At 43.3% G+C, this 205,201-nt stretch overlaps 12 protein-coding genes and 2 long non-coding RNA genes across 18 annotated transcripts; 7 read left to right on the top strand and 7 right to left on the bottom strand.

Moving 5' to 3' along the window:
* Positions 1-1,081: 1,081 nt before the first annotated feature.
* On the bottom strand, positions 1,082-2,444 carry tmem18 (transmembrane protein 18). Its single transcript, XM_052052231.1, has 5 exons — positions 2,266-2,444; positions 2,036-2,153; positions 1,783-1,837; positions 1,623-1,716; positions 1,082-1,405 (listed from the first exon to the last, which is right to left on the bottom strand). The coding sequence occupies exons 1-5, from the start codon at positions 2,356-2,358 to the stop codon at positions 1,313-1,315; spliced, it is 453 nt and encodes a 150-aa protein (XP_051908191.1). The 5' UTR covers positions 2,359-2,444; the 3' UTR covers positions 1,082-1,312.
* A 2,444-nt stretch (positions 2,445-4,888) lies between these two features.
* On the bottom strand, positions 4,889-17,982 carry ak9 (adenylate kinase 9). Its single transcript, XM_052053211.1, has 35 exons — positions 17,869-17,982; positions 17,281-17,384; positions 16,494-16,557; positions 16,370-16,422; positions 16,148-16,244; positions 15,968-16,080; positions 15,713-15,874; positions 15,448-15,585; positions 15,298-15,372; positions 15,135-15,230; positions 14,132-14,271; positions 13,731-14,047; positions 13,618-13,638; positions 13,405-13,520; positions 12,838-12,985; positions 12,699-12,734; positions 12,474-12,620; positions 11,943-12,109; positions 10,923-11,138; positions 10,601-10,843; positions 10,022-10,143; positions 9,637-9,856; positions 9,472-9,543; positions 9,184-9,390; positions 8,865-9,083; positions 8,255-8,471; positions 7,627-7,828; positions 7,118-7,264; positions 6,811-7,028; positions 6,549-6,745; positions 6,216-6,385; positions 5,637-5,735; positions 5,453-5,555; positions 5,264-5,378; positions 4,889-5,176 (listed from the first exon to the last, which is right to left on the bottom strand). Exons 2-35 carry the CDS (start codon positions 17,368-17,370, stop codon positions 4,926-4,928), a joined length of 4,998 nt encoding a protein of 1,665 aa, XP_051909171.1. The 5' UTR covers positions 17,371-17,384; positions 17,869-17,982; the 3' UTR covers positions 4,889-4,925.
* A 176-nt stretch (positions 17,983-18,158) lies between these two features.
* On the top strand, positions 18,159-46,641 carry fig4a (FIG4 phosphoinositide 5-phosphatase a). The gene is made up of 24 exons (XM_052053212.1): positions 18,159-18,388; positions 18,508-18,599; positions 19,609-19,707; positions 20,163-20,286; positions 22,461-22,617; positions 22,703-22,753; positions 23,257-23,420; positions 23,502-23,630; positions 23,879-23,979; positions 24,754-24,916; positions 27,370-27,467; positions 31,669-31,802; positions 32,716-32,832; positions 33,668-33,713; positions 34,170-34,318; positions 35,227-35,393; positions 36,707-36,845; positions 38,003-38,061; positions 38,292-38,439; positions 38,512-38,595; positions 39,374-39,572; positions 42,143-42,228; positions 44,759-44,836; positions 46,275-46,641. Exons 2-24 carry the CDS (start codon positions 18,537-18,539, stop codon positions 46,450-46,452), a joined length of 2,733 nt encoding a protein of 910 aa, XP_051909172.1. The 5' UTR covers positions 18,159-18,388; positions 18,508-18,536; the 3' UTR covers positions 46,453-46,641.
* A 3,668-nt stretch (positions 46,642-50,309) lies between these two features.
* LOC127592458 (G-protein coupled receptor 6) lies at positions 50,310-55,715 on the top strand. Its single transcript, XM_052053222.1, has 2 exons — positions 50,310-51,807; positions 53,693-55,715. The coding sequence occupies exons 1-2, from the start codon at positions 51,662-51,664 to the stop codon at positions 54,693-54,695; spliced, it is 1,149 nt and encodes a 382-aa protein (XP_051909182.1). The 5' UTR covers positions 50,310-51,661; the 3' UTR covers positions 54,696-55,715.
* A 5,968-nt stretch (positions 55,716-61,683) lies between these two features.
* ccdc167 (coiled-coil domain containing 167) lies at positions 61,684-63,133 on the bottom strand. Its single transcript, XM_052053230.1, has 4 exons — positions 63,004-63,133; positions 62,764-62,858; positions 62,481-62,533; positions 61,684-62,172 (listed from the first exon to the last, which is right to left on the bottom strand). Exons 1-4 carry the CDS (start codon positions 63,052-63,054, stop codon positions 62,051-62,053), a joined length of 321 nt encoding a protein of 106 aa, XP_051909190.1. The 5' UTR covers positions 63,055-63,133; the 3' UTR covers positions 61,684-62,050.
* Positions 63,134-63,695: 562 nt separating this feature from the next.
* Positions 63,696-69,251, top strand: kif25 (kinesin family member 25). Its single transcript, XM_052053216.1, has 16 exons — positions 63,696-63,869; positions 64,009-64,083; positions 64,182-64,247; positions 64,644-64,751; positions 64,819-64,963; positions 65,239-65,342; positions 65,701-65,786; positions 65,864-65,903; positions 65,970-66,037; positions 66,110-66,184; positions 66,251-66,385; positions 66,460-66,621; positions 67,439-67,593; positions 67,657-67,890; positions 68,272-68,427; positions 68,619-69,251. The coding sequence occupies exons 2-16, from the start codon at positions 64,015-64,017 to the stop codon at positions 68,768-68,770; spliced, it is 1,755 nt and encodes a 584-aa protein (XP_051909176.1). The 5' UTR covers positions 63,696-63,869; positions 64,009-64,014; the 3' UTR covers positions 68,771-69,251.
* A 1,412-nt stretch (positions 69,252-70,663) lies between these two features.
* wasf1 (WASP family member 1) lies at positions 70,664-102,819 on the bottom strand. Of its 2 annotated transcripts, XM_052053219.1 has the most exons (10): positions 102,658-102,819; positions 90,065-90,211; positions 89,855-89,989; positions 83,699-83,852; positions 81,704-81,821; positions 76,530-76,586; positions 75,362-75,525; positions 74,536-74,718; positions 73,102-73,676; positions 70,664-72,487 (listed from the first exon to the last, which is right to left on the bottom strand). In XM_052053219.1, the coding sequence occupies exons 2-10, from the start codon at positions 90,195-90,197 to the stop codon at positions 72,330-72,332; spliced, it is 1,677 nt and encodes a 558-aa protein (XP_051909179.1). In that variant the 5' UTR covers positions 90,198-90,211; positions 102,658-102,819; the 3' UTR covers positions 70,664-72,329. The 2 variants fall into 2 exon arrangements, with proteins under 2 accessions (XP_051909179.1, XP_051909180.1); XM_052053220.1 differs by lacking the exon at positions 76,530-76,586.
* A 958-nt stretch (positions 102,820-103,777) lies between these two features.
* cdc40 (cell division cycle 40 homolog (S. cerevisiae)) lies at positions 103,778-112,956 on the top strand. Of its 2 annotated transcripts, none has more exons than XM_052053213.1 (15): positions 103,778-103,999; positions 104,766-104,852; positions 105,031-105,160; positions 105,243-105,329; positions 105,430-105,569; positions 105,668-105,764; positions 105,910-106,049; positions 106,212-106,286; positions 106,380-106,425; positions 107,284-107,385; positions 108,083-108,309; positions 109,029-109,162; positions 110,733-110,809; positions 112,027-112,171; positions 112,466-112,956. In XM_052053213.1, the coding sequence occupies exons 1-15, from the start codon at positions 103,808-103,810 to the stop codon at positions 112,641-112,643; spliced, it is 1,857 nt and encodes a 618-aa protein (XP_051909173.1). In that variant the 5' UTR covers positions 103,778-103,807; the 3' UTR covers positions 112,644-112,956. The 2 variants fall into 2 exon arrangements, with proteins under 2 accessions (XP_051909173.1, XP_051909174.1); XM_052053214.1 differs by having other exon boundaries at positions 103,779-103,999; positions 108,194-108,309.
* Positions 112,957-113,010: 54 nt separating this feature from the next.
* mettl24 (methyltransferase like 24) lies at positions 113,011-125,763 on the bottom strand. The gene is made up of 5 exons (XM_052053223.1): positions 125,152-125,763; positions 118,336-118,434; positions 117,947-118,062; positions 114,928-115,147; positions 113,011-113,934 (listed from the first exon to the last, which is right to left on the bottom strand). Exons 1-5 carry the CDS (start codon positions 125,365-125,367, stop codon positions 113,617-113,619), a joined length of 969 nt encoding a protein of 322 aa, XP_051909183.1. The 5' UTR covers positions 125,368-125,763; the 3' UTR covers positions 113,011-113,616.
* Positions 115,140-117,951, top strand: LOC127592464 (uncharacterized). Its single transcript, XR_007960135.1, has 3 exons — positions 115,140-115,629; positions 116,567-116,621; positions 116,715-117,951. It is a non-coding gene; the product is annotated as an uncharacterized LOC127592464 (long non-coding RNA).
* Positions 123,009-134,452, top strand: slc22a16 (solute carrier family 22 member 16). Of its 2 annotated transcripts, XM_052053217.1 has the most exons (9): positions 123,009-123,126; positions 127,282-127,394; positions 128,902-129,378; positions 129,748-129,865; positions 130,430-130,994; positions 132,006-132,133; positions 133,098-133,207; positions 133,772-133,871; positions 134,121-134,452. In XM_052053217.1, exons 2-9 carry the CDS (start codon positions 127,339-127,341, stop codon positions 134,283-134,285), a joined length of 1,719 nt encoding a protein of 572 aa, XP_051909177.1. In that variant the 5' UTR covers positions 123,009-123,126; positions 127,282-127,338; the 3' UTR covers positions 134,286-134,452. The 2 variants fall into 2 exon arrangements, with proteins under 2 accessions (XP_051909177.1, XP_051909178.1); XM_052053218.1 differs by lacking the exons at positions 123,009-123,126; positions 127,282-127,394 and adding an exon at positions 128,242-128,413.
* Positions 134,453-139,301: 4,849 nt separating this feature from the next.
* Positions 139,302-148,252, bottom strand: rnf217 (ring finger protein 217). 2 transcript variants are annotated; one of them, XM_052053221.1, is made up of 7 exons: positions 147,210-148,252; positions 145,599-145,820; positions 144,477-144,641; positions 143,366-143,463; positions 142,510-142,613; positions 142,253-142,324; positions 139,302-141,679 (listed from the first exon to the last, which is right to left on the bottom strand). In XM_052053221.1, exons 1-7 carry the CDS (start codon positions 147,882-147,884, stop codon positions 141,603-141,605), a joined length of 1,413 nt encoding a protein of 470 aa, XP_051909181.1. In that variant the 5' UTR covers positions 147,885-148,252; the 3' UTR covers positions 139,302-141,602. The 2 variants fall into 2 exon arrangements, 1 of the variants encoding a protein (XP_051909181.1); XR_007960134.1 differs by having other exon boundaries at positions 141,597-141,679; positions 142,510-142,618.
* Positions 148,253-149,406: 1,154 nt separating this feature from the next.
* nkain2 (sodium/potassium transporting ATPase interacting 2) lies at positions 149,407-201,449 on the bottom strand. The gene is made up of 7 exons (XM_052053224.1): positions 200,466-201,449; positions 176,005-176,142; positions 175,500-175,580; positions 165,363-165,563; positions 157,319-157,379; positions 152,772-152,853; positions 149,407-151,380 (listed from the first exon to the last, which is right to left on the bottom strand). The coding sequence occupies exons 1-7, from the start codon at positions 200,517-200,519 to the stop codon at positions 151,371-151,373; spliced, it is 627 nt and encodes a 208-aa protein (XP_051909184.1). The 5' UTR covers positions 200,520-201,449; the 3' UTR covers positions 149,407-151,370.
* LOC127592465 (uncharacterized) lies at positions 170,666-194,072 on the top strand. The gene is made up of 5 exons (XR_007960136.1): positions 170,666-171,993; positions 179,883-180,048; positions 180,382-180,520; positions 191,861-193,107; positions 193,248-194,072. It is a non-coding gene; the product is annotated as an uncharacterized LOC127592465 (long non-coding RNA).
* Positions 201,450-205,201: the final 3,752 nt, after the last annotated feature.

Here is a 205,201-nt window from a genome sequence, read left to right as displayed (position 1 = left end):
TGTCTCCAATTTGTTTTAGGAGTGGGGGGGCCAAGTCATAAAACTCAAAAAGCGAGCACCCCGACCTACCAAAAGTAACACTGAATTTATGAAACCCATGAGTTAAATAGAGAGACACAGCTGTGAAGAACCCAATGGCAGGAAAACAAACCAAATTGAGGGTGGGAGACTATTCCATAAAAAAATGCATGCACAACAGGAATTACCGGTACTGGGGAAAAAAAAGAAGAAATAAATGATTTAAAAAAACATCAGTTCATGATTCCAAAAACTAAATTTTACAACAATCAAATGCTGATAGTCTTACAAAACAAAGTCCCCAGAACTGCTTTTAAGATGAAAATGGATTTCGGCAAAAATGAATGGCAAAAGTCCATTGCCAAGAAATTTTCAGCTTCTTTGAAATAAATAAAATAGCTTACAGCTGTTTGCCCCGACAACCGGTAATAACACATCATTCTAGGCCATGACCTTTAAATTGAAAACTATTGTTTTTTTCACACATCAATAAGTTGTGCAGGTGCGCCTATTGAAGCGTGACAGCTGTTTCTAACCGTTTCAACTTGTTTATTGACGTTGGCCATGGCCAAGTCTCAAATCATGCACGCTCCTAATTTCATTCGCAGCTGCAATTTGATACCACTTCCTCTACATATCGCGTTGTCACGTTGAACTATTAGTTCTACTGTCACAATTCAAGCGTCCTTAATTTATTCCCTGTCGTCCTCTAGTGACAAGATTGTGAATAAGACTGAATTCTACCAAGGGGGAACTGTTCAAGACCCTGGGATGTCAACTCAGAGGCCCTCTTTGCAAAGTCAAATCTCTGAACCTTTAGGCCACCTTTCCTTAACCTTTGTTGGGCTACTTCGTGGGGTCAAGGAAAGGTGTAAGGGTTTTCCTTTTGAACATAGGAAAAAGGACAAAACTGTTTAATTGAATTTTCCAAACTAACATGATGCCACAATGGCAAGTATTAGCTTAATGAAATGAAAGAGAGAGAGCTGAAGACTTTTAAACCGCCAGGAACGCTTCTAGCTTTGCCACACTTGTCACGGACACCAATGAACACTTACAACGCTTTATCATAGCAATAAAACACATTTAATAACACGTTTAAATACAGAGCATTTTGCTCATCTTGTAAAATCTTTCTTCACACGTAGTAGGAAACAGGGTCAGAATGGTTCTTTTGGGCTTGTATTTGGTTTTTTGGGGTTTGTGTGTTCGAGGACCACCACCACAACAATTGTGTTGTCCACCACCGAAAGAAAAAAAAATCCAGTCCTTTTAGATATTCCAGAGAAAATGATTAATTACGTTTCTTGGCAAGACGCGCCTTTTGCTTCAGCTGCAGCGTCTTCAGCTCGGCCATGGTGGAGAAGGTCCTGTACAACCACACCATCTGCGCAGAAACACAAACGTTTACAGTCTACTAGCTTGATGCTAACACAATGGGGAATGCCATACACCAAACGTCGAGTAACAAAACGAGCATCGATATTGTGGTCGTAATTTGCAAAGCTTGCATGCTTCAGGCTGTTTATTTGTCACTTGCAGTAAAATATTTCTGTTCAATTAAAAGAGAATTACATTTTATAATGCAACATATAAGCACTCACCACAATGATGACAGCGTTCAAAAGTAACGGGATGGAGAAGACCAACGATATAAACATGCCCGTGGAGTCAAAGTACTGGAACTCGGAAAACGACCTGCAAGAGGTTTCAGTCATTCATGTGGATATTGGAATTCCATAATATTTTAAATATTTCAAGTACCTCCAGTTCATTGCTGCCAGCTCGTTTAAATATTCAGCACTGTACACCAAGACGACTGTGAGGAAAAATGAAGGAACATAAAAGACTCAGTACACTTAAACAGTTGTGTATCAGAATCCATAATGATCCCCAAAAAAGACAACAACTTAATAAAAATTGTTACAAACACAAGTTTTACTTTCAAGGAATAAATAAGAATGACAATTTGAGTTAAACCAATATCGTGAGTGGCCCAATACTTATGTCCACTTACTTATGAGCAGGAAGTGGCAGATTTGCGCTCTGTAATACTTGCACGTCACTATAGTCAGGCAAAGACACGCTATGTGAAACACAACACCGCCGATAAGCCAAGGTTCCGACCACTTCACCTAAAAAAAAGAAGGCAGATTCTGAGAATACTAAAAGTAAGGCACAACGATTTGTAGTGGTACTCCAACGACGGCGCTAGCATCGCTACGTTGGGAAGAAAGTTGAACCTACAGACATTAGAAACGTCCAAATGGATGTTATTCTTAAATTGCTAAAGGCGTCGATGGGCACGGAACTGACGTTGACGGGTTTGGGGGATGCCATTCTCACAAAAAAACACAGACCCCACTGCAGCTATAGCATGTAAACAAAACAAGACGTCTCCGTCGCACTAAAATGACGTCAGAATTACACGACCATTTGAATTAAATGAAATCAATAGAAAGACATTGGCCGTTTGTACTGAATATTGTAATAGAGATTTGAATTTATATCACCATGTTTGATATTTCATCATATTGAATGAACATAGATGATTCAAGATTAAAAATAGTAACTCATGTTTGAAAATAAATTGTAATATAATTAGTACTTTCTCTTTCTTGCAAGAAACAAAAACAAAACAAGAATACCAACAGTACAAATCTGTAAAGATTCTTTTATATTATAAAAACAAAGGCAGAATGATGCACAGAAATGGAATTTTATTTTTTTAAATCAAATCAAAATAACATGACATCAGAGTTGTAGAGTAATATTCCAATAAATTTGTAACTTTGCTCAACATCGGAATCGCCCCCCCCCAAAAAAAAAATCTGTATCAGTTAGGCCTGAATTTCAAAATTATAATGTTTAACCAAACCGCTATGTTCCATCTAATCGAAGTCAGCAAGCTCAATGCTCACATTAAAGGTGAAACACCTTAGGCAGGCTAACAGAAATTTGCATAGATATTAACTCTAAGATGAGGTTTCATTGTATAACTGAATAACGAGAAGAGACGTTCAGGTTCTGTTTCTTGCAGGGCTGAAGTCGGGCACAAAGGTGGCGGCCACAGCGGCAGGCGTGGAGTAGCACAGAGCGAAATTGTACAGACCGAGCATGAGACACTTCCATGTGGAGCGCAGCGCTTTGCCAACATTCTGTAAGACAAATGGGTCATACGATTGCTTCTTTTGAATGACAATGGCACAGCAGAAATAGTTTATTGAGTTTCCAATCAGCATGGAGCGTGGTCATGGAAAAACCATTGTCTGCAGCTGACCTCCTTCATGCAGGAAATGTTGCTCTGAAATGTGCTTGTGTGTGTACTGTTATTTTTGGTGGGGTGGGAGTCACATGAATTGCAAAAACACATTCAAACTTCCTCAATACACCACATGCATGAAAAGCTGTCAGCAGTCAGCTAAGAGAATTAAAATAGTAAATGTAGACAAACCTTCCTGACTCTTTTACGCTTCTCTTCCTTCTCTTCCTGCTCAATGAGCAGCTGGTAGCGCTTGGCCCGGAAAGCCAAGTGGACGTCCGTGTGCTGTCGGCGCTGTTTGGTCTCCTCGCAGTCTACAAGTCGCTGGTACGAGGACGTTCCCGCCTCGCCGTCCCAGTGCCGTGGCCTCTGTGGAGCTCGTTTGAGCTTCATGGTGGTTATGAGGGAGGCTGTTGAGAATCTTGGTAGTGGTGGTGGTGGTCAGCGGGGGGGTAGAAAACAATTTCCTCAGCAGGGGGGCATGTACAGTGTGCTGTCCACAGCTGTCATATGCATGAGTGCATTCCAGTGGACTCCTGTGTACACAGGAGCTGGCGCAAAGCCCTGAAAGGTACTCCTCCCTTCCTTGTCCTCCTCATACATCCTCAGAACATTTGAAATTTAAGTCAGAATGGATGAATGAGTAAATTCCGGATTTTTTTTTTTTTGTATGTGTGCTTTAGTGAATTCTGCCTACCAACAAGTGTGTGTGAATGATACAGTATTGTAATTTTTTTTTTGGCCTTATGATTGACACACAAAAGTAGATCTGACTACTAAATAGTAGATCGAATGAATGTATACTTTCTCCGGGTGCTCCGGTTTCCTCCCACATTCCAAAAACATGCATGGCAGGCTGATTGGACGCTCTTAATTGTCCCTAGGTGTGAGTGTGAGTGCGAATGGTTGTTCGTTTCTGTGTGCCCTGTGATTGGCTGGCAACCGATTCAGGGTGTCCCCCGCCTACTGCCTGAAGACAGCAGGGATAGGCTCCAGCACCCCCGCGACCCTAGTGAGGATCAAGCGGCTCGGAAGATGAATGAATGAATGAATGAATGTATACATTACACAAGTTTCACTTTTTGAATAGTATTACTGAAATAAATCAACATTTTCAGGATATTCTATTTTTTTTTGATGAGCATATACAGTATATTTCTTATTATTTCTATTTTAATGCTAAATGCATAACACAACACAAAATATACATGAGAGGTGCTGGTGGTTATTTTTTTTTAAATTTAATTTGATTTTTTTTAATTTATTTTTTGTCCACTTGGAATCATCGTAAACACATTCCACACCGTAGTATATGTGACTTTTAATTGTGTGAGTTCAAATGGCCGGGCCTGGCCGGGTGAGTGATGTGGGAGCGAATGTATAGATGGCGGGTGTTGGCTCAGGATAGCGGCTTGCTGTTAAGTGGCTAACCATGAGCTAGTCTGCCTATAAGGTAAAACAGGAAGATAAATCCTTATGAAGTTTGCCAAGCAACAAGTGTGTGTTGTTCATATAAGACATTTTCTTTGATTGACCATTGGGGTCAGTACGACAGAGCGGTATCAATTCTGACTTGCACAATGCCGTGAAAACAAAACTGGGCTCAAGTTGAATGATCAGAGTTTTTGCGTCTGAAGTACATTGGTTAGAGTTCATTGTCCAACACAGAGCGCATCGGTCCTGAGGCTAGATTTGCAGATTTCGCTTTAGGCGAGTCTCGCAAGGCGAGAAACTTTTTCATTTTGAAGTCAAAGTCGACGGGGAGTTCGCTGGGGAGCTTGTAGTCGGCTCTCATCAACGAGCTCAGGTAGGGAATGAGTGCGCAGTTCTCCTCAAAGGAGGCCAGCTTTTTTTTGTACATCTGTCGAATGTGTTCTGTGCTGCTGTGGTTGAATGCTGTAGGGAGGACAAAAAAACTTGGATTGCCAGCCATGTGCAGAAATACTGCAGTTCATTTGTGCTTTGTCATCTGTGAGTGAGTACCTTTTAGGTAGAACGCCACGTAGTGGAGAGCTGATCGTTCCATACTGAAGAAAGGAAACTTCGGTTTCAGGCACCCAACAGCCGTCATGGCCTTGATGACCGCCACTGCCACACCCTTCAGAGCAACACAAACAGCTCACAAAACACGCATCAAACCGTGACAATGTGACAGCTCAGAGTGTTTCTCACCTGTTCCAGGTAGCCCAGCGTAGGGAGGGAGGTGAGCGGGATCGGCTCGCAAAGAGGAGGAACCTTACTGGGCAACTTAAGGTCCCAATAGACTTCAGGAGCACTTCAGGAGTAAAGTATCCCAGCCACTCAACAGACTGTTGCCAAGTAGCACCAAAAAAATTAAGCGCGGATTTGGTCTCACCTCAAAAATTTGTATTGCTTCTGCTTTGTCTCGCAAGTGTAGAGCCGCTCTCTGTATTCTACCGCAAATTCCATGCTGCCGTGTACCAGGGCTTCGTACCTTGGGAGAGGAAACCGCATAATAGCAGGACGAAACCAAGTGCAGTATGACAAGTTATATTTAATGCAGAACTTGATTTTAGAACTAATGTGTAAAAATAACACATTAATCTTAATCTTCATAGTACAAATGAATTACATTTTTGTGGCCTTTGAGGAAAAAAAAAGATTATTTTCAGAATTCTGCCTAGCAACTGAACAAACAATCATTTGTGCACCCAAGCGCCACCAAGATTTTCACAAAAAGCCCACAATTTAGTCTACCTAGCAAAAAGCAGCTAACATAACGTGGAAATTCAAGAAATTCTCTTTTTTTGGCTTGGGACCACAAATAACGCCTTTCATTAGATTGTATTCCTTTAAAATATTTTGGCACTGTATTTTGCTGCTGTTGCAAATGAATTACCCTGCTGAGGTATTTTATGTTAGATCCATCGTGGTGTGAAATATAAGTGTGATAACCCGTTGAGAATGTGTGTACCTCTCTTTGCCATCCAGATAAGTGACGGGGCAGAAACCTTTCATCTCAATTTGCTGAGGGAATCTGCTCTTCACCTCTGCCTCGGTTAGTTTTTTGGGCAGCAGGTCTGCCTCCGGGAGAGGACGCGGGCAGAGGGGGCTGACAAATTGATCCGGACTGGCAAGAAAGCTCTGCCATCAAATAAAACTCTCGTCACAACAAGATTATTGTAGTTAGCGAAAACTAAACCACAACATACAAAGTAAGTAACTGTCATGAAAAATCCAAAACTGTTATATTGCTGCTTCAGACTTATATGTTTTAAATTCAAGTTGTTGTTTTTTTAAGGCTGACCTCCAAATGTTGTGTGCTGCACATCTTGAAATATCGCCGATTGTATTCCGCAGCATACATCAAGGATGCAGTTTCTGAGCAGTCCACAAGGTGGTTCTGCAGAGCGAGGCACACGGGGCAGTAGTGGCCAAACTCCCCAATCTGACGCTGAAACTCTCTGGGTGTGACGCAAAGCCTGTTGATGCAGCCGGCCTGACCTGCATCATGAAAACACACAGTTCAACTCCGAGCTTGTCCTTCCTTTTGCTCGTTCAGAACTTACCGCTTCTGGTCTTGCTCAGGTAAGTGTGGATGTACTTCATGCTGATGCTGATCTCCTTGATCAGGCATTCCCAGATGTACCACTTGCTCTTGAGGCCATCGATTTGGATCCAGTTTTCATACTGCTGTTGAAAGTGCTGCCTCATGAGCTCCGCTTCCTGCTTGTAGCAGGTGTTGCGGATATGAAGGATATCTGCGCTGTCATGCATCAGGTGGGGCCTACAATGAAAAAAAAGGGGGGTCGCCAGGATATATGCATCAGTGCCGTTTGTTGTTTGGTGGTTAAGTGGAGGATGTGGTTTTCTGACTTGTTCTCCTCCATCTTGATGGCAAGGCCTCGCTTCAGCACCTCTAGCGTATCCAGCTCCATCTCCACCACCATCATGGGGATGATGCTGTTGTCCTGCATCAGTTCCGCTTGCTTCATGGTCATGGGAAAGCCATCCAACACATAACTGCAATAGCACAAAAACAGCCATTCATGTATTCTTTATTCTCTGCGAACAACGATTAATATTAGTGCCGTACAGATGAGTTGAGAGGAGTTAAGACAGGTCATTATAGAGCATATCAGTCTGTCTGTCTTATACTGCTCTCAAGTGGCCAAGGCGGGCACATCAGAATTAAATTAGCTGCATTTAAAAAAACTGGATTAAAAACTAACTACAATGAAAATTCCCTATTGTAGTTTTGATCCTAGTCTGTTCAACAGTCAATCACAGAGCACATACAGGAAAAAGCACGATCAGGTGAATGAAAAAAATGTGAAATGATCCATTGTGGTACATTGTGTGTTGTTAAGTTTTCATTTACACACCCTTGCGTACTGCACACCAAGCTCATGAGCACCTTCTCCAGACACTGGATGGCCAGTTCATCGGGCACCACCAGGCCCTGGTTGAGATGTTTCTTCATCTGAACCGACAAGTCGCTGTGCTCCTGCTCCTCAAGTATGCGCCTCATTACGCCGCCGATGGACAACAGGTCCAAACCGTACCTCTGCGCGAACATGGTTGCCACTGCGTAAACGGCAGAGAATGTGAAAATTCAACTGTTGACTCTACATTATTTTTAGAGCAGTTAAATAACCACAGCTGCATACAAAGTTAGTTGTACATTAGTAAAATCAGACATCCAAAAACAAAGACAATAACTTACCGGTAATAATATAAAACAGTAAAGACAATAAAACACTAAAACAATGGCGAGTGTCATGCTGAGTCAAAAGCCAAAGAATGAAAATGTGTTTTAAGACATGTTTTAAAGTTCAACAGAGATGATGGGATTTGCCTAACATTCAATGGAAGGTCATTCCAAAGGGAGGGAGCGGCAACGGAAAAATGTTCTCTGAAGATTGAACCCAAGGGCAGCAAATGCAATGAAAATATCAGGGGTCCCAAAATTGAATCCTGTGGAATACCATATAAAGGAATTTCGGGACTCACCACTTGTTTTCCCTGATTTGGGTGGTCCGACGATGGCCATTTTAAGAGGAAGCATAGGGGAAGGTTTTGACTGCCTGAGGTACTTCAAGGGGTTGAGCATGAATGTTTGCTGGTTCTTCTTGGAACCAAAAAAGTAGATATATTGGTTGAAGAGCACTGGAAAGGCGGTATCAAGAGGCCACAGCACAGGTTGAATGAGGTCCCCTTCACTGTAACGCTGTGTGAATTGAAAAGGAAATATAATCTTTTTTGTACAACTTTTCATGTAACTAGACACAAAATGGCTCCCCTTGCTCTTGGGACTTTATCATGAATTCTGTTAGGATAGACTTCCAATTTCATGTCAATTGGTGAAACTCATGCCTGGGTGTAATTTTGCACAACTTTTCAGTGTGTGTGTGTGTGTGTGTGGCGGGGGGTGGGGGGGGATACTGAATGTGTTTTGAAAGGTCGTGTTCAGAACCAAATACAACTACAACCAAACAGGTCTGGAAAAATGTTTTGAGTGTTTTGACATGTTGAGGTCCCCCAATATTCCGACTGACCCCCCCCCAGAAACGATAGTATCAGTCATTACAACAGTTCCAAGGTTTTCACACTGCAAGTTTACCTTGACGGGGTCCGTGCAGCCAAATGCGCTGTGGAACTTGTATGAGTAGAGCAGGAGCAGCTGTGCCAGGTTGTATGAGATGGGCTGGCATTTTTGGAAGAGCGACTCACGGTTGGCCTGCAGCGGCTCCACTTTCAGGAGGAGCTGACGCCGTACGACGGGCGTCTTGCGGGAAGCGTTGATTGATATCCTTGGAATTTTGAGTTCGCTTAGAACCTCCTGCGTGGGGAAAAATTGTTTTGGGGGATGTTTTAAAAAAAAATGTGTGGCGGTTAGTAAAACTGTCACAGTGTCTGATGGTATTGTGTATCACGTTTACCAGCACGATAGCCATGTTGTTTGAGTCTGCCACGTAACGTTCTTCAATTTCCGTGCTCAGCCTCTCGGTAGTTGCTTCCTCCACTTCATCTTCATCCATGAACTCATCGTACCTTTCAATGGGGTACTCCTCCTCCAGGATGGCCTCGATCTCGTCCTCTATGTTGGCAGAGTCTTCTTCGTCCTCATCTTCAGCCCGGCAACTAAACTGGTTTGTTTTGAGGTTGAGGTTAATGTGAAAACCAAATAAAATAGTGAAAGTGTGACAGTGGTTGACAGGATGGCTTACTTTTGCTGTGGCTGTTGAGGAGGCCGCTTTCTCCTCCATTAGTTCTGCCCTCCTCTTTGTAATATTCTCTTCCTGTATTTAAGACAGATTTTCACCATTGTGTTGCACATAAATGTATAGCGTACCTGCCTGCCTATCTATCTATTTGTCCGCATATCTACTTACCCGCGCCTTGCTGTGTATTTCGCGGAGGACATCGAGTAAATTCTCACGCCGGTCGCAGTGATCCCGCCACCTCTGCCAGAATTTGGGCAACAGGCGTGCCTGAATGTCTTCCACCCCGGCCATCAAGGTGACCACAGCATCAGGATAAAGCTGATGCTGCATCATGTGCTGCACTTCCTCTGTGTTGTGAGGGAAATCCTCGAGGATGAATCCTGTCGACCTGAAATAAACACCCGGCATTGAAATCAACACTCATGAGGACAAGCGCTATTGAAAATGGCTGATTTGACTGGCATCATGAAACAGATTGCGGTTAACCTCAGAGAGCATCTGTGTGTTTGTATCACAGTTAAAGAGTGGTGCATGCGTGTGTTTGCTGTGTTACATGTAAGGCTCCGTGTTCCAGTAAGGATTGATGACCGTATCCAGGACATGTGAACTTAGTGGAAGGTCATCAGCCAAGTAGGCTTTAATACCAATTTCCTCATCTGTCAGTCCCGCATCCTCCTTATGGACAAAAACAAAACAAAACAAAGACGCACAAAAACATCAAAACTCATTCATTTTCCAAACCGCTTTTATCCTTACAAGGGTCGCGGTGGGTGCTGGAGCCTATCCCAGTTGTTGTCGGGCAGTAGGCGGGGGACACCCTGAACCGGTTGCCAAACAATCGCAGGGAACACAGAGACGAACAACCGTCCACGCTCACACTCACACCTAGGGACAATTTGGAGTGTTCAATAAGCCTGCCATGCATGTTTTTAGAATGTGAGAGGAAACCGGTGTACCCGGAGAAAACCCATGGAGGCCCCATGGAGAACATGCAAACTCCACACAGGGAGGCCAGAGCTGGAATTGAACCCGGTATCTCTGCACTGTGAGGTTGACGCGCTAACCACTGGACCACCGGGCAGTCCAACATTAAAACAGCATCACATTTTGTGCAATTGGCTGGAAAGCTTACCTCAGTTACCTCTGGAGGCTCTTCACCTCGGGCTTCCTCGATAGCGGACTTCAAGCCCTTCAGATGCTCCTCCGTCGACTCGTCGGCGGGGATAACTCGATGCTTCATCTTTGGCATGAGGAGAGTTTGAAGATGCTCCCGGAACTGAATGTGGAAAAGGCCAAGTTGCTTGGCGAGCCACTCGCCTTGAGTGGTCTTGCCGGAACCTCTGCATCCCAGCACAAATATCCGCAGGGCAGGGGGCTGAAAGACACGTGTGAGATAACGATGTGTTCACGTTATCTTTTCAGATAATTCAGTTTTTCCATTATTCAGTTTGTACCTTCAGAAGCTCGGTATGTCCGACAAATTGCTCGGGAGAGAGCATGAAGACCTCCCTGGCGTCGACACTGGAGAAATAGTAGACCTTTTCTCGATACTTGGATGATATCTCATCTGTGCAGGGCACCAGTGCATTCTGCTTGTTGAGCACCACCGGGCAAAAAATAAAGGTATCGCCAAAAGACCTCTTGGAAGTTGCATCCCCTCGGGATTCTGACTTTTACAGGAAGAAAAGGATTAAAAATAAGTTACTTTTGTGTATATATAGTAGTAATAAGATTTTGTGATGTGTTGATAAAGCAATACAATAAATTATATGTATGTACAGTGGAATTATCGAAAATAATTTGAGTCAAAAACAGACAAAGTGGAGTATAGGGTATGACTTTTAAGATGTGTGACTTAAATAATGTCTGTCGAGTGGTGCGAGAGTCCGCGAATGACAGCATAGTGTTGTTAGCTCTTGGCTTGGCATAGCTAAGCGCTAGCCAGTTCAGTGACTCTGGATTTCAAATGTTGAATGAATGTGCTTATAATGTGTTTACTTTACCGTTTGGTAAATAAAGTTATTGAAATTTGTTCGAATTAGCAGTGGTAGACCGCATTAAATTTTCTAACAATGCTATCTTAAATTAGCTAACCATGTCTACTTACTGTAGACGTGCTGTTGTGTAAGGCAGTTCGGCTATTCATTGCACTTGATTATTAAGTGTGAAATTTTCCCAAACTTTAAGGTATTCTCTGTCTTTTATTATACATATGTACAATTAAAAAACAAATCTATGGTAATGTTAACCGCAATATAGTGAGGGACAATACAACTTTTCCTTCTTGTATTTTCCAGCAGTCTTGATGTGCTGTGGCACTATGCTGCTTCTTACAAGTCAGTCTTGGAGCTACGTGACATATCCGATTAGGGGAACGAGGAGACGGACAGTGACTTCGTTGGTCATCTCATGTGCTCAACACACTAAAGGAGTAGTAAGCAGACACTTCAGTGCAGAATGGCCTGTTTACTGACGTCTTCACCCTCCTCCTGCTCCTCCTCTTCCTCCTCCTCCTCGGCCGTGTCCTTGGAAGAATCGTCTTCGTCGTTTCCAATTTCCAGATTTGCGATTGCTTCGATATCTTCTGCTTCCTCATCTAAGTCGACGGCGGAGAACTCTCTGGGCAAATACTGGAAGGGCTCTGCAGAACAATTAAGTGCGGCAATTATGGGTTGTTGTTTTTTTCCGGGAAGAATTACACGTCATTCAAAATGGACCAGTATTATCTTTGTAAAGACAAAATATTGTATTGTGTAACGCTGATGGCGGGTCGTGCCTTTGGGCCTTCAGTGGGAACATACGCGATTTTAAACCGTCAATACTGTACAGAAACGCAACATTACAGATCACAAGGGTGGTGCAAACATCATCTGGAGCAGTTCAGGATCAATATTGATCGAAAAAAAATGTAAATACGATCCTCACCATAGAAGCTGAGCATGATAGAAAATGGATGATGGTTGTGTCACTTAAATGTAGAGAGAACCAAAAGGGTTTCCACTCACTCTCCATGAGCTGGACAATCTCATCCAGAAGTTCCTTGGGGCTCCTGCTGGCGGTCTGCAGCACCGAGTGGCTTATGCTGAGCGACAGCTGCAGCCCTTCCCATTCTCTCGTGAACTGATCCTTCTCGGCTTTGAGCTCCGGTTGATCTGAAGAGTCGACACGGTGAGGGAACGAAGACAAGGTGGGCAAATATTTTGTAACCTAGGAAGGAATCATTGTCTTACCTTCGGTGTTTTCTGTCGGTGGAGTGCCGGAATGATCTGCATTGCAAAAGGAGCAATGTTAATAAAAACCTGGCTGCTCTGATTGGTGAGGAAGGATGAGAAATACCTGACAGAAGACGCCAAACTGAACACTACTTACTCTGATTCACCTCAGTATGCATGAGACAGAAAAGGAAATCTGGATGGATCCCAGCTCGATGTAAAGCCTCCAACTGGGAGGCGTTCCTGGGAAAGTTGTCAAGCACCCAGCCGTTGCCCACATCGGCACCTACGTTGGAAGTTTCATTCTATGACAATAAACGCATAGTGCAAAATAAATAAATAAATAAATCATGACTGATTGAGATTGTACTTTAAAGTGGTCCTTGATAATGCTTGTAACGCAAAGCACGAGTATCGCAAGTCATGTTTCCCCACTGAAATGAATGGAAATACCATTAATAGTTCCTGCCTCACCTCAAAAAAATTATTCAAATGTTTTTTTTCAATGAGAATAAAAACTCACCTGATAGTATTGTATTTTTTTCAAACAACAATAATGACATAATAAAAAGCAATTAAAAAGAAGACCTATAAGAATTAGTTTTTGCCACACTCTGCATCAGTTCAATGGCCATTGTGCGGCTCCTTCTGATGTGCCCAGCTTGGCCACCTGGTGGCAGTATAAGACAAAACACACACACGTATAGAGATAAAATAAACATACCTCTCTGACGACTTTCATCAGAGCTTGCGCATAGACTTCCTTGGCTGCATCTTGTTTTTTGGCCTCCTCCAGAGCGGTTTGCACAAGAGCCACCACTTCGGGATGATCTTCCGTCACTGAAGACATCGTAGGAGCATTTGAACGTTGTGCTCAGGACATTTGTTTCTCTGTTACTATTGGAAGGGAATTCAGTCAATTTAAGTGTGTTCTTACCTTCCACAGCAGGGGTTCCATCTGGGCAGGGAAAATATCAAAAGTAATGTGAGAAATGGTAACATTATTGTACTAGACTGTACTAAACTGAGAGAACCGGGACATCAACTTGCCAGAACTCTGCTCGTTTTGCTGCTTGGTCCTGATTTTCTCCATGGCAGCCTGCGTGCTGTCCTCTTTGACTTTTACGAGCCACTCTTTCTCCAGCTCAGCCACGAGAGGCTCCGCCAGTTTCTCCAGCTCCAGCACGGACACGTTGTGCCTGGCGGCCATCAGTTTGGAAAGGTCAGGCCTCCCCGAAGCTTTAGTTCCAATGATGCAAACCCTACAAGGGGGGCTTGGCATCGGAGGGAGTAAGTAGCGTCTGGGGTTGGTCACAAACTTATCGTAGGCTTCTTGGGATGAAAGGATGTACATTTTGTCCCGGAAACTGTCAAAGGGTTTCAGAGGAGAGGTGGTCACAAAACAAATTCAACTCACTTCTCAAGGCACCACTGATTGAAAGAAGCCTCACCCTACGGAGAATTCCGGTTTTCCGGGAACCAACATTCCTTCTTTCAGTGCGACTGGACAACTTCGACCCCAGCGGCTCCTCCTCCAGCGGAAGCCTGGGACCAACATCCTGGAGGAGGACATAAACCTCAAAAGATCCTCCTACAAACCAGACGGGAGGCAGCATTGGGTTTGGAGTTTCTTGCATTCACATATAGCGGAATATCTCCCATGTCCATGAAGTCGCAAGTACAGTACAATCTGGAAAGTGTTTACAGTGGGGGGATTCGCTCAAAATCATACGACACCCCATAGCCCATAACAACAACTTGAAACTATTTTTGCCAATGTATTGAAAGCAAAAAATAAGACATGACATGTACATTAAGTGGCGGCCCTGGTGGTTCAGTGGTTAGCACTTTGACCTCACAGTGCAGAGGTACCGGGTTCAATTCCAGCTCCAGCCTCCCTGTGTGGAGTTTGCATGTTTGCCTGTGTGGGTTTTCTCCGGGTACTCCAGTTTCCTCCCACATGCCAAAAACATGCATTGCAGGCTGATTGAACACTCTAAATTGTCCCAGGTGTGAGTGTGAGCGCGGATGGTTGCTCATCTATGTGTGCCCTGCGATTGGCTGACAACCAGTTCAAGGTGGCCCCGTCTACTACCCGAAGACAGCTGGGATAGGCTGCAGCACGCCTCGTGACCCTTGTGAGTTTAAGCGGACCAGAAAATGGGTGGATGGATGTACATTAAGTATTCGTAGCCTTTGCTCACTACTGTGTTGGTACATCTTTGGCAGTAAATAAAGCCTGTTTTAGTCTTTTTGTATATGATAGAGCAAGCTTGGCACACCTAACTTTGGAAATAAGGCAGAACAAAATATGGAAATACTTTCCGGATGTACTATACCCGAGATCAAAAGAGATCAGTTTAGCAGACACCAAATAGCTTATTTACTACTGACATTTTTTTTATGCTAAATACAAACAAAACAAAATTGCCTTTGACGCTGTGCAGAACTGACCGTTTCGATGTCTTCGGGCAACTCTTCGTTCTGATGGAGGACCACCGGAACGGACACACGCTGTATGGCCATCGATCCAAGGCGGGACAATACAAACTAGAAGCAAACAGGGAACACCCATCAGTAACACCGAGCAACATACTGTTTGTATGAAGCGACTTACTAAGAGCAACTCCTCCGGTGTATCGCTTCCGTCCACCTCAAAAAGGTAAATAGGGTTGTGGTCCATCATGTAGTCCTGAACGACAAGATGGATGCGTTATAATAGAATGGAGCTCCTCTTTCTTCTACTTCTGATAGTGAGAATTTCTACCTCCAGCGGTCTGAGGATGTTATCCTTGTACGTGTTGATTCTGAGAGAAGTATTTCGGGACTGACGTTCAGGGATCCACACCAGCTGATCAATAGTGCACCTTTGAGGAGGTTGTTCCTCTTCCTCTTCATCCTCGTCCTGCGAGCATGAAAAAGTCTTAGATTATTCACTGGAGATGCCGACATGGATTTTCCATCTGCTGAATCTGGTGGGTCGCTGCCCTATTTATTTATTTTTCGAATCACAAGTGAGGTTTAATAGATACCTGCGAGTCTTCCTTATCCTCCTCCTCCACTATTTCCTCGTCTATAAATCCCGTTACGTGGAATTCATTGTCCAATTTCCATTGATCTTGATTGTACAGAAAACCTGTCATCGGGTGCTGCTTCTGACTCGACAGCCTCTTGACCAAGTCCTTGTCAGCACACTGATAAGGCAGCAGGCGCGAGTACATTTTTAGTTTTTTTTTTGGTTCGTTATTTTTGAAAACCCAGAGCGAGGAACAGTGGTGCGACCTAACCTTGATGTTGATGATAAAGTCCGGCTTGAGTTTGAGCTTCCTGATCATTTCCATTTGCTCATCGACGCTAACGCCTTCTTCCGACATGAACGGCAGGCAGCTCAACACGTAGCCTGCGATGCGTGATTTCAACATCGGAGTGGTAAGATGTGCTGTGAAATCATGCTACCAAAGACTTACCGTAATGCTCAACTTTGGTTGAGTTCAGCATGTCGAGTATGAGCCGGAGGACCACATCTTCTGGTATACTTGCGCCCGCATTTAGGATATCCAGCAGCTGTAAAATGATTGGCTTTAGTGCAGATGTGGGGAAAAGATATGACGCACGGCCCGTCAGGCACTACTAAAAACAAATACAATTTTAGAGGAACTGTGGGTTAAAAAGGTTGTAATCAGCATTACCTTAATGCCATCCTCTGTTTTATTTCTGATGTGGGAGTCGAGCACCTCCGTGTCTGCAATTGGGAAACAGTTGGAATGAATTGATAGGTGTCGTTTGTAAAAGGTAGAGAGAGATTATGCTTACCGTCAATTAAAACGCACCCCCAGGTCTCTGCAATGTTCTTAGCCAGGGTGGATTTGCCAACACCCTGCAACAACAGACGTCAGAAGTTATTGTTATTGAGTTAAACATGCCAGGTTTGTTATTATTGATCCTTTCCGGACTGAAATACAAGAGCTATTTTTGAAGTCGTCTTGAATGATTGACAGATTGATTGAATCAGATTCAGTCATAAACAAAGTAAATCCAGAATTTTACAGTCAAACAAAGGCAATCGAAAAGGCGTAGGGTGAAGCCGCTGCTCATCAAGCATTTTCGCCTGCTTTGCGAGACAAACAGATTTCAATTAAAACAATTTTTGAAGCACCCACACAAATTTTATCACCTTACCCATATCAGTTATCCGAGTGACTTTGCACCCATTTTTGACCAAACTCCCTTATACCATATACCAGATTTTTTTCAGTAGTATAGTAGATAGTAGTATGATCAAGAGCAGGGGTGTCAAACTAAATTTTTTGTCAAGGGCCACTTCGGAGTTACGGCTTCCCTTGGAGGGCCGATGCAAAATCTCAACGTTCTCTATTTCCCATGACAATTTGATATTACGGTACATATTTCAGGGAGGATCATGAAAGTTGACACACATGATTTGCTCCCGCGGGCTACATAAAATGGCCTGGCGGGCCAGATCTGGCCCCCGTGCCTTGACTTTGACACCCGTGATCTAGAGTGTCAAATTCTTTTTTCAAATGGCTTCAACTGTGCAAGTGTCCCTCAACGTCTGCTGTGTATGTGTGGCATCATTTACCGGTCTTCCAACTACAAGGAAGCAGGTCGGTTTGGAAAGTAGACGCTGTCTCTCGGCGTCCTCTTCGATGAGATTGTCCACTAGATCCATGGCTGTTTTAGTGCCTAAAATTAAGCAGAAATATGGGTAATTGCAGCAAATAGAGAGAAATATAAGAATAACCCCCGTTAGAAATCGTCAATCATAACATTGATATTTTATCTTGAACATCAATGACGAGATGTGCGGATCTTAACCGGTCTGATGCTGCAAAGGGATACGCACTCGGTGGCGAGGTCTAGCCGGTTTGCATAGTACACAAATGGGATTAATATTAAAAAGATAACTTCCTCCGTATCAAATCCACATTATAAAATTGGTATATTGAAACAAACTGGCTGTATTTACAAAAAATGTGATAGAATGCCATTTAAACCCATTTTCACATTTCAATAAAATGCAGTTTGGGGTAGCTACTCGAGATTGCAGGTGAACCAGTCAACTCGAGTTCTTGAGTACTGATGGACAATTACGTTTTAACCAATTTGACCCAAAAGTGGTTTACCTTTATTTGAGAATTTTGAAAAGAAAAAAAAGTCCTCCACTTACTGCAAAATACTTGAAACTCGCATCGCTGCTTGTTTCGAGCAGACACTATCGTCACCGTTGCAACTTTATATCAGCACTACCCGTTGACAGTGGCGTTTGGTACCATAGCAACTATCAACAAATGTTATCGGGTAATTGATTCTAATTGGAGGAGGAGGCAAAATAAAATGACGGAAAAAATATTTTATGGTTTGGATAGATTAATCCTATTTCATTTTGTCATTAATACGTATAGGATATGGTATACTAATAATTTTAAGCAACAAAAAAACTACTTTTTGGTCTTCGACGGGCGCCGTAGTGACGTCATCCGGGTCCATGACTGTCACCTGACTAAAACAATTCGCATCGCGTGCTTGCAGTTGTTACTAGCCAAATACACTAATATACCTAATGGTAGAATTGTTTCTTAATAAGTTTTATTTGAATATTTTAAGCGTTCACGTCTGCTACTTTTGGGGAAATGGAAAGTGGCGCCGTCTGTTAAACATAAGTGGCTGTCGCTCGACTAATTTTAAAGGTGAGTCAATTAGCTACACGAACAAAAGCATTTAAATTCTTACTTTTATCTGTTAGTCTGTTACTTCGGGACAGACAGCCTTTGAATTACATTTTGTTTTGTCCATTGTTCTTTTACAGTTCTTCTGGCTCAAACAATCTGAGCAAACATGCCTCAGTCTGCAGCTGTCATCAGTGGGCTACAGAGGATGGTTCTATACGAGACGAGAGCCGTAAGTCGATCATAAATGTCATAATTTATCACTTCAAATCCACTAATACATGGGTGTCAAACTCAGGTCCTGGAGGGCCACTGCCCTGCATGTTTTCCAAGTCTCCCTGTTGCAACACACCTGAAAATGATCAGATCATTATCATTGAATCAGGTGTGTTGCTACAGGGCGACTTGGAAAACGTGCAGGACAGCGGCCCTCCACGACCAGAGTTTGACACCTATGCACTAATATCACAAAACTCGCAAATGTAAAAACGACTTGTTTATCTTAACTAAGACATGATTAACTAACGAATGAATCGGCCCCACAATGGGGAAAATGTGCAAATCTTACCTTATTTTCTCCAGTTTTTAGTCATTAACATGAAGTAAATGAAGCTGTGCAAACTTTGAGAAGAACAAAAGATAACCTCTTTCAGAACGTAAATACGTATTGGAACCGGGGATAGTTGGAGGGCAACTGCAGGATTGGTCGTGGACGTTAGATGGCAGCAAAGGCTTGTGTGGGAGATTTTGCTCATGTTGCATGTCTAACTTCAACTAACTTCAGTTTTTATCCTCAGTGGAAGTAAACCAGTCTCTTTAGTTTTCATTGTGAATGTCTGCTTTACAGATGCCACGGTCTGCTGATCAAGCCGTGTGTGTTGCTTTTCATAAAGGCAGGAAGACAGTTTTACCCAACTGCCAGCTGTCGATTCATGATGACTGTTGCCTTCATTTATACCTGTGCAGTTTCATGATAATTTTGCATCCGGCAATCCTTCACAAATAGGTTGCTTAACATCACAGTCTTTGGTTTGAAGCCTTTGAACAATCCAAGGTCGGAATGGGTCTAGCTTTATCACTCTCTGGAGCATCTGCTGAATGGAGCTTTTGTCAATTTCAAGGTTCCAATGAAGCCCTCCGGATAGACTCTCACTGATTTTACGCAAAGACCTGTTTTTAAGAGTTTCGTGCCATGTGACATGACTAAACGCAATACCCCCCCAACCCCCACCCCTTTGCAGAGGTATTTTTTGGTGGGGAGCAATCAGGCTCAGACCAAAAACAGAGTGCTGAAGATTGACCGCACAGAACCCAAGGATTTGGTCATCATTGATGATAAGGTGAGTGAGCATTAGTGCAGTTCTAATGATATAATAGTGGAGTTGCCTGGGTTGTTTTTTGTCAAATTGTCCCCTCCTCTTTAATGCATTTGTGACAGTCCAGGCTGGCGAATTGTGAGCCCACCACAGCCATTTATGAGCTGCTGGGAATGAATTTGTTCATAACAATGCAGGGTCGTTATTATGATGATTATGATGATTGTTATTATGAAGCGTGTTCCAGTAAGTATCCATCATCACATGCTACCATTCTTGTCATTATTATTGTGTGTATAGTAGCATAATGTACCGTAATTGGCAAACGGTTTGTTGATGCTTTAGAACATCAGGCACTGTCAAGTGACCCCCCCCCCCCTCCAGATGCGCCAGTCTGCACTCTACCTGTTAAATCAAACTATTTGTTTCCCCCCTGTTGCCACATACATTTATTCTAACGGGGTGTTTTTGCCTTGCAGCACGTATACAACCAGCAAGAGGTGCGCGAGTTGCTCAGTCGTCTGGACTTGGGAAACCGCACAAAGATTGCCCAAAAAGGTCCGTCAGGCCTGTCGAGAGCCGTGTCAGCCGATGGCATCGTGGGTACGTGCGCTCCATACACTCTCTGGTCACGCTCTTGCGCAACAATGGCATCAACAACCATTGTGGGCGACACAGATGGGAACATGTGCTTGATACCACAAAGGTTTAGTTTTCCAGCTGCAGGTGCAGGCCTGCTTTTGCAAATGACTCGCAGGAAGTGGAAAGCACAATAAAAGACCCACCTGGCAGTTGAATGTGATTCATTTCAATCAAGCGCTCTCTATTTTTCAGGTTTCACATAATCACCATCTGCTTTTATTTGTGTTTATTGCCCACAATTTTGAAGGAAAGAACACAATATATTATTATTTTTGTCTGTGTTGCGCAGTTTCAAATTGGGCAAAAGCAGTTCACTCATTGTACCGCTTTTTTTTTCCCAGACCGATACCAGTAAGAGCATTCACTTTTTTGAGTACTCACCGATACTGAGAACCGATACCCTCTAGTGCTTTTGATGCTTACAGTTTCATTCAACATCAAGTTTTTTTCCCCCCCATAAAATTTCTTTCTGATGCAGAAGGTGAGTTGCCAATATGTCAAACTATCGCAGTATGGCACCAACTACTCCTGAGGAAGAGTTACTCGATTTTTATTTTTATTTTTTTGCCTTAAGTATCAGCAGCCTCCAGGAGTACCTGTTATAAGTAAAAGTCTGGTATTGGCCTGATACAAAAATATGTATTTTTAAAAACTTTTTGTTTTTGTGTAGGTGGTGTCCTGTGAGATATTTATGTTAAATTTATCCCTTTGTTCGAAAGATATGAAACACTGCTATCGAGATTTTTTTTTCCCCCAAGGTTTGGAAATCCGGTCACTAGCACATTTTATATGTCAGGCCCCAATCAGGAGTGACTTGAGTGACATCTCATCAAATCCATTCCAATCGCTCTAGAAATGTCAATTTCGATACTGGCGGTGTGACTACCTGCGTGAATGTCGTAGCCATGTTGTGTGAGCACTCTCTCATCGTGACCTACATTTCGTGAACGTACGCGTTTGTGTCCGCCACAAGATGATAATTTCCATACAAGACGAATTTTTTTTGTGATAATTGTGTCCATACGGGACGATTCTTGCGTTCATGATTCTATGAAATGCTATTTCCTTGAAATTTAATGGGACGAAGAGTGCATTTTTTTCTTAGGGCAAACATCTGCTCAATTTCAGACAATGTTTCAGAATCTCAACTGAATTTAGTCATACCCAATCTAAAAAAAATGTTTTAAGTCCATATGAAAGGATGTTACCACATCCTTTCAAACTCAAATATTTTTTCATCAATATTCTTTGAATGTCAACTGAACCCATTCAGGGTGATGTGTTTTCAACAAGTTCATGGCAACAGAAACCCTCTGTTTGTCTCTTATCTTGCATTTATTTTTACTTCTATTAATCTTTTTAATATTTCCGGAACTATGATGAAGCCCTTCCCGCATGAGAGGCCAAACGTCTTTTAGGACAACCAGAGCGGTTCCGTTGCAATCGATTCGGTGCTCTGAGAAATTTCCCAAACTCAATTATAGGTTTGAAACAAGAACATCTCACAACACACCACTAAACAAAAAAAAGTCACAAAAAGTATATACCGAATCTCAATTTCTTCATGAATGGACTCACTGTGAATTGTTGGCTTATTAAATTGAAATATGAAACTCTCATTCTCTGGTACGAATGGCAACAGGTGAAAACAGCAAGTCAATTATACTTGCCTCGAGTGAAAGTGGATGAATTTGTTCTGCATGCCGCTGCATATTGCTGGTATTGATAGATGATCATAGATCCATGATTTGGAGTAAATAAATTTTCAGGAAATAGGTTGATTTCAGCACAGTCGCTGCAGTCGATGGCAGAGACGAAATGAGTTCAGCTCCTTGTCATGCCGTATATTGTTCATGCACTTGTGTCCTTTGTGACCCGTTACACACAGACAGACTCTTTGACATTTGCTCAAATACATGATGATGTTCGCGCCCCCGACTGTCTGTGCCCCGGTGGCTTTCTGTGTCGCAAGCTGCTCTTTGACAACAAGTCAGTGGGTCGCACAGTGTATCCTGACACCCCCCCCGCCCCCCCGGTTTGGCCTGCCACACTTGTTATTTATACGCATTTTTTTATCAGTCCAATTGCCAAAGTGTCAATTTAGTGCAACCGTTCTGTTTGGTGTTCTTTGACAGGCTTTGTACGCTTCCTGGAAGGCTACTACATAGTGTTAATCACCAAACGCAGAAAAATGGCAGACATCGGGGGCCACTCCATTTATAAAATTGAGGACACAACCATGATCTACATTCCCAATGACTCGGTCCGGGTGGCGCACCCCGACGAAGCCAGGTACGACCATGTGGCTGGGTCTTAAGGACCAATTTGACTTCATATGTGGTGTTTGTACCTGATGGAGCTTCCAACTCTTCCACAGATATGTCCGAATCTTTCAAAACATGGACTTATCCAGTAACTTTTACTTCAGGTACATTTTTTTGTTGTTGTTTCACACTTATCTTTTTCTTCAGTGAATTCAGAGATTTTATTCCAAATGCAGTGTCCACGTTTGAAGATCATTGCTGAAAACATGCCACGATTGAAAACTTGTAGTACTAAATTGTCGATGCATAGCATTAAACTGTTTTTCACTCTTTTAGTTTTCCTGGTCAGAAAAATATGTCGGATTTTACAACCAGCATGTCGACCAGGGCTTTCGACTGGCTTTGGAGTATAGCAAGTGACTGTTTTGGTTCTGTTCTCTTGCAAGTCAAACTGACCCATATTAAAGTTTTAAAAACATTGACACATTATTAAATATTTGTTTATGTTTGTTTTTTTTTTTTGGCAGCAGCATGTCACATTGACCCACAAACATTTCTGGTGGACCACAGAAACAAACAGTATAATATTATTTATAGCTTAAGGTCTTGTCCAATTTGATGGGATTTCATTTTTTAAATGTTCATATTTATTTTGCCTACCCCACAGCTACAGCTATGACCTGAGCCACTCGCTGCAGCACAATCTGACGCTGCTGCAGAGGCCTTACGAGCTGTGGACCTCGGCATCCTCCAATGAAGAGGACGAAGCAAACAAGCACAACAAACAGGAGAGCTTTGACATATTTGAAGACGAAGGGTTGCCCACTCAAGGTAAATAGGATCTGGAATCCCCCTACGCCTCTCTGTTTGCGTTTTGTTTCCATCCATCTGTGTTCCTCTACTCCGCCACAGTGGTTTACGGCGTGCGTGCTGAACCGTACTACAAGTACGTGTGGAACGGGAACTTGCTGGAGTGTGTCAAAGACATCGTGCATCCCGACTGGCTCTTGTATATAATCCATGGCTTTTGTGGCCAGTCCAGTATCCTTTCAGCTTTGTGGTGTCCGCCAAATCCAGCTCAAAATATCGTTTGCTATGTGAGGAACCCGCTTAGTTGGGCACATTACTGCCACCTACAGGACTGGGGTGGGACAGTATCACCTGGGAGGTAACTTGTCAATATCTGTCTGTTTGGGGTACAAGCTATCTATCTAGCATCTAATTTCCATAAGTGGCTGACGCCTGTCAGTCGGGTTCCAATTTTGACTCCTTTACCCGCCCAATCGCAGAGCTTTTAATTTACGGCCGCCCGGTGCACATCACCCTCATCGCCAGGCGCTCCAGCAAATTTGCCGGTACCCGCTTCCTGAAAAGAGGAGCCAACTGCGAGGTAGAAACCAGTTGCGGGGGCAACCAAGGAAAATTAGGCACACAAGGCGCAGGTCCAACAGCTTGATTGAAATGACTCATGTTGTGGATGGTGGGGGGATTTATTTGATCTGTGGGCTCTTCCTCGACTATGCATGAGTGTGTCAGCGCGTGGGAGGAGGGAGCAACTGCTTTTATGTTGCTTCTTTTCAATTGCAAACTCATTATGTTGCTTATTAGTAATTTAATTGTAGTTCATCAAAGTCCTTGAAATCTTAGCAATGCTTCAACTGTAGTTTTTTTTGTTGGGTTTTTTTTTTGGGACAAATTTCTCACTTTGAAAGGGTTAACCTGGGTAAAAAATAAAAAAATACTCTGTGATGTTGACCTGGGCAGCGGCAGTGGAATTATTAATCCTGTTTAGTGCTTCTTCCTGAGACTTTTCCCTCACAATGTTTGGCCTTTTTGAGGTAGTGGGGCTTGTTCACTTGGAATCTTCTATTTTCACCCTGCACCTTTTACAGGGCTTATCAGTGATGTTGATCATGATCCCGTTCGTGTCATGTGTTTGAGTTCACTTTCTCTTTCATTTGAACATGGAAACTTAAGCTACGGTCCAAGCAGTATGCCAGTTCGGGTCATTGAAGATGCAACATTTCAGTCCACGGTGTAAACAGCCGATCAAGTCAGCCGAGGACAAGTGTGAATGAAAACGAATGAATGAAAAAGATGTCACAGTCTAACAATGAAGATTTGGCGGCCGACTGTGTGCTCTTTGTGTGTCGTGCTCACGCAGGGGGACGTGGCAAATGAGGTGGAGACGGAGCAGATTGCCCACGACGCCTCCGTGATGTCGTTCTCGGTGGGAAGTTATTCCTCATACGTGCAAACGCGAGGTTCAGTCCCGCTCTACTGGTCCCAGGACATTTCCACCATGATGCCCAAGCCCCCGATACGATGTAAGCCTTTTATCTCTCTGCTTTTTGTTTCAAGGCTGAAGATTGACAATTAAAACTCGACAAAGCATTAGGTACGCTATTGGATCTCATGAGACATACAGAATGTTTGTTGGTGTGATTATAGTTTGCTATGGGGTTCAACAATCAGGATTACTGGATGCCGTGGTCTGCTCGGGATGTTACGTGTTGGTAGGGACACCAAAACACTGAGCACTCAAGTCGGGTCATTGGGTAAGCAGCTATATCGAGTCGGAACTTCTCCACCTCGCACACCACCTAGGGCTCCTTTTCTGCAAGAGAGGTGACATTGCATGTCCCTCAAGCTAGCGTCTGTAGCTGAGGATCGGACCGCCAAGGTCCCCACCTTTGGCCGCTGCCCGGCTCACTTCACACCCGACCACTTTGGCCCCTGCCACAGGTGATGAGCCCATGGGAAGGGGGACCCACGTTGCCTCTTGGGGGTGAGCCCGGTTGGGCCCCATGGGTGTAGGCCCGGAGCCTATGCCAGCTGTCTTTGGGCAGTAAGGGGGGACACCCACAACCGGTTGCCAGCCGATCGCAGGGCACACGTAGACGAACAACCATCATGTTCACACTCACACCTAAGGACAACGTAGAGTTTTCCATTGACCTGCCATGCATGATTTTGGAACGTGGGAGGAAACCGGAATACCCAGAGAAAACCCCACACAGGCACGGGGAGAACATGCAAACACCACGCAGAGAGGCCAGAGTCGGAATCAAACTCTGCACTGCTGCACTGTGAGGCCAAAGTCCTAAGCAGTCGACCAACGGGCCGCCGCGGGGGAGCAATCAAGTACCAAATTATTTTTATATTACATTCGCTCGAGGGTTCATATATAAGCCGTAGTCAACATTTGCCAAATTGTTGTGGATGTGCAACAAATTATTTTTTCATGTCCTTTTGTGTCTTTTGACCAACGGATGTGAAAAATACTTTTATCAACACACCAAGGAAGTAATGCAGTGGCATCTGGTCAGCAAACAACCGCAGATGGAAAATATATTAAAGCTAGTGAATATATATATTGAATAGCCTTTGCCAAGGACCCTTTTCCTCAACGGCAGGACATCCTCATCTTGTATCTATTGTGACACAAAAGCAGGGTCGCAGTCATTCTTGGAGGACTTTTGTGCAAACGCCCCTCCTGAAAAAAAAATTGATTTACCTCATCATGCTGAGCCGACTTCGCTCCCTGACATCACTTGTTTCAGTGTGACCATGTGCGCTTTGTCCTTTCTTGGCCTCCAAATGTCAGGGTTAATACAATTACCTTCTATTATGAAGTACACCTTATGTAATCGCAAGAGTGGAACCGCCAAATTAACACGCCCCCCGCCCCCTCAGAAAAAAATCTCTTACAATTTGGAAATGGAATGAACTTTTTTGGTGGGGGGGCGGGGTGAAAAGTGCGCCTCTCAAGTCCTTTTGTGAATAAAGTTTGAGGTTTATACTGTATAATCTCACAATACTGCTCTTTGTATCTCAAGATGAAGCGTCACTTGGGTCCACAGGCTCGCAAACATCCGCGAGCGTCACAACAAAATATCCATCAGGAGAAAGAATTGCGTCAATGTTAATCTTGTCTCTCAACTGCTTTTGTTGCCTTTTTAATCTCCCGTTATCATTTCCCGGTTGCGCACCGGTTGGCGCGGCGCTCCGTTGAGCAGCCATGACAAAGGGCAGACAGACGATCCAATTGTCTTCAATAAATGGGGAATATGATTTGGGTCAAATGATATGAAATGGCGGCCATTTGCATCATCTGGGTCAGTGGTGTTTGGAACGGACGTGGCCATCTGATACGGTGTGAGCCACGCCGTTCCTCTCGCCAACAACAACTTCCGGGACACTGTGTTGCATAAGGAAGGTTATTTATAACTTGTGATGACTTGCTCCCAGCCTTGGGGGTGGCAAAGTTAATTGAAAATACACCTCGGGTGTGTAATTTAAAAAAAAAAACAACGCGATTGTTAGGTTTCACTTAATGACACATCAAGAGAATAACTGAGAAACTGAGATGTGAAATGACGACACCCCAAACGTCGCTGTTTTGGAACCAAATTGGTGGGGAGTCATTGCAAAATTGGCATTTCATCAACGTTTGATCACGTTTGCAGCGACAGGCTTTGTTTGGACTCAGATGTTGAAATATCAAATAAAATAATGATCATAATAATACCCAACACATATGATTTATGAAATTGTCGGTTTGTGGACAGTGTTATCAGGCCAAATCCTCTTGGCCCCTCTTCCCCCCACTGTGCAGGAAATAAGAACGTTGCTGAACATGAGCACTATTTTTCCCCATCATTTTTGGTGTCAGGGGCTCAATTATTCAAGCCCGACTGAGTATCTTAAGATGAATTTAGCGTCAGAGGTTTCAAAGAAGAGCTAGTCTTTATTTTTCTCTCTTGATTCTCTCTGGCAGTGGACCAGGCAGACCCATATGCGCATGTGGCCGGCCTTCATTTCGACCAGATGCTGCAGCGATTTGGATCGCCCATCATCATCCTTAACCTGGTCAAGGTACGCTAACAAGCACATATTGCAAAAAAAAAAAAAAAAACAACAGATGGGACAGCGCTGCCAGCTGTGCTGAATCCCCGTTTCCAAAGCTGACATTTTGATTTGTCTGAATTCCGTGAGGATAAAAGTTTACAGCAGTGAATATCATCCTGGTGTGAACAAAACAACGCATGTACACGTTTTAGACTTGTCTGGTTTTACGTCTTCAGAAGCTTTCAAGTGCAAGTTTTGCCCCCCACAGGCACACAATGATGCACCCAGGCTCAAAGATACAATGGATGTAAAATACCTACACACCCCTGTTCAAATGCCGTATCTTTATTATCTTTAAAAAATGAGGGCAACATCCATGCATCCATTTCCGATCTGCTTTATCCTCACAAGGGTCGCACTCACACTCACACTCGCATCTAGGGACAATTCTGACTGTTCAATCAGCCTGCCGGAGGACCCGGAGAAAACCCACGCAGGCCCTGGGAGAACATGCAAACTCCACACAGAAAGGCCGAAACCGGGATTGAACCCACAACCTCTGCACCGTGAGGTCGACACGCTAAACGCTGGCCCACCAGGCCGCCCTCGAAGGCAACATAAACACCAGTAATGTGAGCCGTAACCCGTACATCCAGTTGGTTGAACGTTTTCGAGAGGGGATGTAAAAATAACCTGAGATTATGTTTTTGCGCAAGTGCGCACACCCGCTTCTCACGGTGGCTGTGACCGTGCTCGCATTTAACCGATTCCATTCAAACTGTCAAAAAATGATTCTTTTTTTCAAAAAGTGAAACCGGAGGAATATGTCATAGATTCAAGGAAATATTTCAACATTTAAATTTTGTGATTATAGCTTGCCATTATTTTTGTTTGAGTTGTTGAATGATGAAAACTAAATCCTGTTTGTAATCAGTGCATTAGTCATTGTTTACAATAAATGATATTATTTAATATTGGCACAGTGGACAGGTTGTTTGAACTTTTGACTGTCAGATGTGAGTCTGGGGGTTTGAATCCAGCTTTTGGCCTTTCCGTGTGGAATTTGCCCCCACAGGCTTGCGTGGATTTTGTGGGCACCGTCTAAATTCAAGAGACAGATTACGAAATGAATGCAATGGCGTGACTCCTTACAATGTAAGAGCTTAAGGAACGGATTACTTTTCCCCACCTTTTTCTCGAATGTCTTTAAACTTGGTCGAGCACGATGAACCTCTCGTTAAGAATCGACCAATACTCGGAACAACGGAAAGTGCCAGGTGACTCGGCGACGAGCTCATCGGGAGAGCTGCAATTTTCGCTCCAGTTGTTAAGTTCTCCATTTAGGATAGATTGAAATGAAACATACAATTTCTCTGCACCTAATGCAAAAAAATCCCATCTGAAATGGGCTCGGAAAATGCACCACGGGCTTTCTTTGTCACATTGGCCTCACGCGGCAATCTCTCATTTGTATTGCACTGCATTGCCTCGCACAATGGGGAGCGCACGCATCTCTGCCGCACACTCTCTCCGGCTTGGGTTTCAGGCTCACGTTGTTTCTGGCGAGGGGAACCGTGAGCGCGCGTGGGGGGAACCAATCACTGGCCTTTGAGATCCACACAAGCTGCGGCCATGTGATCCTTCTTCTTTTTTTTTTTTTTTTTTTTTGTAACTCTGCACATTAATAGTAGTGGACCCTGTACCCGTAAACAACGCCGCGGCGCCTTACACCCAACGGACAGATGGACAGATTAGACAGATGAAATAATAGGCAATCATCGGTAAATGAATGACGGCTCATCCTATGTGGCTGCCTCATTTCCAAGATGGTCCTATGGTGGCTTCCGAGGAAGGGGAAATGTGCACATGGCCCGACACGTGCATCCCTTTTACTTTACCAGCTGATTTAATGAGCAGTTAATGATGGATTTTATTTCGTCCCTTCCCTCCAACGTGTTTGACATCAGCACAAAACGACAAGTGGCTTGCTCCGCGATATGGCTTTCAAATGAAATTTTGCCACCAAAAAAAATCCTCTTGCTTGTAGGAAGGACAGTGACATCATTCCAATTATTTCTCCTGTTGCCAAACAAGTTTTTCCTTTTTTTTTGTTCCTCACATTACACTGTGCCAACATCCACAGGAAAAAAATGTTGCACATGTGAAAGCATTCTTCAGCCCTAAATTTCAGTGGTAGTCTTTCTATTTCTCTGTGTGGTCGGTGTTTCCCCTGGGATTGGTCACATGACCCATGTCGTTGCTAAATGAGCTTTTTTGCAGACCTGGTGACAAAATGGCTGTTTAGTGGCCACTTTTTCCATAGACAGAGGACCTCTCTCCCCCCTAAGATTGATTTGACTCAGAAAAAAGGGACACGTTGCTAACTTCTCTTTTTGCAGTCATGTCTTTTGTGGGAGCAGCGCACATCAGCAGGGATGTGCTTGAAACAAAAGTCAATTAAAAATGAAATCCATACAGCATCCTGATTTTTAGTTTGAATGAATCGCTAGAAAAAAAATCGATCACACGCTAATCGCTATCATTCGATTGCGCACATCCCAATACTTTTGCTCTGTACGACTCGTCGCCATTGCGTGTCAATTTGGACCGTGGCAAATGTGCACGTGCGCTTTAACAAGTACATGTGCACCTTAAATTGCCTCTCATCTGCTTCTTGATTTATTTATTTTTTTGTAATTCCTTTTCTCCATCTTTATTTGTCTGCGTGCACACGCGCACGCGTGCCAGACTGCATAACCCGTGCACGGGTGTTATTTAACAGTTGCTGCGATGATGTCGCGAGGGGGGGTGGGGGGAATTAGATCTGTTCAATGATTCAGTCAAGCCTGTGATCACGCCGTATGTTCGCTGGGACAAGTGCACTCAACGAGGCGGACGAGGAGAACAGAACATGTAAAGACAGTCTAATGGAGCGTGTCATAAATGACACATGATTGGCATACACTCTGTGCAGGAATAAGATGTGCAGGTGAGGTATTACCATGGCGGCCGTTGCATGCGTTATTTGCCTTGATGAGTACATGCAATGATGTACTATAATTAGTCGTACATAAACCGCTGACCATGGTGTATCGCAAAGTTTCAGAAACTTTTTTTTTTCACTCTTTGCACTTGAAAAAGAAAAGCGTTTGAATCTTTATCAAATGTTTTGTCAATGCCGACATAAACTCACGGACCGCCAGCTGTTTTTTTTCTAGTGAGTACCCCATATTGACGGCCTGGTTTAGAGCATTTTGACTAATTTCTGGGACAAAATAAGCCACAAACCTGACAATAAAAAAAGTAGAGACGCTCTTCTTTCACCAGAAAAGGTTTGTTTTTATCCTTTCTGTTCTGTGGTAAGCAGCAAGAGAACCCTCGTTGGTTTCTGAGCAAAAAGCGGAGAAAGCAAGTTTTGGTGACAGAAAACATGTTAAGCAGCACAATGATTTTGACAGTCATGTTCTTTACTAGGGATGGACAAACTTAATGTGGCCTGTTAATTTAAAAAATCTGCCGAACAGCAAATGCAAGTGTTGAGTATGGTTGTAATTGCACCAATCACCACTAGATGGCAGGAATGTTTTATTTACAATTCCCTATATTATGTAATATGCCTTAGATACATATATTTTTGGGGATTTGGAATGATATGCAGGAAAAACATCAAGAACAATAATATTCACATTTTGAGTGAGTTGATTTGGGGGAATAAATCAAATAAAAATTCTTGCACTTAATGTTGGGTTCTTGTTCCGCAGTTTTGTGCCTTCCTTAAATGTTGATTTCTATGCAAGAGAGCCTTTTGCACTGAAAAAAAAATATATATACTGTACGTAATGTGGATATTTTGTTGTTTGCTAGCTTTGGTTTTTAAATTACAGCATCTGGCAAAATATAAAAATGGGCAAAAAATAAAAAGGACACAGGCCTCTTCCGACTGTAAAATATTAATATTAATCCTAAACCATTCATTTCACATCAAATACCCATATTATTCCTGCACTACACATGTCTAATCCTCTGGTCGCGTCTCCACGTAGAGCCGACGTGATGTCCAAACACGTCACAGTGAGCATGCATTCTCCTTTCCCTTTCCAGCTTCATCTACTCGTATCCTCAAGGGACCGTTTTAACGCTACACGACTTCTATAGGAGCTTAACGTTCTGGAGTCCACGAAGGCCGCCAAATTGCTTCGAGTCATACATGTCTTTTCTTGTGTGGCAGAAACGAGAAAAAAGGAAACACGAGAAGATTTTGAGCGAGGAGCTCTACCCCGCTGTCATCAACCTCAACCAGTTCTTGCCGCAGCAGCACGGCATTGAGTACATCGCGTGGGACATGGCGCGCTACACCAAGAGGTTGCAAGCAGCACCATCACACTCGTTTGAATTTTGTAAATTTCTTCGATTGTTCGATTTTAGTTACTTTGTTAATTTATTTTTATTTAATTTTGTTTACATTTTATTATATTTATCATTATTATTGTTTAATGTTGTTTGTTTTGTTATTTTGGAGTTGATTTTTTTAATTTGAAGTTTTATTTTTTCTAATTGTTTAAATTTTGATACTTTTTACTTTTTTACGGCTTTATTTTTATTCATGTAGTATTTTTAAATTTTCATTTTGTTTTCATTTTATTTGGAATTAATTTATAGCTTTTATTCTATTGCTTTTTTCTGTTCTTTTTAGTTTCATTTTGTGATGAACTTTGGTGTTAATTTAAATGTTATTTTTTAAAGAACAGTTTATTTAAAGTCGGATTGCTTTTATTGTTTTTCATTTTTCTCATGTTTCTGAATGACATTTTTAAATGTAAAGTTTTGGTCATTTCGTTTATTTAATTTTTTTATTTTGTATTAAATTATGTTATATTTCATATTCAATTTTATTTTTTCAATTGAGTCGAGAATAAGTGCCGTATGCAACAAGACCCATAAAACCCTTTTTAACTTTTACGACCAAAAACATGTCTCAGCTCGATCGCTTGTTACTAGGCAGGTTTGGTTGAACTCACTTATAACTCGGCATACTCTGCTTTTGGACTGACCAAAATCGCGTCCGTTCCCCCGCCGCCCCTCCCCCGTAGTTCTTTCAAAGCTTAAACATTTCTCTGCATTAGGTATAAATGACATTAAAATAATTTAACCAAGACATTATTTTCTATGACCAAAAAAAATGTTACACTATATATTACAATACTTTACTTTTTTGCTTCATGATAAATATGTATCTTACATTTCATTGACAAAATATTTTATTTTTATTCCCCAGTAAGCTGTGCAACGTTCTGGACCGTCTGAGTATGATTGCCGAGAATGTGGTGAAGCGTACCGGGTTTTTCGTGAATAGATCAGATTTCTACTGTCACACTCTCCACCCTGATGAAAGGTAAGACTCTTGTTACTTTATTATATTGTTATTATTCTGTTTTATTGTGTGGGGAAAAAAACCCTACAAACTTAGTCCATAGACTGCGCAAAACGTAAAACAAGCCTGTTGATTGTTTTCACCTTGGAAAAAGGCAAAAAAAAGTGCCTTCCAAAATTTTTTTTTTTGTTACTTTATTATTTTCAGAAGCGAGAGCAAAACTGCATCCAGCTTTCGCCCTCTCGCCTCCATATCCTAACATACTTCAAATAATACATAAATCAGCACTTTTTTTTCTCTACCCCTCTCACCACTCTAAATACTTAATGTAAATTATGTCCCGCGGTGGTTGCGTCGCCGTCAATGTTCCCCTTAACGAGCTGAGTGCATTGCCGCCTGTGTAGCGTACGTGAGTCTCCGCCTTTGTCTGCACGTTAATCACTTGCGTTGGGTGTTGCATAAAAGCGCAAGTATTTATTTGCCATGTCCTTCGTGTGGCGCGTCCCCGTTTGACTTTATTTACCTCCTTTAAACATGCGCTTCCCCATGTATACCGATGGGGGCAAAGCATTTGCGCTCAAAGGCCACGTTTGATGTCAAGCAGATTCTTTTGAAATGGTTTTTACACATATTTCTGTTAGCGAATTGGTCATGAATTGGATTCATTTCAAACATTCAGAAATGAATAAATCTGTTTGAATCAGCTTTTTTCAACCTTGTTCCCCTTATTTAGCAGTAAAGCATAGGTTGGTTTCACCCAAATCACTTATTTTGTATTAAAAAAAGCTGTGAAAAGATATGTTTAATACAACAACAGTGACTTTGATGCGAAAAATTGTCATTGTTTTTTCCACAGATGGGGAGACTTGGGTGGAAGCATTTCTGTCAGTGGGCGAGTACAGGTCAGTCTGGTGCAATGTGTTTTTTCCGATATCATAACGTTCTCACATTTCAATAAATCAATCAACCAGACTTATTTATATCGCACTTTTCATATAGACAAATGCAAGTCAAGAAATTGGTTAGCACCCTTTTTTTCAACTATTGAGACTTTTTGACCCATCAGGGCCACTGTAGATGATGCTAGCATTTGGCATTACAGCCAAAACAAGTTCGAGTAGCCGTGTTGTAAGAACCCACACCATTTTTGGGGGGTGTTGTTGCTCTGTTAATAGACACACAAACACACACACGAAACACCATTCTAGCACTACTGTTGTTTTTCTGCTCAGATATTTTGTGTATTTTCATGAAATGCCTTAGCCTTTTTCTCACCTCTTTTCCTTTATATGGATTTATCTGATCAATTTGAAAACCAATATTGCAAAATCCCATTTTTCACATGCCATCCATCCCAGACCGGTGTGCTCAGGACCAACTGTGTGGACTGTCTGGACCGAACCAACACCGCCCAGTTCATGGTGGGCAAGTGTGCACTTGCCTATCAACTCTACGCACTGGGAATGATTGACAAGCCTAAACTCCAGTTTGACACTGACTGTGTGAGGTAATGCTCCCTCCGTCCAATCAGTATCTTATAACAAATAAATGGCCACCACAGGTTTGTCAATATGTGTCTGGAAAGACCTTGCTAATTCAGGCTTCTTCTGTGAATGAACCTTCGCAAATTAGAAGCAGAAAAATTATGCACAGCGGCCTTAATCATATAATCTATAACCCATTCTGCTCAAATTTCCCCTGAAGTAGCACAAGTTTGTTTTGCTTCTTTTCACCAGTTGTCCTCAGACGTGAACCCTGAATAAACTGGGTTTAGGACATGTTGAAGAACCGGCCTTTAAAACTGTAAATTTCTTCCCTTTGTATAGACTTCTGGTCTGGCCCCTTTAGAGCACCTTGATTTTTATTTATCTATTTATCTATCTATCTGTCTGTCTGTCTGTTTGTTTAGCTAGCTAGCTAGCTTGTACCTCGGAAAAAAGCATAGTCCCAAATAATGACACCCTTCCTTCGTATTTATAATTTTTTGCTATTGGCGATGCGTCCTACCTCTGAGTAAGCATAGGCCTCCCAAATAATGACACCCTCCCACCGTATTTATTTGCTGTTGGCGATGCGTCCAACCTCTGCGTATGAATAGGCGGCCCAAATTAAGACATCTTCACACCGTATTTTTTATTTATTTTTATTTTTTTTGCTGTTCGTGATGCGTCCAACCTCTGCGTAAGCATGGGCGTCCCAAATAATGGCACCCTCCCACCGTACTTCATAAATGGGATACGTTTTTGATTTTGATCATGTGCTTTGCATTTTTTTTCTCCACACATAGCACTTTACGTTTCTTCCAAACAACTAAATCTTTTCTTCCTTTTTTTTTTTTTTTTGTCCGTCCGCACAAATAGTAGACAGAAATGAGCTTTTCAAACCAAAGACAGTGCCTCCTTTTGTGCTTTTCAGGTTGTTTGAGGAGCTGTACGAGGACCACGGCGACACGCTTTCGCTGCAGTACGGCGGCTCGCAGCTGGTGCATCGGGTCAAGACCTACCGAAAGATTGCGCCATGGACTCAGCACTCCAAGGACATCATGCAGACGCTATCGCGCTACTACAGCAACGCTTTCTCAGGTGTGTGTTCCGAGGAGAGACACAAGGCCGCTGGCACTCGCATTGTAATGCAAAAGTCATCTATTAACAAATTTCCATGAAAAAAAAAGTTATTTCCAGCCTTGCCGAGCCGTGTCATAAAGAAAAGGCTTTTTAGATGCCTTTTAAAAGATATCCCTACTCCTCAACACCCCCCACTCCTGGGAGACCATTACATTATGTCAACTGAATGTCATGCATTTTCTGAAGTTAAGTAACTTATCCGCACGTGATATTGATTTGACCCGGCGGCGCAAAGTGCAAATCCTGAAACTCATTTGAAAGCCTTCCTTTTCCATCATGAATGGCACTGTCATTTCTCAGATAGATTGTGTCTACGTAAAAGCGTACAAGTGATTCAGTAGCGGTTCCTGAAAATCGTAGAAGCCAAGATGATGATGATGATGCGCTACTTGACACGCCGAGATCCCCCCTTTCTCTCTCTCGTCGTCAGCTCTATTTTAAAGCGCAAATGTCAAGGGCTAAAGGTTTGCATTGTGCCCTTTTTATAGCGGGGCGCTGTCATTTTTCAGACGTTTACTTGTGATTGCATTTTGATGGCTTATAATATCAGGCTGAGCTTCGGCCACATTTGTTAGTCCCAGCCGTGGAAAATTCGACAGACTCCGGGACACTTTTTAGTGAGTGTCAAGGGAGTGCAAGCTAACATTTTCAGAATTTATTTATTTATTTTTATGCTACAGATTTTTTTTGCTCTCTGAAAAAAAATTAATCTAGGGAAGAAAAGGTTGGTAGTAATCAAATCAAACAGTTGGAAGAATGATTTGGTAATATTGCGAGTAAAAATACCTGTAAATGCCCATACTTTTATATAACATTATGTATTTAGTAATTTTACAGCTCGTCTTGCAATATCATTCTTGAGTTCTTTCTTATTCTTGTAAAATCTAAATTTTCTCTGAAATATTCTTTATTCTCAAGTTAAGTCACAACAGTGTCTTTGATTCTGAATAGTATTATGGAGTTATGTTTTCGCTATTCACATAAATTGCTCCCATTACAATTTTTTTGTGCAATTTCAATTCTTAGAATATTCATTTTGGGTTGTGTAAAATTGTAACTTCTTTCTCGTGATATATTTTGTTATTCTCCTGATACTACTTTATTCTGAAGGTTTTAACTCCAGTAGTATTTTTTAATTACCAGACTTTCCACATATTGCTCTTCATTCTTTTTTGGAATCTCATTTTGTATACTTGATGGGTTTATTATTATTATTATTATTATTATTTTTTTTTTTTTTTGCTGAACCGTGTCCCAAATGTGCTTTCCAGATGCGGATAGACAGGACGCCATCAACTTGTTTCTCCAAGTGTACCAGCCGGCAGAGAGCAGGCCACACCTGTGGGACCTGCCTACGGACTTCTACCTGCATCAGAAAAGCACAATGGCCCTCCCCATGGACAGACGCAGGTACCCAAAACATAAAAACATAAAAATAAATAAAATCAATTAGCAACAGTCATGTGTTTGCAAAGCCATCTTTGTTTCTTTTATACTTGCACATATTTAATATTTGAATTAGATCTAATTTTTATGTAGGAAAAAGCGTAATATCACAAGAAAAATAATACAGTCAAACTTGTTTTTGTTACAATCCAGTTTTGGTACGATTCTGTTTTTGCCCAAAGTTTTGAGTGCCAAAGTTCTGTCCCAGCTTTTGTACATCAAAACAGAAAAAAAAATACATTCATTTCCTGGAATCATTGTGCGTTCATCTCAAATAGTTCTGTAAAAAGGGTTCAAGAGAGGGCAAGGATATTTTTACAAAGCAAGCTTTTATTAAGAACGGCTACTCGGCAGCACGTGTTGCCAAGCTTTTTTTTTTTTTTAATGCAAAAGTTACTTCTGTTTTTGTGTGATTTTATCTTTCTGTAGTAGAGCAGAGGTTCCACAAGAAAAAAATTTTTTTGAAAAGATGAATGAATAGTCCAAGTGAACAATACATTTTAAAGTTGGATTAAAAAATGTTATTGACTATTTACTTTGCTACTGTATATATATATATATATATATATATATATATATATATATATATATATATATATATAAAATATAGTATACCACATTTTGTGTGTGCAAAATATTTATTTTTCTTTGTAAATATAAAAACTAGGACAAGTCCCAGTTCCATGATGACTTTTCTGTCTTACTTTGTGTTACTTTGTGCGCTTAGTCAAGCTTGTTCCAAAATGTTTTGTTTGCATGCAGTTATCTTTGTGCTGACACAAAAGTAGACCTAGTTTCCCACTACTAGGCAATTCATTTGTCCATAATGGGCCGAGGTGGCTCAGCCTTTATTCCCAGAAATTAACTTGGTCGCATCTGAATTCATACACACACACACACACACACACACACACACACACACACAAAGGTCATCATCGCACTCAGTGAATTCACTCCAATTGGTCACACAAAATAAAATGAACGATGCACAAGGGAGTTGCGCGTGTTCCCTCCGTGTTCCAGCAAGGACCAGTTTTGTTATGTAGGTTACCGTCAGTCTCGCCCCGGAGTACGAGCCGTTTGACATTTCAGCATTTGTGTGTTTATTCTTTCTTTCGCAGCTACACGTTGTGGTGGTCTGAGGGAGTCTTGTCTTATCTGCCTATCGCCTTTGATGAAGGTAACAGCGATATGTGCTTTGCAGGATAATTTTGCGCAAGTCAAGAAAATTCTGGGGGAGTCAAATTGGAAAAATTTGATGAATGAAAAAGTTGAATTGAAATGAATGAAAAAGTTTTCACAAGAATTCAACTCACAAAATAGTGAAAATTAAGTTCTGATTTTTGAGGGAATAATTTGGAATGCTGCGTGAAAGGTCATAATTGTGCAAGAAATCCATTTGGTTGGCAGTGCCATGTGACGAAACCATGAAGAAGTTGTCAGTGAAGCGAGTGAACCGCTTCGAGGAGAGCATCGACATTTACACGGAGTTCTTCAGACCCTATGAGCTCACCTCCTTCGACGACACCTTCTGCAAAGCTATGACCAACTCGGCCCGGTGCAACGTCATTTGTTGCTGTCTTTGGCGCCGACAGTAACCGCTGCTATGCTAACCTGTCCCTCATTACAGGGAGTTCATGCCCAAAACGGTGGGAGTGGATCCCAGCCCGTTCACCGTCCGCAAACCGGAGGAGACCGCCAAATCCGTGCTGGGGTGAGTCTCTGCATCTATACTTAGAATAGTGAAAGTACATTTTTGACACTACCCTCAAAAAGGTTGAGAGTTGCCTGTATATGCCACGGGTGGCAGCAAAACACAACTTTTGAACTCACTTCAACGTAGTTGCTTGGTACCAAGAATCCACAATATTCAGAAACAGAAAATGTTATTGATCATATGGGCAATTCAATTTAAGATTGATCCAATACCTGACAAGATGGTGGCAAAGCGCAAGTTTTGTCAAAATGAAGCACCGCAGCTGAATGTCAACATAGTTCCTTGTCACCAAGCTGCCACAAGATGATGGCAAAGCATGACTTTGCTCAAAATGAAGCTCCTCAACCATAATACCTGTGCGATATACCTTGAAACAGGTAACCAGCCCATACGGAATAATGAAGGATAGGGGAAAAAAACTCAACTCTCATGGGTGAACTTTTATGGGTGCCGAGTGGGTTTGCATCCAAAACTCACCCAAAAAAAATCTTGGTTTCCCATTAGGCGTGATAGATGGATCTCTCTTCCTAATCTCTTTTGAATAACGGTGAGACAACCTGCTTTGAAAAATGACTCCCAAGTGTTAATCAACTATGAAACGCCAGCAGTTTTCAGTCTCGTGACCGGCTGATTAATTTGACTAACCGCTGCTGTGCAACTCTGTCGACGTTTTACAGATGAACCTGTTTTTTGTTTTGTATTGTTTTCTGCACCTTAAGGGAACTTTAAAATACCCCCAAAACGTGATAAAATGCATAATTGTGGTTTTCCATAGCAACAAGAGCAGCAAGGACGAGACACTGGTGCAGAGGAAGACGGCGGCCAGCGCGCCCCCTCCGCCCAGCGAGGAGGCCATTTCCAGCTCCTCGGAGGACGACTCAGAGGAAGACCGCGATGACGACGCCTCCGTCTCGCAGCGCTCCACCCCGGTCAAACTTTGGACCGATTCCGGAGAGTGCAGTCATGCACAAGAGGTGGGAGGTGCCCCTCACTCACACACACAAAAAAACAGTTTCATGACTCACTAAAGGTTAACTCATTCACTCCCAAAGAGGTTTTTAAACATCTTTTCAGACTTGAATTGGCTGGTACTGAATGAGTAGAGATTGGCTTCTAACCTTTAACCAGTTGCTAACACAACTTGCCAGGTGTCCTCGCTAGCCCAAACATTTTATAGATAGCTAATTTCATGATCAAAAACAACTACAGCTTGACACAAAAGTGCATCTGTGCACATATTGTGGGTCATGAATTCCTTTTACTTCCTTTTTGATTCTCAGAAGAAGCTTTTACGACCGCAGCGGTGTGCATTTCACGGCCCAGTGGACTACTACTACTACTCGTGCTTTAACATCCGCAGTTGACCCACATTGTCGGTAGTAGGTAAAGTGGAACCCACCGGGAAGTCCTCCAAGCTGGTTCTTCCCGCAGTGTGCCGCTCACGTTTTTCGAAATGGCAGCCAAAGACTGAAATTATCAACCTGTGGCTTCACTGTCGCCTCGTGCGTAGACGAGAAAGGTGTCAAGTGTCGCCCACCGTGAGCTGAAGTGAAGGCTTTATTATTGTGTGGTCCTGTTCATAGATAAGGAATTTTCTCCTTCATACTTCCTTTTATGGGCTTTCTCATAGGAAAAATGAAACCAATTTTCCTTGAGGTAGTCATCTCCCAAAGACAGGTTCACTTTGCAGCATGATATTCCATGATTTTTTTCCTAATGATTAGACCTACAAAAAAGTCTCAAGAATCCATGCCAATTCAGGATAATTTGGAATCAGCATTGCGTAATGCAAGTCACACATTTTAGTTTTCAGTAGCCATTTTGGGGTGAAATATAAAAAAATCAGCCCCCAGAGCCAGTTTCACAAAGCACCGTAAGCTTCGGTAGGCATGTCCATCACCGGTAGGCTCACAAAAAGTCTGAACATACCATGCCTGAAAATGACACAAGTCGTCATCTGCCTTGTTATATCCAAATGACTGCAATAGGCTACCGGTAATTAAAACAAACAAAAAAAATCATCAAAAGTTCAGCCCCCAGCCCAAAATGTTTTTCACTTAACCACATGAAATTTGGTTGCCGTTGCAGTCATAAGGAGACCCTAAAAAATGTCCATCCAGGAGCCCCATGCCTGAAAAGACACAAGAAATCTGCCACCTTGTTTTTTTGTTGTTGTTTGTTTTGTTTAAATGAGTTCGAACAAGCATAAAAATATCTGCTCTCAAAGCCACTTTTGCTTACCAAAATGAAATTAGTGTGGCATGTCTATTGAGTAAACCCCACAAAAAAGCCTGAAGAACTAATATATGAGCAGACTTGTTGACCGTTTTGATGTAAAGAGGCCATTTTAGTGCCACTTTAGTGGCGGATAAAAATATTTTGAATGCAATTTAATAAGCAGGTTGATCTTATTCTTAAGTAATGTATTTATTATAACTCAACCATGGACCAATTTGAAAGATTTTGGTCTTTACTTCTGGAGTGAAATGCTTTGTACCGTGACTCCATTTGTCTCCTTTCCATTGATAAGCCACCTCCGCCTTCAGCTTTTTCATGAATATTTGGTTTTGGGTCCTCACGTGTCGACTGCACCTCCAACCCGCTGTCCCTTCCCACACCGGCGCACACGTGGCTCTCATGTCACTCTCCTCTGCCCCCCCCCCCCCCCCCCCAGCCCCAATGGTGTGAAGTACCTAATGCTGTTGAAATATTTAACCATCAGATCATTACTGTGTTTGCCTTGTAATTACACATTTCATATTCCACTTCGGCACCAGCCATGCATGAACTCGTATGCCCGCTGTCGTGTGTTTTGAGGATTGTGTGTGCGTGCGCGCATGTGTTCACAGCTGTAGTTCGCTGGACTCCTTCGGAGAACACTCTCCTCCGCTCGCAGCGTCGATCAATACAAATATAGTAAAAATTGAAGGAATTACATTAAGCATTTTTCGCTGCCGTGGCAGGAAAACAGTCTGGAAGAATAATAGCGCGGGGTGACGGCTTTAGCAGTGCTCTCGCCTTGGTGCTATTACATAACCAGACTTCTTGGTCCTGAGACATTTATGGAGGCGTTGTTCATAATCAGGGAGTCAAAAGGCTGCAGAGTTTTCAGACGGAACACACGTTGACCATTTGTGCGGATTTTTGGAAGAAAAAAAAAAAAGAAAGCTAATGCTGCTGCCATCATAAAACATTCGGAGTTGCATTTTTACATTCGGAACTGTCATACAAGTTTGAAATAAGATGACTGCTCTGAGTAAACAAGGTCAGTGTGTGAATTTGTAAAAAAAAAAAAAAGTTTTTTTTTTTAATAGTAAAAAAAAATTTTTTTTAAGGCAGTTGATTAATCGGTTTTACCGATTAATCAGTTATACCGATTAATCGACTGCAACCCGCGAAACTGCGACCCTCCCATCTCCCGCCCTGTTGTTTTGAAAGCAGTGTTGCCAGATGCATGATAGGATTGTGGGAGAACCCGTCCAGTATGACGTCTGCAAGTCCATCCAGCACATTCCCTTTGTCAAGTCTGTCCCCCCTTTTTCAGGAGAGCCAGCAGCAGGCCTTCAAGGAGCCCTACGGACTCGATCTGGCCGAGTTCCCTGCGGCGCACGACCTGCTCATCTATAACCGGTAGGTTGGACGCGGTCCCTCATTTCCGTCAACATCTTACAATCAAAAAAAAAGTATCACCTCGTATAGCCTATTATTTACCCTTTCATGCACCCCTGTAATCCGATAACATGATAAGCCGTCCACTGTAGTGACCACCGTCCCTCAAAGGGTGAAGTAGACCAAATTGCCCCTTAGAGAATGCAGCAGCCAAGGCAAGAACTGATGCCAAAGTGGCTGGCCAAGTATAGAATGGCTCAGAATCAGAATCATCTTTATTGGCCAAGTATGTAGAACACACAAAGAATTTGTCTCCGGTATAACACGCTGTATTAGTATCATCGTGAACAAGGATATGACAAATATGTATGCAAGGACATTTTGTAATGTAAGTGAACCGTAGTGCGGTGGTACCACCCAGTGACAACTGTGAGACAATGTGCAAAGGCTTGCTCACAAAATGAGCCAACTAAGTGAAAATGTAATTGGTTGTTTGATGTCACTCCTGATGAGTAGGCTGACATTTACAACCAATTGCAAAGTACATTTTCCGTATCAGGCGGCCAGGTGGGACAGTGGTTAGTGCGTCGACCTCACAGTGCCGAGGTCGTGGGTTCGATCCGGCTCCAACCTCCTTGTGGGGAGTTTGCATGTTCTCCCTGGGCCTCCGTGGGTTTTCTCCTGGTACGCCAGTTTCCTCCCACGTTGCCAAAACATGAATGGCAGGCCGATTGAACACTCAAAATTGTCCCTGAGTGTGAGTGTGAGTGTGAGCGTGGATGGTTGTTCGTCTTTGTGTGCCCTGTGATTGGCTGGCAACCGGTTCAGGGTGGCCCCCGCCTACTGCCTTAAGACAGCTGGGATAGGCTCCAGCACCCCCCACTACCCTTGTGAGGATAAAACGAATTGGAAAATGGATGGATGGATATATTTCCTCAAATACAAGGTTTCATCTTGGCTACATTTTTTCCTTTGGAATGGCCCCTCCCCTTTCTATTATTTGTCATGAACAAAATAAATTGTGTTTGACTTGAGAGTTTCTGCTGTTAGTTAGCAAGAACATAAGGTACTGTGAGTTCTCGGTAATAGGAAAAAGACGCCACAGGCTCCATTGCCAGGTGCGCCATCTGAGCCACTTCATAGTGAAAACTAACAATTATTTTCGCCAGCGGTTGTACGTGAGAAAAGAACACGCATGTTTTGGCCCTCGGCTCACTTGTGTTTCTTTGACTGTATCTGCCTGGCATGCTTTTTATGTGTTGAAACCCAGGATATTTTGTTCTGCCCCGTTTCCGAAAAATATTTCCTTTAATTATTTTTTTTTTTTGTGTGTGTAATGATTATTGTCATTGTCATTGTCATTGACAAACATGCCTGGGGGTTGCTGACAGCGGTGTTAATAACAAGCAGCTCCCGGAACATTATCTCTAACCTGCCTCATCTCTACACTTTGCTTTTGTCCACTTGCGGTGTGCGTGTGTGCGTGTGTGTGTGTGTGTGTTTGCTTCACGAATGACACTGTGTGTTCCGTGGACATGATCTCGCTGATATTTGGGAATTTAGTTTGCAAAAAGAGGAGAGAAAAGTTAAAGTGTTTGGTGATGTGTCCATCCGCCACATGAGCAGTTTTTTTTTTTTAATGGATAAAGTGCTGTCTCCCTGAGTGAAAATATTGTTATTGTTTTATTGCATTTATTGACATTCTGGCCAACTTCATTTGAGCTTTTCAACTCAACTCGGTTTTGTTTCTCAAGCGAATTAGACAAGCAGCAGAATCTTGAGGCCGAATAGTTATATGCTCCCTCTTGAGCGTTCCACTTAAAAAGTGAGCAGGAGCATTTTGGTTTAATTGAGGGCTGGTTGACCCCCCAAAATAAATTGCATTCCGGTCATCTAGCCGAGAAATGATCATTCTACCATATGTTTGTGTCTTGTAATGCCTTTGCATGTGGGAAAGGAGCACCACCTTCAACAGGCCCCGCCTCTTTAAGGAACATCTTATCCACACTGCATTTTCATATAAATTTTCCGCCTCCAATGATTTTTTTTCATGTTTTAATAAGCATATGGCAAAGTTAAAACTATTTTTAGGAAGAAAAAAAAGATATCTATTATATTATATTATATTATATTATATTATATTATATTATATTATATTATATTATATTATATTATATTATATTATATAGGCTCTATCCAATTGATGATGCGTCTGGACAGCATCTCCTGCGGTCTATAAGACTTGTATTTCCCCCAAGTTTTTCTCGTGACAAATGTGGCACCTATCCCGCACTGCACTGGCGAGTAATGAGAATTAAAGCGCATTCATTATGAAGTGTCGCATTTGGACGGCTTCCAAGCACGTTAGCTCGGCTAATCAATACATTAATATTAAAAATCCCGAGCAGGAGCCAGAGGCGATCTCGCAATTTTTGTGTGCATGCGTTAGGAAGTCTTCTGGAAGATATGGCATGACACGTTTGGACATAAGAAATTTTCGTTTGTTAGATTTTTTTTTTTCTTTTTAATCGATTCGTGACTGTTTTTACAGGTTTGCGCAGCTAGGCGAGAGTCATCAGCGGCGAGTGGCGAAGGGTGAGCACCTCCACCTGGCAAACATCATCTGCTTGTGAGTAAAACGTGAGCGGTGGGAAAACACAAAAACGGACGGGTATTAATCCTGCCTCACGTGCGCCGTGTCTGGTCCATCTCCCTATGGTACTGAGCTATTATTTAAAAAAAGAAAGAAAACACAATTCAAGCCGAGCAAGGTCGCTCATCGCTAAGTGCTGTCCAAGGGACATCTGCGAGACATTTTATCTGCAAGTCTTCAGTCAACCACTTTTGTTGTCCCTGCTGTTTGGCTTCGCGATTCACCCAGTGGCGCAAAGCTGCTCGCCCCCCCCCCCCCCCCCCGCCCCCTCAAAAAAAACACGTGGCCTGTAAAGTGCGAGCACTCTGCAGCCTTTGTGATTTTGTCACAGTGACAAAATGACCATTTTACATCACATCAGATGGGACACGTTTACGTGTTCGCTTTGGTAATGCCGCAAAGGCCACAGCTATGGACTCAAAGAGGCTGGTTACGTTGATGATGTGAGAGGAGAAATGTCAACACGTTGTAAGTACATGGATTTATTGGAAATGAATCACAAATTACATATTTGCAATCCGTTTTATACATTTCATGAAATGCCTTTTTGATTTTATTTCATTTGCAGGGCGATTCAGTATGGCGAAATGAATATGATTGAAATGAGAATCTTCCACACACACATTTCACATTTTTCTTTTTTACACCTCACCTACAAATTAACCACCCATCTTTCTTTTTTTTTAGTTAAGATGTGTTTCCGTCTCTCTCGCAATCAATCTGTCTCTCTCCTGTGTCTGTGTTTGTTTGTATGTGTGTGGGGGGGGGGGGGGGGGTCGCCGCCTCTCAGGGGTGTGTGTGTTATGCAACAGACTCTCTTATAGCACCCAAAACGTGTTGTCACTCGTGGAGCTCCCATCCGTCCATAGAGGAGAAAGAAGCGTCTGAGGGCGGGGGATAGATTGCAACTCACAACGCTTTTGTGAGCTCACACAGTTGAGCTCACAAAAAGCTCACAAAAGCGTTGTGAACGCCATCAGAGACAAACGACGCTTTTGTGAGCTCACACAGTTGAGCTCACAAAAGCGTTGTCTCTGATGGCGTTCCGGGTATTTTTGTTTCTCCAATGGTTCAAAATAGACTCAAGTTGAATTTAAAATGTTGCTTTAAAAGAAAACAACAACAACAATCCAACCAGATTTCATTTTAATGCAGCAAAATGAATGAAAAATACCGTTGCTCTTTTTTATTTGTTTGTTTACTCGGAAAATTACAATCGATAACAATAACCACAAAAATTAAAACAAAGTCAAGCCTCAACTATTTTAAGGAAATGAAAGCTTCATACATATCTTCATTTTTAATTGATGAATATATATGAACCTGACTGCAATTCGAGCCCTTAATTTTTTGCCAGTGTTATTTCTGCTCCCATTTTGTGATGCCTTCTCTGCCGTGTGTGTCTCCCATGAAGAGAGCCAGTGTCCCGCTTCCCCAAGGACAGCGCATACGCGGTGTCGCCGCCGCAAGTGGACGGTGGCAGCCAAGACGTCTTCGAGAGCCACGTGATGGCGGCCCGGGGTCAAGTGAGGCCCCTGTGCCGTGAGGACATTTTGATGTATAGGGAGTACGTCAGGAACAGATACATGTGACGCACGCTCAGGGCAGCAAGATATTTATTTATTATTTTTTTTCATCCAATTCTTCTTATGGATGATGTTTCCGCTGTTGATGTTGTTGTTTTTTTTTTTTATAGTTTTTTTTTAACTCAATGTCATATTTTTTAAGACAGAGCTGTCTTTTAAGGTGCTTGCATTTTAAATAAATGTAATAAAAAATATACAAATGATAGCTCTCTGGATGAACGCTCCTGTCCCAGCTCTGAAGCCGTAAAATTTGCAATTGGATTTTTCCCCATTCTAATGAATGGGAATGCCATTACACTGCAAAAAAAATTGACAATACAATTAGTACTCTACAATGCTGTACAAAAACACGTAAGAACAATTTAATCAATGTAAACTTTTTTTTTGTTGCTTCTGTTCAATTGATATTGTGCTGCTCCTTTGGGTGTGTGCGGCTTGGCCACCGGGGGGCAGTATAATACATTAAGATATCCTTTATTTGTCCCACACTGGGGAAATTTACAGTCTCTAGCAGCAAGATTGTGGGTAGAACGAAGAAAGAAGGGAAAAAAAGCCTATCCCAGCTGTCTTCGGGCAGTAGGCGGGGTACACCCTGAACTGGTGACCAGCCAATCGCAGGGCACACAAAGATGAGCAATCATTGGTGCTCACACTCACACCATTGGACAATTTAGAGTGTTTAATCAGCCTGTCATGCATGTTTTTGGAATGTGGGAGGAAACCAGAGTACCCATAGAAAACCCACGCGGCCACAGGGACAACATGCAAACTGCACACAGGAAGGCCGGAGTTGGGATCGAACCCTGTACATCTGAACTGAGGCGGACACACTAACCAATTGTCCACTGGGCTGCCCAGTATGATACAGACGTACAAATTTCCATGGCGACTCCTCAGTAATCTGCAGGAATGTTCCTCGTTCCTAGCAGAGGATAAAGCATCTATGCCTGTGAGTATTGTTCGATTGCGTGTCAACATATTTTCTTGTCTCATTTGTGTTGAAAAGTTCATTGCGTAAGTGTTATAACACCACCACACCGATACCTTTTGTTAGCCCATCAATGGCGTTTCCTATTACATCTTAGCATAAAGCTAGCTAACCCAAAGCAAAGTTAAGTGGTTGTTTTAAATATATAATGTGTAATTTTCTCAGTTAAGATGAATTGATGGGAAATTTTGCTCACAAATTAAAGCCAAAAAAAAAAATGCCCAATGACAGGTACCTAGAAAAACTCATGTCGGGTCGTTCAAATCTCAAAGCCGCACCGTATTCTTGCTTTGACATGTGACAGCAATCCGTGGTCATGAACATAAATGGATCTTTTTGGGGTTTTTTTAGCCAGATGCAGATTCTTTATCTATCTGTCTATATCTATCTCTATCTCTCTATATCTCTCTATCTCTATCTCTCTCTCTATCATTTAAAAATTTCAAAACTTCAAAACTCTTCTCCCTTTTCCCCTCTTGTCTGAACTGATACGCTTGCAATTGTTCCTTTCAGATGTCAAGAGAATGGCCGAAAGAAAGGCACATCCTGGCCGAGTGGCTCTCACTGCCTCTGAGCCTCGTGAGCCTGGGCGGCGGAGGCGGAGGGGCCGGCGGCGGCATGTGACCGCAGAGGATGGGCTACTTTTCCTCATTCCTAAACGAAGGACAAGTGAGGAAAAACACGAGTTGGAATGACACTACAATACAGCCGTGCCTTCAGATAGCAGTGATCTGACTAAGACAACTCCTAAGACCCATTTATTAAAACCACCAAACAAATTTACCCTCTGCTATCATAATGCAACCACATGATGCAGGACATGCTAGCGAATAGCATCTGTGTTGCATTGTTCAAATCCTTTCAGGAAGGGATATTTGTACACGCGTGTCGCCAGACAATATCACAATAATCACAGGCATATATTCTTTATCCTCTGCACTGACTATTAATGCAACTTACTGTGAAATCCTCATCAGCATTTAATTTATTTTATTTTGGGTGAATATGCATATTTGTTTTGGGGTTCTGTTCTTGTGTGTCTGTTTTTGTTAGCAGCCGTGTGTTGGTTTGTCTTTCGATGTGTACTTTTGTATATGTCTTTGGGTGTGTGCTACTTTACTTTTGTCTTTCATACACAGCTTGCCAGGCCAGCTTTCATACCTTATGCCAGGCCATAATATTAGGTACACCCACTTGCCTGCGTAGGATTGTTTGTAGCGTCATAAACACCACAACATGGAGAGGGTGTTTCTAATATTCTGACTCTGGCTAAGCGAGCATAATATTCGGAACAGCTGTCGCGATTAGGCGGCTCAAGCTCAGCGAGCACAGCGTTGAGTAAATTCGACTCTTGAAGAGCACTATGGTCTGTTTGGACTGCAGCTTGTTTGTAAAGGACGCCATTTAGCTGGAGCTAATAATAACTTTCATTGCAGTTGAAGAGTTGTAACTCTACTCGAGCTCGGCTGCCCTCCCCGCTCGGGCGTCGGCCAGCACACCTGCGGAAGGAAACGAGGGTCGGATGCGGCCCTTCATCTAAAAGCTCTGGTGACCTGGGAGTCGGACGCGTGCGTCACGTATTTGGAGTGAGAGATAATCTACCAGCTGTTCGGTGGGAGGGAAAGGAGGGGCGCTGACGCAGGTCTTTCCTGAACTTTGCGACACCTTGCCCAGGGCAACTTGAGTTTGGTTTCAACATGTTTTGTTTAGGGCACACGGAGACCAACAACCATTCGCGCTCACAATCACTCAGAGGGACAATTTGGAGTGCCCAATCAACCTGCCATGCATCTTTTTGGAATGTGGGAGGAAACCCAAACAGGGTGAAGTGCTAACCAGTTGACCACCGCGCCGCCCGTGTTTGAACATATTCTTATTTCTTCCCTTTAGAAATAATTGGGTTTTATTTTTGGGAGGTCATATGAGCCATGGGGGAGATACTGCTTGTTTCGTTTCATAAGAGCTCTCTGTATGAAAGCATACACTGCAAACAAGCAAATGCATAAGGAGCAGCAAAAGGTCATGGGGGGATGCGTTTGTCAAATTGTGCCACTTTTGTTGTTGTTGTTGTTACATCTGCTCATCGGCGCACACGTGACGTGAAGCAATCATCCGCTTTTTAACCTCCCTCAATCAGAGTCACTTTTGCTCTGAACGCGCTCCACCGTGACCCATTTCATGCCACACGTGTTTGCTGCCACTTGTCTTGTGTTATAAGATGCTGACGAAATGAGATTACATGACTTGACCCTTGTTTCGTCTACGGTGAGGATGCGCTTCGCCGGGCCAGGCATCAGTCTTCTTAACGTGCCTTTCTGAGCAAATTGAGGTCATCGGGACTTCAAGTCTGTGTATCGCCATTCCCAGTTGACGTTTTCTGTCAAACTAAACATCAAATAAAGAGGATTATATGTGTGGAAGGAACCGCATGTCTGCTACCTTAAAGTGAAATGAATTCTTTAATGTAGGGTTTTATAAAGTACGATATTCTCAAGTAAGGGTTGGGGGGGACAGGTGGGGCGGGTGAAAGCTAGAACAGATTAATGGCCTCTCCATTCATGTCAGTGAGGAAAGATGTTTTGATCTTGAAGTTTTTTGAATAACAAACATAGTTCTGGAACAAATTAAACTTGCATCTCAAGGCACCACTGTATTTAACATTACAACAAGAACAAAAACAAAATTAGTTGCACATACCATACATATGAGAACCATTCGTAAGACTGAAAACAAACACACAAAAAAACTCTTTCAAAATAATCTACACTACGCTGTATGTTTTCTCAGGCAGGAGCTGTCAGATGCTCAGGGCACTGAGCAGACGTGACTTGTCTTGTCACTGCTTCTCATGCGCTGAACCAAGCAAATGCTTATCTTTAGTCTGTGTTTTGTGTGTGTGCGTGTGTCAATGAATCCTCTCGTTGCATTTGCACTCCTCACAGCAGGTTTCTCACCGCACGTGCCTCAAATGCTAGTCTTTGTATAGTTTCAGGAGCCTTGAGATTTAATCATCTATTTGGCTTCCTTCATTGTGGCTCCTCTTTAGTGAGTCACTCGGCACTTCATGTGAGTCGCTCACTTGGTTGTGAGGATGAAACCCACACATGGCTCCCCCCCTCCCTACTCCTGTCAAATCCCGCACCACGCCATCCCTCCTCATCTTCTTCATCTTCCCCCTCCCCCCTTACTCAGAGCCAGGCTGGAACAGGTGGCCAAACAGCTGTTGCTAAGAAACCAAAAAGTGGTTACCCGTAGTTTTTATATGTTTTGTTCAAGCTGCCTCTTTAGCCGTTCCTTCATTCTGTGTGAATATCTAGCTATCTATCGAGATAGAGAGCAAGAGATGCACTGTATGTCTACAAAAAGTAAGAATATGACAGCAGTTTACTGAATCACTTAACAGTAATTCTTCTTTGTATTTTGATGACTGTATTATATGGGTACTGGCCAAGTTGCACAAACCCAGGTGTCGCAATGATTTCAATCTGATGTACAAACGTGTCTGATTCTTTGCATTCTATGTAATTGTGTTAGTACTCTGTTTTATGATGTTAGTTTTATAGAGTATCATTTTCTTTGCCTAAAAAAAAATCCTGCACATGGGTTTTGTAGGGTGGCTGGAACGAATTAATGGCATCTCCATTTATTTCAGTGGAGTAAGAATCCTTGGCATACAAGTGTTGTGAGCTACAAATGTGGAAATGGAAGAACTTTTACTTCAGCTCTCGTATTGAATGTCATCAGGTGCACCCCAGAAAGCAGAAGTGTCATACTCATTTTTGTCGCGGGCCACTTTGGAGTTAAGTCAATCCGAGGGCCGTTAACGAATGTTTAACAATCTCATTGCGTTGTTACTTTGATTACTACTTTTGAAATCACTCCAGTCAACTATTTGTTTGTTGGTTGCTCGATTATTGTTCAAATGAGTGTAAGCAGGGTGACAAAATTATTGGATCATGGAAGTTGATCGACATGATTTGCTTTTGCAGACCACCTAAAATGATATGGCAGGCCAGATGGGGCCCCCGGACCTTGAGTTTGACACCAGTGTACGAAAGTGTCCGCTGTGTATCTCCCTGGGTGACAAACCATCAAATGCCTTCGGAGCGTGGGAACAAAGCCCCGCCCTGCACATTCAGACTCCTCCTTCGTGACGTCACTGCATCTTAAAGTTGTCCCTTGAGGGCGTCCCCCGGCCGCTCGTCGCTCCTCTGCCGTCCTCCGCCAATGGTTCTTCACACCGCTTCTGCCTCGGGTGTGCGTCCCACGCGTGGGGAGCACGGCCGCCGCTTCGGCCACCGCCAACGTCCGCCGGTGCCTGCGTGGAAGTGGGGATCGCCGCTTCCCCCGCCAACCTCTGCTCGTCGAGGAAGGTAAGGTATACTCCACTTTATTTCTTTATTTTTATTTTTTTTGGGGGGGTTGTTTTTCTTCTTTTCCCCCCAAGAGTTCATAACTATTGACAATGCTCAAATCGATTGTTGAAATGAGCTCGAAAACGAGAGGAATAATCACATCGTGTGAACGTGTGTCCACTCGGAAAGTTCGAGTGTGATGCCGATTCAGGACCGCGGAGAGCTCCTTAACCGGCACGCAGGCAGCAACTTCAACTGGAGACTTCCAACTTTTCAAAATGCGTTCATGTTTCAGAATTGATTTGTGTGTGTGTGTGTGTCTGTGTGCATGAGATAGCAAATGACTGTAACACTTTATTTCAGATATGACACGCTCGCTTGGCCATCATTGGCTGCGGATGATCACGTGATATTGCTTGTCCAATCAGTACTGCGGGAAATGTAGTTCGTTCTTGGGTCACGTAATTTTATTCATGTTTTTCTGTTTTTAATAAATATTTTTTTAATGTCTTGAATTCGTAAAAATCTCCTTTTTATTTTTCACTAATGGAGGGTTCGGTGAACGTGCATATGAATTGGTTGCGTTCGGTACCTCAAACAAGGTTCAGAACCACTGCTCTTATTTGTTTTGATTGTGCTGCCAAAAGAAGTGCGTTAGTAGACTTATGTGCATGCAGAGAGACAAGCATCCGGTGCTAAAAATATGCATTGTGTGAATGCTGAAAAACAAGTGAAATGCAATTTTTGAGCCTAAAAGTCAAAGTCGGGATATTGCATTCAAATATTTGACATTTGAATGCTGGGAAACGAGCATCCATGTCGATGATGCATGTCACCAAAAGACCAAGAGACAAATACAGTAAAATTGTCTGCACGCCGGGAGTCAAGTTTTCAAATAATGACCGTCAAAAATATGCTGAGTGAATGCTGAGACAAACAGTCAAAGTATCAATATTGAATCAAAGAAATTGGATGTGATTGGTTGCAAAAAAAAAAACAAATCTAAATTGTGTCAAAGCTCAGAGACAAGAATCCAGATCTGTGATATTAAGTGTCAGAATATGTTGAGTAAATACTGGGAGACAACCATCAATATTCCTGACGTGTTAAAAATATGCATCTGATTTTTGTGTAACGGGTGCATATTAATTTCGTATGACAATGTTTTTGCACCATTCTAACTAATGCCATTGTACATTCAAAATATGATGGATAATGCGAAGAGACTGAAGAGACAGAGAGCTGAATAAAAGCGGATCTCAGAAAAGGAACAATGAAAGGTGATAGGGAAGGAAGGTCTGAAAGAAAAAAAAGACTGGAGTGGAAGGAGTGAATTCAGGACAGCAGGAAAGTAGCTTGAAGTGAAGGAAGAACGCAAAAAAAACCAGGGAAGAATTGAAGGAGGAAGGAAGCCAGTAAGTAAGATCGGGTGGAAGAAAGGATGTAGGGAAGGAAAGACACTTTATGCAAAGAAAGGGTAACATATCGAAAGGAAGTAAAAAAGTCAGGAAGGAAAGAAAAAATAATGTGTGAGGTGGAGTGAAGGACGTAAAAAAGAAAGGCAGAGAATTGGTTTTAAGGAAGGGAAGGAATGATACAAAACAAAATGTGGGTCTGAGGCAGGGGACGAAGCAGGTTAGCAAGGAAAGCCAAAGAAAGCAGTTCTGAGGTGAAGGCCACAATGTAAGGAAGGCAGTCAAGTAGTTTTTAAGCAAAGGGGAGAAAGGATGCAAAATTTTCCCAAGTGTCTGAGACAATGAAGGATGGAAGTCCAAAGGTCAGTTAGAACTTATGCGGGTCTGAGGTAGCTTGATTGTGAAAAGTAAAAAGCAGATAAAGCCACAGAGGGAGTTCCGCAAGGATTTTTATTGATCCCCCTTGCGTTGTTTATTTTCTCCCGCAGGAGAACTCACCCGCCGCTTATGAACGACTCGGCCGCGCCGTCTCCGGCGAACGACTCGCAGCCGTGGACGGAGTCGGAACTCAACGGCACCCTGGCGCTGTCATCAAGCGTCCCGCTGGCCTTCGGCGTCAACCCGTGGGACATTATGCTATGCATGTCGGGCACGGCCATCGCCTGCGAGAACGCCATCGTGGTGGCCATCATCGTCTACACGCCCACGCTCAGGACTCCCATGTTCATGCTTGTCGGCAGCCTGGCCACGGCCGACCTGCTGGCCGGCGTGGGGCTCATCCTCAACTTCGTCTTTCAGTACGTGGTCTCCTCGCAGACGGTCAGTCTGGTGACGGTGGGCTTCCTGGTGGCGTCCTTCGCGGCGTCCATCATCAGCCTGCTTGCCATCACGGTGGACCGCTACTTTTCACTCTACAACGCCCTCACTTACTTCTCGGAGAAGACGCTGCGCTGGACCCACGCCATGCTGCTAGCCACCTGGGGCGCGTCGCTGCTCTTGGGCCTGCTGCCCGTGCTGGGTTGGAACTGCCTGGACGAGCCGGAGACGTGCAGCATCGTGCGGCCGCTGACGCGCGGCAACGTGACGCTGCTGGCCACCGCCTTTTTCGTCATCTTCGCGCTCATGCTGACACTCTACTTTAAGATCTGTAAGATCGTGTGCCGACACGCCCACCAGATCGCCTTGCAGCAGCATTTCTTCTCTGCCTCGCACTACGTGGCCACCAAGAAGGGCGTGTCCACCCTGGCCATCATCCTAGGGACTTTCGGTGCCAGCTGGCTGCCCTTCGCTGTCTACTGCCTGGTGGGCGAGCGAGAGTACCCGTCGGTTTACACGTACGCCACCCTGCTGCCCGCCACCTACAATTCCATGATCAACCCCATCATCTACGCCTACAGGAACGCCGAGATCCAGCGCTCCATCTACTTGCTACTGTGCGGCTGCTTTCGTCCAAACGCCGCCTACCGCTCCAGGTCGCCCAGTGAAGTGTGAGCCCCCAAGGACGGAGCGGAGAACAAAAAAAACGACCGCCTGTCATAGACTTATAGACAAGTCGTCATGTTACATCAAAATCACGATATTTTGATATTTCAGCGGGAACGTTACGAGCAGAGATGGACATTTTACAAAATTCTGCCAGTCCGTCTTTTGTCATCCATCAGTGGCCTGGGTACCTGTCAGTCATCCTCAGTCCGCCATTTTATTTTTTTCAGGTCGAACCAAATTTATCGTCAGTCTGTCATGTTATTTTTCTGGCACCCCGCCTGTCTGTAAATTTCAAATACGGTGACTAACAAAGACATAAATAATCAAAACGGATGACTAAGAAATCAAAATGTCCAAGGGAAACAAACACAAAAAACAGTTGTATGATATCAAAAATATAACAATATAACGCTCCAAGGAAAAAAAAACGTAAACTGTCAACCCAAATCATTCTGGGATTAACTTTGTAACGTGAAAGATTCGTCGCGACATATGCTTGTTGCAACGCTCCTTTTATTTTACACCCCAAATCAGTCTTCGTAGAAGGTGCTTTGATTTTTTTATTTTTTTTACCCACACATTTTATCGTATTTCAGAGTTCATATATTTTATTGTATTTCAGAGTTCATAACATATTTAATTTGACATTTTTATTTTTTTATTTTTTTTAAGGTAACTTGTGTGTAAAATGGCAGCCATTGGATACCTGCACTTTAAACTCAACACAAGTTCCGTAGGGAGCGTTGAAAACCATTTTGAACAAGAAAATAAAGAATGTGAGAAAAAAAATTCAGACTTCACCTGTGAATGTACTTTCATGGAAAAAAAAACATTTGCACTTTATTCAACGTCTTGTTTGTTTTTGTTTCATTTTGAAATGCCAAAGCAGTATCATAACAACCCTTCTTGTGTGACGTGGTGTGATATTTTTCTATTTTGTATGTTTTGTGTCTTTCACTGTGTTTTCTACTGGGGGTCGGGGGTAAACAAAACAACAAAGAATAAAGTGCTAAATAGGCAAAAAGGTATGCATGTGGAGCGACTCTCTCTTGTGTTCCTTTCCACCTCACTTTGATTTCCTGAGTGGCTGCCTGTGTTTGACGAAGCTAATGGCACATTGACGGCGCAAAGTGCTTGTCTGCGAAAATAGCTTCAATTTCCATGCAGACACATTTCATGCGTGTTTGCTCTCTCACTGTGCGTGTTTGTGCCCACGTGTCTATGTCTGATAACGTGCCGAGGGAACCCGGGTGACCATGTTCAAAATCCAAAAGTTACAGTTTCTTCCCTTGATTTGGACTGTCGTGACATGAACGTATTGTTTGCAGAGTTTGTTATGACATGACCCCTTTCATGTATCCATCCATCCATTTTCCGTTCCGCTTATCCTCACAAGGGTCACGGGGTTTGCTGGAGCCTATGCCAGCCGTCTCCGGGCAATAGGCGGGGGACACCCTGAATCAGTTGCCAGCCAATCGCAGGGCACACAGAGACGAACAACCATCCACGCCCACACACACACACCTAGGGACAATTTTAGAGCGTCCAATAAGCCTGCCATGCATGTTTTTGGAATGTGGGAGGAAACCGGAGCACCCGGAGAAAACCCACGCAGGCACAGGGAGAACATGCAAACTCCACATAGGGAGGCCGAAACTGGAATCTAACCCGGTACCTCGGCACTGTGAGGTCCGACACGCTAACCACTGGATCACCGGGTCGCCCCGCTGTACATGAAAGGGTTAAAATTGCAACGTTCTATGAGAAAAGTGACTAAAGGTGGAATGTTCCATTAACGTAATGTTACGTGAAAACATCAATCTCTTCAATTCACATTTTTAAAAATGAAAAAGGTTGTGCAAGTATCAAGAGAAAAAAAAAGTACAAATTCAATTTTAACAAGACTTGATGGAAATTGTACTGTTTCGACAGAAAAATAAACAACGTGAAATATTATTACAAGATTAAAATGTGAACATTACAAGATTAATTGAGGCCTGATCCGAGAAGCTGAAATGTTCCCACACTCAAGTCGTTATGTAAAAAGGTCAAATGCTTCATCGAAAAATGTTGCAATGTTACTTAAAAAAATGCTCCCAGTATTTGCGCACGTGACCTGTGTAGACATCTAAAATGTACGCCATTTCCGGATTGGCTACGGCAGGAAAAATAAAGAAATAAAGAAATATATCAATAACATACATGACCACCACACCAGAAATAACACAACCCCGATACAAAGAAATACACACACAACATATATTTTACAATAAAATAATTTAACAGGTGACATTACACTGCAATGACGGGCAATTCGACACTTTCCCAAAGAATCGACAAAATAAAACGTGGCTCCAATAAACAACTCGAGGTGCACCACGAGGTCTAGAAATATAAGAATAACTTCAATAAATATTGATTAACACAAAAGTGTGACTGCATGACAGTAAAATGATTAAAAAAATAAATACGTAAATGAATCCACTGATAGGATGGCGACCTTCCTCAATGAAACCTTCCTCCCCCCATGAGATTTATTGACTTTTTTTGTTTTGTTTTTTTGCGCTAATATGACGCTTCGCTCAGCGTGTCGCACTCACAAGAAACAAACGTGTTTTGTTGAAAGTGACGCATTATTTCCATGTTGATGAAGACCCCCACCCGGGAGCGGTGGTCACGTGTCAATGTGTTCTTGTGAACTCGTCTGTTGCCTGCGAGATTGGACAGAAAATATTCCTCGTCGACGGACTCGGGAGGAAAACCCAAAAATAAATCAACTCGTTAATACTGATTATAATCTGAGCATTAGGAGATGTACGCGATATTTGGTGTTTAACCGTTTAATGCACCAATAATGATATCATGATAAGATGTCCACTGGAGTGACCGCTGTCCCTGAAAGGGTTAAAGTCATCATGTTACGAGAAGGAGGTTGTATAGTTAAGGGAATAAAGACTTATTATTATTATTAGTATTATGAAAAAAAAATCAGAATGTAACAAGATTACAGATAAAACATAAAATATTGCATCCATACACTGTACTAAAAGACAATTTTACATCATTTGTAATGAAATATTTTGTAGCCCTCAGTGGAGTAAAATAACGAATGATAAGATGATTAATATTGAATTATTGACTTGACTTGATAAACATAAAAAGTGTTGTCAGCAGCTTACTTATGCAGTATACCCGCGTGTCACCCCTCAAGGTGGCTGAATAAATTATATGTATTTAACGGAGGAAAAATATGCGTGACACTTCTCTTTCTTTTATTATCTAAGTATCATCACACACAGCATATATAGCGGACAAACCGGAATTTGGAACAGGTCCTTCAAAGTAAAACAGATAATAATTGAGAGCATATTTGTCTGTTCACAGCAAAAAGAATAGACAGAATTCCGACAAAATGCTAATTTACGCTCATGATAAAAGACGACATGACTTGTTTTCCCAAAAATATTTTTAGCCTTCGGTTTTGTCAGATGTCCGGAATTCTCCGCACAAAACAAAGAACCAGGGGAAAAAAATGAAAACAAACCCTTTGACGTCCATTTTTGTCTTGTTATAGTCACCCACTGGACGCAATAGCAGACCATTGAATAGTTTAAATGATGTAAGGAGACGACAATTACACCACCCAATCATAACCAAAATTCATTCCACTTTTTAATCGGAAAATACAATCCTGATTTACAAGTAATTAAACGACTTTCGCTTCGATTGAAAACAGACCTTGAGATTTGCAATTGCGTAATTCGAGATGTGGCTCATAACTTGTCGTTGTCACATTTGGGTTGGTTACCACGGAAACGCAATGTGATGCAGGCGAGACATGCCTGCCTTGGCTTGGCTTGGTGGTCAAGCGTTTTTCGAGCAGATTGTGTGTGGGTGCTTGATGATCGGGCGGGGACACTTCTGAGGAATCGTCGGGCAGTGTGAGTGACGGACACAACAACTACTGTATTTCGAGAGAAATAGTCGCCACAGCTTTGTTCAAAAACAAGCTTTTTGTGAAATGGAAAAAATACGCCAGACATTCCAAGAACTTTTCTCAGAAATATTTTTTTATTAAAATCTTTTTGAGAGGGGAAGTAAAAGTAAACAACTGTGATAATGTGGTTGCACGGACATGCACGGCACAGCCAAAAGCATGTTGGCACACAAGATGGCTCACGTGTCTTGAGTTCATGGTTGCGAGGTGGGGTGTGGGCTGCAGGCGAGACACTTTGATATTTTTTTGGGGAGGTTTCAATGCAATGTTTTATTTTCCAGCTTTACAACAGTTCCCACAGCTCAAGCGAGCGTTACATTTTTTTTGTCCAAGCAAGAACGCTAGATATTTTCACCACATTTCTTTCCAGGAACCAATATCTCCACTACCAGGTCAGCGTGACCCAAAAGAACGGCGAGAGCATGGCGAGGTTGCACCTCAGTTGATCACTCGTCGAGCAGCCAAGGTACGATTAAATGCCATTAACGGCAGAGTGAGTCACACAAGTCACTTTGACCTGCTCAATTTTAAATGACTTTTCGGCATTAGCATATCCACAGTTAGCGCTATTAGCGTTTTGCTCCTACTTGCTTATGAAACAGGAGACAGTCATGTTTTGGAAGTGTATTTCTGCCGTACGCTTCTTTTTGCGATGAGTACTATGTTGCTGGATGTTAGCATACAAAATATTAGCATACTGTATTTGTATTTGTTCATAACTTATGAAAACTTAAGCTAAGAATGTTAGCATACAAACTGTAATAATTGTATCTACTTATCTACAATATCACCATATTCGTGTTATTTATTTATTTTTAAAATATAAACTATTGTAAGGTGAGGGTTTCGTTGTTTTTAGTGGATAACTCTACTTTACGAACGGCAAAAGGGGAGATGGAATCATTTGAATGCAGTTTTATTGAGAAGAAAAAAGAAGGCTTCACCCAGCACGTTCGAGAACATAACTCCTTCCGCTACTAAAACACTTCCTGTTTCCTTCAGCCAATCAGACGCTGTCAACATAAACATGTTTAAGAAATTATCAGAGAATATAATTTAGGTAACTTTAACATCAAAGACAATACTGTAATGTTCAAACATAAAATGATAATAATTAACAATTTAACAAAAGCTTACATTATGATGGGCCTGCCAGTGTTTTCTGAAGTTGCTAGCATGCTTGACGCTAGCACAAGTCACTTTGACCTGCTCGATTTTAAATGCTGCCACTTTTTGATATTACCATATCCATAGTTAGTGTTATTAGCGTTTTGCTCCCACTTGCTTTTGAAACAGGAGACAGTCGCGCATTGGAAGTGTATTTCTGCAGCACACCTCTTTTTGCGCTCAGTGCTATCTTGCTGGATGTTAGCATACAAAATATTAGCATATTAGTGTTTTTTCATAAGCTACAAAAACTTAAGTTAAATGTTAGCATACCACCTTTATATGTAAAAAATGAATAGGGTAAAACTAGATAATATTGTTGCAAAAACGTTTTCTGGAGTTATGAGCATGCTTGATGCTAGCATATGAAATGCTAACTTTTCAGCAATGCTACCCAGTCAACCACATTGGTAGCTGAAGATGTTTTCTGCAGGAGGGGAGCTGAGCCATGATGTGATGTTGCCCAGCTGGACAGTTGCTGGGGTGCTGGACATTTTGCGCCCCACCTTGGTCCTATCTATTGTACTGGAGAGGAGCAACTGTGCATGTCAAATGTAGGCTTTGAAAAGACAACATGTAAAATCTTAATGGGTAAGATGCGCATTTGTGTGTCCCTCACATTGGCTGCTGTCTAAAGGTCCTCATTTAATTCATTTTGCTTTAATTTATGAAACGCATCATTTCAAATGTGAACAAGGGGCTGCTGTTTACTTTGACCACAAGTGATTGGGTGGTTGTTGGGGAGGAGAAAATGGAGTGAGTGAGTGAGCGGGGCCAGGCAAACAGTGATTCACTCGGCAGACCAAGAATAATGAACAGTGTACCAATAATCATTGCAGACAACATACACGACCACTGCAATGGCGTAATAATAATATGAACAAACACGACCACTGCATCTTTTGTCCACTTTCCTACTAATGCTTTTTTTTTTTTTTTACAATGTCATATCAAGTTACTGCATTATTTGTTCATTGATGACTACATTTGTTGATGATTCACAATTTTCTTTTACAATTTCCAACTAAAGTACTGTACTACATTTGTGATTTGTAGACCACACCCAACTAACTAAATGTATATATTTTTGTACAATTTCTATATATATTAAAAATCCTATTTAAACACATTTTTTTGTACAATTTGCATCAAAACTAGAATACAAAATCACCATAGACCTTCCTTCCTACAGTTTCCTACTAAATTACCATTTTTTAAAAACTTTTTTTTTCATTAAGTACACAATCTTTTAACAAAAACACGACCAAAAAAACATCGTCGACTTTCCTTCTGAAATACTTTATTGGGTTACAATATATAAAATTCCTTTTGAGAATACCAGAATCATTTTTTTAATACGAAAAGGAGACTGTCTTTCAAACAAGTCCCAAAATGAATTAAAAAAAGTCTCCTGTTCATCTTGTTCTGATTTTCTGTAATCTTTATCTTCTAAATGCTGCCCTTTTTTTGTGGAAGCAGTGAGTCATGTAATGAACCCTGCTTTACAGAAAAATACTTTTAATAGCAAACAAAATACTGTCATTTTCTTTTCCCCAAATAATGCACTAACTTAAAACACTCTAAGGAGGGGAAATCATAAATGCCAGACGAGAATAGCAGACCACTTATGAGTCAAGCCGGCATAATCTTTATACACCATTCTTTTTTTTTTGTCTCTTTCTTTTTAAATGGCAGCTGTGGTTGCAATCGTAATTCTCATAAGAAATCAATATATATTGGCACAGAAGGGAACGTGTGTGTTATAGCAGTCACTTAATTGTCCATCATACCGTGACGTGCATAGAAGTCAATTATTGCATGTTATGTGTGTATGTGTAATTGGAAAAGATGCTTTTATTTTGGCGAAAAGCCCATTGACGTGATACAAAATATTTAAAAAAAGGCCATGAATGTAGCTCGGGGTAATAAATGGCTGAAACTTAAAGTCAGATATCCCATATATACTGTATATATTTGAATATTTAGTGCATATCCTTGATCTCAAGTGCACTGAATTGTCTTCTTACTAGCAATGACAAAGAGGATACTAGTACATGGATGTTAAGATGGAAAAAGAATAACGCAATGGGCACATATATGATGAGTAGCACCCAGTTTGGTCAGTAACCTCGCAGCAGGATTTCCGTGCAAACATTAAAAAAAACAAAACAGTTGGATAGCCGTGAGTATTATGTCATCATGAGTGTTCGTTGTGGTCGTAGATGAAGATGTAGTAGAAGAGAGCGCAGATAGCCAGCAGAGCCACCGACAGCAACGTGTTCCTCCGGTTCTGCTCTCGTAAATGCTGCAACTCTTTGTCTAGGGCAAGAAAGCAGTTTAAGTGCTTATTAATATGCATGCAGGTACAGTGCGTGTCCCGAAGTGCCCCCAAGAACGGTTTCGAAAGGGTTACTCTAAAGTTGCCAAGATATTTTGTTGTTCTGTACTTAAAAATCATCTCATTGGCTTGACATTTGGTGTCAATAAAACATCAGTACAATTGTGGAAAATGGAAAAAATTAACATAATAGTACTTCATTTGTAATGCATAAGATCATGAAAAATACAACCAAAATAACATTCAACCATGTTGTACAGCGCCAAATCGGGCGACTTTTTGAGCATACCTAAATTTTGCATCCTTTCGGTCATGACTGCCATATGTTTTTCCACTTGTTGCCTGCGAAAAGAGAAGGGAAAGAGGACGAAAATCAACAAGACAATAAATAAGTAAACAAAATTAATATGAATATACAGTTTTAAATTAGAAGAATTGCAGACATTTTTCCAAACGGACCCATTGCCTTTCAAAAGAACACATTTTTGGAACCTTATAGGCGTAGAAGGAGTAGGTATGTTCTTGTCATGATTATGATTAGGGATAATATTATAGATGGATATTATTGTCACCTCTCTTCCTCGGACAGCTTCTCTTTTCTGCTCCTGAAATCGGACTTTTCCAGGTTGTCAAGGCAACGCGCCCGCCGCTCCTCCAAGCGGTCAATCTGCATTCATTTGTTCATGTCACGTGGAAGATTAAAAAAATATATATATATTATTGTTATTATTTAATTTGCCATTAAACATAAATTTTAGCGAATAAAAGCTTTCAACAAAGCCAGCAAAGTTCAGCTAGGGCTGTAATGTTACCTCACTGGCCACGCTGGTGTTCTCCCGTCGTTTGTCCTTCGCTTTTGCCATTTTTTAACAATAAGTCGTATGTAGTGTACATTCAAGAAGTGTTTCAGAGAGCATGACGAAGGCGGAAGTGATTTTCTTCTTCGTTACTTCCACTCTCAAATATACCCCGCCTTACTTGTATTTGCGGGGATACGTCGCTGTGTCCGCCATATTGAATGTGCAACTCAATTCATAGGTGTTGCCCATGCAAAGTTTTTTTTTAATGGTCATTGATTGCTCTTCTTTTGTAGGATACCCTGAAAATGTGTTCCATTTGCTTTATGGATTACGGAACCGTATTTTCTGTTGTTTTGAAAATATATTGTTTGACTTCAACGACTATTCATCTGCGAACAAAAAATAGTTTATATTATTAATCTTATAATATTGTTGGCTCCATGGAATTTTCATGAATGTACATACATCAACAAGAAACCAAATACTTTCAAGTGTAGCACACAAAACTGTAGATTTATGTGCTCTTTGTAATTTGTTTTCGTAATGTATTTCTATGCATTTGGATGTTGGATTTGTCACTTATCATTCTTTGCACTCTGCTGCCACCTTGCGTCAAACTTTTTCTTCTACGTTGTACTTAGGTTGTATCCTACTTTGGTTGTATATTGACGGTTGACAAACCACCAATTACACGCACTAGTGACACCTACTGAAACGGATTATGACGTCTCCAATCGCTTTTGCCGACAAAGCCAAAATGTGGTCTATATTTATATTTCCGCGTTTGAATGTCATTTATTGCCTGGATAAAACAGAGTTTTGTTTAAAAACAACAACAAAAACAAACGATACTATTAACAGCAGAGCTTTTGAGACAGGTGAGCATTTACAAATTCTTCTGGGCAGTTTCTAATCGGATTAAAAAAACATTAAGCGTCTGCGAACAACAGAGAGAGTGTAATTAGCTCTCCTCTCTTTAAAAAAACTTATTTTCCCTTTTATAAACCACCAAAAAAGAAAAGAATGCCTCTTTTTGTGAACCGTGACCAAGTATTTGCGCACCAGGTGCACCTGCTGGAACACAAATTAAGAGTAAGTACTCGTAATGGCGGGGAAATGTTGTTTCGAGGCTCGTAGGTTTCCATTTGATTAGAATTTTAATAAAATAATTCCTATCATTGTGTTTTTAGGGTAAAGAGGAGCGAATACTGGAATTGGAGACCGAGAATGCTATTCTTAATGTCAGGCTCGCTGAGGTAAGAGGCTTATTTCTTCAGTGAATTTCTTTGGGAGATTTAGGGAGCTTTAAAAATACTTTTTATTTAAACAATTACAAGCATCATGACTCTATTATTTGACATTGGAAATTACACACTTAACTTATTTTTTATGCAAATTTCTCTGCATCTATAGACTTGATCCCAAAAATGTATTTTATTGAAGACAGTGGATTATGGAATCATTTGATTTAATTTACAATCCACTTTCATGGAAGCACCATTAATTTGTCAAATACTAAGCATGTTTTTATTATTTTTATTTAGTTGAATGTATTCATTTACAAATATTATTTATCTGAATTGAGGGTGGGTGCGATGTCAAACTTGGAATTAAAACCATATGTTGAGTGAGTGTCTTTTTCTTTGTTTTAGTCCTTGGCAAAGTTGCAAGAAGAGAAGGACATTAAGGACTCCAACCCTCTACAGGTTGAAAATAAGATCACCCGCTCATCCATCGCGAGGCTAATTTCTGAGGTCCAGGTAAAGAACACAGACCTGATTTCAGACTAGATTTCCTTCCTGTTTGATTCGTTATGTTTGTTTTCAGACCCTGAAACAGTGTCTAAGCGAACTTTTTGCCGTCTATGTGAGTTTTGCCACTGAACTGGAGGAAAAGAGCAAGCAGCTACAGGAGAACGTAGAACAACAAAGATGCTATTCTCTGAAGGAACGTGGCCAAGACACTGTTGAAAGTAAGTCTCGGAACACATGAAGACCCAATAATTGCATTTTCAGTTTGGGTTGGTTTCAATCTCCAGATGCGGATTTATTTATTGTAAATATTCAAAGTTTGGCTGTTTTTCATCTTCAAATTTAAGTTGGTTTATGTGTCCAAATTGGGTTTACAACTTCAAAAATTATTTTGGCTTATTTCTCAAAATGTTGCATTGTTTACATACTCAAATCGTGGTTAGTGGACATATCCAAACTTCAGTTCCTGTTTCACCAAGTTAGTTCCTGCACTCAGATTTACAAGCCCGTTTGACCGCTCTGGAGCGCTCTCTGGCGGAGGAGCGAGATAGATGCGGAGCAGAGAGGCAGAGGAGGAAAGAACTTCACAACACATTAGTGGTGAGTTCATTCCATTCGTTAGCTGTGGAATGACAATATAACCAACTACAGCTAACTGCTATTCATCGTTTCTGTTTCGTCCATGAAATGCCTGTGTTAGGTGACATTTTTTTGGGGGTGTGTGTGTATCATTTTACCCCTCCTACATAAACACACTTGGTTTAATTGAGGAATTGTTTACTATCTGCTTGTTGTGAAGTTTGCTGATACCCAACAGTCCTCTTGTCTTCAATTTCTGATTAAAATTCAAAGCAAAAAATAAGTAAATAAAATAGAGTGATGACTTGTATCTTTAAAAAAAAAGAAGTGTAAATTGTACCCCACGTAAGTCAATTGTATTTTGTTTCATTCTCTGCAGGAGTTAAGAGGGAACATCCGTGTTCATTGCAGGGTGCGTCCTCTTTTACCTTTCGACCACGTCCAGTCGTCCCCCTCTGGATGGGGGTGCGTCTTGCACTAAAAGAAACAGTCCAAAATAGCACATTAGATGTATGCATTAAACACGGTCATGTCCATTTCAGGCCTGCATCATCGGAGCAAGTGATCCATGCCATCAGTGATGTAAGCTTTATAAATACTGTCCATGTGTGATTTGGTGTCTACTTCTATATATTTAATTTGTTGAAGGACACTGTGGTTGTGAACTGCATGAAGCCAGGAGTGCCAGCACTCAACAAGATGTTTGAATTTGAGAGGTACACCAACAAATTTTTTTCACGATAAAGACTACATATTTTTCTGTCACTACAATAAATAATTTCCTCAAGGGTTCATGGGCCAGAGGACTCCCAGGAAGCTGTGTTTGAGGAAGTCAAGCCCCTCCTTACCTCTTTGCTGGATGGGTAAGGATCAGGCAAAAGTGATGACATCGATACACTGAGATAAACACAAACCACCTTCGTTTTCAGCTACAATGTGTGCATAATGGCGTACGGGCAGACAGGAAGCGGGAAGACTTACACCATGACGGGATCCCCCGAGTTAGATGAACCCTCAGGGCTGCAGCAGGGCATCATCGTAAAGGCCTCCGAGGAGATCTTTCGGTAAAACAAATGTATAAATCCAGCGCAACTAAGGCCCTTGTGACCTGAAATTGAGCAATAACCTTGTGAGGCAGGCTGATCTCCGAGAAGCCCTCAGCAAGCCACGCGCTGGAGATGTCGGTGATGGAAGTGTACAACAACGACGTGTTGGACCTGCTGGCCAAAGACGCGGGGCAGCGCCGGGAAAAAGTGACAATGCCCGCCGGTTCCTGTCAGGTCGCCTCCTTGATGCAAGAGTAAGAGCAAACCTCAACTTGTCTTATTTACAGGCGACCGTGAAGTCCCTGCAAAGTGAAAATGACACAAAATCTTTCACATCACAGAAAAGACAAAAAATGTGAAAAACGAATTATTCAAAAAAAGCTCAAAGTTTAGAAATTAATGCTTCTGTATCCTATAATAAAGCTTTTCTATGTGCTATCGAACCTGTCCTCTGAATGCAATGAAACCACCTTTTCTATGCTGCAACAATGAGGCACTCTAAAGCGGCCACACCAGCACAGGGCCCCTGTCCACACATTTGCAGTCACACCTGACTTTTTAAAACTTCTGTTGCAGCTTCCTCACTCTTTTGCCTTTCTCTATGTGATGTGCGCACGCTCGCAGCTGACAACAAGGCGCTCTAAAGGGGCCACGTCAGCCCAAAGTCATGGTCCACAGGCTGCCTGTTTAAGTTAGCATTTCCCCCCCTTTTCACTCATGTCTTTCTTTGTGTGACGTGCGCACACTCACAGCTGACAACGTGGCTCTCTAAAGCAGCCATTCCCGGGATTACTCGGCCCCGTTTAGCCACGCGCGGTAAAACAAGGCTACCTGAAGTGGTGAAAACCGGTTTAATGCCATATCTGCGCAAGTGAGTACTACTCGGTTCTCAGTCGTTGCATCTTTTCAGCAATGATCTTCAAACATGTATAATGTATTTAGAAACAAATCTAAGAGTCCACTTTACAGGGTCTTTAAATCTATTTATCCAGCAACAAGATAGCGACCAACAGACTCTACAACTTACCTTTGATTTCCCATCTCCCTTCCTAACCGCAATGTTCCTATTAGGCCTGTGTGTGACGCCTGCGAGGTGATGCAGATCATGAGTCGAGTGCTGCGGCTCCGAGCTCACTGCCCCACTCTTGTGCACACCGACTCGTCACGCTCCCACCTGATCGTCACACTCACTATCTCCTCCAAGAACCCCAACGCGCAGGCCCTGGGTGAGAGTCGCTTGCTGCCTCGCTAGCCATCGAGAAACACTGAACCATTCCTCTTCCCTTAAGCCCGCCGGCTGCAGAGTGCCAAGAAGAGCATGCAACACAGCACCCAAAAGGAGTCGTGGAGTCCAAAGTCTCGCCGAGCCAACCCCACCGTGCGGAACTCGCCGGAAGATGGATTCCAAAGTCCCGCTTCCTCTCCCTCGCTGTCTCCATGCGCCTCCCCGAGATTGGGCACCTCGCAGATGCCATTTCAGACCAAGTTGCAACTGGTGGACCTGGCAGGGAGCGAGTGTGTGGGTGAGCAGAGCATCGAAAAGTTACAGTTACATCTGCCATAAAACTCTTTAAAATTGCTTTTCATAACACAGTGGAAACTTAGGTTTATTTTATTTGGATCTTTGTTGTATTTTTTCTCTGGCTGCATTAATCATCTTGGGCAACCTGTAAAAATGCATTACTGTAAACCGAAAACCAGTTGTATCTATATGTAGGCAGACGTTCCGCCTCCACATCCTTCGATCATCCAGTCACAAATGCTTGATGTGGTCACCCAATAGAAGTCCAGAAATCATTCTATTTTTATAAAAAAATGCAATCTACAGGATACTGTACACATTTTGTCCCCCCCAAACCCTGATGTTACAGTAAATAGAATACTGAAGTTATGTGTGTCTTGAGATATGACTGGAGTGTCCGGTGGAGCACTGTGGGAGGTGTCGTGCATCAACCGGAGTCTCTCAGCTCTGTCGGATGTCCTGGGCGCGCTGGCCGAGCAGAGGCCGCACATCCCGTACAGGAACAGCAAGCTCACTCACCTGCTCCAGGATGCCATAGGTGAGAAGCTTGATCGCTGGTTCAACAATGACTTGTGTGTGTGTGTGTGCGTGTGTGTGCGTGTGTGTGCGTGTGTGTGCGTGTGTGTGTGTGTGTGTGTGTGTGTGCGCGCACACATGCGCGCGCCACGATTATAGAAACCAGCTATCTGACATACAATAGACTTATGAAATGTGACGTTTGTCCACCAGGGGGCGACGCCAAGCTGCTGGTGATGTTGTGCGTGTCCCCCACCCAGCACTTCATCACCGAATCCCTGCAGACGCTTTCATTCGGCGCGAGGGCCCGCCAAGTGCATCGAGATCCCGTGAGGAAGAAGAGCAACACACTCAAAGTTAAGTGAACAATGACGGAGAAGAATACGAAATATTTCCACTGCCGGTGCATCTCACAGAGGCGGGAATTTTGGGCTCTTAGGGCCAAACGCATTGATTAGTCAAAAATTCAAAGTCAGAAAATGAATTGTATTTCGTGTAGAATAACTTGTTTTGTGGTAATGAGAAGATACAAGTTTATTGTTAAATAAGTGAAACAAAATGTAGTAACACATTTGATGATTGCATCCGCAGGAGGTATTTTCGCACCATTTGCGTTCAAGTAGGGTCGTAACACTGCCACGATCGATGCTGTTAGTTAGTATGTGTATGGAGTTTTGCATTATGATTAGCAGTCGGGCGGTTGTTTTCAATACACAACTTGTAATTCTGTTTGTTTTATGTTTATTTTGACAAACGCCAACTGGTAGTGGCATTACTAGTCAACTTAGTCTCTGTTTTTGATGAATTGTGTAACAAAAAGTTGAATGCAAAAAAAAGTTGACTGCTCCAATGTGGAATTTTCTTTTTTCTCTCCGTTTACTTCAAGGCACTACACTGTACCTTTTGGTTTGTGAAATTGACAAAATATTTTATGAAAACAAAATAAAAAAAGTTTTAAAAAACTGAATAGCCAGTATTTTTAGTGTTATAGCACTGCCTTATCATTTATTGCTTTAGGCACATTTCTGCCCATTCAACCGACACTTTTAATTCTAATTTTATTATAATAATATAATTAAATTAGTTATCTTATTTCAGTCTGTTTTTTTTTAAAGCAAAGATGTGACTGTTGCAAATTGGGTCACTTGTAATCAAAGGTTCCAAGGATTGTGGAATTGTGTGCCTTGTGGTTGTCTTCCAACTTTTCAGTGAACAGTCTGCTGCTGTGTCGATAATAGCCAAGAAGAAGACTTGGACTATCAGCAGCAGAGCAGCTTTCTTTCTTTCTTTTTAACTTGTCGCTTCTTTTTGAATTACTCTTAAGAGCAGTTAAATTGAATATTCCAGAAGATGCTGTAAAGTTCATCAGCGTGTGAAAACGCCATGGCGTGATTCGTCGATGGAGGCAGCAAAAGCATTTTTTTTTCCTGCCCCAGTTGGACGGCTTCCCAGCATGAGGAGAAGAACTCGGTGCCTTTGGTAATTCAATCGTTTTTAATCTGCTCTCGCAAACAAATAAGCAAAACCACATTTTTAAATAAGCCTCTCAGCTCACAATAGCTTCTCGCCAAATTCACCTGGAAAATGAGGCCACGCATGTCGGAAGAAGTGTGACATAGGAAAGAGACTCGCTCGTCTTCGCTCTGGCTGCTCAGGATGACGTGGGTAAGTCTTCAATAGGCCACATGCTTCCAAATGTACTCTTGTCACGTGACATCCAAGCCATTGGTGGGTATGCATTTTGTTCTTGACATTTAGGTAGTTGACTCCCTTTCCACACTTGTATGACAATTTGTCAGCTCACCTTCGCTCGTCCTCCCTATCCATTTCCTTGGGATGTGTTGTGATTTTTTTTTCTCCTTAATTGGCTCTTAAATCGATCGTCCTGATGATTGTAAATGTGAAACCATTTCAATATTTATAACATATAAAATAATTGCTGTCTTCGGTGTCAAAAGACCAAGCCATAAATTGTGTTGAGAGTTTGTACAACTTGTCTCACAAGTCATTTATTATATATAAAAAAAAAAGTATGACAAGGGAAGCGATTGTACTGCAGTTGGCTGAGAAGCTAACAGTGGGCCTAGCTTCTTTTTTTACTATTTCTTCTTTGGCAGTCCACAATCCTTGTTGGCACCACACTGCCTCTCACAGGTCATTTATGGTAGTAAAACACATATGTCAGGTGAATACAAGTAAAAAGCTAGTTTGAACCTGAAACCGCTCACATCCCCCGCGAAGAAACCCATTTTCAGCGGTAACATTAGATTTTTATTAATTCAAGCAAACTGTAACAGTTACATAAGTTACATGATATTGATTTTTTTTTGCTTTCTCTTCCAAATCAGGCTTTCTCACCTCTCTTCCCCCAAACAGAAACAGCAAATCCATACAAGCGCAGGCAAGTAAGTAGTAACGGCACAATACATTCATCAACTCAACGACACATTTGGACAATAAGGCAAGTAGAAAGAAATAAACGGACAGACAGCAATGATGGCTGGCGTTTTTGTTTTTTTTTTCTTTCTTTTTGAGTGACAGAAAATGTCTTCCGCAGGTTGCTGTTGTAGAACCAAACGAGGTAAGGCCTCTCGTTACGCAGTAAAGGGGAATCTGTGTATGTGGTGGAAAAGCTGCCTTCATTGGTATTGTACCTGGTGCACCTGCAACTCGGAAACTGCAGACGTCTGATGAACAGGGACATCCATGTCATGACAAGCCTCCATACTTGTTGCGGGTGTATTAAAAAACAATGGCTCAAGAGTTCTTCTTTCCTGATATGGAAACAGGCGTCTACCTACACAGAACCTGGACAGACAGACAGACAGACAGGGCAGGCGAGCAGGCAGAAACGCTTCATCTCTGAGTTCCCTGGAGTTAAAGGTCAGTGCGTGGCTGCACGTGACAACAACACACAAATTGTTCTCAAGCAAAAAAACTGCAGCATGCCTTCATGGGTTCCTTCTCTAGTTTGTCTATTAAACCAGGGGTGGGGAACATTTTGAAATGTTTTTGGACGTTTTTATAACCATTCCTCCAAGTTGTTTAGGGGGTGGGGTTTTGGGGGGGTCGTAGTGTATTTAGTTTTTTGCACCCTTTGGATCGAGCGGAAATAGAATGAACTTTTCAATCTTAAAAAAAACAAAACAGCCCCTGAATTTCACCAATTGTCATGAAATTATGTGGACAGGTCTATCACAATAGAATGCACAAATAAGTCTCAAGGGCCCAAGCCCAAAATCGAACAAGAAGTTTGCTATTTTGGCTTGCAACGAATTTAAAGTCCCTGTAAAGTGAAAATGAATATGCTGAACTTAGAGCATTGTGGAAAAAATTGATTTTGTAAAAAAAAAGAAAAAAATAGGTGTGAGTGTGAACGCGGACGGTTCTTTGTGTGCCCTGTGATTGGCTGGCAACTGGTTCAGGGTGTCCCCCGCCTACAGCCCGACGACGGCTGGGATAGGCTCCAGCACGCCCCGTGACCCTTGTGAGGATAAAGCGGATCAGAAAATGGATGGATGGATGGATGGGTGGAAAAAAATGTTAGCACCCACACAACATGTGTAAAACATGACTGACACACAAGTAGCCAGCCATTTCTTTCCTGTTTTTAGAATTGCATATCAACGCTTCATACGGCCCATTAATGGACCACCGTCCATAGGTTGCCCACCCCTGTTTTAAACGTTGCAGGTAGGAGACAAAAACCACATGGTTCTTTAAAAAAAAAAAAAAACGACGACACACAATCGTGTGTGGTAGTGCAGTAACAGAACAAAGATATTTTGGACCACTAGGAAGACGACAACGAGGGACACGAAGGTCGGAGGCTTTCCGTCTGAAACCAAGACGAGACAACAAGACCAAAGTAAAAGTGAGTGGGACGACAAGCAAGTGCGTGCTGGCTGCTTCCTCTTGCGTCCATCACTCCATCCAGTCGCCTTCGTCAAACTCGGACTCGTCTTCCGAGTCAGAGTATTCGACAGCGATGCGGCGCGACAGAATGGTGGCCACGTCGTTGCCGACGCGCTCGTGTTTGGCCTCTTGCTCTCGCTGCTCCTCTACTTTTCGCAGCTGGATGCCTGAAGTGGTTTGGGGGAAAAAGTAACAAGTAAGGTCCTGTTTGGATTAGTGGTAGGATTTCAAATTATTTCTATTGTTGCAAATGGGAAGTTATCATACACGGTCGTTGAGCCAACTCTGATTCGGCCAGGCACCGCCTTTTAAAAGCCATGCACATTTAAAGTCACAGATACTATGACGTAGACACTGAGGATGGTGACCTCAAGTAGGCAAAAATAATCCCTGCGCCTATTTTGTATAGGTTCCATGCATAAAGTTTGGAAATACCGTATTGGGCCGAATATAAGACTGTGTTTTCTACATTGAAATAAGACCGGAAAAGTGGGGGTCGTCTTATATTCGGGGTCTAGACGTTATACCCATTCACGACGCTAGATGGCGCCAGATATCATTGAAGCGAATGCTGAACTTGACTCCTCAGGCCAAAGTGAACCCCTGCCACGAAGAATTTCTGTTTAAAAATTAATTTGGTGTTCAAAAAGTCTTTTTTTCAAACTTGAGTCTTGAAAAAGAGGGGGTCGTCTTATAATCAGGGCCGTCTTATATTTAGGCCAATACGGTATATATATACTTAAGAACTGTATGGTTGCTGGGTAGCAGATTTTCCACATACCCTTTCGAATGGCCTCCAACAGGACACTGCGGGCGTCGCTGATGGGCGGCAGATTGGCGGGATGGTGCCTCTTGCCTCCCAAATCGTGCATGTTGGAGTGCGGAGGCGGGGTGGCCATGGCCCCCGCCGAAGGGAAAGCCGGCACAGGCGGCGGTCCAGACGGACAGGGCGAGGAGCTCCGCATTCCGGGCAGGGGCAGTGGAGGGGGCACCGGCGGAGGAGGCAGGGCGGCGCCGTCTGGCTGGGCCAAGAAGCTCCCATGCAAGCCCTTGTCCATGACAAGCTGGAGGCGGGCCGGGGAGGACGAGTGGAGTGGGGGCGCCACCGGCGGAGGAGCCGGGTGGAGCACCCCTGGGGCAATCTGGAGAGGGGCCGGGGGAGGGGGGATCGCCGGAGGTTGCTGATGCATCGGTAGTGGGGGAACGGGCGGCGGAGGTGTGCCACGTAAGCCGGAGAAAGGGAGAGGCGGAGGTGGAGGAGGAAGAGGGGGAGGTGGGGGTGGATGAGCATTGCAGTTTAGGCCCGCTGTCCGTGCTGGAGACTGAGGTCTGCTGTCTGAGAAGCCAGAACCGGAACTGCAAGCAGGTAGACAACATAAGGTTCATCAGTGTCGCATGTCATTTTTGTGTCAGGTGACACACCAACGGACTGAGAGGATTTGCAACAGATCTGATCATCGTGATGGGCCGTCGTTCCATTGAAGAAAGCGCTACCAGGTGTGAGGTGTGTATCAAACCAGACCATAACGTACGATAACACAACATATTGCGCATGCCAAACCATAACATGACTGGATATCATATCTCACAATCGTCATTATACCTTAGCAAATCATACCAAAGGATTTGAGAGAATTGCTGAAAAGATGTTCTTTACTTTTGAATCATATCAGGACATCGAAGAAAAGTATGTGAAGAGCACTGAAGTGCAAACAATATTTCCGAAATAAAGACAAAATATTGCTGGGGAGAATAAAATGACAAAAAGGGACCCCCGGTGGTGCGGCAGCTGCAAATTTAATCATTCCCTCTGATGTCACCCTACTTGAAGCATGTGGCATATGTTGCAAGGGTCTGCAGAAAAAAGGCCTCTAACAACATTTTATTGATCAGTTTCCCTCCATCTTTGATGTGCAAAACTTCACCAACTGTGCACCCAGCACACAATCAATGCTGCCCCTCCGGATTGCCCACTAAGTAGTCCTTCAAATGGACACTTAAAATTCTACTGTCGGATAGATAAGACCAAAAACAGCTAGAAAAGCACAGTGGGTCGTTCCGGCATCCATCCGATCGCTCATGATATCCCGACCGAGTAGAAGGGCAACAAGAGAATAGATTTCTATTCAGATTCTTTTCGTGGAAAATCATTCCCAGCGTGACCCTCTCAAAACTGTCAAAAAAATATTGCAAAACGTGAAATGTCTGCGCTCACCTGATGACGGAGGGCGGCTTGATCTCCCCGAGCGGGTGCAAGGCGGGCGGTGGAGGCGGTGGCGGGTCGTTGGGCCGCAAGTATATTCTGTCGCCGCTGCGGCTCAGCAACTCGTTCATCTGGCTGTAAGGCAGCGCCGCCAGTGAGAAGGGCCCGTCCAAGTGTTCCATGTACAACTGCGCCCTGGCGAGACCAACGCAGGTTGTCAGACTCGCTCGCGCTGTCGGCTTTTCATATGATGTGCTGGCTTGCAAATTCCTCCACGCCGAACTCACATTCAGCAAGCCATCGTCTATACCCACCGAATGACCAATTGTTCATATAATATTCTTCATCAATTTTCTTTCCTGGCAGGATTCGGAGCCTTGATGTGCCATTAAGAAATTTAAAACTGAAGAAGCATCTGGATACTGGATACTTCATTAGGTACGCATACGCACTCTGAGATCTGTATTAAAATAATTGACGTTGACGAGATGTTTTTACACGGTTATGGTTTCACTCAGGGAGAAATATTTGGAAGGATGTGTTTTGATTGTATTTTTCAAATGGTGTTTTATGAGTAGAATAAATGACATAGGCATAAACAGGCTAACAAATAGCATCTTTGTGGAAGGGTTATAAAGCCTGAAGCAATGGATACTTGAACACTAACTGTGCAGTAAAACATGTAGACAAAAATTATTCTTTTTTTAAATGAGTCACCCATTGTAGTTGTGTCTGCACAATTGTATTATACTGCTGCCCGGTGGCCAAAACGCAAACTAAGCAGCAAAGAATTCCTCATGATGCACAAAACTGTTGAATTCTTGACATATCCACACACCTGTTGTCAGGGTAACCGGCGGATCCGTTGGCCTCGCCGTGCTTGTCGTTGACGATGTCCTGCGCCAACTCGGCACCCAGTGCCAGCTTTTGCCACTCCTTCTTGCGGTCATGGGGCGCCCGCGGCACCTTGTCGGTCTCCGCTGGGCGATCGATCCCCTTCAGCTTTGGTTTATGGAGTGGCGCAAGGAGAGAGAGAGGTGAGCAGGTTAGCGTTTGTTGTCTTTTTTTGTTCAACTTGACTGTTGCAGCATGCTCATGTGAGGATTATGCTTTTTAAGCACACTGAAGTAAACGCGGCTCAGCGAAAAATGCTTTTTTTTTGTGTGTTTGTTAGCTCGCATCGCTAGTTAGCTAGTATCCACAACTTTAATTAGGCTCCCGTCAAAAACGATCACACTATTTACTGTTAACAAGTGGTCCACTTTTTGTAAATCCACGAGAGGTAAGCTGAAAATGTAAAATTAAAATAAAAACTAAGCTGTTTCAAGAAGAAAAAGTGACCTCATGAGATATATGTTGCAATTTATATATAGGTTCAAAAATTGCTCCTCTTTTCCCATAAAATGATCACTTTATTCACATTGGTTTCCTTAAAAAATCTTTTTTTTTAAAATCCTCACAGCACCGATTGTCCCTCATAAAATAGACCATTTTACATCCGTCACTTGTCATCTCTTTCGCGCTTTAGGTTTTGCAAGATACTTGTATTGTGTTTATTTGTTAGCATCGGCAGTTAGCAATCTACTTCCTGGTTATAGCATCCAAACAGTAAGACGGTTTAATTACAAATCCACGGGGGGTTAATGGTTCGGTCCATCCACCATCTGCCAAAATGCTGCTTGTTGTGAAGTGAGTTGTATCTCAAGTTTGTGCTTGCAAGTCAAAGGAAAAAAAAATCAGCTGGACGACAGCTCGTATTTTGAAAAACTTTGAAATCGGTTCACGGGTACCTCAAGGCCACCACTGTGTGATTTAGAAAATGTGTGCAGAATAAGGCCTCCCCCTTGCCGAGTTCGAGTAAATGAACGCCATTTTCACAAGCCGCGCAAATCAAGAATGGCCTGCCATATGCCAGCATGCCTCGCATTTAAGCACACACAAGCCGTCATAGCACAAAAAACACAAACAGCAAAAACACAAATAATCGCTTCGATGATGTCACATACCTGCCCGGGAAGGTCTAAGTACCTATAGACCTGATCATACATGCGGGGGTCCTGCGACTATAAGAAACAAAGCAAAGAAAAAAAAAACACAAGAGGAGAAGCATCGGGGATGGGAGAGGTCAGAGCAAAAAAAAAATCAACACAACACTGCACTTCTCATCAACAACAACAACAACGACGACGAGAGGAATACAACGGTGTGGGCTGCGAGGGCGAGCAGGACCACAAAAGGCAAAAGAGGGAAAAAGTGCTGTTAGACAGAAACGCTCACAGCAAGAGGGAGGCCGCAATAATGCACACGCAGTATAAGGACACACACACGCACGCACGCAAGAGCTTCGCCATGGTGAAAACGTAAAACCAGATCATCCGAGAATGAATTGTACTGCTATCGGCTGAAGAGACAAATGCAAAGTGCGGTGAGGATGGAAAAAGTGATATTTCATGAAATAAAATCAAGAGAAGAGTCCAAATAAAAATATAAAAATTGCCACAACACGAAAATGTTGCTTTGAAATCATCTGTGCGAAACTGCTGGACAAAATGGGACCCAATGGACTAATTTGTGGTTGTTATTATGCAAAACTGTTGGATTGAAACTTCCCGTTGACTTGACCGGATGTGAAAAATACCAGCCGGCAGTCAAATTCGGGTTAGCCACTATGCTATTCAATCTCCTCATTTGTTTCAAAACTCAAATTTCCTAAAGCTGAATTGGATTTGTCACTTTGCCAATATGTGGCATTTAACCTTTTCAGGGACAGCGGTTATTACAGTGGAGAGCCTCTCATGTTAATCGTAGATAAAAACTTGTGTACATTGATGTATTTTTAACTCATTCAGTACCAGCCAATTCTGGACCAAGTCTGAAAAGATGTTTAAAAACGTCTTTGGGAGTGAATGAGTTAAGAGTGCTTTGTAGTTGAAGCTGCTGGTATTTTCTTCATGTCGTGAATTTGCTTTCCATTAACTTTACTGTCAAGACTCATTTGTGAACAGTAGTCGAATGAAATACTTGTAATCGACTTTAATAAGGCATAAATTAGGTTTGGAATGGTACAATTGTGCGCCGCAAACCTCTCAAGCTACGTTCTACCGAAGAGCCAATGAGTTCCCTTTATCATCCGTGCGCATTCAGATGATCAGCAGCTGTTGGGTATCATCAGGGAACACAGTTGGTGGACTGTGTCAAACGCGCAGTGGCGTATAACTTGCATCTGTTCAATTAAGTGTCACTTTTAATGCAGAGAAGCTAAGGCTAACTAAAAACGGGTAAATAAATTGGCGGGCTGTGGGGGGACAACGACTGTGTTTGTATGCCAATGGGCTGGTGCTTACACTACGGAGGCATTTTGTTTATATCTCGTTTCATATCCACGTGACGTACAGATGTATTTTTGTGCATAGGTTTCTGTTTCTGTTGAGTGCGACCGACTCAGCAGAACTGTGGCGAAGCTAATGGCTAAATAACTACCGCTTCCCCACATGGCTCATGGGCCACTGCACTGTTGACGTTAACAGAAATTAATGCCTTGCTTTTGGTGCACAGAGTGGCTGAGGGCTTTTTTTTTTTAATTACTCAACTGCAGAGAGTATGAGGCGTGTATTGAGGGGGTTCGGGGGCGGAGGATGGGGGTGGTGAAGTGGTTAGCGCGTTGACCTCACATTGCAATTCCAGCTCCGGCCTCCCTGTGTGGAGTTTGCCTGTTCTCCCCGTGCATGCGTGGGTTTTCTCCGGGTACTCCGCTTTCCTCCCTCGTTCCCAAACCATGCCTGACAGGCTGATTGAACACTCTAAATTGTCCCACGGTGTGAGTGTGAGCGCGGATGGTTGTTGGTCTCTGTGTGCCCTGCGATTGGCTGACAACCGGTTCAGGGTGTCCCTCGCCTACTGCCCGAAGACGGCTGGGATAGGCTCCGCCCCCCCGCGACCCTTGTGAGGATAAGCGGATCGAAAAATAAATGAACGGTTATTATTCGCATTCAGACTGGTATTCAATAACACAATGTTAGTGTCACCCAAAGAGCAAGACGGCTCCTCCTCCAAAACATCTGCCGTTAAAATGTTGATTTGTATTCAGAGCACGTTTACTTCATACATATTTACACATGCAACTACGTACAGTATGATGTGTATATACTGTCCATATGTAACGATAGGACATAAAGTTGAATTAGGGCTAGTAACGGGCGATGGCGCTCCCAAAGGAGTGAGGGTGCGAGTTTAGTGGGTTGCAGGCTTCACCACTTGGAATAGCAGATGCCCTGACGAGAGGGGTTAAGGGGGGCGGTCGGGGGCAGAGAGCTTACCTCGCGGGGGTTGAGGAAGGGAGGAGGAGGAGGAGGAGGAGGGGTTTCGGTGAGAATGCTTATAAGGCCCTCGGGATACACAAGATAAGGCAGCTGTGCACATTTAGACGGCGTTGGATGGGAGGACAGAGGACAAAAGTGGACAAGCAAAGATGAACGAAGGAAGACACTTTTTTGGACATAAAGCAGGAATGATGGCGGCCGAGTAACAATATCCCAATCGTAATTGGGACATTTTGACAACTCTTATTTCCAGCGGTTCCTTTGAATGACTCGGCAAATATCCTCCAAGCTCATCCACGGAGGCTAACAGAAGCTAATGAAATTAGGACGCTGCAGCTTTCTCGGGTTTCTCTTTGACATGCGCCGCTTCTGGTCCACATTTATCGATGGATGCGCGCACTGCGGTGTGGGAACGGACCAACAGTGACCACTTTATCGCCCTGAGGATTTTGCCCCCACTCAAAATATAAATCGACTCTCATTTTATGTGCGTCAAATAATTGCAATCCGTTTGTGAATGCTGGTAGACTTCTAGTTAGTTTAGAATTGTAAATATATAAAATTGCATAATTAACGTTCGACCAGTGGCGTCAAACTCATTTGTGTTTGACTCATTAAACACTTCAAAAGTGTTTAATCACATTATCACATTATTACTTGTAAGGGTAACAAAATAATTGCAAAAATCTCAATGTAATTTATTACACATGATAATTTGTCATTTTCGGTCATTTATTTTTATTAAGGACCATGCAAGTTGATTCACATGATTTTCTTTTCGGAGGCCTCATAAAATGATGTGGTGGTCCAGATCTGGCGTGCGGGCCGGGAGTTTGACACCCGTGTATTTGTGTTTTTATTTTTTAAATCATGAATATCTCCTCTCTTTGCTGAAAATCTCCCTAAACTGCCCTATTGGCTTTGCTGAGCTATGTCGAAGTGAGTTTAAGGGTTTAATTTGGACAAAAGTAGTACTTTTGTCGCCATCTTATGGCATCTTTTGGCAAATTCTAAAACATTTTAGGGGAGAGCATCAATTACTCATTTCGCCCGTTTGTGGCAACAGCTCCCCCATCACTGTTCAGGCTACACTTTTACCAAGCGGCAATAACGCAACCGTTAGGTTGCTATTTCACCCAATTTGGGTTACCTCTGTAGAAATAACCAATTGAGTCTGCATGTGCGTTCACCACGATTCGAACCATGACAACAAATCAAAGCGAAACCGAGGCTAATCAACGCGCGAGATGACATCATCATGTATTCCAACCCATCTGCCTAAAACCACATTTTCACCATGTGCGCATGCAGAATGGATTGTTTTTTTTATGGGCGGCGTGCAAAAGAATAGCTTTTATCATCTCTAGGCTTGACTGGAATATGCGGCGTGTAATTCCTCAAATCCCCGCGCCCCCCAAGAGTCTCTCTGCGGGGTCCGTCTGCAGAGGTGTGGGGGTGGGGGGTGGGGGTAATTAATAAGAAGGAAATCTCCGCAGGAGGCCTCGGCGGTAAACAAGCACAACAACCTCACTCCTCCGACGCAAATAAAGTCTTATGTACTGTGACGCATAATTATCCGTTGTCGCTCTCATCGCAGCTAAGCTCGGCTCTCTTGCATTCCGGAGGAGCCTCCTCGCTCGCAGCACCGCCGCGCTCATTGACGCCAATTCTCATGAGCTCTGATTGTCTGTGAGGTTGATTGATTGTCAGAGAGGAAGACCTTGTCCTTCCTACTTTGCGTGAGTGCCCTGAACGTTGCATTCGGGTGCCGTGCGTTTTGAAGCCGAAAACGGCAAAAGATAGCCAGCGCTTCTGATCGCTAATGGTATCGTTCCGTAAGTGACAGCTACTTCATGAACGAGTCCGGTCTGTGAATGCAGACCGCGCCATTTCAAATCAGCGATCTCGTTCTTGTTCTTTCCACCAAACGGTACGGTGAAGAATGACCAAGCCTCGATAAACACCCGTGGCGTCATGTTATTCTGTCCATGAGGTGATTCTTTCGGTCCTCCCAAGTGCTAACACCACTGACGATTTGACTCCACCTCCTGTCCTCAATCTATTTTTTTCCCTAGCAATTTTGTTTTTATTTGGTTTGTGTAGGACGGGGGTCGGCAACCTGCGGCTCTGGAGCCGCATGCGGCTCTTTAGCGCCGCCCTACTGGCTCCTTTGTAGCTTTTTCAAAAATTCTTGAATAAGGAAAAAGCTGGGGGAGGGAATTTTTTTTAAAAATATGGTTTCTGTAGGAGGACAAACATGACGCATTCTTAACGTTTTCCAATGCTGATAAAAATGTGTAGATTAAATATTACATTTCAACATTTCCGTCAATGAAGATTTGCGTCATAGCCTGCGACGCACATTTTTGAGCAGCACGGGATGCCAGGCAGGTGGCAAATTTGCGCGCGTGTGCAGTTACGGGTCGATCGTGGGAGGGCGGTTGATCAAAAAGTAGATCTTCCGTCAAAAAAGGTTGGGCAATCCCGCTCTTAAAAAAAAAACTTTTAATCATGAAGGCTCATTGTGTATTTGTAGCCAACTTAGTTATTTTGATAGTAGGCAAATATCGATACATAAAGCATGTGTTGCCTTCACTGTAAGGCTTTCAAATTTTTGCTGCTCCAGCCATAGTTTTTTTTGTGGGGGGGGGAGGTCCATTTTGGCTCTTTCAACATTGTGGTTTGCCGACCCCGATCAAGACCGTATCAGACACAGTAAACGGGGGGACGTCTGCAATACTGTCCTAAAAAGTAAATAGTGTAGCTCCACCTCAGCAAGTGTACCCAACGCATCGGAAACGCCTCAAAAACCAAAAGCTGCCAAACTGTACCGCTCGGTGGGAATGTGGAACGAGACGTACCTTCTGTTTACGCCTCTCCTTCCGCTTGTCTTCCGTGTCCTGCAGCATCTTCTCTCGCCACAGATCGAAAAAGTAGGAGGGATTGGTGTAGAATTTAAGACCCTCCTTGCCGTCGTCCCTGCACAACAAATGGCATGACATTTTTAACGGCGCGCCAAAAGTTCAGGATTAGGGCTTAAAGGTTTAGAACGTGAGTTCATGACCCGTAACAGCGTGTCCAAAAGACTGATCGCCATGGTGACAATCTGAATTGACTCAGCTCGCCATTCCAAGGCCAACAAACTGGCCTGTTTTAGATCAACTCTTGACACAAGCGCAATTAGGTAATAAATAATATCGCCCAGAAGCCACGAAAAGCTTTTTGGGGGGGCGGGTGAAAGACGAGTCCGCTCTCTTTTTTTGGTTTGTTTGGTGCTTCCGTTGCACCAAACGCAACGTTGTGTGGCTCTTCAAAGATCGCTCTACAATGGTCCCAAGCGGCTAATAGAACAATGAAGGAGTTTATTCTCATCTGGATGATCTGGTGCTGATCCGGGTTAGGATTGTTCAGTTTTGGAGGCTGTTTGGCAACTTAATTGTTTGGTGCTGCTCGGAGGCCAGGTGGTTAGCAAGTCTGTATCACAATTCGAGTGGTTCGTTGGAACATGACCTGGATCTTTTTTTTTGGGGGGGGGGGGGGGGTCATGGAGAAACAGCAACATTGGGAACATATTTCATATTTTCTTTCGTTCATCCTCCAAACCTCTGGCGCTGATCCCTATTTGAAATGTCCAGCCTTGAGATGGCATTTTTGTTGCGATTTTTGGCAACAATCATGAACAAATTTGTTTCAAGTAGCTCATTCATTCCTTTTCAACTGATCAGTTGCTCCTCTTTACTCAGTCCCCTGAAAGTTTTTTTGGTCCCCCTGCCGTCACCTGGCGGAGTTCCGACCACCATTGGGCAGGGAGATGTAAAACGAACTGGAACCTCCACCGTGGCACTTGTCACATCAGTGTTGTCGCTTGAAGATCAAAAGGATCAGAGCGACATGCACTGCCAAGAAATGTTCTTTCACATCAGTCGGCGGAACAGAAAGGCGAGGACTCCACCTTTTTGATATATTCTTCTTTTCGGGGGTCTGTGGGGGGGGTTCTTCTCAGGCTTTGATATTGTTCTTCATTCAAACATCCCGACTTTTCTCTTGCTTTTTTTTTTTTGTGTAATGCTGCAAACCGACTCATCTTGCAAGTCGTTGTCTCAGCCATTAATTTTTTTCACAACAGTCTCCTGAATATATTAGTCGACAGATGAAGAATTAAGCTCTGAAATTGAAGACCTTGAAAAAGAAAACCCACAACGGCAGAGGCAACAAAACAAAATTCCACAATTGGATCATACAAGGGCGAAGAGAGCGTAGCTCTGCATATCTTAAGTGTTTGTCGGTGGATGGAGGAGGGGGGGGGGTGATAATACGGATGCAGTCTGTCTAAGAAGCCTGGGGAGAATTCCCAGTAAGCCTTTTGGTGTGAGGTGTAAAGTAGAAGGGCTAGAAAAAAAAACAGCAAGAGAAAGGGCGGCAAGATGCGCCAAGCAGGGAAGAAATGACAAAGGAACGTCAAGTGTAATCTCAGTGAGCAAGTTCTAATCGGCTAATGCAGCGGCGAGAGTACATCCGCCTTGCTTGCGGCGACCCAAATTAAGTGGAGCCAACTTCCAGCAAGCCAGACGGCTGACATTTAAACCCCGGAAAAGAACGCCTTTGGGCCATCGGTGGTGCGTCGTCGATTGCAAATCACGACTGATGGCGAGTTAAAACCTCAGCTGGCACAAGGCGAGACGTTTAACGAAAAGACGAGGATGTCAGCCAGTTAGACACCCACACATTGCCTTCACTTGCTCTCTAAACGGAAAATTCACTTGTTCTGTGGACCTTGGACTACAGACGGGGGGGTTGCGTGATATATATCGTATCGCCATCATCAAATAAAAAGCAGGAAGAGCACAAATTCGAACCTGTAGGGTGTGAGGATGTTGAGAGGTGGCGGCTGCTCGCAGATCTGGTAGGTCTCCTGCATCGGTACGGGCAGCGAGTCGCGGTCAAACAGTTGTTGGTCCTGGATGGTGGAGCTCCTGAACGCCTTCCTCATGGTGATGTCCTGGAGTGACACTGAAGGAGAGATATTGCAAGCTATTGTTTGGTATCTGCTCACCTAGAAACACCAAGACAAGAGCGCTTGTGGGGTGTGTGCATGGGCAGTGGCGTCGGTGGGGGTGGGGGTGATGGAATTTCTTAGGCCGTGTGTGTCAATAATACAGTGGTACCTCTACTTAGGAAAGTAATTGGTTCTGGAAGAAATTTCTTAACGAAAAGTCGAGATGCGTTTTCCATGTAAAAGCCCTAATTCGTTCCAAGCACCCCCCAAAATTCAGACATACATCTTTTTTAAAGCATAAAAAGGCATCAAAATATGCAATAAACATAATGTAAAAAATAATGAATAAAAAAAAATGATGGTCATTTAACTTTTAATTGCGTACTCATCGTTTGTTTGTTTTTGGGTTTTTTTTTTTGTTGCCTTCTTTAGTTCATGTTCTCTCTCAGGAGTGGTTTTTGCCTGGTGTTTTGTCCAGACCTGATCCAAGGACATTTGCGTTTGCTTTTGACAATCCTTCGAAAATGTCCAAGGCAAACATCAGCATAATGAGCGATTGCCTGACCGGGGAACACTTTTTCTGGGTGATTCGCATTTACGTAAAACTATCGAAATGCCTCATAGCCCCAGGGGCGAATGACGAGGGCGCTGCATCGACACATATCTATCTATCCACACACAAAGACACATAGGCTAAGAGGTCCCTCTTAGCCGATGGGATGCCAGGAAGATGCTTAGGTAATAGCCAATGGCAGAGCAGCTTGAAATATGTTGCGTGGAAGATACTCGTAGCAGCCCAAACTGTATTTTTACCTTTCGTACCTTGAAATCTCTGAATAATCTCACGCCACCTTACCTCTCTGAGCTCATCCGCCCCTACACACCTGCCCGGCGCCTCAGGTCTGTGGACCAGTCTTTGTTAGAGGTACCAAGAGCTAAACTGAGGCTCAGAGGGGATCGAGCCTTTTCTGTTGCGGGTCCCTCTCTCTGGAATGACCTCCCACTGAACATTCGGCAAGCCTCCTCGCTGCCCATCTTTAAAGCCCTCCTCAAAACTCACTTGTATTCTTTGGCATTCGACTCAGCATGATTTGTCCTTGATTTTACTGCTTGGTGCTTTCCACCGCCTTTATTACCGATTCGTCGTACTGTTTATTGTGTATGTTAAATCGCTCCATGTACAGCACTTTGTATGCAGCGATGGCTGTTCGAAAGTGCTCTATAAATACTGTTGACTTGACTTGACTTGAAATTTCTTTCGTAACAAGAGGCAATATTTTCCTGTTGAGGCCTTTTGTAACTTGAAAATTTCGTATGAAGACACATTCGTAAGTGGAGATACCAGTGTAATGTCAGAAGCAACCCACAAGTGCCTTGTCAGCCTTCGCCATTACTTTCTCATACCAGAACTATTAGTCGGTTTGGGAGATTATTATGAGTCTCGATAAGTTACAAAGTACGTTGTCTATGCTTTATCTTTGGGAGTAAGAGTCTACTACGGGAAGTGATATCGTCACTGTGTCAATGTTGCAGATTTAACGGCATTATTGGTAGTGTTTAGCAGCGTACTTATTTGATTGCTCTAATTTATTTTATCCTATGTTTGGATTTAGTTACAAATCTATATTTGGTCTTAACTCATTGAAAAAAAAATATGGGCGGCTCTTTGGGATTTGTATTTGAGTACTACACACATTGTCACCATGCCCACTTTAGGATATTCAGCTTAGTACTTGGCAGCTCATTTAAGTGAGATGAGGCCGCAGTGTGCATATAGGTTGCAGGACAGTTCCATCGATTTCCCCGGAGTGGCCGCATTAACTCCCGATCTGTGGAGTTGAGTGTAGATGCCAATTTTTGGAGTGAAATCTAGACGCCTGAATTATTCAAGTGACAAATGGACTGATCCCCCCGGCAAGGCGGAAAAAGCAATGTGGCGTACTGACCCCAAAAAACTCAAACAAATTGAAAAGCATTGTTGAAAGCGTTCAACCCTACACACCAAATCGAGTGTGTAGGGTGATTTAAAAACGGCAAAGGTGATGAGTTCGGCAGACTCGGCACATCCACGTGGGATTCGAGGCGGATGCAAAGAGGAGAGTTGCAGGGACGGGGGGAGGGGGGGGGCAGTGCACTGAGACAGACCACAAAGCTATCACGAAAGGAGGTCATCCATTCTGTTGATGAAAAAGTAAATGGATCCGGAGCCTCAAAAGGCAAACACGAAAGATGGACTTTTTGCAGTTTCTATCTAAATCAGAGGTGTCAAACATACGGCCCGCGGGGCGGAACCCGACCCCAGGGAGGTTCGATCAGGCCCGCAGGATAATTCAAAAGTGAAAAAATGCACATTTGTCAAAGGAAATCTAAGGTGCTTCATTAAATGTTTTGTAAAAGATATGTTAATTGAATTTTAACGTTTTCCTCATGTTCTTGTTCTTTCTTTATTATTGTAAATAGCATTGTGATTTATCCATTTTGTATTTATATTGCACTTTGAATTGAACGGTGTTTGTTTTTTTCTTCTTTCTACCCACATTCTTGCTGCTGGAGGCTGTAAATTTCCCCAGTGTGGGACAAATAAAGGATATCTTATTTTTTTAGACCAAAACAAAGGAAAGACATATTATTTGAGTTATTTATAGCAGATTATGGTATAATTTTAATGGTCCGGCCCACTTGACATCTACCGAGGCTGTATGTGGCCCACAATGTGAAATGAGATTGACACCCCTGGTCCAAATGCTAAAAAGGAAAATGTTCCTGAACCATGTTGAAACCACTCCGACACTGGTAATCCGAATTTGAACGTAAACTGAAACGGTTTATCCATGTGAGCTAATTTACGAGTTGAGTTAGGTAGCTAGCTTGGTAGCTACCTGGTAATTGTCTTATCATCCACTTTTGTGTTGGCGGATGTCCAAACGGGATACTTTTTGCTCATCTGTGAAACATGCGCCTCTCGTTAGGAAACTTCCATCTGGTACACTGCGACTCATTTTCAAGTGGACTCTTTGCATCCTTCCAACACTTCCACCGCAGTAGCCGTTCTTTGGAATTTAGATGCGACGACCAAGTAAGTAATCTCTCAGTATGCCCGTGCATCTCTTCCTCCAATGCAAAATACTGTCCTATTTTCCTTTCGCCTTCTGCCGTCCTTTGCTTCGGACTACAAAACAACTTTTTATCCCCTCCGTTTCGAAGATCCTTCTGTCTGATTTTGTGCGAAACCCGGCAGGCTATGATATCCACACTGGGATTTTGTGTCTTGTAGGCTGAGCACTCGCAACCAAATGTCCAGGTACTTGTTTGATGTTTTAATAGAGCCGGCTTGCCAGGAAAGCCTTTTGGGGCTGATCGGAGAGGGAAGCTATGAAAACTGAGAAATTTGGAACCACGGGGAGAAAAAAAGTCCCGTTTGGAAAAGTGATGACAGATACGCAATACCAGAAACACTGTGGAAGGCGAGCAACACTAAGGGGGGGGGGGTTAAGTGACAAAATCATCGAAACTGCTCCTGAGAGATTTGTGATAGCTTTGTGGCCTTCTATATTAGCCCGTAGTGATATAATGGTGCCATTAAGGGTGGAGGATGAGCGCGTGGTGGGGTGGGGTTTACAGGCCATTACATTGGTGGGCTAAAGCGACAGTGTAACAGAGCCTGACAGCACACAAATAGCATCCGCGCAAGATGGAGCAAAGGCAAAGGCAGGGATCAATCAGTCAGATGAAAGGGGATGATGACAAAAAGAGGAGGTGAAGACCAAAGTGAGCGATGGACACCCTTGAACGGGATAAAGGCCAGGTCGACTGGGCGCCAGTTTCCATCCGATTATAAACGCACACATTTGCGGGATTAAAAGGTACGAGGTACGACCTTAACCGCGAAGCCACCCACGGCTCGCTCTGGAGACTACGTCCCGGTTGCTTGCGTCCCTCCGACCTTCAGCCGAACATCTCGCTTGTGAGGCAATACTGAAGTGAAGTCAGCTTGAAACGTTTATGACAGCATTTATTAACTTGCGCACAAATTCTCTCAAATTGTTCTCGTGCTGCCATAATGACTGACACGTGAGACCATCCAGCTGTCTGGCCACCCATTGCATTATAATATTTTTTTTATGACTATGCCAATCATTTTTTTTTAACTCAGCGGTGTGTTGAGAAGCAGGTGGCGCAGGCTGCTGATTTTTATTTATTTATTTGTCCAAAATGTGTCACAATGACAAATGATATTCCGCGTATTTGCATCGCAGTTAACTGGAAATGGAGCCAGTTCCATCCGTTAATGGTATTTGGGGCATCAATACGATTATTTGAGGAAGAATTATTAACTTTGTTATGATCTGATGGGCCGGTTTGGCTATTTAAAGTCCTCCGCATCCTATTCCACCCCCATCATTGCTATCTTCCCCCTGCAGTCCTGATTTATGATCCACACCCCCGGCCCCCGCTCCCGCCCCCACTCTCCTCCACTACACTCTTCCTGCAACACCACAGACCCCGTCACCATCACAAAGAGTGGCGAAAGCCTCCACGCTACACCGCGGCATACATTCGCATGTGTTTCGACAATCGCTGAGGAAACGAGTCTTTTGTGGGACACGTTTTCTCTGAGAGAATCAACAGATGTCATGTTGCGACAGAACCGCGCTTACGTTAAGCCTCTCTCAGGCTGCGTCAAGACATTTATCCGACCGAGAGCTTTCATACAAAACTCGGCTAAGCGGGTGGGGGGTTCACGCTTGTCTGCCGCTTTCCTATTGAAACGTACATTTTCAGCATGTGGTAAATATATTTCAAATGTACAAAAGAGTGACACTGAGGGGGAAAAATGTAGATAAGCGGTGGCTTTATGGAGCCATTGTTTTTAAGTTGGAAGACTTTTTTTGGGTGTATGAATGGCATTACCCCTGCTTACACACTATTTTTCAATATGCAAATTGATTGTCACTATATATTAAAACACTTTTTCAAAGTGTTCCTTTGTGCCGTCTCTGGCTTGCACAGTTCGATAAAGAAAAGTAATGTATTTTTCATCATTGAAACTAGCCGAAGTCCACGAGCTTAACGCTAATATATCATTTGAAACGCGATAGACGGGCTAAAGCGGGGGTGTCAAACTCATTTTTTTCACGGGTCACATTTTATTATGACTGAAACCGTATTAAAAAAAAAATGAAGAATAACTTGGAAAATAAGTTATGATCATGAGGGGTTTGGCCGCACGAAAATACTGACAATATCTTGTTTGTTTTGTATAGGAATCGAAATTTTTGGTCGACATTTTAGGAAGCATCACGGAAGTTGACATGTTTGATCTGCTTTCGCGGGCCAGATAAAATTATGTGGTGGGCCAGATCGGGCCCCCGGGCCTTGAGTTTGACACCCGCGGGCTAAAGGAAATTAGCATGGATGTAATGGTAATTATAAAGCGTCGAACGACTGTAACACGCGCGGAGCAACAACGCATACAAACAGAGGACAGCAATACTCACAGGCATATACAGTATTCTCTCCAAAATATAGCAGGGGTTAACAGTCCACGCCTTTGCGTCCCCTACTAGAGGTTCTTTCCCTTCATATGGACCGAAAGAAGGTGGCGTGTGGTGTAAGAGGAGTAGAAGAATTGATGTGTAGCCCAGAGCACCGCAGCAGAAAAAAAAAAAAAAGCAGTCGAGTGTGAAAGAATTTATCTGGGCCAGGTTGGAACGGCTTCCTCAGCGCGTTTAAGATAGTCCGGCCTGTTCCGAACACAACCACTTAACTCAGACTGGAATTTCTCCAATTTTTCTTTTTTCTTTCTTATTTTGGCGACTTTCTTCCATGTATGACACTTTTTTTGAACGCAGTAAACGTTTTTTTTTTTTTTTTTCATTTAATGGTCGAAAAAAGTGTTTTTTTCCCTCCCTGTAGTACACTAAAAATGCAAATTGTGAAGTGCGAGTCCCGAGCTTTCCTAAAACCTGTTTGCGGCAGCCATTATTGCTCTTCAAATGTAGACAACAGTGCTCACATTCTTCCTCTTTGGGGTCCAGCTGCGTGACGCTGATGGAGAGGCGATCCACGCGCTCCTGCAGAGAGTTGACCCGAAAGGAGAAGGAATGGGCCTCGTTGAACAGCTCCCCGAACAGGTCTTCTGCATATTTACCTTTAAAAAAAAAACTCAGGTCACAGGGGTGCGCGAAGGGGTTAAGCGTTTGTGTGAGAACTTGGGTGCACTGACTGAGGCTGCTGAGCTGTCGAATGACGCTGGCCAAGGAGATGTTGGTCACACATTCCAACTCGTTCTTGATGTTCCTCGGCAGCGCCGTGTGGCACAGGTGCCTGGGCTCGATGGTGCGCTTCACCAGTGGCATCCTTCCGCCGTCACCTGGGAGGGAAAGTGGGATGCGGGGCAAAAAAATAAAAATAAAAAAATCAGTAAACTGACTGCGAAAAGTGTTCGCCGCCTTAAAAAAAAAAACACAAGACCGCTTTTTCAAGATGTTTTCATTTGCCGTCATCCCTCTTCGACATCTCCATTCACTGCCATCTGAGACTTCTTGGCTTTCAGCAGCTTTTTCTATTCCAAATAATCGGGGTTTTAGCAAAAAGATTTGCACGCATAACCTCTATGCGTTCCTCCACTGAGGATTTCCACACTATGCCATTGACATGATGACACATGACAGGGCTTTTCCCACGAGCATAGTGCTGTCATTTTTCATGGCTTCCCCAAGAGAAAACGGCTCGCTCACACGCGTGTGTCCCAGTTCGGACTTCTAGTTGAAAGATTTGGATTAAGGTAGAGGGAGATTGTCAGAGATGTTGGATTAAAATAAATAAATAAATAAACTAAACATAAACGCTGAGCAATGGTTGACCAGGCGGACATGTCTGGAAGGTCACGCCGTTATCTGAAATGATTGATCTTCCTCATGAGATCATTAGAAGCCACTCAGAAGACAAAAGTTCACATTTAGCCCATGTAACTGTCACAACGTGTGATGTCAGCATGTCCCGTGAGACGCCAGTGCGCTTCACCAGACCTCCCCGCAACCCAGCGTTGAAAGAACAACAATGCAAAATATACTGCCCCCCACTCCCCGATTGCGTCGTCTTTGGTAATTGGCACTTTCATGCCAATCAGTAGAAGCAATCACAATCTTATTCACCATTCGTCAGGCTGAGAAGCACACAAAGGCATTGCTGATAATCCGAGGAAGCACCCCCCCCGCCCAACAAAAGATTTCTGGTGTCGGCCACAATGGCTTCTCCATGACGACGGGTTCTGGAAAATGACACCAGCAGTAACGACGTCTAGATTGCACAGTGCGAGTGCGGATGACTGTGGTTTCTCTTCATGCCGGTTGTACTTCTGACTCACGCTATGCTAATTCAATTTTTTGGCGTTTGCACAGTGGGGTCGCCATTGTCTGAGGTGGCAAAAGCACTCACGCTCTTTAGTCAAGTACAAGTATTGACACTTAAAAAAGAAAAAAAGCCTTAAAAATTGACAATGAAACACAGAAGACCACATTTCAGAGCTGAAATATTAGTCATTTTTTGCAGCAGATAAAGAATATATGCCTATGAGTATCATTATATGCTGTCACTAGTGCTTTTGTTCAAACACACTTGGAAGTTGTCAAAAAATTTACAAATGTCGCAGCACTGACGCTAACTTCTTTAGCCCGTCTTTGCCATTTTATTTTTGCGCGTTAGCATGAAGATAACAGGGTTTCCTGAAACACTCATTGAAATTTGGTGAATTTAGTTTGACATGAACTTCAAGTGCCAAACTGACGCTTGTTGTGAAGTTCGCTGCCACCATCGCAAGCGCGCGTAAACAACACACGTATATTTTGCTAAAATTAAGAGTAGAAAGTACAGATATATTTTCAAATGCAGTTGTTAAAAATTCAACTGCAAAAACTTTGAGCGACCAGAAAAATCGACTTTTGTACTCAAACAAAATATACTGGACTTCGTTACTTCCCTGCTAACTCCATAGCAGTGCTCTGTGACTCCCCGCCATGGTAACAGATCCAGCATAGCTACCTTATCCCGAGAGCGGGGTGGGGGAAAGGGACTTGGAGGAATATCTGACATTCCTTGAAGGATGAAGGGATGGCAGGAGGGGTTGGGAGGTTGTGTGGGGTTGGGGGGGGGGCGTCTCCTCTGATGCAGCTCATGGCATTGGGGGCAATATGTCAATCGAGTGACTTTAATGAATCCTAATGGGGCGTTTCTTCACAATAGACACCCGTGGGACCTCTCACGCTGGAGCAGGTCAAGTGGGTTCTATTTGGACAACAGCCTCCGTAGGCGAGCGCATAAGGAGATCACGCCCTTTTTCCTGTGCTTTTTATTTAGACGGTCGTAAAGAAGGCGGAAAGGGGCACTCTCCATCCCCACTCGGCCATGTCCGTAGAACATGTAAAGTGTCTTTCGGGCCAATTATAATGCGGCGTCGCCCTTGCTCCCTTGCGCAATGGCAACGCGTATCGAACATCGCGGGTGAAGCGCGTTAGCATTAGCATGAAATCGTCAACGTTACTGAAACGGTGCAGATGTTGTCAGGTCGGGCCAAGCAAAGCGGTGCAAACTGACAAATAGAGAATAACAAGTGTAACATTTCCTTCAGTTGTTATGGCACAGGTGTCAAAGTCAAGGCCCGGGGGCCAAATCTGGCCTGCCACATGATTTTATGTGGCCCGCGAAAGAAAATCATGCTTGTCAACTTGCATGATCCTTGCTTAAATCTGTACCTAAATGTCAAATGATCATGTGTAATAAATGACGTTGCGATTTTGCAATAATTTCGTTCCCCTGTTTACACTCACTTCAACAGTAAAGGGACAATAAAAAAATTTGCTGTTTTTAAGACACATCATAAGGAAGCAGTGACAGCTCCGATGAAGGCTAAAGTGACAGCCGAAACTGTCAGCCAGGTAAGAGCTGAAGAGAAACATCACCAAAAAAAAAGACCATTGTTTGGAAAAACTTTAAACCTAATCTAACAAATAGTTGACTTTCCAGAATTCCAGAACTAGTAATCCATCAATTGGTTGTGAACAAGTTATGCGAAGAGATGATTCAACACTTGTTTGGTTTCACTGTCGTAACGGCCCGCGGAGGGAAAAAAGTAATTCCAAAGTGGCCCGCGACAAAATTGAGTTTGACACCCCTGGCTTATGGGGTGGAATGTTTATTTAAATGTACACGTCAATCCAAAATGGGTGTTTTTTCCGGGTATTTTTCCACATGAGACTTTTTGTGTGTGTCAACAACTGGTGGCTGACATGCATAACAAAATTCATGATGTTTAGTCAAAATGGCAAATTGGCTTTTGAGGCTGAATATGGGAGGGGGGTGGGGGTGGGGATCGAATCACAAAGATCGAGTGTCTGTGATAGCGTTCATTCAAAGTCGCATCAATGATGAACTTTGTACTGCGAGAGAGTCGACACACAAAGTCCTCCTGAGTATTTTCTTACAAATTGATTGGAGTTGAGTAGGCATTTATTAAGCTCAATTCATCCGGGCGATACAAAGACACACACACACTCGCAACAAAATATTCATGGCTGTCTAACCTCAATGAGCGGAGTGTCTGAACAAACAGAATCAAAGAAGTTGATCTGCTGAGCGCACAGAAAAAAAAAAAGCCGTCGCTATGAATAATGAACGCTTCGCTTTCAATAATAGATGTATGTATGCTCGCACTGTGCTTGTTTGGCCTGTGAGGGAAATTTCATTATCGCGACTCCCTCGCCGCGCGCGCAGATGCGAATGGGAGCCGTCAGCTGCTGCGGCTGCAATTACCGTCGCAGACAATAAAAGGACAGATGCAAAATAATGAGAGGCGACTGGGATTTGTAAGATAGGCATCAACTCTGTTATTAGAGTCAAAACACGGTCGATGCGAATTGACGTTGTGTGTGTTATTTTGTGTTGTATTATTTTGTCGTTTTATGTCAACTGTTCTGTTAATGGCGGCGCGGGCACCCGCAGCGGCTCCTCTCTCTTCTGTGGTTGAGAGGATAGAAATTTCATCTGTGCTGTATGTTGCACATAAAGCACATTTGACAACAAACACATTGGCCCAGAATGTTCATATCACATTTTTTTAACATTTACAAACAAAAACTAATGAGAACTGAAGCAAAAAATGTCCCAAAGTTTGCGCGCTTCCACACAATTCTGGATCATCTCACTCGGTCAGTCAGGTCTTTCGTTGCTGTGTCCCCTTCAGTCATTGTCGCCTCCCCCGAGCGGGTCTATGAGGATCTCTGTCACTGTATGCTTGTCAGTCACAATCCAACGATGCACAGTTCGGGGGGGGGGGGGGGGGGGGGGTGTTTAAAAAAATAAATAAATCGGCATGCTCATAATCCACACGCGGCTTCCTCCTCGTGTTTCCCACGCAGCAGAGCCCTTCAGCCTCTCCGTATTGTTAGTAGCCAAGCTGGGATGTTGGGATCTTTCCAATAGCTTAGTTTAGCGCCATTGCTCTGCGTTTATGTTCAAAAGCACCATCAAGCCTCCTGGAGAGGAGTAAGCAGTAAGATAAACAGTGGCGCTAATTCTGGCATGTGCATGAGCGTCCATGCAAACGCCACACAGGAGTGTCTCTTACCCACTAGGGTTACTCTGCTCGCATTATCCACTGGTTAGCCGTTTGACGATAGCAGTTTTAATACAGGAAGTCATTGTTAGGACTCCACCAGTCCCTCTTTACCCCTGAGGCTTAAAGCACGACGCTCGTTTTCATTTATTACACTGCAGTGAAACGAGCACCTCCACTCTTGCCTGCAGAGTGGAGGACTGCCGGAGACTGGATGTTACCCCGCCACCCCCCCACCGCCTCCACCCAGACAGTTTTGGAGGATTTAGCTCGTAAGAGCTGATTAAGAAGTTATTGCAAGAATTGACGTGGGATTCTAGTTGAACTGCTCGCAGAGTATGGAGGTTCTTTTTTGTCAGTAGTCACAGGTAGCTGGGGGGGCGGGGGGAGCAGATCTTGTGAGATGCAGCTTGTCTGCATTGAATTTGAGTTGGCTTCTTCTCCCTGTTTGCATCTGTGTCACTGGGGGATGCGTTATTTATGCAGCCTGCAACATGAAGCTCGCTATTTACCTGTCATGGCATTAAGCAAATACAAATTACAGCTTCCAAGGTATGGTGGTTCATCATTCACCCAAATGTTAAATCTAGTGTTTCAAAGCATCTTTCTCGATTGAAATGCCATTAATCAGTTGCAGCCTCCTCGAAAACCTCAACATTTTTTAAAGACTATATTTTTTAAGATGGAAAATAATATAAAGTTGTACATTAGAACCTCCGTTTTAAAATAACTCCATTTACAAACACTTTGGTTTGTGAAGAGTTATTCAAAAAGAAACATTACCCCTGCTTACACACTATGTTCTGTTTACGAACAGTTTTGCTTTGACCGTGGAAGGACGGATTAATTTCATTTCCATTTGTTTCAATAGGAAATATTACCTTGGTTTGTGAACACGAACGAAAAAGACATTCACATCTAATGTAACTCGTTGACTTCAGGCCTTTTCAAAAAAGTAAGCATAAAAAGTATTACCGGTCAGACACCGAGATGTTCTTACTTTCTCGTGAATAATAATTGCTGTTAAATGTCAGAGTCCTGCAGAATGGCGTCTTTGCGCCATTTGTCCACTACATGGAACTCTGACTGCATTTAAATATAGGCATGCTTACTTATAAACGCTTCTTCCCATCTGCGGTTGAGTCAACGTCAATTTAAGCTCGACACATTATTGATCCAGTAACAAGATAAACGTCATAATGTAAAAGCACCGATGCAGATTGCCAACCCCACGTTTCACCCATAATCCACGCCGCCGTTTGAATGTTTTTCGCTCCGAGCTCACAGCGTTGCAAAGCGCGCGGTGTCCTAGAAAACAACACGCGTGTTAGTGGCAAGTGGCCATGTCAAAAAGAATGACATTTTTCGCGGGAACGGCTAGCTTGGCTCACGGAATGGCTTCCCTCTCCGACCTTTAAGGCAGTGAATCAACATTCACACATCTTGGCCATCTTCCAGTTCACTGCGATGGGCCAAGAAGGACAACACATGCACGTACGCACACACACGTGTGTCCCCAAGACACAAGACCTTCAGAAAAGTCAAAGTGCAAGATGCATCAATGCGAGCGCACACATATGTTTTTGCCAGTCTTATATAACAGAGGCTTCGTGCACACACCAAGCTGTAGGCATGCGTCTATAAATGAAAGCGGTTACGTAAGAGCCGCTAGTGTCCTCTCCCCCATTTCTTCCCCATTCAAGTGTGCGTAGTAGGGTTATTTTTATTTTTGTCATATATTGTTCGTTTCGTGTTCACGGGCAAGTGATCCATCTTGCGATGCCAGACGCCGCCCGCATGAAAGGACGAAAATTCGATTTCCTCGCAGAGTAGGGTCTTCATCTATTCCGTATATATTTGGTGGCAATTGAACTAAATCTCAAGCATAAAAAGCATAAAATATTTTTTTGGGGGGTGGAGGCATGAAGTGGCCACCTCAAATCAGGAGGGCAATTTTTCTTGAGAATTTTTTGTGGGTTGCCACACCTAACGAAATCCACGTTGCACACTAACACTGGCTTTGCGGTTGAATTTTAAACCCCCCCAAAAAATAACTAAACTGGCCTTTGCAAAGCACTTTGGTAGACTTTCTAGTAATACGTTTTCAGGCATAGCTCTTTGAGACGTTTTTGTCGGTTGAGTCATGAGCAGCACGCTGACCAAATTACATCCAGTTAAATTAAACTGGCATCAGGGGCTGAAGTTTTGACCAAAAAGAAAAGGCCAAAATGATGCAAAAAATTGGCTTTTCAAACCAAAATGTTTGACCCTCTGCGTGCTTTCAAAGCATGGTTGTTTAGACTTTTTGGTGGGTCTCATCCTGTAAGCTATTTCTACCAAATTTCATGCAGCTAAATTAAATTGGCTTTGGGTGCTGAATTTTAGAAAAAAGATGACCCTAAAATGTCTTTTTGTTTTTTTTTAAACAAAATGGTTGATTTGCTGTGTGTTTTTTAACCATGACTGTTTAAGAGTTTTGGAAAGACATTCCAAACAAATGTCATGGCACTAAATTAAACTGGCTGAGGGGCAAACTTTTCCATGAAGAAAAAAAGAGTTCAAATGACCCTGAAACTGGCGTTTCAAAGCAAAGTGACCCACTTGGTGATGTTATTTTGGGCATGGCATCTTCAGAATTGTTTGTGGGTGTACTCATGAGCAAAATGCCGACAAAATGTCACGTCACTCACTGAAACAAAGATTTGTTCCCAGCCCGAATGAAACCATGACTCCCTTTTTTGCCCTGTGCACCGCGGTAGTCGTCTGTCCTGGTGAAATGACGGCATTTAGCTCTGAGCTCACACACCGAATTGATTCCTTAAAGTGACGGTAGAACGAAGGCCACGTCCAACTGATGATTTCACTCATCACCGCAAACAAAAAACAATGTTCCCGTTGGAAGACGTAAAAAAAAAATTGAGTCTCGTCACTCGTCAGCCCAGAAGGTTTTCTGCTCGAGGGGACTCGCCACATCAATCCAAAGTTGGATCCTTGCTGTTATTATCGGAGGCGCATTTTAATTGAAAGCAACAGTTGTTCAGCACCCCAGCTGCAAACCGATGGGGGGGAAAAAATTTAATGGGGAAGCTCGCGCTTATTTGATGCAGAAATGCTGCTTCAGGGCCATCTTTATTTGCCTTTTGTGAAAAAAACTTGACAAAAAGTCCCGTTTGTACTGTTTTGCCAAGTTTAGGGGCAGGGATGTGCATTCAGGGTAGGCAAGTGAGGCAGTGCCTCCCCTTGTTGTCCCTTCCCCTAGCATATGAAGAGTACAAAAAAATAAAGCAAGATAAAGACTAAATAAGTAATAATTGCCTTCGATTATGCTCCATTTTCACCAGTCATGAACCTTACCGCATGACACTGGATCTCCGTCTCACGTTTTGCTTATTCAAATCTAGTCAAATAAACTCTGAGCGCATCTGGCATCATTCAAAGTCAGGTTTTTAAGAGTTGTTGACCGAAAAGTGGATATCTCCTGTCATCAAATTGCGATGCTAAACCAAGCAAACAAACCAAGGCCTATCCCCAAAACTCACCTGTTAGTGCTCTTAACAATTGCCGTTCCGGAAATTTCCGTAGCTAGTTCCAAACAAAGCTAAAGCGGAGCGAGGCAGCCCTCGGACGTGACATAAATCCAAACACTAACCACCATAGGAGTGGCCTGGATGGTTTTTCATTTCGCACTTCATTCTAGCTCTCATCCCGAGAGAATAATCCAGGTCACTCACCAGAAACTACAGTATGTTGCTTCATTCTGTGCCGCCAGAATGTTTGACGTCGGACGTGTTCGCATTCTCGTCAGTGCGTATCAGTGACAACGCTGAAATGATTGTAACAAATGGATCGTTCTTTACAGCCATGTGGCGAGGAAAGACTTTTTGGAAAGTACCCTAAGGAGTGTTAGATCGCCTACTTGGGCCGCAACGACACTGACATTCTGAGGAAAGTAGACAAAGAAAAACAAAAAGTGGGCCGACTGGTGAGTCATAGTTGCCTTGCACTGGTCTCATTTTATCGTAATGGTTAAATGTCAAACACGTTAGGTGCAGGTATTTACGAGAAAGTGGTATGAACAGCGGATTGGCTGGTGAGTAGTCCAAGGTGTGCCCCGTTGTTCGCCCAAATACGGATGGCTGTTCAGTTTACCTGCAATCCTAAAGAGGACAAGCAATCTAGAAAATGGATTGAGGGATGGCTGGAAAAACTGAGGTTAGCTGAGGACCAGTCCAGGGTGTACACCGCCTCTCGCTCTAAAGTCAGCCGCGATAGACTCAAGCACTACTCTAGTGAGGACAAAAACTGTTTTCGCTCCTTCTTTGGTTAACCAGGTGAGGCCATTGAGATTTTTATTCACAATGCCAAGAGAATTGTTTGTACGTTTTACAAGAACGCAACCAAGTTGACCAGAATCAATGGATTGAATTTGTAATACGATGGGAGAATCTATCTGACTGCTCTGAACTCCTCTTTCAGTGCCAGTCAGCAAATCCCACCCAGCTCCCCCCCCCCCCCTCTAAAAAAATGCTGTTGTCATGTGAAGAAATGGCCAAAGCAGCACAATTTGGACTTTGCTTTAAGTGTCACGGGCCACTAAATTCTCATCCATGAGCAAGTTCGGACAACAGCGAAGCACAGGGGAGTGAGTCGCAGAGAAGCACAAGGGACGCAAGGCCGAGCCGTTCAAATCGAGCCCGGTGTCCGACCGTCGGGGCCAGCGGAGAACGGGCACAGAAGCCGCATTATTGTGGAGCCGTGGGCCCTTGCCAAGAGGACGAACAATAGTTCCTGTGTGAGTGTGTGGCTGCTCCCCGGCGCATCCCAAAAGCTGAGAGATAGGAGGTGGGACTGTCTAAATGGCACGTGAAGGGCCGCTCCGCATTACAACTTTGCACCATCCCCCCCCCCCTCCCCTCGCCAACCCACTTTGTTTGCCACGACATTATTTCGTATCCATCCACTTCTCTCTCCACCTCCGGCAAGAAATGAGAAAAGAACCTTTCTTTTTAGGATCAGAGGTATGTCAACAAAGGTGAAAGGTCGGACAGCCTCAGCAGGAGGCGGGCCAACGCTCCTCGATCACATGGCCTTGAGGGAAAAAAAACGCACAGGCGAGGAAAGAAAAAAAAGCAGCATGAGAATTGCAAACGGAGCCTCCTGTTGTCCCCAACTTTTTTTTTAAGCAATATTTTGAGAGAGCGGCCCAGTGGTTAGCACGTCGACCTCACGGTGCAGAGGTCGTGGGATCGATTCCGGCGCCGGACTTCCCTGTGTGGAGTTTGTATGTTCTCCCCGTGCCTGTGTGGGTTTTCTCCGGGTACTCCGGGTTCCTCCCACATTCCAAAAACATGCGTGGCAGGCTGATTGAACACTCGAAATTGCCCCCAAGTGTGAGTGTGAGAGTAGATGGTTGTTCGTCGATAGGCTCCCCCGTGATAAAGCGGTTCGGAAAATGGATGGATGGATGGAATAGAAACAAATCAAAATTATTTTCACTTCGACCTATCCTGGGCCACGGGAGATGTCACCCAGCGCTCTGACTTTTCACATAGATGCAGTATCCTTAGATCTCTCGCTACTCTTCAACAATTCTTTCTTTTGACCAACATTTATCCCTATCGAAACGAACATTTGATTCCTAACGCCCGTGCCGTGACTTTCATACCATATGAAGCAAACAACACGACTGAGAAGTCATCGTTTTTCATACTATCCACATTCACAGAATAAAAATGCACACATATCCGGAGCCTTCTCAGATATGATTTGAATGAACTGTCGATCGCAAAGCAACGTCAGCCTTCGGCGGCAAATAAAATGGCATCAGAGAGTAAATTCAATCCGTTTTTGAAGTCGACTCGATCCTGCTCGTATTATGACGCCGTTGAGCAAGGCGTGCGTTTGGTTTCATGAAACCTTAACTGTTGTTCAGCGTCTCGGTGCAGCCGGTAGCAAATGGCCCCATGGTTGGGGGGGGGGGACTGCTGCTATCGTTTGTTGTGAAAACCAACCCGAGAGCTGAGTCATGTGACCGCCTTGGATGCCACCGTCCCACGGCGTGAACGTGAACAGCTGCAAAGGAAGGCCCGCAGTCTATTTTGCGCGGTAGCTGCTTCCATCGTGCCACTTTCCCAGAGCACATAGAACGGTGTCGTCACACTCAAAGTACGACTTACTGCACACTATCGTTCTAAAGTCTCCGCTTGCCCCTTTCGCGCTGATAAAATGTCACAGTCGGAACCGCCGTGGTGCCGTCACACTACATCATCCGTCAAATTTAGCAAGAACCAGCGGTGAGCGGTCGGAGGCACTAAATGACATTTACAACCTAAATTCTAATAATGGTTCCATTAATTTTTTTTTCTTTCCCCCAGTAGTCTGTTCCCTTCATTTTGCCACTTCAGTCTTGGGTGCAGTTTCCAGTTAATACAAGCAGATGTTAAGAATTTTTTTTTTATTGTCAAATTGTATTTTAGCCTGACCGTGTTGCCATGTTAATTTATTCTGTGCAGGGCCGCACTTTAAAAGGATGGGGTGGGGGCCAGGGGGTCAATAAGACTTAAATGAACTTAAACGTATATCTTTAAGGCGCATGGCCAAGTGAGTATAAGACAGCAGCTCCTTGCAAGTGTTTTCATTTGTTCGGTACGTGGCTATCTGTTCAATCGATCTCTGGGATGGCGAATGGACATCGGCCCGGCTTCAGTACGCTGCGATATTGTTGACTCAATAAAATACCACGGCCAAATGTTGCAATCGTGCTAACGGTCCGGCATAATTTAAAAAGCGTGGAAAGTGTCAAAGGGAGACAGTAACGACACTGTTGTAAACAGGCTGCGCACGACTAGCGCCGATACTCTGCGCCAATGAATGTCATGGTTGAAAACGCAACAGCCCAACGAATGTCAAATGACCCCCCCCCAAAAAAAGGTGCAACGTATAAATCACAGAGAAAATCATTGTAGCAGGCTGCCTCTATCATTTCTTCTTCACATCTCTTTCCGTTATTAAAATTTTACAGGAGCTCCGCGTGAAAGTTTTTTACCTTCTCTTTTCTGAAACTAGTAGGAGAACGTTGGGCTCAATCCAGGTCAATTCGTGAATTTCATGTGAGAATGTTTTCTTTCTAGAAAATGCCGGTCATAAAATGAACATGATAACAGCGAGACTGATAATTCGGTCGTTTTAAAATCTTGATCCATTGGGTCAAATCCTCAACCTAATAGGTGGGGTTTAAATAACCCAGTATTGGGTTAGCTGGTCCATCCATTTTGGGTTCATTTTGATCCAGAGCGCAAAGAACCCACACAACCATGTGGACATCATTCGAAGTTCCCTCAGGAAGGCCAGAGCTGAGATTCAAACCCAGATCCGCAGAACGATGAGGCAGAAGTGGTAACCATGACTTGTACGTTGCTCTGCGTGAAATGTTCATAAACTGTTACTTTGAGCTGCCTTGTATTTGATTTTTCTTACTTTTTCATGGTCTATTGAACTGTACCTGCACCCTGAAGGCATGCCTCTACTTTGTGTACTTTTTACCCCCAATGAATGTAATCCCATCCTCATCTTTTAAACATTTCCACATTAAATGAATCTGTTTACAGTGCCCAGCTAGCGCCCAGTAGTACAAAGAAGGTTTCAGATTTCACCAAGCATGATCTTTTTTTCCCCTTCTTCTTCTTCTCTTCTTTTCTTTTTCCACAGTGCGACAAGGAGCCTCCCCATCCCCCATTATACGGCAACTGCAGGCTGGCTGGCTGATAGACCCCATCCATCCTCTCCAGTGGGCAAATTAAATCACGTCGCTTTGAAGCGCGGGCGTTTGCTTAAGCAGGGAGCCCCTAAATCCTGACAGGCACATGTTATATTATGTCAGCTTCGTACTCTTCACGGTAAATATTTGCTCTGCCACTAATGTGATGTTGCGCAGGGGCAACATGTCAAGAGGCTGCTGCCCAGATGTGGGGCAGGCTGCAGTGAAATGAGTTGACATCAGCACGAAATTTAACTTGCAATCGTTATTGTGTGCTTGTTTGGGGGGGTTTTTCCCCCCCATCACTTTGAAACCGGTTGAATGCACCTATGTAGTAAAGTCAGGACTAAAGTTACGACGTCTCCTTCAGGCTGGAAGCCGAAGAAACATCTTTAAATGTGACACGCGAGTGTAAAGAAACACCAGACATGCACGCACTTTGAACAAATACCTGTTTAGTTCGATTAAATCCCTCTTCTTCCTTTTTCCCCTTTTTTTATGAATCCCGATCCATCCTCATTTGTAGGTCGAGCATGCCGCCGTGTGCAAGCATTTAAATCCCCGGTTTGTGTCCATGACTGTCCCTCGTATCAAATGTGCTCCTCGGAGCAATAAGAGGCGGAGGAGGAGGAGCCGGCCACTTTTCTTCCAAAGTGAAATCCTGTGGGGTAAAGATGAGTAATATATGCACCAAGGAGAGTATGTTAACCTATCTTCAAGATGTCTAATATCTACATATTACATTGCAATGTTGTAAATGCGCACGACTATATTCGACGCTCGATAACAGGGTTCAAATGGTATTTATTTCCCAGGGAATGTCCCCGTAAAAAGTGATGACAATGGTACGGACCACGCTATTGTTAGGGCGCCAAAGCGTCCTATGCAACCGCTCCAGTGTGGAGTTGTATAAACCTGCGCAAATATATGTACTCGTCATTCTTCTTTTAAAAGTCGAGAATTAAATGTTACAAAATAGTGGGGGTTATTTTAATATAAATGACTGTTTTAATTAATTACTGCAGACAACGGACAAAATGTATTCATAGATGCATATGTATCATATATTATTTTTTATTAATAAATAAAAATATGATAAAATGTAATATACAGAAGCCACTTTAAAACAATAAATATTTTATCCAAAAAATAAGATTGTCGCCGTAAATTTTCATTGTGTTGTTTTTTGTAGTAGATTAGTAGTATTGATTGCCCTATATCTTTTTTAATGTATTAGTTCATTCATTCATTCATTCATCTTCCGTACCGCTTGATCCTCACTAGGGTCGCGGGGGGTGCTGGAGCCCACCCCAGCCGTCTCCGGGCAGTAGGCGGGGGACACCCTGAATCGGTTGCCAGCCAATCGCAGGGCACACATAGACGAACAACCATCCACGCTCAATTTTTATAATTTTATTTTCCGTAAATAACTTAATTACAAATCCAAATGTTTTATACAAAGTCTTACAATGTATGTAAGTATGTACTATGTAAGACTTACATAGTAATAACAACGAAAAAAAGAAATAGAATCTGACTAAATCGGAACAAGAAGCGGAAGTGACGATTCCCGCGCTTCCGATGAAAGCACAACATCCAAGATGTCTGCCGCCGTATCCTCCCTCGTTTCGTACTGCAGCGATTCTGATTCGGAAAATGAGTCAAACTCCGGTACCAGTCCCAAAAGGTTGGACACGGCCGACCCGGACGCAACAGCACACCTTAAACCTCTACAGACTGGTCCGATAATGGCCTTAGCGGTTCTTAATTCCGCTCCCGAAGTTGCTGTCAAGGTAAGCTATCGAAGCTACTTAGCGTTAGCTAATTGTACTCAAGAAAATAGCGGACTATTTGCTGCAGTAATTTCAGTAATTTGTGTCAACACACTCTACCTTTTATTTCCATTGAAAACTTTTTTACATCAGGGAGCCGCAGACATGACATCTGAAAAAAAAGCTAACTAATTAGTGCGCACTAACTACTAATTTGTACGCACAAACGACTAATTTGTGCACATAAACTATGTACTAATTTTTGCAAAGAATAAACAAAACCACTGAAGAAAAAAATTAGCTAAACATATTTTCCTTTTGGAAAAATAAGCATTTTCTTTAAAAAACAACATCTAAACGTAGTATTTAAATTATCATTTCAAATGTGTCCCTTGTAAAATATTTGCTGTTATTTCAGGTCAAAAGTTTTCAACACATGGCAAAGTCACTGCTTTTGCAACATCTGAATGGCGACCATCTTTGGCAATGTTCCGCGCCATTGACTTTGTGATCACCTTGCAGTGGACACAAAATGAAAATGTTTCCTCTCATGTTGTGTTCCTTAAAATCACTCGTCACGGTTTTGAAAAATAGTTGCTAGACTGTTCAAGAAAGTCACCAAATAAAGCAACCCATTCCCCAAGTAGGCAACACTGACTTTACTTTTGGAAATTCCTTCCTCTCGGTTTGCAGCCAACATCAGAAGCTGCTAGAAAAAAATATTTTAAAATTGCAGAACATGTTGACAACTTTTTTTTTTAACTGATTCTGTGCCTCCATGTTATAGGAGTCTGTAGAGACTGGCGTACATCTTGATCCTTCCGTGAAAGAAGTCGCCTACAACCCGAGATATGAAACCATGTTTGCGCCAGAGGTAAGTAGTTATACAGACAGCTGATGGTCATATTGATGTTCTATGGTGCACTCTACTGGATATGTGCACCATGTCATCATTTATCAGTATGCCATTAAACCTTATGTCCCGTCTGATAAATGACCCAGAAGGATCGTACTTTTCCCAAATTCCCCATTCATGTGTTCTCCCCTCCTAGTTTGGACCGGAAAATCCGTTCAAAACCCAACAGATGGCCGCCCCGAGGAACATGTTATCCGGCTACGCCGAACCCGCTCATGTCAACGACTTCATGTTCGAACAGCAAAGGAGGACCTTTTCGTCGCTTGGTAGGCTTTCTGTCACGGGCCTGTTTTGCGAACATTTTGGCACCGTTTGTTGTTTTTTAACATTCATCCCACTTCTCAAAAGGCTATGCATTAGATCCATCTGTGGACACAAACCAAGTAACCTGCACTAGTTACATTGGCGCGGTGGACGAGGCTGAGAAAAATCAAGGTAGGCCGGTGGTACCTTGACTTGCACGTTTCCCAGCTTCTGCGGTTTTCAAGTTACGAGCTGTTTGTGAATTTTTCCACATTTCTTTTTCATCCCCTAGGGTTGACCGTGTTCGAGAGCGCTTACAAGAAGCCAGACAAAAGGAAAAAGGTCAAAGGCGGTGATGCGGGAGATATCGACAACTACTTGGGACCGTGGGCAAAATACGTTGATGAGAAATCTGTGGCCAAACCCACTGAGGTAATGCACTTGTTTTTTTTTTTTTTTTTAATAATTTTTTTTTGATTGAAGAACGACATTGTGATTATAAATCAGATCTGATCATTGTCACGTTACAGGAGGAGAAGAAAGAGCTGGATGAGATCACCGCCAAAAGGCAAAAACGTGGGAGGAAGGAAGAGGAAGCTCCGGCAGAAGAGAAGACCATTCTTCATGGTGCGTTTTATTTTTTGGGGGATATTGTGACAAACACTTTATAGTTGAATTGCAATTATATTTGATTAAAAAATATACATACTGTGTATATAATTTGCTGATCTCACATAACCATTTTATTTATTTTTGTTCTTCTTTCCAACAGTCAAAGACATGTTCGACTACCAGGGCAGGTCCTACCTGCACATCCCACAGGACGTGGGAGTCAACCTGCGTTCGACCGAGGCACCAGACAAGTGTTACCTGCCTAAAAAGCAAATTCACGTTTGGTCTGGGCACACGAAGGTTAGTCGAGGAAACGATCGGTACGACATGCAAACGAAGCTTCGTTAGCCTAATCAGTGGCCTGCGAACATTGTAGAACGCATCAAATACCACTTGAATCATTTGGCACTTCACCGGTTGCTCCATCGATGCGTGTAAGTTTTTTTTCGTCATGTTTTGCAGGGGGTCAGCGCCATTCGATTGTTTCCACTTTCAGGTCATTTGCTGCTTTCCAGCTCCATGGATTGTAAGATTAAGGTAATAAGCAGCACTCAATGTAAGGACAGGAGTACTAAGACAAATCACTGTTTGTTCATTCCCCCCCCCCCCCCCCCCCCTGTCTCTCCACAGTTGTGGGAGGTGTACAATGAGAGGAGGTGTATACGGACTTTTATTGGTAAGTAGACAACCGTTACTGCCAATGGGTACGGGTCACTTCGAACGGCCTTCTTGAGAGATGTCAGGGCGATGTCTGTTTTTCTGCACACTTCTGCTTGTCAGCTCTCCGCACAGAACAACATACATTATTCAGTAGCCACTGGATGGCGAGACTTGTGGCCTGCAGAGGACACAGAGAGGAATGATTTTTATCAAGTCAAGTCAACAGTATTTATAGAACACTTTCAAACAGCCATCGCTGCATACAAAGTGCTGTAACATGCACAATAAACATTATATGTATATTATGTTTATTATATGTATGTTTTTGTTTTTGTCTTATGTTATCGCACTATGAGATGCAACTAACATTCTTCGCATATTGAAGGGTAGCTGAATGTACTGCGTATTCCCACTATTTGCTTGTGTAGATCACGCCGTTTATGGAGTGAATTGGTGAATGCCAAAAAAAACGGCGAGGCTCAAGTCACCGTTGCTCTTGGTGCACTTCAGCGTTCGAAATGAGTAAAAACATGTTGCCATCGGAAGAAGCAACGTGTTTATTTCATATTTATGCTCTCTGTAGTTTTTGTCATCATGTGGCGTTCTGTAGCAGCGGTGTTGTCTTTGAGCGAGGAAAAGGCTCATTTAAAGATGAAATCCCGCTTTTTACATCCCGCAGTTCCCACTTGAGTTTTAGTCTCAAACCTCCCTCATTAGCCCAGATTTTACATGCCTCCTAGAAATGTGATATCAAAGGCAGGCGATTGGGGAGAAGCAGTAATGAGATGACAGGGGAGGGCTGGTGTCCTCAAAGTGACTCCCCCACCCACCCACCGTTTGGTTTTTGTATTCATTTGGATTTTTCTTTTTCTAGGCCACAGCAAAGCAGTTCGAGACATTTGCTTTAACAACACCGGCAAGCAGTTCCTCAGCGCCGCCTACGACCGTTACATCAAACTCTGGGACTCTGAGACCGGTATGCGAGGAGAACTCTTCGACTTACGTACAGCGAATCTTTGTGGTCGAAGGGCCCGAAAAGTTGCAACATTTTTGCACTTAATGTTTTTTTAATGGCAGATCTATTCACTTTTTTTCCAATTTTTTTCCAATGGGGAGATATGCTTTTTTTCTTCTTTTTTTTTTTGTTTTTTTTTTTTTGAAGCCTGATCCTGATCCGGGTTATCAGAAGTCAAAGATAGGCTGACAACTGATATTTGGAGCCGATAGTCACCTTAACCAAAAGGGAAAATATTGGAATCAATAGTGTACAAAAAATGTAAATAACAATAACAACTGTTCAGATTTCCCAGATTTTTTATTTTTTTAAATCTTAGTAGACATCTTAAAATTCTAACTAAAAGTCAAGGGGCCTCCCAGTGTCAGTTAAATGGCAACTTCAACAGTTACATAGATTCCTATTATTTTCTCACTAAATGAGTTTTTTTCCTAAAATATCCAAAATTTTGGATGAATGTATTTTCACTTATTTTAGTTTTAACTTTTTTTTGTCTGCATGACTGTACTGTATATACTGCCCCTGGTGGCCAAGTTGTGCACACCAGAAGGTCTTGTAATGAATTAAGCAAACAGTTTCATTCTTTACTTATTACATGACATTTGAGGTTATGCTGTTTTTTGTTGTTGTTTTTTTTAAATCAGAATTTCCTCTCCAGCAGAGGGCAGAACAGTTAACCGCCCTCGTTGGCACAAGCAGGACCACACCATCACAGCACTTCATCCCAATTGCAGGCTGTTAAGTCTAAGAGAACCTTTCTCCTCCACAGGCAAGTGCATCTCCCGATTCACCAACCGGAAGGTGCCGTATTGCGTCAAGTTCAATCCCGACGAAGAAAAACAGAATCTTTTAGTGGCCGGCATGTCAGATAAGAAGATCGTCCAGGTAATTGCTGCCTACCTCCCCCCTCCGCCCCCGCCTCATTCTCATCGACTCGCGTCTCCCGAGCGCATGGCGCCGCTTCTCCTTGTGACCTTGTGCCCAGAACAGCGTGAACACACTCCTGTCCTCGTCCTGCGGTGCAGCTCTGTGTTTAATCATGTGTGCCTCGCATGACGGCGAGTGAGCGCAAGTGACATCGCTTTCAGTGTAGTGTCCCACACAACCGACTGGGAGAAAAAGGCGTAAATCCAAAAGTACATAGGACATAACTGTTCGGAAGAAGATTTACAGTTGCAGCATGTTATGAGAGAATGGCGCTTCATTTTGAGTTGTTGAGCTGTATTTTTTTAATTTTTGGAATGAATAATTTCCTCTTATTGAACACGGATGTGCTCTCATTTTACTGAATGAGCAGATTTGAGACAAGAATTCCAATCCTGCCACGTTAGCCGCACTTAAGTTTTGCCTCAGGCAAGAGAAATGCATGCTCAATTGGATTCAGGTCAGGTGATTGACTCGTCCATTGCATAACCTTCCACTTCTTTGGTTGTTTTCACAGTCTACTTGATGTCATTGTCCATCTGCACTGTGTACTTGAATGCTCATCCTGTAGCCTCGTTTGTTTAAAAAAAAAAGCAGAAAATTATAATTATGTATTATGAATGAAACCGTCAATCGAGGTCATTCATTTCATGTGTCTATCATTGTGGATTCCTCGACAGTGGGACATCAGGACCGGCGAGGTGGTTCAGGAGTACGATCGTCACCTCGGCGCCGTCAACACCATCACGTTCGTGGACGAGAATCGGCGCTTTGTCAGCACGTCGGATGACAAGAGTCTTCGAGTTTGGGAGTGGTGAGTAAATATAATGCAACGAAAACGGAACCTTTTTGCTTGAACTGGCGGCGTTGCACTGCACTTTCCTGTGTTGTTAAATTTCCCCACCCGTCTTCTTCAGTTGTTTTACTGGAATGAGCTTTATGTGTTTCAAATCTTTTGTTTCTTTTTAACCTTCCGAGCACTTGTCATTTCAAAGATTTACATGCATGCCAGAGCAAACGGGATTAACTGGTACCAAAATAGATGTATATCGTATTTTCCATACTAAAAAGCGCTACAGAGTATAAGGCATACCTTCGCCGAATGATCTATTTTAAAACTGTTTTCATATCTAGGCCGCACTGCACTATAAGGCGCATAGATTAGAAGCCACAATGGTGGCTGCGGTTGCGTTATGCATCCACTAGATGGAGCTACGCTAAAGCGAATACAATGCAATACAGCTTGATTTCAATAGAGCTTTCACAACCGCTGCAGCTGTATTAAAGCGCTTTATGGAACATTTAGAATACTATGTCCAAGAAATCAAAATATTGATAAATATATGAGGCACACTGTCGGCTTATGAAAGAATGGAATGCTTTTAGGTGCGCCCTATAGTGCAGGAAATGCGGGATATATTTTCCCACATAGAATCACAGCGCAGACTGTGCTGTGGCTTTATTAGGACATCCTGGGAGCAAAGCAGACTAGTGCTCCGGCTCGTCTGGCTTTACTGTCCTCTTTTCCCACAGATGCCACCTGGCTCTCAGCTATTATTTTCCTCCTTCTGCTCTCTTACCCGCCTTGTGAAATGGGCTCCATGACAGCATCAAGCGCGGCTCGCCAGAAGTGTCTCATGTTACTTGTTCGAAAGGCCTGCTATACACTGATATGATACAGCTTGTGTAATCATGTATGTTTACTCTGTCTTTAAAATAATTGAACGACAGCCATTAACCAACGGCAACAAAAGTGACTCCAACCCTCAGTGAGACTCATACTAGTCACTTAAAGTTCAGTCTGGAACCTCATAGCAAAGAAAACTAAAACTCAGAGTATTAAAATTGCGACTCTAAAGATGGGAGAGTCACTAAGTGACGAAATGAAAGCATCATGAGACCCAAAGAACAGCAAATGGAAATATGACACAGAAATCACTTTTGATCGTGATAGTTGATTTAGTCCACTTACATTTCCAATGGGAAACGGCATGGACTGTGTTAATATTCGCGCCGTTTGCATCTGCACGCTTCGTCCGTGCCAGCGGGAGGCTATTCCAGATGTTTCTCATCTCAAGAGCACACACACACAACCTCAATGTGCACACTTAGCATAAAATGCTGCTCACATCAGCATCCGCTTCGCAACCGATCAGTAAGATGCAAAACAGGGAATTTGGTGACGGCATCAAGAATAAAGAGACCTCAAGTCTCAAGCTTCAAAAGCACTGCCCACACAGTCTGAAGCTCTTTGTTTATTTTACTTTCAAGATGCTTATCTCTCTGTCACGGCACATTTTTTTTCCAGCCTGCCCAGATTATTTTTTTTTTTTCAGATCCTGGATTCCAGCCAAATGTACTGAACATTTGTGTTTTATTTCTAGGGACATCCCCGTGGACTTCAAGTACATCGCCGAGCCCAGCATGCATTCCATGCCGGCCGTGACGCTCTCTCCCAACGGTGAGTCAAACGAGCCGCGCCGACAGCTCCTAGACCCCTAGAGGGTGTCGTGATTGAGCGGATTCATAGTGGAGAATAATTCCAGGGGACGCAGACGCAGAAGTGGATTTTGTATTATTAGTGGGTTTTTGAGCGGGGCCACAATGTTACCTACCAGGATTGGGTTAAAGCAGGTGTGTCAAACTCATTTTTTGTCACGGGCCACTTCCCTCAAAGAGCCGTTCCGAAAGTGAAACCGAATAAATATTTCTCAGAGTATTATTACATGTACACAACAAATGGATGGACTATTATTTTTGAAATCACTCAAGTCAACCATTTGTTTGTTGTCACTCAATTATTGTTGAGAAAAGTGGAACGAGGCTGACAAAATCTACGTTATTTATTACACATGACAATTTAACTTTTCGGTACAGGTTTTAGCAATGATCATGATTTGCTTTCGCGGGCCACATAAAGTGATGTGGCGGGCCGGATCTGGCCCCCGGGCCTCGGCTTTGACACTTGGGATTAAGCCAACTGGATGGAAGGGAATCATCTGTGTGTATCAAAACGAATAGTATGTCTTCTTTCTGCTGGGAAAAACACTCTTGTTTTTGTTTTTTGGAACCCATCCCCTGTTAGTGGCTGAACAAAAGTCACCTACTTGCCGTTTTTGTGTGCCATTTTGGCGCCAAGGAACTATGTTGAAATGAGTTGAGGCACTTACTTGTGAATTTCCGCTATGAAAAGCTCATAATAGTTCCTGAATATTATGAAAGTCAGGCTCAAATGAATGATACCAGAAATCTGTCTCTTCCTGACCCCCCTCGAGCTTCGTTTATATTTGTCCCAGCATGTTTTTCGTTCTGCGCCGTTCTTTTGAATTATGCATGTGATCTCAGTAGGTGTCCACTCGGGTTTCCACTTTGACCAAAATGGCCTTCATAAATCCTCTGTGCGCCTTTGCGCTGGCCACCCACCGTAAAAGGATCCCGGCGACCACTACATTTCTTATGAATAATTTAATAGTGTAAAAGTCTTAGTTGTATCTCACTTTATGGGCTGGGCAAGCAAACAAGATAATCCAAGACAAGCCTGGAAATTTCGCAACAAAATTTAAGCGAATGCAGGCTGGAGTTGTCGGTGAAGGTGTCAAAATAGAGTGCAACTCTTTGTTGCAGTGTAGTTTTTATGTTAATAATCGTTAATTTTTTTCTTTTTTTTCCGAACCCAAGGTAAATGGCTTGCGTGCCAGTCTATGGACAATCAGATTCTGATCTTTGGTGCCCAAAACCGCTTCCGACTGAACAAGAAGAAGATCTTTAAAGGCCACATGGTTGCCGGCTACGCCTGCCAAGTGGACTTTTCCCCCGACATGAGGTAAGTAAGCTCTTTGACTTTGAGACTAAGAATTTGAATTGAGAAAAAGCCAAATGTGTAAATCAAGAAGCATAAATCATCTTAAACCCTTTAAGTTGATGAAGGGTATTAATAATCCAACAAAAGCGCTAACAAGGGCAAAGACTTCATAACCCCCCAAAAAACAAAAATCCGGGTTCGTACTAACCCCCTACACGTCTGCGCGTAGCTTCATCGTCATTGGATATTCTCGGAACGACTGCCTTACCGCAGGAGCACGATTATATCCCCGAATCTTTGCTATCGTTTCACCAGCTACGTGGTGTCAGGCGACGCCGACGGAAAGCTGAATATTTGGGACTGGAAGACGACCAAGCTGTACCACAGGATCAAAGCGCACGACAAGGTGTGCATCAGCGCCCTGTGGCATCCCCACGAAACCTCCAAGGTTATCACCTGCGGTTGGGACGGACAAATCAAACTCTGGGATTAGACGTTTCCTTGTACGTGTTTTTATAGAGGGAGCAGGGCGCGCATCCGAGCAAAAGGTGAGGGATTGCGAACGAATGCCACGAGACTGGCATCCAGTCTTATTGTAGCAGTGCATTTTTGTATCCGCAGGAGTTTATGATGTTCTTGTACAAAGATTAAAAAAAAAACAACAACTAATTTTTAACCTGCTATCGGGAATGCATTGACCCATTTGGATGTTTTCATTTTGCATTGTCCCGTTGCGCTTTATATTCTCATTTTTGATTTTATGGCCAGCTATGTGGAAATAATAAACTCTCCGTCAGTTGTGCGCATCATCTCTTTTTATCATTGTTTCATTTTGGGAAAATACTCAAGGGAACCCTCGGTTTCCGCCCACTCTTGCTTTTATTTTGTACGTGCAAACAAAGTTTTTGGTGTGGTCACATGATTTTGGAGGTCAAACCAAAAAACCTCTCTTCCTTTATTCCACGTGAACCTTCTTGGACCTGCACGTTCTTGACATGATTGTTCATGATAGAGCCATAGTGGCAAAAAGTCTTTCCTTCTTCTGTCACAATCCATGCGGCTGTATAATTCTCCCCGAAGAGGAAAAAATGCGGTTACTATCTATTTGCGTCCCTTGCAATGTGGGTCTCTTCATGTCTCCATAAACCGAGGGTGGAAGGGCAAGTCTTGTGAACATGAGTTGCCCGTGGGCTTGAAATAATCACGAACCGTGAACATGGGGTTGACCGACTAGAAAGTTGACCCTGGGCGAACAGCACAGCCGAGATGAGGTAGTCGAATACACGGCCCCTGGAGGCTTCAAGGTCATCAAGGAGAAATGGAGCCGTGTGCTACGCAGGTCGGGGAGGGGTCAACCTGAGCCGAGAGATGCTCTTCTGCCGGTATTTTGGTCCGTAACCCTTTCAGGGTCAGCGGTTACTACAGTGGACAGTTTATCTGATAAACTTCTTTCATTTTGAATCACGTCAGGGCATCCACTGTGTGTTCACCCACGCAAAAGTGTAGGTACTGCTGGCATTGAAGACGTTCTTGTGCAGAAAAATGTGCGGTTGGGTCGGGTCGCTGTGCACGTGGAAGAGGCGAAAGTTGGCCTGTTCCAGCTCCTTGAGCAAGCTGAACCAATAGCGTACTACGGATGGGTTGTCCCCCGCCACCTCGAAACCCGCCCAGTGGAGGTGAACCTCCAAAAGCAGTTGACCGACCGAGTCCAGAACTCCTTCCAGGATTAGGTTCTCCAGAATCTTCCACTCGGCACTCTCCATGTCTGCTTTCAGTACGTCCACCTGAAAATAAGAACACAAGCAATTAATCCAGGAGTCAAGAGCATCACCGGGGGAAAAACATTTAACTGCAAAGGCTGTATTGATCGCCGAAAGATTTGAAAGTGTAAAGGTTCACTTAGCCATTGTGCTCGTTTTGGTCATTTGGGTGATGGATTGAGTCCCGAGGCAGATTTAACTGCGGGGGCTTGATAGCATCTTTTGGTCTGTGGGGAAATCATTGATCAGGATCTTTTTTTTCTTCCAAGGCTACTCATATGAGGTAAGTTGGGAGCACCCACTTCAGATCCATTCACTCATCGAAACGAGCTTTCAGCAGTCCGCCTGCTAAGCATCCATTTATCCAGTTTAAGGATTAGACTTCATCCATCTGGTCCATGAGCTGCTCAACCATTAGCCATCAACCATCGGTCTTTCGACATCAATCTATTCATCTGTACTGCAGTCAGAGATCCTACCAGCCTTCAGCTCACTATCCTTCACGCTTCTTCGGTTCATCTATTCAGTTTTAGGATCCGCCCCACAGCTGTTGTATCAGCGATCCATCCTTAAGTCACTCTTCGTCCTATCCGTCCATGTTTTCTTGCTTTCCTCCTACAGCCAGTCCCTCAACCTTCTGAGCAATCACTCGTCATGTCTCAACTGACATGATTCCTGGATATGTTTTCATGACCTGAATGCGATGTGATCCCCAAGGCCAATCCACTTGGTCAACTCATTCACTCCCAAAGACGTTTTTGAACGTCTTTTCAGACTTGATCCAGAATTGGCTGGTACTGCATGAGTTAAACAATGTCCGCCGTCTTAATTTCTCAATAGGCTTCAACTAAATGAGTCCACCGGTTTCAAATTGCACATTCTTAGACACGATCAAAAGCGGCCAGGTACAGTAACTGCTGATTGTGCCGACCCACCTGGACTCACTGTCATTAAAACGTGATGCCGCGTTGAAAGCGGAACAGGTTTAGGTCGACTGTGTAACGTGATGGCGTTTACCTGTCTGTGACCAAAGTCGTTGAGGATAGTGGCCAGTTTCTTGGTGTACTGCCGCTGGGCAATGACAGCAGGGTTGGGATCCCTCCAGTCGACGGATAGGCGGTGGAGCCACATTTCGCCGTAGTGCTGGTGCGGCTGCTTCAAACTGGGATCGAAACGGTGCACCTCGCACCCGGATCCCGCAAGGTACCGTTCCAGGTTACGGTCATTTGTCCCCAATCTGGAAACCAAACAGGACAGGTTAGTGATCAAAGTGATCCAGGTTCCCACTTTTATCCATTTCCTTGACTGCTACTTCATCTTATTCCCCCTTGTTACCGTCTCCACACTCTCCCCTGTGTCTAATTTGTGCTTTGACTGTGTTCTGTAATTGAACCGTCTTTCACAGGATTCATCTTTTACAGATGAGGCCCCAGATTGGATCCCGAGAGCGGGACTATGAATGATTCATGGAAAGAGAACTGGAGACGCCGCTCCGTGCGTTTTCACACTACTAAATATTTAATTGAGACTTTCTTGGTCATCGGTTGGGACATTACGGATGTGATCGACACCTCAGACAACTCGTGGAGCAGCGGCGCATGTCGTGGGTAACGGGGGACACGTAAAACATCCACTCTCGACAATTGTGATGAATTGTCGAGAGCTACTGCGAGAATTTGTCGCTCGAGATCGCCAAGTGCACCGATGAGCTTATAAAAGGTATGTTTTCTGTTTATTTTCCCTGAAGTTCCTCGTCTGTTTCCTTGCTGATTGCCTTTCCTTTAGCGCACGATGACATGCGGATTTCATGGATGTCCCCGGGTTTGGCTTTAACCTAAATATCCCTGTGCCAAGGAGCTTAAAAAGCCTGCCATCCGCATATGTAGTGCTCTAAAATGTTGCACGAAACTTAGCTCATTGAAATAATTCAGTGCAATTTCTCTTCATTGTAATTTGAGAATAGATTACAGTGGTACCTGTACTTAAGTAATTAATTGGTTCTGGAAGAAATTTTTGAACTAGAAAATTTTGTAAGTTGAGACGCGTTTTCCATGTAAATGCTCTAATCCGTTCCATGCCGCTCCAAAATTCAGACATAAATGTTTCCTAAAGCATAAAAATGCATCAAAATATGTAACAGATACATGTTACATTTAGATTACTGCACAATAAATAGGAGTTGTGCATAATGTAAAGAACAAAGAATAGAGTAAAGAATAAGAAATTAAAATTTTAACTGCGTCCTCATCGTTTTTTGCCCTCTTTAGTTTATGTTCTCTCTCAGAAGTGGTTCTTGCCTGGTGTTTTGTAAAGAAACTGATCCAAGGACATTCGCTTTTGTCGGCTTTTACCAATCCTTCGAACATTTACAAGGCAGACATCAGCATAGTGAGCGATCTCCCGACTGGTGAACACTTTTTCTGGGTGATTCACATCTACGTAAAACTATCGGAATGCGTTTCGTAACTTGAATATTTCGTATGAAGTTCGTAAGTAGAGTAGTTTACTATGCAAGTATTTTTCACTTCACCACAAGTTCGACCGTCAGACATTTGCGGCCCCGGTGGTTTCATATTGTCAATCTGGAAATGGCATTACTTGTATCAAACTCACGCTCATGAATTTTCATTACACTGACAAAAACATGTTCCAACAGTGAGTGGCCCAAAGGTAACAACCACCGATCAAGCAAGAACAAGCGCAAGCTTTACGTAAGTCTGAGCGGCAACGCTTTCAACAATGTGCGCAACTCCAAGGTTGATATCTGACATCTGTTTTGAAGCCAGATTTGCTTTCGGTTGTAGACTTCAGCTGTCGCGAAAACAGAGCGCAACTTTCTCGAGAGTTGGACCCACATGGTGCCTGGGATGGATTTACAAGTATGAAAAAAGGTCAGATAGGGGACGGCGTTGGAAAGGATACTGTGTTTAAGAGAACAGAAACGTTTTACTGGACGAACGCTTACTTTGAGCTCTTATGCCTGACATGTTTGTCTAAGAATTTCAGCTCGGTTCAACGTCATTGAGTAAATGTAGGGAGAATGTCATTGCCAAGTTTGATTCCAGCACACCTGCTCAGCAATCTCCCATTGCTCACATTTATGGGCTCCCTATTCTCCAGGACCCCCCCACCCCCAAAAAAACCCTCGAGCACAGCAGGGTAGCGTCAAGCCCGAACCCACACAGTCATTGACTTAACGATCTTAAGAAGATCAACAGCCACAGAGTCCTGGTGGGATCTGATCCCAGTTGCTTGAGGGAGACGGAGGCAGATTGGAGGATTATCTTGACTCTAATTACGCCGCCACTCAACAAATGAAGAGTTGGATGCAGTGTGAGCGTGGCCAATTAGTTACTGACATGAAAACAAAAAGGAGGGGTGGGGGGTGAGCATGACGGAGCCTTGCATGAAAAGCAAATATGGGAGGAAAAATCCGAATGGACTGACATGAGAACAGCTGCGTTTGTAAGGCGTGATAGACTGTGACAGCGTGACATGCTGTACCTAACAGCTTGAGGCATAACTTGCACGGCATGTGCTGCCGTTCGTCGGCACCGTATGCGCGTATGACTCGCTGATCATTCACGCAGTGGATGTTTTCATCGTACCACTGCGTGGTGTAGGTGGGGTAACAGGTTGTTTTTCAGACGCCGTAGGGGTCGGTACAAAATCGTAAGATCGCAATGCATGGTTTTGTGTATCAATGTTCCTGTATCACATCAATAGTGCTATTGTAGAAATGTTGGTCTTGTCCTATTTGAAGAAAAAAAAACATTGTTGCTTTTGCCACTCTCGGATCATCTTTTATTTACCATTGCTATCATTTCAGTCTGATAATATGGTAGCAAATATTGATATTGTAATCCAGAATGAAATATCGATATTTTGGTTGCCTGCATTTCCTTCCTGTTGCTGAATTGTGCTTCTGTTGTCGTTAAAAAAAGAAATAATAATAGTAATAATAACAGTGACGTTCTTGTATCTCTCTCAACTTGGATAACCCAATTAGCTCGATACACGTTGCAAGTGCACTCACCCAAAAGAGTAGACCCTACATTGCTTGCGTTGCATCCTATGAGTCAGGCTGTACTTCGGGTCCAGACACACGGCCCATGCTCCATCTGGGCTCACACGGGGACTTGTGCAGGACACCTGGACACATTAACATTATTATATAATGTATGATATTATTTGGATTATATTTCCTTGGGGTTGTCTCTGTGATATTAACTCATTCAGTACCAGCCAATTCTAGACCAAGTCTGAAAAGACGTTTAAAAACGTCTTTGGGAGTCAGTGAGTTAAAATTGAACTGAAATCTTTGTATGTGATAAATATGCAAAGAACACAGAAATCAGGAACTTGGAAAATACGTTTTCACGGCACGGTCAGTCGTTCGGTAGATGAGTCGGTCGGTCCACTCACTTGTGGTCTTGTGATGTATTGAAGAAAGCGTTTTGCTTCATCCTCCAGAGAGTGGCTTTGTTTGGCCCAAGGCTGCAGCTTTATGTGCCACCGATGCACCTGCGCACATACAAGAGAGTAGATACAAACAGCAGATTATTAAGAAGAAAAAAAAATCCAGCACAAGGACAGCAAAGTGAGCATCTAAGTTTTAACTTACTTGTGCATGGCCACTGTGATAAAGTAGGACAAAATGTCTTCAGGGAAGCACGCTTGCTTATTTTATTATTTCACCTGCTTATACAGTGACTAAAGTTGATCTCCCGTTGCCACCACAGGTACATTTCTCGTGCCATGTAATTGACATTTACAAAGGAGACCAACGGGTCGGTAGACAACAGTCATCTTACTTCAAGGACTATTCAGTACGTGAATTCCAAGTACGACTTCCAGAGTTGGCCCTGAATAGAGACGCTTGGCTGCCAGTGTAGTCCATGCAGGTTGGAACATGACGACTGATCACAGGCCAGATATCTGGGACAATAGACTCACTGGGAGCTGATACACACACGAGCTGTGTGGCAGGATTTATTTGGGACAACGCAAACACGTATTCACTACCTTGATTTTGAGGCGCTCCCTTAAAAAAAAACAAAAAAAAACAGTGTAACCAATTCAGTTTCCATTGTTTCCAATCCAGACAAATCTTTTTTTCTTGTTGTTTTGTTTGTGTCTGTCCATTGCAACACATAAGCTCTGTGACAGAATTAGAGTGGAGTGGAGGTGTTCAGTCAAGCAGCAACAAGTCATCAACGCCTCTGACAGACGGGTAAGCCACGTTAATCACAAACGCAAGGAAACCGTCCCTCACCAGGGTCTCGGCTCGCTGAACTTAAGAACCGCTTTGAAACCACTCCATTTTAAACACAGGATGACTTCTGTGTGCTTTGGTTTTTTTTTTCCCCCTCACATCAGATGGAACCAGGCATGCCAGTGGATGTGTGTCTGTCGGCCACGGTGTGATTGGGAAGCTGCGCATGAATGTAACCCTCTCGGACAGGCCGGATTCAATGGGTCAACAAGCTTTGACTGCATCAAACAAAAGAAGACAGCCTGGCGATTTTGACTTGATATTACTTGTGCCGTGCCCTGTGATTTCCGTATTTTGTTTCACCATAAGGCGCACCTAAAATGGTTTAATCTTCTCGAACTCAAAAAGTGCGCTTTAAAATCCGATGCGCCTCATATATGGATCAATATTCTGATATCTTGGACGTCGTATTTTAAATGTTCTGTCAAGCGCTTTCTTACGGCTTCAGCGGTTGTGAAAGCGCTATATAAATAAAGCTGTATTGTGTTGTATTACCTTTAGTTTAGCTCCCTCTAGTGGAGGCATAACACAGCCGCAGCCACTACTGTAGCTTCCATTCCGTGCGCCTTATAATGCGGTGCGCCTTATATATGAAAACACGTTAAAATAGGTGGAAAATACGGTAACTTTTCTTCATGCGTGTCTGACCATTTATGAAAATTGTACTTGTTAATTGTACTTAAAACATTTACATCGCTGCCAGGAGGATTATCCCTTTACTTCTGCTTTCATCTCGATCAGCGTCGATTAGGACTGAGCGCCGCGCTCGTGTGATTTACAGTGCGACTAACTTCAAAGCCCGAGTGTGTGACAGGAGCCTGGGCAGCCACGTCATGCGTGAAGGATCCCTCTGGGACAAGACATGGACGGATGGCTGAACAAGAGATGAGCGGATTAAATAAGAGATGGGACAGCCTGTCAAAACAATGGGACCAGGTGAGAGAAAAAGACACAGATTGTGTGCGTGCGTGTGCGTGTGTGTACACAAATACGTATGCGGAATTCGACCAAATCGAGAAAAAGGTGTTCCTCAGTGAGAATTTATTTCAGTTATTCAACTCTGCGTTTTATTGCTCTAATTGGAACGATAATCAAGTCAGGTATAACTAATAATGCGCATCATCAGAAAAACAACTACGATAATGCGTCATCACTTGTCAAAGCTCTTTGATTGTTTTTACTTTTCACTGTGCCACAAAATATCCGCCGGCACCATCTCGTGGCTTCCTGATGCAAAGGAACCCTATGTTGAAGTGAGAAGAGGAGCTCCTATAAAGCCAAAACCTTGTCTAATGGAGAAGTAGTGCTTGGGTGCCATCTTGTTGCATTTATATGCTATTCTAAAGCTTTTATCATAGTTAAACTCTGTTTTTAACCTCATTTTATACGATGATGAGATGCATAAGTACAGTGCACTCCGCTTAATAGAACACCGGTTAATAGAGTAATCCGCTTAATAGAGCAAAAGGCTCTGGAACAGATTTGCCTAATGCAATTTCCTATAAAGATACTCCGCTTAGTAGAACAGGCCGTAAGCAATGAACATTGTAAACTAGTGGTTTTCGAAGTGTAGCTATCGCGATACTGTACCACTATCGCGAGAAAACGCGGTGGTTCTAGCCGTATACAGTAACAGGTAGCCCGCGTCACTCCACACATAGACACACGCACGTCACAATGGCTTCAACTTCATTCAAGAGACGAGGGCTATCACCTGCGGATAAGAAGGACATACTCAGACGATACGATGCATTGCCGGATTCTCAGAAGGTACGCCCGCGGATTCCAGGACTTCCCTCTTATCCAGCGCATTGAGAGGGAAGTCAACCGCAAAATTACGGACTCCTGTTTCCAGACAAAAGTAACGAAATTTTTCTCGTGATTTGAGATGTTTGACTGAAGTTGATTAAAGTTGTTGTTTGATTAAAGATATGGACGTCCACAGTCGAAATATCTCTTCTAACTCGTCAGCAGGGGCTTTTCTGCGTGCATAACTTGGTCGTCGACGTGTCTGAAGGTGTACCTAATAAAGTGTCTCCGGTTAATAGAAACCCCGCTTAGTAGAACAGAAGCGCTTCGGCCCAATGGTGTTCTATTAAGCGGAGTGCACTGTATTGGGTTTTTTTCAGTGACAAAATCATCTTTTAAAACCATTTCAAGGTGTTTTTTTAACACTGTGTCATCCATTCTCAGCTTACAGTATTCCATTCCCAGCTTACAGCCTTACTTAAAGATTTACCAGCTCGAACTGTGATTGAAGAGAAGGATTACGTTGATCCTTTTTAATAGAGCCAAATCATTTTTAGCGGCAATGGCTTGCTGAATAATTCCCGCTCGGAGTAGGAACTAAATTTCTGCATTGACAGGCCTCTGATTACATGCATAGTCTGCCCACGTGCTGCCAGTAAAAGCTGATCCAAGACCAGCGTGGGTGGTCTTGTAAATTGCACCATTGCCTGCTCATCGAGTGGGCATGAATCAGTGCAAACTGCCCCCCCCCACCCCTCCTGCGAAACCGGAGGACGAAAGAAAAAAACAAAACGGGAAGGAAAATAACTCTATTGTACTTTGTTTGATTCGCTCATGTTGACATGGGTGCTACTCTGCGGTGGGTGGGCAGCAGGAGGTTGTTGTTTAAATACGTTTCGGTGCACGCCTTCTTTGGACGCCATCTTGGATTCCGCGCCACAAGATGTCTCATTGAGAAGCAACAATAAGCATGCTGAGCGTCACATGGCCAAGATGGCTACAGCAGAAAACGGCTGCTTTATTCATGTCATAATTCCGTTGTGTTATGTATTTTTGCTTGTAAATAGTATTTTGGTATTTTTGTAAACATAATCTCGATTTATATTTGTCGTGAATTGGTCATCTTGTCCTTTTGTGACAAGCTATTTCGGTTTACCTTCTCCGCTTTTTGTTTCCGATTTTATCCTGGTTATTGTTCCAGCGTCATCATTTGTATTTTTTTCCCCTCAAATATGTCTATCAGAGTCTACGTTTACAGAGTCCGATTCTGTCTGGGAACTTTCTGTACATCCTGACAACTAGTATAGGAATAAACCTTTCAGTCACAGAGAATGCGCTAAAATGTCCTCACGATGTTGAAACCGTGCGTCCCTCATGGCTGTGTCCTAAGCCCGCATTTGTTGATGAGTGAGGTCCTCAAACATTGATGGCAAAGAGAGTAGAACTGGTACAATACCGTTTTTGTAGGTACGAATGTGTCAATGATGTGAGCACAGAAAATGGAAGCCATGGCTTTCATTTCAAAGGTCAATGCACCCATTCAAGCGAGGAGGGGTGGGGGGTGCTGGTGGGTTTTAGGGAATTTGGTGGAATGTTTCCAGACGAGATGTATGAGGGGGAGAACTGTGCCCCGGCACTCTCTCGGGAACGTTCCACTCCACACTGATTTTTTTTTGTCTTTGGGGGGGGGGGCAACAGAGCACCTTTTGTTCAGCCGGGAGGCAAAGTGAGCTGCTTGTGGTTCTCGTTTGGTGATGGAGGCCTGTGGCATCAACTTAAATCGCAAAATGATTGCTTGATTGGCGATTAGCATTTCTTTCCAAATATAGTCACGGAATCTCGACGCGTTTGTTTACTTTGGTACGCTGTTGGACTCTTCTGCGTGTTTACCTCGGTGTTCCGCAGGCACGCATAGGAGGGACTTTCGGTTCTTGAGCACCCCGTGTTTAACACGTGGCGTCCGTTTTTTGGAAGTTGTGTAAGCGGCTTTTCGAGCAGCACCAAGCTGATTCTTTTTTTCTTGAATGTGTGACCCGGATGGCATTTCTCCTTCCAGGCTGCGAATGTGCCCCCCGCCCTCCACCCTTCCCACTCCTGCCGCTGGAGGTGAAAGGTGGCTGAGAATTGAGAGCAGTCACACCTTTCGGATTAGACAGACGAGTTCCCTTTGTCGTCTCCGGAACGTGACCCAGGTCAGCGGCTTTTCCCTTTTTTCTAAAATTCCGCAGGGGGTCCTAAAACTGACTGGTGGTTTTTGCTGCTGACTGCTCACTAGGTGTTGTTCACCAAATAGCAGAACCCCCCCCCAAAAAAAATTCTGATTGGTTAAAGGAAATCACATTTGCTCAAAGTCTCTTGCTGGCTCTTCCACGTTGCAATAATGAGGCGCTATAAAGGAAGTTTGCCGGCCTGACGCTCCTGTCCTCACACTGAATGTCAAGTCCATCTTTGATGTAGTATTTGATATGAATAGATTCCCCCCCCCCCCACTCCATCGCTCTATCTGTGACATGTATGCACTCGTAGCCGACAACGAGGCACTCTAAACCCGCCAAGCCAGTGTAATATCCAAAGCGAAAATGCAGTTTTTAGTGTGACAGAGCTAATAAGCTAACCGCACATCACCGCTGTGCCAAAGAACTACTGTCGAGAACAAAGTTAAATCAATATTTACAGAAGTATCTGCGCTGACGCTTTCAGGAGTACTTTTGCCACCTCTGTTGTTGGATTAACAGCAAAACAAATACTCGAAACCTCTCAGCTGATGATCGTTGAATGAACGGTAGCATCCTCGCTCTGTAGCAAGAAAAATGATTAAAAACAAAGCAACGGATGAAGCCACAGACTTTTAAGGAGCTTGGAAAAGGCTCCCTAATTATTCCGTCTTTCATCAACTTGTCTAAAAAAAAAAAAAAAATCTGCATGCTTTTATTCTGTCAGCTACACGCATCTTTATACAAGTGGGACAAGGCCGTGGTTGCAAAAGAAGAAAAGACAACATGACAGAGGGAAAAAAAGTGATGCCAGAGCCTTCAGGGAGGAAAAGAAGTGTTGGGAGAAGAGTGTTCAACCGAAGCCGAATGTGACAGAAAATGTCAGCGGGTCTCCTCCGGGGGCATCGTTGGTGACACGTTTTAGTAGGGACAACGTAGGCCCTAATGCAATATTAATGCCCAACTCGCAGCCTCATCCAGGCCCTGATTTACATTTCAAGACTGGATTGTCTTCTTCCTCTTCTGTTATGAAAAAAAAGCAGCATCTTATTTTGCCGCAATTTGAAACAGTTGCCAAGTGTCTTAATAACCCGTCTGAGAGTTGTGCCCCTCCAGCTCATGCAGCACAAATGACAGTTTACATCAGGGGTCAAGACTTTTTAATTTTTTTTTAATTCAACAGGTTGCAGGACACGCTTTGTCCTCACTTATAAGACAATTCAGCTAATTAGTAAAACAAGTAGGTGGCACTAATAGAATGACCGTGTCATACTTTCTTTTTTCCCCACAAGTACCTTCCGACAACGTGCAGCTCTGCTTACCTTTTGGTTTTGCCATGATGGCAAGGGCATCGCATCTGTGGGGGATGGAAGCGTTTATGCATGACAATGTTTCATAGTAATCACTTGAAAGTGACCCTGGATCTTCACCCAGGCTAGCCAATCTTTTCATCATGGGATTCTTTTTTAAAAAATATGTTTTCGTCATTAGTTTTACTTTCATTTATTTTTCAAATTGCATATATTCATTTTTTTAATTGTTAAAGTTTTACATTTGTTTTTTTCAGTTTTTTTTAATGTAATTATATTTTTAAACCCATGACTCACAACTTTTGTGAATCAGCATGTTTATTTACTCCACATCATATAAACTTGGTCCCTGGATCTTCACCTAGGTTAGCCTATCTTGTCATCATAGGATTCTTTTTTTAAATGTTTTGGTCATTACTTTTAGTTTATTTTTCAAATTGCATATATTCGTTTTTTTTAATTCTAAAAATTTTACATTTAAATTTTTTTCTGAAATTTTTTTAATGTAATTATATTTGTAAAACCACGACTCGCAAATTTTGTGAATCAGCATGTTTATTTACTCCACATCATGTAAACTTGGTCATCTATCCATGCCAGTAACGTATCATGACAGGCGCAGCAGGCAAATGTTTACTTCAGTCTCTGCGGGGAAACAAGGAAAGATAACCCACAACATTCCGGAGCCACCAACCTTTCTCTGTCGATTCCTGAACGAGTCTTCATCCCTCCCCTTCATTCGGCCTTCTCTCTTCTCAAGTCTGTTCTCCGTTTCTGGGTCCCACCCGGTCCGGATGGGCCACCCCACCGGCAGGGGCGCAGGTGCAAGGGGCCGTGCCACCTCCAGGTAAACATGGACGCTCACGCACACGCACGTGAGCGCCAAGGCCAAACGCAGCAGCAGGCCCATGTCCAATCGTTGGTCAAGACCAGCAGCCGACGGCTGCTAGGCCATTGTCCTTCTTTCTTCTGGCAAATAGACTCCGAAACGTCCGACACACTCCCTCAAGCATGTGAGGAGGAGTGCACACCGCTTTGGAATACTCGGGGAACTCCCTCCAAATACTCCCAACTTCCCTAAGACACACACGCCCCTTTTATTTGCTTTTTTTTTTTCTTTTTTAAGACTCCTCCTCTTGCTTAATGTCTGAAAGCATGTACCCATGCATGCAAACACTCTCACGCACGCACACTCCTCCCCGCTGAATCTCAGGTTACTGTGTAACTTTAGCTAAGGGCTGTTAATGCGCTCACAATGTCCCTTTTTCCAACATTTGTACACAAGTTAACACCTGTTGAATTTTTCACCTTGAGGGGTTATAAATTGTATTAATCCATTAAAAAAAAAATTACATCTGACAATGTGGCGCGTGAGATTGCTTGGATGAGAATAGATTGAAATGTTGAATTTAAATCAAGCGAGGCTGGCTATTTATTTTAGTTAGATTTTTAAAAAAAATTATTTGGTGTCTTGTTTCATTTTTTTAGACGTTATTTGCATTCAGTTTTATTTTGTTTTCGATTATTATTGAGTCTTATTTTCATGCATTTAGTTGTATTTATTGGAATGTGTTCTTTTTCTGTATATATTTTGTGTATACAATTTATTCATTCATTCATCTTCCGAGCCGCTTGATCCTCACTAGGGTCGCGGGGGTGCTGGAGCCTATCCCAGCTGTCTTCGGGCAGTAGGCGGGGGACACCCTGAATCGGTTGCCAGCCAATCGCAGGGCACACAGAAACGAACAACCATTCGCACTCACACTCACACCTAGGGACAATTTAGAGTGTTCAATCAGCCTGCCACGCATGTTTTTGGAATGTGGGAGGAAACCGGAGCACCCGGAGAAAACCCACGCAGGCCCGGGGAGAACATGCAAACTCCACACAGAGAGGCCGGAGCTGGAATCGAACCCGGTACCTCTGCACCGTGAAGCCGACGTGCTAACCACTGGCCTACCGGGCCGCCGTATACAATTTATTATTTAATTATTCATATATTGCTTATTTTTTTATGTATTGTTTTATGTGTTCCTAAATTGTATTGTTTCACTTTGTTTTGTGTTATTTTAGTGTTGATTTTGTTACTGTACATCACCTTTCATCATAATATTTTAGGATTCAACGCAGCCTGGATGTCAAGATTCAGCTATGCCCCCCCCCTCAAAAAATGGAGCAACGTATACTACCATCTAGTGGCAAGAGTTGAACACTACCACAATTAACTTCCTGTGGATGGATTACAACTTCCGGTACACTGTACTTTCGGCTGATTGAATTACTTCATACACGAAAAAATATACTGTATATATAACGTTATCTTTTTTAAATAAACCACCACATGTCGATGTTTGGATGGCAACAAAAATATTCTCACAGCTATTTTTATGTACTTTTCCTGGTAGACGGATATGGCCGACATTACAATACACGAACTCCTCTCCTCTCCCAAAATGAGGCAAAGGCGGAAAGGGTTTTATAACTGCTCCTGTCCATTCCCTCCGCTTGTTTTCGTCCGCTGTCACAAGATTGAGATGAGGCTCACCGATGACCGTTGACCTCCTTCCCTCAGTCGGTGTTTCAAAGAGGGCCAGCGCGAGACCAGAAACAGCAAATATCATGCGCATGTCAACAGTTGACTGAACTCACGAGAACTTCATATCAAATGAAAAGTTCATCATGTGCGTACTACGGTTGTGAAGCGACGGGAAACTCAGCAGTGTAATTGAAACCAAGAAAACCATGTTTTGTTTTTTTTATTGGTTCACTGGATTTTAAAAAATTGCACCTGTTTCAAGTAACCTACAGACCCCCACCACATTAGATGGCGATTGCCGGGACAATGCATAGGAGCTGACGCGGGAGGCGGCTCTGATGTCAAATGCAAACACGGCGAATGTGGCGTTCCGGCTGCATCCAATCACAACCGTCACACTGGTGAGTCAAGCCAGCTGAAACTGTGCGCCACACCATCAATCATTAATCGGGTGTTCCGAGTGGTCGCCTTGTGCAAGAACAGTGGTCATTTCATTAGGTACCGACAGCTGCTGCTCAGATTTGGAAGTGTTGATTGGAGGTCGGGTGCTCATTTATTTCATTGGACGTCTTGTATTGATTTGTTGAAATGAAAGTCACAGCTATGGCGTCTACGAAAGGCCATTATTTGAGGAAATATTGACTTTGAAGATCCAGCTTTTGGTCACACTTTTTCTGTGTAACCGGAGAAAGCTTACATAAAACAACAGCTGAGTTAAAATCATCCGTTTATGGTAGGTGAGGCATTTAATTGTTCAAATGGACGCCAGTGCACAAGACGTTTGAAGCACAGCCACAATTTTATATGGGCCAGTCCAATGCAACTTTAAATGTGCATCGCCAGCCAAGAGGGGAAATGTATCGAGGAGCATTACAATTAATCAGCTAAGAATAAAGAGAGCCTGCTTATTTTGCCCCATCAAAAAAAAACAAAATCTTTCACTCGATCATAATGTTTTTTTTTTTTTTAAGGTACGTGTTAAATAATGTAATCATGAATATCCCTGTGCTCAACACCCATATTGCATCTCGGATGTTTTTCTACTACCTGTAGTGTGCATGCAGCCGTATTGAGGAAACAAAAAAAACATTCATTTCCTTGAGGTGAAGCTTTTTTTTTTTTTTTTTTAAGAGGGGGGTTGGGTGAGATTGGAATTTCGGGGGGAGATGTTTTATAACTGCACTTTTGAACCTAATTTGCTCTTAGAGATGCATGGGGGGCTTATAAGGCATCTTGGTGTGTGCGTGTGTGTGTGCGTGTGTGTGTGTGTGTGTGTGTGTGTGTGAGTGAGATGCACCCTCCTCCCACCCACTCACCCTCGTCCCAAGTCAAAGTGGACACGCACACGTACACACGCAAAGAGCAAACTCTCCAAAATGACGGTGGAGAGGATATTTGATGAGCTCGGACATTTTAAAAGGTATGCAAGCTTTTTTTTTTTTATTGGTCATTTTCATTTGAAACGGTGGCCATTGGTGTCTTCTAATTGGATTGACTGACCACTTATTTTAATTTATTTTACAACTGCACAGATTAGTGTGATCCAGTGCAATGTCAAATTAATCTTTTGCATGGGTCAAAATATTAGGAACACCTCAGTGTGCCGGGGGGTTTGGGGGGTGGTGTATCAAATGAATTGAGCAAATGGAAAATGGATCTTTACCGTGCATGGGCTTGTTTGGCTTCTTTTGCAAAGAGTACAAAGACATTTTGCTCCGCGACCTTGTTGCTGAACTTTGTTAACTTCCAATAGCCGCATTTCTGTGGGTACATCTCAACCACCTGTTCGGTGGCTCTATGAAAAAAAATTAAAATGTGCACACCCCTCTTCAAATGCCATCATTTTTGTGATTCGATATCTTACGTCCAACCCAAGTGTGAAAGGAGCTTTTGTTCTTTGCCTTTCAGGTTTCAGGCATGCATATACTTTGCGGCCGCCTTTCAGGCAACGGCCTGCGGGATCCACTACCTGGCTTCCGTCTTCCTGGTGGAGACGCCGAATTTTGTCTGCGGCGTTCCCACCAACGTCACGGACGTTTTATTTGGCAACATGAGCGGGTCCAGTCTGAACGACTTCCTGCCCGTCTTCAAAGCAGATACGGGACCTTTGGTGGTCAGGACCTCCGGCGGGGATCAGTGGGAACTTAGCCGATGCCAGCGGGCCTTGCGGCTCCATCCCAAAGATTTTACATATGCCTTTGGCGGCAATAAATCGGTGGAATCGTGCGACGGGGGTTTTGTTTATGATCACAGTGAAGTGTATCAGAGCATTGTGACGGACTGGGACCTGGTGTGCAACCAAGCTTGGCTGGCCAAGCTGTGCCAGCCCACCTTCATGTTGGGGGTGCTGATCGGGGCGCTTGTGTTTGGGGATATCGCTGACAGGTAAGCAGAAAGGAGCTCTCTACAATGAAAAGAACTCCTCTACAATGAAAACACGTTTACAGCAAGACATTTTTCACAACAGGGGGCTTTTCACTGTAGCAAATTTTTTATCTCAGAAACACACACAAAACGAATGTTGTACTCTTTATTTTTATTCCAATACAAAGTGCATAAATATGAGCATACACTTATTTATATCTAACACTTCATATAGCCCATGTAGGTTTCGTTGTAGAGGAGTTTGAGTGTACACATATTCCTAATTCTCAACTAGAACCATAAGACCCCATCCTGAATTCTAACTCCAGAGCCTTAATCTCCAAACTTTTACCCAAGTGAATGTTTTATTTCCGCCCCCCTCCTCCTCAGAGTGGGTCGAGTGAAGATCCTGATGTTCACCAGCCTCTGTCAATTTGGACTCGGGGTGTGTGTGGCCTTCTCCGCTAACTACTACTACTTTGTGGTTTTCCGCTTCCTCCTGGCCATGGTGAGTTCATTCGTGTCTTTGTGTGCGTGCGGGTCCAGTTGAGTTGAACCGGAAAGGTCGGTCGCCCTTTGCGAAAAGTGTCTCGCGGCCCCCCCTCCGCCACTCAGCTGTTGTTTTTCACATGGAATAGTGTTGCAGTGTAGGAACACACGCGCGTAATGCCATACTACTCCCCGCCCCTTCTCTTGAAGGCGTGTTTTTTTTTTCTTCTTTTAAGCCGGATGGCCGAAAATGCCATTGACATTTTATACAACCGATTTTTATTCCACATTGAGAAGTTTGTAAACACGATATTTGCTCATTCTGACCCTTGAAGTTGAAGAACAACCGTTGCCCTCATGAACCTCATGCGGGCAAACGATTTAGTACCATTTGATTGGGAGGGGTGGAGGGGGGGTCATACATTCCAGACCCACATTGCAGCTCGTCTTCAATGCAATAGATAGGGCCAAGGTGGGGTGCAGCTTCCGTGCAATTGAAATTTGGGGATCCGGAACCGTGAATAAGAACGGGATTTCCTTACCCGGCCTGAGCCATATTGTACTCGTCTTCTTCTGCTATCAGGCATCCAGCGGCTATCTGGTGGTGGTGTTCGTGTACGTGACCGAATTCACCGGCATCAAGGTCCGCACGTGGACCTCCATGCACGTGCACGCCGCCTTCGCTGTGGGCATCATGGTGGTGGCTCTGACGGGCTACCTGGTGCGCGTGTGGTGGATCTACCAGATCATCCTGTCGCTGTGCACCTCGCCCTTCTTGCTCTTCTGCTGGAAGCTCCCCGAGACGCCGTTCTATCTCATCGCCAAGGAGAGGTACAAGGAGGCGCAGAGCCTGCTGGACACCATGGCCCGCGTCAACGGTTTGGAAAACCGGCTGAGGGTGGAGGAGCTCCTGGAGCCGGAGGAGCAGAACGGCAGAGCGCTGCTGGAGAAGGTGGAGGAGGTGGAGGAGACGGGACGCTCTCGCGAGAAGAAGCTGTCCATCCTGGATTTGTTCGGCAGCTGGAGGATGGCGGCCCGCACGGGAACCGTGTGGGCCATCTGGTTCATCGGCAGCCTGGGCTACTACGTCTTCTCGCTGGGATCCGTCAACCTGGGAGGGAACCAGTATCTCAACCTCTTCCTCGTCGGTAAGGTGGCCTGCAAATTTTTTTTCAGAATAGACACGATGTCGTTCTTTGGAGTGTTTCCCGAGATGTGTGTGAGAAAAACCTTACGGGAGACTACCAAACAACAAGGAGAATCGGACAGCAAATCGGAGGGCTTCACTTTGTCCACATATTAGCGGGTTAGAGACTTTTTGCTTGGAAAATTGTATTTTTTTTAAATTTTTGCCAATTTGTTAAAAGCCAAAAAAAAAATCAGGAAAATGTACACTTGGTGTATATGCTTTTTGGGGGCGTCCATTGGAACATAACGAAAATGGATTCACATTTTTCTGACAAATAAAAAAAAAAAAAAGTAAATTAACTAAATATGACAACATAATGTTTTAGAATAAACCATCATATCTGAATTCAAGAATTTGTATCATTTAACATTGATGTAAAAATAATTATATTTTAAAAGTATTTTTTTTACATTCTTATTATGTATTAACGTATACATTAAATGTGTGACGATGGACAGGTGTATGTAACAATATAAATACATATTTTTAAGACACTCTTTTTTCCTTTCAAACTAATGATTGATATTAATGTTAATTAAAAAACACCGTGGAATATCTTAACATATGAAAATACAACTTTAAAAATTTGGTTAATATTATGTAAATCTGATACCGAACATGAGGAATCGTAAGCGTAAAACCAATTAAGATAAAGTAATTATTTTTACATAAATAATAAAAAGAAGCCATTATTATATTTTTATCTCCGATTACAATTCCGTACTATGCCTGCTATGTTATCAAAGATAACTGATTCAATTGCAATGGGTCACATGAATTTGAGCTTCCCATTCGCCTTTAAGTCACTGACCATCTGAAAACACACACACACACACACACACACAATCAAGTGTTTTAAATGGCATCCAGTTATTCGTGGCTTTCCGGGTAGTGTGCGCCGCGGTGTGTTTCTCTGTGCTGACTCAGGAAGTGCTGACTCAGTGCTCTTGCTGTGATTGGCTGCCTACAGGTGCCGTGGAGCTTCCCTCCTATGTGGTGGGCTGCTTTGCCATGGACCGCATTGGACGCAAGAAGACATGTGCCCCGGCCTTGCTGCTGGCGGGGCTTGCGTGCATGCTTATCATACTGGTCCCTGCTGTATGTACCAACTGTGTGTGTGTTATTTGATACAGTCAGGTCGTGGCAAACAGAAGTTAACCTTGGAAAACAGAGCCTCACACGTCAAAAGCCAACCCACTAACGGCTGAGTTTCCATGGCAACAGCCCGACTTACCAGTCGTGTCGCTGGTACTGCAATACAATCCGCCTTCCTGGCTGTGTGGCATTCGACAGAAAGAAATAAAAGATGCGGGTTTAAAAATAAATCATCTCAGCATGAGGATCAACCCTCCCTGAGTGTATTTTTAGAGGACGTCCCCGGGACCCAGGTGTCACTGTCCGTTTCTGAGGTGCCCCTTGACCTACTTGCAGCCTCTCCGGCTTCCATTCAAAGACATTAAATGACAGTACAGCGGTGCCTTGAGATACCGGTCAGCCGACTTGTGTTTTTCCAGATTATAAGCAGTCTTTTGAATGATTTTTTTGGGGGGTTTAATATGAAATAAAGAGAATTACACGTGTATCTAAAACAACCACATAGCTTTGCTTTAAAGACTGCTAGCTCGATGCTAGCAATTAATGGTGTGCTATCGCTCAAAGTAACATATGTAGAAAGACAATATAACAATACTCACAGGCATGTATTCTTTATCCTCTGCAAAGAACGACTAGCATTACTACGACTTACAGAGGAGAGTTCATGCTCGTGAAAGATTTGTGTTTTTATTATACTGCCCCCTGGTGGCCAAGATGGACACACTAGAAGGAGTAGTGCAAAGTTCATTGAATTTAGGGCACACATTCTAAACAAAAAAAAATATGAATGTAAACAACAACCATTTTTCTATCGGTATTTAAAAAAAAAGTACTAAAAGATTTTCCACAAAAAATCAATCCCCATTTTCTTTGAGCAATGACTTCAGGGGACTACAGTGATAAAAAATGAAAGGAAAGCTTGGGTGCATGTTTCAAGGCATCATTTGTTTGTGTGCTCCTTTTGTAGGACATCGAGGCCCTGGCCATCGCTCTCAGCATGATCGGAAAGTTCGCCATCGCCATCGCTTTCGGTCTCATCTATCTGTACACTTGTGAGCTTTACCCCACTATCATCAGGTAAACGCTACGGTCACGCCAAGACTGCGTTCTATCCTCGACCTTTACTTTTACTGTAGTGTAGGAGTTGAATCCCGACTTTTACTGAAGTTTTTTAAAATTTTTAATTTTAAGACGAGGCGGCCCGGTAGTCCAGTGGTTAGCACGTCGGCTTCACAGTGCAGAGGTACCGGGTTCGATTCCAGCTCCGGCCTCCCTGTGTGGAGTTTGCATGTTCTCCCCGGGCCTGCGTGGGTTTTCTCCGGGTGCTCCGGTTTCCTCCCACATTCCAAAAATATGCATGACAGGCTGATTGAACACTCTAAATTGTCCCTAGGTGTGAGTGTGAGCGTGGATGGTTGTTCGTCTCTGTGTGCCCTGCGATTGGCTGGCAACCGATTCAGGGTGTCCCCCGCCTACTGCCCGGAGACAGCTGGGATAGGCTCCAGCACCCCCCGCGACCCTAGTGAGGATCAAGCGGTACGGAAGATGAATGAATGAATTTTAAGACGAGTATCTGCACATCTATTTAAGTATTTTCCCACCTTTATGAACTGCTTTTTTTTCTTTCTTCTTGGTTTGTAGGTCTCTGGCAGTGGGTAGCGGCAGCATGATGTGTCGCGTAGGTAGTGTGGTGGCGCCGTTTTGCGTGTACCTGGCCGACGTCTGGATCTACCTGCCTCAGGTTTCTGCTCACAATATTGGGCATTTATCGTGATTTTTATACTCCAGCAATATTTCTGATTTGATTCTCGTACCATTTTTGTTGGAATATTATGACTTGATCACCAACCCGTTTTTTTTTTTTTTTGGTTCATTTCAGATTTGAACTCTATTCTTGTCTTGAGTACCTCATAAATGTAACGCTTGATTGTCATATTTTGGGTTTTTCTTTTTAAAACACCCTTGTGGTCTTTTCCAAATGTGTTGTCAGCTCATCGTGGGTATCCTGGCCTTCATCATCGGCATCCTGACGTTGATGCTGCCTGAGACGCTGGGCAAGCCCCTAACGTCCACCTTGAAGGAGGCCGAGGCTCTGGGACGAAGCGACAAGAAGAAGGATGCGGCATGCGGGCTGGAGATGAACCAGCACGCGTGAGCAAAAACAAGAAAAACTGAAAATTTGAATCAGAGATGTATTGTCCTATAAGTATTTTTGACACCGCTTTAAAAAAAAGTCTTTACTTTCTTTTTCAGGCGCATCGCTTTTGATTAATATTTTCATTTTTTGTTTGGTTTTAATTTGGACCTATCAAAGCTCATGCAATGCGGATTTTACCGTGAATTGTAATTGATAGCTATGACGCTTCAACCTAATCCTTCTTTCATAGATTTGACTCAATATATTACTAAAAAAACATTTTTGAAAGTCATTGTTGTTATGAAAACCTGTTGTTCTCAGGAAAAAAAAATATTCTGCAAAACAGGGAGGAATTTTAGACAACACAAAGCCCTGCCTAATAAAAAAAAAAGTAGTGCTTTGCTCCCACCTTGTGGCGGCTATAGACCAGTACAAGCTATAGTCTTAAGCGCTTGTGCCAATAATCGTAAATATATAATTAGGAAATTAATGAATGAATGATTACAAATGAATAACGGCTGTCTATGGCCTCCCCACCTCGTTTCTTTAAAGTAGCAAACTCTTTAAAATTCTACTGTAATTCTCAAAGTCATACTGCATTGTTTAATTTCTATGGTCTGCTAAATTCTGTGTTCTCATCCTATGAAACGTGTCCTATTTTTATGTGTATGTACAGTATAGCATTTGCAATCAATATAGTGGTGCCTTGAGATATCCGACAAACGTATGTTTCGAGATACAAGCTGTCGATTTTTTTCTCGTTTCGTTTAGTTTGTTTGTATTATACTGCCCTCGCGTGGCCACGGTGCACACATCAGAAAAAAAACTAACACTATGGCAAGCACAGTTGACAGATGTCTTTGTTTTTATATGAAGGAGTGATTTTTTTCGTATTAAAAACACGTTCCAGCGTTTTTATTATTATTCTTGTTGTTTTTGCTTGTTTTAGTGAGGCAGGAAGAGATGACCGGCATTTGCATTCATTCCACTGCCGAATTATGATTTCAGATACAAGTGTTTTTAGGATTCAATTTAGGGCAATGGACATTTATTTTGACGCCGTCGTGTTTTTCGCTACTGGACGAGTGTGACAACTTTGGACCAAAACACAGCAATCAACCAGAGATGGGCGACTCCATGCTGTTCACTACTAACGACTTTTTCTTCCTATTTCATTACTGGATGGAATCAAGCTGGCGCACAATCTTTCACTTGACATGCTTGTTTGTACTTGTTTTGGGCGAATAAATTATCAACGTGATTTAAATGGCACTGATTTTTTTTTGCCTTAGGGTGAATACATCATATTATTTCATGTTAAGATTACTTAAATTACATTCTGTTGCTTAATAATTGCTTAGACGTGTTTTTATGTTGAAGGCTTCTGATTGGCTGTTGAAGTTAGCAAAAGCAGGAAGTGATTTGGTTGCCCAGAAGTGTTTTTTTTCGATCGTGCTGAGATGCGGGCGTCCTTTCAATAAAGCTGCGTTCAAACGGAATCCGTCCCTACTTTTGCTGTTTCGTAGAGCCATCCATTAAAAAAATAAATAAATAACGAACCCCTCAACTTAACTTACACTTGCAAGCCCTGATCCTGGAGGGCTGCCATCCTACGTATTTTCCATCTCTCCCTGTTGCAACGCACCGGATTCAAATCATCAGCGAGCGCTGCAGAAACCTGGTACAGTATTGATTCGGTTCTAGTGATGGGAATTCCGGCTCCTTTTGGAGAGCCGGCTCTTTTGGATCGGCTCCCTAAAAAGAGCCGGCTCTTTCGGATCCCAAATGGCTCCTCAGTTTTTTTGTTGCTTAAATTAATTTACTACCAAAAATAACGTAATATTATGTGTAAAATGAATTACTAATGCAAAAAATAGAGAGTATATCAAATATTTATTTATACTCAACATGGAGTACAACATGGAGTGCTACAAAAATAAAAACAAAGTACAAAGACCCACCTCAAAACAAGGTCAACAAAAAGTTCCAATCTCTGAATATTTATATTTATAAGCTTTTAACTGTTTACAGTAAAACAAAAAGTAAGCATTGAATACAACACAACAAATTACAACTTAAAATTTGTAAAACAAAAAGAAAAAAGCAGCATCCAGGTAAAAGTTTTAATATGTCTTTAGTGAAGATTGGCATTAAGAAAAACCAAGTGCCTCAGCTTTGAGGGGTTGATCCTGTTTCTCCTTTCTGTTAACATTTGCCCTGTTTTGGAAAAGATTCTTTCTGAGGGCACAGATGTTGCGACAACACATAGCCTCTGTGTCATCACATGTGTAAGACGTGGGTACAGTGAATCCTTGGCCTCCCACCAGCTCAAAGGCTCTGCACTTCTCTGGAAAAGGGGCTCCTCAAGATAGGATCTCACTTCCAGAATTGCATCTGATGAAGGATTCCGTCTTGTAGTGCTTCCAGTTACTCGTTCTTCAAAGAACCTCCAAACAGCAGATGCTTGTGGCTCTTCTTGTTGTTGCTCTGCTCCCTCTTCGCCTCCTGGCAGTGCAGTTGTCTGGCTGGCTCTTGCTGCTGCTGCAGTTATTCTTTGAAGAGCTTCATCAACCGCTCTATTGCCAGTGAAGGCCAGCTTCTTGAATCTTGGGTCAAGAATGGTGGTTTCTGACAGAACAGTGTTCCATTCCATTCTGTGGAATTTTCTGTCCATGGATGCACAGAGAGCATCCACTAACTCTTTCACTTTCCCTGTGGTTACGCTGGTCTGATGCTCAGCTGTCACTTTCTGAAGACCCTTGCACAAGATAGAGCTCTGGGTTGTACTTCTAGGCAGTTGTTGTGACATAGGAGCAGCAGCAACAGTTGCAGACACACTAGCACCTTCATTAACATCTGGTTCCCTTGCTTGTCTTTTCTCTCGCAATTGTACTGATTGGTGGACTTTTCTTATGTGCCTGTGCAGGTTATTTGTGGAGCCTGATTTATGGGATATTTTAACTTTGCAGAGTCTACACGCTGCCTTTGAACTATCAATAACATTGAAATGAGTCCAAATTTCACTGCGTTTTCTATCCGTTTCTCACCTTTTCGCTTTCCACCGTGTTCTTTTTTTGCTAACTAGCTCTGTCGTCTCCTCGTCTGTCTCGTTCGCGCGCTGCTGTGTCTCTTCTCCTCTAACCCCTCCCCCCTCTCTAAACTGTAGCGTGTGCGTGTGTGTGCGCGTGTATGCGCGCGTGTGTGCGTGTGTGCGCGCGCGTGTGTGTGTGTGAACCCCCCCCCCCTCCCCCGTCTACCACAGATCTTGACCAATCACGTGCGGCTTTAACCGAAGGGGGGGGGGGGGGGGGGGGAAACAACTGGAGAAACAAAAAAGGCGGCTCTAAGAGCCGGCTCGTTCACGAACGACACATCACTATTCGGTTCATTTGTATCAGGTGTGTTGCAACAAGGAGAGATGGAAAACACGCAGGATAGCATCAACAGGAATGTTTGCTGCTCGAGGTGGGGTTTTCCACACTCCTTTTCGTTCTAAATCTGTCTGCTGCAATCTCGTTATTTGAAAACCTACCTGTTCTCTCTGTATAGTCGACTGACCTTCGTGTTTATTAGAAAAGGAAAGTTGTTGTGTCGCAAGACGTCAGTGCATTCGCCGCTACTATGGTTTTATAGCGGTCCGGTTGCATTCGCTTTCATGACATCAATCTCAATTTAGGGACATGGCAAGAAAATAAAAATGTTCAGAATCCGTCTTATTTGTATTGTGGGCCACATTGTAATTATGGTTTCCCACACAGGGTCGTGTAACTGTCAAATATTAATATATCAATAATATCAATATTATTTCAAAAAGTCAACAAATTGATGGATAACTCGATTCAAAATCAGTAGCTCATGAAAAGTGTTGAGCGATTATTCATTATATTTTGAAAGGGGAACTGGTAACAAAAAAAAAAGCTTTTTAAAGGCTAAGAAAATTTATCACGTTTTTTGTTTTGTTGACATTCATGATTTGCTTTTACCGGGCAGGCTGGACTTTCTGAGGCCTGCTGAGGGAAGCATTGCAGCAACAGCTTTCAACACTTTTTGGGTGGTGAAAGAGGAGTGTGCATGCAATAAACATCGAACTACTACTGAAAATGATCAAATCAGAAAACAAGGCGATTCCGCTATACGCCATATCAAAAAAATGGATTCGGGGAAACACTTTTTTTAATGGTGTTGTGTATTAACTGTTAGTGTCATTTTATGCATTATGTGTTGAATTGATTCATGTACACAGACTGCTTAGATGTTTGTTTGTTTTTATAGGTCAGGCTCCATTTGATGATGGACAGCTTGGATGGAGCCCTAAAAGACTCAACTCAGATCAACTTAAGCCAAGCCACTGGAAATTCCTCAGAGGAACTCCACGACGTGCTCCATTTGTGGTGGCCACTGGTAGGAGGCTCTCGTAGCCGGACCTAACACACACTCCCCACGACAAGGGACTACGGACTCTAACTTAGTTAGGACACTTGCTTATTTCTTGCATTTATGTTTCTTGATTTGAATAAGCTACTGTTATACATGGAGATTGCGAAGTTAATTATTCATACCAAATAGCTATTTATTTTTCACTGTCGATTTCTCTGCAATACAGTATAAGGTGCTACCCCCATCCGCAATTTCCTAGGCCCCGCCTCCTCTCTCCCTAAACCCATTCCGAGAATTCTGACATCTTGCCAATCATCGATTGCATTTGTTTTCATGATATGCAGCAACTATTGCCCACCTCAGGGTTTTGAGATAGTGTTAAAGGTTAAAACTTGGTTTGGTTCTCAAATTAGAGATATAAAGTAGTATTAGGGTTTCAAACTTGGCTCAGGGTTTCGAACCACTTCAAAATAGCATCTGCAAAATGGCAGAGCATTCCAAATGGAAAGAGTTTTGCTTTAGGCGGGGCGGTCCGTCCCTATCCCGCCGACAGGGGGAGCCCGGCGTCCATTGTCAAAGCCGCGGTGGGCTGCTGCCCTCTGTTTGACCATAAACTGCAATTGCATTTGGAACAAACAGTCCACCAAATGTCCCACTAGGGTGACTTAGTTGACTTTATTGACCTTCATCCACATTTTCATTGAAAGCTACTATTATTGGTCACATGCCCGCAAAATCTACTTCAAGATGTCTGTTGTAGTGCAACGTTAATATTCATATTTGTCCATTGTATTCTATGTACAGTCATTGAGTTGTAAATAAGCAGGCTTTTTGAATATGTGCAAAAGTACAAGGGTGTCGTATTTGGGGATACAACGCAGAACCTGGATTGGGTCACTTTAAATCCGTCTATGGAAAATTCTGTATTCTATTTTTTTTTTATCACGGCATCCATACAAACGTCCATTTGCATATACTGTATGATGATGGGCACAATTTCAACAACAACATTAAAAAAACAAAGTTACAAATGCGACCAACATCCGAAACTGTGCTTTCAATTAGAATACAGTTGGCATGTTTCAAAAGAACTCTAACAAAGGAAATTGTCATTGTTTGGAATTTTTATCGGAATGTTAAGCTGCATTTTCCTACTGAAACTAGACAATTTTTTTGAAATGGAGCTTAGCAACTTTTTCATCAAATAACTTTCTCCATCCGCACCCACCCCAAAAAAATCATAGCCATTTTTTGTAAAATATTTTGACCTTTTTTGTAGGTTTACCATTTTTCCCGCCCTTGTAACATCACAATGTTATTTTCTTGTAACATGAAGACTTTTCTCGTAACATTTAGACTTTTTTGCTATAGAATGTTAACGTTTATTCAATGTTCAATTTTTATTGAAAATGTTACAATATTTTGATTGTCATACTTCATTTTTCCTGACATGATGATGCTTTTCAAGTAACATTACAGCTTATTTCGTGTTTTTTTTTAAACACTTCCCCCTTAGATTCTTTCCTTAAACAACTTTTTTCCTTGCACTAATACAATTTTCTTTCTCGTAACATTAGGACTTTTTTTTGGTATGACTTTACAAATTTTCTCACCACTACGACGCATTTCAAGCAACATTACGTCTTATTCCCCGTGACATTCCAATTTGTTTCCTGCAACCAAACGATTTTGCTTCCGATTTCTTTCCTCCGACACCTTTTTGCTTTGGCATTGCAACTTTGTCCTCAGTATGTTGCGCAGCATCCCAATTTTTTTTCCCGGAATGTTTTGGCTTTTTTATTTTTTTTCTTCTGTCGCATTGCTAGCTTTTTCTCACAACTTATGCTTGGTTGGGTTGCGGCTTTTTAATGCAGTCCTTTGTGTCAAGCTTAATTACAGATAATGTTATGTGTGTAGTTCCTGTTGGCATGACTTCTCAGCTCACACGCCTGTATTTCTAAATATAACCCAGTGGACACACAATAGCTACTGTGGCAGTAATGTGTCTCGATGAGGATTAACATCATCGCCGCCGTTTTGACAAACGGGTGCAAAATGTGGCAAAAAGTCCCGTGTGACCATCCAAAGCCTTCCAACCACACGGCGTCCGGCGGACTTGATCCCACGAGGTTTCCAATCCCGGTGCGCTTGGCGTGTTTGTTTTGGCACAATACAAGCAGCCTGCCAACTTGGCAGTTTCGTTTTTTTTTGTGATGATGAGGCACATCCTGGCGTGTGGGCGCTCACGAGGCAGGAAGGCCGGCTGAACTCCAAACTCCAATTTGGAGTCGGCCTAACGTGTCCAAAAACGTCCGTTTCGAACCAAAATGGCTGACTTATTATGGGTGTGCTCTACTCTTGAGACATGTCCATTCACTTCTGTGTTGATCCGTAAAACTGGGGCCAAAAAGTGCCATGAGACGAGAGAATGCAATTAATCCGTTGTGTCCTCTATCCATAAATCTTACTAATAATTCTACTTTCTTATATTTATTATGATGGTGTGTACTGAATGATGCTTAATGTACATGATAATGGTGCCCAAAGCGTTTTGCGAAAACTGATGTGCTCAAGGAAAAGTGAGGGTGGATTCGGAATCGGCACCAAAAAAAAATCTTGACCAGTGTTATTAAAGCTATGCATGGGAGCCATTATATAATAAGAAAAAAAGACAATTCTGATTTCCAAGGCTGTTGCATGAACACACATCCACTTTTTTTGTGCCCCAAATGCGACATTACCTTCTTTTCTCCAACGTCGATAGTCGTACCTGTGTGCTGGATGGCGGTCAATCAACCATCAACCTGACCCCGCCTTCTCACTCATGTCATGTCGGGAGCGCTTTTAAGCCTTGCGTGCAAAAACTTCGCAGCGAAAAAGGACGACCATGGATGAAGATGCTCCGCAGCTTCCGTAGTCCCTGAGTTCCGTCTCGATTCTTGTTCTTGCACGCCGACGTCAAGAGCGCCAGGAGCCCAGAGAGCGCCGTTTCGTCCTCTTTTTGCACACGTAGTAGACGGGGTAGGCGATCACACCTGCACACAGACGCCGTTAGCGCGCACGCGCGACAAAGTCGTAGTTTCACTTTGAAAAGGGAAATGCACAAGGCGAAAACATTAAGCTCAGTGTGTGTAATTGAGATTGTAGCTGTGATCGTACAAATGTGCGATTTTTTTTTTTTATTTTTTAAGGTTACTGTGAATATTTACAAGACTGTAGTTCCATTCACAACAATAAGTTGTCATGAAAAAAAGAGATTAAGGTTCTCATAGTCCAAAATAGTTTTTGAGAAAAAATGTTTGAGACAAAAATTATATTATGAAAAATTAAAAAAAAAAAAACAAACTGACTACAATTCAGATTGGTTTCCAATATTTAGGATAAATAAGCCATATTACGTAGATTTTCTTTTATGTTTAAGATGAGTCATGTTGTCAAAATTTAATTCCAAATATAAATATTAATGATTAAAAAAGCCAGTATTGCTAAGATTTAAAAATTGCAATAAAAAATTGGACACTTTAAGATAAAAAAATAAAATAAATACAATCCTATTTTCCAAACTAAAATATTGAGAATGCATTTTCCAATGCGGCGCAAACGGTTACCTATAACGAGCGCCACACCTCCCAAGACCAGCACCAGTAAGAGGACCAGCGGCGCCAACAGCAACTTCACGCCTGACGCACAACCCAACAAACCACCACAGCACATTTACAACTCATGACATCGTCACCGACCGCGTAGAGCCGACTTTGACGTTTTCCCTCATCCCAATTGTTTCCTGACCAACAAATGGGAAACGGCACAAGCTCCCCCCGACCGTTTGACAAAGAGATTCCGCCGGCTCGGGGAAAAAACTCACCGCAGATGGAACCTCTGATACAGCGTCTTAGATGCGGCTTCTCTGGCAGATAGCGATACTTGCAGCCAAACACGCTGAGGTTCGACGTGTGATCCCCGAAATACCTGACCTCAAAAGCAAGGGGTTGAACGGATGAAATTGATGTGAAAAATATGAACCCCTTCCACCCTCCCCCAAAATGTTTTTTTTCTCTTTGAATAATAGGATTTAAAGAAATTGGTTTAGTAAAAACAAAACAAAAAATCGGTTTTTGGTTATTTATTTTTAAATGATAGGGTTTAAATAACAGCTTGGTTAAGAAAAAAAAACAAAAAAGATCAATTCAGACCTGGTCATTTAAAAAAATATAGTATTTAAATAACTTGGTTAAGTAAAAACAACAAAATATATTTTTGATGATAAGATTCAAATAACTTGGTTATGGAAAAACTAAAAATCATTTTAAAAAAATTATAGGATTTAAATAAAAAAAAATTTTTGGTTACCTGAGTTTTAATGAGTAAATTCCAAATATTGCATTAAATGATCAATTTAATAAAACATCACATCCTTGCTATACTTAATCGAATTACTTTTTTTAATGAATAAATTGAATTACATTTTCTGTATTTTTTAAAATGTTAAACAGCTTGAATAATCATATTACCGAGTTTAATTATTACAATTCTTTTTCGACAGTTTTCAAATATACCTTATTCGTGCGTGTGCATGCAGATGAGGTTAATCTGCGTTAATTTGCAATGGTTTCTCATCGATAGAACCATTTGACAATAAATGTGAATCATAATTGTATTTTTCTTCGGAACCAATGAATGTTTTCAACTGAATGACATTCGTCTTTGAAAACAAATGTTACCTGAGTTGACGGTATCGATCGCCACAGCGGTAACAAAAGTTTGTGTTGCACTGCGTGCAGACCATGTGATCGCATCCTTCCGTGCGCTGGATATGGATCTACACACGCACGCACACAAACACAAAGACGGACAGCTGTCAATCACCAAAGTCCAACACATCCAGTATGCACAAGTGCACCATTAATGGCCTCCGCGCTACTTTGGTAGTAAATGGGCACTAAGCCCAGCTAAGTGCGGCCTGACATCAGCTTACTGGACTTTGCAGTCAAACAGAGAGCGGCTTAAGTTCACTCTGGGCCAGCGTCGGCTAGTTTCTGCTTTTAGGCATTCATAACATTTAAAAATATATATATATTTTTCAAAACTTTTTGGGTACACATTTGACTACAAAGTGAAAAAAGTGCGAAAAAAGTAAAAATATGTTGCTGTGAAAAAAAAAACCTCAAACCAAGTACAAAATAAAGCGCAATAAAATAAAGCACAAAAAATAGTTAAACTAAGTGAATTCTATTTTTTTGGATACTCAGTTAAATAACTAAAATAATGCAACAATGATTTATATTCCTAGAACAGCTGAACTTTATTTTAGGTTAATCGAAATGGTGCCAGTAATGTGCCGAGTTAATTGCAAACGGTCTCATTTAGCTTAGTTGCTTAATTTTACTTCCCCTTACAAATATTCCCCCCCTTCCCCCCCCGCCCCCTAATTGACTTGTACAGGTCAGAGGTCACATTCATGATAGAAAACATTTTGATATTCTTTATCTTGGTCTTTTTTCTTTTTTTATCACAAAATCTGTCATTTCAACACGGGTGTGTGTACTTTTCATATCACCGTATACCTGTTTTTATGAGTCCCCCCCCCCCCCCGACCCCCCCATGCTTAATGATTACATAACATCAATGCTAATTTCCCGTAGCCTGTCTATGGTGTTTCACGTGATATCTTCGCATTGAGCTAGCACACCCGTCGAATGGATTCATGTGGTTTGGCTGAACGTGTTGCCCATGAAAGATACAGAAAGCTGAATTCTCTTTTGTTGTACTTGTCAGTTCATATGTTCAGATTTTGCATATGGCGGTTTTCGAAAAGCGGAGCGGGGTGAGTACCTTGCACTTGGGACACTTTTGAGCGTTGCGTTGTCCGCGCTCGATGACGCAGGCCCAGCTCCTCAGCTGCTTGTCGCCCTTGCGGTAGTCGCGGCACTTGATGCCCTGGTGCCAGGGTGCGTGGCACTTGAAGCACCACACAAACTGGCAGCTGCCACACTGCACCTGCGCCACAATGCCGCAAGTTCTCAACTCCCCGTTTTCCATGCCTGTTAGCACAATCGTATCGAGTTGCATCATCGTGTGGACTGTATGTCATGCCAAAAGAGGAATATTTTTCTTCTATGCCCCTTGCAATGTAAAAACTTTTTTTTTTTGCAAATGTAATGAAAAATATTTGCGTAACAGTTTGTCACCACTTTTCCGTCACATTTTCTTCCTGATAAAGCTGTAATGAACTTTTTTTTGTTCATTTATAACATTAAAAAAAATCCTTCCCATTCTTAATCATCCACCTTTTTGGGGGGGAAATTCCAGTATTGTATATTTTAGCTTAGAATACAAAACTGATTAAAAAAAACTCCCTTAAAATTCCCAATTAAAATAAATAAATTGAATAACATTTTATGATATGAATATGAATAACATTGCTTATTTATATTTTATAATTTATATTTATACTTTTTTGTTCTCCTTTTCATAATTTTGCTGCTGTAAATTGGGAATTTCTCCATTGTGAGACAAAGGTTTTCTAAAAATAAAATGTGCACACAACTGCAGTGGAGATATAAATGCCTTGATTTTTTTATTGATTTATTTTTAAATACTAGCAGTTATTTGGCTGATTTTATTTATCTTGAGATAAGAGCAAAAGAGCAGACTTTCACCACTACATATGTGTTTACAAGTGATGCGTTTTATGGTTGCAATCCAAAATTCAAATGAAGAAACCTGTTTTGGGAAACTTCCTGATTCATGACTTGTTTCATACTCACAATTGAGCTCTGAGATTGTTTTTTGGGAATTGTTTTATTGTTAAGGATTTTTTTTTTGGCATCATGTCTAGAATTTGAAGGACGAACTGTACTCTTACTCCATTTTGTAAGCTGGCTATAACATCAAAATGAGTGGAACCTGCACGGTCTCGACCCAAAATGGCGGCTCTCCAATAAAACCGTTCACCTTGTACTTGTTCTCCACGCGCGCGGGGCTGGAGCGGCCGAGGGAAGTGAAGTGTCTGCAGCGGGGGCAGGGCTTGGTGCTGGAGTCCAGCTGACTCAGCTCCAAGAAGTAACGGTACCTGAGCACGTCCTCACCGGCCAGGTGCGAGACCACCACCGTGTTCTCCAGCATCCCGTTGCACTCAGAGATGGGACAGCGGATGTGAACCTTGCCCACTTGGACCTGGATAATGAAAGCCACAATCATTTAGTGCGTTTCTGGATTTGATGCAATTAGGCGTGGGGAGTGGTTCTGACGGGAAACGGTTCATAATGCACGATGCGATTAAGTGTTACATAAATGGAAGGCTGGAGGAGGCGGCTTAAGAAGTCCAGAAGCAAATGTCGGTTAATGTAGCAAACCTCCATCTACGAAATGCAATCGCACAGACGTACGAGATCCCCGATTCAAAGTGACTTGATGTGATTCTTCGTATTTGTATTCCCACATGCTTCATCTCATCAATCTGGGAAATGGGAGCTGTTTTGTAATAACTGTGCCCCAACAGATTATGAAAGCCGTGAAGTATTACAGCCTCTTAAAATGCTGCATTTTCTCACATGGAGCTCTGGTGCTGATTCAATGAGGCACACAAGTGGGTTCCTTTTTTTTTTTTTTACATAACCGTAAAGTGGGGCGTATTCAGGAGTGGAAGTCTATTACAGGTCAGACGCACTGATGTGATGCCATGGTATTTTGGGCATAACAAGAAAAGAATTTTTTTTAAAACGCCACCGAACTGGTCAGGTTGGTTCATCTGTGCGCCGCATGTTTCGAACACGTGTGTTCAGATTGGTGACAATCGGCATAAAGTGTATCAAAAATGCTGCAAGAGGTCCTATAATTTATCAATTGACAATTTATCAACAATTTTGCCAATTTCAGAATGTGTGCATTTTCTGCAGTTACTTTGAAATAAAAAAAAATGCTTTACTCATATGCTTCACCAATTATTCGAAAAATAACTGACATATTAATCGATTTATTACAATTATGATGTCAAACTATGACTGTTAACATTCTTAGCAATTTTGGACTTGTTTTCAAAGAAAAAAAGACTTATGTACAAAGACTGTGGCTGTTTCCAAATTCACGGGCATAGTCCTCCTGTAGGCCGCATTTTCAGACTCAGGACGTCACTTCTGGTTCGACTCGACCGCATGTGAGGCCCAAATTTGCCACGAGTTATGCAGTCAATGGAGGCCTGCGAATTGTCTTCCTCGAATTTGGAAACCATGTGCGGTGGAGTTACGCTGGAAGTGACATTTGGCTGAAAATGCAACCTTCAGAGGACTCGGCCTGTGAATTTGTTCAGGGCTGTTGTTTTTTAAATAATGTGTAATCTTTGATCCGTTAAGCAAGTTGGAATAGGTTCAAAATGCTTTGCGTTTGATTACAAGCACTTTTGGGCTTCTATAAGCATCACTTGTAAACCCTTAAAAATAAATATCTAGAGGGTGGAGGTTTGAAGTGCACTTGTATCTCAAATTTTTGCTCTTATCTCAAGATAAATAAAATCAGCCAAAGAACTATTGTATTATAAAATGTAAGTCAAGCCCACTTGTTACCCACCTGGGAGGTGACGTAGAGTGTCAGGCATTCGTCACACACCAGCTTCCGGCAGCATGGCAAGGGTGCCATCGTTTTCCTGTCGAGGCACACCCGGCACTGCTGCGCTTCGGCTGCGCCATCCGAGCCCCCCTGCTGCGATGAACGACGGCTGAGGGAATACTCATGCAGAGGGTTTACCAAGTCTTCCGCGGTGTATAAAACGAGACCCTCGGCAGACGCGGAAACCACCTCGCTTGTAACAGTGTCATGGTGGCGCTCGTTGGCGATGCAGTAGACATCACAGTAAATGTGTTCTTTCTCGCTCGAACTCGGGTCCGAACGTAGACTAGTAACACCGGTGTCACATTTTTCATGTTTTGTGTCGAAAAGAGAAAATATTTCAAATCCCCCAAAGTCCGAAGAGGTTAATTCGGCAAAGAGAGGCTTATTTTGAACTCCGGCGTATCCCGGTTGCCCGCTCTGGTCGCGTCGCGAGTCTCTTGTGACGTCGCAAACGGCGGCGTTGTCACCGTGGACAGCCTCGGCACCGCCCTGCATACGAGCGTCTGTACCGGCGCGGTCAGAGGAAGACGCCGAAGGCAGCCAACTGGCACTCAGAAAGGTCGAGAGTGTCCTCTCCTCTGCTGTCCCCCGCCCCTCCTCCGTTGCAGTTATTGTTGTTGTTGTCCTCAGCATCCCCCTCTTCCTCGACTTGTTCTTCGAGTACTCCTTGTTGTTCTCCGCGTCGTTCTTTGTCGTCGTCCCGCATGAACTTCCCTCTGCTGATCCGTCGGTCCAAATAATTTCGAAGCGACGCCTCCACTTGATTAGTTCCCAGGGACGATTTCACCTTCTCTTCCGCTTCCAAAGCACCGATGAGCGTCGGCGTTTTACATGTGTGAGACGCATGACCGTCATCATCCATCACCGGGCGCTCTTGACCCATTTATAGAGTGCAGCGTCGGTCCGTAGCATTGTCAATGCCTCCCCGGTGGTCAACCAACTTCTGCACCAAAACAAAACAACTGCTCCCGGCGCTTCCGGGTAGACGTCAGCACGGCGGACGTCACGCTTTGAATACGAACGTGTAGTACCGCAAACGGCCTATAAGAGGGCGTAGAAGTCATCCCGTTTGTCGCGTGACCGAGCATGAATTAATGGGGGGATGTTCTCGAAAATAATTCAATTAAACGCAACTGTATTTACAGAGCACTTTAAAACAACCACCGCTGTATACAAAGTGCGTTACCTGGAGCAAAAATAATTGATACAATAAATTAATAACAAAGCACAAAAACAGTCAAAAAGCAAGTCTCATTTTTAGTCAAAAGCCAAAGAATAGAAATGAGTTTTAAGACTGGTTTTAAAGATGGACAGCGAGGGAACTTGTTTCACAATCAGCGGCAGGTCATTCCAAAGAGAGGGACCAGCAACAGAAAAGGCTCGATGCCCTCTGAGCCTCCACTTCGTTCTCCGTTCTCGGCACCTCTAATAGAAAACAAATAAACATGATCTTAAAAGGAACTCTAAAACGTATTGGGAGCCAGTGAAGCGTAAGAATTATGTGCTCCCTCTTTTGAGTACCAGTCAAGAGGCGAGCAGCGGCATTCTAGGCCAGCTGAAGATGCTCGGTGGAGGCATGAATTATTGTTTCAAAGTGCTCATGAGAAAGGAGATGCTTTACTTTTTGCAAGCTACCTGAGATGAAAGAAACTGGATTTAACAACAGTACCAATTTGCCGGTCCAATTTCAAATCACTGTCTAGTTTAAGAACCATGTTCGAGACTGTTGGATCAAGATAAGGAGCCCGGGGGCCCAAGTCTGCAGGATGGAATGTACAAGGGCCACTGGGACCAAACACCATCACTTTAAATGTGATACATGAAACAAGTGTCCTAATGTCGAAACCTTATCGATGAAATGTAAGAATAAAATAAAAAAACATTTTATGTGACTTCTCCTGAACTGAACATTGGGCAAGCCTCCTCCCTGCCCATCTTCAAAACCCTCCTCAAAACTCACTTGTATTCTTTGGCATTCGACTCAGCATGGCTTAGTTTTGTTCTTGGTTTTACTGTTTGGTGCTTTCTACCGCCTTTATTACCGATTTGGCCGGAGCTGGAATCGAACCCGGTACCTCTGCACTGTGAAGCCGACGTGCTAACCACTGGACCACCGGGCCGCCAGCCTAAATGCATTTCCAACAAATTTTTCCCCTCAATATTTCAGCGCTACTTGCCTGTGATTTAATAAATGTAGCAAAACGTCTATTGCTGCGCCAATGGCAAGACCTATTTCAACCACAAAAATCTTACATCCACAGTTTGAGATACAAGAGTTTTGAGTTGCAAACGCTGTCAAAGAACAAATCAAGGTTGTATTTCAACGCAACACTTTCTAACTTCACACACTCACACGAAACACAGGGCCACTTGTCCACAACATCATACATTATTAGTCAGCTAGAAAAACTCCCGCACATTATTTAAAAAAAACATCTACAAGTTCAAGGTAACAATTCATTTTTTTCCCTCTTTGTTTTTAAACTATTTACTTCTGTGGGCATATCCCAGTGAAATAGAAAAACAACAACGTTCACATTGAAGACGGTTAGCGTAGTAGCTAGTCATAAGTCACGCATGAGCGGCATGAGGGTAGTAAATATGCAAACGGCTTGGTGACACCTCATGCAAACACACTCACACTCACACACACACTGTTCTGAAGTCCACACCAGTGACCTCCAGAGAGGACTGGATCCTTTCAGGAAAACGTTTTTAAAGCCTCCATGTACAAGAGTTGCATGGTAAACAAGGAAGGCCTCCAATGTTTGGTCCAGAGTGTCCAAAATGTCCAACTAGCAGACGATCACATTTTGCTTTCCTTACATACGTTGTGGTGCGCATCGGTACACTCCAGAGGCTGCATCAAAATTCAAGTGTGGCAGTCTAGTGTCATGATGACAAACTTACAGGCACAAATGCACTGTTATGGAGGGTGTCTGCAGGATGAACGGGAAAGAGTTGGCATACGTTTGACCTCATGAGCTAAATTTTGATTTTTTTTTTTCAAATCAGATATATGGGCTCGCCCAGTGGGTCAAAGAGTTTTTTTTTAAACTAAGTACCGCCTAATAAAAAATACATAGCTCTCCAAGTACATGACCAACTTCCAAATACAGTACCATAATTGCATTAGCATGATCGTAAGCTTGAATGGAGGAGCATTTGAAAAACTATTTTAAGGATTTTTTTTTCAAAATGTATTACGCACAATTGAATGCAAATTTTACCGAAACAGTTTTAAAATATTCTATTACACCCTGAACATCTCTATTATTCATGAATTTGAAGCGTCGTTTTTTTTATACTTGGTGAGGTTTTGATCATTCATTGCAGTATTGCGCCACATTTTGGAGACATTATGTTCATGTTACAGATTCTTCAAATTTCCCACACTTTCACACGGCTGTAGTCCCGACTCCGTTATGACTCTGATACTACCTTTGAAGCTGGAAAGGCCATCCACACATTCCGAACATTGTCGGCTTTCTCAGACGGTGTGAAAGGGGTTTGTGATTGTCATTAATTTGTTGGGCCTTTGGAAGCTTTCATGGTTATGGATGGATGCTTCTTGTGTTCTTTGGCACTCTGCTTGTTGCGTGTTGGCGGAAGACGAATTACACAGCAGAGGCCCGACTACACACACAAAAACCAATTTGCCTGTCTCCTCCTTGCATTGCCTTGGACTGTAAACATTAAGATTCACTTTTGTTTTTTACATTGTCTTCAGTCACATTCAGAATCCAAACAATTCTGGACGTGGACCAGGAGTATGTTTTATCTGACATTCCTTAGTTGGTCACACACTTGGTGTCAGTAAGTCTGTCAGGCACTAAAAAAGGAGTTTTCCCAAAAAGTCAACCGAGTTTTGATGATCCACTAATGCACAAACACAACAAAACGTTTAAAAATCCATCAGCCAATGGAAGCAGGTTATTCCCGTGCATTGTAGTTCCTGCCTCCCACCGCCAGACGTCAGTGTTGTACTTCAGCAATAGACGTGATACTACAAGGAAGTCAGGGAAGGTGATGCAGGAGCGGGCAGTCTCAATCTTCTGTGTCCTTGTTTGTTTGCCAGCATTATAAACAAACCAAGAAGTAGTAAGGCAGCTCCTCGTCTTATTTTGACCTGGAAAGATACAAGTGGAAACATTTAGATTATGATACACAAAAACCCTGCTTGTGCGTTCAGGGACAGCAATATATTATTGGGTTGATTCTTGTTATGATGATGATGATGAAAATCTGATGTAGTGGAGAAAAAAAAACAGAGTAGACTCGTAATCGTCGTCAGTTAATTTGCATCTCAGATTAAAAAAACAAAACAAAAAAAACGTAATAAAAAGCTGTTCCAGTGTCATTTTTTTCTGGAATAAATGGAATAAATTAGTCTTGCAGATCCCTTTTTGTTGTTTTTTTTAAGCAGATAAAATTACTGATTGATTTTGTGTGTGTGTGCCAGGGGGGGCTATGTGTGAAAACGGCGAGATATATTTCCTCCGGGACACAACAATTTATTGGTCCCTCTGGCTAAAGCCAATAAAAACCAAAGTGAAAGAACAACAGCTCTGGGAACAATGAGAGCATATTGATGTGTGTGTGTGTGTGTGTGTGTCACTATAAGTGTTATAAGTGTGACAGTCGTTGCGTGAAAGCGGGCTGATGATTTACGATAGGTGTCATCGCCTCCACCAAGGCGACATCAAACTACATCCTGGGCTTTTATTTCCTTTTCGTCTTGGTTTCGTCTGTTCTTCCTTTCACCATCCTGATCTTAATGAAAGCATTCAAACGCATAAGCGGACATCTGCGTTCTTTCTGAATTGAGTAAAATGAGGTTTGTAAAAGCTCTGGCTCCAGGTTTAAGTTGATTATTCTTGATTACGTTTGTTCGTGCCCTTTCAAACATAATGCTGCAAGGTGATCGGTTTTTTTTTGTGTGTGTGTGTGATTGACAATGAAAGGCATCGCTCGAGATATGCCGATCATGTACTTTTCTTCGGGAAGTGGGCCGAGTACGATCATGGGCCGAGTGGTCAGAGCGCTGCAATTTTTTTATTATATGTAGCAAGTATCCCTTAATTGTGTTTTTTTAGGTCCACGCTCTCGCTGTTTCGCAGGTTTATTTAGTACAGTTCATACTTCTATGTTGCTCTGCCTCCGGTTTATCGTGGCCGTAATTCCACAGTCGACCACTACATGGCGAAACATTGTAAAAAATGACGAATGAAAACAGGAAACTGGTATTTCAGCTCCGGCGAGTTTTTGCTGAAGATTCTTGAAAGTCGATCCCCTTTAATCCTGCTTTTTATGCCTACAGAAAGTAGTGACTGTAAATTCATTTTATAGTGTACATCTGGCAAGGATTACTGATATGTATATTGAGACATGATGTGTTTGAAGACCTTGAGGGGGGGGGAAAAAACGAAGAGCCATAAATGCTATAAAAACATGGTGTGGGTGGTCTGGAACGTTGTGATCTTTCATGAAATGCTTTGTAATTACACATGTGCTACTTACATGTACATGGGCTGTAGTTGAAGGTGGGAGGTCTTCTGAGGCCCCTGGTAGCCGTACGAGTCGAATCCGCCTATAAAATCAACTGTACAGGGAAGGAATAGCGTCCATTAATTATCCCATGGTAACTTATGCCCTTTGGCAGGTCTCTCGCTGTGTGTTGCAAAGCTATTTCGGCATCAAGACACGCGCATGTGAGCGCGTAGCCATTTATTTACAACGCCTTGGGAACGCACGTACACGCAGACCCTAAATTATCTCGGATGGAGCAGCCGGCAGGTGGTTGCTTGCATCAGAGTCGGATGCTTTTTCACTTTGATGTCAGAGAGCTCCTTAAAAGTCACTTCCACCCGCGCCGCACAGGATTTATTCCCGGGAAATTTGCAGACGCTCATGCGGGATAGAGCCATCACATAGAAACCAGTTGTTAAGGTAACAGCTGCAGGTTTCAGAGGAAATATCACTGAATTGAATGAAACGTCGGGAAATTGAAGGTGTGTTTAGTGTTGATGGCAGAAATTAAGATTTTACCAACAACAATCAGCATTTGAAAGCAGTCTAGTGCAAAATACGAGTTTCTGACAAGATCACTTCACCAGCCAGGGGAACTCAACTCTGTTTTATTTCCCGTGGTCTGCACAGCAGTGCCTTTCATTTTGTGGGAAATGGAACTCTATTTTATTTGAGGCAGTGCAATCCAGTCATGCAGACACAAAGACTTTCACGACTACTGTAAGTGACTCAGTAAAACTGCTGAAATATTACAAATTTTTCGCAAAGGACTACACCACACGGATGCTCCTTATATTGCTGATTTATGGTGTTCTCATTATGTGTTAGCATGAAGCTAGGGTACGACAAGTAAAATTCTGCGGTTGTTTAAAATGCACAACATATCGACGGCAGCGTTAGCACGTCATTGCCGTTTTGCATTGTCTGTTGGTTTTTAAATGCCATACACATGTAATTCTCTTTGTTTGATGTTTACTTTGACCAGTCGTTTGTGATCTTCCAAACGTCTGTTTTTTAAAAAGTGAATTCACTCGCACCATCGTGTAAATATCAGATGTTTGCTCAAGTCAAAGCAAAAAAAAAGACAAGATGACGTTTCTCAAAAAAAGACATTTGACATTTAATCAGAGTAGATATATACACAAAACTTTCTTTACTTTATTCCCGGCGTGGTCACAAATAGTCCAATAATCCTTTTCATGTATTCATGAGCGAGACTGATTATAAAACGCAACAGGACAACCGCTAATCTTTTGTCTGCCGACGGTGTCATTGGATCACGGGCGCCCGCCGCAACTAGACACCGCCGGAATTCCGTATTTTGACGCGTCCAGAGTTTTTCCCGCTGACTCATGCTGCAGTCCGGTAGTCCCTGACGGCGTCTTGACACACAACCTGTGTGTGTGTGTGTGTGTGTGTGTGTGTGTTGCCGACATGCAAGGGTTTGATTAGAATGTGGCCGACTGAAGCAGGCACAGACGGAATAATTATCAGACTAATTAGCTTTCTCAGCAGCTCCGAATGTTCACGAGGGCCCTCGGTGAGCATTAGCTTCCTCACCCAAGGCCCATTCAACCCCCCACCCCAACCGCCTCTCTGAATTGGCCGCGATTATTGTTCAGCCCGCGCGTGATCGAGCCGACATTTTCTTCCCCTCGCTGCGTTCAAGAGCGCAGAGGCGATTACGATTGATTCACCACCCCCCCAAAAAAAATTCTGGGGAGAATAATTGTCAACGGTTTTAAATAATGCCCGATATGCATATATCGGGAGTTCCTGAAAAATAGTCACTTATTTCATGCACCCTGTAACCTGATAAAATGATACGCTGTCCACTGTAGCTCACCGCTGTCCCTGAAAGGGTTCAAATGTGACAATGCTCAGTTGAGACCAATCGGTATGCCCTCCTTGTTTCCGTGTGAGCTTTGTGTTGGTTTTAAGAGTGTTTTTACCTCCATACTGCATTAAACGTTTAGCATACAGTGGTGGAACTGGGTTTGAAACAAAAATGGGCTTCAGTCGTGGCCCCAAGGATTTTTTTTTAAAATTCAGCACCCCAAAATTCATCCTGTGCCTGCGTGGGTTTTCTCCGGGTATTCCGGTTTCCTCCCACATTCCAAAAACATGCATGATAGGCTGATTGAACACTCGAAATTGCCCCTCGGTGTGAGTGTGAGCGCGCATGGTTATTCGTCTCTGTGTGTGCCCTGTGATTGGCTGGCAACCGGTTCAGGGTGTCCCCCGCCTACTGCTCGAAGATGGCTGGGATAGGCTCCAGCATCCCCCACGACCCTTGTGAGGATAAAGCGGATCAGAAATTGGATGGATGGATAATTCAGCAACATGGACTCTTTCTATCATAAGGAGCGCCACAAAAAAAGTTGGCCATTTTGATGTCAGGTAGCCATTTCAGAGCATTGAGCAGAAAAATCTGCAAAAATTCAGACCCCAAAATGAGGTTGAAGAACTGTCAGACGGTTACCAAATGTGATCAATATAACTCAACGCCCTGTGGTTTGAGACTTCAAATTCAGAGCATTTGTGGTAGAATGCAGGAAGGCCGCATTAGGAGGGACACGTCGTGTTTCAGACACGAGCGAGCCGCGCAGAAAGTAATCCGCCGAGGCAGGGTTTGACTGACAGATCCATTAGCTCCAAGGCTTATCAGAAAGCGAATTACTGTAACGTAATGAAAAACGACTTTTACGAACACCGTTTTCGACGTGGAAATCATTTTTAATGCCTTTATTTATTTTTCAGGAGAACGGTGGAGAACTTAGCCGAGCAGCGATGTTGTGTGAGTTGACACAGTTCAACTGTTTTTTTTTTTTTTTGTATATGGAAAACAATGAAAAGAAAATGAATGGAGCATTTCATTCCAACTGCAGGATTACCAAGATGCTCTTAATCTTTGTCACGTGTGACCCAAGATGAGTTTTATGGCCCGCGAACACAAAATTAATTGCTAACGATTTTAAACTGAAGATGTGGGGATAAAAAAAGCCTGTTTTACTCTTCCAAAGAGCTCGTTCAGCTCTCTCGGTGCTTGGCGATGCCAGTGGCCGAAATGCCGTATTTAAGCAAAGGGCATCCCTGCAGGATATCAATTATTCAGACTCTGAACTAAGCGCTATTACCTCGGTGGATTGTAAAAGTTTGGTCATGTCTCAATAACCTCGAAAAATACAACCAGGCCCATGAAATCAAACTTTTGCCTCACTTTGGCTTGCCAAAGAATATCCATTGTCTCGTTCCTTGCCGGTCAGCGCTGTCGGTCATTCCGCATATATTACTGAATAAAACATGGCGGCTCATCGATCCACCATCAGAACTTCTGATGCGATTTAGCTCTACTGATGGCCTTGGGCGTATTTAATACATGGTGAGATTTACCAGAATGCAAGGTGTTTAAAATGTTGTCATCGCGAACGAATGTAATTAATTATTTTTTCCTAACATGGTTTTACACTTGAGTGTGCTTCAGTACACCCTCGAGATGTTTGAAAAGATGACACTGATAATATCTTTGGTGTGTCATTCAAGGGTAGTTGCATGGCAACTGCGTGAAAGACTGTACATACACAAGAAATGCAAATTCAAGAATTTATGAGACTGTCGAGCCCCGTTGAAAAACAACCTGGAAATCTTTCTGTATATATTTTTGGTTGTATTTTTATTTCACGCAATGTTTTCTGCCATTTGGTAGGGAGAGTCCATTTTCATTTTGCAAAGATGAACTTCAGATTTCCCCTCACTCTGTAGGAGCCGTGCGGGTATTCAGTCGCCTCAAGATTGAAAGTTTGAATGTTTTCTTCGACAATAATGAGGGGAACAGAGTCAGGTTAGACCAGGGGTGTCAAATTCATTTTTGTCCGGGGCCACAGTGTAGTTGCCCTTCACCGTGGACGGCCATTATGACTGTGAAACCGTATAAAGAAATCAATAAAAAACGTTTCTTCCACTATTTAAGTGACTGTAATGAGGGCATTTGGTAACAAGAAAATGCTGACAACAGCTCTTTTATTACATATGATCATTTTAAATTGGGGTACAGATTTTAGGAAGCATCATGGAAGTTGACATGCTTGATTGGCTTTCACGGCCCACATAAAATTGTGTGGTGGGCCAGATTTGGCCCCCGGGGCCTTGAATTTGACACCTGTGGGTTAGACGCATTTGAGTAAACCTGCTTTGTAAAGACTGGATGACTGTCATGCTGTGGCGCAGAAGGAACTGGTCAGCCCTGAAGTTGATTGGGGGTGGTTCATATCGGCCTACAGTATTAAACTCTTTAGTCAGCGCTTTCTTTTATTGTTTGCATCACTCTGGTTTTTTTTTAGAACGACTTCTGCATGATAATGTTACTCCAGTCATTTTCTTTTGTCAAGCCATTTTGTCCGCAATGGGTCATCAGTGTAAACGCAGACTTCAATGTGGATGACACCAAAACTTGTCAGTTGGGGCACCCAATATATACCACAGACGTGAATGTGTGTGTGTGTGTGTGTGTGTGTGTGTGCGTGCGCGTGTGCACTCACAGCTGTCCTCCTCCTCCGAGATGAGCTTGACCACGTAGCAGGCGTAGATGAAGCCCGCCAACTGGAGGAAACACAAAAAGATATGAAAGCGTTGAGGGAGGTGACCTCGGCACAGGCAGCAAAGTCCTCGAAGCGCCGCCAGTTCAGTCGAAGAAAAGGAACGGCCCGTGGAAGTGGATCAGAACGCCGCGTTATCTCCGACCGCTTGGACAAATGCGCACAGACACACACACATACATAAAAGAGCCTTGGCATTTTCACCGACACGAGGTGAAAACTCAGAGAGAAAGCTTCGATCGTTCTATAGGTAGCAAAGCCCGGGATTACACGGATCCCAGAATCCGACCTAAGATCGGAATTCTTTTGCGCTCTGATCTGCCTTCTCATTGGCGGCTTGTATCCATGGTAACCAGGAGGAGGGTTCCGATTGGGGCAGATGCGCGGGAAGCGGCGGTCAAAGGCTGGCCTCATCAAAAACAAAGTCGACGTGCAGAAACCGGCGGATGAATGAGTTAGCGAGTGACCCCCGCTTAATGCTGGCATTTCGAGACAACGTTGACCCGCTTCGCTATTCGCCAAAGCGGCGTGCGCGAAACAGCTCGATTCGGCGGTCCGCTTTTGTCTCAAGGTCTCGACCTGATTTAGTGTAAATAATGTTCACATCCCAAAGCGGCCGGCTTGCCTTGATGCTCGCCTCGCCTTCCGTCGCCCACGTTCTCGCGATGACTGACAAGTCAATTAGTGAGAAGAAATAAAGTGCTTTGAGGCGTTGCCAAGCAGTTGAGTGGCACAAAGTAGAAGAATACAGTTTAACGCATTCAGGGACAGCAGTACTCTAGTGCAGTGATCCCCAACCTTTTTTGCCCACAGACCCGTTTGATGTCAGACAATATTTTCAGGGACCGGCCTTGAAGTCGTGACGGATAAATCGGACAAAATAAAAAGATATACATGAAAACGGTGGTATTTTCGAAACCTAACAATAAACACGAATCACGACACGAGGAACATCCGACCTGGTCGCAACACTCTCTGGTCGCTATGGTAACGTTAAAACGTGCCTTCAAATTAAGATCGCTACAAGCTAAGCTTGAAAGCAACAAGAAGCTGTAGCATCCATTAACGAAAAAGAGATTGGCTCTCTTCTCCTGTCCCATGTAAATCCGCTTCAATTCCAAGCCGCGACTCCCAGTTTCACATACGGCGTAAATACAAAGCGTATGAAAAATACGACTCACCATCGGCGCATATTATGCAGAGTGGGGTGGGAATCTCCCGTCGAGATAAATCCGTCTTTTAAGAAATACTCCTTATACTGTCTATTAAATGCAGCCTTCTCTTTCTTGAAAGTCGCAGGCTCCTCTTCTGTTTCCGAGCTGGGCCTTTTCCACTTCCCAAAGGAACTTTCCAAAACCTTTGTTTTTAACTTGTTTTGCTATCTCCCAGGTTTCATTTTAGCGGTAACCCATCACGTGACGCCTTGATCTGCGTCGTAAGTGACATACTGTCGACGGGTGTAACAGAGAATCGGTAATTTTTCCAAATAAAGCATGTTTCAGATTCCGAAATAAATAAAACGGAAGTAATGAAAGGTATTTATTCTTTCTTTTGGGTCGGAACCAAATGAGGCTTCTTGGCTCTGTTTGTTTTCGAAATATTCCCGGCTAACAGAAAACGCTGTAATATGCCTGCCAGGCCAGTAGCTGGTGATGTCGCCCAAAAAAACTGCTAACCTGGCAATCTGTACATTTTTCAATCGATGCCAGCCGTACGACATCACGGCGTTTGTTGTTCTCGACCGGATGCTGAAGCAGCGTCCGTTCTGCCATCGGCAGGCTCATCGCCTCTGAAAATGGCTGACCACTTTTGTGTGGCCGGCTGCAGGGAAGCGCGAGCACCCCCACCCCTGCTGCGATGCACATTAATATCCTGTTAATATTCCGAGCCACTCAAGTATTTCATCTCCGTGTTGATGCATGTAAACACAATATCCTGTTGACAAAAAAAAGGTTGCCTGGTTATATTGTCTCCTGATGAAGAAAGCCCAGTCAGATACAAAGTCACACCAATAGTAGCGCATTTCTCATCTTACCTTTGCTGGTGTTGATACTTTTTTTGTTTTTTGCACCTCATTTAAAAAAAAAAAAACACTCGTAAATTTGGTGGAAAATAAGCAAAACGTTTTTTTCAAATACATGCTGCTTTCCCTCTGCCAAGGGAGGTTAATTCCTATCAGGTTCGTCCTAAGATTTGTTGCTATGCAACTTCTCATTTACAGTTTTACAAATAAAATGGATGATGCAGAAAAGCAACCAAGCTTTCTTCATTTCTTTACATTCCATGAATTCGATTACGGTCGTCGTAGCTATTAAGGGGAAGGCTGCAGCTTATGTGAAACAACTGCACTGATGGTGGCATTATCCGTTTTCCGAATTATGGTTACCTAGTAACTAAAGGGGGGGGGGCGAAGGAAGGTTGTTCGGGGCGAAAGCGGGAGCAGTTTAGCCTATCGAGAAATAATCGTTCCAACTTTGACTCGCAACAGGCACACGTGTAAATCAGGGCGTTAAGGGGAAGCGCTCGTCGAGAGAACGTCATCGCCCCATTTAGAAGATGGGCTGCTTAGCAGGTGTTGGTTCTCACCACAAAATGTTTGTCACCTCAAACGCTTCGAAGAGAACGATATGAGCAATGAATGTTATTGCCATGCTGCAGAAGGTGGCGACAAATATTTCCTTTCAGAGTGTTACAAAATGTTCTCGACAAAATATTCACAGTAGGCTTTTCGTACCTTTTTTTTCCCCCCGAGCAGGAACATTCCGCCTGATTATTAATCCCTCCCGTGCTCTCGCCGCTGATAAATTGCGCTGTCACCAAGGTGTCTCATTTGACAGGAAATAAATCTGTTAGCGTATCGAGATTTTACCCTAATAGGCATAAGAGCTTCATTTCACTAGCATGATTCAACTATTGAAGCAAAAAAAGTACGGCGTAACACATGAACCCTTTCTTGCGCAAATAATGACAACCTGATCAACCGTCCACTGGAGGAACCGCTGACCCCGAAAGGGTTCAAAGCAGTTCGAAGCCTGCACAGACTGAAAACGTCTTGTTGAACTGAATCAGGGACAAAATGTCCTTCTCGGACAAACCAAACGAGACCCGCGCAGGTTATTACTTATTCATCAAATATGGGATTAGCGCAGCTAGAGCACAGTGGCTGAGTGACGCGCCGTGGCATTGTTCTTTCTCCTTCCTTGATCTTTGAATAATAAGCGGCCGCCGCAAGCACTAATCCGCCCTGAGGTAAACCTGCTCCCGGGGATGTTTTGACCCTAACGATGGCATCGGGGGCGCAAAGGACGTCAACGTCGTGTGCATGAAATGAAAACATACAGACTGCAGGCCGGAACGCTGGTGCGGATTTACCGCCCACGCTTCGTCCCTCTGACTGTGGTCACTTGAGGCGTTATTATCAGTCCTGTCGCCACCAAGCATTGCACTTGTCAAAAGCTATAAAGGCCAGTAAAGTCAGGGACAGCTTTCTGGCAGCCATCTGTATGGGAAGGGAAGCGGTGATTCATAACCTGGTGTGCCGTCTGAGGTCGTCAGGTGTGCCCCCCCCCCCCCAAAAAAAAAGGAATCGGGGAAGAAATCTTCACATCACATGATGACTGCATTTGGCTTTCGAGAAAATTACAGTGCATTAGAAGTTGTGATTTTCTGATGACGAAAAGTAGGTTGATTTGAGTGCAGGCTCCGGCCAACCAAAAACAAGAAAAGATGATTTTTGGCTGATGAAATAATCCTGTTCGGGGTTTTTTTTCCTACCACTCACAGAAATTACACTCAAGACCCAACCGACTGGAAGCCCGGTCTTAAAAATGCCTCTCGTCTCAATTACTGCTCTCATTGTGCAGGAGAAGAAGCAAAAGAATTCCCCCCCCCCACCACCGAGCTGAAAACGTGGCGCCGCAACGCCTCCACAACACCGAAACGCTCCTCCTGCTCGCTTTCAGATCAGAGCTTCATGTCGAAATGATAACGCCAGCTCCTCTGCGTTTGATGATTTCGCCCATTAAGAAGTAAGGTATTCAATTGTCATCTGGAGACAACAAGGCAAAGCAGTCTCGGGAATTTTTAATCTAGTCTTTAGCTGCAGAGAGGAAAAGCTTTTGTCGTCCCTTCTTTGTCTTGCTAATGAGTCGTCAGGTAGCGCACGGCGGCAAGCGACGACGGCAAAACTCTTCTCTCGACGCTGTGTGATCTCATGAGAATTTGGCACCTGGACCGGTTGAGTCTTGCAAAATGTACCCTCGACTTTGACTTAAACCTCCAAGGAATCAGAACCAAATTGAAAGAAATGTACTCGGCATCAGCTGACCTTTTCCCATCCATTACAGCACATGTGTCAAAGTCAAGGCCCGGGGGCCAGATCTGGCCCGCCACACCATTTTATGTGGCCCTTGAAAGCAAATCAAGCATGTCAAGTTTCATGATGCTTGCTAAAGTCTGAACCAAAATTTTGAATCTTCATATGTAATCCCTAATAACAGTCACCATTTGTGACTTCTGATTGTAAAACTAGGTATTCATCAAATTTTTTGGTGCGCTGTGTATGCAATACATATATGTGGAGGGGATTCAACATTTATATGGTTTCCCAAAATTCATAACGGCCCTCTGAGGCAAACCGTAACGACAATGTGGCTCGCGACAAAAACAATTTTGACACCCCTGCATTACTTTAATAACATAAGTTAGACTGTACTAAATCATTACCATCCATCCATTTTCCGATCGGCTACATCCTCACAAGGGTCATTCACTGACTGACATTCACATGATGCTAGCTCCAAATTGTCATGTCAAGTCTGCATACTTGCGACAATTACGATACTTTGTCCCACCCCGACAGTACAGAGCATTACTTTTGAAAATTCCTGTAGCAGCAGGGTTTCACATCACATTTTTGTACACCCCAACCTTGATTTAACAGACTTGACAAGCAAGCCTGCATAGCAAACTACAGAATAATTACAACATAACCGCCGGACTTGAACAGCGAGCGGAGGTGCAGAATGAATACCTTTCAGAACTTTGACAGCTTTTCTACCAATTTAAGCCGCCCGGGCCGGGCCGGGCCAAGTCTGTCGACGAAGCGGTCAGGTTTCGCGATGTGTGCGCGCTCATGAGGCATGACAGCCTTTCCGCGCACCAATTACGGTGAGATGGTGGTACAGCTGCGTGGCGGCCTGGCACTCCGCCACGCTATAAGTATCACTGTCAACTGCCACGGCGGCGCGAGGCTGTCATCCAAAGAGACGAGAGTGCACAGGCACCCACTTCACCTGAAGCGTTTCTTCATTCCTGCTGATTTAATAATGAATGCCCTCGCGCAGATATTGTATATGGATGTATATGCGGCGCTGTATTCAACGCAAGCGCATCCGTATTGGCATGCGCGAGTGGACAAGCGAGCTCGAGACTGTGATGAGAGGTGAAAGGCCTCCGTCAATCCCGCTCTTTATTTCGCTCCCTGTTGTTTTCTCTGATCCTGCTAATGATCTCGGTTTTGCCGCAGAGGAAAGGTTCCGGAGGGCCAAGCCATGAGAGGGGTCGGGGTGGAGCGACGGGCAGCGGGAAATCGTTTTGGCAGAGATGAAACGAAAAGAAGGCAGTATCTCGGAAGAGGCTTCATGTCTAACTGAGCAAAGTGTAGATTCTGTGTTTACTCCGTGCTGCGCTAGCTTGAAGTTCTAACTGACTATTTGACACATTTTTCTGGAAAATATTTGGAGTCGTTGTGAGACGCAATGTCAAAGAGTAGTTGTATGTATTGTTCTGCCCACAGTAAAAGTTTCAAAGGCATTTCATCCGGTTAAAAGGGAAAAAAAAGGGGCTTCAAAACATTTGTTTATGTGAAACGTCATAATTCATGTTATTCCATGCAAAAGGGTAATTGTGTTTAAAATAATTTCCATCTAGTCAGCGTTATTTACTTGTATTTTATTCCTAAAACGTTTGCAATCGCAGTGTATTGTGGGTAATAAATATCGTGCTTTGTCAGACCTGGTCTGACTGTGGTCATTCAAATTGGCCCTCCTGTGTTACATTCCTTTTCTGTCCACCTTCAAAAGCAATGTCTGTAAGTTGGATTGTGTTACTGTTTAGAGGTATTTAGAAATCTGTTTTGGAGATAATTTTTGTGTTGTCCCTGAAACATGCTAGCGCGGAGCACAGTGTACGAACGTAGCAATCCTGCTAAGTTAGTGCTAACGAGCTAATTAGCATGCGAAAGGATCGCGAAAATGCTTTATCATTGGCACACTTAGAGCTGCGTTTTGTTGTTTGGCACTGGACGATTTGTGTTGCATTTATTTGGTTACAAGAAGCGAATGCATGTTTTAATTTTTTTTTTTAGAGCTGTCAAGTGATCAAAATATTAAATAAAATATCGAATTAAATAAATAAAATATAAAATATCGAATTAAAAACCCAAATGTCATAATTAACTCTAATTAACTCAAAATTAATCGTGATTACTCGCACATCGAAGGTAAACTAGTACTCAGCCTATAGTGGATTTAAGCCATGGTTGCATATTTCGTTTTTCTCAAGTTTGCTTTGAACACAGCAGTCAGGCTATGTTGATTCTGTTGGTCCTTCTTGCGCGGAACTCTCTTTACGGTTTTGTGTAGACATCATTTCGGCTGGCTACACTTGGTTCGAGGCACAACACAACACTGGAGATACGACTGCCCTGCTGAAAACTCTCACGTGCCTCAGCGCACCGTCACTGTCAAACAAACACAGATAAGCTCCACCCCCTTTATTTATATGGACACGGAACACTGTAACCTTCCACACAAAATAGTTCCAAACAAGTAACAATCGCGTCAGTGACATACATCGTATTCGACAGGCTACCCGCTCTTTATTCACCAGAGGCTCATCAACCTCGTCTCTTATTTCTCTCCCGAAACGGTGTCTTCTCTCACTTGGTGTACCTTAGCCTTCCCCGCTACGTACAACCTCAGTACACAGCTTGTAATGGAGGCTCTCGCTGGCAATCCGTAGTGGAGTCGTTCGATGCAATGCGAATGATTTCAGCTTGAGTCGAGCTGTGGACAATGTTGACAGGCTTGCATGCAGTAGCCATACATTTAGCGATGGCTTCAGCAAATTTGTTCTTCGTCGTGTCATCCATTTTCTTCGCTTTGAAATGATCCATAGCCGTCTGTCTGAGACGAGTACTCACGTCAGCTGTATGCTTGGCCATTAAGCGGTATTTCAGACTCGACATGCTATGATGATGCTCAGTTTACGACTGCAAAACATCCAGGTAACTTTGGTCTTGTCAGTGGAACAATCTGGCAACTTTTTAAAAGTAAACTTTCCTTTCATAAACTCTTTAAAGTATCCGTTTTCGGTGTCTCGTGAAATTCTGCAGCGCGCTTGTTGTTTTGTTTCTGGTTTATTTATCGAGCAACGTAAAGTCCGCTGTGACGTGCGCCGCGTTAATCTCACGAGAAAAAATTTAATCACGTTAAAATTCATTTAAATTAATGATGCTTTCTACTTGTACCTACATGCATGTCAGGTTCACTGAAGACTCAAAGTCGTCATAACCGGCGGCGTTAAGCTAATTGGCCGATGTGTATGTTATCCCAAGTTGTTTCGATGATTGTCGGCATGCTGTTGTGTAAGCCAGTTCTGCTATGCACTTTATCTCCTTTTTTTCAGCGTGAAATGATCCCCAAACCTTGGAGAGTCTCTTATGCGATTTTTTTTTTCTCCCCGCATCAACTTATCTCACGTCAGCAGTAACATAAAAATGGTCACTGGAGAGCTGTGGGATAAAGATTTTGCTTCGAGTTATACAAATAAATCGTCGCAGCCCTAATCACGCCATTCCAAACGTATTATGATAAGATGTAAAAGACTGGATGAAGAGACGACCCATCAAGTTAGGACCGTTTACTCGAAATGCTCTCTCGAATTGACGAAAGCAGCGCCAGAATTGGATTGCGATTGTACTTACGGCCAGGAGTATCTGCAGTGAGGAATGAGCCACTTCCACAAACTGAAAGTCCATCAGGCACCCAGATATCGATATGTATCGGTGGTCCTCGGGGGCCCAAGAAGGAGGTGGGCTGATGGGGGTCACCCTGCACCCAGGGCCATTCTCCATCCACCAGGAGCGATGCATGGACAAGTTGAAGGTGAGGACAAGGTCAGAGTCCTGGGGAGATGGAGAGAAAGCGAGCCAGAGGTGAAACTAGCGTAGCGGAGGAAGGATGGGCGACGGCAGAGGACGAATGTCAAGCCGACTTTTAAACGCATTTTAATTAAAGCCAAACTGTTTGTCATCTCCGGGGCGGCGAGATGAAGAGATATAAAGAAAGCGGAGGAATGTTGGTGGCTAAAAATAAATCATAAAATGTAGAAGCTCCATTGAGGCAGCAAGAGAGGGATGTTAGGATCACAAAAAGATTCGGCTACAAAACATATAAAAAGCTCTAATGATGGTTTTAAATAGCCGAGGCGTGAAGTATGTACTGCCGCTGCAAGCCATCTTAATATTATTGAGATGGCACGACGGCAGGGGGTGTCAAACTCATTTTTGTCACGGGGCACTTTGAAGTTACGTCTTCGATCGGAGGACCATTACGACAGTGAAACCGAATAATCGATCAAATTGATAGATTACTAATTTTGAAATCAGTCAACTGTTTTTTTGTTTCTTCAATTATTGCCCGAGTGTAAACAAGATTTTAAAAAAAATTATATTTATCACACCTGACAATTTGACATTTCGGTTCAGATTTGAGCAAGGATCATGGAAGTTGACACGTATGATTTGCTTTCGTGGGCCACATAAAATGACGTGGCGGGCCGGATCTGTCCCCCCGGGCCTTGAGTTTGACACCTGTGCACTACTACAGTATTGAACCATCCTAGTTGTGCCTTAATCAACTGCCGATCAACACGTCCTTGGCGGCCACGTATATCGTAACTGTTTGTTCGGTGCACAGTTGTTGAGGATAAAGGTCGGGTGACTCCATTAACAACAGAAGTGAGGACGCCGCTCTGTTCTATTCATCCCGCTGTCACATCTTCACTCGACTGTGCCGCCTCATCCATCCAAAATGTTCATTTTCCCCACTAATGTTCCCACCTAATTAATTTATATGGCGCGTTCCTTTGTCTCCCTCCTTTTTTTTCTTCCTTTTTTGGGTCTCTTTCTCTTCTCGTGTAATGGCTTAATGCCTCATTAGTGCTGCGCTCTGATTAATACCGTCTCCCCTTGTTGTGCTCGTCTTTTGTAATGAGTAAAAATCTCGCGAAATTTCTCGCACGCCGACTGGGCTCCGTCATCACTCTTCATCGGCCTCCCATTGTCACCGCGCTTGCCTCTGATATCCCGCGTGCGCCCCCCCCCCGCCCCTCCCTGCATCCACCTTCCTTTTATCTTCATTTCCGTCTCGCCCCTTGATGCCCGCTCCTGTTATTTTATCTGCCGCCTTGGCTTTAAATGAGCCGCGATCATCCACAACAATCGATAAAGAGCAAATACCAGTGGAAACGTGATGTGTACTTCACTTTTTTGGGGGGGGGGGGCGCGATTAGAGTCACTGAGAACCATTGAGGTTATACAATCAGATATGAAGCGACTTGAGTGTCTTTTATAAGCTTTTTTTTTTTACTCATTTGATGGTAACGAGTTTACATGACCAACCTTGAATGGAAACTCACCGACTTTGCGTACGACAAAGGTGTTCAAGTATATGGAAAATAATTTGAGATTGAGAGCACAAATACCTGGTGCTCTCAGGTCTTTGTCCACGACTTTGCACTAATGCTGCCGCTTCAATGAACCACGTCTGGTCCCCCCAACCCCCTCCGCTCTTTCTCTGTGGTTACGTCTCTCTCCCTTCCTCGCTCTCGCTCAATTTCCCCTCCGTTTCCTATTTCTCTCCTTTTGTCTGCAAGCCTCTTGGGAGTCAGGAATAGAGGAGGAAACGGGGGGCCTTTCAAAACGGTCTTCTGTCTCATGGCCCGATTGTGAACGAGGGACATATTAAGGTGGGGAGGATAGATGGATGGATGGACGGATAGAGGCAAGGGTTCATGCACCTCTCCCGAGGTCAATGCCAGACACTGAAAGAACTTTCAGGATATTTCGTCACCTCCTAGCTGTGGCGATGTAGATCTGAATACTCAAACATATTCATATATATATCGGTGTTCTTCATTAAAATCCATGTGTTACAATTTCTACAATTTTTGCGGATTGTCATCTTTAACTCGCTCACTCCCAAAGACGTTTTTAAACGTCTTTTCAGACTTGGTCTAGAATTGGCTGGTACTGAATGAGTTAAATCAAAGACAAAGCATAAAAATTGTGTGATATGAAATATTCCAATTCATGTTTTTAATATATATAGATTTATATATATATGTTTATAGAAGCACGGTACAGCTTTTAATTGTCCATGGAACGCAAAAATACAAAGAAAAAAGTCAGAACTATATGTGTATGTATAGCGCTGATGCCACTGAACATGTCGAGTGGTTAGAAGTAAAATAAATATTCGGGAATAATACTTTTCCAATTTTTGTAAAATTGTATGTTGCGTTATCTAAACTTATTTACATCGACTGCAGCATATGGGTTAAGAGCGGCCCAAGGGCCACTACGTGACTGCATTGGGCTACTCGGAGTTCTGTGACACTGGTCGGAAATTTCGGGAAGCACAAATTTCAGCACGTTCTTGCGCCTTTAACACCAACCTTTTTTAAAAATGTATTTATTTATTTTTAAGTTTGATCCACTTAACCTTTTCAGGGACAGTGGCTACTACAGTGGACAGCTGATCATGTTATCAGGTTAAATTGATCAATCATCAATGATCGTATGACCGCTCCGCACACTTTTAGTTTTAATCCTTCCATAAGTAGTGGGCTTGAACAAGATATAAAGCCGAGAAAATATCAAATGTTAAGTATGCTGTTTGATTTTATACTGTGGAAGGATAAACAAATAAACAAACATAGAGCTTTATTATATCTTTAGATAAAATCGGGCGGCTCGGTGCGCTAGTGGTAAGTGCGTCGACCTCACAGTGCAGATGTCGCGGGTTTGATCCTGCCTCCGGCCTTCCTGTGTGGAGTTTGCATTCCTGCGTGGGTTTTCTCCGGGTAGTCTAGTTTCCTCCCACATTCCAAAAACATACGTGGCAGGTCAATAGAACCCATGTGATCTTAAGCAGATTAGAAAATGGATGGATAGCAACACAAAATGGCCTCTGCCTTAAAGACCCTGCAAAGTTATTTCATTCTACTGGCTTGAAGATAATTACTGGAAACGTGTAGACTGAGAACTATGTCGTACTCAGTTGAGGAGATCAGTTTAGCACATTTTCTTGATATAATTTATTTATTTATTTAAGCTTGGCTAAAAGCGGCATATGTAATAAAAAACTGATACGATTGGCACCTGTCCGATTTACAAGGTTCAAATGTCTGACAATTGGGGAAAAAAATCTCTCTTGGAGGAGTTTGTTTTTGAAAAATGCCTGGAAAAAAACAGTACAAAAGGGCGGTGCATCCGCAGGTTACAAAAAAACGACACAAAGCGAATGCCCGACAGGTATTTGTTTGAGATCAGCGGCATCCGACCCACCGTAGCTTGTAGCACACACGCAGATCCCCGCGTCACATTTGACCTCGTTTTTGCCTCGTCTAAATATACAACACAGGCTCCGGCGGTCGTGTAGCGAGAATCGGTCAGGCGGTAAATAAACGCCCGCAGTTTGGGCGTCGTGACACAAAAGACACGCTGAGACTGAGAAGCAAGCGAAGTCAGAAAAATAAGCTTGATTCTCAACTGCAGTCAATTTTTCACTCTATTTAACAAACCGTCTCCATCTGCGTTTGTCTCTCGGTTTGTGCCTGTTTTGCACCAAATGTCATCAGTCATGCTGCATCTCCCCTACATTGTTTGCCTGTGATTTCCCACGGGTGCCGGATGGGACGTTAACCCGTAATGCCTCAAGCACCTCTCTTCTATCAAATTGGTTGGGGCGGGCGGGGGTTCTGGGGAATTATTTATTTATTTGAGTGTGCGCTTGCGCGCCGAATGTGGCAGCTGGGCGCTCGAAACAGAGACGTAGTCAATATAGCAACGTGGCCGTCACCCTATAAATTGTCGCCAGTGTACAATATCCCAGGTGGGCTTGAGACAGACTTTAATTGGGTTTCTCGGTACGTTGATCGGTTTCTTCAAAGCCTGTTGGCCGCGCCTCTCGTCATAAATCACTTCTTGTAATTGTAGTCGGAGAGCTCCGCTTTCTATCAATTTTCTACAGTGCTTGACTTCCGTGACGCCAACAGATGCTCACTGTGGGCGAAAGGAGGGGTAAACCCAGGACTGGTCGCCAGTCAACTGAAGAGCTTGCGTATATATGAAGGCCCTTTCACGCTTGCGTTTACACACGGGGGACAATTTCGAGATTTCGTTGACCTGAATTGCATGTTTTGGGAATGTCAGTGGAAGCAGGAGTACCCGGAGAAAAGCCACACGAGCATGGGGAGCATGGGAGCAATTATAGGACAACGATGTCTTATTGGTATTTGACTTTTGAGGTCAAATCTAACAAAAATAAAGGGATCTAATAGTTTATGAACGCCCCTTCGATCTCCGTTACCGCAACAGACAGACGTTTTACAGAGGAGTCATCTGTTTTTGTTTTTCTTATGGGTCGGAAGAGCGATTCTAATCTTACGCCATTGTTACAGTCAATCTGTTTAATCAGCCGCCTGCGTTTTTAACAAGCCAAACGCTAATTCACAGCAGTGCGTAAAAATCATACAGCAACTGTGAGTCATCGGCCAAATTGCTCGGATCAAACTATTAAAAAAAAAAACGCGATGGAGGAAAGGAATGGGAGTGACACTTTAAGTCTGTGTTTATTGGTGCTCCTTTTGCCAAAATGATCTCGGGCGCTTGCATAATGTAAGCGGTGCGGTTATGGGGGCTGATCTGCAGATTACACGAGTGAATCTCGATGCTGCATTATTGCAGACAGCGTTTTTTTCCCCCCCAGCCCACCATCTCTTGCCTTTCATCCTTCATCTTTGTCTTCACGCCTCATCCCACCGTCTTCACTCCCTCTTCCACATGGTGTGTGTGCGCGCCTTGCTTTCTTCTGACTCATGACAAACAACACATTGTACATGCAACACCTACAGCCGGGTGCACATTTTAACGCATGCAGTATGCTAAGGAGATCACGCAGGGATGCAACGCCACGCCTAGCCTGCCTACCCCCCCCCCCCCCTCCTAAGCAAATGATTGACAGCTGAGTGCGATATGTTTTCAATGTGTGTGCCTCCGTCACCGAGGGGGTGGCTGCATCTATTATACCACCCCACGGACTGCTGACGGTTTCCTCCGTGTGTGTTTGTGTGCATGCATGATAACGCGAATATGCTACTCCCCCCACAAGTTCCTCTCTTAAAACGAAGCATTTTCAACCTGATAAAATGTAACTTTCTGTCAACACAGTAAACTTATCTTGATACTTTTTCATGGGAAACTCCACAAAATGGCGGCACGGTGGTCGACTGATTAGCACACCGGTCTCACAGTACAGAAGTTCAGGGTTTGCGTGTTCTCCCCAATGCCTGCGTGGGTTTTCTCCGGGTACTCCGGTTTCCTCTCACATTCCAAAAACATACGTGGCAGGTCAATAGAACCCATGTGATCTTAAGCAGATTAGAAAATGGATCAATAGCAACACAAAATGGCCTCTGCCTTAAAGACCCTGCAAAGTGATTTCATTCTACTGGCTTGAAGATAATTACTGGAAACGTGTAGACTGAGAACTATGTCGTACTCAGTTGAGGAGATCAGTTTAGCACATTTTCAGTTTTCTTGATATAATTTATTTATTTATTTAAGCTTGGCTAAAAGCGGCAGTTACTGTAGCTAGCTCGCGATGCTTACACCCTGAGAATACGTATTTCTTGAAGATAGTGTGGCTGCTTTAGAGCGCCTCGTTGTAAACCGTGAGTCCACACACGTCAGACACCCAAGGAAAGCTGGAAGAACAACAGGAGTGCGGTGGGGGTTATTTTATTTTCTTTTTAAAAAAAAACAACAACTTGATAGCCACCATGTGGACTGGGGCTTTGGACTGGTGTATGGATGCTTTAGAGAGTGCCTTGTTGTCAGCCATGAGCAAATGCATGTCACAGAGAGAAAGATGGAAGAGCGAGGAGGTGGGGGGGATTTTATTTTATTTTTTTTGTCTTCCAAAGCCCGACTTGACAGCCAATTTTTGGCCAGGGACTTCACACTGGCAAGGCTGCGTAAGAGTGCCTTGCTATTGTGCGACGGGAAAGCCCCGTGACAACCTGGAATAAATCTACTGTATTCCAGCCACCTGAGTCTTTCGTAATATTTCTAATGTGCAGTGCTACCTTGACTACCAAGTTCAAAATACTAGAAGTACTGCAGACTTTGGATTTGAAAAGGTTGGGTGTGGATGGTGGTATGCAAGGTGAGCAAAGATCGCGTTGGGTCTTAACAATGACTGTTACTCCTTGCGAGCCGCGACCGTTTCTACTCTTCCAATAGACTTTGGAGGGTTTCAAGTGCCTGAATGGTGAGTCGAGACTCTCTCAATGACTCGTGCCGACCAATTTGTATGTGTGTGGGGGGTGAGGGGGGGTGTAAGTGAATCACAGCTGACTTTGCAACTTACCGACTTGGCATCAAACAGCCCGGGATGACTTCTCACCACCGCTGGCGGTAATTTTATGCATCAAACAAATATTTGTCATCACGCAAGGAAATTCAATGGATTTGACTGCGATATCTCACATCCGTCAGTATGTGGCATTATGTAAATGTGAAGAGCTGAATGTGTCGTGCTGTGCCCGGCCCGGAGTATTTATTCGTATAGCCGAGAGTCTGATGGCAACACTAATAAACGTAGAGAGCTGCGGGCAATGTAGGGATGTATCACCCGGACACGAGGACTCGGGGCAAATAAAAATGAACAAGGACGTTATAGTGCAATTTTACGTCTCTGATTGGGAGGCGCTTTCAAACACAGAAGCATGTCAGATCTTTTAATGGAGAAAAATGGAGCCGACTTTCATTGGGCCACCTCAAAGTAAGAGCCGGATTCGAGTCATGTAATAAACTGGCCAGTGCGCAGAGCGTCATCGTTTGAATTGCAATTGGCCTCGAATAGCGACAACTTCGAGAATAACGTTTTCAAGTTTTGACTTTGTAGGCGCGATAAGGAAGGGCGATTAAATGGGACGTTGCTTGGTGTGTCATTTCAAACTTTGATTAAACACCCCTCTCGTATAGACCGTCAATTACCGGTCGCAACTGGAACGATCGCAGCTCAGACGCTCCTGTTTACACACTTACGACGTTAAGTGACGACCGCGCAAGAACTAGAAGCATATGAAAAGAATCTGACAGTAGTTAGAAAAGTGTATAGTCTTAACGCATGTCGTAAAAGACTTTCCTGCACATTATTGAGGATGATCTTGTATTCGGGAGGCACATCTATCATGAGTAGACCCACAAAAATGACACAGGAGGTCAGCCATTTTGGTTTGAAATGGCCATGATGTTGTCATTTGGACCTTTACACTGTCTAAAATTCAGCCCACCAAGCCAGTTTCACTGATCAACATGAAATTTGGTAGGCATGTCTCTCATGAGCAAAACCACAAAAAAGTATTTGGAACATCTGCCGGAAAAGACAAAACAAAGTCAGCCAATTTGTTTTGAAGCGGTCGTTTTAATGCGATTGCGGCCTTTATTTTTGGAGTGAAAATTTGACCCCCATTGCTTTGGATTTCAGAACGGCACCGATTTTCTGTTGAAAAGAAAGATTATGGTGGTGAGTCTTAGTTTAGCACATTGAGGGAGAGAAATTGGACACATTTAGGCAGATCACACTCAAAGAGTCTAAGTGTTGTATGAACCAGAGCTTCCCAACCACCAGACCGTGACCTGGTTGGTAGCTCGCCAACCTTGGCAATTGGGGAATCGACGTCAGTCATGCAATATTCTGTGGGTCTTGAAAGATCAGTCAAATGAGTTGTCATTCCAAAATGCATTTGTTCAATTCAAGGCCTTGCCCCAAAATCGACCCCCTCCTCCCTTCTTCATCTCAATAAATAAAAAGGCAGATTATATCGAATGTATTATTCATATCTCCAATGTTCGATACATCTCATCTATGCATAGCTTTTATCTCTTATCCGACTCATGTGACGGCTCGCTGTTAATTTTTCGGCGCTTAAATTAGCTTAACGCATCCCTTGAAGCCACACTTTTGTCTTTAACCTTGCATCTTTAATTTCGGGTGGGTGCTTACTTTTTTTTTTTTTTTTACCGCTTCCATGGCGACCCGGCGATGGCGGGAGGTTAAGCTCGCTGACACGCGGCGCACCGCCGGGTTTAGCCCTGAGAAGAGCCGATAAGGCAACATTAAAGCGAGGGGAGCGCCCATGTTAAGCCAACACTCGTTACCGCTAATAGCCTGCGAGTGCAAACGCTAATGAGCCTTTAAACAGGAGGCCCGTTTTCTTCTCAGATTCATTGTGATGCAATTCCTTCAAGTGGGCCCTTTTTTTTAATGAGAGACTAACACTTTTTTTTTTGATTGCCGCTTTATTTGTTTGACGGTGAGCTTTTGGCGTAATGAGTCAGTAAACAAGCCAGGGGGACCGGTGCTGATAGATTCATCAAACAGCTGGTGAAGCTGGTTTGATCTGGGGGTGTAACACCCTCTATAATATCTCGGTCAAGGTTAATATGCCCTTGAGCATTACTCGTGTCCACACACACATCCTGCTCTGGTCATAAAATAAGCTATGCTGCGTGTGCTTTCACTGCGCCTCGCTCTGATTGGACAGCGTTTAATCGATGAAGGCGCTACTAATTAGCAAAGGGGCTCATTTGAAAACAGATGTGTCGATCACACGGCAGGCCTGTTTTTCCCATACTGGAATAATCACAAAAGTCAGCTTCATAGACTTTGACAGTGCTGGTTTTGTTTACTAAGCGGTGACATTTGTTTACTCAACTCCAACTCGGTAAAAGGTCACGTGGGGAGCATTTGAGGGTATGCCGTTGATTCCAACCGAGGCCAATATGACAACATGCTAGGGTGGATTAGCAGCTTTTTCAAAGCTCAATCCAAACAATTTAGGTTTCTTTTATGACGGCAAAAAAAAAAAAAATCCATGAAGCTTGTTGGGGCTGTTCAAATAGGCCCTCAGAAGCTGTGAGTCTTGGAGAAATAAAATTAAAAACAAAATCAATGAAGCTGGTTTTTTTTCCTCCCCTTGCACAACCTACCGGGAGATGTTATTAAATTGTTAAGAATAACTTTCTGGCACAGTTTGAATGTCAACATCAAGGCCTGTGTGTTGTGGAAGAGATAAAATACCAGAGGGAAAAATAAACTGACTGAGGAAAATTAAGCGTGAATTACACTTTTTTCCCCCCCCGCTTCCTGTAACTAATACAACCCAAATATCAACCCGTTGATAAGCGGGGCATAAGATGCCTGATTGCAAAAACATTTCCCCCCATGGCTCAATAAAAGTTATTCACACTGAAAAACGCCCCCCCCCCACCCTGCCCCCTTCCATTCATTCCCCACTACCGCAGACCCGCAATCAAGTACAATCAGCACTGATTTCTTCTGTTTACGAAAGAACTGATTGGCCCTAATTAATTGCCCGAGTAGATCATCTCTAATTCCAATCAACTCATTTTACTGACAGGGAATTGTAAATATTGCGAACTAAAAAACAATTTTAAAAAAAGGTCGGAAGTAAGCGGATTCATATCGGCATCTTCTCTATTGTATTATATTGTCGGCGTTCTCAAAATAACTCCTATTAAAGAATCACATTTGCAAAAATTATGAAAATGTTGCTCATTAGGCATCTGGCACATAAACAAGGACGCAGAGGCAGGGCTGGCATGAGATAGTGGTTCAAAACGTCGTCAATCTGGACGATGATTAAAAGAAAAATGGACGGTAGCGCCTCATCAAGTATGCCAAGTGCACATTTGTTGCATAAAAGCGAAGCAGCAAAACAAAAATCGAGAAAGGACGGGAAACTTTACCTTGGACAGCTCGCCGACCTCCAGGTAAAAACAGATGATGAAAACATTCCAGGTCATCCAGACGACCAGCCAGGCTGCGTACTGGGGAGAGGAAAACGGATTAAGACTGTCATTACGGCCGCATTCGAAGAACCTTTACAGGTTTCCATTAAAACGCTGAAGATAGCCTTTCGCGTTCAGCCAATGCGCAAGTTCAGAAACAGAAACACTAATGTGTTACAATGGCGCGCATTTAAAACAAACATTTGCGACCCGCTACGAGTTAGCGTCTCCTATTGTTGAAATGAATACGATAGTCGCTAGTGAAGCAGCTAGCTAGCATGGCTAACATCCTTTTAGCGCAGTACGTTTTAATGTTGTACTACATTTTAACTACTCACGGCGTTAGGGGAAAATGGAAAAACACAATAATTATGCTACGCTACATACTGTACATATGCTAATACCCCTTCCTGTGTGGGAGAAATGCACTTCGAGGCTTGTTCCAGTGTCGTATAAAACCTACCCCAGTGATGTAGCGCGGTCTGAACTGGATGGTGCCAAACAAGCCCAGGATGACCACGATGATGTGGAGAAAGTTCGTCAGGATGGGAGCCCACTGGTAGCCCAGGAAGTCAATGATCTGACGCTCTAAGACGCTGACCTGGCAGATGACAAGAGCACGTAAAGCCGAGTTGAATCGTTGCCCCTCTTTCTCACTCAACACATGTTAGCCTGAGGCAGACAGAAGCAGCTGAACTCAAGGGTCTTGTACGAACTGTTATCTCGTTCAGTAGTTTGCACGGACCCATGCACTAATTGACAAGTAGAATTTTGCGGTTCGCTGGTGGCAGTGAACTCCAACTCACTTCAAAGCAAGCAGATGTTTGGCAGAGAGAGAGAACATTTGTTTCAGAAAGTAGGCTTCAAGCTGTTTAATGACATTTACTGTCAGACTAAAGAAAAAGCAAAGACGTTTCTATGTGGTGTACTTAAAACTACCAAACCACTTTGCCTGACGAATGGCCCCGTTAGCTTCATGCTAACATGTTTCGGAAAACACTGTTGATGGGATGTATCATCACAAGACTTACTTGCATACATTCTTTTTCCTCTGTGAACTATGGCTTACAAAGTTACGAAGAGTAGTCATGCCTCTTATCGTGTCTGTATGACTGGATTTTACTGCCCCCAGTGGCCAGGACAATAATGGACTTGGGGCAATCGGTGGCGGCGAGGTTAGGAGGACTATGTTTACTGTTACCTCTTTTATCATTATTACGAATTTGAAGTGTAATCGGTAATCTTACGGTGCTACTGCGTTTGCGCTCGGAGCCCCAACCCACTCTTAGCCACAACCCCCCCCCCCCGCTGTGCTTGTTCACAAACTCAGTGCAGTGTGTGATGCGACGCCGCTAAATATATACAAACAAGCATGATCAGACGAGGACAAAGACGAGGTGACGTGACAGGAAAGATGGAAAAGCGTCAACACTTTCCACTCCATTGCTAGCATATTTTGGAAAATGAAGCGTGCGCACACACACACACACACACACACACACGCACACACATACACACATTTATGCATGGCTGAGTTTACCACATCCGAATGTGAGAACATATGGCAACACTACAGCCATTCACAGCCACATTGCACAAGCACACATACTAAGCAGTCGCTTCTTTGGGAAAGGGGGGGGGGGGCAACAAAACAGTTTATTGCATTTGAGAGGCACAAAAGCAGCGAGGCGCACAAATGACTTTAATGTACAACATAACATTTCACGCACGCCCACACGTGCACTGAGTGCACACGTCAGGGCTGGTCTGTGTTGCTTGCGCACGACAGCGCTTGCTGTTATTGCAGATGCGCACACACACACATACACGGGGGGTGGGGGGGGGGGAGGGGGCTCAGCTGGCTTTGTGTTTCTTTGTGTATCAGCTCCATGTCATTATGCAAAAAGTAAGTCCTCCCATTGACAATTATTTAGTGGCGCAATTGTTCATTTTCTCTCACCAACACATGCGCATACAAGAAGTCAGGGGCCACCCAGCCCATTATGGAAGCCCCTGGGGCAACCCCCCACCCCCACCCCACCCCTCCTTCAGCTCTGATAATAAAGGGTCCAGCTGGGAGGCAGGAGCGCACCCAATACACAATACAGATGTAATCAATCAGTCGCACATGCAGTCGACAAAGTGGATTTATTTCTATTTTTTGGGGCGCTAATTTGTCGGAGGGGAAAGTTTTATTGCTCGTGTTTATTATCGCGAGTAAATATGGAAAAGGCGACCATCTGGTTCTTGGCTCATTTACTATTGGCAAACACTGGGCTCAGCTGTAAAACACAGATCATTATGTGATATCAGGCTTTTTAGAATGTCGTCAACGAGCTTTGCATGAAGTCAAAATTTGAGGACCGTATTTTCCGCACTCGAAGGCGCTTCGGAGGATAAGGCGCACCTTCGATGAATGGCATATTTAAAAACTGCTTTCATATTTAGGGCGCACCGCATTATAAATCGCGTAGAATAGAAGCTACATTAGTGGCTGCGGTTGCGTTATGCATCCACTACACTAAAGGGAATACAATACAATACAGCTTTATTTATATAGAGCTTTCACAACCGCCGCGGTTGTAACAAAGCGCTTCACAGAACATTTAAAATACGACATCCAAGAAATCAGAATATTGATCCATATATTAGGCGCACCGGATTATAAGGCGCACTTTTGAAATTGAATGCTTTGAGGTGTGCCTTATAGTGCGGAAAAAACATAACAGTATGGCAGTGTATGTACTTCATGTATCAAGTCTTGACTAAAAATCTCAAGCAGTTGAAGTGCATCCATGCATGCATAGCTCGTGAAGTAAAAAGATCCTGATGTGAGTCTAACTCATCAGTTGTCGATCTGCATATGTCTGCCAAATCTGCCTCATGTCGGCACAGAAACCCCTCGGGGATTAAGAGCTCCTGCTATTCGGCCGCTTGTCTTCTCCAAAGCGTGACTCCCCCAAATTGGTGAGATGACAATGTGGCAGAACTTAACATAAGGCAAACATCGGCAATTGATATTTCCAGGGTTCCCTAAACATCCCACAAAAACTGAAAGAATCCTTTTTTTTTCATACAATCTCTTTAAAAAAAATCTCAATAGTGGCTGCTTCAATGGTCTCCATTTCCCTTTTCAGGCAAGTAACCACTCTAGCGTACTGCACAGTTGAGGAAGTCAGGAAGACCAATTCATTCATTGGCCTTGTTTTTAGCATGAAGCGAAGATTCCCTCGTACAGTTGACCAGGAAAGAGGAGGCGACGAGAGGAAAGCAACGAGGTTTTCATCATGCACATCTTCAACGTTCATGTTTTATTAATTACAGTCGGAGCACGGAGACGATTCACTTGTTCACCAAATAATATTCGAGAAGGATGTTCATGTCACGAGCTGATCAAGCATGAGAAACAAATGCACGCCGTCAGCCATTTACGATGAGCGCTGCCGCGGAGCGCCATCTCAACCTTTTTATGAAGTCAAGTGTAGTGGCTTGAGATCAAGGGACTATCGAGTTGCTCACCATGTTTTATGTAATCAAGTGACGAAAGGCACCCTGGGGCGGGGGGGGGGGGGGGGGGGTGACGCTCTGAAGAATAAACTTCAGTGGGCGCGACTAACCTTGATTATCACACAGCTACTTTTGAAATCCGATCGTACCTCTACGACTATTCATCATATGCCGTCTTGAACGTAAACCCCAAATCGACATCTCTTCAAAATGCTCACTTGAGGGCCAACGCTTGATTACGAGAGTGAAGTTAAAGCGCAGACCAAAAGGTGCCATTTGTCCTGTGTTCTAACGAACAAGAGACGATGTGTGTTTAACTCATTCACTCCCAAAGACGTTTTTAAACGTCTTTTCAGACTCGGTCCAGAATTGGCTGGTACCGAATGAGTTAAAATGCAAAAGCTTCCGAATACTCAGCTGTCGAGAGAAAAATGTCATCCTCTTGATCATAATTTTTTTTTAATGCCCTCCCGCTGGTGCGAAAATGTGTTTTTACAGCAAATGCACCCGCGCTACAAATGCTTGGATGAGAGATTGACGGTGTAAAAGATGAAGGTGATGAAAAGGGGCAGTTAGGGGGAGGCAACGAGGAGATCCTTCTGTGGCTTTCCGAGTCTATTTCAGTGACGGCAAGAAACAAAGCGACCTCAAAGAATAATTATTATTGCTCCAGACGGCGAGGCAGCTGCAACGCGTCGCGCAACTATTAGGGGACACCAAGGTGTCTTTCATCTCAAACACAAAAAGCGCGGCAAGACGAGAGAGCGTGGACATTTTTGCGTCTGTCCTTCCTTGTTCTCATTTGCTCTCTTCTCCCACTCTTCCGTATTTCAGAAGCAGCCATCTTTCGCCGGATTCCTTTTGTTCTCAAGCCGTGACCTCATCAGCTGCCGCCACCTTCCTTCTTGCAGAGACGCCTCCTCAGCTGCCAGCTAATTTGCGGGGGTCGCGTGCGATATGAAAATGTTGGGCCACATGGACAGGGATGTGCGGGCCAAATGTAAGACACGCTGAAAGCGCTTTCAATCCATTTTTGCATGTGGTGGGATATGGGCGCAAAATTTAAATCACAACATGTTTCGTTTGTATGAACTAGTTTTAAATTTAATGTTTTTAAAAAAATTTTAATTAAAAAAAAATCATGTACAGTATGTATCTCTGAAAAACCAAATTAATTTGCCTACAGACATCGAGACAGACCAAAAGTTTTTTTTTTTTTGTGGAAAAAATATGAAACTGACCACATAGGGACATAAGTTGTCGACGCGGCTGTTGGCGCAGTTTCAATTCTTTTGAACAAATAACAAGAAAACAAACACACTTTCATTCACAGGCTGTCGCTTTCATTCTTCGCCGTCACCCAGCCCGGTGCCGCCTTTTCAAGCCGCACACACTCAAACGTCGCAGATGCTACAGCAGAAAACAAGGATGGTTGACGCCAAGCGGACAAGAATAATACCCGCAACTTTCCTGTAAGTGCTCTTCCGTTTCATACCGCAAAATCAATTTTACTCGAGCAATCGACGGGATTATCGATGAAACACTTGACTGGATTCAAAAAATATTTCACAGCCCATAAACACGGTGTAGTATAAAGACAAGAAAAATTGAAATGATTTGCGTATTGTGAGAGATATCCATTAAGCCCCCCCCCTCCCAACAACTCCTTTTATTCCAGCTCATCCTGCTTTCACCCCAGTTTCCCACCGCGTTCTGTGACCTTTAAAAAGAAATGCCGATCCAATTCCGCCGCTCGTCCCGTTAATGCTTGACACAGAGCCGGCGAGATGAAAATTGCGACGATGGCGAGATGCGGAAGGGAAACAAAAACGGAAGAATGTCCACTCACGGTCTTATTTTTTTTTTACCCTGGTGACTATCGTCCCGAAACCGTCATTAGAGCGTCGTCAACTTTTGCCCTGCTTCATAAAACGCGGGCCGCCGACGTTTACTGTGAACTTAATTAAGGCTCGCGCGCCTGCTTGCCGTCTCCCGCTGCTGTATGGCAAAGGCAATTTCCGATCGATCGGGGTTGGCGCAACAATCGATTCATCTCCATTGGTAGCTATTAGGAACCATTTGAGGCGAGTTAAGGTTGCAAGAAAGGGAGCGGAAAGAGAGGAAGGGGGGGGGGGTGGAAGTATGAAAGGTGGGGATTTAAAAAAAAAGTGAGACAGAAGACGCGGCTGGATAGGAAAAGTCGGCAGTGATTGTAGGTGAACATCTCGATTAACGAGCTAATTCCCCCATTCGGGCTTCGCTGTCACCACAGCTATCGAATCATATCTGTAATAGCTGTAATACGCTCAGTCACTCCAGCTATGGATGGACTGCACGTGACTTCGACTGAATGTCCCATTTACATTTACATGGGCTGAGACGTACGCCTGAGAAGCCAACGCTTTTGGAGAAGGAAGTGCCGGGTAATGACTTAACATGCACCTGACGGTTCCTGCTCCTGTGCACCACTTTTATAAAAGCGGCATGAACGCTTTTCCCGTGCTAGCCTGATGGCCATTGGGAATTTCGGTAAAACGTATGAATTTTCACGCGGAAATCATCATCCGCAAATTTTGGCGCGGAACGAGCCAATCCCAAGGAGTCTTTTACAATCGCTCTGAATATTAACATGTGACTCCAAAATGTGTCCTTGCCCCCGTAGTTAAAGTTTTATGATGTCAGCAGTGGGACCTTAGTGATAATTGCGATGACATCATTGCTTCCAAGTCTCAGCAAATCGATAGTCGACGAGAGTGGATCGTGTTCGATCTTCAACTTCAATCGGACTGCCTCAAATGACAATCCTAAGCTCTATTTTATCAGGTGGTTAACATGCCGGAAATGAGGATGACAAATCACTGCGGGGTATTTAAAAAAAACAAAACCAAAAAAACAGACGTGTTTCTCAGCTCAAACTCTCAAAATCTCCTTTCCATGCTCCCAGTATTCAACTCCAATCCAATTCTGGACCAAGTCTGAAAAGACGTTTAAAAACGTCTTTGGGAGTGAATGAGTTAACATATTTGGCCCTTATTCAGATAAGATTGCCGGAACCCGAATGTAGAGTAAAAGGTAGGTCTCGAGCGACTGGTTAAAAATATCCACAAATTGTGAATCCAACAGGGGGAAGAGTTGCGAGTTGTAGCTTTAAAGGCGTCGTCTTTAATTCGCGGCCTGTAGCGAGGAACTCGGCCTGATCAGAGAAGCTCTGGGTAGCTGCGGCGGCGTGACATGTTCCTACGGGGATGATCAAAAGTATTTTCCAAACAGAATGTTTCATGACGCAGGGAACGCGGTGGGGGGAGGCGGGTCGATGGATCCACATGTGCAGCCACGCGTTCCACCGGATGAAAATCTCCGAATAAACGAGCCGCGCGGTTTGTATTTCAGTCGCACGGCGTCCTTGATCGCGTTTGTAAGACGCGATGCATTTGCGGCAGATATCGAGAGTGGCAAATATCCTCGCCGGGAGCAATGACGGAATGAAGAGGAGAACGCGAGAGCGCCACAATCGGAAGATGTTTAACCCTTTCAATGCACCCTTTGAACCTGATCACATGATCAGCTGTCCACTGTCGTATTTATCAGCGTTTATTGCTATTTATTTATTCATTTTTCAACATGCGGTGATTTAATTTGGGACTATGCATCAAATAATTCACAGCACCGTATTTTGGTGAAATTCATTCAGAGCAAATGTGGGCGGGCGGCTTAAAATTCTGCGCGAAAAGGCTTCAAAGCGGAGAGCGTTAAGTCAACAACTGCCATCGGACATTCGATGTCAAGAATATCCCAGCGCAAATCATCTGAATTTGTTTTCATCGGCTTTGCGCTTTGGCCCCGCCAGGACGGCAATTTGACGGTTTGGATTCCGTGACATATGTGTCCGCGAGGGCTTTCGGAGAAGATGGAATCGAAACCCGCCGCGAGTATCCGCGCGCGTCGAGATGGAAGAACAAAGAGGGATCGAGATTGTTTGAGAAAGCGACGCCGGTTTGGAGAGCATTTACGGGCCGCCGTGAGCGTCGATTCTCGTCACACTTGGGGAGCGCGACACGCTCATAACCAGTTTGGACTTGACGAGAAGTCCTTTGGATGTTACGGAGTGATAATAGATCACGTCCTTAGGTTGTCAAATTAAAAATATAATCAAGTCTGGCGGTTTTGCGGTAAACGACGAACGATGGCAAACCTTAAACCACTGCACTGCTTGACGCTCTGAATGTGATCCACCCAACCCCCCCCTCCCCCCATCAACACTTGTCTTTCTCTCACCACGGATCAATTTCATATCTTCCTGCGAATTAACCAGAGTGATTAATATTCCCCCCAGAACTATTTCTTTATCTAAACGTGACATTTAAATGTCAGAACTGCCTGGATAATCAGCTTGGTATTTCAAAAGATCTCCCGCAACTCTGACTGTCCAACACTCTTCTCTTCTTATTTTGCTTGTTGGTTTTTAAAGTCTGCTGGATGCTGGAACCGGCAAAAATAATGGCTTTGCGATACATTCCAGACCTCCATTTTTTTTGAGGGAGGGGGAGGGGAGGGTTAGTTGATCTTCAAGCGGTGTTTTTTGTTTCATTCCGTTGAGGCTGGGTACACGCTGGACTGGACTTGCATTTTTTTTTTGATCCGTGAATGCCATTTAGCCAGAGCTAGTCACATACAGTCCAGTCAAACCTCGGTTTTCAAACATTTCTGTTCTCAACCAAATCGTTTTTCGCTCAAAAATTTCGAGTTTTTTATGCCTCGGATGACGACCGAATTTCGGTTCTCGAACAAACTGAGCGCACTTGAATGCTTCACTTGACTCCTCTCGCCTTCCTTCCTCGTGTAGCATTCCATTGTGAGCAGACAAAGATTTTCGGTCGGTTTTCGAAACAACCTTCTGGAACGGATTATGGTCGAAAAGCGCAGTATGACCATATATATTTATATTCATTTTATCCGAATATTCAATGGGATTTTTGGTATGATATCTGAACACCAAAAATCTCTGACAAATGAACTTGTTCCCTCAGGATGCCGGTGTGACACCCGCTTTTACAGTAACGAGAATATTCCTGCACATTGACGATGACTCAGACAATCACTCGGCTCGAGAATTTCAAAATCCACCAAAGTTTGAACACAGCCTAAAATCTGAGTTTTGCCGCCCCAAAACAGCAATTGCTCCATTTGCAAACCAATCCATCACGGTTTGGTTTGGGGCCGCCACAAAAAAGGACAAAATCCGACTTCAACGGACCGCCCTACCCACTCTTGAGGACTTGCACACTGCAAGAATCAAGACAAGGGCACGGAAAATCCTCCTGCATCCCCCGCACCCTGCCCACCACCTTTTTCAGCCACTCCCCTCAGGCAGACGCTACAGATCCATGCGCACCAAATCCAGTAGACACTTAAACAGCTTCTTCCCTCTAGCCATTAACTCCTTAAACAGTCACTGACATAGTCACTCTTCTTGCACCACAAAATGGTACTACAAAACTACTGGTTACTCTAAAATGGTTCAATGATTTTGTTGTTTACGATGATACTAGTGCAGCGTGTTATACCGGAGACAAATTCCTTGTGTGTTCTACTTACTTGGCCAATAAAGATGATTCTGATTCTGATTTTGTTTATTTATTTATTTTTAAAAATATCCTAGTTCTGTGTTTCGACTTGACTGATATATAATCCATATTTATTTATATCGAGCTTTCACAACCGCTTCAGCTGTAACAAAGCACTTCACCGAACAGTTAACATAAAATAACAATCACACATAAGACACAGACAGTCATGCAATCTGAACCACTTTTCCTGCATACGCTTTGTTGTTTGAAGCAGTTCGAGGCGAAAGAGGAGCGAGTGAAAAGTGTCCTGGATCAGAGACGTCATGCTGAAAAAGTGCGCACGTCTGCTACAAAGTTAAGTTTGAAAGCAAACAAGAAGCTGTAGCGTCCATTGACGGGGGAAAAAAAAGAGATTGGCTTTTTGTATCCGGCAGCTTGAGCAAGTTTGGCCGAGATTCAACCAGGGACCTTCTTCACATCCCAATTCATATCGTTAAAAATTGTAGAAGAGTATCTGATTTTTGGTTCCGCAGCTTATGATGCCCCCGCAGCTTCTACAATCAAGTCTGCGTTTTCCAGCCGAGTCAGTAGCCGGCAGTGATTTCCATACGATGTCAAAAGGGCTCTCATTTCTGCTTTTGCTTGTTTTCCCAACCCTCCCTTTTTTTGATCATCTCGCTGTCTTTTCTCCTTTCCTTTTCTTCTTCCCCTTATCCATCATTTCATTTTGTCTTTTCCACTTTCTATTTATATCTCATTTCTCTCTCCTGCTTGCTTCCATTAGCTCGGCCACCTCAACTCTCGTCCATTCCTCCCTCTCACTCTCTTTCTCTCTCCTAATCGGTTTATGTGCCACTATGCGGCAGCGACCGGAACCCCTGTGCCCCCCCCCCCTCCCAAAAAAACCCGCATGCATATTGAATACGCAACTACGCCAACAAGCAAGCCGGTAAATGAATTATCAGCCTCGCAGATGGCTTTTTTTCTCCCTTCATTGACTCTTGGATATCTTTATGGATGATCTATGCAGTGGATGTTTTTTATGACTGTGTCACGTTGTGAAGAGGAGGGTTAACTACTTGGTGATAGATGGCAAATATGAGGAAAAACTATGCGGGCTTACTTTGGTCCGCATAGTGCACATGACAGCTGTGTGGATCTCGGTGTGCATCAGCAACATGAGGGCAGCGCACGTTGTTTCGTGCTATTCGAAAGTGGCTGCGTGTTATTTAGAGTGTAAATGATACCAGACAGAGCCCACAGATGGAAGCTCAGCAGACTAAGAAACATTAAGAGTGCACTAATGCATCACCACACACGCTCTCACACACACGCGCGGGCACACACGCACACAGAGTCGTAAGTGGAGTATTTGCTCCTGGGCATTATCATGGCAGCCAAATAAAATGCAGAGCAAGTGCTTGTGGTCTTAGGGTAGTTCATTTCAATAAAATCAAATAGTCGCGTTTTTTTTTTTTTTTTTTTTAATGAATAGTTTTTAGGCCATTAAAAAATTGTTGTCGAGATGATGGCTGATCAACTAATTGAATTCCAATATTGTGCTTCAAAGTCTCGGCACAAGAAGTGGGTTGGAAGGGTAGAAAATGTGAATTACTGTCCAATGATCTAAAAAAATCTATATTTTTAAAGATTTTTTTAATTTTTTATTTTAACAATTCAACAAAAGATGGAATATTATATTCCAGACTAAAAAATAAAATGTAATACAATTATAGAAAAAAAATCAACACAACCTGATTGATTGTATTCTAATGTAGTTACTTTCAAAATGACAAAATACTGCATTTCATTGCAAAAAAAAAAAGTTAAATGGCATAAAAAGTGAGGAGGCTTCTCCCGCTGAGTTTACCACCAAACTAAACCCCCAAAAAAGAGAATTACACTTTGTGTATTTAAAACCACCACAGAACTTTGCCTTACAATACAGGCGAGAGGCCATAGGTGAGCTAACAATTAACACTGTTTTCCTTGTTTAAAAAAAAAAAGACAGTACAGCGACTATTGCAGATAGCTTGGCTGACAACTCCATTGATCGTCTTTGCGGTGCTGCTCAATTGGAAGTCAGGGATGGAACAAATGTCACAAAATAGAAAAAAAAAAATAAGAGTGCACTGCTGCTTTTCTTAGTCAAAGGTGCGACAAAAGCATCAGTGCAGGTCATTGTGTCTGGAATGTTCCTAGCTTAATGGAAGCCTTAAAAAAAAAAAAAAAACTTAAAAATCACTGGCCGGTGGTGTGGCAGCCGACCGACTTTGTCGCCTTGTAAAAATGAGCTTCATTGTGCTCGCGGGTCTCATCTTCTTAATGGACGTTATGAGCTCTTGATTTCCGCTGCAAATCCTATGAAGGATGAAAACTGCTTTTCCATTCAGGTGAAATGTGGGTGCCAAATCGTTGGGGCCGTGCGGTGGTGTGTCATCATCGTACGTCATATTTCTATTTTTGAGAGAGAGAGATGGGTGGTCCAGTGTTGAGTGCGTCGACCCCACAGTGCAGAGGTCGTTGGTTTGATCCCGGTTCTGGCCTCCCTGTGTGGAGTTTGCATGTTCTCCCCGGGCCCGCGTGGGTTTTCTCCGGGTACTCCGGTTTCCTCCCACATTCCAATGACATGCATGGCGGACTGATTGAACACTCTAAATTGTCCCTAGATGTGAGTGTGATTGCAGATAGTTCTTCGTCTCTGTGCCCTGCGATTGGCTGGCAACCGGTTGAGGGTGCCCCCCGCCTACTGCGCGAAGACGGCTGCGATAGGCTCCTGCACCCCCCCCCCCACCCTCGATAAAGCGGATCGGAAAATGGATGGATGGATCTATTTCCATATGTAGATTTATTGTTTTTTTTTTTTTACTTGAAATGACCTAGCATCAACCATTGCATCATCGCCACTCTGACTCAACTTCCTCTTTCCTATGATTCTTCCTTCCTACCTTCATTCCTTCATCCTACCGCCTTTCTTCAAATGCCTCAGTGCTCCTCCGACACTGCGGTATCGACACGAGCACTCAGGTTTCCACAGCAACACACACACACACACAGACCACACTATAACCTTTTTCGCTGATCACACCACGGGTGGACGCGGGCGATCGACACCGTAATCAACCCCGCACATGCATACTCACACGTTACCACAACTCCTATTGCCACATACACACACACACACACACACACAAAGCAGGGATGTAATCATTGGAAGTGCTGGAAGTGCAGAGCAGAGGTGCGCCACTTCGGAAAGTAACCGGCGGCCCTTAATCATAAAATCCTTTTTGGCTGATTGGACGACTGACAGTGCGGGCATTAAGCATCATCTCCTTATATTTCAATCAATCCCTTACGCGCTGCAAATCGGCAAATGATATTGACAAGCTTTCCGAAGACATACTCGCCGATGGTCATTATTCAAGGGAAGGGAAACGTGCTTGCTCAGGTAGCAAGTTTGCATTGTGTTTTTTAAAAAATGTGCTGCCACTTGTATTGGGGTTCTGTGCAATTTTAAAGGGAGAATAATGCAAAAGCTGCAGTCTTGTTAGTGATTATGATCCAAGTGGAACCTGTGATTTTTTTTTTTCCGAAACCTTTGCGATGGTCAAACATGATTAAAAGTTAAAGGAGAAGGCATAAACAGTCATCACTTGAGAGCAGAATGTCAAGGGCGCAGTGTGAAATCCACACACCTCATGCGTTTCAATTTTGAACCATCTTAAAAGTGTAAAAAGAAGGCAACTCAACAGACGAACGTGGGCGTTTCTATTTGTCGACTGGAATCCGACCGTTCATTGCCACCGACTGTTGTGTTGCTCAAATAACGTTTTTCAGCGGGTAGGCATGGAAGATTATCTTATACATTCAGAATTGTAAACCACTGTAATGACCAACAATCACTGTAGATGGCAGAATAGCATCACTTTGAATTTGACATCAGCACAGCTTTTGAGTAGAAGATCAAGATTAGGTGGTGATTATCAGCTTGTCATGTTGATTAACGGGGAGAAATGCCAACAGGTTGGAAGTTGGACATGTTTAGGTACCTTAAGCCCCGAACACAGCATGTATATGTGGAGTATAAACAATATGTGTCGTGCTCCGCAGAGAAAATATGTGTTGCAATCAGAAGAAATGATGGAGATACAGTTCATGGAAGGAAAGCCGATCACCATGTAAAATAGCCACCGATGTTCTTCTCAAGCCTTGGAATGAGTCACTGTTGATAGTTGTCGACAAATTTTGTCAAAGGTCCGACTTGTTTTTGCTGCTCTATATTTTGAGGTGCCACAAAAGCAAAAACTTTCAGCATCAAAGTCTCACCGCTCTGCTTGGAATGTTTCTTTTCACAAAAAGCCTGTTATCTCGGCTTACTCGTCATAAAACTGGTGTTTTTTTTTATAAAGCCAACCAAAAAATTAAGAATAATTAGATTTTTGTGTTTTTTTCCTGATGCGAAAAATAGAGTACATATTATTGTACAAAGATGCACAAGCTGAAAGCTGTGACTTTATCCATATCTCACGGTAGCTGCTATATTCACACATACAAGAGATCGGCGCACGTGATTACAGAGTCTGTATGTTTGTTTGAAGACCGAAAAAAAAAATTGAAACCATTTTTTTTTTTTTTTGGGTATGTGAAAGCCAGATAAGAGTGCAGCCTAACCAGAGGGCAGGTGTGTGAAGCAATGACACTAAATCAATTCGTACTGGAAGGGAGACGGAGGCTCGGGGGCAGGGGGTGCGGGGGGGGGTAATGATTGCAGGTAAAGATGAAAGTGTGATGTGGGTGTGTGAGGATTTTTTTTCCCCCGCGCCCCAACGCAAGACGAATATCTTCTCATCTCGTCGTGGGCTTTGAGGGACTCCACCTATATATTCGTCGGCAGTGGGGCCCTTCAAGGATCGGCAAAGTGGAAACTTTGGGTAGTTTTACAGATCCAAATTTTAAGTGAAAATAATGTGTGCGTGGGAGGGGTTACACCAAAAATGTATAATTTGATGTTTTGCTAAACAGATACCTTGCGACATTTTCGATCAAACTTAAGAGAAGGTCGACTTTTTCGGCAAATCATGCTTTGCCGTATGATTTAGCATTTGAAGTCGGTGCTCGAGGCCGCATTTCTTCTGCCGATCGACTTGAAGGCCGTTATCCCGGAAAAAAGATTTTCAGTCGAAGGGAATGACAGCAGAGAACCAGATATTAAAGTAAGAGGATGATGTCCACGCTGGGACGAAGGAGAAATTGGATTTTTGTCCTTCATAAAACTTGTAGCGTATATTTAAAAAAAAAAAGACATTGTTTTCCCAAGAAGACTTCCTGTTTATGATACAGTAAAAGAGCAACATATTATTCTTTTGGACAATTCTCTTCTGGGCAATAAAAGCCAAAGACGTAGGAAACTATCTGGCCGTGGCATTTTATGATTTATTCCGTAGGGGGGGGGATTTTGTGGTTTTTTTGCCTGAGTTCCATTACAGGCAGTGACCGCACAAAGTTACTGAAGTTTAATAGCTGTCGTTTATATTGCCTAAATGTGATTTGATTTATTCATTTTAATTTGGCTGAGATGCGGTCTCATCTACCGCAGTGGATGCGAGATGAGCGACTTTTGAATAGATTGCATGAGTCGTGTCGTTTTGGCCACAACGTCAAGTGAAATTGAGCCGAAGCATCCGTGTCACGTTAAAAGATTCGGCCGGGGTCACCAGTAGTCCAAAAAAATCGTTTTTAAAAAAATGTAAATGTAGGGTAGTAAGAATTAGTGCAGCGGACGCTCTGAAATCCAACAGATTGTCAAGTGACGAACTCCAGCCAACCAAAAAACGAACAAGATGTGAACCATAAAAGGTATCCATTTAAAAAAAAAGCACGACAATGGCGACGTGACCCGCCATTCCTGTTGCCCGCAGCAACCACTTTCTTATCATCCCGCTGTGCAAATCCTTTACTTAGTTGGATGATTTTGAGTTAATGAAATGCTAAATTCTTAAAGTTGTTTGAGAACTGAACAGAGTAATTCCTCATACTGAGGTCTCCCTTTCCTTCTTCTTCCAGCTCTTTGGTCACTGTGTAAATCAGCATCTGAGGGGGGACTGCAGTCTGCAAGGAGATGATGGTAAATATTCGAGTGGAAATACGTCTTTAAAAAAAAAGTTTCACCAAGAATGTTTCGAGATGACAAACGCTGCAAAATAAGCTACCTGTAAGAATACGTGGTCACATGACGCGGGTAGCCGCAGTCACTCACTTCTATGCACGACTCTCATTTATTGTGCAATAATCTCATTGTAACATGTATCTGTTACATATTTTGATCCATTTATATGCTTTAAAAAACATTTATGACTGAATTTTGGGTGGGCTTGGAACGGATTAGGGCATTTCCTTGGAAAACGCGTCTCTACTTACAAATGTTTCTAGTTAAGAAATTTCTTCCAGAACCAATTAATTTTGTAAGTACGTACAAATTTGGCTTACGTCACTGCAGTTAAGCACCAACATTTTTGTCACCGCATAAGTACCAATTGTTTCCTGCCGGTATACCGACTGAATTAATCAGTGATCGTATAGACGTCAAACCAGCCATTTCCGTCCTATCCCACCACTCCGAATCCCAAGATGAAGGGATCTCAACCGCAACGCTTAACACGCTCCGCTACCTCCACAGTAACTGTACGTTATAACACACTCGCGCACCAAAGCATTCCCTACAGGATGAAGGTGGATGAGGGGCGGGGAACACAGACATCATTTTCACAGCTCCCTGAGCAACTCGAACGGGCCTGAGAGAGCCTCGAGCAGCCACTGGAAAAAAAATAATAATAAAGAATACAAAATAAAAGAGAGAGCTTCGGGACAGATTAAAGGTTGAAGTTGGGTCATGAGAAAATAAGTGGCAACGATGATACAAAAGAAGTAGGGAGGGGGGAAAAAATTGAAAGGGGATTGGAAAATCGATACGTCCCTGGCACCCATTTGTGTGAAAATGCAGAATTAAAGCTTAGCAGGACAGGATTTTTATTTAAACTGTTAAATAAAAAATATTTTTTAAAAAATGACCGGCCCCAAAATCTATCTATCCAACCATTTTCTACTTCTGGACTGGTCGCGGGGACTGATGACCATTCACACTTAATGCACGCCGCTTGCAGTCAGGCAAATGTACCGTTCCACCATTTGTGACATCCCAAAATCCATGACACTCAATACTGGTCCAACACCCATTTTTCTATCCAGTGTGGGACGGCAAGTCAGCTTCTGATGTCGTTACCGGCACGGCAACCCTGACGGCAATAAAACAACCAGCATTAGTTCTGAAAACAAAAAGATGGATTTCACCTGGAGGGGTAAATAATGCCGGAGAACCAGTTGATAGTGATATGTAAGTCTTTTTGGGGTTGGTTTTTTTTTTTGCAATTGCATGTCTGTCCGACTTTCCTATCTTTGGGTGAGTTTGTCTTATCACTCAAATTCAGGACGGGACCTTTGCTACACGTTGGCTTTACTTTCCCCACCCACCGCTCCCCACCACGCGGCATCCATTTTGAAAGACAGGGTCGGGACTTGGGAATGTCATGCCGCGAGATTAAAATTGGCCACCGGCGTGCTCTGAAGAGACAAGCCGTCTAATTCTTCGCAGCCGCAGCAGTCCTCAAAAGTTACCGATAAAGACGGTTAGGTACAGTGGAAAGACCTTATTTTTAGGTTTACAGAATAAGGGTTTCAATTTTTTACAACAAAAATATCTTAAATAGTTGAATGCATCCAAGAATATAAATAATTCAGCTTTTCCATGCCCAACCAAACATCTGTTTTTATTAAATTCACTGATCAAGGAAAAGCCTGTTGTCAAAAAAACACACAGGGCAAAGAAAGAACCCTTGGGGTACACCAAAATGTATTTTACCTTTTGTCTTCTTTCTTTCCTTATGCGTAGCTGATACGTCTTGGCTTTGTACCGAATGCAGAGTTCCAAGGTTTAAGATCTACTGTGATTGGTTGCTGGAGAGGAGTCGCTTTGCTTCCCAAACTCTTGAGCAAGGTACTAACACGTCATCTGTTTTAATTCTTCAAACTCCGGGGTAGAGCCAAAACTGAACATATCTGGAGGCAATTGTAAGGGCCGAAGTATCTCGCCGACTGCACGCTCCATGTTAGCCTTTGTAAGTAGTCTGAGATCGATACGTGACGGTACATGCTATGGCAGACACCATCCCATCACCTCCACACCCCGTCATAGGGAAACATCAGTCAGCTCTGAAAGGTTTTCCGCTCGGGCCTTGGACGCATTCCAGGATAAGATACACTTTGCAACACGTTTTCCATTTCCCCCCTTTGGCCTACTTCCAAATCTTAATGTATTGCCTGGAAGTTGTAACGAAAGAATCACGATCTGTTTGGGTTTCAGATAGACTGGAGGTGAGCATGTGACGTTCTCTAGTGTACCGTATACTGTATATGATAACCCTTTTATGAACAAGACAGTGATTTTTCCTGTCCATTAGTTCCCATTGTAAAACACAGTTTTAACATGGTTTATAAATCACTGTATCCCCACACCCTGATCCCACCCCCCGCACACACACCTCCAAAATGCCAAATACCAGTAGCGAATGGTACACAGGTCCAGTACACCAAAACAACAAACAATCAAAGTAGTTCATCCTTACGTTCAACATGAACAATAATCCATCACTTGTGAATTTGGAACGTCTCCCAAAGATCAGAACTAAGAAGGAGAGAAGAACATTGACTGCCCAATAACAGAACATACTGAAGTTGAGGAGAATTGTTTTGGGAGACCTGAGTCTGGGCAGACATGATGAATGCACTAGAAAGTGTTTCCAATTCAGCCTGTGCTTCCCAGAGCGGGTTTGATTGGCTTGTTGTGTGTCCTTTCCGACAATCGTTGGCGGCTAAAAGGTTGCGGGGGCCATTAAAAGTCAGCTAATGGTCTCCATGAAGTCACCCTTTTGTGGTTATTGACAATTTGAGGGTGTTTTCCAAAAGGTGGCCGAATTTAAAGACTCGATGATAAAATGGATCTTTACACAACATTACCCTGGTGCATGCAAAATAGCTACTTGATACTTTTTAACGCTCGAGTTATGTTCCAGAAACATTCCCGCGGTAGACGAACATCTGCGACCATATATTCATTGTGTTGTGCATAATACAAATACAAAAGATGCACGTGAGATGTAAGTATATTATTTTTTTATCCACTTGGGTAGCTATAGAAAAATGATCACCACAATATAGCGACAAAATCTGGGATATAAAATTAGAGATGGACGATTTCAATATAATCTGTTAGACCCCAAAGTGAAATGTGACATGGCAAAGGACAATTTCATTTTCTTGCAACAAGAGTTTCGGGGGACCTTAATGGTTCCCCTGTTGAGTCCAATTGGAGGCAAAATCGGGAACACACAAAAGGGATTTCAACGGGACCTTTACCTTTAACAACAGAAGCTCAACCAAGTCCAAGCCAACCCAAATTGAAAAACGTCGCTATAGGCCATCCTGGAAAAATGCGTGCCCGAAAAACGGGATGTATGGACAAACAACCCACAACACAATGCCCAAAGCGGCCAAGGGCATGAAGGTGTCAGACAGACACCGAGAGACAGAGTGGACATTTATAAAATCTCTCGCTAGCTGAGGGGAAGACAGAGTGACAAATTGGACTTGGCAAAAAAAAGACAGCGGGACACAAAATCGAGAGCTGAGATTGTGAGTGGCTCTTGTCGAAACGCTATTTGGACATAAAAATTTGAAAAGCCTTTTTTATCACAACGAACGCAACGGTCTAAAGATTGTTTGTTAGCAAAGAGCAGCATGTTGTTGACTTTCAACTCAAATTTTGCTGAACCATTTCATGCACCCTGTAGCCAGAAAACATGATAAGCCCACTGTAGTAACCGCTGTGCCTGAAAGGGTTAGATGAACTCGGTGTCAAATTAATTTTAGTCGTGGGTCAATTTGGAGTTACGTCTTCCCTCTGAGGGCCGTTATGACACTGAAACCACAAAATTATTACTTGTATCCAACAAATGAATAGATCACTAGTTTGGAAATCAGTCAAGTCAATTATAATAGTTTGTTCATTTATTGTTTAAGTGAGTGTAAACAGGGCAACAAAATGATTGCAAAATCCCAACGTTATTTTTTGCACAAGACAATTTGACATTTCGATATAGATTTTTAGGAAGTTGGCACACATGATTTGCTTTTGCGGGCCACATAAAATGATCTGGTGGACCGGATCTGGCCCCCGGGCCTTGAGTTTGACACCTGTTGTATAGTTCATCCACCAAGAAGGTTTACCTTATCCTTGAACAACAAATGTATCAAATCCTTGCATTCAACTGGTACTTTTTTTTCCACTTGGATTTGGTTTTTCAAGCATTGCTTTGGCTAACTTGTTAAGGCAGGTGTGTCTACAATAACTGCGAGGAAAGCTAAGAAGGGAACAATTAGCTCCACTTCTCAATAAACTGCATTATTGATGACAACCGAGACTAAAGTGAGGCAAAAATAGAAACCGCCTATGCCAAGCAGTACGCTGAGGTAAGGATTCTCTCCACGCCAATCAACAAACGCTCGCACAAACACAAATGAAGGAAGCCTTTCCAATCGCCGGGCGTGCGCCAAAATAAAACACGGGGGGGATCCTCGCTTGCATTCTTGTCAAAAGGATTTGGCACGCATGTCCCAATGGTGTAGTTTGCCACTAATCTACACTAATGCAAAAGTGAAGTCATAATCACGCCAAATACTTGAGTGAAAAAACAACAACTTTGAAACGATCAAATAAAAAACTGCAAGTAACAGTAAATTCATGACCAGCTGTTCCGAACCTTAAAAACGTCCATGTCGTGACCGTCATAAACCAAAGACCCCCTTGTACTCGCCGCCACTGGAAAAGAAGTCGTCATCAGCAATGTTAGATGTGTTTCTGTAGACTGATGCTCCTTCCTGTAATATCTTGCACTCAGCGGGCACACGCGATGATTTGCCCTATGCATTTTCATGGTGGTGCCTTGCGAGTGGTAAATAATTCATTTGGTCCCTTGGTGCTGGAGATGTTTCCGATGCACAAACACTCTTGTGCCGTTTCATGCGCGTGCATTTCGGACAAGTCTTGAAGTTCCATTCTCCAGCCCTCCCCTTTTAATCAGCCGATCGAAGCCAGAAACAAAAGCCACCTGGCGGAAAGCACATATTTTGTGAACTCCCTCACCGCTGGGTGCTCACTGTCTTTCTGACATCAGCTGGCGGGTGTTGTGCGGTGCCATTACAGCGGCGAGGACCATTGGCACTGACACCTTGAGTGGAATAATAGCCCTCGCATGCAAGTTTGTGTGTATGCTTGTGCACCATCATCTGCTGGTGGTTCCTTTGTCATGTCGACATCTGTTGCGCTCTCACCAAGAAATATATATGGATCACTGGTTTCATCAAAAGGAAGAATTATAGTTAGAGACTTAATGACACTTGCGAAAATGGTCGATGAAGCAGCATTTGGCTCATTGCCTGTGGTTATGCTACTGCTCTCTGCTCCAAGTAAATGTAAGCAATTATAGATGTTAAAGTTGCAAATTTCATTTTTACCCGGGCTAACTGTCCTGCGTTTGGTTTAAAGCAGCGGGTGTCAAACCCATTTTTGTCCACGGCCACATTTTAGTTTGCCTTGGAGGGCCGTTATGACTGAAACCATATCAAGAAGTCAAGGATAACGGTTTAGTCAATTGTTGTTTAAATTACTGTCATGAGGTCATGGAAGTTGACATGTATGATTTGCTTTTGCGGGCCACGTGAATTGACGTGGCGGGCCAGATCCGGCCCCCGGGCCTTGAGTTGGACACCAGAGTTTAAAGGAAGATTGTAAAAAGGATTTATGCTTCATCAACGGATGACCCCGACTCACTGTTTTTGTCAGCTTTGACGCTTCTGAGCGCAGCATCAGTTATACCTGTTCGGCTACATCAGATAGCTTAGCAATGACCGTATTTTCCGCACGATAAGGCACACCTATAAGCATTCAATTTTCTCAAAAGCCATTTTATAATCTGATGGATTATAAAATGAATTACAATTCAGATTTCTTGAACGGAGTATTTTAAATGTTCTGTTTTTAAATGTGCTTTGCTACAGCTGCAGCGGTTGGGTTAGCGCCATATGAATACAATTGTATTGTATTCTCTTTAGCGTAGCTCCATCTAGTGGATGCATAACACAACCTCATCCACTATTGTAGCTTCTATTCTGTGCACCTGAAAATGCCATGCGCCCTATATATGAAAACGGTTTCAAAATATGCCATTCATTGTAGGTGCGCCTTATATTGCGGAAAATACGGTACCTTCACGAATGAAACAGGGACTGTGAAGAGAGAGGCGGTGAATCACTTCGAGTACGTACATACTGCTGTTGGTTTGTATCGTTCGTTCAATCCATCGTGGAAGTTCTCATAGTGAAATTCCCCCAAGAGAATCTCAAGCTGAGAAGAGAGCTTTTCTTTATATACATTTGTGGTCAATTAGTTCAAGAAGATCTTGGACAACTGGGGAGTCTTCACCGCCAAGAGGCGTTTAGGGTCGTCTTAAACGCTTTCAAGTGAACCGAGCTAACGGCGGCGCCCACAGCGCGCGAGTGTTTTTAAATGCGCAGAAAACGCTAATGGACTTATCAGCAGGCTTTGGTATTACAACAGTCAACGGAGCAAAACGTGTTGTCAATGGCGACATGGCATTAGTTCCACCGCATTAGACACAAATAAGCGTGCAGCCCTCTCGCGACTTCACCTACAGTAACACGCAGCATGCCTGTTTACGTCAAGAAGGCGTGTAAGCGGCGGGCCGTTTTGCGGCGAAATATTTTGACTGTTTGGAAGAAAACAATGTTGCCCTGTTTCACTATATCAAAGCATAAAGGTTCAAACGCATCGGTCTCGCCTGGAAAAAGGGGACATTTTTATTCCACGTGACCATATTATCCTGGAAAAAATAAAGAGTAAAAATCGATACATTTGAGTAGGACTATTTTGTAAAGAATGGAATTGTAACGCTCAATGTAGAAGAAAGGCTGTCGGGTATTCTAAATTTACAAACAAGGACAAAGTTCCGTTTTTGGTGGCGCCATATTTTGAAATTGTTCAAAAGCAGTAATGTAGTACCGTCTCTTGCTAACTAATGCTAACGTAGTCGTAAAGCCGTAATTACAGGAAATACGTATTTGAAAAACACATATGGGACATAAACATAAAATGATCAACTTCATTAAAACTTGTGATCTGTATTCTTCCTGGTTCATCGTGCGTCTTTGACAACCGCCAAACCGGCAATATATTGTATGTTAGCATTTTATGTGGTGCACTGTGTACAAAATTCTACTACATTCGCAAGAGAATGGCATTTTTGTTAGCCACTAAATGACACTTGTGAGCTAAGAACGTTACCACGCCCACGCTTCTTTTCCAAATAGCATACGATGTCTCTTTTCCGACGCAAAATTAAACCTCCAGTTCCCACACTCGGGAGATCCCGTCTCATATCAGACGAAATCTGGAATTACAACCTTACGCTTAGGCTTTGCCTTGAGCTTCAGGTTTTTTTCCCCCCAATCTGCCCTAAAGCATCACTTCAAAGGCACCTGTGCCTGCTCTGATGTGATACTTCAAAACGTTGAGATACTGCATTATAAAAACCAGACACACGCGGCAAATTAAGTCAGTTTCAAGGATGACTTCAAAGTGTGGTCGGCTGCGACGACAAAAAAAAAAAAACGGAGGCCACTGGTCATGGTCAATGCGCAAAGTGAAAAACTAGCCGGATAAAATCTTGATCAGTCACACATTGATGTTAGCATTTTGCTGATCCCCCCCAAAAATATAAACAATTGCTGCTCGTGGTGTGAATTTCTCTGCTTCAAACAACAAAGTGAACGGAGGAAAAGTGATGAAGATGGCACGACTGCCTGTTTTATGTGTTGCGTTGTACAGGGTGGCCCACTTAAAAGTAGCCCGGATTTTTTTTTTAAATTAAAATATTTTTTTAATTTTTTTCAAAACATGTATTTAATTACGTGAATGTTACAAGTGACCCAAGTCTTTCCAAAACCTGTTTTTATTACTTACAGGTTACAAGAGATGCTGGAAGTGTTCCAAAACTGCTCCGGTTATACACGTTGGCGCTGAGCCAATTTTTGTTTGTTTTAGATTATACACGAACAGTAGTGCTCCTACCTTCTCCGGGTGCGTACCATACCTCAAGAAAATGGTGTTTTCCTTGCAGCAGAGAATAGTGATTGTGGAAGGCTATGTGCGAACCGGATCAATTAAGAAAACACAAGAGGCCTTCACTCGCGAGTACCCACAAACAAAACCACCGGCTAAACGTTGTGTTCAGAGCCTGGTTAAGAAATGGCGAGACACTGGCTCTCTCGCAAACGTGAAGAAGCAGAGACCTAAATTAGTCCGGACGCCCGAAGTTGTCAGTGATGTTCAGCAGCGAATTACAAATAGCCCTCACAAGTCAACTCGGAGACTATCCCAGCAAGTTGGTGTATCACGAACGACATGTCAGCGTGTACTGAATTCTCTGAAACTGCAACGTGTATAACCGGAGCAGTTTTGGAACACTTCCAGCATCTCTTGTAACCTGTAAGTAATAAAAACAGGTTTTGGAAAGACTTGGGTCACTTGTAACCTTCACGTAATTAAATACATGTTTTGAAAAAAATTAAAAAAATATTTTAATTTAAAAAAAAATCCGGGCTACTTTTAAGTGGGCCACCCTGTATTATTTTGTCATTTTATGTGAAGTGTTCTTTTGATGGCGGCGCGGGCACCCGCAGCGGCTCCTCTTGTTGTCTGTTTAAGAGGGAGGAAATTTCATCTGTGCTGTATGTTAGCATATTTGATGATAAAGTTGTACTTGATACTTGAAATAAATGAATCATCTGTATATGTTCCCTGCATTAGTTGGATTATTTGGCTACGTCCCGAATGTGATTCATGTCAATCATTAGCTCTGACTTGTACTCATAATCGTACGGCATACACCCATGTTAACTCATTCACTCCCAAAGACGTTTTTAAACGTCTTTTTCAGATTCGGTCCAGAATTGGCTGGTACTGAATGAGTTAAAAGTGGGCAATTTATCACACCGTGGTAGTTCACAAATGCCACAATGGAGCAAAAGTAGAGACGATAGCTCAAAATTATAAGAAAACCCCCAAAGCCAACCTCTCAAAATCCATGACAACCTGACCTTTTTTTTTTTTGCGGCAGGTTTTGAATCAACAAAGCGCTGCAGCAGGTGCGGTTTCTTCTTTCCTATAAGGGGATGAGATCACCGGTGTTCTCAAACATCCCCTCATGTTTGCACACAAACTCGGCTCGCCCCCTCCCAGCCTTTCTCCCTCCCGCCGCGCGTCCCTCCCTGCTGTCTCGCCTGGCACCGCTTCCCACTCTCGCCACAGATGGTGACGGGAGACAGACGCAAAGCAGGCAACGGCAGCAGTTGGCTTCCGTGACGAAACGTCGCATCTAATCTTCCTCGAACGTAAGTCGTGTGTTGATCACTGAATCACATGTATCGAATCACCCCCCTCCCCCCCCCCCCCACCTTATTTACCGCTTGTTTCCACACCTATTAACCTCTGGGATGTGACCTCCCAGTCACATATCCATCCACTCTCCAGCTTTCGCGGTGACAAATTACTGGCTGATTACCTCTTGACAAGATTTCAGGAAAAAAAAACTTTTATGTCTCCGCATTGATCCAAGTCATCAAGGGCCCCTTTTGAGGGATCGATAGTAATCATAACACTTACCAGCTGCATCCCACAGATAAAGGCCAAGGTACACCTGCCGCTGCAGCACCCCATGGCGTCCTCCGCACCCTGCCTGCCCAGCAGTTGCGTGGGGAACGTCCCCGGCTCTCCGGCTAGGTTTGCTAATTTTGCAGTTCCTCCTTGGAGCTGTCGGGCCAAGTCGAGGCGCTCACTGCTTGGCCTTGAGGGGTTCCCGGGAGACGTGGGACCCTTGGGCTCTGATTGGAAAATGGTAGTAGTCTCGTCTGGGAAAGCACTTTTAGGAGTGTGTCATTTTGATCATTAATTCACATCATTTGTAAAATGGGAGGAAAGCTTGCATGAGGAAAACTTTGGTCCCAGAGACAATAAACCAAGGTGTCATCTTGGAAAAAAAATGTATGTAATGAAAAGTCAAAAACTCTTTGCTCCAGATCAATTCACAATTATAATTTGGTTGATAATTCCACTTGGTTCAATCCTGGAAGTGTCTAATATGTAAAAAAAAAAAAAAAAGGTGCTAAAAGTGTCCCTTGGAGGAAGTGCGTACGCGAGGAGACAATGCCGTCCTCAAGAGTCCCCCAAAAAATGCGACCACACTGAACCCGAAATGCGGCTCTCCGAGGAGTCAGCGGCCACTTCTCGTCCTCCTCCCCCGGGTGCCGCGTCTCCTCGCCGGGGTCATATCGCACCTCAGCCGCTCCGCTTCCGCCGCCTCCGTCGCACAGGTGCTCCTCCAAATGGGCCGTCACAGCAGCTACGTCCGACCGGACCGGACCGGAGCGTTTATTATAAAAGACGCGTTCGGGTGGCGCTGACTCTTCAGTAACTCTCCATTGAGATGAGATTTTAACCACAAAAAAAAAATGTCTGGAATGACGTCCTAATTTGTGGACTCGCCTTGACACAGTGGACCGGGCGGACAATGGGGATGAAGATGGACCAGCCGAGCGAGAAACCACAACCGTGAGGAGCGTCTCTCGCCCGCCATCTGTCAAGACCAGCACCGCGCAGGGACATGCCACTTCAGACGGGATCTTTCAAAATAAGACATTGTAAGGCTGCATTATGCTTTGACGCTATTGGGTTGATTAAATGTAATCTTATTTTGAAATCAGTCGTTTAAATTGTCTTATCTCTGCGCGGCTTTGCATGAAACTACGCATTCACGAGAACAGTGCTCCTTTCAATTAATTACATAAAATCCATCAAAACATTAAATAGACGTATCAAATATATATGAGAGCTATATAGTTAAAATATATGCCTTTAGCAAGGGGAGTGAGGAACATTTTGCATTCGAATTGTAGTTTCTTCCACAACAACCAAAAGCCACAAAATTAAACGTTTGGTTAAAATAGAACTTTTATTGTTGCAAGAGGAATACTTGGGTCTCCATTGTACCTGTTCACCCACCACGTGTCAAATTAAACAATCATGAGTTCAATCATTTAGCCTGGATTTGAAAATGTGGGGAAATATGATTTAAGTTTTCACTAGCAAGAAGGCACTCACATGCTGAAAATGCATTTTTATAACTGCAAAAAGTTCATTATCTGATTGCGAAGTTGTTGATATGGTGGCATTGGGGGGTCATATTTTTGTTTCTCCTCTAGAAGAGCCAGACTCTGGATTTTGCTTCTCGGCTCATCCTAACATCACCAAGACCTCAAAAATGACTCAAATCTGGACAGACTTTCTCAAATTAAGATTTTGAGACTACTTACGATGGAATTTAGTTTGAATATGGACGAATTAACAAAAAAGTAAATTTTCCGTTACGCATATCCACTCTAATGCAAAATGATTCCCATTTGTGTCTGTTTAAGGCCATGACGGTTGTAACGTAGAGTCATAACTGAGGCGCCATCGGCAATAACTAAGTTCTTGACCTTTCAAGTGATGAATTACTTTGGTCCTTAGTTTTATTTTGAAGGCTAACACATCGATCCTTTTCCTGTTTGCGTCTGGCTTCAAGTGGTTGATGTTCCGCTCAGCAGGGCTCTTTTCATTCCCTGCAATGAGATTTTTGGCCGTGCTCGATGCGCAGCTGCTCCAGGATACGGCATTCAACCAATCAAACATACCATACCCTCTCTCTTTCTGGCCCTTCCCCCTATCAGCGGGGAGCCCTCTCTTTGAGGTTTCACCCTCATCAATTTGTCCTAATTCCTCATTCGCTTCATTAACGTCGCTTTTCTGCTAACCAGCTATTGATGTTGAATACTTAATAGAGGGTGCTTAATGAATTTCATATCCTATATTCAAATTGCTCAACAACTAGCCATCAATTATGCCAGCAAGCGAGAGAGTTTACTCTGCGGAGAGTGGTTATCTCATTACAGACACTTCATTTAGCCAAGTATCGTCCTCGCTGCCTCGGCTAACAAGAGTAGAACCTCCCTAATGTGGTCAAATCCGAACCGAACCGAACCGAATACTGTTTTGGATTTCGGGAATGCATAATCAGACAAAGTGCGATAATGACAATATTTATCACAGAAAAACGCGACGACGAAGTAGAAACTGAAATCGCTGGGCACAAGGAGCCAGGAAAAAAAAAAAACAATGCATAAAACAAAAAGCGGTTGCAAAGGCGACGTACAAGAGGATACACAAATGAAATATCACAAGTCCAACAACACAAAACCGAAAATCAAGATCGATAAAAAGGGAAAATGAAAATACAAAGTTCCATGACAAAATGGGAGCGACTAGGAATGCTATCGAGTGGTCTAGAATACAACAATTGAAGCACAACCGCGAGCAAAGTCAATAATCCGACGAGAGAGTCAATTTGGCGGTCCTTAAATACTTGCTGGAGGGAACCGCCCATCACTCCATTTGGGGCTGAAAACAAAACAAAACAGACAGACATGACCAAATCTTAACCAACATTTTTGGATTTAAAAAATTAAAAAAAAACGTTAAACAAAACCCCATGGCCATGCATGACATCATGCAAAATATGTTTCAAAAGTCAAACTAAATGTAAACATCGAGCGTGATATCATGTGAGATGCCCGCAAACTTCACAGGACTCAACCCTAAAATTATTTTACTTTTTTTGTTTCCTCCTCTTTATCATGTCACCGCGGATGAAGACCGGCGATTGCAAATGAGGACAAACATGTTTCCACAGTGAGTAAATTAACCTTCTTTTCGTCTCATTGAGCTTTTTTTCCAATTTATAGTCATGCTTGGATGATGAGTGTTATGACTTCAAAAATGGCACATCCAGTGAATGAATGGCTCATTTGTTGAGCCTATCTCTGCTCCCCTCCGTCGCCATCAATCTTTGTCGGCGTCCACCCCTCCCGCATACACACAAAGAAACGCGCTCGCCACACAGGCTGCAAGGGGAGTTTAATTATACTACTAATCTTGATTGACAGCGGCGTAGAGAAAGGCAGATTCCCGCGAGCTATGTGTCAAAGCGACCGCCCAGTCATGCGGACCTATTTAGTCATCCTTCCATATTACTCCCCCACCCCCCACCCCACCGCCCATCTATGCTATCCCGTTGCTGCTTCTCGCTCTTCCTTCCTCTCTTATTCATCCCACGATGAGTAATTCAGCCTTCTTGGTCACACTTAAGATGGTCATCAATGGGAGGGGGAAAGGCCTAGCGACCTGGAACCTGAGGGGGAGGCACTTGGACGGTGATGTTGATTGGGGGAAGGGGTTAATTTGACAGTAATTGTCAGTGAGACTGAACTAGATATAAATGGCGCATAGTCATTTGGCGCACTTTTCATCCACGTCTATTCTCTCATCCAGACTTCTGACACACTTCATATGCAAACAACAAACAGGGTAGGAATCAATCAATTCAGAGGCTGGCTGTCAATCAAAGTATGGCGTTTTTCAGAGACATGTGAATGCCGTTGAAATCCATGAGAAAAATAGAACACACTTTTAAAACTATGCTCCGCTGAGCCGTAGCGATTTTTGCTGGCCAAGTATGTAAAACCCACACACATGGAATTTGTTTCCGGTAGGCTACACACCCATTGCAATAATAAGCAACTACGACAAACAAAGACTTGACATATAGGTATCGAAAGGCTTTCTATAATGTAAGGGTCCCATTGTGCAGTCATACCACCCAATGACAGCTTTGCGACAATATGCAGAGTCATCGAGCAGAGATAGTGATCAGTGTTGTAATACAATATTATGACGCTTGTGCAGTTGGCGCAGATAATCGTTGCACCATTTTTAAGTGACCGGCAGCAGTAATTGTTGGACAACTTCAGGTGTACAATTAAACAGAAAGTCCTTGAGCGCTTTGAAAGTGTCTGGTGCTGTGGAATATTGATCACGGCAATTGTTCAAGTGTGTAGAGAGCTGGAGCGACAGTGATCGTTGCGGTTCCACAGGGGGGTGCGAAAATGTATAGATTATAGATTTGAGTTACTGTTTAGGAAATTAATGGCGATAGTGAAGAAGCTGTTTGAATGTCTGTTGGGTTTGGTGCGCATGGTTCGGTAGCGCTTGCCTGAAGGGAGCAAATGGAAAAGGTGGTGGGCAGGGTATTGAGGGTCCAGTAGGATTTTCCATACCCCTGTCTTGGTTCTTGTGGGAAGGGCGGTGCCATTGATGTTTTTTTTCTTTCCCCAGTCCGAACTGTCCGTTGCAGTCGGATTTTGTCCTTTATTGTGGCTGATTTGACGCCAGCTGTTTAGAACTGTCAGTTACCAATGGTGTGTAAAGAAATAGTGAAGCGGTATTAGAATACGAGGTCACACTGTTTT

Source organism: Hippocampus zosterae, chromosome 19 (genome assembly GCF_025434085.1).
Source record: "Hippocampus zosterae strain Florida chromosome 19, ASM2543408v3, whole genome shotgun sequence".
Lineage (NCBI taxonomy): Eukaryota > Metazoa > Chordata > Actinopteri > Syngnathiformes > Syngnathidae > Hippocampus > Hippocampus zosterae.
The sequence above is the reverse complement of the archived record's forward strand: the minus strand, read 5'-3'. Positions and strand labels throughout refer to the sequence as shown.

What these genes read in the sequence shown, in the direction of transcription:
- rnf217 (XM_052053221.1), bottom strand. Translation starts at nt 147,884, where the DNA reads ATGCTGAGGACAACAACAACAATAACTGCAACGGAGGAGGGGCGGGGG. An exon ending in GCGTGGAGAACAAGTACAAG is followed by an intron (nt 144,642 to 145,598) that starts GTGAACGGTTTT and finishes ATTGTGGCGCAG; the next exon opens with GTGCAGTGTGGCAGCTGCCA. An exon ending in TATCAGAGGTTCCATCTGCG is followed by an intron (nt 142,325 to 142,509) that starts GTGAGTTTTTTC and finishes GTTGTGCGTCAG; the next exon opens with GCGTGAAGTTGCTGTTGGCG.
- slc22a16 (XM_052053217.1), top strand. Translation starts at nt 127,339, where the DNA reads ATGCAAACACGGCGAATGTGGCGTTCCGGCTGCATCCAATCACAACCG. An exon ending in TCTCAACCTCTTCCTCGTCG is followed by an intron (nt 130,995 to 132,005) that starts GTAAGGTGGCCT and finishes GGCTGCCTACAG; the next exon opens with GTGCCGTGGAGCTTCCCTCC. An exon ending in TCTGGATCTACCTGCCTCAG is followed by an intron (nt 133,872 to 134,120) that starts GTTTCTGCTCAC and finishes ATGTGTTGTCAG; the next exon opens with CTCATCGTGGGTATCCTGGC.
- LOC127592458 (XM_052053222.1), top strand. Translation starts at nt 51,662, where the DNA reads ATGGTTCTTCACACCGCTTCTGCCTCGGGTGTGCGTCCCACGCGTGGG. An exon ending in ACCTCTGCTCGTCGAGGAAG is followed by an intron (nt 51,808 to 53,692) that starts GTAAGGTATACT and finishes TTTCTCCCGCAG; the next exon opens with GAGAACTCACCCGCCGCTTA.
- fig4a (XM_052053212.1), top strand. Translation starts at nt 18,537, where the DNA reads ATGCCTCAGTCTGCAGCTGTCATCAGTGGGCTACAGAGGATGGTTCTA. An exon ending in TGGCTTTTGTGGCCAGTCCA is followed by an intron (nt 23,631 to 23,878) that starts GTATCCTTTCAG and finishes GCCCAATCGCAG; the next exon opens with AGCTTTTAATTTACGGCCGC. An exon ending in AAAGAGGAGCCAACTGCGAG is followed by an intron (nt 23,980 to 24,753) that starts GTAGAAACCAGT and finishes GTGCTCACGCAG; the next exon opens with GGGGACGTGGCAAATGAGGT.
- ak9 (XM_052053211.1), bottom strand. Translation starts at nt 17,370, where the DNA reads ATGGATCTAGTGGACAATCTCATCGAAGAGGACGCCGAGAGACAGCGT. An exon ending in AGGATAAGGAAGACTCGCAG is followed by an intron (nt 15,586 to 15,712) that starts GTATCTATTAAA and finishes TCATGCTCGCAG; the next exon opens with GACGAGGATGAAGAGGAAGA. An exon ending in GACATACCGAGCTTCTGAAG is followed by an intron (nt 10,844 to 10,922) that starts GTACAAACTGAA and finishes CGTGTCTTTCAG; the next exon opens with CCCCCTGCCCTGCGGATATT.
- ccdc167 (XM_052053230.1), bottom strand. Translation starts at nt 63,054, where the DNA reads ATGGCAAAAGCGAAGGACAAACGACGGGAGAACACCAGCGTGGCCAGT. An exon ending in AAGCTGTCCGAGGAAGAGAG is followed by an intron (nt 62,534 to 62,763) that starts GTGACAATAATA and finishes CTCTTTTCGCAG; the next exon opens with GCAACAAGTGGAAAAACATA. An exon ending in CGAAAGGATGCAAAATTTAG is followed by an intron (nt 62,173 to 62,480) that starts GTATGCTCAAAA and finishes TTCTTGCCCTAG; the next exon opens with ACAAAGAGTTGCAGCATTTA.
- mettl24 (XM_052053223.1), bottom strand. Translation starts at nt 125,367, where the DNA reads ATGGGCCTGCTGCTGCGTTTGGCCTTGGCGCTCACGTGCGTGTGCGTG. An exon ending in TGTAGGGTCTACTCTTTTGG is followed by an intron (nt 115,148 to 117,946) that starts GTGAGTGCACTT and finishes TTTGGTTTCCAG; the next exon opens with ATTGGGGACAAATGACCGTA. An exon ending in ACGACTTTGGTCACAGACAG is followed by an intron (nt 113,935 to 114,927) that starts GTAAACGCCATC and finishes TCTTATTTTCAG; the next exon opens with GTGGACGTACTGAAAGCAGA.
- wasf1 (XM_052053219.1), bottom strand. Translation starts at nt 90,197, where the DNA reads ATGCCACTGGTGAAGCGCACCATCGAGCCCAGGCACCTGTGCCACACG. An exon ending in AGGAGAGGCGTAAACAGAAG is followed by an intron (nt 76,587 to 81,703) that starts GTACGTCTCGTT and finishes TGTTTCTTATAG; the next exon opens with TCGCAGGACCCCCGCATGTA. An exon ending in GCCGGTTACCCTGACAACAG is followed by an intron (nt 74,719 to 75,361) that starts GTGTGTGGATAT and finishes TGGTCTCGCCAG; the next exon opens with GGCGCAGTTGTACATGGAAC.
- tmem18 (XM_052052231.1), bottom strand. Translation starts at nt 2,358, where the DNA reads ATGGCATCCCCCAAACCCGTCAACGTCAGTTCCGTGCCCATCGACGCC. An exon ending in CTGCCACTTCCTGCTCATAA is followed by an intron (nt 1,838 to 2,035) that starts GTAAGTGGACAT and finishes TTTTCCTCACAG; the next exon opens with TCGTCTTGGTGTACAGTGCT. An exon ending in TGAACGCTGTCATCATTGTG is followed by an intron (nt 1,406 to 1,622) that starts GTGAGTGCTTAT and finishes GTTTCTGCGCAG; the next exon opens with ATGGTGTGGTTGTACAGGAC.
- nkain2 (XM_052053224.1), bottom strand. Translation starts at nt 200,519, where the DNA reads ATGGGGTGCTGCAGCGGCAGGTGTACCTTGGCCTTTATCTGTGGGATG. An exon ending in GACCGCGCTACATCACTGGG is followed by an intron (nt 175,581 to 176,004) that starts GTAGGTTTTATA and finishes TCCTCTCCCCAG; the next exon opens with TACGCAGCCTGGCTGGTCGT. An exon ending in AGGTCGGCGAGCTGTCCAAG is followed by an intron (nt 165,564 to 175,499) that starts GTAAAGTTTCCC and finishes CCATCTCCCCAG; the next exon opens with GACTCTGACCTTGTCCTCAC.
- kif25 (XM_052053216.1), top strand. Translation starts at nt 64,015, where the DNA reads ATGCCTCTTTTTGTGAACCGTGACCAAGTATTTGCGCACCAGGTGCAC. An exon ending in CTTACCTCTTTGCTGGATGG is followed by an intron (nt 66,185 to 66,250) that starts GTAAGGATCAGG and finishes CTTCGTTTTCAG; the next exon opens with CTACAATGTGTGCATAATGG. An exon ending in GCCTCCGAGGAGATCTTTCG is followed by an intron (nt 66,386 to 66,459) that starts GTAAAACAAATG and finishes CTTGTGAGGCAG; the next exon opens with GCTGATCTCCGAGAAGCCCT.
- cdc40 (XM_052053213.1), top strand. Translation starts at nt 103,808, where the DNA reads ATGTCTGCCGCCGTATCCTCCCTCGTTTCGTACTGCAGCGATTCTGAT. An exon ending in TTTGGTCTGGGCACACGAAG is followed by an intron (nt 106,050 to 106,211) that starts GTTAGTCGAGGA and finishes CATGTTTTGCAG; the next exon opens with GGGGTCAGCGCCATTCGATT. An exon ending in GACTTTTCCCCCGACATGAG is followed by an intron (nt 112,172 to 112,465) that starts GTAAGTAAGCTC and finishes TCGTTTCACCAG; the next exon opens with CTACGTGGTGTCAGGCGACG.